The sequence below is a fragment of the Euleptes europaea genome, chromosome 21, assembly GCF_029931775.1.
Source record: "Euleptes europaea isolate rEulEur1 chromosome 21, rEulEur1.hap1, whole genome shotgun sequence".
In the NCBI taxonomy this organism is placed as follows: domain Eukaryota; kingdom Metazoa; phylum Chordata; class Lepidosauria; order Squamata; family Sphaerodactylidae; genus Euleptes; species Euleptes europaea.
Window position 1 is genome coordinate 19,356,164 of NC_079332.1, and position 264,822 is coordinate 19,620,985.

At 55.1% G+C, this 264,822-nt stretch overlaps 13 protein-coding genes, 1 non-coding gene and 1 pseudogene across 17 annotated transcripts; 10 read left to right on the top strand and 5 right to left on the bottom strand.

Annotated features, from left to right (window-relative positions):
- The first annotated feature begins 57 nt into the window (after positions 1 to 57).
- Positions 58 to 7,865, top strand: TFAP4 (transcription factor AP-4). 2 transcript variants are annotated; one of them, XM_056866260.1, is made up of 7 exons: positions 58 to 158; positions 3,428 to 3,593; positions 4,108 to 4,206; positions 4,360 to 4,530; positions 5,110 to 5,223; positions 5,929 to 6,090; positions 7,513 to 7,865. In XM_056866260.1, exons 1-7 carry the CDS (start codon positions 64 to 66, stop codon positions 7,672 to 7,674), a joined length of 969 nt encoding a protein of 322 aa, XP_056722238.1. In that variant the 5' UTR covers positions 58 to 63; the 3' UTR covers positions 7,675 to 7,865. The 2 variants fall into 2 exon arrangements, with proteins under 2 accessions (XP_056722238.1, XP_056722239.1); XM_056866261.1 differs by having other exon boundaries at positions 5,179 to 5,223.
- Positions 7,866 to 10,712: 2,847 nt separating this feature from the next.
- Positions 10,713 to 41,685, top strand: SRL (sarcalumenin). Its single transcript, XM_056866235.1, has 8 exons — positions 10,713 to 10,782; positions 21,324 to 22,382; positions 25,148 to 25,264; positions 27,020 to 27,115; positions 28,863 to 28,898; positions 30,929 to 31,045; positions 39,548 to 39,781; positions 40,719 to 41,685. Exons 1-8 carry the CDS (start codon positions 10,722 to 10,724, stop codon positions 41,528 to 41,530), a joined length of 2,532 nt encoding a protein of 843 aa, XP_056722213.1. The 5' UTR covers positions 10,713 to 10,721; the 3' UTR covers positions 41,531 to 41,685.
- Positions 29,452 to 29,524, top strand: TRNAV-GAC (transfer RNA valine (anticodon GAC)). The gene has a single exon. It is a non-coding gene; the product is annotated as a tRNA-Val (tRNA).
- A 12,914-nt stretch (positions 41,686 to 54,599) lies between the features above and the next one.
- Positions 54,600 to 83,570, top strand: ADCY9 (adenylate cyclase 9). The gene is made up of 10 exons (XM_056866250.1): positions 54,600 to 56,376; positions 59,005 to 59,177; positions 66,238 to 66,342; positions 68,659 to 68,876; positions 71,011 to 71,113; positions 72,338 to 72,546; positions 73,505 to 73,664; positions 75,046 to 75,194; positions 76,179 to 76,217; positions 82,388 to 83,570. Exons 1-10 carry the CDS (start codon positions 54,600 to 54,602, stop codon positions 83,568 to 83,570), a joined length of 4,116 nt encoding a protein of 1,371 aa, XP_056722228.1.
- Positions 83,571 to 110,050: 26,480 nt separating this feature from the next.
- KATNIP (katanin interacting protein) lies at positions 110,051 to 132,801 on the bottom strand. The gene is made up of 26 exons (XM_056866249.1): positions 132,740 to 132,801; positions 131,821 to 131,990; positions 130,626 to 130,720; positions 129,820 to 129,954; positions 128,794 to 128,907; positions 128,123 to 128,399; positions 127,445 to 127,594; positions 126,322 to 126,500; positions 124,865 to 124,968; positions 124,180 to 124,282; positions 123,533 to 123,745; positions 122,639 to 122,779; positions 120,201 to 120,996; positions 119,000 to 119,731; positions 118,034 to 118,242; positions 117,578 to 117,653; positions 116,906 to 117,083; positions 115,651 to 115,816; positions 115,387 to 115,544; positions 115,232 to 115,296; positions 114,791 to 114,901; positions 112,377 to 112,516; positions 111,811 to 111,912; positions 111,437 to 111,597; positions 110,394 to 110,482; positions 110,051 to 110,109 (listed from the first exon to the last, which is right to left on the bottom strand). Exons 1-26 carry the CDS (start codon positions 132,799 to 132,801, stop codon positions 110,051 to 110,053), a joined length of 4,785 nt encoding a protein of 1,594 aa, XP_056722227.1.
- A 1,044-nt stretch (positions 132,802 to 133,845) lies between these two features.
- Positions 133,846 to 167,686, top strand: GTF3C1 (general transcription factor IIIC subunit 1). Its single transcript, XM_056866248.1, has 37 exons — positions 133,846 to 134,066; positions 134,658 to 134,867; positions 135,657 to 135,830; positions 136,462 to 136,605; positions 136,811 to 136,907; positions 137,624 to 137,747; positions 139,293 to 139,451; positions 139,946 to 140,061; positions 140,169 to 140,496; positions 141,447 to 141,658; positions 143,315 to 143,457; positions 144,021 to 144,174; positions 146,429 to 146,532; positions 146,819 to 146,982; positions 147,087 to 147,362; positions 148,931 to 149,076; positions 149,396 to 149,493; positions 151,119 to 151,215; positions 152,720 to 152,897; positions 153,056 to 153,203; positions 153,831 to 153,966; positions 155,945 to 156,026; positions 156,914 to 157,105; positions 157,487 to 157,644; positions 157,969 to 158,111; positions 158,414 to 158,495; positions 159,771 to 159,883; positions 160,355 to 160,417; positions 161,248 to 161,341; positions 161,831 to 162,003; positions 163,155 to 163,439; positions 164,145 to 164,398; positions 164,526 to 164,803; positions 164,932 to 165,457; positions 165,873 to 165,912; positions 167,014 to 167,200; positions 167,480 to 167,686. Exons 1-37 carry the CDS (start codon positions 133,846 to 133,848, stop codon positions 167,684 to 167,686), a joined length of 6,306 nt encoding a protein of 2,101 aa, XP_056722226.1.
- Positions 167,687 to 167,765: 79 nt separating this feature from the next.
- On the bottom strand, positions 167,766 to 169,426 carry POLR3K (RNA polymerase III subunit K). Its single transcript, XM_056866254.1, has 3 exons — positions 169,308 to 169,426; positions 169,104 to 169,191; positions 167,766 to 167,893 (listed from the first exon to the last, which is right to left on the bottom strand). Exons 1-3 carry the CDS (start codon positions 169,416 to 169,418, stop codon positions 167,766 to 167,768), a joined length of 327 nt encoding a protein of 108 aa, XP_056722232.1. The 5' UTR covers positions 169,419 to 169,426.
- SNRNP25 (small nuclear ribonucleoprotein U11/U12 subunit 25) lies at positions 169,320 to 170,312 on the top strand. The gene is made up of 5 exons (XM_056866253.1): positions 169,320 to 169,560; positions 169,669 to 169,762; positions 169,865 to 169,970; positions 170,072 to 170,146; positions 170,251 to 170,312. Exons 1-5 carry the CDS (start codon positions 169,417 to 169,419, stop codon positions 170,303 to 170,305), a joined length of 474 nt encoding a protein of 157 aa, XP_056722231.1. The 5' UTR covers positions 169,320 to 169,416; the 3' UTR covers positions 170,306 to 170,312.
- Positions 170,313 to 171,823: 1,511 nt separating this feature from the next.
- Positions 171,824 to 184,186, bottom strand: RHBDF1 (rhomboid 5 homolog 1). Of its 2 annotated transcripts, XM_056866251.1 has the most exons (16): positions 184,118 to 184,186; positions 181,367 to 181,580; positions 180,855 to 181,061; positions 178,975 to 179,097; positions 178,727 to 178,893; positions 176,851 to 177,102; positions 176,630 to 176,741; positions 174,921 to 174,995; positions 174,611 to 174,772; positions 174,423 to 174,523; positions 174,165 to 174,228; positions 173,694 to 173,788; positions 173,477 to 173,552; positions 173,284 to 173,384; positions 172,904 to 173,057; positions 171,824 to 172,243 (listed from the first exon to the last, which is right to left on the bottom strand). In XM_056866251.1, the coding sequence occupies exons 2-16, from the start codon at positions 181,496 to 181,498 to the stop codon at positions 171,824 to 171,826; spliced, it is 2,241 nt and encodes a 746-aa protein (XP_056722229.1). In that variant the 5' UTR covers positions 181,499 to 181,580; positions 184,118 to 184,186. The 2 variants fall into 2 exon arrangements, with proteins under 2 accessions (XP_056722229.1, XP_056722230.1); XM_056866252.1 differs by lacking the exons at positions 181,367 to 181,580; positions 184,118 to 184,186 and having other exon boundaries at positions 178,727 to 178,889; positions 180,855 to 180,973.
- Positions 184,187 to 196,434: 12,248 nt separating this feature from the next.
- Positions 196,435 to 197,514, top strand: MPG (N-methylpurine DNA glycosylase). The gene is made up of 3 exons (XM_056866236.1): positions 196,435 to 196,527; positions 196,798 to 197,002; positions 197,105 to 197,514. The coding sequence occupies exons 1-3, from the start codon at positions 196,435 to 196,437 to the stop codon at positions 197,512 to 197,514; spliced, it is 708 nt and encodes a 235-aa protein (XP_056722214.1).
- A 1,169-nt stretch (positions 197,515 to 198,683) lies between these two features.
- Positions 198,684 to 220,139, bottom strand: NPRL3 (NPR3 like, GATOR1 complex subunit). Of its 2 annotated transcripts, XM_056866255.1 has the most exons (14): positions 220,022 to 220,139; positions 217,514 to 217,583; positions 215,658 to 215,696; positions 211,508 to 211,637; positions 209,842 to 209,916; positions 207,716 to 207,869; positions 207,159 to 207,240; positions 203,157 to 203,294; positions 202,390 to 202,546; positions 200,919 to 201,025; positions 200,580 to 200,709; positions 200,283 to 200,472; positions 199,422 to 199,614; positions 198,684 to 198,881 (listed from the first exon to the last, which is right to left on the bottom strand). In XM_056866255.1, the coding sequence occupies exons 1-14, from the start codon at positions 220,137 to 220,139 to the stop codon at positions 198,716 to 198,718; spliced, it is 1,749 nt and encodes a 582-aa protein (XP_056722233.1). In that variant the 3' UTR covers positions 198,684 to 198,715. The 2 variants fall into 2 exon arrangements, with proteins under 2 accessions (XP_056722233.1, XP_056722234.1); XM_056866256.1 differs by lacking the exon at positions 215,658 to 215,696.
- A 68-nt stretch (positions 220,140 to 220,207) lies between these two features.
- LOC130492488 (ethanolamine kinase 1-like) lies at positions 220,208 to 221,387 on the bottom strand (annotated as a pseudogene).
- A 5,934-nt stretch (positions 221,388 to 227,321) lies between these two features.
- Positions 227,322 to 228,023, top strand: LOC130492417 (hemoglobin subunit alpha-D-like). The gene is made up of 3 exons (XM_056866165.1): positions 227,322 to 227,420; positions 227,542 to 227,746; positions 227,895 to 228,023. The coding sequence occupies exons 1-3, from the start codon at positions 227,329 to 227,331 to the stop codon at positions 228,021 to 228,023; spliced, it is 426 nt and encodes a 141-aa protein (XP_056722143.1). The 5' UTR covers positions 227,322 to 227,328.
- Positions 228,024 to 230,482: 2,459 nt separating this feature from the next.
- On the top strand, positions 230,483 to 231,115 carry LOC130492416 (hemoglobin subunit alpha-A-like). The gene is made up of 3 exons (XM_056866164.1): positions 230,483 to 230,577; positions 230,686 to 230,890; positions 230,987 to 231,115. The coding sequence occupies exons 1-3, from the start codon at positions 230,483 to 230,485 to the stop codon at positions 231,113 to 231,115; spliced, it is 429 nt and encodes a 142-aa protein (XP_056722142.1).
- A 24,113-nt stretch (positions 231,116 to 255,228) lies between these two features.
- Positions 255,229 to 261,350, top strand: PGAP6 (post-GPI attachment to proteins 6). Its single transcript, XM_056866238.1, has 13 exons — positions 255,229 to 255,369; positions 255,467 to 255,756; positions 255,915 to 256,122; positions 256,206 to 256,339; positions 256,458 to 256,723; positions 256,979 to 257,292; positions 257,413 to 257,506; positions 257,690 to 257,813; positions 258,035 to 258,171; positions 258,644 to 258,822; positions 259,615 to 259,761; positions 260,220 to 260,336; positions 261,054 to 261,350. The coding sequence occupies exons 1-13, from the start codon at positions 255,229 to 255,231 to the stop codon at positions 261,348 to 261,350; spliced, it is 2,448 nt and encodes an 815-aa protein (XP_056722216.1).
- Positions 261,351 to 264,822: the final 3,472 nt, after the last annotated feature.

A 264,822-nucleotide genomic window follows, 5' to 3' on the forward strand; every position in this document is an offset into this window, starting at 1 on the left:
GGCGCGCACCCCCGGTTCCCCCCCCCCCCGCCGCGGCCGCCCGCCCGCCGGCCCCGGGCGGGCATGGAGTACTTCGTGGTGCCCGCGCAGAAGGTGCCCTCCTCCTCGCTGCAGCACTTCAGGAAGTCCGACAAGGAGGTGATCGGCGGGCTCTGCAGGTGGGTGCGCGCGCAGGCGGGCCGGGCCGGGCCGGGCCGGGGGGGGGAGCGGCGGGCCCCCGGGGGGGGCGGCGGCGGCGGCGGCGGCGGCAGCACGTGGGTCTGTTTGCGGCCCCCTCCGCCCGGCCGCGCGCCCCGACGCCCTCTCCACGCTGCCGGGGCGGCGGGCCGGGCGCACGAGGGACGGGACGGGAGGGGAGGCAGGCGGGCGGGCGGGCGGCGGGGCGGCCACCATGCCGCCGCGCGGCCGGGGCTCCGCCCGCCCCGCCCCGGCCCGCCCCGGCCCCCTCCCGCCCCCGACGGCCGGCGGCGCAGCGCCTCTTGCCGCCGCCCCCGGCTGCCCCCGGCCGCGTGTTTACCGCTGCGGCCGGGCCTGGCCGTGACTGTGCAGCCTCCGAAGGGGCGGGCCTTGCCGCCGCGGGCTGCCGGGACATGTAGTGCGCCGCCCGGCCACGATGCTGCTCCCGCGGCTCCCGCGGCTCCCGCGGCGGCGCCCCCCGACGCCCCCCGACGCCGCGCGGCACAAAGGCCCGCCCGGCGCGCACGTGGCCCCTCCGCCGGCCGGCCGCCCGTCGGGCCGCGCGCGGGGCTGGGCGGACAGCAGGGGCAGGCCGAGCATGCACAGAGGGCCCCCCCCGCCCCCGGAGACCTCCTTCCCCGCAGCCTCCCGGGGGCGGGCCCGAGGCGCCGGCCGAGCGCCGGGAGGGAGACCCCCGCGCAGCCGCCGCCGCCGCCGCCCAGGCCCTCGGGGTGCAGCCCCCTCCAGCCCCGGGGGCTTCCCTTCTCCCCCCCCCCCCTCGCAGCGGCGCCGAAGGTGGGGCGCAGCCGTGGCCGCCCCGGGTGTCGGTGGGGGCAGGCTGCCCGCCGTGTGGCCCGCGACCCCCGCCACAGCAGCCGGGCAGGGGGCCTCCTGGCTGTGCTTGGCAGCCCCTGAGTAAGGACCAGGGCCCCGCGGGGCTTGGGGGCTCTTGCCTCCCTGCCGGGGGGGGGGGGGCGGCCGTGCCCTCTCCCAGTTCTCCCCCACCTCTCCTCTTTGAAGCGCCTGGCCCCTTAGTGCCAGCGGGCAGGGCCGGGGGACGGAGCGCCTCTTCCTCGTGGGGTGGGGGTGGGCAGGTCTCTGCACTCCCCCTTTCAAAGGGGGGGAGAGGGAGGGAGGGAGGGAGGCCGCCTTCTGCCCCCTTGGAACTCTGGCCAGTCCCTCGTGGCCCCACAGGGCTTCCTTGGGCCACCCGGCAGCCCCGGCCAAAGCCCCCAGGGGGCTCTTCTCACGTGGACTCGGACCTCGTCACAGCAGCGCTGGGTTAAGGGGGGGGGGACTGAGCCTTCTCCCCCCTGCCACTTTCCCGACCTCAATCATTCTATCCCCAAAGCAGCCCTTTGGGGTGGGGGCAAAGACAGGGGTGGGAGGGGCCCGAGACCCCCTTCTCTTGCGCTTCTGTCCCAGGGAGTCCTGTGCGGGTTTGCAAGGCGAGAGGTTGGTGACGGGTCTGAGGACCAATTTCATCACTAGAAAGCCTGGCTGCAAACAACATTTCCCCCTTTCCTTACCCCCCCCCACCTCTCTTGGCACATGCACCTGTTTCTTTAGCAACCCACCTGGTGAAAAGTTCTGCAGGCCCTTTTCAGAGCTTCACCGCCGCTTGGTGTCTTTTGGGTTGGTTGGCCAGGAAATCCCTGGCGAGGGTGCCTCTTGCCCAAGAACTGAGGGGCCAGCAGAGGCAGCCTTGTGGCAAGGGAGAGAAGCCCCCCCCCCCCGTGCAGGCGAACACAAGGCCAGGCGCATCCTTGGGTCTGAGTTCCAAACCAGTGGGACAGTTCTGTGTGTGTGTGGTGGGGGGGTTGTCAGTAGAAGCTCTGCAGCCACAGAGCAGGTGTGCATTTGCTGGTGTTGAAGGTGGAGACGACCGCCCTCTTGGAGCAGGGGGGCCTCTGCCCGTGTTCTGCCCACACCAGAGAATCCACCTGCCCCCCCCCCCCAACGTTGGGCATTTGAGACTTCTGGCAACTCCTTTTCCCCGCTCACCACAGCTTCTGTCAGTCAGGGCAAGGGGACGGGCTTCACACTGCTCACCTGCTCTGAGAAGAAAATCCCAGCTCCAAGATTTCTCCTCCAGACCCTTAAGAACGGCAAACAGGGGCCCAACCGTATAGGAAAGGGCCGGCTGATGACCCCTCCCGCACATTCAAATATGTCTTGAGATCCATGCGCAGGAGTCTTTTGTTGGGAAAAGATGGGTTAAAAATGCCCCAAATAAATGTATAAGTTAAGTTGCCTTTTCGAGAGGGCTACAGTATTTACTCAGACGCAAGGCTAGGTTCTCCCCCCCCCCATATGCCAGCCAAAAAGAAAAAAAACCTCACCTGACCTTTGCGTACAAGTTACAGTGACGTCCTGTAAGAATTTTTGGTTGTGTGTATAACATTTTATTTGGGGGGTGGGGCTATCTTATATTTATGGTTTATGTTTCAGGTAAATCCAGTGTTTGGATGTTTATTTTTTCCCTTGTGGATGAGGGCAGGGGGTATTCAGTGACGGGCCATAGTGGCCTAGAAGTTGAAAACTGCCAGGCTAACTTAAGTCCCAGGAGAAATAAATTTGATGCTGTTTTTATTGGCTGGGTCTTTAATGATTCTGGATTTTATTGATTTGTACACTTTCATCAATTCATTGGTGAGTTGCCTTGAACAGGCAGTATGCAAACATTTGAAATAAGTAAAAGCCGTTCATGAGCAGCAATTCTTGGAACAGTATTCTGGGGTTGAGCAAGAGGATTCTGGGCGGCCGGGGGTCCTGCTGTCAGGGGGATGGGCACACCGGCCTAGAGTGGGTCCAGTCTCCGTGGGCAAGGAGGCACAGCCAACAGCAAGGGCGCTTGGCCAGCCCGAGCAGAGGAGGGTATTGGTTGGGGACTGTTTCTTTTGACTGGGCACAGAGCTTGCGGGGGGAGGGGGTGTTGGTTTTCAAGGTGGCCGGGGCAGAATTGGAAGTCGCTATGTGCAATCCTAAATATTCCTGCTTCAAGTCGAGCTCCCAAGTGAAGTGTTTTCTACTCTAGACATCGTTGGTTGGCTGCAGGCTGGCCGTGGGAAGTGTGTCTTTATGCCCCCACCCCGCAAAGTCGCAGAGCCACATTTCAGGCCCCGTCTTGCTGCTTGCTAGGGGAGGCTGCTCTTTACAGGGTCCGAGCCAGAGGGGGAGGGTAGTCGTGTTCTGGAGCCCGGAGGGTTCTGCCAGGGTCCACCGCCTAACCCACCGGCCTCCTCTGCAGCCTGGCCAACATCCCACTGACCCCGGAGACGCAGCGGGACCAGGAGCGGCGGATACGCAGGGAGATCGCCAACAGCAACGAGCGGCGGCGCATGCAGAGCATCAATGCCGGCTTCCAGTCCCTGAAGACCCTCATTCCTCACACAGACGGGGAGAAGCTTAGCAAGGTAAGGCGGAGACCAGGGGCGGAAGGGTCTCCCCTCCCTGGGAAGGTGTGGGCAGCCCCCACAGGTGCTCTGCAGGCAGGCAGGCCTCCTGTGCCAGGTAGAATTTGAGCAGGGCCCGTCCTCCGTGCCGGCAGTTGTCAGTGTAGGGCTGGGTGTTTGCCGTGCTCAGCGTTTAGGGAAGTAGACTTGCCTGTGCACCAGACGCAAGGAGCCACCGGGCTCTTTGAGAGGGTCATTCCTGAGCCGTCGGGCTCATCCTGGGCAGAGGCTCCTGTTTGCTGGGGCAGAGGGGAGGCCGGGACAATTTGGCCCCAGCGCTGCCCTGTGTGTCTGCAAGAGCTGTCTGTGGCACGGAAACCGCTGAACTGGGGCTGCGGGAGCCTCATCTCTGTGGGGCCTCCGTTAGGCTTGCAGGGCCCGGTGTGGGGCTCCTGCGGGAGCCAGGTCGTGGAAGGGGCAGGTGCCGCCTTTGCTGTGTGACTCTTCCCACCCCCGTGCTTCTTCCCTCCCGCAGGCGGCCATTCTCCAGCAGACGGCGGAATACATCTTCTCTCTGGAGCAGGAGAAGACGCGGCTGCTCCAGCAGAACGCCCAGCTCAAGCGGTTCATCCAGGTACCTTGGCTACAGCCGGGGAGCTCCTGTTTTCCGGGGGTCTCCTTTCCCCCCCACTCCCCACCTTCCCACGAGGTGGGCTTCTCACTCCCTCTGCTGTCCCCCCTTCTCCCCTGCCTGCTGCGGCTGAGTCACACCTACTCTGCTCGGCAGGAGTTCAGCGGGTCCTCCCCAAAGCGGCGGAGGGCGGAGGACAAAGACGAGGGGATCGGGTCGCCGGACATCTGGGAGGACGAGAAGGCCGAGGACCTGCGTCGGGAGATGATTGAGCTCCGCCAGCAGCTGGACAAGGAGCGCTCCGTCCGGATGATGCTGGAGGAGCAGGTGAGGCCCTGGGGGAGGGCAGGTAGCGGCTGCTGTTGGGGGGGGGGGGCTTGCGCAAGACCAATTCGGGAAACCCTTTCCTGGACCCCGGAGCATTTTGGGCACTGTTGGGGGGGGGCTAATCTGGTGAACCGGGTTGATTTCCCCACTTCTACACATAAAGCCAGCTGGGTGACCTTGGGCTAGTCACAAATCTCTCATCCCCACCTACCTCTCAGGGTGTCTGTTGTGGGGAGGGGAAAGGAAGGTGATTGTAAGCCAGGTTGAATCTCGGCGTATAAAAACCAGCCCTTCTTTTTCTTTAGTGCTGGGCGGGTGGGTAGGGGCTGCCTCAGCAGGGGAACGGTGGGAGGACGGCCAGGCCGGAATTGGGAGCTAGAAAATTCCACGAGAGGCAGCCTGAGATCTGGGGGCCTCGCCCACCTGTGCCTTCAAAGTGTTTTTCCTTCTTGGCGCTGAAAGTTGGGGAGGGGGGCTGGGAGGGTCCCCCACAAGTAGCCAGAGAATGGAGCACCTCGGGCCCCTCCAGGGGGAAGGTCCGGGGTGCCATGACAAGGCTTTCCCTGTTTCGGCCGGCAGGTGCGCTCCCTGGAGGCCCACGTGTACCCGGAGAAGCTGAAGGTGATCGCTCAGCAGGTGCAGCTCCAGCAGCAGCAGCAAGAGCAAGGGAGGGAGCAGCAGAGCCACACCCAGGTGAGCGCCCGGTCCCCTCCCGCCCTGCGGTGAGGTGGTTCCCTTGCCTCTGGCATCTCTGGAGGGAGGCTGAGGCACACATTCCCGGGGCTGGCCAGAGCAGAGAGCTCATGGGGCAAGGGGTGCTCGTGTCCTCTGGGAGCAGGGGAGTGCCTGGAGGAAGCCTTGGGCCTCCCCTGCGGCCGCTCACCTGGGGGGCAGAAAGGCTTGAGGTTGCCTCTCCCTCCTCCTGTGCTAAGATCCGCAGAGAAGCACCGATAAAGAGCCCCCCCCTGGCCCCCTCCTCTTCTGTGGTCGTGATACGACGCACGGGTGTGTTTCCAGGGGGTTTGAGGTCCTCTTTCCTGACCCCACGAAGGGCGGGGAGGGGGTTGAGCGGGTCCGCAGGAGCATCACGGTCCCCCCCCCTCCCCTGTGAGAAGCCCGAGGCCAAGGCGGGGAGCACCGCAGGCGAGAGACCTCAGACTTCAAGTGGCAAGGAGCCCCACTTGAAGGCGATGGGGAGGCAACTCAGTGGCTGGCTCCCCCTCCCTGTGGGGCGGGGGTAATTTGGAGGGGACCCTTTCACCTCTGCTGCACTGGCTGCTCTTGAGCTTGCTTTGCCGCACGAGGTTGGCGCGTTGGTGTCCCGTTGCCCGTCTTCTCCAGGCAGCGTGTGTCCCCTTCCCCGCCCGGGCTCTAAGCGGCTCTCTCTCTCTGCCGCAGCTCTTGCCTGTGCACGGCCCTCCAGCACCCACCCACCACCCGACCGTGATTGTGCCGGCCCCGCCGCCGACCTCCCACCACGTCACTGTGGTAACCATGGGCCCATCCTCTGTGATCAACACTATCTCAACATCCAGGCAGAATCTGGATACCATCGTTCAGGTAAAAGGGGTGGGGTGGCAACTTCTCCAGAGGGTGGGGGTGGGGTGCACTTGTGGAGCTCAAAAGGAAGCCGCGTCCTCCCCAGGCCTGCAGGCTTCAAGCACAATTCCTCCTTTGCAAGTTTGACTGCTGTCTTGGGAGACAGAAGGGTGTCCCTTTTTATGTTTTTTTAAGCAGTGTGTATTTGGAGGGTATAGCTCTGGCTGACTGCTGCTCCCCTCTGTGTTTATTTGCATTTGAGTGTGCCTTTTTTGGGGGGCAGGGGCACATTTTTAGTTGTCCTCCATGTTTTTATCTGATAAAATTGGAACTTGCAGCAAGACTCAAAGCCCTTGACCTGGATGGCCCAGGCTCACCCAATCTCATCCGATCTCTCGGAAGCTAAGCAGGGCCGGCCCCTGGCCTGGCTAGTCGTTGGATGGGAGACCGCCAGGGAAGTCCAGGGTTGCTATGCAGAGGCAGGAAATGGCAAAACCACCCCTGAACGTCTCTGGCCTTGAAAACCCCACCAGGGGTCGCCATAAGTTGGATGCGACTTGATAGCAGTTTACACAACACACCGCAAGACCCGAGTCTTTGGACAGTGTCTGCCTGGAGACCCAACTTCTGAGCAACAGGCCCTGGGCCGTGGGATGCTCTAGAAAAGTGCCTGGCTGGGAGAGAGCCCCCCCCTCCCACTTTCCAGAAGAAGCTTGAAGGGTTTTTTTTGCGGGGGGGGGGGGCTCTGTAACTCATGGGGTCTTCCAACCTCCAGCTTCATCTTGGTATATGAGGAGAGTAGCTGATTATTATGGCAACTTTTGCCGGAAAGTTAGAAACCTTTTTGGCCGCTCACCGAATCGGGAAGAAACTACCCGGCAAGGAGCTTCTGTGGTGTTCTTGTCGGCCACCACGGCTGTCGAGTTGAGTGCAGTGAGAACGAGGCTTCCTGGTGGACGGCTGCCTGCGCTTCCTCTGCATTGGCCGTTTCTCCCCCTTACGCACACTCTGCTTGGGGAATTAATTGGTAATTGACAAACCACTATTTTTTTAAAAATTAATAAACGAAAAGGCCCTCTGGTGGTGTTGGGGGGGGGGCTGCCCTGTAGGGCTGAGGTAGGGGAAATTGCAGCAATTTGGCCGAGACCGGTTGCGGTGAAGCTGGTTTACATTGCGGACAGCAGAGATGCTTGAAGGTGCCCCCAGAGCACCGGGTGGTTTGTATGAAGGGCTTCTGCGTGAGATCTGGACCGAGGCAAAGAATTTTCAGGCGTGGACCTCTGGGCCAGGGGTTTGGGTCACTGGCAAGTGGCTGCTTCGAAGGACCGGTGGCAAACTCTGCCGAGCCGACTGTGGGCACCGAGGAAAGCCTTGGTCGGCTGCTGAACGCAGGCCCCCAGCCCAGCCTCCTCATCCTGCCCTCCTCTCCTCCCCCCTCCCCAGGCCATCCAGCACATCGAGGGGACACAGGAGGAGGACCAGCGGCGCGCCGTCATCGTGACCCCCGTCCGGGCAAGCCTCGACCCCTCCAACTCGGACACGGCCTCCGACTCAGAAGCAGAGGACAGCGACGCCATGGATCACAGCAAGGCCGAGATGCCCTGACACCGGCCTGGCCAGGGGGCGGGGGTGGGATGGGGGAGAGGAGGGGACTTCAGAGGAGTATGCTGAGATTTTTACAAAATACCATGAATTTCGGGTCTCTTTTATGACCCTTCAATACTGTACATGGGAGCGCTAGAACCTGGACAGCCGGAAGCTCACCTCTTCAGTTCAAATCAAGCCAAGCGTTGGGCGGGGGGATGAGGGGAGGGAACGCGGCGTTTTCCAAGGGCCCGTCCCGTGTGGAGGTGGGGCAGATCTGGAAGCCCCCACTCTGAGGTCAGGACCTCTTCCTGCAGGGGCCTCTGAGTCGTCTGCAGGTTCACACTCCAGTGTGGTTCTGAGCCCCAGCCGGTGCGTCCCTGGGAGACTACTTCCTGGCCCTCCTTCCCCCTCCGTAGGTGGGCTTTGAAAAGGTGCTGTGAACATGGCCCGCTTGGTGGAGACCCCCCCCCTTGAAGAGCTCTGGGCAGTCCTGCCCAGTGTCAGTCCGCAGGGGCTGGGGGGGGCTGGCAGGGGGTTGTGTCCTGGAGCATCCCCCTCCGAGCGAGCAAGGAGGGTGGTTGTTGTGGCCCGCCGCCCCCCCACCCAGCGTTCTTTTGCACCCCAGTGGCCTCTGCATCACGGTGGGACAATGGAGCTCCCTTCGCTCTCAGGGGTCAGTTCAGGTTTCAGCCCTTCCTGCGGTCCGGGAGGGGGCGTCCTTTAAAGGTCCCACTGTCCTGGGGGGTGGGCTAGGGCCAGCCTCGCTCTTGCGTCCCTCCCCCATGGATTGTTCCCTCCTTTTGAAGCACTTAATCTGTTCTGTGGGTCCGACGGGTCACTTGAGCCTTTCTGTTCTGTGAGCGCTGCGTTTTGTTGTGTCCCTGTTCCCCCCTCCCCACCCCGATTTGGCTGTAGATCTAGGCCAGTGACGTTTAGAGCCTGGTGGTATTTGGTAGGTTCCTCCCCCCCCCGGCGTCAGCTGTTTCTCAGTACTTTCCTTTGTTTTGGGTTTTTTTTATTTTTGTTTTTTTTTTACAATTTTCAGGTCTTCGTGTTCATTGAGATGCTATTATATTTTGTTAAAAAAGTGGGAAAAGAGGCTTGTGCCTTTGTAAAGAAACAAAATAAAGTTTGTACTTTGTTTTTTAAGCTCCCTGGCTGGGTTCTTCCGTCTTTGGGCATTACACAGCCCCTGCGGGGGGAGCAGGGGGGCAGGAGTCGACACCGGCTCCCCTTCTGTGGGGCCAGACTGTCTCTGGGCAGTGGGGGCTGCTTCACCTACAGTTGCTTCCAGGACCGAATGTCCACTTAGCAGTGCCTCGGAAGCGTGCCCACGCCGGTTCTGAACCCACCAGGACAATCGAAGAGGCAGATAGAAGTAAGTCTGTTCTCTTCCAGGAGGAACGTGGCGCCTCAGGCCCGGCTTCCAGATGCACATGAAGGGCTTGAAGCAGCATGACGTACGGCTGCCCCATCGCTTCCATAGTTCCCACCCTTCAAACACCCGTGCCACTTTACAATATCAGAATGGCCTTTTTTAATGTTTAAAATTCTGTCAGGATGCTTAGGTGACCACAAAATGCTTTCGGGGGGTGGGGGGATTGAGCAGATTTTTCCAAGCTGCAGTGAGGAACCCTGACTCAGGTGGGATTGAAGAGGAGCAGGGGCGGATCCCACCTTGCCGTCACCAGCGGTTGCAGCGTGTGAGCCCCCCAAGGAAGGGGCCCCAGATTGTGGATACTTTGCAGAAGAAGTGGGCGGTGGGGTGTACTTCTCTGGGGGCGGCACACTCCTTCACTGGTGTCCCCAAACACAAACTGCCACTTGTGCAGCAGAGTTGGTCTCCTCTGTTGCTCACTGCGGCTACCCGAAGGCAGGCGGACATATGAACACGGAGGAGCGTGGGGGGGGGAGTGTACTGCTGTTGTCCACCAGGGGGTGCTGCTCTCTCATTTTGGGCCGGATGCTGGGGCCAAGGGGGGGGGCTTTTCCTCTTCTCCCAGGGGTGGAGGGTGGGATGCTAAAGAAACCCAGAAAGGAGTAGGAGGTCAGGTTGACTCGTGAAGCTGCCTGGTGCTGAATCAGGCCCTCGGCTCTTCAGCGTCTGCTCTGGCTGGCAGTCCACTTCCAAGGTCTCGGGCGGAGGTCTTTCACACTTATCAACTGCCTGGTCCTTTTAACTGGAGATGCTGCCAGGGATTGAACCCGGGGCCACCTGCGTGCCAAGCAGAGGCTCTGCTGCTGAGCCATGTCCCCCCCCCCCCAAAGTAAAGGGAAGCAAGGAAAGGACCCACATACTGCTGCTGTGCTGTATGTGGGTCACAGTGGGGGCTCTAGTCATTGTAAGAGCCTCTCTTCTCTCACACGGCACACATTTTAAAGATGTAAACGCTACGGAATCTCAAGTGTGAAAGTGTCTCACACACCAGGGGCTGCCTGTCCCTCTCCGGCTGTGCCCCAGTGGGGGGGGTGACAACATCTGAACGGCCCACCCCCATGCTGACCAAAGGGAGCCCGCTTGCTTCCTCGTGGGGACTACAGCAGGATTCCCAGCCCAAGAGCACCTTCAAGACCAGCAACCTTTCCCAAGGGAGAAGCTGTCATGCCCTGACTGGGATGGCCCGAGCTTGCCAGATCTCAGAGGCTGAGCAGGGTCGGCCCCAGTTGGCACTTTGATGGGAAGCCCCCAGGGAAGGCCAGGGTCGCTATGCAGAGGCAGGCAATGGCCAACCACCTCTGCTCCTCTTGCCTTGAAAACCACACGGGGTCACGGTCCCGAATCCAGGAGGACTAGCAACTTGAACAGCGGTTGGGCTCCTGACCAAGGATTCTCCCCCTCCCCCTCCCAGTTCTGCCCCCGGCTCCCTCCGCCTCTCTCCCTATTTGGGGCCTGGGGTGTTTCTGTGAGTGACGCTGGGGCCGGAGGGGCAGGGAGGGGCCTGGAGGCACCATTTGTTCCGGGCCCTGCAGCCCAGCCAGCCAGCTGCCTGCTCCTCCAGAGCCGCCACGACCCGTCAGTGGTATAAATAGCGGCGTGGAAGGAAAGGGACCTCCTGGCAGCCACCATGAAGGGCCTGCGGCTGTTCTGCTGCTGCCTGGCTCCGCTCCTACTCCTGGGAAGGGCAGGTAGGGTGTCCGCGCCGGTCCCTGGGCCTTCTCGGGGGGGCGGGCGGGGGGGCTTGCTGCCTGTGTCTCCTGGGGTAACTGCGCCGAGGCTCCCACTTGCCCTGCGTGACACCCAGGCTTTGGTTGAGACTGCAGTTCTGCTGCTGCTTACTGCACCACTGTGGGGTGTGGGGCAGAAGCAATGGGGGCGTGGGGAGGGAGGGCAGCACTTTGCCAAAGAACCCAGATCTAGACGGGCTTGGGGGGTGCAGCATGGGGGAGCCCTTCAACCCTCTTAGAGGCCCATGTTGGGCACAGAGTCTGGTCTTAAGGGGGAGGTGGCATTGTGGAAAGGCTTCTGCACCTGTCCTTGGGAGCCCTTCTGTGCACACTTCTAAAACGGCTGTGGGCAGGGGGCCAGATCTGGTGGGCAGAAACACAGACCTGGGTTGTCCGGGTGGGCGGACTGCCAGGGGAGGCAGCTGTGGTTCCTTTGCAGAGCGAGAGGTGGGCTGCCAAGGGCCCCTTCCCCAGGTGCCGTGCCACATATCAGCGGTGTCTGCCGAGCCCTCAGCTAGCCCCCTGGGCCCGGGCGTGGGCGCCTGCCCGTGGCGTTCCCCTTGCTTGCCCTTGAGTTAATTTGGTCCCTCCGGCTGCCCTGGCGGGGCTCTGTCTTCCCTGCTGCTGCTCTTGCCGCAAGTGGCTAAGTATGGAAACAGGCGTGTAACTGGAGCCCCCCCCCCGAGCCCCTCGCAGTGCCTCCCCACCCCCACCTCGGCCAGCTCAGCTGCTGCCTTCTCACCCTGGCACAACGGAGTCGCCTCGCCACCGCCGATTTCCTCCTTTTAAGGGCATCCTTTGTCATTTGCAAGAACAAAAGGACCTGAGCCGGCCCGGGGCCCCTGCCCACTACCCCCAGCGTGCCCCCAGCAGGGCACTCAATCATCTCCCCTTTGGATTGTCTTGCTGGGCCAGGTAGGGGCTTGACTCCCCAGTCCCACCTGCCATCAATCCCACCTGGAGCGTGGTGCGTCGGCCGGGCATCGTGACCCTGGTCTACCTCGGAAAGGGAATCCCGCAGCATCTGGCTCCTGGTGGCACAACAGCTTGGGCTGGTCCTGGCAAGGGGCTTGGTGCCCCCAGCCAGTAATTCTGGCTAGGGTGGCATTTTGCACACTGTTTGTGCGTGTGTGTGTGCGCGCACGGAAGTACGTGACTTGCTCCCCCCCCCCCAGCCCTCATTCCCTCGTGGACAGAGAAGCCAGCCGGGGCTCAGACCTGGACCCCCAAGTGTCCCTGCAAGTCCCCCTCCCCGGTTGCTGTTTGCCCCTGCAGCTGAGAGCTGGAGGGCAGGTGGGTAACTCTTCAGTGAGAGCCCTCCATGTTCAGCCTACACGTAAGCTGGATGCAGGTGGAGCAAAGAGCTTCCCCATCCCTGGGGAGCCCCAGTGCGGTGTCGCTTGGGTGCGTCTTTCCGGAGACTGGGGTGGGGGCAGTGGGGAGTTCCTGGACCCTCCTGCTCAGAGCTGGGGCGAGGCCTGCCGAGAGACTTGAGAGGGGGGACTTTGACAGGGGGGAGACCTCTAGACCCCCACAAGGCCCTTCTCTGCCCCGTCTTGGCCGTCTTCTGGCTGGCTGTGGGGAGGTGGCGATTTGTGCTCAAGAGTTGAACACATGAAGCTGCCTTATGCTGAATCAGACCCTTAATCCATCAAAGTCAGTGTTGTCTCCTCAGACCGGCAATGGCTCTCCAGGGTCTCAGGCAGAGGTCTTTCACATCACCTACCTGCCTAGTCCCTTTAACTGAAGATGCCGGGGATTGACCCTGGGACCTTCTGCATGCCAAGCAGGTGCTCTTAACACTGAGCCCCTCCCCTAATCTTACTTGTCTCCTCAATGAGGGCTGCCAACCATGGCTTGGGAAAATCTTGCAGATTTGGAGGGCAGTGCTTGGTCTTTCCAACTGGCCTCTCTTTATAACATCTTTTACTCCTGATCACACATGAAGCTGCCTGATACTGAATCAGACCCCCCTTGGTCCCTCAAAGTCAGCATTGTCTACTCAGACCTGGCAGCGGCTCTCCAGGGTCTCAGGCAGAGGTCTTTCACATCACCTACTTGCCTAGTCCCTTTAACTGGAGATGCTGCCGGGGATTGAACCTGGGACCTTCTGCATGCCAAGCAGATGCTCTGCCACTGAGCCACAGCCCTTCCCCAAGGTTGGCTGCAGTCGGGGGATTCTCCAGTGTTGCTTGGCAGGCCAGGCTGGCCTTTGTGTATCGGTGGCTTCTCGGAAGGGCGGCTTCTACCCAAGGCTAACAGGCTCCAAGTGGCTTCTGGTGGGAGGATTCCAGGCGAGGCACAAACCCTCTCCGGGAAGGGGCATCGTGTGCCGTGGGCTTGTTAGCTCTGCGTTCTTCAGGAATGAGTGGGAGAGGGAAAGCATGAAGGGTGCACAGTCCAGTCCCTCCAGGGGCTCTTCTGATTTAAAGGCAGCCGAGGGGTGAGTAAGGGGCATCAGGACAGAGGCATGGAGGAGAGGTAACTGCTAGCCACGGTGACTACGGGCAAATACAAAGGCTGGAAGCCTCCGGATACCGATGCTGGGGGGGGGGGGGCGGGCTGAAGGGAAGGCCTCAGCCCCTGTCCCTGTTTTGCTGCCTCTCCAAGGCTGGTTGGCTGCTGGACTAGGTGGGCCCTCACTGGTAGGAGAAGGAGCAGGAGAAGAGTTGTTTTTTTATATGCCGACTTTCTCTACCACTTAAGTCTTCCCCTTTGTCAGCAGAGGAGTCCAGGAACAAAAGAGGGGCAGGGTTGTGCAGTGGCTAGAGTGCCAGACTAGAATCCGGGAGGCCCGGGTTCAAATCCCCTGCTTGTGCCGTGGAAGCTTTGCTTGGGTGACCTTGGGCCAGTCATACTGTCTCAGCTCAGCCTACCTCACAGGGTTGTTGGGAAGGTATAACGGAGGGGAGGAAAATGACGTCAGCCGCTTTGGCTCCTCATTGGGGAGAAAAAGTTGATGTATAAATGAAGTAAATAAAAACAAAAACCAGCCAACTGCTTTGGTGGATTAGAGTAGAGCATTTGAATTCGAAGAGGACATTCTCAGACAAACCCATTAAAAACAAAACCTGCTAACGTCTTTGAATGTGTAGGTCCCTAGAGGTCCAGGACCCTGCAGGCGCTGGATCCCGGGCGGCCTCCATGTTTGCCCCTTGTGACACTTGAGGGGGAGAGACGGGCGGCCCCCTCCCGCTGCAGCGTCCCGCAGCCTGGTTGCTTCCCCGCCCCCACTGGTCTTGCCCGTTGCAGCACGAGCTGAATCGAATTCTTTTGCTGCCCCGCAGGCCTGCTCAGGAGAACCCGCAATGTGTCGAGCAGTGTGGCTGGGCTCCTCCTGAGGTGTTTAATCTTGGATCCCCTTGGAGCCCTTCACATTATGTTTTAAATCTTGGTTTAAACGTTTATGATCTTGTGTGGGGAGATAACCCCATACTGCATTTGGTCCCCACTCTTTTTCACCTGCAGTAGGTCCTTCTGAGAGCCAGCATGGTGTGGTGGTTAAGGTGTCGGACTAGGACCTGGGAAACCCAGGTTCGAATCCTCACTCACGCACCATGGGAGCTTGCTGGGTGACCTTGGGCCAGTCTCACACTCTCAGCCCTGACCCTGGCCTGTATTTGGATGGGAAACCTCCAAGGAATACCAGGGTCCTGATGTGGAGGCAGGCAAGGGCAAAACCACCTCCCAACGTCTCTTGCCTTGAAAACCCCACGGGGTCGCCTTAAGTCAGCTGTGACTTGACGGCAAGAAAAGGAGGGGGGGCTTCTCCCACAGATGGTTTCTGTCTCCCTTCTGTAAAAAAAGGGGCTCCCTTGTTCCTTCCAAGTGGGACAGGTTCAGCATCTTCCTTTGTGCTGCTCTGAACAGCAGCAGCAGCAGCAGCAGCAGAAGGGCTGTTTTTTTATATGCCAACTTTCTCTACCACTCAAGGAAGATTCAAACCGGCTGACAATCACCTTCCCTCCCCCTCCTCTGGGGAAACCAACCTGGTTCACCAGATTAGCCTCTGCCACTCATGTGGAGGGGTGGGGAACCAAACCCGGTTCTCCAGATTAGAGTCCATCGTTCCAAACCACCGCTCTTACACACTACGCCACGCAGTGAATTTACAGATGCCCATGATGGCCTACATTTTCTGCACCAAGTGAACATCTAAGCCAGGGATCTCCAACATGGAGCCTAGGGGCGCCTTAGCACCCACCAGCACCTTTCCTGGCACCCGCCAAGTGTTTTCAGAAAGTGGGCAGGGGCCGAGGGAGACTCTTGCCCAGCAAGACTTCAGACTGGCCATGGAAAATGATTTTGGCTGGGCAGGTTCTTTTCAAAATGCTTCTTTGGCAGCAGCGGCCACCACAGCCCCGGGATCTTCCCTGTGTGACAGAAGGGAAGCTGCGGCAGCCGTTTTTGTGGCTGGCTCCGCCTCCTGCTGCAGCCATTTTGTGGCTGCACCCACCACGCTGTGTCGGAATTCCAAAAGTGCCCGCAGGCTCATAAAACCTGGGGGGACCCCCCCACCCCGACCTAAGTTCATCACCAGTAACTGCTTCAGTTATTTTCAGGACTTCACATCAAATGGGTCTTTGTGACTTTGCAGTGCTCGAAAGTAGATTTTTCTTGGTGCCCTAATGGCCGCTGCCTTCAGTGAAGTGGTGCTTAAGACAAAAATCTGCCTAGGCTGTGGTACCTGCGGAAGAGGAAAGTCACACGTTTTCCCAGTTGTCATAAAGTCCACCGTGTCAGCAACCCTTTGAACTCCCAGAGGAACGTTGGCAGCCTTGTGTGGGTGGGCAAGCCCTGGCCGGGGCGGGGGAGGGTGGCATGGGAAGCCGTGCCAAGGGCATAGCTACAGTAGCCTAGAGGAAGCTGCTGGGCAGGCTTTCTCTCCCCAAGGACAGACAAATTCCCTCCCTGCTTGTGGCTCCCACCCTGTGTGGAGTGAGTCTCCCCTTCCAAGTGTGCAGCCTTGCAGAGAGGCGCCCGGCCCAGCAGAGGTATTTGCAAATGGCACCGGGGACATTTCCCTTGGTATGCCAGCGGGTGTTGTCAGGTGATTCCCGCAGCCCATTCAGCAGCGATCGGTGCAGTTCGAGCCTGGGGCGGGGAGAGTCTGCGGGCTTCCCAGCCAAGCCATTCACCCTGCCCTGCTTTGGGGCAGAGAACTGGGCACCATCGCCTTCCATCCTCGAAGCTGAAGCAAGAGGCCAAGCCCCCTTTCCCAGTGAAGCCCCAGGACAAGTTGGGAGGCCTTCCGTAGGGCAAGGGCTGAAGGGACCTGTGTGCCTGGGCAGGGCCTGGCGTTCCACGGAAGGCACCGTTATCTTCCACGGGGTGGCACAGGTTGCGCTTCCTTGGTGCCAGGCAGTGGGTGGTTTCTGGCTGGCTTGACATTCAGGGTGCACAAACCAGGCCCTGTGTGTGTGAGGTGAGCGCCCGTTTGGCCTTTGAGGCTACTGCTGGCAATGGGATTCCTCTGCAGCAAGTGGAAGGTCAGACGCGGCCTTTTCAATGTATGTGCTTCCCTTTTTCTTTTCTTTTTCCCAATAGAGCCCTGCGGGATGACTTACACTGCTACATATTAAACACTGCTAATGTATTTTTGGAACAGCCACCAGTTAATGCAGCAGTAAAATAAGCCACCATATTCAGTTTCTACAGGTTTTTTTTAAGGAGAACCAGCTGAGTGAGGGAAAGGGTGGGAGGGGCCGGGCAAAGGCGGAGGGTTCCCTTCTGTGGCTCCCTCCAGCCAGGCTAGCTGAGGGGCGCAGGCCATGCCCTGCACGTGGCGTGGCGTGCCATCCCCGGTCAGTGGGGTCAGGCGTGCGTTCCGTGCCTGGGAGGGCACAGCTGGCTGCATCTGGGGCCTGGGGGTGCTCCAGGAGCTTACGGGAGCAGTGGGGCTCAAGGCCTGCTGCTTCACACACACACACCCCCGCATGCGGTGGGACCCAGCTTAACATCTATGGGAGTTAGTACTGAGTTTTTAGGTGCCATCCTTGTTAATTGGTTATGGCTTTAAAGTTGTATTTAATGTTTGACGTTGATGTGTTTTGATTAATTATTGTATCCATTCTGTTGGAAGCTGCCCTGAGCCCATCCGGGGCATAAATATAATAAATAACAATCACAGTCACAATTTGTCCCTCTCGGCTCAGGAGAACTGGGGGGAGGCTGCTCCAGTGGGGCTCCCAAGGGGCCACCCGAGCGCAGGTCCTTCCAGTGGACGTGGGACTTCTGGAAAGGGCATTTCAGGCAATAGTTTGACACAGAATCCTACTGTATGTGACCTTACACAGGTGATCTTTTAACATGACACGTGGAAAGTTGGGTTCTGTAAACTTCCAGCATCATATGTGAATGGTATTAATCCAAGAGAAAACAGGGCAGAGAAACATGGAGTGCAGACTAGTGCCAATGTGTGTGTGTGTGTGTGGGGGAGTCTGTATTTTTATTCTTAAGGGATTTAAGCACCAATGGATTTATTCCTCCATCCTTACCGGAATGTGAAAATGGCAGTAGAGTCCTGAGTCTTCCTCCAGGCTATGCAGCCTGCCTGGGAGGACAGGACAAGGCAGAATGGGAGGGGGCAGCAGGTGTGGTGGTGGTGGGAGACAGATTGTGACCCCCATCAGGCAAGGGAGGGAGTTGAGACTTCTGACTTGACTGTCTCGCTGTTCACCAGTGCACTGCCCTGAACAGCAGCGGGTGTTACGCAAAAACAGAATGAGGCACCGGCTTGAGAGAGAGAGAGAGAGAACTTGTCTTACTCTTCCACTTGTTCACCTTGTTCTATAAGTTGGTTGAGGGATGCAATCAGTCAAGGGGGGGGGGCAGGAGGGCTCTTTGGCCTGGGCCTCACATTTAAGCACTGGTGCGTTTTGTTGGCATTTTATAAGTGTGGCAACTTGTTCTTCTGTGCACCACCATTGGTTTGACATGTGATGCTCTCAGCTTAAAAAGTAAAGGTGGTCCCCTGTGCAAGCACCAGGTCATTCCTGACCCACGGGGTGGCGTCACATCCCGACGCTGACTAGTCAGACACTTGTTTACAGGGTGGTTTGCCGTTGCCTTCCCCGGTCGTCTACCCTTTACCCCCAGCAAGCAGGGTGCTCTCAGCTTAGAGCTGCTCATTTAAGCAACCGAGAAGACCCAATGTGGTGGAGATTCTGTCACGCTCTTTCTGGGTGCCCCTCCAGGGCCTGCATGATCTCCGGGCTAGCCTTGCCCCAGGGACCCCACTGGAACCTGCCTGGCAACTGCCTGGACCCCAGCAGTGATGGCTGCTCCTTGTCGGGGACAACGGAAAACCTTGAGCCAGTCCCAGCGTGGTGTTGTTGGGGGGGGGGGCGGTGTTTGTGGCCTTGTAATATGTGGAAAGAGTCAAGCAGGACACAGAAGCATTTCCTTGGGCATCAAGAGAAAGAGGCCAGGTCTAACCTCAGCAGTGGGGGGCGGGGGGGGGCAGGGTTGGTTTCTCTGATGTGGTTTCTCTAGGCCAGAGGAGGCCTTTGGGGACTGAGAGGGAGCTGATGAGCGAGCGGCGAGTGAATCTTTGTTCTTCCCCTTCGTCACGGGGTGGTCTGTGTGTGTGTGTGTGTTTCCAGCACACCTTCTCAGATGCTGCTGGAGAACCCTCCATCAGAGGGCTGGCAGGTTTGCTGCACACCCGGCCCCCTCCCACGTGGAGGGGAGTGGGGGGGGGCGGGGGTCTCCTGTCTCTCCTTCCAGTCCCTGGCTGGAAGTCGGCCTGGGCCAGAGGATTGGCATTCTTGCCAAACAGGCCTTTGGCTCCTTGGCACAGGGCACGTACTCTACTGTACGGGCACCCTGACGTGCCTCTCGGAGAGTCGGCTTCCCACGGGCTTTGTGGGGCATACTTGAGATGTCGCTGCCCCTACCTGTAACCTGAGCCTTTTCCTCCCGCAGACTTGGAGAAGGGAGGGGTGTGTGCCTCCGGTGGAGGCCTCCAGGGAGGGGGTCCGGCCAGAGGGATGAGCCGCTGGTGGCTCCCGGCAGACTCTCCCCCTCCCTGGCTGCCGGGAGGGTATTTTTAGATCGATGAGGGAGGTTGCAGGTGCTAAGCCCGTAACCTTCAGCCCATTTTACTAGAGAGAGCTCATCCATTTGCCATCTGCAGGTCAGCACAATGTGGTGCTTGGTATATTTAAAGGCCCTCACTTTGGGGCTGAGGAGGAAAGGGAGAATTCCTTACACAACCCCTCAAAGGTCACCGGAAGTGAGGGGCCTGGGCAGGCCTGGAAGTCCATTCTCTTGCTGGGGGGCTAGTCGGCATCCCCAGGAAGCTCTCCTGAGGAGACTGTGGGCCCTGCTCTGTGCCACGGCTCCTACCCGCCCATCCACAGTTTGAAGGAAGTGGGAACCTCTGCTGGGACCCACGTCCACCCCTGAAGGGCACTCAGTCCAGGCTACATTGTGTCTTGGAGGGGCCCCGTCCTGGGAACTCCTAGCCAGGTGTCCATAGTGCTGCTGGAGGCCGGCCGCAGCAGGGCAAGCCCCTCGGTCCCTTGGCGTTCCCAGGTGCCCTCGCGATCAGACAGACTCCAAACCAGGCAGGCAGCCCCATGGATATGTCTCCAAGGAGAGACTGCTACTTCTGTGGGACTGGAGTACAGCAGCCCAGCTCCTTCCCCTGGGGGCTGAAGAGAGCCCCAAATGCCGGAGGGCCCCCCTGTCTTCTGGGCACAAGCGAAGGTCTCTGCTTTGCACTAACGGAGTCTTTAAGGCATGGACACCCCCCACACACTCACACGCATGAGGGAAATCTTCCTCTGCCGCAAGCTGGTGGTGGGGCATCAAGGTACCCCACAGAATCCCTTCTATTTTGAACCGTGCCTTGGAAGATTAGCTTTTGCCAAGCCAAGGGTGGTCTCTCTGGCATCATTGGATGAGAAGGTCTCCAACTTGGGTTTTCATGTACCAAAGGGGGGGGGAGAGCCCCGGACTGGCGCTTTGGCATCTTCTGACCGCTGATTCCTCTGAGTAGCAGCTCTTTCTCATGGAGGTGGCGGCTCTGCCACTGCTTCATTTATTTCAGGTCTTAGTTGAGGGTCAAGAAATGATGGCGGGTGGGCATCGGACGAGACCTGTCCCCTTCATGGGGCTCATCGTCTCCAGCTGGTTACCCAGGGCTGGGTGGGATGAATAAAATAAATTGATAGTGAAAATATAATTTATTTAAGGCGCTATGTCAAGATAAAAATTATTTTTAAAAATAGTTAAAACAGCACAATGGCATTTCCTAAGGCTGATGTACTCTAACCACCGGCCAGACGCGTTTCGGCGTATTTGGCCCCTCAGTGGTCAGTTGAAACCCATGTAAAACACGCACACATATTTACAGATATATAAACATACACAGACAATTGTATATCAGACCAGGCATGTATATAGGTTGTATAGTATATTTCCAATTATACAAACATGTGGTTAGATTGTCTACAAGTTGTTATACTGGGCTGTATATGTCTCCCATATAAAATGTGTGTGTAATTATCAACCTGGTAAAACACTGGACATATACTATACAACCTATATACAGTGTTGGTTTTGTTCTCTCCCCCTCTCCCCCTGTCCTAGTGTATTTTTTAAATCACCCCTCTTCTCCCGGGCACTTGGGGTTTCTCTGTCTGGTGGGCCCTGCCTCCTCCGGCAGCCGTTCTGTGGTTGGCTCCACTTCCCTTGGCAGGCAGTTTGTGGCTGTGCCCACCACCCTATGTCTGAATTCCAAAGATGCCCACAGGCTCAAAAATGTTGGGACCCCTGTCCTAGAGAGCTGCCGCGTCTGGGTTATGCTGTAGAGCTCCACGCCTCTGAAAGGATGAGGAGGGAAGAGGTGAATCATTCTGTGCCAACAGACTGGATCCTGGTCCGTGGATCCTGGTCCGTGAGGCCCCAAGAGGCATGTCTGCTGGCAATGTGCCGTGACAGGTGCCCTCTTTGCCGCTGGGTCTGGGGTTACACAGGTGGATGAGCAGGTGTGGGACTTCTTACGGCATCACAAATAACTTAGTAAGGGTCCCTTTCCCACTGGAAAAGGAAAGGTGTGGTGGACACGCTTAAGGCAGGCCTCTCCCACTTGTTGTCTTTCCAGCCTTGGAATTTCATTCTCTTAAGCTCTACCTTCTGCTGCCCTTCGTTCTGCTGGCATCTTTGCGTGCTTTGCTGGTGTCTTATAAGGACAAGAAACCCTACAGATTCCACACACACAGACACACACTGGACTGCAGCTGGGTGGGCCGGGATGCTTGCTCAGGAGAGATCTCTTCCACATTGTCTGTGCGGCACAAGCCAGATTCCAGGCCCGGTGGTTGGGAGAGGATTGCCAATGTATTGATAAGAGCCTTAAAATGTTCCTCGGCTTCAGCATCACTTTAATGGAAAGGGAGTTCAGTCCCGAGAGACACGTCCTGCAGGGTAAAAACACAGGCTGTTTTGGAGAGAGGGGGCTGATCCAACTGACTGATCGTGTTCTAACTATTTAGAACTGCAAGTTTCTGCCCCGGATGGCACAGAAGAGGCTGCCAGCTTGGCCGAGGGCCGCCTGTTGCCGGGAGACCCAAGCCTAGCCCAGCAGGAGGGGATGCTCTATGGTGACGCTGCTCGGCTTCCTGGGAAGGGACTCCTCCTCCAGCACTCAGTCAGCCCCCAGGATGCGCGTGGAGAGCCCCTGGCCAAGGGAGGCGCTGATCCGGAGGGCCAGGCTGACACCTCAGAAGAGAAGGCAGCGGGAGGTGGCCCTGCCGTGGGGCACAGCCCAGAGGCGCAAGGAGAAGAGGGGGGCCGCCCAGGAGATCCGGGGGCTTTGGTGGGAGAGGCAGCTCCTGGATCTCAGGAGCAGGAAGGTGGAAGTGGGGCCCAGTTGCGCCCAGGGCCCAGCAGAGACGCCATCCCAGGAAGAAGGGCAGAGTCCCTGGAGGCAAGAGAGGAACCATCTCCTCGGGAGACCCAGAGCACCCTGGCTGCACACTTGGGCGAAGATGAGGGAGGCTCAGAGGTCAACCCCACCACAGGGAGGAACCCCTTGGAGGCACAAGGTGCCATCCGACAGGACGTGAAAGAAGAGACCGGAGGGGGAGCAGCCCCGGAGGCAGGTGGAGGAGGCCCCAGAGAGGAAGAGGGCATCACCCTGAGCGAGGAGGAGGAGGCAGAGGGTGGAACGGCGGGGGACCCTGGGCCATTGGAGGCAGTGGGTTCTGAAGAGGATGAAGAAGAAGAAAAAGAAGTCATCTTGGCGAGGGAGGTCCTTGCAACCCTGGGCAAAGAGATTTCTCATGAGGAGGAGGAAGGCGACGTGGCTCTTGAAGATGGAGGAGATTCCGAAGAAGGCGGGGAAGACCCACCCGACATGGATGTCAGCCTGGAACCGGCTCCTGGGGCCCACCTCCAGCCCCAAGAGAGAGACCTCCATGAAGCTGGGTTGCCTAGCAATGGGGACTCCCTCCACAGAGGTGATGGAACCCCCTCTGAGGATGCCAGCCCAGCCCTGGCAGTGGAAGCTGCCAACCCGGCAGCCGATGCTCTGACTCGGCTCACCCAGAGAGGTTCTGTCTGTCTCTTCTCCCCCACCCCATCCCCAACCTCCCAGCAAACCTATCCTGGATGCCCTCCTGTTATCTGCCCCCGCTTAGCGTTCCTACTCACTGGCATGATCCGTGGAGAGAGGGGCTCCTTGGGGATAGGAGCTGCTAAGGGTTAGGTAGGGACGTGGCCCCCTGTGCACAGGGTTGTTTCCCATTGGACGACTGGAGCTTCAAAACAGGCGAGGGCAGGGCAGCTTGTACATGTTCACATTGTCTCACCTTTGGGTGGAGAGGAAATGTGGACATCCCAGGCAGGCCTTTGCCAGCTTTAAGGTCCACCTATCAGCTGCATTCCAGAGACAGTCAGCTGGCTACTTTGGCAGCACAGAATGGGCACGCTGAACCAGCCAAGCTGGCGAACGGCTGCCAGGGTCTCGCCTGAATCCAAGGCCAGCTGGCCAAGGCAGCTGATGAATTATTGATGAGTAATATTTATTACTGATAAAGCATCTCGGCAGCTAAGTGCTGCTCAGTGACTAAGGCAAAAGGAACAGGCGTAAGTCTAAATTCTAAGGCTGATGGGATCGCACGGCTTCTAACCCCAAAGGAAACGTCTCCAGCATCCCTTTCAAAGGGGCTTCAGGAATTCATCACATCTATCTGACCCCTTAAGGATGGTTGCAAAGGGGTAGACGTTGTAGTCTGCCATAGCCAAATGAAAGGAAAGTCCAGTGGGGAACCTTGAACACTAACAACATGTGCTTCAATATGAGCTTTCATGAGCAGCAGCTCAATTCCTCAGATATGTTGAGTTGTGACTCATGAAAGCTCCCTGCTGAAACGCATGTTGTTCATCTTGAAGGTGCCCCACTGGAGTGTCTTTTATTTTGGTCCTCTAAGGCCCTTGCTGTGGGTTTTAAGAAAACGGGGTTTCCATACTACTGAACGAGGAAGCAGGACCTGTCTTCCAGTCTGGGTTGGAGAACTCAAATGGGTGCTGTCCTCTAGAGACAGCTGCTGACAGGACAATCAGAGGAATTCTTTGCAATGGCATCGTTTAAATTCCATGTGTGGGGGATCAGATGATCACCTGTCACTGGCATTGGGGGTGGGTGGGCAGTGGGAAGGGACACCCCTTTGTGCATACTGTACTTGAACACACAGCTGATGCCAAAGTGTAACCAGAGCTGAGTCTCATATCTATTTTGGGGGACTGAGGAAGGCTAACTCCAGCAGTCCGATTGGCTGGGCTCAGGGCCTAGCAGGCAATACAGGCCTGCACAGCGACCCCCACTCCCACCCCTGCGCTGAGCCCCACTGGAAAAGGAGCTGGGTCAAGGCGAGTGGAGCCTCGAAAGAGTTAAGGCTTCATATTTCTGGGGAAGAAGCAGAAGAGTCATGTGCCGTTAGTTCACAGATACGTGCCGAGAGGGGAGACGCGAGAAGGGGGTTGTCTTCCAATCTGCGCTCAGTCACTTTACTGGGGAAGCCTCATTGCTCACAGGTTAATGTGTGAATGCGTGCACGCTCGACAGGGCTAGCTGCCTGACTCAGGCGCTCAAGGTGGATCTGTCGGGCAAGTCCTGAGCCAGCCCTGAAGCAACTTGCTTGTGAGAAGCCACGGGAATGTCAGGTTTTTCAGCCAGACTCAGTGCTCCGGAGGTGGGGAGCTGTACTGAGGTTCCCTGACTTTTAGTCAGGCACATCATGAGCGCGTGTGAGAAGCTGGAGCTGGGGACTGGTGCCGGTTCAGACCGGTGTGTCTTCCTGTGCGCAGAACAGCCTTCTGGAAGCTTCAGGACTTGGGCAGGGGAGGTTAAAGGCTGCCACCTTTTCCTTGAAGGTCACATCTGCACAGCGTTCTCGAAAGGGCCAGAAGTGCACATGCAGACTTGTGAACCTGCCTGCCGCTGAGCCCATCCCTCTAGCTCTGGATTATGCAGCTCCGGCGGCAGCCCTCCAGGTCCTTGGGCACGGGGAGGTCCATCCCAGCCCTGTGGCTTGGGCCCTTTTTGTAGATGAAGAAGCCAGGGGTTGGGGCTGAGCACAGGAATGTGGCGCTCCCTCCCGCTGAGCCTTTGCACACCTTAGAAACGCCTGCAGCCACGGCTCAGACTGCACAGCCCACGGCGGTGTCCAGGTAGGGAACCTCTGGAGGGCTGGAGCGAGGAAAGAGAAGCTCCCTGGTCAACAGCGGGCTTTCGGATTAGCTCTGAAGGGTTGCCCCAGCACCAGCCAAGGGGTTCTAGGAGTCCACTGCAGAAGCAGCACCCCCCCCCCTCTGCAATTTCAGTAGCACCTGAGGCAGCCCTTTTAAAATGCCTCCTCAAGAACAGTAGCTTAATTTGGCCAGCCGTGGTGCTCGCAATCTCAAGATGCCTCTGGCGCTCCAGGTTTTGGCCTGCATTTTAACAAGTTAGTGGTGAAGGGGGGGTCTGGTGAAAATGTCCTCTGGTCTGCCTGACATTCTGGGGCCTGCCCCCCGCGCTCTCTCACACACACATGCCTTGCCATCGACTGTATAGTTGGAGTGCTGCAGCCTCTAAATTTAGAAAATGGTTCCTCCGGCAGCTGCTGGCCCCTCGCCAGACCCAAAGCTCTAGTTCCCCCCCCTTGGCATCCATGGAAATTCTCCTCTGGGGACGGGCAGGGGAAATGCGCCTGCACAAGGGAAACGGTGCAGGGGGCCAAAGACCTGAATGAGCCTGATGCGGAAAAGATTCCCACCTGCCCCTTTCCTGGCTGGCACGGAGCCCCTGTTCTCTCATGATCAGCCCATGGCTGAGCCTCTCTCTGCCTTTCTCCTCTCTCCGCAGAAGAGGTGGAGGAAGCCTTGCGGGATCGTTCCCACATTGAGAGCACCTTGAAGCTGAAGGAGGACAAGCCGGTGGATGACTACTCAGGTACCTCCTTGAAGATGATGCCTGCTGACCTCTTTGCTCTGGCCCTATCTGTTTTGCCACGTCTGACCCTCCTGCTGTGGCTCCATGGAACCTCAGGCAGGGCTTCTGGGCAAAGGCCAGATCCGAGCCTCCAGCCAGGGGGCTGCATCGGAGGGTGCCGTGGGACGCGTCTCCCGGCACAGCCCCAAGCCCTGGCTTGCTTCCATCCCAGGAGGGTTCCCACCCCTCCCTTGTTGCCTGGAACCCCGCAGGGCTGCCAAGATGAGCTTCTAGCCCCAGGCAACTGATGGACGCCCACCCTGCACCCCCTTCCTCCTTGAACACACAGCCGCTCAGGGGAGCTGCCCCAGCACCTCAGCCCCCTCCTCCCTCGCGGCTCAGCTGCTTTCTCCTTTCAGTCTCCTCCAGCTTTCTCAAGGACCAGGGGGCTACTCGGGCTTTCTTCCTTGGAGTATAGAAGTAAGGAGTGTGTGCTGGGAGCAGGGGTCCCCAGTCTGAAACTCCACGATGCTGGCATGTCCGTGCCGGCCACTTAATGTCCCCCTTGGCATGGTGTACAGGGCAAGTCAATGCCTAGTGGCACCGGGGTCCCAGCTTTTTGGAAGAGGTGGGCAATGCTGGGTGTGGGGGGTCACTCCAGTGTCTGCAAGGACCTCTGGTGTCTGCAGAGAGCCAGTGAGGTGTAGTGGTTAAGAGCGGTGGTTTGGGGTGGTGGACTCTGATCTGGAGAACCGGGTTTGATTCCCCACTCCACATGAAGCCAGCTGGGTGACCTTGGGCTAGTCACAGTTCTATTAAGAGCTCTCTCAGCCCCACCTCCCTCCCAGGGTGTCTGTTGTGGGGAGGGGGAGGGAAGAGGATTGTAAGCCGGTTTGATTCTCCCTTCAGTGGTAGAGAAAGTTGGCATAGAAAAACCAACTCCTCTTCTTTTTCTTCTCTGGCTTCTGTCCAATTTCCCCGTATAACAGCAGATTCCACCCTTCAGGGCACCTAGCAGATCTGCTCCTACTCGAACAGAACATTGTTGTGGGATTCCTCAGGGGACAGGCGAGGAGCTGGGGATGTGGGGCCAGATGAGAAGGGGGCCACAAAGAGCTCGACCGAGTGATTCCCGGTCCCCCTCCTCTGGGCCGCTTCTCCCTAGCCGGTTGGGCCTTCGTCTCTCTTCAAGTCAGAAATACCATCTCAGTGCTGCATAAGAGCTCTGCCTCCCCTAAGGGACGGTGTCTCCCCCTGAAGGGTCCTTCTTTCAAAACAACGGTGCCTCTGCTCCTCGCCCCTGGGGGAGGCAGGGATGTTAAGGCCGCCCTTCTGCAAGCAGAGTCAAAGGACTCCTGTGACGGGAGCTGTGGAGCATGCGGGCGTAGGGCCTGCTTGGCCATGCGGGCGTAGGGCCTGCCCCCTGTCCCCGCAGCCCACGGCCAAGCAGAGTGGCGCCTACGGCGGCGGCACCTCCAGGCCCATTTGGCTCCGCTTGCCCCTGGCCACTAGAGGCCCGCCAGGGTGGCGTCTCCCCTCCCCTTTCCTGGCAAGGTGAAGGTTCCAGTCCGCGCCCCCACCCCCCGCCTCTCCCACGTACCGGCAAGGTTTTCTCTGCCAAGTGTTTGCTGAAAACACACCGCCCAGGACAAATGGCCCTTGTGAGGTGTGTGTGTGTTTCTGTCTCACCCAGACTCTCAGCCTGGCACTGGGTGCGAGGAGAGATGGGGGGGCTGGCATTTGACTTGTTCTTGCCACTCTCCTCCTGCATCGCAGCCACTCTGCAGCGCCTGAGGAAGATCTACCACACAGCCATCAAGCCCTTGGAGCAGTCCTACAAGTACAACGAGCTGCGGCAGCATGAAATCACCGGTAAGGCAGGGCTGGGGGGGGGGCACAGACCAGCAGGGCTGAGGACCTCCTGGGGCAGCCGAGCCCAACTGAAAGAGGCCTGACCGCCCACACCCAGAGGTGGCCGGGGGTGGGGGGCAGCAGCAGCAGGATGAGGGAGTAAATGATGCCACTGGGATCACACGAAGGAATGGGTTCCTCTCCCGGCACCTCCATGGCACAACTTCTCTTACCACTGCCAGTCTCTTAGTAACGGTAACAATCCGTGCACCAGGTGCTCTAGACGGCCCTGGAAAGATGCAGACCCATGGCAGGCATATTTACGCTGCAAAATAATATTTTATTATTTTATTATTATGTTTAACTGTCAGGGCTTTCTTCCAAAGCAACCAGGGGGGTTATTCGTTTATTTAGAACATGCCTATGCCGTCTCTCCAGAGGACGTGTTTGAGAGGGCTTAATTGGTTTAGAAAATGTTTAAATTGTGGCATGAATGGCCATCATTTACTCTGGTCGGTCAAGCTGGCCTTATGGGTAAGTACTTAACTGTTGGAGTAAATTAGTGTAATTTGAGAGCAGAGCTGGGGAACATAGCCAGGGTCTGAGAAGGGGGCTGGGAGTTCTTTGGACCCTCCCTCCACAGAACGACCACGCCCAGGATTCTTCGGTGGGGGGGTAGGGATGCCCATTAACCCAGACAGGAGAGGGTAGCACAAAGCAGGGAGGATGGACAGTCTCGGCCGCAGACAGGAGCAGCTAAACTTGCACAGAGCTGAGCAAGGGAGATTAGTAGAGCCAGTGGCTGAGAAACAGCGAGGACTAGCACCTTGAACATATGTGACCCTGCTTTTTACTGAGTCAGACCTTTTGCCTGCCTCGCTTCCTCTGGTGCCAGATGTGTGTCTGAGGTCTCACGCAGAACAAGGCCTTCCTCACACAAGGTTTGCCACCCAAGATCCTTTAAGTGGGCATGCCCCCGGTTGGAGCTGGGGCCTTCTGTGTGCCAAGGAGATGCTGTGCCACCGGCCCTGGCTCCTGCTCCCCTTCTTGATGCCGGGGACGGAAAGAGACAGCCGTGCAGTGCAGCGAGAGAAGAGGGACGGCAGGCAGGAAATCCAGCAAGCTGGAGATGGCACCAGTCATCGTTTGGAAGCGTAACACAACATGCCTGGCACAACCCCCGTGCCTGTGCCCATACCCTCCCCCAGTGCAAGGCCATGCCAGGGGCTCCTCGGGCACTGGTGGTGGGCATGGCTGCTGGCTACTGGCTTGCTAATGAAGCCTCTCGCAGGCCGCCTTTCCCCACTGGCCAAAGGCAGAGGCCCAGCTGTGGCTGGTGCATGCAAGGGGCAGCCCCTCAACTGCAGCAGTCAAGCAGCCTCCCGTTCCTTCCACGGGTTTCTTCTCCCACTGGAGGTTAAGCGAGGCAGCCGTTCATCCTGTCTGAGGGATGACCAAGGGAAGGCGTCAGCCTGCAGGGGCGCATGGTGATGAATGCAGTCTGCACCCTGGGTTCGGGATGGGCCTTGCGTGTGAATTAACCCTGTGGGGAACCCTGGTTTTGGTGCATGAGCGCCCTGTGCCGGTGAGGGATGTTCCTGACCCCAGTCTGGGGAAGGCAGGCACTGGGATCGCCCACTGGAGAAGGCTGCCGCCTGTCTTCAATTTTGCTTTACTGACACCTAACCCAGCGCCTCCCCTCAGCCCCTTTCCTACTCACGTTGCTTTTTCTCTCCCTGGCCCTCCTCCTCCTCCTCCTGCCTACCAGCTTACCCTGGACGCACCTTGGGCTCTTCAGCCACAGGTGGGTATGGCTGCCTCTTGCTTGCATGTCACTCAATCTCCTCCCAGCTGGCTTCTCTCCCCGGGCCAGACCTCCCTTTCTCCCCTGGCTGGCAGCCCCTCCTGCCCTCGAGCAGAGATGGCAGCCCCTGCTGCCCAGCCAGTTGCCTGGGGCGGCTTTTCCCACTGCCTTGAAGCCCTTCTTTGCAAGCCCCTTCCCTCCCCCCCCCTAGGAGCCCTGGGAGAAGGCTGCCTGCTCTGCACACCTCTTTGACCCCCGTGTGGCGGTTGGATGCCTGGGCTTTGCAGTTCCCTCTGCTGACGTGCAGCCACCACAGGGAGGAGCCAGGGAGTCAGTCTTTGAAGGCATCCGGAGAAGGGGGGGGGGATATGCTAGCCAAAGGACCGCTCTCCTCCCAGTTAACAATGTTGAAATGTTGTTAATAGCCGTTTTTGTTCCTTTTTTATGTTTAACAGAAAGGGTCCTTTTAGTAAAATTTCCACAGGATCACTCTGAAAGGAGTTATAGCCTGGAATGCAAATGAATGGGGGGGGGGGCTGGGCTGTTTAGGGGAGGGGGCTGTGGCTCAGTGGTAGAGCATCTGCTTGACATGCAGAAGGTCCCAGGTTCAATCCCTGGCATCTCCAGTTAAAGGGACTAGGGGAGTAGGTGACGTGAAAGACCCCTGCCTGAGATCCTGGAGAGCCGCTGCCGGTCTGAGTAGGCAATACTGACTTTGACGGACCAAGGGGGGTCTGATTCAGTATAAGTCAGCTTCAGGTGTTCATGAATGCCCGTAGGGGCAGCCATCTTGGATGTATGATGTCACACAGGCAATATGCCACAAATTCAGGCAAAACATTGACACGATAGTGTACTATATTAGCAGTGTATCCATTGTAGTCATTCATTCCCTTCACTCAAAATCCCATAGAACTGCATACACCCCAGGACTAAATCCCTTGTGTTTGGCTCACTCCTATGTCTTTAAGGAGTGTTTCATACACGGTTAGTTTCTTACACAAATGCCAGTTCTGTGTGGAACACAGGCATGGATGTCTCTGCCTTGTACTGAGTCAGACCGTTGGTCTGTCAAGGTCAGCCTTGTCTGCTTTAACCAGCAGGGACTCCGGCTGAGGTCTTTCCCATCACTACCTACCCGATCCCTTTAACTGGAGATGCCGAGCAACTGAACATGGGACCTTCGGCATGCCAAGCCAGTGTTAAGCCACAAAACCATGGCCCCAGGTGGTATGGCATTCCACCTGCCCCCCACCTTGTGTGACAATCTCCTCATGCCCATTCCCACAAAGGGTGGTGGGAAGTGCTGTCAAGTAGCAGCCAACTTATGGTGACCCCATAGGGTTTTCAAGGCAGGAGACAAACAGAGGTGGTTTGCCATTGCCTGCCTCTGCGTAGCAACCCTGGACTTCCTCGGTGGTCTCCCATCCAACTACTAACCAGGTCAGACCCTGCTTAGCTTCGGAGATCTGATGAGATCGGGTTAGCCTGGGCCATCCAGGCCAGGGCATCCCACCATGTGAGGAGCCCCAAATGGTGGGAGCTTCCACCAGTGTACACAACTAGCAAAACTAATACATATTTTTTCATGTCGCAATGCACATGTATTTAACCCGTAAAGAATAATGTAAGTGGAGGAAATGTGCCATGTGGGAAGTGGTCCTAGAACGCATGTGGCTGGGAGCAGTTGCTGGACTGAAGGGGCCAGAAGGTACCTCAGGGGCCACACCGAGAGGCTGGCAGTCCTGGGGATGGCTGGCGTAGCTAACAAAGGCCCTGACAGATGGGGCCATTCCTGCTGTTGCATGCTGGATAGCGAGCTGCCGGAGGTGCTGGCGTGTGCCTCCCACTGTCTCACAATGCCAGGGTCGCTTTTGGCCTCATCCCCGGCTTGCATTGCTCCTTGGAATGGCTGGTTGGGTTGGGGAATGTCCCTGTGAGCTTGGAGCATCCACCTGCGGGGGCCAACTCCTGTCTGGAAGAAGTCAGAGGGGCACCCCTGAACCCGTCTCTCCCCTTTTCCCTTCCAGATGGAGAGATCACTTCCAAGCCCATGGTGCTGTTCCTGGGGCCATGGAGCGTTGGCAAATCCACCATGATCAACTACCTACTGGGACTGGATGACACCCCTTACCAGCTCTACACAGGTAGTGCCGCCTTCCTGGCCATGTTAGTGTCAGGCACCCATGGCCTGTCCCTGTTCACCATGGCGAAGGGGCCATGGGGACCCCACAGTTGGAGCTGAAGGTTTCCAGGACGGACCCTGGAGCCCAGGGACTGTGTGTGGCCAGGCATGAGGCAGCAGGGCATTGGGGCCCTTGTGATTGACCGCTAGTGCACAGCTCCCAGAGAGAGTGGTCAGTGGGAGCCTGGCCTTCATAGAATCATAGAGTTGGAAGGGATCACCGGGGTCATCTAGTCCAACCCCCTGCACAATGCAGGAAATTCACAACTACCTCCCCCAGTGACCCCTACTCCATGCCCGGTAGATGGCCAAGATGCCCTCCCTCTCATGATCTCCCTAAGGTCACAGAATCAGCATTGCTGACAGATGGCCATCTAGCCTCTGCTTAAAAACCTCAAGGGAAGGAGAGCCCACCACCTCCCGAGGAAGCCTCCTTCCACTGAGGAACCGTTCTAACTGTTGGAAAATTCTTCCTAATGTCTAGACGGAAACTCTTTTGATTTAAAATATTGTCGAAGGCTTTCACGGTCAGAGTTCATTGGTTCTTGTAGGTTATCCGGGCTGTGTAACCATGGACCACGGTTACACAGCCCGGATAACCTACAAGAATCTTTTGATTTAATTTCAACCCATTGGTTCTAGTCCGACCTTCTGGGGCAACAGAAAACAACTTGGCAGCATCTTCTACCCTTGCCAGCTCCACAGAGTAGAAAGTTCTGCTTGTTGGTCTGCTCCCCCACCCCCCACCCTGGCCAACTGCAGCTTCACCTGAATTTGGGGTCCCCGGGCTAGAGAGCACACCATCCCTGGTCTCGCTTTGGGGAGTTGTCCCAGCAGGGCCTGGCAAAACCTTTGTTCTCGCTGCCTGGGGGTCATGGTCAGCCAGAAGACCCTACAGAGGCCGACTGCTCCCCGCTTGGCAGACAGAACTGGGGCTACCAACTTCCTTGTAAAAGTCTTGTAGAGGCTTAATGGGGTGTTATTTATCTCCTTGCTATGAACAGGAGACTCATTCCCCTTAGTTAGAGCCATGGTAAGCAGAAGGAACGGCCCCTGTCTGGCTTCCCTGCATGGAGCCAATTAACTGGCGCAGGAGTGACCTTTTCCTCTCTCCCTCCTCTGCCCGTCCCACACTTCCCAGCCCTTTTGATCCTCCGTCTAGGCCCAGCAGAGAATTTCTGAATTAATTTAGCCTGTGAAATAAAACCTCTGAGAGGAATGAATCAAGCTTAGCAACATGGGCTTCCTTTTAAATACAAGATGACTGGGCTAATGGGATCCTGGCGAACTGTAGACACACAACCTCCAGAGAGAGGCTGCCCGTCCCCAATCACTGCAGTATCCTCCACCTGGGCACAAGGCCGATAGGGAGATGGCTACAGACTCCTGTTGTGCACAGCGGAGAAATCCCCTTCATTTCATGATGAAAGATGGGGACGAGGAAAGCTGATGAACGCTCCCTGAGAACACGAGACAAGGGAAGAGGGATAAAAACACTTGATTGTGTGCAGAAATGCCCTCTACCCTAGAATTCACCCCCATGATTCAACCGTTGGAACTGTGCACTCTGTTCCTGAGCTGGAACCCAGCTGTAAACCTGTAGCTGATGTGGAAAGGAGGGGGTTTACTCACTAAATCAGGGATAGGGTTCACGGGAGGTAAAACAAATAAATTCTTTCTACATCTGTACAGTTACCTATACTGCCAGATGCTTCTGGCAGGCACTAAGCTTAAACACGAGGCATTTCTAGATATAAGAATCGCCCCTCCATCCTTCCAGGTTGATGGTCAAACGTTAACTAGGACTGTGCTTTCTCTACTAAACAAAGGATATATGGAAAGCACAGTAAAATGCTGATTTGCTTGTGTACGTGACAAGCGGCATGTCTCCAACGGATGCTCTTCACTGACCAAATGCTAGATTGACATATTACAGGTTACATCATACCTTTGAACTGGTTAACCTCAATATTAACCCTTGCCTGTCTGAAATGAAACAAAGCTCGCTACCTAATGCTCAACAAACCCCTTTTCGAGCTTTCGTTGTATTCAGACATGCAAACACAATGCATCACGTAAATTCTCAAACTGTTGCTTATGCAATGGCTTCGTCAGAATGTCAGCCACCATCTCTTTACTTTCACAGTACTTCACTTTTACAAGTCCTCTTGTCTGTCCTTCACTGAGTCAATCTGAAGTCGAAGGAGTTTTCTTCCCTTCTTAGAGTTCTCGCCTTTCAGTAGCGATATGCATGCTTGATTGTCCTCAAACATTGTAGCAGGTGTCAGTCCATCTATTCCAAAGTCGCGTAGAAGTTCAATTATTTCTTCTAGTTACACACATGCGCTCTTGGCTGCTATGCATTCAGCTTCCATTGAAGATGTTGCGACAGTTTGCTGTTTCTGGCGATCAGGTTTTCTCCAAAGTAGAACAAATATCCGCTTGTAGATTTGCTGTCTGTTTTGTCACCACCTAGATCGGCATCCATGTATCCTGCCAGTCTTGCCTCAGCATTTGGAGTTATCTTCAACTTCAAATCGATAGTTTTCTTCAAGTATTGTGCGAGGTGCTTTATTGCGTTCCAATCATATTCTGTAGGTGCGCTGGTCTTTCTACTTAGGATTCCAACTGCTGCATTTATGTCTCGTCTACTAACATTGCCCAAGTATAGAAGTTTTCCGATTGCTTCTCAGTACTTTTGATTGTTACTCAATAGTTCACCTCCTTCTAGATTCATGTATGATGGGTCAAGTGGAGTATTTTTAGTTTTGCACTCCTTCATGTTCATAAATTGTAGAAATTCCAGTATTTTGTTCCTTTGACTGATTGAGAATCCGTTGTCTTGGTTTCTTTTAATTTCCATTCCAAGGTAATTGTTTACTTGTCCAAGTAGTTTCACTTCCACTGATTCATTCAGTTTGTCTGCAATTTGCTTTGCAGCTGTTTCAGTGTCACAACAGATAACAATGTCATCCACAAAGGTCAGTATGTATTCCCATCGATCATCCACTTTCCTTCTGAATAAACATTTTTCTTGTGGTTCCATTCTCTTGAAGATTGCTTAAGTCCATACAAAGTCTTTTCAAGTTTACAAACTAGATACTTAGTATCACATTCCTTTAATCCTGGTGGAAGTTCCATATATATTTCCTCTGATAAATCTCTATTTAGGAAAGCTGTTTTGACATCCAGTTGCAGTACCACTTTATTCCTAGAGGCGGCTATACTCAGCAGAGTCCTTATAGCCGTGTGTCCAATTACAGGTGCATAAGTTTCTGTGTCGTCGGTTCCAAACTTCTGGGTAAATCCTTTTGCAACTAGTCTTGCTTTGTATTTGTCAACAGTTCCATCAGCGTGTCTCTTTATCTTGAAAACTCATCTACATCCCACTGCCCTTTTCCCAGGTGGGAGTTTTGTTAGTTTCCAAGTATTATTTTTCTGCAGTGACCCTAGTTCTTCTTGGATTGCGTTCAGCCATCTTGACCGCTCCCCATTGGGAAACTTTTGCAGTTCGTCCCAACTTGAGGGTTCCACGTGGCTTTCCATTCCAGCGAAGAGATTCAGTTTTTCTGCTGGTATTCCTTTTGTAGTCCTTGCAGATCTCCTTAAGGTTTGGGAGGGTTGCACTGTTCCATCAGCACTGGGAACATCCCCTTTTGTCTCTGCAGTCTCTTGACATTCTGCAGGAGCAGGTGGAGTGAATTCCCATGCTGTAAATGAAATCTCCCTGGTTTCCTCTTCACAAACCTCTGGATCATCAAAGTTATTAATTTGCTTGTTAAAAATAATATCTCTCTCGTCTATGTACACTGCATTCAAAGCTTGTACTTTAAAGGTCTTTGGGTTTATAACTCTATTGATTGGCCCACTCAAGTGGGGATGGTACCCAACTAAGATTCCAAGTTCTGTAGTAGGATCCATTTCCCCCCTTTTCTCTCTCGGGATGTATGCAAACACACAAGATCCGAAAGCTTTCAAATGTTTCAGACTAGGCTTTCTGCCATTCCATTTCTCATATGGAGTCATGTTAATAGCACTTGAAATTGTCCTGTTGTAAAGGTAGGCTGTTGTATTTACACATTCTCCCCAGCAGGGGTAAGGTAAGCCTGCCTGTAGCAAAAGGCATCTTGCACTCTGCATCAGAGTTGTATTGAATATCTCTGATAACCCATTGTGCTTGGGGGTGTATGCAACTGATGTAGCATGTTCTATTCCCTCAGATTTAAGAATCTCTTTCATGTCACTATTAAGGTACTCAGTCCCATTATCAGTGTACAGCAATTGTATTCCTTTATTGTGCTTATTCCTCATCAGAGCAACATAAGCTTTAAATCTTTCAGCTACTTCAGTCTTTGATTTCAACAAGTAGACATGGGAATATCGACTGGCACTGTCTATAAAATGCAAAATATATTTTGCCCCTCCTGCTGTTGGTTTGAGTGGGCCAATCAAGTCAGAATGTATTTCTTCTAAAATTTCTGCCTTAACATTGCTGGGTTTCTGCACATGCCTTGGAATAGTCCCTTTTGCCCTGAGACAAATTTCACAATGTTCTTTGTTCTTAGAGCATTATTTTACTGGCACATCACAATCAATCAGCAATTGCATCACAGACTTAAAGTTTCTGTGGCCAAGTTTCACATGCCAAGAAAACATGCATTCTCTATGTGCACAATCTGCTCTGTCAATCCTTCATTAAAAGCAGCTAAGTATCCTGTTTGCTCATCAACAACATCATCATCTTCATTCTCACAAAAATCATTTTCATCATCATCACTCTCAGAATCACTATCAAAGTCCATTATCTGATCTGCAACATTTTCCAGGCAATAATGAGAACCTTCTGTTATAACTTTATATTCTCTCCATTTTGGATCAAACAAACGACATCCCTCTTTGCCTATTGTCACATGGAAATCAGCTTTTGCTAGCTTTTTAAAGGATAACAAGCATTCTTCCGAGTTTGGCAAATAATACACATCTTGCAGCTTAAGATCCATAACAGTTCCACAAAGGCTTTGAATGCAAAATGAAATTTCTCCTTTTTGAGTGCGTACATATCTTTCACCATTTGCCATAATGAGCGTTTCATTGTAAGGCTCCATGTAATCATATGCTTCCTCAATGCCACATGTGTTACATTCCGCCCGTGTCAAGCAATAATCTTTGCACATGCTTTGAATCATTCTTAACTGACAAAACATCCTTGCATTCACTTTTCACCATGAGAGCTGCAAGCTCATGCGGTCTTTTAGTTTTGCAATGGCTCTCTCTTGTGGCTGACTGGCGCTGTTGCCTATCCTGCCTTTGTTTAGGATTCCTGGGTCTTTCCACATGGTTTGACCGAGAGGGAGGGGGAGTTCCCCCTTATGAATCCCTTTGTCTGCATTCAAAAGACTTATGGCCAGGTTTGCCGCAGTTAAAACATTTAAATCCTCTTTTCTCATTTACACGCAATACAGACATTCCATGAGACAGTTCATCTTGCCGATTCTGGTCTGTTTCAAATTGCTTAAGCACAGTAATCAGCTGAGTAAGGGTTAAATTCTCTCTGCCTAGGAGATTTCACTTCTCTGCATTAAACTTTGGATGCAAACTACCAATGAAGATTGTAAGAAAGTCTTTGTCCGAGATTTCTCCCCCAGAAAATCTCACCTCTGATGCCAAATCCTGCATGTTTTTAAGGTGTTGCAGGAGAGTAATATTTCCAGGCATTCTATTTGAAAATAGGGTTGCCTTGAGGGCCATTAGCTGATTATCTGACAAAGTTCCATACTTTTCATTAAGCGCAGCCATCATTTCTTTGGTTGTATTACTACTCAATATGATGCTGGATTCTGTTGGGGTGATCGCATTAATTAGCAGGCAAATTGTTTGCGCATCTGATTTCTTAAAGTTTTTATATTCTACACTATCAGTATTGGCTGGTGGGTCCTGTTCCAGAACGTGGCTGACTCCAATAGCAGTTAAAGCAAATTCAACAGTCCTCTTCTTTTATTTTTTAAATATTTTTTTATTGTTTTCTCATTTTATACATCATTAAACAATTTCCTTATATGCTTAACAATATAAATTCAACTCTGTAAATTCTAATCTAAAATTAACAAAACATAATTGACTTCCCCTTCACTCTCTTCTGTCCATAATTAAATTGTGTATACTTTTGCTAACATTATGATCCCCCTACTCGATTACTTTGTAGGTATCTTAATTTATCTAATTGATATGTCTATAATCATCCTAGTGTTTCCACAATACCAAATAAATGGTGGGGGATTAAATCAAAGAGTATCCTTTAAATTGACCCATTGAAAAATATTTTTCACATTAACTTCTCCACACCTCCCACTCCCCCAAAAATTGTGCATTATCAGTCTGATTAATATAAGCAGTAAGTTTCGCCATCTCCATCAGTTCCATCATCTTATATATCCAGTCCTTTTTCTCCGGTATCTCATCAGTCTTCCATTTTGCTGCATATATCAAACGTGCAGCCATGGTGGCATATATCAAGAAAGTTCTGTGAGTTAATATAGTATCCGGTATCATACTTAGTAGCATCATTTCAGGTGTTTTAAGTACATTTTGTTGTAAAATTTGCCTTATTTCCTCATATATAGTTTCCCAGAATATCTTAGCTTTTCCACAAGTCCACCAAATGTGATGAAATGAACCGATTTCTTTCTTACACTTCCAACAATTTGGTGACATCGAGGGAGATAACTTTGCCAATTTCTTTGGTGTTAAGTACCATTTATACATCATTTTATATACATTTTCTCTTAACAGTTGCGAAGATATTAACTTCAAGTCTTTTGTCCACAATTTTTCCCACTTCTGCAACATTATATCATGTCCCAACATTTGTGCCCAACTAGTCATGGTAGGTTTTATTCGGTCTTGTTCACAGTAAAGTTCTAGTAAAAGTTTATACATTTTAGATATTAAATGGTCACCAGTATCCAGCAAAAGTTTCTGAAAAGTTGATTTAGTACTGGAAAAAACTGTTTTTAAATCCTGAAAATTTTCAACAGTCCTTTTCCATGCAGGAAAAGAAGTTTGGCTGATGTGTTGTATTGCTACGGATTGGGTCCCCTTAACGTTTGAACTCACGGTTCCCTGGTCTGGGGAAGCTGAGGTGCTCTGTGCGGCCAGATCCTGAAGGCTCTCCGTCGTTCGCCATTCCAGCAGCTCACGCCTCCTCTCCTCGGTTACAAGCGCGGGGGTGGGGGTGGGGTTGAGTTCCTCTGTCATCCGTCGCAGACAAGGCTGATGGCTCGAGTACAGGAAAATTCCCTCTAGGCGTTTGTAACGTTTCTTCGTCTCCAGTGAAAAATCCCAAATCAAAAAGTGTGCATTTAGACTTTACTTCATTAGCCAATAACCAAGAACCGTCCGAGCTACCAATTTGTTAGAACTGAGCCTTACTTCTTAGTATCTGCTACCGATTCAGAGGATTGGATCGTTTGGTTATGGCCTAATGAAAATATAGTAAGTCACACACACGCACAAAAATAGACAAAGTCCTTTTGTCTTAGTCAAACAACCTTTACTCACTAAATCAGGGGTAGGGTTCATGGGAGGTAAAACAAATAAATTCTTTCTACATCTGTACAGTTACCTATACTGCCAGATGCTTCTGGCAGGCACTAAGCTTAAACACGAGGCATTTCTAGATATAAGAATCGCCCCTCCATCCTTCCAGGTTGATGGTCAAAAGTTAACTAGGACTGTGCTTTCTCTACTAAACAAAGGATATATGGAAAGCACAGTAAAATGCTGATTTGCTTGTGTACGTGACAAGCGGCATGTCTCCAACGGATGCTCTTCACTGACCAAATGCTAGATTAACCTATTACAGGTTACATCATACCTTTGAACTGGTTAACCTCAATATTAATCCTTGCCTGTCTGAAATGAAACAAAGCTCGCTACCTAATGCTCAACAGGGCAGGGGATGAGCTGTCGAGCCCAGAGCACAGGGCCCTTTGGTGCTCACCGGTGCTAATGGCTCTGGCTGGAGTAGAGCAATAGGTTTACCATCTCGCCCCTTTGTTTGAATGCTACATCGTAAGGGATGTGGGCTGGCATAACCACATGGCTAGATGGTTTTCTCTTCCTCTTAGAACCAGGAAGATCGAAACCACTCCCAACTGGGAGGCAAATAGCCTCACATTTGCTGATGGCAGTGGTTATTACCCAGTTTGGTCTTGGCACGTGTTGGTTATAAGGAAAAGGGGCAGCAGTGCTGAGTGGAGACTTGGGGCTGCCGTGGGGTTTTCTGACCTCCCAGGCCCTGAGGGTACAGGGATTACGAGGGCATTCTTTCACAGCCTGTTTAAAGTGAGAACTGCTTTTTAAAGAGTATTTTGGAAGGCCAATACTGCAAACCACTTGGGCCTTGAGGAAGCGGAGCATTTGCGTTTTTTGCCTGCCAACCCGATCATGCCTCCTCCTTGAACAGGAGCTGAGCCGACCACCTCGGAGTTCACGGTCATCATGCACGGCCCCAAGCTCAAGACCATTGAAGGCATCGTCATGGCTGCTGACAGCGCGCGCTCCTTCTCGCCGCTTGAGAAGTTTGGACAGAACTTTCTGGAGAAGCTGATTGGGATTGAGGTCCCTCATAAGCTTTTGGAGAGGGTGACTTTTGTGGATACTCCCGGGATCATTGAGAATCGGAAGCAGCAAGAACGGGGTAATGTTCTTGGCATTTTCAGAGGGACCCTGACAGAGTGGGATAAAATGGGAAACAGCCGCCAGCTTATCCTGACATGACATGGCTACAGGGAAATCAGGATTTCAATCAGTAATTAAAAACAACAACCACGACTTAAATTCCACTAATTTCAGCATTAAATATTTAAATTCAGATTTAAATTCTGAATGTTTCCCAAGCAGGCACAACTCTCAAGGTTCCTTGCTACTGTGGTCACCGCCACTTCTTTCTAGCACGGCCCACATTGTTGTCAATCCATGTAAAGCATGTGTGGGCAAGAGTTATAGGTCTAGATATTCCTTACAGGCCATGGAGAGCAAGGGCTTTTGGTGTGTTGATATTTAAGAGATACAGTTTCTATTCTGCAAAGACTGAATTAGATGCTCAGTGACATCATAGAATCATAGAGTTGGAAGGGATCACCAGGGTCATCTAGTCCAACCCCCTGCACAATGCAGGAAATTCACAGCTATCTCCCCCCCCCACCCCCAGTGACCCCTACTCCATGCCCAGAAGATGCCCCCCCCCCAAAAAAAACCTCCAGGAACCCTGGCCAATCTGGCCTGGAGGAATGTTGCTTCCTGACCCCAAGTGGTGATCGGCATTACCCTGGGCATGAGAGCTAAACATCAACGCAACCCTTCCTGCCCTCCCTCTCATGATCTTCCTAAATTCACAGAATCAGCCTTGCAGTCAGTTTCAGTTTCACCCTTGTGGTCTAACAATTCCACCAAGAGATGATTACCAATGGGATGGTGGGTTTTTATGGCTTAGGTGTTAGAGGCAGAGAAGACTGAATTGCTGGTGATGGGGAACTAAGGCTAGCCAGACTTCTTCATGTGCCAACTGTGCATGAGCCAAATGCTGAATGTCCTTTGTCCTCTGATGTGATGTGGTTCTTCCCCCTTTCCCACAGGCTACCCATTCAATGACGTCTGCCAGTGGTTCATCGACAGAGCTGACCTCATTTTCGTAGTGTTTGACCCCACGAAGTTGGACGTGGGTCTGGAGCTGGAGATGCTCTTCCGCCAGCTGAAGGGCCGTGAATCTCAGATCAGAATAATTCTGAACAAAGCAGACAGCCTGGCCACTCAAGAGTTGATGCGAGTGTATGGGGCCTTGTTTTGGAGCCTGGCCCCACTGATCAACGTCACTGAGCCCCCTAGGGTTTATGTCAGCTCCTTTTGGGCTCAGGACTACCAGCCAGACACTCACAGAGACCTTTTCCTAAAAGAAGAGATCTCACTCCTAGAAGACCTCAACCAGGTGATTGAGAACAGGCTGGAGAACAAGATTGCCTTCATCCGCCAACATGCCATCAGGGTCCGCATCCACGCCCTCCTTGTTGACCGCTACTTACAAACCTATAAGGATAAAATGACCTTCTTCAGTGATGGAGAGCTGGTGTTCAAGGACATTGTGGAGGATCCAGACAAATTCTACATCTTTAAGTCTATTCTGGCCAAGACCAACGTCAGCAAGTTTGACCTCCCTAACCGTGAGGCCTACAAGGACTTCTTTGGGATCAACCCTATCAGCTCCTTCAAGCTTCTTGCTCAGCAGTGTTCCTACATGGGAGGCTGTTTTCTGGAGAAGATCGAGAGGGCCATAACTCACGAGCTGCCTGATCTCTTGGGGAGTGTTGGCCTGGGGAAGAAGCCCAGCGTCCTCTCCTGCGACACCACAGGCTGCGGGGAAACTCCGAAGAACCGCTACAAGAAACATTAACGGGGCTGTTCCACCACGTAACCACCGGTTCCTTTGCTCCCGTTGGTGAATGATCTTATGTCTTATCTGTCCAAGATGCCAAGGTTTGTTAACCCTTCCAGTGCCACACTGGCAAGAGCTAATATACAAGGAGGAGCTGGAGTCCCTGGCAGCAACGGCAGGGAGGTTGGGGGATGCACCTGGGGAAGAGAACAAAACCACTGTGAATTCATGACTTTTCCTTATCTGTTGTTTTACGTGGGAGGCAACATGTAACGCTTGGTACAAAGGGTGGTCCATGTCTGTAGAGGAGATTGCCTACCCTTGCATGTACTCAGCACACCAGGAGGCCTGTAGTGAGAGAGGACAGCAGGGGAGGTGCGCAGCTGTCGCCTTTTTGCAGTCTGTCTCTGCGGCGTCTGTGTCTATTGTTAAGGACTGACACCCAACCTTCCTTTTGGGGCCCTGCCGGCCACCCACTCTTGCTCTTCATGACTACGTCCCTCCTCCCCAGCTGCACCTTCGCCTGCCTGGGCAGCCGTGCATCCCCTGTCTCAGACAAACATAATCCATCCTGCCTTTTAATTTGGGTCCAGGTCTATCTGTAAATACAATTATTTTTTAAATCATTTGGAAACCTGGTACAAAAAGAGAAATAAGCTGGCACAGGTAGGAGTTCAGGTGCCTTCGCTAGAAGCACATTTTAGTGAGTGCAGGTGGGTCTGGAAGGTGTGTGGGCAGAGGAATCCACTGATGCCTAGAGGACATTGCGACTCTTAGTACCTCCTCTGCTAGGATGCAGCATGTTCACAATGTCTGCTTGTCGTCTGAGGGTCTTTGTGCTGCTGGGAGCTGTCCGCTTCCCATTGCCCCGCTTGCCACTGCTTCTGTTTTTCCCCAGGCTGCTTAAATGTGGGCTAAAATCGGGCTTCGTGCCCTACTCCAAAAGGCATTTTATCTGCTTTAGCTTTACAATTGTCAGTCCAAGTCACCGTTCCCTACCACCTAACTCTGTGGTCAGGAGCAAGTGGCTGGTGTTTTTTTGTTTTGTTTTTTTGGAGAACTGATGCCATCTTCTGCAGAGGAAAGGCACTGGCACCCCACTTTTGCCAGGTTATGTTGAGCTAGCGAAGCTGATGGAAGCAAGCAGAAACCATGAACGTTGCTGTTGTGATAGGCGGTGATGGGCATTCGGGCCTGGGAAGGGGGCAAGCAAAGAGGGTGACTTTTGGCTTTGTTACGAAAGGCTTCAGAAGACGTACTAGTCCAAGATGCAAGAAAGGCCAAGTGAGGTATAATGAAGCACCCCTGGAAAAGCTAGAAGGGAAGGAGAACAGGCAAAGCCAAATGACTGTGAAATGTCGGTTGAGTTCGTTGCTTAGAAAACAGGAAGTTTTGAAGAGTGGAGAGGTAGTCCAGCTCAAAAACCACAGCTCCGAAGAGGAACGTGCCCCAAACCACCCGCTAAAGATGAGCTTAAAAGAATTAGGGTCGATTCACAAGTTACAAAGTCCATGTGGTGGACATGTGGACTGTAAACAAACATGTTCTGGGAGTTCTCCACTGGGAACATAATTCTCAGGCATGCGTGGTCCTGCGTTGAATCGGGATTGCAGTGTTCAACGAGACAGAGCTTAAGCTCCCACCCCCTAGCCCCATTTTCCCTAACCTGAAAAGTCTCCAGGGAGCTGGTATTCCCCCAACTGACCCCTCAAGCCCTGCAAGGCCAAGAAACACCCCAACCCCACTGGAGAACTCACCTAACACAACCAGCCATGGTGCCTCAAAGAGCCAGATGGCTGTTCCCGAAAGGTAGGGTTTGTATCTCTTTGCAGGAATACTCAGTTCACCGTTTGTTGGACAACACCTCCGCTGCCTACGTGGTGGATGCCAGCCCTGACTTGGGGGATGCCAGCCTTGAGCAGGACAAGGTGGGGTACTGGAGGAGACTGGCTGCCAGGCCTTCTAAATGGGCAGGCTTTGTGCTAAGAACAAAGGGTTGGGGGGTACAAATAGACAAATTTGGGCAGAGCTCACAAAGGAATAAGGAACAGCTGTGCTGTCAAAGCAGCATCATGAGGACCTGCATCTAGAGCATTGTAGATGTGAAGGAAGCTTCGGGCTGCCGGAGGCTTGCCTCCTCCTCCTCTTCCTTTCCCCTCCTCCATTCTTCTCTTGTATGTTAGCTTCTCTCCCCCCACTTTCTTCTCCCACTCACTGCTTCCCACCCACCCTGCAGCGCTTTCTCCAAAGCAGATTCTCTTCTCTGTGCCCGTCAATGATCCTGCATCTCTCTCCGCAATCTATGGAACAAAGACAAGCGTTGCTGCTCAAAGCAACATCTCAAAGTGTGTTCAGATGGGCCCCTTTTCTCCTGCTTGCCCTCTTCTTGTGTATTTCGCTGCCTCTCTGCCAGCCCTTGACCATTCATATATGTCCCCTTTGCTTTAACACATGACAGTGTCTTGCAGGTCATGTGAAAGTGAGACAGGATTGTTTTTGACACTCTTTGCAGTTTGCTCGGTTTAGGGTGCAATTCAGGAATGAAGCAACAAGCTGGATGTGGCGTGGTATAAAATTCACGGTGTCACAGGCTTTGTCTACTGCTATATAACTTATGGTGCTGAGGTGCTGCCAGCGTTTCAGTGAAGTAGGGATTCCCAGAGTCACCGGTGGCATTGAGAGAAAGGGGCCAGCGGGTTTCGTCTGCTGTATATTGGGTTCTGATGGGGTGGGTGGGGGTTGTGCAGCAGCCGGGATGGCCGGCCTGGACTCAAAGGGAAGATTCTGCCCGAGTGAAAGAAATCTGCCCCATTTACGTGGACTCCGCCATCCTGTGGTTCGGCCTGTGGTTCGGCGGCCCCTTTTCCCCCTCCATCACCCCCTTTCCCCCCTCCATAGTGTGCGTTCTGGTTCTCTTTGGTGGTGTGCTTGCCTCACGTTCCCATGTCCTGGCAACCATGTGTGGTGGCCCCAGCACCAGCGACAAAGATGGTCCCTGCTAGGTCTGGAATCATCCGCTCTGGAGAAAATGCTGCTTATGAGCATATGGCTGGAGTGGTCCGCCTACACTGATGTGGACTGAGAAGCTGGCTTCTGGTGGTATTGGCTGGGTCCTTCTCAGTCTTGGGAAGAGGCATCTTTGTGACCCACTACATCCAGGGTGGGGGTGGGGGTGATTCTGTGTACCTCTCACTGGTTAAGTTACTAAACCAAACGCTACCATCCACTGTTGTGTGCTTCTTTTGAACGGGATTTTGGGCAGATACATTTAAAGGAACTACAAAGCTGTAAAATATTCCTGTTAGCAATATTCTGTATTTGGAGAGACCATAACACATCAGCCATTCTAATAAATTTTGATCTTTTTCGATCCCCTTCCTGGTTACACCTGGCCTCTTCTTTGAAACAGTGCTGAAGCTGATGAATAACGAGGTTTGGAGCCCAGCAAAAAGGTTTAGAGGACCCCACTGGCCGGACCTCCCCACCACCATTCCATGGATGAAATAGACTTATTTTATTTCCCCTTTCCCAAAACCATCCCAAGGCATAGCAGATACTTCACTTGAGGTCTACACAGCAAACCCACACCAACCCATCCAGCAGCTGGGCCCGGCCTCTTCCTCCAGTGACTCTCACCATGCCCCTGTGGAGCAGAAGCCCATAACCACTGCTTGACAATCACCACGGTTAGGATGTCAGTGAGATTACTGAAGGGGTTTCCCCTCCACGGTGAGAAAAGAGGGAGGAAGTTATTATGGGGAGAGTATTCAAGCTGCAGCCAGGAAGTGGCTAGACCACAATTAGGTGCTGCAGAGATTCTTCCTTTCGACTTTTGTTGCTTCACATGCTCGAGTTCAGTGCTCAGTCTCACCCTGCTGCCAATGGGTGGGAACCTCATATGGCAACCAAATGTGCTTTGTGACGTTTTTGTTGGCCTGAATGTGCAGAGCTACGAGGAATGGAAGGATGCCTGTAAACGGGTGGATCGAGCAGTAATATCTCCTGTCAGAAATGGTGGATTCTGGGGCTCCTTATGCGATCAGGTCTGGCATTGTGCACAAACTACTAACCTCCCATCACCATTTGAGTAGCTGTATAATATCCTCAGCATCTAGAAGGACCAATTCATGCATTACAAAGTCCACACAGTGGACTGACTGTCAATAGATTTGGTCATGGAGTTCTGTGCTGGCAGTTCAATTCCCAAGTGTGTGGGGGCCCAGTTCAGTCAGAACCTTCCCCCACCCCCAACCTGAAAAGACCCCAGGGAGCCACTGTTTGCTCTACTGAACAATCTTATATGTACTGATAGTTACAGGTAAGATTTGTCTTAAAACAACTAATTTTAAATATTCTCAGATTATATTACAGGGGCTTATATTCTAGACACCACCCTGTCTGCTAGTGGAAATACTATGCTCTTCCAATGTGAGGATTGTTAGGCTGACCCTCCTGTCACATGTGATATATTCTTGGAGGCTAATACACTCTGAGGTCGCTATCATGTGGTAGCTGCCAAGTAGTGCCATCAAATATGAAGACTTCCCATTTTCAGACTCATAAGGATCGGACGCACGTCCGGCGAAACACATGCGTTCAGTCCTGGCTGAATCCTGGCTGAAACAGGGAATAAAGGAGGCTAAAGCAACCGTGAGTTTTTGCCCATAGTTGTCGGGGAGTCTGGGTTATCTAAGGACCAATTCACACATTATAAAATCCTTGTGTCCCCTACCTGGTCGTCAAATGAGTCCTGTCAATCAGACATTGTCAAAGTGTTTGGAACTTAATTCCCAGGAGAGTATGATCCTGGTTCATACTGGGACACAGGGCTTAAGCTTAAGCTTCCCACCCATCCTTTTCCTGATGGTAAATGGCCCTAGGAAGCTCCTGTTTGCACCCATGAGAAAACGTATGCATACTGATGATTACACATAACACAGCTTGAAAAGTCACTGTAAAAGAGATTGAACGATTGGCCGTGGTGGTCAGCAAAACCTCTGGTTTAAGATCAACTAACAGACTATAACCTCCTCACAGAAAATATCTCTCATGAGCAAGACCAGATCCCTGAGCCAGCTAAGTGGTGGCCACCACAATAAATATCAGAGCTTCATATTCCTTCTTTGTCTTTGCATCCATTAGGGAAGACCGATTGTTCTCCAGATGACCCTGTGCTTGTACAGACAGGCCCAGAAAAGGAGAACGAAACACACTCCTAAGAGCTCCTCAGGAATTCCACACATTCCAGTTGCTTTCTATTGAGGCTCTGCACATTTCATCAGGCATTTATTCAGCAGGATGATTTCATGTGAGATGTAGCAGCTGGCCAGCTTCCTTCTGGTCTTTCCACAAGTGCAGCTAAGGCAGCATGTTACTCGTTTATTCAAGACAGTTCAGAGGGACACCTTCTCTTGGGGCTACACTTTTATGCTGGCATTTCCTAGCATGAGGAGGTGGCCATGATGGAATTAGCCACCTGATGTTCTTTGCTACCAGAGTTGTACTGCCTCTGAACATGGCGGTTCAGTTTAATTATCATCACCATTATCAATTATCAATTACCATGGCCATTAGCAATCATCATTTAATTATCTAGTCCCTGGTCGGTCTGTCTATCTAGTACTCATACAGCTATACCCTTGAGCAGAAAATAAAATAATAAAAAGTCCTTACTTAGTGTTATTCTTTTTGTATTTAATTACTGCCCCAATAAATTTTGGCTACAGAGAGCAACAGAATTATTTGTAACTGACAGTAGCCACGTCACCTGCGCCCTCGTACTGCCAGATGCCTCGTTGGAACTTTCCATATTTTTAAACAAAGGATTATTTAAACTGGCCCTCAGCTCACTAAATATAGGACACTCCATGATCATATGTTCGATGGTTTCAACTTTATCATGTGAGCGTCTACGTATTCTATTTGAGTATGGCACTTTTTTATATCTGCTCTGCAAAACCACCGAAGGAAGGGCAATTCATTCTTGCCGAAGTAAGAGTTCTTCTGAGTTTTGGTATTGTCAGTTGCACTGGAAAGACAATACCCAAAAAGGAAGACGAGCGTACCTTACGAGCCCTAACAAATGTACTGTTAGAGTCCAATTCCTTCACTTGCATTTTGATTAGCCTAATTATTTATTTGGTCTCTGTAGTCTTCACCATGTGATTTGTAATTCCTAAACATTTTGTTTTGTTTTCCAACAAATAACCCCATTGGCTAATGTGAGCATCTGCCTGTACAAGTCCAAGTAAAGTAGGCCTCCCCACAGATTTGAAGATCTTAACTTTCCAAAGGAATGCCTTTATCCATGCCTTAGCTTCCATTGATGATTCACCCAATTCAGCTCTCAGCGCTATGCCCGAGACACATCTAGGAGTAGCCAGTAAACATTGAAAAACGTTATGCTGAATGCAGTCCATCCTCTCAGAGACAGCACCAACCCAAATTTCCACACCATACAAAAACTGATTTGAGACCTTGGCATCATATACCTTTAAAGCTGAGGGGACAAATTCACCTCCTGCTGTATAAAAGTATTTTACAATTGTCCCCCCGACTTTCAAAGCATTATTTTTCTAATGCCATCTAAGCTAAGGGACATTAAGTGTCTCTAAGGAGGTCTGAAGTATACAACTATACAAGGATACAAATTTGGGACTGGTGCACCAATTGCTTGCTGGGTTTATTTGCAATCCATGGAGTCTTTTTTGCAGGCCCAAATTGAATCTTTAGGTAGCAACATGGTTATCTGGGAACTCCAACACAACCCCAGATATTGATTTAGCACGTCTCTGCAGTCTTGATTGTAAACAGGAGTCCTATGATACCGTAAAGGCGTAACAAAATTTATCCCAGCATACATTTTTCTGAGCCAGAACTCACTTCATCAGGTACCTCATGCACCTGAAGGATTTACCAGAGACATTCTTGGAATTACAGTACCCACCCAATTAACAAAAGAAAGAGATTGACAAAAACCGACTAGTACCCAGAAATAGCCTACTACAACATGGGTCCAGTGGAGATAATAACAGAACATCATTGGTGGTCACCTGAAGCTCAAACCAGTCCAATGCATCATGAATCGTCTGAGCAGTAGTGTGTGTGAAAAGGATCTTGGGGTCTTAGTAGACCAAACACCGAACATGAGTCAGCAGTGTGATGCGGTAGCTAAAAAGGCAAATGCAGTCTTGGGCTGCATCAACAGAAGTATAGTATCCAGATCACGCGAAGTGATGGTATCGCTTTACTTCGCTCTGGTTAGACCTCAACTAGATTACTGTGTTCAGTTTTGGGCACCACAATTTAAAAAAGATGTAGACAAGCTGGAACATGTCCAGAGGAGGGCAACAAAGATGGTGAGGGGTCTGGAGACCAAGTCCTATGAGGAAAGGTTGAAGGAGCTGGGTATGTTTAGCCTGAAGAGGAGAAGACTGAGAGGGGATATGATAACCATATTCAAGTACTTGAGGGGCTGTCATGTTGAGGATGGTGCCGAGTTGTTTTCTGTAGCCCGAGAAGGTCGGACCAGAACCAACGGGTTGAAATTAAATCAAAAGAGTTTCCGTCTAGACATTAGGAAGAATTTTCTAACAGTTAGAGCGGTTCCTCAGTGGAACAGGCTTCCTCGGGAGGTGGTAAGCTCTCCTTCCCTGGAGGTTTTTTAAGAAGAGGTTAGATGGCCATCTGTCAGCAATGCTGATTCTGTGACCTTAGGCAGATGATGAGAGGGAGGGCATCTTGGCCATCTTCTGGTCACTAGGGGTGTGGAGGGGGGAGGTAGTTGTGAATTTCCTGCATTGTGCAGGGGGTTGGACTTGATGACCCTGGTGGTCCCTTCCAACTCTATGATTCTATTCTATGATTCTATGAATGACCTCCTAGCCCATCCATACTTTCCTCACACAGGTGTTGGGCTGCTGGTCTTTCCTCACAGACAACCTCCTAACCTAAAACGGCTTCTCACTTTCACCCATGGGCCGTCTAAAAGAGAAGCAAACCCAGGAACTGGACCCTCCAACAAAGCAAGATGTTCCCATATACACTCAAGCAATAAAATCTTAGGATTTAATCACATTGGCTACACCATCGCAGGCCCATCCTCATGTGTCAACAATGCCCTTCTGCTCTCTGTGCTGGGCAAATGGGGCAAACTGACATTACAAATCTTCTTTCCTGACGTTTCGCCAGCAACTGTGGCAGGCATCTTCAGAGTAGTAACACTGAAGGACAGTGTCTCTCAGTGTCAAGGGTGTAGGAAGAGTAATATATAGTCAGAAAGGGGTTGGGTTTGAGCTGAATCATTGTCCTGCAAAAGTATTGTCCTGTAAGTATCAAGATAATGTGCTAATGAGGGTATGGTATGTTAATATGGAACCATTGTATCCTGAAGTGATCTGTTAATGTGTGTAATCCAAAACTAATCTGTATGGCTATTGTTGAATGTTGTCTTTGTCTGGAGGTTTTTCAGGGCAGGAAGCCAAGCCTTATTCATTCTTAAACTCTCCTCTTTTCTGTTAAAGTTGTGCTGATGTTTATGAATTTCAATGGCTTCTCTGTGCAATCTGACAAAATAGTTGGTAGAATTGTCCAGTCTTTCAGTGTCTTGGAATAAGACCCTGTGTCCTGTTTGTGTCAGTCCATGTTCAGCCACTGCTGATTTCTCAGGTTGGCCAAGTCTGCAGTATCTTTCATGTTCTTTTATCCTTGTTTGTATGCTGCGTTTTGTGGTCCCGATGTAAACTTCTCCACAGCTGCAAGGTATACGATATACTCCTGCAGAGGTGAGGGGGTCTCTTTTGTCTTTTGCTGATCGTAGCATTTGTTGTATTTTCTTGGTGGGTTTAAACACTGTTTGTAGGTTATGTTTTTTCAAAAGTTTCTCCATCCTATCAGTGACTCCTTTAATAAATGGCAAGAATACCTTTCCTATGGGAGACTGTTTTTCTTGAGTTTTCTGATTTTTGTTTGGTTCAATGGCCCTTCTGATTTCATTCTTGGAGTAGCCGTTTGCTAGCAGTGCGTGATTTAGATGGTTAGTTTCTTCCTTGAGAAACTGTGGTTCACAGATCCGTCTTGCACGGTCCATTAATGTTTTGATTATTCCTCTTTTCTGTCAGGGGTGGTGGTTGGAGTTTTTGTGTAAGTAGCGATCTGTGTGAGTTGGTTTCCGGTAGACCTTGTGACCTAACTGAAGGTTTGATTTACGGATGACAAGGGTATCAAGAAATGGGAGTTTACCCTCAATTTCCTTTTCCATGGTAAACTGAATGTTTGGATGGATATTATTAAGATGGTTTAGAAAGTCCATTAATTTTTCTTCACCATGGCTCCAAATGGTAAATGTATCATCTACGAACCTGTACCAGACTGTAGGTTTGTAAGGTGCTGATTCTAATGCTGTCTTTTCAAAATATTCCATGTAAAAGTTTGCTATTACTGGACTGAGTGGACTTCCCATAGCTACTCCATCAATCTGTTCATAAAATTCTTGATCCCATAGGAAATAACTTGTTGTCAAACAATGGTGAAATAAGGCTGTTATATCTTCTGGAAAAATCTGGTTAATCAATGAGATTGTGTCTTTAACTGGAACCTTGGTAAAGAGGGATACAACATCAAAACTGATTAATATATCCTTTGGATTGAGTCTTAACGGACTGATTTTGTTGATGAAGTGAGTTGAATCTTTGATGTAAGAAGTGGTTTTTCCAATGTGGTCCTGTAGGAGGGTGGTCAAATATTTAGCTAATTCATATGTCTTATTCCAAGACACTGAAAGACTGGACAATTCTACCAACTATTTTGTCAGATTGCACAGAGAAGCCATTGAAATTCATAAACATCAGCACAACTTTAACAGAAAAGAGGAGAGTTTAAGAATGAATAAGGCTTGGCTTCCTGCCCTGAAAAACCTCCAGACAAAGACAACATTCAACAATAGCCATACAGATTAGTTTTGGATTACACACATTAACAGATCACTTCAGGATACAATGGTTCCATATTAACATACCATACCCTCATTAGCACATTATCTTGATACTTACAGGACAATACTTTTGCAGGACAATGATTCAGCTCAAACCCAACCCCTTTCTGACTATATATTACTCTTCCTACACCCTTGACACTGAGAGACACTGTCCTTCAGTGTTACTACTCTGAAGATGCCTGCCACAGTTGCTGGCGAAACGTCAGGAAAGAAAATTCCAAGACCACGGTTACACAGCCCGGATAACCTACAAGAACCAATGAACTCTGACCGTGAAAGCCTTCGACAATATTTTGACATTACAAATATTCGGAAACCAGTGGGGGAGCATTTTGATTTTCCAGGGGCACTCTGCTTGCTGACTTAAACCTCATTATTCTCCAACAGAAGAACTTCAAGGGAAGAATACAAACACGTGGAATTAGGATTCATTAAGAAGTCCCATATTTTCTCCTCACACTCCCTCAGATATGAATAAGGATTTGGGATTTCCCACTCACTAGAGGTCTTATACCTCAGCGTCACCCACCATTTATAGATATTAAAACATCCCGCTAAACTCTCTGTAGCCTCCATATTATTCTAATTGGATTGTACTTTTCGGGGTTTTAGACCTGTTAATCCCATTTTAAAGGTAAAGGTAGTCCCCTGTACAAGCACCGGGTCATTCCTGACCCATGGGGTGATGTCACATCCCGACATTTACTAGGCAGACTATGTTTACGGGGTAGTTTGCCAGTGCCTTCCCATTTTACCTATCAACAATTGGGAGTGGTCTTCCTCCCCTCTAAGTGATTTATTACTCTTTTGGTTGGATCTTGTTTTACATTGCGGCCTCTGTTTGTAACCTCTTCCATCTCCAGTCTTTTAAGGTACCACTGGATTCCTGTTTAATTTTGCTGCTACAGACGAACATGGGCAACCACTCTGACTTGTTAATGTGTTTGATCTTTGACATGCATGCTCACAGATATCAGAATGTTGTTTGGACACTGAGGCAATACTAGAGAGTGGTTGTCATAAATACATATTATGCCATACAAATGTGTGAACTGAAGTATCCCACCACTGTCATCCAAGAACATGGGATGCCTGCAATTAGGACCAGTGATTTCTCAGAAGGTTTAGGCATACCAAACTCTGTATAAGATTGGGTTACCAGAGCAACAGCTGGGGTGAGAAAATAAAAGGAAGCCCGAAGAACAAACCACGACAGCAGCCTGTGTGGGAGCCAAAGAAGGGGGGGACCAGGAGGCAAGAAGAGATAACAGGACGCAGGGCAGAAACAGGCAAAAAAAGCCACACCGGCTGCTGCTGCAGATAAGGGGCTCCAGAAAGAGCAGGGCAGAAATACCACGGCAGGCTGTGCGGCTGCATGCGTTTGTTCACATGTGGCGGGGATCTTCATCCCACCCGTGCCTCTCCACGGGGACCCTGGCAGCACTGGGGATCCGAGGCGGCGGCCTCTGCGGCCTCCCCTTTTGCTCCCTGACGGTGCGCGGCGGCGGCGCTTCACTGCCTGCCGCAAGACAACCGGCTCGCTTCTCCCCTGTGGAATAATTTGCTTGTTCTGGCAGCAATTAATTAGTCCTAATGAGAGAAAACCAGTTCCAGGGACAGATATTAATAGCAGAACGGCGTTGTAGGCAGGACGGCGCAGGGGTTGTTGATAAGGGGACAGGGCGGCCCCATGCCGCTAGCCGCTTTGCCCCATCGCCCGTGGAGTGTAACGCTGAAGAGAAACGTGGTCAGGGGTCCCCACACACATCTGTCTCTAGCTGAGAAGACGCAATATTTAAAATAATAAAAAGCAGTCCTTTTAGTGCACAACGCGCTATTTGGAGCTACGGCGTAAGCTTGGGACCCCTCAGATGGCAGCGGGGCCTCTCGACACACCCTCGACCCGTCCTTCCCTCTCTTTTCATAAACGGCAAAGCCTACCACGTCCTGTCAATACGTGGAAAAGACGCACGTTGTTGGCAAGGCATGTGTGGGGGGGCGCATCTTTAGATGTAACCAATTAGATCTAACTCGCTTTAGGTGTAACGTACCTTTTTTATACTCCTATAAAAAGGGAGACTGTGGGTCAGCTAAAACTAGCGGGGGGGGGGGGGCTCCCTTCCTGAGGGGAAAAAGCTGGTGGGGGGTGAGGCGACTGAAACGTCCGAGCCTTGCGGCCTTTTCCCTACTCGAGGGGGCTTAAGCCTGGGAAAAGGCCGCGAGGCTCGGACATTTCAGTCGCCTCACCCCCCACCAGCTTCACAGGCAGGCACATGGCGATGAGGCCGCTTTCTTAAGACCTTTATAAGATTTTGGTGGCCCCATTTATATATAAAAAATAATAATATATTGAGGCCACTGTGATTATTCTCAGTCCCCCACTTGTTCTTCATCCTGATGTGTGTGTTTTTTTGACGGATAAGAGTGAAGATTGTGATGTTCAGCTTTGCTGTGGTGGTGGTTGTTTTTTTCCTGAGCCACTGCAGTGTGTGCGTTGTGCGTGTGTGTGATTCTCTCTCCTTTATTGCGGGGCCCCGATTCTGCGGCGCCCTTTTGCGGCTTCGCCCCACGCGGCCCAGTTCTGTGAGGGAATTCCCACACACACCCCGCAGGCGCCAACCCAAAAGGGCGGGAAACGCTCCCCGCCGGGACCCCGCTTCCCCCCTCCCCTCCCGCTTCCCCACGTGAGGAGGGAGGCGGCGCAGAAGCGCATGCGCCGCAGGGCAACGGCTCGCCGCCCGGCGCCTCCCCTCCTCGTGAGGCAGCGCGCGCGCCCCCGTCTGGTTTGCGTCGCTCCGCCCGGCCGCCGCCCCCCTCCTCCTTGTGCCGCCGCCGGGACTGCGCCTGCGCCGTAGCGGTGGCGCGCCCGGCTGACAGGCGCCCTGGGTCGGTGGGCGAGGAGGGCCCGGCCCCCTCCCCCCGTGCGAGGCGGCGGCGGGCGCGGGCGATGGGGCGGACGTGAGGAGCCGGGGCGGCGTAGTCGGCGCCATGCGGCCCGGCGGGGGCGGCGTCCGCTGAGCTGAGTGTGCCGTCGGGCCCGCCCTGCCTGCCCGGGCGTGTGTGAGGAGAAGGGGGGGGGGCCTGGCCCTGGCCATGGCCTCGTCGTCGCTGGTGCCGCGGCGGCCCCGGAGCACCGAGGTGAGCTGCGACTCGAGCGGCGACCGCGTGACGGTGCGCCTGCAGCCCCGCCTCAGCAGCCCCCAGACGGCGCCGCCGCCGCCGCCCCCTCCGCCGCCCTGCAAGTCCAGCGTCTCGTCGGGCTGCAGCAGCTCGGGGGGGGACTCGGTGGCGGCGGCGGCGGGTGCGGCGGGGCGGGGGTCCGTGGCGTTCCCGGGGCCCGGCGGCGGCGGGGGCGCCCGGCGGGGGCGTCGGGGGGGGCGGGGGCGGGGGGGGCTGCCGCAGCTGTTCGAGCGGGCGTCGGGGCGCTGGTGGAGCCCGCAGTTCGACTCGCGCGCCCTGGAGGCGGCGTGCCGGGAGCGCTGCTTCCCGCAGGCGCGGCGCCGCTTCCGCTACGCGCTCTCGTACGCCGGGGCGGCGGGGCTGCTGTGGGCCGCCTACGTGGGCGCGCGGCTGGGGCCCGGCGGGGCGGCGGCGGTGGCCGGGCCGGCCCTGGGCGCCCTGGCCGCCGCCCTGGCCGCCTTCCTCTTCACCTTCACGCGCGCCTACGCCCGCCACCACGGCGCCGCCTCGCTCGCCCTCACCCTCCTCCTCTTCGCCCTCACCCTGGCCCCGCACCTGCCCGTCCCTTCCGGGGACCCCCCCCGCAACGCCACCGCCACTGCTCCCGCCCCCGCCGCCGCCGCCGCCGCCGGCTGCCTCTTCTCGCCCGTGGGCAGCTTCTCCATGTGCGTGGCGGCGCTGCTGCTGCTCTACACGGTGCTGCACCTGCCCCTCTACCTGAGCCTGGCGCTGGGCCTGGGCTACTCGGCCCTCTTCGAGACCCTGGCCTACCTCTTCCGCGACGACCGCTGCTGGGGGGAGGCGGAGGCCGGGGGCCCCCGCCCGCTCCCCTGGGAGGTGCTGAGCAAAGCCCTGCTGCACCTCTGCATCCACGCCACCGGCATCCACCTCTTCATCATGTCCGAGGTGCGGTCCAGGAGCACCTTCCTGAAAGTGGGCCAGTCCATCATGCACGGCAAGGACCTGGAGGTGGAGAAGGCCCTCAAGGAGCGCATGATCCACTCCGTGATGCCCAGGATCATCGCCGACGACCTGATGAAGCAGGGGGACGACGAGAGCGAGAACTCCGTCAAGCGCCACTCCACCTCCAGCCCCAAGAGCCGGAAGAAGAAGCCCTCCCTGCAGAAGAACCCCATCATTTTCCGCCCTTTCAAGATGCAGCAGATAGAGCAAGTCAGCATTTTGTTCGCAGACATCGTGGGCTTTACTAAAATGAGCGCCAACAAGTCTGCCCATGCCCTGGTGGGGCTCTTGAATGACCTCTTTGGTCGCTTTGACCGCCTGTGCGAGGACACAAAATGCGAGAAGATCAGTACTTTGGGCGACTGTTACTACTGTGTGGCCGGGTGCCCCGAGCCCCGAGAGGACCATGCCTACTGCTGCATCGAGATGGGCCTGGGCATGATCAAAGCCATCGAGCAGTTCTGCCAGGAGAAGAAGGAGATGGTGAACATGCGGGTAGGGGTTCATACTGGGACCGTCCTGTGTGGCATTCTGGGGATGCGGCGGTTTAAATTTGACGTGTGGTCCAATGACGTCAACTTGGCCAACCTGATGGAGCAGCTGGGTGTGGCTGGGAAGGTCCACATTTCGGAGGCAACTGCAAAATATCTGGATGACCGTTATGAAATGGAGGATGGGAAGGTGATTGAGCGGGTTGGCCAGAGCGTGGTGGCAGACCAACTTAAAGGTATGCATGCGCACGTGTGTTTCCTTCGTATGAAACTTGGTTAAAAATAGAAAAGAGCAAGAGTCCAGTAGCACCTTAAAGACTAACAAAAATATTTTCTGGCAGGGTATGAGCTTTCGTGAGCCACGGCTCACTTCTTCAGATACCCTGCCAGAAAATATTTTTGTTAGTCTTTAAGGTGCTGCTGGACTCTTGCTCTTTTCTACTACGGCAGACAGACTAACACGGCTGCCCACAGTGAATTATCTTCTTGGTTAAAAATATTCGGCTTCTTTCAGTATTCTTTCCCTTCACCTCAGACTCCCACTGTGCAAACGGTAGAAAGTTGGAATGCAGTTTTGGCTGTCTCCACCCACTTTGAAGAGGGATGAAAGATAAGGCCTTTGCATGCCAAACATTTTGTACAGCACTTCGCTGTAAAGGTTCCTATTTTCATGTGCATAAGAGGCAGGTGATTCAAAGGTTTTTGTAATAAAACGTGACACTCAGGAAAGCTGAGTAGCAACCACTTTAATGTTGGTATGTTGAATAAAATGTTTCCTTTCCTTGATTCACAAGAAAAATGTTCGCTAGTCTTAACAGTAACTTCTCGCTGTTAGAACTCGTTGCATGAAGAAAGCATCAAAAAAGATTTCAGATATCTGCAAACTTGTTACCTTCACCAGGGTAAATATTTAAGAAAGAAGGTGTACTATTCTTGCTTTTCTGGCAACGCTTTTAATTTTTGTTTGTCAGAAAGACAAATAGATAAGAATTGGATATTCTTCAAAGAATGATTAATGTTTTGTTATCAGTTCCTTTATGTTGAATCTTATAAACCTTGAGAGCAGATGAAAGACAAATAAGATCCAAATTTGAAATTGCCTTAATATTTTCACTTCCTGTGCATTTTCATTTTGTTTTTAAACTGTAGGCAAGAGCAGAGTTCTTGAGGAGATAGTGAAATAACTGGGCTTTTGAGCATCAAGGGCCGGGCCTGGAGTGGAAAATGGCATGAAACCAAACGCTCAGTCTGCCTTAGGCCAGTCTGGCAAGCCTGCTCGCCTTTCCTGGGCGGAAGAGCCAGGAAGGTGCAGATTTCTGCACCGTTTCCAGTCACAAGCTGTGCTCGAAGTACCTTTTCTTTTCCGCAGAGAATGAAGGCCATCTATATTTGGAATATTGTATGAATTCTTTGGGGACGCAAATTGGCCACAGAATCTGAAGCAGTGATTTTTTGGTTGGGAGAAATCCCTGTGCTTATTGCTGATTTCAATGCCAGAAGTGCAGAAGGTGCTCAGTAATCTAGAGCAATGCCGGTTTATTTCTATATTTTAATAACTCTCCTTATTCCAGGATGATTGTTGTCTGGCAGCGCTCTATGAAAGGTGGCCTTTGCGCAAAACTTTTGAGGACTGAACTTGGAGCTGTTAGTCTCTACCAGATGCCTTAGTAGCAAGTTTATGAAGCTTAAAAAGATAAGGAATAGGAAGCATGCAGAGGAGTGTATTGCTGTGAAAACATGAGCCTTTTAAGTGTGTTTGCCATAAACTTTCATTCCGAATTGCAGGCTACCCTATGGTTAAATGTAAATAGTTCAAATAAAAGCCTTTATTTTATGGGTAGCTTTTAATTGGCTTGACACTTATGTGGTGTCACAACAATGCAACTATAACTAGGGTGGTTGAAAGATATCCGCACCCCTTCTTAGCCTCTGTAGAGATTCTGTCCAGCACAACAAAACAAGAGGGATTACAGAGTTGAGGAGATTGTTCCTGGGTATGGTCAGAATGCTGAAATATTGGATGAAGCAACCCGCCCCCGAATTAAATGGGGTCAAATCCCCAGTAGACGTGCCTGAGGACGCAGTCTTAGATATATTGGAAGTCTCTTAATTTGAAGGGTGAATCACCCCCTTCTTCTCTTGTGCTGCCTTTATTACTCAGTGACAACACAGTTGTTGCTTGAACACATGAAGAACGCATGAAGCTGCCTTATACTGAATCAGACCCCCCTCGGCTCTCCAGGGTCTCAGGCAGAGAAAGATCTTTCGCATCACCTACCTGCCTAGTCCCTTTAACTGGAGATGCCGGGGATTGAACCTGGGACTTTCTGCATGCCAAGCAGATGCTCTACCACTGAGTCACGGCCCCTCCCCATGAAGGAAGGACAGAGAGGCTTCCTTGCTCTTTCTCTCGCAGCGGAATAGAACAGCCTTGCTCGTGCTATGGTGCCAGCTGTCCATTTTTCATAAGATGCAGAGTTTTTAAAGCTAACATTCATGCTGCCAATGAGCTCGGCAGCTGACTAATGAACAGCAGCAGCACTTAAGGGCTGTCATGCAGGGTATTATACAAGGAAGCAATTCTGTTTTTTTTTTTTTTTTAAGGAAGGATTAGAAAAGATGCAGAGGAACATAAAACTCTGCAAGGGTTAGCTTTAGCAACTTACGAAATGCATTTTAGTTGCCAAAGGATAGGCCCAATTCTGATTCTAGAAGGAGGAGTTGGTGGTGTGAGCACCCGGCCCTGCTGGCTGTAGTAGCCAGTAATTTCATTTACAGAGCTTCCGTGTGTAGAAAGAGGGGTTTCTGTGGTGATGTAGATAGAAGGAACTGTTTCTGCTGTTCTGACTGTAATTCTCCTGTAGGTATGAAAACATATTTGATCTCTGGTTTGAAAGTTAAGGAGCCCCTTTGCAGCTGCTCACAGGCTCTGCTTCCAGGCCTTGAGGCAGGAGACAGAAGCAAGTTACAGAAAGCCTCATCGGTGGAGAATGTTGGTGATTTAGCAAAGGTTTTCAGACAACCAGAGAAAAACAAGGTTTGTCAAATACATTGTTCATACTTCTGTGGGGATGTTTAGCTAGAAACGTGTTTTAGAAACATAAACCAGTACACTGAATCCCAGCCTTCCCCCAAGGCACTCGGGGCTGCATGCGTGGCTTTTCGTTCCTCATACTCTGCCAGAAATTCTGTTAGTCTTTAAGGTGCTATTGGGCTCTTGCTATTTTCTTCTCCTTTTCTTCTCTCAGTTTGTTCTCACCATCATGAGAGGCAGGTTAGACTGAACAGGTGACTGGCCTAAAAGTCACCCAGTGAACTTCCCTGGCAGCCTGGGGTGTGTGTGTGTTGAAGCTCAGTCTCCCACAAAACACAGACACCATTGTATAGCTGGTCGAAAGATCTTTAACCGGACAGCTCTGTGTACTCAAGATTCAAATGGATAATATATGGTCTCTTTATATTTGGCTTGTCTTCTCTGTGTTTATTCCTGATTTTTAAATTGTTTAATTCTTAGAGGCCAGCGTGTTCCCCTTTCCCCAAAGAAAACATAAATTGGAGCAGAACAGCAGCTTCGTTAGTTGACCTTGGGGGAACTCTTGGAAATAGCCAGTCATGCTGATTGCTGTGAATTCTTGAAGAAGGAGAAATAAGCAGTCTGTTCCTTTGCATCTTGGTCTCTGAAGAAATGAGCAGTGGCTCACGAAAGCTCATACCCGGCCAGAAATGTTGTTAGTCTTTAAGGTGCTACTGGACTCTTGCTTATTTTCTGTTCCTTTACAGTTAGGTTTTGCATTGGTCAAGTGAAAGATTGGGGGAGATGACCAGAGCTGGATGTGGGAATCCAGAGCGGACTCCCCACTTAGCCACACATCTCACCTTTGGACGAGTCTCTGTTGATAGGGGTTACTGGAAAGACAGAAATGCTGCCGCTCTGAGCAGCTGGAGATGGGCAGAGTGGGGTGAGGGAGCTTCTCGCTTTCACGTTTTAATCGGTGAGTTCACAAATGCATATAATGAGAGAGTGTCCTGAGCCAGATGGGAGTCCGATCATTTCGTGTGTTTGGAAAGCAATGTTTTTTTAGTGGTTTGCAAAGTATATATGGTGGCAGCTGTTCTTAGTGTGAAATTTGTTCCAGTGAGGAAGGCCCTCTGCCGCAAGTTTAATTTGTCCGTAGACTTCAGAAAAAAGCAACAGTTGGTTATAATCAGTGTGTCGCTTCTTTATTGAAACAGGTGATCAAGAACTTTGATATTTTCTGTTGCTGTGGGTTTTTGTTTTTTATAATTTCATCACTGTTTCTGGTTTTTAGTTTTTATTTGGCATTTGTTTCATAATTTTAGACAGGCTTAATTTACTGGGTTTTAAATCTTTTGGTACTAAATTGTCCCTTAGATGTTCCAGGTGTCCTTTAGATGTTCCAGGTGTGTAAATCCTGCTTTTCAGTAGTTCTCCTTCTGCTTATTGGAGTGTAAAGCCCAAGGGTAAGATGTGCTTGGGGTATTGAAATGGTGAGAATAACTGGAGGCAGCAATCAAGTTGCCGTGCCCTGGATCTGTGCAATGGGAAATAGACTTACTAGGTTAGGAGAAAGCAGCAGAAACTCTTATGAATGTGCTTTCCTTTGGATCCTCTTTCCAAACAAAGAAACTTCAGGTATCCTATCAGCGAACCACTGTGTTTAAAATGCAAGGTCACTTAGCAGGAAACATCTGCGGTTCAGAATTCGGCCCTGGATGAACATACTGATACTGCTTGGTGGGACATTGTAGCGCTAGTTGGGCTCTTTCAACTTTGCTTGTCAGGTTCGGAGCTGGTGAGACTGGGGATGTTGTCAAACAGATTATTTTTGTTCCCCTCATCAAGTTTTCTGCGTCTTAAGTGTGCATATCTGAAATTGTGCTCACAAGATGGAGCTTCTGTTGGTGTACTGCTCACTCCTCTTTGGAAGAGTTGGTGTTGAAGACCCTCTGACGTACCAGTCTGGAGACTTCAGCATCCGCACTGTATCTCCAGAGCAGGACAACAGTGGGGCTGTCTCAAGTAACACTGAGCCCAAAAGGCAATATAACTACACGTGGCCTTCTTGGATGTGTTGGTCTGTGCAGGACAAGAGAATGTTGATCTGGGGGTGGTGGAAGAGTTCAAGGTAACTGTTGTTATGGATGGGTCATTGCCTGGTGGGGTCTAAGTTAACTGTCCCTGGAGGAGGAGGAGAGGAAGAAGAACTAGTTGATAAGGTGAAAGTAGTGGGCACCCTGGGTAGTAGTGACCAGGTAATTATTTTTGAGGATTTTTGGAGAACAGGTAAGGTGCCAGAAGATTGGAGGTGGGCAAATGTTTTCCCCATCTTCAAGAAGGGGGGAAAGGAGGATCGGAGTAACTACCGACCCATCAGCTTGACATCTATAGCTGGAAAAGTTTTAGAATAAATAAACGATCAGTCCTGGAGCATTTAGAAAGGATGGCTGTAATTACTAAGAGCCAGCGTAGGTTTCTCAAGAACAAGTCATGTCAGACTAACCTCATCTCCTTTTTTTGAGAGTTACTACGTTGCTGGATCAGGGGAATGCTATGGACATAGCTTATGTTGATTTCAGTAAGGCTTTTGATAAGGTTCTACATAATATTATTGTTGACAAGTTGGTAAAATGAGGTTTAGATCCTATTTCTGTTAAGTGGATCTGTAACTGGTTGACAAATTGCACCCAAAGAGTACTTGTTAATTGTTCCTCATGCACTTGGAGAGGAGTGACAAGTGGAGTGCCTCAGGGATCTGTCCTGGGCCTGGTGTTGTTCAACATCTTTTTAAGGAAGGAATAGAGGGGATGCTTATTACATTTGCAGATGATACTAAATTGGGAGGGGTAGCAAATACAGTAGAAGACAGAGCCAGGATACAGGATGATCTTGACAGGCTGGAGAATTGGGCTAAAACCAATAAAATGCATTTCAACAGAGATAAATGTAAAATTCTGCATTTAGGTAGGAAAAATCAAATGCATCATTATAGGATGGGGGAGACTTGTCTCAGCAGTAGTGTGTGCGAAAAGGATCTTGGGGTCTTAGTAGACCATACACTGAACTGAGTCAACAGTGTGATGTGGTAGCTAAAAAGGCAAATGCGATCTTGGGCTGTATCAACAGAAGCATAGTGTCCAGATCATGGTTAGATTTCACCTAGAGTATTGTGTTCAGTTTTGGGCACCACAATTTAAGAAAGATATAGACAAGCTGGGATGTGTCTAGAGAAGGGGAATGAAGTTAGTGAGGGGTCTGGAGACCAAGTCCTATGAGGAAAGGTTGATGGAGCTGGGTAGGTTTAGCCTGGAGAGGAGAAGACTGAGAATTGATATGATAACCATCTTCAAATACTTGAAGGGCTGCAATATAGAGGATGGTGCAGAGTGTTTTCAGTTGCCCCAGAAGGTCGGACCAGAACCAACGGGTTGAAATTAAACAAAAGAGTTTTTGGCTAAACATTAGGAAGAACTTCCTCACAGAGCAGTTCCTCAGTGGAACAGGCTTCCTCGGGAGGTGGTGGGCTCTCCTTTGGAGGTTTTTCAGCAGAGGCTAGATGGTCATCTGTCAGCAATGCTGATTCTGTGAACTTAGGCAGATCATTAGGGGAAGGGTTGTGTCAGTGTTTGGCTCTTGTAGCCCTTTCTTGCATGCCCAGGGTCATGGATATAAACTGGCCATATCCAGTTCTACTTAGGCTTCATTCAGAGATGCTGCGTGCTCCTGAGGATTCAATTGATGTGGCTTTGATGAATGCCTTTTTGTTTCTGCAACCTGCAGGTGTGGACAGAATACCTGGAAACAAGCCAGCCACCGGTCTTGTTGATCCTGTTCTATCCCTGCCGTGTAAATCTGCCAAAGGAGAACTTCCTCATGGAATGGCACAAACTAGTAATAATTCTTTGGCTAAGAGTTCACTGCTGCTGGTGTTAAAAGAGGCAGTGATGAGATCGTTACTGAGAAGAGAACTCAGGCCTAGATAAACCTGTTTCAAATCTGCAGTTTCTAGGCAACATTCCTCAAAGTAGTGACTCCCAGTATTTCTGGTTATTTCTGGTTCAGATTGTTTAGATCCTTGTCCATCTGGTTTCTGTCCTCAATATGGCACTACTTTGGTCACCATAAAAGATTATTTGTGCTGGTCAGTACATCCTTGTTAGTTTTCTTAGCAGCTTTTGATGCAGTCAACTGTGGAAATTTTTTGTATTGGTCACCATAGATGGGATTTGGATGCATTTTTGTCTTTGCTCCAATGCTTTCTGGAGGGCAGATTGCAGAAGGAGATGCTCTTCTACCCCTTGGATTGAGGGGGTGCGTCATGGTCCCATAGTCTCCCAGTGGTTTCATGTGGATGTTAAACATCATGGGAGAGTCTCTCTGGAGATACAGGCTGAAGAGTGGGTAATACGCTGGTAACTTTCAGCTCTGTCTGTCCTTTCCAGATAAATCCAGAGAAGAGTGGTGGTAGACCTGGCCGCTGAACAATCAGGTCTACCAACACCTCATATTCTTGAACCTGAAAAGTTGCCCCAAACAGGATCCCTAAACTGTATGAATATACTCCTGAAATTTGGGGACAGGTAATCACACCCATTCTGAAATACTAAGTTGAAATAAATTTGAACATTTTTGAAGTGCACGCTCCCAGTGGTGGTGATATTAGAACTGTGTTTCACCATGGTGCTTTGGCAAACAGGTCTACGTGCATTTTAGTTTTGAGTTGTATCAGGGAAAATAAATTCTGTGTGCCCCTTCGTGAGAGAGAGAGAGAGCGTTCTCTCCTGCCTGCTCTGTGTACTCCCACTGGGCGTGATGCAACCAGCAATCTTAGTAAGAAAGCTGCTTTCAGTCTGACGGTTGCACATTGTGATCAGCTGCAGGTGATGACTGTCTTAAAACTGTGAAGGGATTTGCTATCAGGATCCTGAATCCCAGCTTTGGACGCGCATGCCTCAGGTGGAGCCAGATGCTGCTCACATTGTGTCTGCTTAACTATGAACATAATCCATTGTGTTTACATGTCTGTGGCAGTTTACCCAGAAACAAACTGCCTGGCAGGGCAGGCCCTGGAGCCCAGCAGCAAGACTCACCTGGGTGGAGCAGGTTGGGATCAAGGGTGGTAGCCTTTGCTGTCTGGCCCAGGGAAGCTCAGAGGTTGCGGCAGCAGAAAGCAGGCCTAGGTGGAAGAACAGGGGCTCTCTGGACCCAGGCGTATCTGGGCAGGGCAGGGAAGGGAGAAGAAGAGAGTGGGGCTTAACTCAAGGTGTGATGCTGGGTGTAAGGATCAGGCGTCTTTCCCTAGTATCCCATAAGCAAACTCATCCAGGCAGGTAGTTCTGAAGCAGTAATACTTTATTAGGAGCAAAAAGACAGATTAAAGGACTGACTGCCTACATGCAGGTGAGGCTGGTAATGGCGAAACATAGGCAGGTTACATGTTTAAGAGCATTACAGGCTAGGATGGTAAACACGGCTAAGCATCCCCGGGAGTAAGCTATTCCCAGGACAGGCAGACTAAACATTAGAGCACAGCTGTGGAAAACAGGACGAGCGAAACTGTACACAGAGTTTACAGGCATGAGAACCAAGGACTTGACGTGTAGCCAGAAACTGGCCTACTCATGTCAAGAGCCTTTACTCCTACTAACAGCAAAGGCCTGGCACTGGGGCTATAAAAAGGAAGGAAGGAGAATCGGGAGGAGGCGTCTGGCAGGAGTGGGAGGAGGCAGAATTAGGAGGCAGGTTGGAGTGTTGCAGCTCTTCTCTTATGTAACAGTGTGACCCTGAGGTGGGTGAGATGAACCACACCATCGGGGGTCTGTATTGCTGAGTAAAGTGACTGGCTTAAAGCAAGAGTGACTGAGCTTCCAACCCCAAGACCCCACGGGCTGCAGGGATGGTTGTCCCTCTGCCCCTTGAGGGTGCTGCAGTGTTGCAGCAAAATTTGATCAGAATTGTGTGCAGGTAACTTTCCCACGGTTTTCAGCTTCAAATTTTGCTTTTACTTCTGATGGCTAGGTATTCCACTTCTGCCCTGTTAAAACACTGAAACCTCTGCTTGTTTCGAGGCTGAGTTGCAGCTGCTTGCTAAGATAGTGTCCTCAGAATCAGTTAAGGGAAGATTTTTAGCCACTGTTTTGTATTGGGACAGCTGTCTTAAAAAGCTGACCAAATGGTGAATGGACAAAATCACTTTCCCAACTATGTGACCTGTAAAACATGCACCAGGGGGTAAAAAAACCCAAACTCTGGTATATTTTTTTCACATCACTTCTATGTCAGCCCCTGGACTACAAGGAGAAAGACAACTGGTGAACCAACTAGGATTACCAGACCCCCACTGGCAGCGTGGGCTCCTCCACTTTGGAGCTCCTCCCCTGACACCGTTCAGCCAGCTAGCAGGGGAACTTACTAGCAGTGGACTTAGGCCTAGTTCTCTGTTGTCAGCTTCTACCGTAGAGTTTTTGCTGAAATATCAGAGCATCCCCATGTCACTGGCAATGTGATAAGATCACTGTTGGTGCACCCTGGAAGTAACGTTGCTGCATTGCTGGCAATGGAGGCCTCTGTTTGCTGCTGGTCAGTTCTCCACCTCCCACTGGTTTCTGGGGGGTACCTGGCAGCCCTAGGCCCAGCCAACGTTGGCAAAAAGCTCTCTGCACCACAGAAGGAGCAGGAACGTGGCAGCAGGGGGTCTTAACAGTCACCCTTGAGCTGCCAACCTGGTGTTCCGGGAGGAGTGTAGCTGATCCCCTGCATAACACTGGTTTAATGCCTTGGTAAGATGGTTGTGCTCGAGCAGCATCTCATTCTTACCTGGGCTGAAATTCAGTATATTGGCCCTTGTGCTGCCTGCTGGGATTTCCAGAGACCTCTTTGCTGTAGTTATATTATGTTTTAAAGGAGGAAGAATAACTCCTACGGTGTTCTGCAGACTGTTGACAACACACTGTTGATGCCAGCCCATTCAGAATCCTGAAATGTATACAATTTGGAGGTGTCTGTGAAAATGTTAGCAGTGGGCCCTTTAAGAGCAGATAAAAATTAATTTTTGATGTTTCTTTTTTGTGGTTTTCAGACATGCCCTTCATGCAGCGTTACGTTGGCACCTACCTGTGCAGCTAGTACAGAGGAAGGAGCTATCCAAAATGGATGTCAGGATGAACATAAAAACCCCACAAAGGTATCTGATTCTGATGCTCTTCTCCTGGCTACTCAGCATAACTGGTATGGCGGGTCCAAGCTACGGAAACGGGTTGTCGCTCTACTGGTGATCGGTTTGAAGATGTAATCAGTCAGTTCAGTGAATTGAACAATTTCTGCCTGCAGAGCACAACATTCTTTCCTTCTCTCCTGCTGTGTCCTGCTGCAGCATGGGGGGCATTTTTGGCTGCAGCAGGAGAGGTGGAAAAGTTGCATGCTCCAGGTGGAAAACCGTTCTATCCATTAAAGTGCCCCTAGGGATCAAAGCCTGTGGCCGACAGTCTCTGTTAGCAGAATTCGTAGTATAGATGTTTCCAGAGGCTACATTTGCATAAGTCTGAATTACTTCAGAGAGTTGGAGCTATTCTAGTTCCAAGAACTCTATACGTATACAAGAACATACAAAGAGGTCTGCTGGGTCAGATCAGAGGCCCAGTTAGTCTGGCATCCTGTGGCCAACCTGATCCCTCTGGGAAGTCAAATAGGAACTGTAGCTCAGTGGTAGAGCATCTGCTTGGCATGCAGAAGGTCTCAGGTTCAATCCCCGGCATCTCCAGTTAAAGGGACTAGGCAGGTAGGTGATGTGAAAGATCTCTGCTTGAGACCCTGTAGAGCCGCTGCCAGTCTGAGTAGACAGTACTGACTTGGATGGACCAAGGGTCTGATTCAGTATAAGGCAGCTTCATGTGTTAATGTGAGATGCGCAAAGACCTCTTCTGCTGTTGCCCCCAGCAGATGACGGATGCCCCAAGGCATGCTGTTTCTGAGCACTGAGGCTTCATAGCTGATACCTGTCGATAGACTGCTTCTCCGTGGGTTTGCCTGATCCCTGTTTTAGAATCAGAATCATAGAGTTGGAAGGGACCACCAGGGTCATCTAATCCAACCCCCTGCACAATGCAGGAAATTAATAACTACCTCCCCCCACATCCCCAGTGACCCCAACCCTCCCCCTGCCATGCAGGATCCCACAATCAAAGCACTCCCGACAGATGGCCATCTAGCCTTTGCTTAAAGACCTCCAAAGACTGGGACTCCACCACCTTCCGAGGCAGCGCATTCCACCGTCGAACAGCCCTCACCGTCAGAAAGTTCTGAGGATCTGAGCCATCCTTACATCTTGCAGCAAGGGACTCCAGTAAGCGAGTGTGTGTTGTGTCCCTTTCTGAGTGGTTCTGAGTTTGCTGCACATCTGGTTCATTAGGTGACCCTGAGCTCCAGCACAGTGGGACACATAGAAAAAAGTGTGCCTGCAGGCTCCTCGCTTTTTCCACTCGCTTTTTATCATCGCTTACTTTTTAAATACTAAAAGGCTGAACTGTTTTATCTGTTCCTAAAGCATAAATAAGGCAACACTATTATGTGGAGGTGGTCAGCAGAATTCTGTATCAAGCCACCGTGGGCGCCACCGTGGGAGTTGGTCTGCTGTTGTATCTTATTTGCCTTCCATTGAATCATTGATTGTAGAGGAGTTTTTGCCTCTGCTGTTCTGCTGCAGGCGGTCTCCCCCCCACCCTTAACCATTCTTTTTCATGAAGCCTGAAAAGTCAGTCTCTTTTTAAAGTGCCTCAACGGTGCTGCTCTTGCCTGAGTCAATCATGATGGCTTGTTTAATTTCAGGGTATAATTTGTCCTAAGGGATTGTTCACTGGGAGCATTCCTAATGAAAGGGTGCCTGGAGCCCGTGTGGAAGAGGCCTTGGCCTAGGGGCATCTGGGAGCTAGCTCCTCTTCCCTCGTGGCCCTCACAAGCTGGGCACCTTGGGCAAAGACCCCATCCTCTGGCCATGAAGGTGAAACTCTGCCTGTGCTGCCCTTGAGGAACTACCTGGAGGAAGGGTTGGGTTATAAATGAGAGATGCAGGCAGTGTGTTCGTAATCATAAAGAATTTGATATAGTGTAAATACATCTAATGGTCTAGTATCTCAAGGTAACTGTTTAATATGCTGGTTCTGTTTTAAGCCAAGACGTTTAATCAGCCATCCCTGAAGCTGCTTGAGGTGTGTTGAATGCGCTGGCTTTCTCATTCAGAAATGTACAAATCACAGTTTTTCACACTGAGATGCACTTAAGGATGAAGGTTTGGGCCAGACTGAATTTTCCAGCATTGGTACAGTACTTTCCTGCTTTGGCCTTCCCCCCCACAGCCCACAGAACTCCATAAATACTGCTTCTGGAGAACAGGGCCCTGAGGAATGACAGGAGGGAACCAGTTTAGTCTGGTTCCAACCCAAACAACTGTAATGCAAACCCTCTGACTTCTCTGGTGTGTCCTTCTTTCCTTGACCTGAATTAGGGCCCTGCGGGGTGCAGTCCGAAGGCCCAGAATGGGCTTCTGAGTCCTCCGCCAGAAGAGAAGCTGAGCAACAGCCAGACGTCGCTGTATGAGATGCTGCAGGAGAAAGGGAGGTGGGCTGGAGTAAGCCTGGACCAATCGGCTCTGCTGCCCTTAAGGTTCAAAAACATCCGAGAGAAGACAGATGCTCACTTTGTGGATGTGATTAAAGAGGACAGGTGAGGAGGAGCTGGTCGCCAGTCTCGGATTTTGCCAGGAGGGGCCAGTGTCAGTTTTTTAAAGCTCTGCCTACAGAAGCTGGGGCACTCCAGCAAGTCCTCTGCTTGTCTTTCTTGTTCTCTCTTGCCTTTGTCCCCTCACAACTCGGGTGGTGTCCTTGAGGGTCTCTGTGCCACAGCGGCTGTGAGCCATGAGTGCTAGCGAGTCTTTCTTGCGTCCCACCTGCTCCGCTGACTTGCTGTGTGGGCTTCAGCTGGCCACTCTGCTGTCACGACATGAGCCCCGCTTCATTTCAGGGTTATTGCAAGAGATACCAAGTGAATGTATGTGAAGTGCTGGAAAGACTTGAGGGCATTGAATTATTTCTCAGTGGAGGCCCTCCATGCTTGTTTGTACGGCCCGCCTGTAATGAACGGAGCTGGGGCTTGCACGGAGAAGGCTGCTTAAGGCTTCGTGCATTCAACTGCCCACACCACATCAGTCCCCTCGGCTGGTGTTTGAGTGTGCCCATGCCTTCCAAATAGGTTCTTCCTTTGAGGCCTATCTGTAGCCATAATAAAAGCCTGTGGAGGAGGATAATTTTTATCCCTCTTGCCGCAGTAGTGTCAAGAGGAAATTTGCTGTGCAGTCTTAGCTCAGTGGAAACAGAGTATAAACTGGTTCTTGAAGCAGCCTAGAAATACCACCTCATGATTTTCACTGAAGATCAGCAGCACTTGCAGGGCATCGGGAGCCACACAGTCGGCAGGGAGAAAGTTCTGTGCAACAGGTCTGACTGAGAGGGTCCCTCGTGTGTGTATATATTCCGAGGAGAAAAATCACATCCCCCCCCAAATGAAACTGAACTCTGTAAGAATCTGTCAGAACATGTTGCACTTTATGCATCGTTGGAATTTGGACCAAGTCCCTGTGCTGTCTAGCTGATTGAAGTGAATTTATTTTTGTATCTTATTTTAAAATTTCTGTAGCGTCTTCTTGTGTTCAAAGCAGTTTTACTATGAAGTTCATGCCTAATAAGCAACATAAACAGTTAATAAGTAATTGTGACATGGTGCTGTACAGCCATTTAACAACAAATCATTGCACTATAGAACAGCCATACAGCTGATTCCTGAAATGCAAGCGAAACTAAAAACAGGCTGTAGCCTTTGTGGAAAGACGCCACCAGGGATGGAGCTTTCCGTACTTCTCTGGGGAGAGGCAGCTACTGAAAAGGCCTTTTCTTGCCACTACGTTTTTAGCTTGTGGATTGATGAGCCCGTGGGGCCTGTTGGCTGTTCCATTGTCAGTCAGTGCATGGGTACATATTGGGAGAGGTTATCCTTTTGGTATGTGGGTCAGAGGCTGCAAAAACACTTAAAGGTTAAAACTGCACCTTGAGTTGAACCCAGAAGCAAGCTGGTAGCCAGTATAACTGGCACGCATTAAGCTGTGTATGTGCATAACGCAGATAGACAGTGCCACTGGCATGTTGGACTTAATGCAGTTGTCAAGCCTGGAAGTTACAGGAATGTGGATTAGTGCAGTCAGGTCAAACAGATCTAGAAGAGAGTCTGTGGTTTAAGTACAGATGAAAAGGTACTCAGGACATCAGTTCCCGCCTGCTTCTCAGGAAGCACAGCCCTCTCAGTTCTTTGTCTGACCAGAGGGTGCAGCGTCCACCACCTGTCTGGCACCAGAACTTTGTCATTCTAACTGGGCACCTTCTCCATTGTGTCTGGGATCAGCGTCATTCTGTCCACTCTGTGCATCCACTTGATCACGGCTTTCAGACGGTGCTTAGGACAGAGACAGCTACTTTGGAATACTTAGTTAATGAAATGTAGGATTTGTCAGCATTGTTTATGCCAGTGGTTCTTTAGAAATTGTTCATTATTTATTATTAAGAACTAGCGTGGCATAGTGGTTAGAGTGTCAAGCTAGAATTTAGATGACCCGGCTTCTAATCCCCATTCTGCTCTTCAAGATTGCTGGGGGACTGGCTTAGACCAGCCACACCCACTCAGCCTAGTCTACCACCCAGGGTTGTTGTGAGGATAAAACAGCATAAAGGAGAATGTGTACAGCCCCTGAGCTGTTTGGAGGCTGGGTTGCATAAAAATGTGCTAAACGTATTATCCATCTGTCTCCTAGCTTGATGAAAGACTATTTTTTTAAACCACCCATTAACAAACTGAGCCTGAACTTCCTGGATCGGGATTTGGAGATGGCATACAGGAGCAGCTATCAAGAAGAGGTTTGTATTTGCATTTGTTTGTGTGTGACCTTTTGGTTTTGGCTATATCTGAAGGGCAGACTTCCCCTTAGCACACCCGCAACAGCTGCTGCTTTCTAAATAAATGTGGCTGTTGTGGAGGCTGGTTTTGAGAGGGGCAGAGATCCTTTTCCTGTTGGTGAGCGTACCACGTAAAAATGCCCTCTTTCCTATTCCCCCTGCTCTCCCCCCCCCACCCCGGGGTTTCCAGTGTTAATCTGACGAAGGGAGCTTTGGCTCTCGAAAGCTTATACCCTGAAAATCTTGTTGGTATCTGAGGTGCTCCTGGACTGGACTCTAGCTGTTCTACTGCCGACTAGCATGGCTGCCTTCTAAAACTGACTCTTATAAGCAGGCCTCATAAAAAGCAGCACCAGAGGGGGAGGGGAATTTGGGGTGGAAAAGGCAGGTGAGAAGGGTTAAGTAAACATAACCCTGTTATTCCTTGTGTGTGTGATATTTCCCAATGTAGGGCATATTGGTTGATATTAATCTCCTGTTTGAGAAATTACTTAAAAAGAGTGAATGCAAGAGAGTTTGAAAACGAGTCTGAGCTAAATGTTGCAACTTTGTGAGGCTGCTTATCATTGAAGAACAAACAGAAGATGTTGGGGCTTCTTGCCATGCTTTGATGCGCATCATGTTGCTTGCTGCTGAATAGAGCATTTGTGTTTAAGGTTGTGTTTGTCTCACTTAGCCGTCTTGCCAGGATTTTCATGCTGAGTTATGTAGCTGGCTCCTGAGGAATCTGAAGAGATCATCATGGAAATGTTGTAGGAGTCTCACTGCTGCTTCTATGCATATGCAAGGGATAAAGGGCAAAGGTTCACCCCACTTGCAGTTAGCTCTTTACCCGTAAATAATCCCTGGTTATATCCAGTAAAAAGTTCAGAGAGGGGGAGAGAGAGAGAGAGAGAGAGAGAGAGAGAGAGAGAGAGAGAAAACGAACGAACACACACTCAGGCGCTCTGAATTCTGGGGTAACAAAGGCTAGACAATTCTTACAGGTTTTTCTTCAGTCAAAATTGGCTTGACTGGAATCCTTTGCTCTATGTCCTCTTGCTCACCCTGCGGAATGGCTCTCTGTGGCCTTTGAGATAACCTGGAAATTGGTGCCCTGTTCCTGCATGAAACTTTTCTTTAAGCTGCGTAGCATCCAGCAGACTGCAGACCTTGAAAGCCAGCCTCGTGCTCTTCTTCTCACAGGTGATAAGAAATGCGCCGGTGAAGACTTTTGCCAGTGCTACCTTCAGCTCCCTTCTGGACGTGTTCCTGTCTGCAGTCGTCTTCCTCATCCTGTCCGTCACCTGCTTCTTGAAACACGGGATGGCTGCGTCCCCTCCCCCTCCGGCAGCGGTGGCTGTGGTTGTCATCGCCATCCTGTTGGAGATGCTGTCCCTCTTCGTCTCCATTAGGTAAATTAGGCAAAGCCCAGTCTAGATCTCTGCTTTGCTCTCAGGAAGCTCCTAAGGTATCAACCGAGGAAAGACCCTGTCCCTTTGGTTTACAAACTGTGCGGCTGTGGCAGCAACCAGCTTCTCTGGGCAATGATTAACCAAGTGATGGAGAGAGATCTGCACCACTTCCGCAACTCTTCCGTATCGTTGTAATGATGTCCGGAAAGCAGGTGGTTCTGTCCCCTGTCTTCTCACATTTGGAAGTGCAGAACTGTACTGGGCATACTTGGTTCTAACGGGCCTGTTTAGGTCAAGCAACACCTGTTTTGAGGCATAATTAAAGATTAGGGCCTAGTTAGCTTGGCTCACTCTCATCCCTGATGTGAGAATAAGGAAGGAGGAAGGGATAGAGCAAAGGGCTGAAGCCACCTGTTGCCCTGTTTGGGCCTGACAGGCAGACACTCCACCTCTTCTCCCTGAAGTGTCTGTGGTCCCTGGGTTTAAATAGGATTGCGGTCTGCAGTTACGGAGGCGTGTGAAGAAACAGGGCCTCTTCATGATGAAGAAACGAATGAGCAGCTAGCCAGGATGAGCCTTCCAGCCTTGAGTGTATATTTGGTATTTAATAGTGTCACAGATAAATCAGAGTCTATTGGTTCTTGTGGATTATCCGGGCTGTGTAACCGTGGTCTTGGTATTTTCTTTCCTGACGTTTCGCCAGCAGCTGTGGCAGGCATCTTCAGAGGAGTAACACTGAAGGACAGTGTCTCTCTGTCCTTCAGTGTTACTCCTCTGAAGATGCCTGCCACAGCTGCTGGCGAAACGTCAGGAAAGAAAATACCAAGACCACGGTTACACAGCCCGGATAACACACAAGAACCAATGAACTCTGACTGTGAAAGCCTTCGACAATATTTTAAAGCGGAGTCTGTTGGGAAAGCTTTTGAGCGTGTGTGTGTGTGTGTGTGCTTTCCAGAATGGTGTTCTTCTTGGAGGACGTCATGGCGTGCACCAAGCGGCTGCTGGAGGTGATTGCCGGCTGGCTGCCCCGACACTTTATTGGTGCCATTTTAATCTCCCTCCCTGCTATTGCAGTCTTCTCACACTTCACTTCTGAGTTTGAAAACAACATCTATGTAAGTTGTGCTGTGTCGAGTCTCATTACTTGATGCATTTTGTTCTGTGTCCTTCCCTTCTGTCCCTCCTCCTCTTCCTCCTCCACCCCAAGTATTCTATAAGTGGACAGGCAAATGGCTGGTGTGAAAAGCCACATGTGTCTCTTGAGGGTGGGCTCCTTGTTCTAAGCTATCAGGCATGGGGCTCAAGCAACACGTGGCCCTCCGCCTTGAGGTGATGAACAGCAGATCAAGATGAAGTTCCTTGGCTGTAGCAGAGGTCCTAGAACTCCTGCACAAGGACTGTATCTATACATTCTCAGATGCTGGACAGTCAAGAAGAGTTGTAAGAGTTGTTCAACGGCAGAATGGACTGCCTAGGGTGGTGGTGAGCTCTCCCTTTCTAGCAGTCTTTAAGCAGAGGCTGGACAAACACTTGTCAGGGATGCTCTAGACTGCACCTGCATTAAGCAGGGGGTTGGACTAGATGGCCTGTATGGCCCTTTCCAACTCTATGATTCTATGAAACCCTGGATCGTCTGGTAGCTGCACACCCACAAATATAAATTACTGCGTGTATCCTGCCTTTTGGCCCTGTCAGAGTAGATTTCCCCCCCTGAACATCCTGGCCTCTTTTGTCACTGTGGCAAAGAAAGGTAGTGCAGTGGCTGGAATGTTGAGGGCCCTGGAGGAATGTTAAGGGCCTTGGAGGTTTAAATACATGCTTGGCTAGCAAGGAAGGTGGTTGGAAGCTCTTGGGCAAGTTGCTCTCTTCTTTCAGCTCACCTTGCAGAATGGGTGTAAGATCAAAACAACTCTAGAAGATCCCTGGAGGAATGCTGGTGGATAATAAATACTTTGTGAATGCCCTGGTGCGCATCGTGTTTGGTCATTGTGTCTCTGCCTAGGCTGTTAATTTATTATATAGTCAAGCTTTCAAAGCAGTTAGACTCTTGTCCTTGGGAAAGGACCATAACATTTTCCACCTCTGGTTGACTACAGAACTTACTTTGCTTTTGCAAACCAGGCTTTGGGATGGAAGAGTCTGGACCTTGGTCTTGGGCTCAGCAGCCCCACCCCCCAAATCTGGCTCTAGTTAAAGCATATGTTCTTATCTTAAGAACAGAGTCTGAGATTTGTCATCCAGAGTCTGAGATTTGCTGTTCTCTTTGCCTGAATGTTAAAGATGTGAAAGTGTGGGGGGTTCTTCTTAGGATCTCCGGACTATGAGATTCCACTGCTGGAAGCCCGTATCACATGGGCACCGGGTTCAGCATGGGGTTCCTGCGTCATTCTTCTGCTTGAAGTGAAGTCCCCTCCTCCCTGTCCAGTTGTCTGAAGGACCTTCACTGAAGCTGGTGCTGGATGCTGACCGCCTGCCGTTTCTCTCTGCTTCTTGCAGTGCACGATGTTCATGTGTTCCACGATCCTAATCACGATCGTCCAGTATTGTAACTTCTGCCAGCTCAGCTCTTGGATGAGATCATCTCTGGCCACTCTTGTGGGAGGCGTCCTGCTCCTCTTGCTCTATGTGTCTCTGTGTCCTGACAGGTGAGCCTCAGAGGATATTTCAGCCCTTTGGCCAGCTGCAGAATGGCCTGTCTGTCACTCGGGGGTTGGGAAGTGGCTCTCGGTTCAAAGTTATGGAGCCCCGGAACAGAGCATTGCCGTTCTTTTCTCAAGCAGGTTCTCTGGTTCTGTCCATCAGACAGAAGATCTGCTTCTTTAGCCAGCAGATACTGACTTTGAGGTTCCTTCCAGGAATGAGGGGAGGGTTGGGGCTGCGTGAGTGCCTGGCTGTGTGCTCTGGGTGCCCAAATGTGATCTTGGGCTGTATCAACAAAAGTAGTGCCCAGATCATGCGAAGTGATGGTATCGCTTTACTCTGCTCTGCTCAGACCTCACCTAGAGTATTGTGTTCAGTTTTGGGCACTGCAATTTAAGAAGGATGTAGACAAGCTGGAACATGGCCAGAGAGGGCAACAAAGATGGTGAGAGGTCTGGAGACCCAGGTCCTTTGAGGAAAGGTTGAAGGAGCTGGATATGTTTAGCCTGAAAAGGAGAAGATGAGAGGGGATATGATAACCATCTTCAAGTACTTGAATGGCTGTCATAGAGAGGATGGTGCCGAGTTGTTTTCTGTTGCCCCAGAAGGTCGGACCAGAACCAACAGGTTGAAATTAAATCAAAAGAGTTTCCATCTAGACATTAGGAAGCATTTTCTAACAGTCAGAGCGGCTCCTCAGTGGAACAGGCTTCCTCGGGAGGTTGTGAGCTCTCCTTCCCTGGAGGTTTTTAAGCAGAGACTAGATGGCCATCTGTCAGCAATGCTGATTCTATGACCTTAGGCAGATCAGGAGAGGGAGGGCATCTTGGCCATCTTCTGGGCACGGAGTATGGGTCGCTGGGGGTGTGGTGGGGGAAGTAGTTGTGAATTTCCTGCATTGTGCAAGTGGTTGACCCTGGTGGTCCTTTCTAATTCGACGATTCTATGATCCTTGTGTCACATGTGCTCCCCTTGCATTTCCGTTTCAGCTCCATGATCTCCCACCCGGATTCAGCACAGAACTTCAGGTAAGCACTGACCTGGGCTGACGCTTCCGGTGTTTGCAGTTGCCAGCAGGCAGTCTGTTCCCGGAGCCTTTATTGTGCCAACCGGAAACATTCTCCGTTTCCGTCACAAAATCGAATGCTTCCTTTTCTCCAGAGGGAAAGCGGACATTTCAACAGCTGTTCATGGTTTGGGTGTCCAGTTGTCCAGTGCTGGCTTTGTAGTCTCTCCACTTATTTTAGTTTTTTAATTTTATTTATTTTTATTTTATTTACATTATTTATAATCTGCCTAAAAGAGCCCCGTGGCGCAGAATGGTAAGCTGCAGTCCAAGCTCTGCCCACGACCTGAGTTCGATCCTGATGGAAGTCGGTTTCAGGCAGCCGGCTCAAGGTTGACTCAGCCTTTCATCCTTCCGAGGTTGTTAAAATGAGCACCCTGCTTGCTTGGGGGTAAAGGGAAAGATGACTGGGGAAGGCACTGGCAAACCACCCCGTAAACAGAGTCTGCCTAGTCAACATTGGGATGTGACATCACCCCATGCATCAGGAATAACCTGGTGCTTGCACATAGTCCACCATTCTCAACAGGAGCACAAGGTAGTTTACACATAGTCAGTACAGTCAACAAAATGGGGCATTTAGTAACCAATGCAGTTGGATTTTAGAAGCCTGGAAAGAAAGAACTAAAACATAGCATAAGTATTAACACGACACACTAAGTGGTATGAAAATTGCATAATAAGGTCTTGCTTACAATAAGCTATACACATTAGTATAGACCACTGTCTCAATCATTTATCCAAGTAAGGTTGTAAAACCCTTTTGTGCAGTGCAGCCTGCGCAGAAAAGCCCTCTTGACTCGTTCAGTTTTGTATAGTTTGCAGAAGGCCAGGGGAGCAGGAGCTTTTCTGACCTCCTTAGGCAGGAGCCACAATCGAGAACTTATTTATTTGCAATCACTGATAGTCCACCTTTCTTGCTGAGGCTCAAGGGCAGGTGACACAGTTTAAAATAACGCAATAAGAACAATACAAAATATGCATCCATACATGGGGAAAAAACCTCCCTGCCATTTCTTTGATCAAGACTTCCCCCTTTCTTGTGTTATGCCTGTCCATCCCCCCCTCCCCGCCCACCAACTGAGACATGATGCAGTGGGAGGGAGCATTTTCTGACTGGGAAAACGGCATGCGGGCAGGACCATAAATGCTTAATTCCTTGGTTCCATTGCCTTACCCGAATTTGGTCTCCTGGTGACTTCTGTTTGGGGGCCAAATAAAATGCTTGAGTTCAGAACTTGTATAACTTTGGAGAGGGGCTGTGGCTCAGTGGTAGAGGATCTGCTTGGCATGCAGAAGGTCCCAGGTTCAATCCCCGGCATCTCCAGTTAAAGGGACCAGGCAAGTAGGTGATGTGAAAGTCCTCTGCCTGAGACCCTGGAGAGAGCTGCTGCCGGTCTGCGTAGACAATACTGACTTTGATGGACCAAGGGTCTGATTCTGTATAAGGCGTGTTCATGTGTTCAACTTTGCCCCATAAACTTCCATTTTTAGCTCAGTTGTAGTCAAGATTGAACTAATGCCAAAATGTTATGCAGGTACAATATATAGTTTTGTCTTTCACGCTTTGTGCAGGTTTGTTACATTAGCTAGGGAACCAGATACAGGGATGGTAAGGGATTCACGGGTCCAGTTGCAGTTGTGGTGAAAAAACTCCATTTATGGCAGCTACTCCTTACAGTTCTTCAGTTTCATTTATTAAAACAAAAGGATATCAACCAGAATGATTTCTTGCTGTGGAAGAGTGAATAGTGTAGAGGAGAGGAAGAATAGTTGATTATAACCTGATCTGGGTCTTTAGTTCTGTTTTCTGCCTTCTGCCAGGAAGGGAGAACAGGAAACCGGGACTGCTTTTCTCCTGCCCATCGTATGGTAGTGCTGTGGGGAGGGTTGCTGGGCGAACCAGGCAGCAGGGTAGTGTGAGGGAACCTGCCTCGTTGTCTTTCCACAGTACAACTTTTCTGCCTGGCTGGTAGTTGAAGCTGGGTAAGACTTCAGTCAGTCTGAGCTCCCAGAGGCCCTCATGCGGAACTGAGCCAGTTTCCAAAGTGAACTTAATTCCTAGAATTGTGGGGCTAGAGAGGACATGAACGGAATCCGTTTCAGCACTCTGTACTGAGCCAAGATTCTTCATCTCCATATATTGATGGTGAGATTACAGTAGAGATGGGTCAAGATTTATATCATGCCAGCTGTACCTGTGAAAAAGAGAAACAGGTTTAGTCATAAGAACACGCACATAGGTAAAGGAGAATGCTGCTAAACTCTCTGGGACATCCTGGTTTTGTTTCAGTAAAAAATCATGTAAATGCATTTAACTAGAAAGACTTTCCCTAAGTACACATAGAAACAATCAATGGTAGACAGGGCACAACTGAATAGAGTGAGCCCGTGGGGGGAAAACATTAAAAAAATGGATTACAAAATGAAAGATCAAGGCACTAAAAGCAATACAGATAAAGCAACAGAGATTGAATGGCAAAATTGACCAACGATGTAATAAACAGTAGTAGATGCAAGGAACATAGATAGCCCTGGAAACTGGCTAAGATTTCACAGGCACTAAACACTTCCTTATCACAAAAAGGCCCCCTGAACAGTCCCATTTTACGCATTCTGCGGAATGATGACTGGGTGGGAGCTTTCCTTGTAGCTGAATTTGCACCTTGAATTGAACGCACGGACTAATTGGTAGCCAGTAGAGTGACTGTAGGATAGGTGTAAGAGGCATACTCTGCTGTGCTCCTGATAATAATCAAGGCATGGTGTTCTGTACCTGGTGGAGTTTCCAGGTTGTCCAGTAACCCTAACAGGGTTGTATATTGGAGGTCATACGGCAGGTTGCCTGGCAGGATCGCAGCCAAGGAGATTCCTTTAATCCCTTTTCCTTTAGCAGACTAGCCCTTTCATTTGAAGATTTGGATGTCCTGCCCTTTACGTAGAATGGGATATTGTCAGAGAAGGGGGAAAGGCTCTTCAGAGAGAGACCATTGTCCTCTCTTTACAATGGTGGTGTTAATCTTGGTAAAGAGGCCAGTGTGGGCGTGTTGTTCACTGGTGATTTGTACTTCCAGTCAGAGCGTTGCCCTACTGCCTGCCGGACAGGACAGCTGAGAAATTATTGCTTCCCATGTTATGCATTAATTGCTTTTAGTGTGCATATTGTTTACGGCTGCCTCACGATCACAGTTTTCCTGCATGGAGATGGTTGCTTTATAGAAAAGCACAGGCGTGTTGTAACTTGAGCTTTTTCCTGCCATGAGTCTGGAGATATTGAACACATGAAGCTGCCTTATACTGAATCAGAACATCGGTCCATCAAGGTCAGTATTATCTACCCACACCAGCAGCTGCTCTCCTTGGCCTCAGGTCTTTCACATCTCCTACCTGCCTAATCTCTTTAACTGGAGATGCCAGGGATTGAACCTGGGACCTTCTGCAAACCAAGCAGAGGCTCTACCACTGAGCCATATCCCCCACTCCAAACAGGGAAGCAGTAATGTGTGAGCAGGGCCCATTGCAAAGAGAGAGCTTGGTGTGAAAACTGGGCTGCCAGGGCAGCTGTGCATGTTCAGCAGCTGCCACTGTGGGAAATGTGCATTTTCTTGCTGATGTAGTGCTTTTGCAATTGTTTTTGTAGCTTTATGGAAACCTCCTACTTTGATTCAGCACAAAACTTCAGGTAAGCATTAACATTCCGTGGCTTTCTCTGGTTCCTGCCAGGCCTTAGAGGCCTTTGACGAAGAAAGGATTGCAACCATTTAAAAAAACAAGAATAACAAGCTGTAAGGGGTAGGAGAGGACAGTTGCCATTCACAATATTGTGTCCTGTAGAAGCAGTGGAGGAAATGGCCATATTGGTACTGAATAGACACCTGGCAGAAAAGATTTTCTGTTAATGCTCTAAGTAATAATAGGTGGAAGAGAAATGGTTGTTTTCAGAGTGTAGAAGATTTTTATTTTCTCTGGAAGAACTGCATGACAAGGCAGTGTTGCAAGCACAGGTAATTTGAAATCCTGCTGAGTTTCACAGGACTGGATTCCAAGACTGCTTTCCTTTTGGGGGGGGAATGAACCCCCCTAGTCATGGTGGCTGCAACAGCAAGCGGTGTGGGAGCAGACAGCGAAGAACATCTGCACACCTTTCTCCCCCTTTTCCTCTGCAGTGTCTCTGGTTGTGCAGAATGCAACAGAGATTGCGCTCCTCGCATTGAGCATGGTGATGCATGGAAATTCCCAATACATTTGGGGGCTACCTGTGTTCCATGAGGAGAAGCATCCTAAATGAACTGTTGGCTTCTTGCTGTTCATTGTCATTGCCCAAGGAGTTCATGCAGCCAGAGAGGCTGGTGGTCAGGTGACCTGGTGCAATCCATGGCCAAAGGGAAAGGCTGGCGAAGGTAGGGATGCCCCCCCACACACACACACGGACTCTGCCAGTAAACCGTCCTGATAAAGAACTGGTTTGGTGCGCTCTGCTTTACCTGCTTAATATTTTTTTAAAACCGTACTTCCAAGGCTGGGCCTTTTGGTGTAGCAAACTTTTCTTTAGTCTACTGCTGAATAGCCGATGGAGCGTGCCCCTGGGGCAGCAAGTGTCAAGGTAGCTGGAGCCCAGGAAGAGTTACTTGGATCATGGACTTATTATGCTGTAGACATCTGTGAAGTTCCAGCTAAAACTGGTGCTCCAGTTCTGAGATCTCTTGGATTTCAGGATAATTTTGGTCCAAATTAGAGTCTGATGTTTGCAGCCTGACACCGGCATTGATGAAAGCAGGAGATGCAGGTCAGACTTTTCTGTGAATTCACAGACTGGCTGCAGTTGGAAGGTGTCGTCCCTTCGGCTGTATTCCATGTGCTTGGTATTCTGTTACGTCGCATTGGGATTTCAGTTCCACATAAACTCCAGTTTCATTCAGTACAGAGTTGTAGCTAAGGATTAACGCTGTGCCCATTTCTGCATCTTTCTTTCCTTGCTCAGCTGATTTATTTTTGAAAGATGGACAAGAAAATCAGTGTAGAGCTGTAAAATTTCTAGAAATTTTGAAGGCATGTGGGATAATTTAAATATATGAAATACTTTCCTATTAAACCTAAACTTATTTGACTGATTTAACATAAAATGCAACATTTATAATTTAGCATTTAAAATTTTACTATTTGGCATATTTGTGGAAAAATACTTTTTCTGCAGGAAAAACTGCAGGTGCCCCCAATTCTCGAGGAACTTCAGGCCATCTTGTGCTACCACACAGTTAAAAGATGCAAACGAATTCTGTACTGAATACATGTATTATTGAGCCAAAACACTCTCGTCTTTCCTTCAATAGAGTCACAATAGGCAGGACTAACAGCGTACCTGGACATGAAGTTAAAATTATAACCTTGAAACGTTGATTAATGATAATGTATTATCATTAGATACATTACGACATATTAATTGTTGCCAAAACTATTTACATTTAAAGAAAAAGTCTGGAGCATATTGTATGTCTATAATATACTCAGGAATTAACCCAATGCTTTAGACTGTCTTGCATAAATATTTTTCATAAAACACATTTTGAGTAAAACTTTCTCTTTCATTCCAAAAGGAAAAAGAATCATAGGAGGGTCCCGTCCCCCCCGGTGCTCTCTAAAATTTCCCAGATTTTCTGTCAGGAATAATTAAAAATGGTCTTTGGGGTGGGGAAAACCATGCTTTTAAAAAACCTGTTATTTTTCCTGGGCCTTCACATCTCTAAATATGTGTGGTTGGTTTAAAAGAGAAGCTTGATCCTGGCAACAGGGAGGAACCTGTATAGACAGACATTTTCTGGGGGTTATTGTTGGAAACCAAATTCTTCTTGTACTGCTTATAACCTATTGCTGAGCTTATTACTATGGTCATAAAGGGCTAGAAATTTGATTTTTTTTAAAGTAAGAATTCTGTTTGAGGTATAGACACAATGTAAAAGACGTCTTTAAAAGCAAGAGTCCAGTAGCACCTTAAAGACTAACAAAAATATTTTCTGGCAGGGTATGAGCTTTCGTGAGCCACAGCTCACTTCTTCAGATACCCTCTGTGAATTCTTTAAAAGTGTTTCTGTAAAATATGTATTTACCTCCATTTTCTGTCTTGCTTCACTCTAGTTCCCCAAACAATCCATACAACAGGACGGCTTCTGAGGACTTCAGGAGGCCAGCAGACTTGATTGGTCAGGAGGTGGTTGTGGGTTTCTTCCTTCTGCTACTCTTGGTTTGGTTCTTGAATCGAGAGTTCGAAGTCAGTTACCGCCTCCATTACCATGGCGATGTGGAAGCCGACCTCCACCGCACGAAGATCCAGAGCATGAGGGATCAGGCGGACTGGCTGTTGCGGAATATAATTCCCTATCACGTGGCCGAGCAGCTGAAAGTCTCTCAGAGCTACTCCAAAAACCATGACAGTGGCGGAGTGATCTTTGCCAGTATTGTAAACTTCAGTGAGTTCTACGAGGAAAACTACGAAGGCGGCAAGGAGTGCTACCGGGTCCTGAACGAACTGATTGGAGACTTTGACGAGCTCCTGAGCAAGCCGGATTACAGCAGCATCGAGAAGATCAAGACCATCGGGGCCACGTACATGGCCGCCTCTGGGCTCAACGCCTCCCAGTCCCAGGACAGTAGCAGTCCGCACGGACACTTGCAAACCCTCTTCGAATTTGCCAAAGAAATGATGCGAGTGGTGGATGACTTTAACAACAACATGTTGTGGTTCAACTTTAAGCTGAGGATTGGCTTTAACCACGGGCCCCTGACAGCTGGGGTCATTGGCACCACCAAGCTGTTGTATGACATCTGGGGGGACACTGTGAACATAGCCAGCAGAATGGACACCACAGGAATGGAGTGTCGCATCCAGGTGAGTGAGGAGAGCTACCGCATCCTGAGCAAAATGGGGTATGACTTTGATTACAGGGGGACAGTCAACGTGAAGGGCAAAGGTCAGATGAAGACCTTTCTGTACCCCAGGTGCACGGATAACGGGATTGTCCCCCACCACCAGTTGTCTATCTCTCCAGACATCCGTGTCCAAGTGGACGGCAGCATTGGGCGGTCTCCCACAGATGAGATCACCAACCTGGTGCCTTCTGTACAGAACTCGGACAAGGCTCCCCACGCCTATGATCATAACTCAGAGTTTTTGCCATATTTCAAGAAGTTCCCAAAAGAGTCTGTAAAATCAGACGACCGGCACAGGTTTGGTAAGCTTGGTGAGAAAAACGACTGTGTGGAAGCAGGTCCTGAGGAGGCTGACGAAAAGACCAAGCTGAACAACTCGAGGAGCGTGTGATGTCCCGGAGAGCCGGGTGAGCAGGCTCCGTCCCAAGGAACACTGAGCGGCCCTCCAAGTGGGGGGCAGGAGAGGGACTTCCTTGCCGGCTGAGTTGTCGCCTGCCTGAGTGGATCGCAGCCATGTCGAGCCGACGCCCCTCTCACTCTCTGCCACGTTCTTTCTTTCAGCGGAGAGGAGATAACAAGTGCCTTCAGACAGATTCCACTGGACTCCCTCTTTAGGTATAGAGGCACAAAATCAAACCCTAGGTGGAGGATATGAATGCGTTCAAACGAAGATAAACCGTGGCTATATCATTTGTATTGTTTCTCACAAGCATTGTGTATTGGGGTTATGATGATGATGATTTTTTTTGGCTATTGCAGATTCATGGGGGGAGAAATACATCCATCCATACGTATATATATATAAATATATATAAAATAAGCCTTTTGTATGTAAACACAGACAAACGCACATTTACTTTTACCTTACAATGAGCCTGTAAGAGGTTCCTTCCTGGAGGAAAGGGAAATGGCCAACACCACTGGCTGCCCCTCCTGGTGGGCCGGGGGAGAGGAGTAGTGTCGCTTGGCAGTCCAGCACCGGTCTGGAGGGGTAGTTGGACTCGTTCCCTTTGCCACAATTGGACTGAAGCGTCTGTGCGTGCACGGGAGTGTGCTACGTGCCCTTCACCAAGCGGGTTCTTGACGTGTGGGGCCTGGTGCTTATCCGGCTGTGTGTGTGCACGCTCATGTTCCAGAACCAAATGCATTCTTGGGTGATCCGCTCTTTTACTCCTGCTGGATGGATTTCTGAGTTTTGGGATAAAACGGCTGTTTTCTTTCCGCCCTCCCTTAAGTCTGTCCTTGTAGGGGATGCCAGGGTTTGTATGGGTCCTAATTGGTATAATCCAAAACCCCATTCCAGGTGTCTCCACACACTCACGCCTAGTCTTGTCCTGGGCAGAACTGATGGCAAAAGCTAACGATCTCCTGGGCCTTGGGTGGGCACACCCGTGTGCGTTTCTGTAGCAGCTGCTGGAAGGCCAGGTCGGGTCAGGCGGAGAAGCACAAGCAGGAGGCCGTCTCGGTTCTTTGCAGGCTTTGGGATGTGGGCTGCCTTGGCAGAGAGGCACGGCTACTGAATTCTGTCGTGACTGTTCAGCTCATGTGTTTTTACTGTCTGGGGGGCACATGCCTGGAACACTGCTAAGTTTGTTGGCCTCCAGTATCACCAACTACTTCATAAAGATGATGTATTGAAACCTCAGTCTGCCATGGAGGGGTGGGAGGGGAATAGACTACCTTGTCGGCATTTGTCTAAGTTTAGAGGATTTTTAAAAGCTAAGCAAAAGAGCCCCTTGTGGCACCTAAAGAGTCACAGATTTGTTTCACCACAACCTTTTGTGGGTTTGGGAGGGGGGCTGCGTTGTCCGATGATGATGTGGCTTCAGAGCTTCTGCTGCAGAACGCGCATGCCGCAGGATTTGACTTCTGCCGCAAAACTTTGGCGTGGCTGTTCTGGAATATGAAAGGTTTAAAAATACACTTTCTCTGAACCATTTTAAGTTGGTGATGGTGTGTGTGAATTTGTGTTTCTGGGAACTGGCTTGTACCTTGTTATGGGTGTAGCACAAAGGTAATATTTCACCCATCTTGTGGGGCCAGCCAAGGCAGCCTTCTGCGGTCATACCAGTCTCTCATGGGAAGTTGAAGCCAGGATGCCTGAGCCCTTGAGGCTGAGATATCAGGCGCATCCCTGGAGCGAAGAGGCTCACAGTCTTTTTCACCTCTTACATTACCTCATCTGCATCACTGGTCATAGCTGCTTTGAACAGTGTTTTAATGTATTTGTCTTTTTGGAGAAGCCCTTGCTAGTGCTTTTGGGTGGGAGAGCAAATTTCTAGCACGAATACAGGCTGAGCACCCACCCCTCGTTACTGCACCAGAGGGGCATCATTGCTTACCTTTCAAAATGTAGATGTGAGGGAGAGAAGACAATCAGCATTTGCTGTGGCTGCCCAGGGCACATCTGTGAGGAAAGATGTGTCCAAGCAGGGAGTTTTGTTTCTCTCCTTTGGGTGGTACTCCCTGTTTCAGGAGGCCTGGGAGTCATTTTGCACATACCTTTTGCCTCTAGTAACCGTCGGGGTTTTTTGTTTTGGCGGCCTTCTTAAGGCAGAACTGACTTAGTTCGAGGCTGTTGCCAGGCCTTCTGAAGGGGAATGGGGGTCTGGGGGTTTCCTGTTCCCTCTCGGCGGCTGTTGCTCAACCAAGGGTGCTGCTATCAGCGCTGCGAGTAACTGAACAGGGGCCATTTGAACTTGTCATCCGATACTGTTCCCACTGATGGAACTATTTTCAGTTGTCACAGTTCTAGCCAATGGAAATCTGAACTATTAAAACAAAAATCTGAACTATTAAAACAAAACAAACTAGCAAACAAATTGAATGGGTTGAAATTAAAACAAAAGAGTTGCTGTCTAGACATTAGGAAGAATTTTCTAACAGTTCAAGTGGTTCCTCAGTGGAAGAGGTTTCCTCGGGAGGTGGTGAGCCCTCCTTCCCTGGAGGTTTTTAAGCAGAGGCTAGATGGCCATCTGTCAGCAATGCTGATTCTATAATCCCAGGCAGATCAGGAGAGGGATGTCACTGAGTGTGTGTGGGGTCACTGGGTGTGTGTGGGGGAGGTGGTTGTGAATTTCCTGCATTGTGCAGGGGGTTGGACTTAGATGACCCTGGTGATCCCTGCCAACTCTATGATTCTAAACAAAACTGCAGCATAACTTGGGAGGGGGTGTTGCTGTGAGTCCAGCTCCTTTCTGGGCCAGACCAGTGTTTGGGCACTCGTAGGATGTGGTGTGTGTGGTTCTTTCCCTAGGGTAGGGAAGAGGTTCTGCCTTCAATAGGGCCCCGTTTACAAATCAGGCATTATGTCAGTTGGAAACTTGGCTGCTGGCTGTTTTAAGAACTGTGTTTTGTTCCGGGTTATGGATGTAAAAGGTTTGTTTGAGATTACTGGAATGGCTCAAAATTTACCTAACCCAGAGAAAGCCAAATCTCAGTTAGCTTCATTGTTTGAAAGTGATGCCCACAGCGTTGTGGTGCATTCAGGCATACTAAATCTTTTTATCCTAAAAAAACACTGTGAGTTAGGAAAAATTAAACACCTAAAAAAGGATATTACAGAGCTTGAGAAGGTGCGGAAAAAAGCAACCAAATGATTAGGGGGCTAGAGCCACTGTCCTATGGGGAGCGGTTAAGACGCTTAGGGGTGTTTAGCTTGGAAAGAAGGCGGCTGAGGGGAGACATGATAGAGGTCTATAAAATTATGCAATGTTTGGAGAGAAGGGACAGGGAGAAGTTTTTCTCCCTCTCCCATAATACTAGAACACGGGGTCATCTGCTAAAGCTGGAGGGTGAGAGATTCAAAACAGATAAAAGGAAGTATTTTTTCACACAACACATAGTTAAATTGTGGAACTCCCTGCCCCAGGATGTGGTGATGGCTGCCAGCTTGGAGGGCTTTAAGAGGGGAGTGGACATATTCATGGAGGAGAGGGGTATTCATGGCTGTTAGTTAGAATGGATATTAGTCATGCTGCATACCTATTCTCTCTAGTATCAGAGGAGCATGCCTATTATTTTGGGTGCTTTGGAACACAGGCAGGATGGTGCTGCTGCACTCCTCTTTTTAGTGGCTTCCTAGAGGCACCTGTTGGCTACTGTGTGAACAGACTGCTGGATTTGATGGGCCTTGGTCTGATCCAGCAGGGCCTTCCTTATGTTCTTATCTGAAGAAGTGAGCTGTGGCTCACGAAAGCTCATACCCTACCAGAAAATATTTTTGTTAGTCTTTAAGGTGCTACTGGACTCTTGCCCTTTTTGACTTATGTTCTTATGAATCCCGAGGAGGCACACTCCAACCCTCTGAGCTATCTGGGGAAGTGAGCGGTGGCTCACGGAAGCTCCTACCCTGCCAGAAATTCTGTTAGTCTTTCAGGTGCCCCTGGACTCTGGCTCTTTCCTGCCTCTGAGCTGTTGTCTGGCTGGCCTTGGCCAAGCTGGGTGCAGAGTCTTGGTGGCTGTTATGTCAGATCTCCAAAATGGCAGGGCTTACTTTAGAAGAATCTCTTTTTGTAAAAGGTCTTTTTAAAAACAGAAACCAAATGAATTTTAGTGTTAACAAGAGAAGTTACCGTGGAGGAATTTAAGAATGGGAAAACGTGAAGCTTCCGAAAAGCATACCGACTGTTAAGGAGGTGGCCCAGAGTGGGGGGGGGGGGGCTTTTGTGCTCTGTGGGGGGACAGAAGTGGTTTTGCTGATTGCTCTTTTGGGACTTGGTTTTCTCCTCCAAAAGGACTTTTGCCAACTACTTTTGAGGAGGGGCAAGAAAATGTCAAACAGTGGCATTACGCCCCCCCCACCCCCCAGCACTTCCTGACTTTTCAAAAACCAGCAAAGGGGTTCCTCCCTTGAACACTCTGTGCCAATTTAGCATTTTGAAGCCATTTATTGGTCCACTCTCTAAACGTGTAGTGCTTTTCCTCTTGCAAGTTAGGTAAAGTACATAAGTTTCAGAAAATGAAGGATTACCCCGCTCCTCTGGGGAAAGGGGAACACTGTTTCACAACAGCCTGTGGGGTGAACGGTGGGCAGTTTCCTACCACAGCTGCATTAAGACATCTGAGAAGGATTGCTTTCCTGGGCCTTCCACAATGCAGCTGAGCGGTCTCTGTCCCTGGGGTGGGGATGTCTGTTAGGTTGTGGGCACACCCACACAGATATCGTTGCCGTGAGCCGCGTTGGTTCAAAGGGAAATCTAAAAACAAATACCTCTTCTTAGGACTAATCAGAATGATACAAAAGTGTGCGAGCTTCCAAGTTCTCAAGGACTCTTCATCTGGCTGGATGTCAAGAAAACAAAACGAGGGAAGTGGGGGGAGCTCCCTGAGGTTTGGATGACTCGTGGCCCCCCTGTGCCTCATGGGAGGTCCTGCCCTGCCAGTCTCAGTAGCCCAGAAGGATGGCAGAGAAGGCCGCCATGGCAGGGTTGGTGTGTCTGCAGCCCTGCAGGTCTGCTGATCTGGAACAGCCACAAATATCTTCATGAGTTTCACCGCTCCCACTCTGCTCAGCGGGGGCGACGGAGGGTGGATTGAGAGTTGAGGGGGTCTTGATTGGCAGGGAGTGACGTAACCGAGCGTGAAGAAGGCCAGTTCTGCCGCTGCTCCTTGCTGTTTCTCATTTTTTCTTCCTTGCAGCTGTTTGCGCTAATTTAACGTGGACGGGAAGGCAGCATCCTCCAGCAGACATGGAGCAAGCTGTGGCAATGAGGGGCTTCCTCTGTGACAAGGTCATCCCGTTCGGTCAGGTGTGTCTGGGGGAGCCGAACCTGAGGCCCTGCTCAGAACCGAGGGGTGCCTTGCGGGGCAAAGAGCCACTCCCAGACTGGGCTTCTTTCCTAATGGTGGTGGGCTCGCAGGAGCTGGAGGCTCCACGGCCTGTGAAGTAACAGCTTTAAAGCTTAGCAGTAATAAAGTACAGCCAGAAGTGATAAAAGAGCCAGAGCCTTAAAGAACAAGCTGAAAGACCTGGTGGGAAATAGAACAAGCTCAGCTCAGGGCCTCCGGAGCCGGCATGGTCGGTGCTCGTGGCCTCCTTCCGTCACTGTCCGTGTCTTTGACACGGAGGGCAGCTGGGGGCCAGAATTCCAAGTTCAGAAGGTCATGCCCTCTCTTTCCCCCTCCACCTCCCAGTTGTAGCTATTGGAGGGGGAGATGGGCCACTTCTCAGTACTTGAGGATTTAAAACTCAGCCCAGTGGTTTTAAGTGGCTTGGGCCCTGACCTTTGCTTCCATTTCCAAAGAGGCCAGCCCTCCGGTGCGGGGCACTTGCCGCTCGTTGCAAGACGGGGCTTGTGTGAGTTGAAAGTGGGTTGTGCAGGAAGAATGCTTTCCACTTCTGAGCTCCACCTCTGGAAATGGAAGAAAGAGTTCCTGTCCAAGCCAGTACTGTTAAAAAACTGATTTAGGCCTTCCATATCTAAAGGGGCAATGTAGAAGGATCTCAGGTAGCAGCGCTATCAAAAATCTCTGCCTCGGGGAGTTGCCAACAGTTGGAAAGACTGTGCTGGATGAACCTGTGACCTGCTGTGGTAGGAAGCCGCTCCAAGCGCTGCCAGATTGTTCGAGTGAGTCAAGGACGAGTCCCCTCTAAACAAAAACCGGGGCAGAAGACGGCGAGGCACCGTTTTGGTTTTGTTACAGTTGTGCTGAATGCTTGTGCTTGGCTCTGAAAAGCTGCTCACCTCCCCTGTTGCCGCCCGGCACGCAGCCACGCGCAAGGGGTGGGGTGGGGGGAACACTGCATCTCTTCAAGAGTGTTGGCAAGAGGACGGCCTTTGCAGCACTGAGGCAGACAGGAGCCTCCCCTTATTCTGGAGCTCCCAGTGCTTCAGCCTGTAGTGGTGGGATGGCTGCCGGGGGGGATGTAAATGATGAAAGCCATTTGGAAGTAATTTAATTTTACACAGGCAGTGTTTCTGTTCAGGCACCTGTCAGCCACTGACACTCCATGGAGAATGGCTGTCCTTGGAACCAGCCTCTGATGTAGCATTTGGTTCGATGCGTTTGGCAATCGATATCTCTCCACAGAACACGGAGTCCAGGGAGAAAGTGAGCAATATTCCATTAAAGGCAGAACGAGGCACCAAGACCCTCTACTCCGGGCAGGGTGTAAACCAGAGTGCCGCTTGCCTCCGTGCCGCTTGGTGAGACCAGGTGGGTTGAAGCCGGTCTTTCAATACAGCTGTTTGGTTATAAGTAGCCTGCACATGTTTTATTCATGATACCAACACTGGAAAAAGCTGTATCTGATAAATATACATATAATCTCTGACATTACTGCAGATTTGTAATCGGAAGTATATATTAAAACTACTTTCAGCGCTGGAGCTTATTTCCCAATTGTAGAAGAGACTAGGAAAAGCCGTCCACCATCTGTCAGTTCTGAAAGTGATTTGCTCTTTTGAAGGGGTGGCAGCATGCCCACGGTGGTGTCACGGCTTGTGGCGTTAAGGGGTCTACACTCCTAGAATGTACCATTTACTAAGAAATGGAGTTATCTATTCAGCGAGACCTCACAGCCAGAAGTCAATGATAATTCCTACAAGGACTGTAGGCTTTCTATTGAGAAGTGCCAGAAAATTTATGAACAAGGGACTTCCTTTAAATAACATTTATTTCACATAAAATATATATGCATGTGAATACATATTCTCAAAACATGTCATAAAGTACAAACATTATGATTCTTTAACATGTTCAGTTATGTTAACATATGCAAGCAGTTTCATACAATCTTTATAAGCAATTTCTCTATGTAAGGTTTTCTAACCTTAAACCTTTAATACATTTCTCTTTATGAGATTCTAACTAGTATCTCTAGATTCTTTCAGAATACTACAGTTACAGAATCTTGTAAAAACCTGATTAGTTTCACAGAGAGAAGATATGGTTAAATATAATGGGAAAAAGATTTGTTATAGCAAAAAGCTTCTTTATCCAAAGTACCTGAAATATAATCTATAAGTTATAGTAAATTAAGTACAACCTTATATTATTTCTAAAACCTCTCCAGCTCATATGCATAGCTGATATTTAAGATATTGCAAACCTTTTCTGTAAGGACATAGACTTTTCCCATGCTTCTATGTCTTTACCATATCTTTGATTCTCTGGTTCTTAGTTTATTTAAGAATTATAGTCCAAAGCTCATTGAGTATTTCATGCCAGTTCAGGTTCATTGAAATACTGTTCTGAAGTCTGTTTATCAGGGAAAGCTGAAATTAGAGCTATTTGAGCTATAGTCAATTATTACAGCTATGTGTAGTATCTTTACCCAATGCAGTATGCAGAGGATAAGATACTATGATCTTTTATATTTAAACCATTCTATGTTTATAGATGTCTGATCACTTTTAAGATCAGGAATGCTTCATACATGCTGATGGTATGTGTATCTCTTAACAGTCAGCAATGCAGAGCTTATATATTATTTATTATGTGCAAGCTTAAGGCTGTATTAGTGTTTATATGGAAGACTCAGCTATTCTCTAGCTTGTCAATTTCAGTGAATATGTTTCCTGAACTAAGAGTCTCCATGAATAGGCTTAATAGATTTTGTATATGTTTTATGTAAGCATTTCATATGTGCCTTAAGCTTCATTACAGAGAAAAGAGATTCTCCTTTTCTCCCAGGAACATCTCTTGCCTCTTATTCTGAGTACAGAAGCCTCCCCTATTATGTTGGGGGAGCCTCTGACTCCTTTCTTCCCTGTTTCTGGTTCTAAGAACTGTATGGACCAGTTCTGTAGTTTGGGTTTCACAACTTCCATGTTGTGAAATGGTATAGTTTCATATCACGCAAGACATGAAATGATAGAATATAATGGAAATGAGTTATGGCCAGACAGACTTGCTGCCCTCTCTGTAACTCACTTCATGTGTCTCACGCAAGAGACAAGTATAGGGAGTGAGGTCGGTCAGCGTCAGCCAACTTCCATCAACTCTCTGCTTTCCTAGTTTAACATCTTAGGAGGATGTCCAGGAGATCTAGCAGCCAGACAGCATTCAGCTGTCCTCTACCAGTCCTCCCCCCTTTTGGCCGTTTGAGGCTTTCTTATATCCTCTCAGATCAGTGGTTATCTGAGCTGAGTCAGGAATCTTCAGGCCTCTGTCATGGATCCAAATCAGGATCCATGGCAGTATCATTTTCACTCATCTATGGGGAAAATATTAAGTCACCAGGTTTACAAGTGCAAAATCCCCAGTACAAGGTTTATTGTACTGCTGCACTGTCTTATCGGACAGCGGCATAATTCCGTCCGACAGTGGCATAATTCCGTCCTTTACACTGTATCTTAGAGCAGAGACGAAAAAACCCCAAAACAGAGATGACCTTCCATTCTATGCCTGGAAAAGCACCTCAGATAAGCAAATGCCGACTTTTCAGACTTAACTATCAAGCAGGCAGCATGAAGTGCCTTTAACCTTGTAGCCGTGTAGTTATTTCAAAACAGCTATAAGTGGCATGACGTTTACCCCACATTACTGCATTAGGTCTTAAGGAATGCTTTTTATTATTTAGATCCAGAGGAAAACCATATGCTCAAGCCAATTATTGCCACGGGCTGCGACAGTGGCGAACTGCAAATCAGCCTCTGGACCGCGAGCCTTGGGCCCCTCCTAGGAACGGCCTCCTGGCTCCTGGCATTCGACACTGCGTCGCGGGGAAGAAACGTCGTCTTCAAGAAGTGCCCCTTCACCACCTGTGCATGGCCTTATTGACAACGGGCAGACAGGAGAGATCGTTGTTTATGATTGTGCAGGGCAAATTATTAATGGAGTTCAGCTTAGCTGCCTGAAATTAAAGGCAGCTGGAAGTGAAAATCCTCAAAACTCTCTGATGTTAATGGTGTGGCCACTGGGATTGTGCTATTGCAGCTGCATTTAGGGGAAAATGCCACATGCTTTGAGGGCCAAATGATGCCAGTTGTGGTAGTTCGGCATTGCATGTAGCTTGGCCCTTAGCTGATGAATTGACATCCTAGCAATACTGAATTCAGTATTAAAATATAAAACAAGGAAATGGAAGAACAAGCCACATCCCTGTCTGTTTACCTCTCTGAGCAAAGCCAGTTTCACTTAATACTTGTGTGTCTATGAAATGTTCAACCCCGTCCGGTGTGTCTGATGCAGAGCGGTCCTGAGCAGTGTTACCCCTTCTAAACCCTTTAACTTCAGGAGATTTAGATGGGTACAGCTCTTTTTTGGACCACGCTGCAGGGGGCGGGGGGTGAGGCCCTTGCGTTCTACAAGGGGACATCCTCAGCCTTGGCTTCTTTCCTCTTTAAGTTCTAATGTGAGCGCTCCAGCACGAGTTGTGTTTCTTCACCAGAACAAAGGAGGCTTTTCTGACATAAGCAGCTAGGAAAGGAGGGAATTGTTGCCCAGCGAGGTGAAGCCTGCGGCTGCCAGGAAGCGGGGTCCGGGGTCCTCTGCACGCGGGAGCCCTGCCGGTCTCCACTCCCCCAAGGTGACCTTTAAGGTGGCAAAGCTGGCCCATCCCCCCATTAGCCAAACGACTAGACGAGGGCAGGGGTGGTCCAACCACCCACGTGCTCTGTGGGATGCTTCAAACACTGCCTGGAGGGATAATAGGAGCCATTCGCGTTGGAATGATTTTGGCCGGCATTTAGACTTGGAGACGTGATATTGCCAGGCCTGGCGGAAGGGGCTGTTCGGCTCTCCTCAAGAGTCCCTTTAAAAACAAAAACGCCCCCCCCCATTTTTCATTTTCAGCACAATAATGAACATATTTAAGCCTAAAACCCCCGCCCCGACCTTTTCGAAAACGATCCGGAACCCTCCCGGCGTGCAAACTGAACCCCGCGATGCCGAGCAGAGTTCCGGGGCCCCCTGGAGACGGTGCCCAAGTTGGCCGCTGTCCTTTTCCGCCGGCCTCGGGCGGATGCCAGCCGGCGCCGCCCCCTCCCCTCGCCCTGCGGGGCCGGCCTCCAGCCCCCGGCCGGAAGCGCCAGGCGGGGCGATGGGGCCCCAAGCTGGCCGGGCGGGCGGAGGGGGATTAAGCGCGCCTGGAAGCCGCCGCCCCGCCCGGGCTGGCCCGTCCTCCGCGTAGGGAAGCGCGCCCACCTGCCCGCCAGCAGCCGCGCCTCGCCTCCGTCCGTCGCTGCGGTCAAGGCCGGCAGCCGGTCAGCGCGGGCTGGGGCGGCGCTGCGGCCCGGGGACGGCGGGAAGGGAAGGCGCGGCGGAGCTTGCCTGAGGCCGCCCCCCGCGGCCCCTGCCCGGCCTGATGCGGCGGCGGGCGGCGGGGCGGGGGCCCCGGGGGGGGTCCCGCCGGGCGCGGGCGGGGCTGGCGGTGGGGCTGGCGCTGCTGGCGCTGCTCTCGTCGGCCACGGCCTTCGGCACGACGCACTGGTGCGAGGGCACGCAGCGGGTGCCCAAGCCCACCTGCGGCCCGCTCCGCCGCACCAACTGCCTGCACGACGCCGCCGACGCCAACCGCACCGCCGCCCCGGTGCACTACAGCTGGGAGACGGGCGACGACCGCTTCCTCTTCAGGGCCTTCCACGCCGGCATCTGGTACTCGTGCGAGGAGGACCTCAACACGCCCGGTGAGCGGCGGCGGCGGCCGGGGAGCTCCGCAGCCCCCGGGGCGGCCCTGCGGCGCATCCAGCGCAGGCGGCTTTCCTTTGGCAGCCCCCCCCCCACCCCGCGCCTTTGCGCTCCCTTCGGGAACATCTGGGGGGGGGGTTGGGATGTTGGCCTGCTCTGACTGTCGTCTTCGGCGCTGTCTGCACTCCTGCGGTGCTGGGGGGGGGGGGCGTCTGCCTGGGACGGGGGCCCTTCAGGGGCCGGAGTGGCTCCCTGGCCTCGTCATCCGCTGGGGAGAAGGCAGGCCCCCCCGGCCCTCGGCCCGGGCGCCTGGTGCTGGGTGGACGCGCAGCTGCCGCGCCACCCGGGGCGGTTCTTGGGGCACGCCCACGGGCCTCCTCCCACCCCCCGCGTTTGGGCGGGCAGCCTGCCCAGGAGGAGGGGTCCCCCCCTCTCCTGGGCATCTGCCGGTGCCCGGAGACGAAGAGGCAGCCCCGGCAAGCAAGCGGAGGCCAGCCTGCCTGCCTGCCCCGGCGCCTCGGCCCGGCGGCCATCCCTGCGGTTGTGCAGCTCTTGCAGCCGGCGAGGGCTGCCGGGTGCTGCGGTTGCGCCCCGGAGAGGATGAAGGAACCGCTGGACGGGAGCCGGCGGAGCGGCCCGACGTTGGTTTCCAAGCCCCACCCAGGCCATGGGGACCGGCAAAGGGCGGCGCGGCGCGGCAGGCAGCCCGCATCTAACGCCAAGCCCGCAGCCAACTCTCAAAGGCTTAGCGGCAGGTCAGCTAGACAATCTGCTCCGCAAGAGCAGGCATTCAACCCCAAGCAGCAAATGGTCCCTGCGCGTGTGCGCACGGGGGTCTTTGCAGTCGTCCCAGAGGGCAGTTGGTGCTCGACTGGTGTGGCTGCCCTTCAAAAACATCGTCTGGCCATGGGTGTTCTGGCATCCCTGGTTAAGCTCTGGAAAAGCCACTGCAAATAAAGCAGGTGGAGAAAGAAGAGCCCCCCCCCCCGACCTTGGGTCTTCTCTCCCCCTCATCCTCTCAGCAACCCTGTGAGGTCGTTCACCTTGGGGACTGGCCCAGGGAGCATCACAGCTGAATGAAAAGCTGCACCTCAGAGGTTGAGCCACAATAATTTAAAATAATATTACAAGTATATATTTGTCATTAATTGCAGTTGTGCTTTAAAAGAGTTCAAAGCATAAACCTCAAAAGGTAAACTTCATATACGTGAGGAATCATGTCAAACTGCTAGATTCTTTAGCTAAACAGCTAAAGAAAAAGAAAGGAAGGAAAAAGGGAGTTGGGGTGGAAGGAAGCTGGGAGCCAGCGTGGTGTCGTGGTTAAGAGCGGTGGACTCTGATCTGGAGAACCGGGTTTGATTCCCCACTCGTCCACATGAAGTCTGTCGTAGGGAGGGGAAGGGAAGGTGCTTGTAAGCCGGTTTGATTCTCCCTTAAGAGAAAGTCAGCATGTAAAAACCAATTCCTCCTCCTCTTCTTCTAAATTGGTTGCGCCAATCAAACTACCAAGACCCTGTGTGTTTTGGCCCACGGGGGCCCACTTCAGTAGCTGCACACATCCACAAGCAATAAATAACACCATTTTTGTAACAGTCAATGCAGGTTACATTTGAAACCTAGGGACAGAAAAATAATATAAAATCTATTTTAGTATTAGGTTTTTAACAAATTGGAAAATTTGTTGTACCCCCAAAAATGTATTTTTAACGGAAGCCCCTGGTCACCGGCCACACTGCCCCCATGCTGAGTCTTGGACCGTCCAGGAAAAAGCCCCCGGCCATCGCCAACGGCCATCACCAGCCAGCCTGGCAGGGCACAAAGTTCTTCTATGGGCTGGGAAAGGGTGGGGTTGGGGGGACTAGCAGCAAAACTCTCCCTGGAGGCGTGGGGCTCCCCCCACCCAGCCCCTGCTTGCTTTTGGTGTTAATCCAGACCTCAGCCAAGCCTTTCAGTAATCGGTGTACAGCTTTGGTTGCAACATCTAGAGAGCTGCTCTGCCAGTTGCCGGGGGAACGTGGAGGGGCTTCTCTACGCCCCCAAGCAGAGTGGGCTGCTACCACGGAGAATTCCTCCGGGGGGGTTGGGCTTCTGAAATGAAAATACTGGACCCTGGAGATCCAAGAGAGATTTGGGTGCTGGGTTGCTCTTTCAAAACGGCTTCCATCCTCTGCTTTGTGGGTTTGTTGCTTTGTCTCATGTCTCCCCCCCCATGTGCAATTGGGGGGGGCCCTCCCTTGTTGAGAGGAGTGTTTCAGGGGTGCCGAGACAGCAGACCTGAACATGCCCTGGGTTGGATTTCTGGGCGGTTGTGGTGAGCAGCACAGCACGGCGGAGTCACAGGGCCCCCTCTCCTCTGCCTCCCCCCCTTTGCAGTGCCCTCCCAGGGGCAAAGGATGTTTCTGGGAACCCACATGGAAGGCCACGGATGTGCCCCTCCCCACCCCACCCCAGGGTGGGAACTGCTGGCAGGGCCAGGAACGGGCGAATTGGCTGGCGGACGGAACGAGGGCGGCCAGAAGGGGGCAGCCTTTCCTCCTCCCGTTGGGCTGGGGGGTGAGGGTGAGGGGCAGTGGGGTGGGGAACGCTTTGGCGAACTCTGTAAATTGGGGCCCTGATGCCCTGGGGGGGTCGGGGTGAGGAGGAGGAGGCCAGCGAGGCTGAGCAGTGCTCTCTTCTTTCCTAGGTGAAAAATGCCGCAGTTTCATTGACCTGGCTCCGGCTTCTGAGAGAGGTAAGGGGGGTGGGGGGCACGTGTGCCATGGATCTGTGCTTCAGAAGCCCAAGGAAGTCCGCCACGCTCTGGCTGGGGAGGCCTTTGGGTGCCCATCTCTGTACGGGAGTCAGCTGGAGACGGCACCCCCTTCCGTCACGAATCAGAGGGGGGAAGGCTGGGAGTTTGTGGGGGGCCCTTTAGAGTGGCCTTTTCTTGTGGGGGGGGGGAGCACATCCACAGCTGATTTAAGTGTGCTGAGAAAGAGCAAAAGCCACTTCCCCAGTTGCCTTCTGCCCCTGTGCGCGGTCAGGCTGGGTGATGAATATGTGGGAGCCCTTCAGGAATGGCCAGATAGCTCTGGCCAGATGAGGGCCCTGCGGTGTAGGCCTTTGCATCTTTCCTGGGCTGTCCCAGTGGCAGCCGCCCCAAGCAATCTCAGCAGCCCCCCTGGCTTGTTCCGGGCTTCAGGGCCCAGCTCCCCTGTGTTCGGCCCTTGGTCACGGGCTTTGGGTCCCTACCATGCTCAGTGGCTCTGTGCTGATCTGTGCGTCCCCTCTCCAGGGCCCCCCTGCCTGGGTCTTTCTGCCCTGCTCCTCCCCCTTCTGTGGGAGTTTTTAGCTGGCCCTTTCTCAGATTACGCTGTGGGTTCGTGGAGTTGGGGGCAAGAACCAGGACAGCTGTGGATGGCAGAGTTGGCAGACGTGCATTGAATGCACGGGGTCTGGTTTTGTGGGCTGAGCAAGACTGATAGAAAGCTTTGTGGGAGGGAGGGTGTAAAATAATGAAAGTATAGGTTCTCTGCTCCAAACCTGTGTGTGTCTCTGCATCGTGCATAAGGTCCAGTGTGATGGGGTAGCTAAAATGGCAAATGCAGTCTTGGGCTGCATCAACAGAAGTACAGTGTCCAGATCACCTGAAGTGATGGTATTGCTTTACTCTGGTTAGACCTCACCTGGAGTACTGTGTTCAGTTTTGGGCACCACAGTTTAAGAAGGATGTAGACTAGCCAGAAAGTGTCCAGAGGAGGGCAACAAAGATGGTGAGGGGTCTGGAGACAAAGTCCTATGAGGAAAGGTTGAAGGAGCTGAGTATGTTTAGCCCAGAGAGGAGAAGACTGAGAGGGGATACAATAACCATCTTCAAATATTTGAGGGGCTGTCATATTGAGAATGGTGCCGAGTTGTTTTCTGGGGGCCCAGAAGGGCGGACCAGAATCAGTAGGTTGAAATTAAATCAAATGAGTTTCTGGCTAAACACTGGGAAGAATTTTCTAACAGTCAGAGCGGTTCCTCATTAAAACAGGCTTCCTCGGGAGGTGGTGGGCTCTCCTTCCCTGGAGGTTTTTAACCATCTGGCCATCGGTCAGCAATGCTGATTCTGTGACCTTAAGCAGAGCATGAGAGGGAGGGCACCTTGGCCATCTTCTGGGCATGGAGTAGGGGTCACTGGGGGTGTGGGGAGGGGGAGGTAGTTGTGAATGTCCTGCATTGTGCAGGGGGCTGGACTAGATGACCCTGGTGGTCCCTTCCCACTCTATGAATTGGTGTGAATCCTGCCTCCTCCTCAGCTGGGAAACCCACCAGATAGGATGCTCAGCAGCTCTGGCTGCCAGGGGCCCCATGGCACGGGGTGGGTGGGGCTCGTCCCAAATGTGACCCAGCAGCTCCCAGAGGGCTTGAGAGGTGGGGGGTGGAAGGGGCCGGCTCTGGGTGCCAACGGGGCCTCTCACCCTCGCAGGGGTGCTGTGGCTGTCGGTGGCGTCTGAAGTGCTCTACATCGCGCTGCTGGTGGTGGGGTTCAGCCTCATGTGCCTCGAACTGGCCCGCTCCAACAACCTGATCGACGGGCTGAAGCTCAATGCTTTTGCGGCTGTCTTCACGGTGTTGTCAGGTAAGGGCTGTTGATGACCGGGGGCGAGGGGTGTGGCGGCCGGCCAGACAGAGGGGATGAGAAAGGAACTGTACAGCGTTTCTGTCAGTGAAGGCCTGGAGAACATCTGGGGAGGGCATCTGATTGGCGTGCAGAAGCTGCCGGGTCGGATCCTCGGTATCTCCAATGGAAAGGGTCAGGGATGGAAAAGAACTTGTGGGGACCTTGATGGACCGAAGGCTGCCTCCTACTGAATCAGACCATCAAGGTCAATCAAAGTCAGCACTGTCTACTCAGACCGGCAGCGGCTCTCCAGGGTCTCAGGCAGAAAAGGGTCTTTCACGTCACCGACTTGCCTGGTTCCTTTAACTGGAGATGCCGCGAGGGATTGAACCCAGGACCTTCTGCATGCCAAGCAGATGCTCTGCCACTGAGCCACTGACCCTCTTTCTCGCGAGGAGTTCTGTCCGGTGCCTGCCGCTCATTCCAGCGCCCCCACAGCTGCTGCCAGTCCGAGCAGCCAAGACGGGCTTTGCTGGGGCAGTGGCTGGATTCCCTCGAAGGCAGCTCTGATGGGGGGGGGGTGTTGGCTGTCTCACGTGGCCCCCCTGTCTTTTGCAGGGCTCTTGGGCATGGTGGCTCACATGATGTACACGCAGGTGTTCCAGGTGACGGTCAGCCTTGGGCCGGAGGACTGGCGGCCGCACTCGTGGGACTACGGCTGGTCCTTCTGGTGAGCCGGACTTGACTTTGATGCTCAGAAAAGCACCAGTGTTTGAAAGTGGTGGACTCATTCAACAGATAAAGCTCAGTTTAATAAGCTAGCCCCCCCCCCAATTTTATTTGAGGCACAAAGTCTGTCTGGGTGAGCTCCTGGTTGGAGGGGGAGGGTTGAATGGCTTTCCACGGGGTTTAGGGAAACTGGGAGCAGCTTTTCCAGGGGCACGCCAAATTGGTGTGGGGTGAGCTGCAGGGGGGAAGCGATTGTGGGTCTTCTGTCAGGGGGGAGGTGGGGGTGCGCCTCTGTGCCCGGAGTGTCTCTTTGGCTGGGGCTTCCAGCCGTGGGGGGGGGGTACGTGCCACTCTCGATGCCCGCCCAGTCCCTCATGTCATAGCCGGGGGGGGGGCTGGCTGAATGGCTGCCGTGTCTCCCCGCAGCCTGGCCTGGGGCTCCTTCACGTGCTGCATGGCCGCCTCGGTCACCACCTTGAACTCCTACACCAAGACGGTCATCGAGTTCCGGCACAAGCGCCGAGTCTTTGAGCAGGGCCCCCCGGAGGACCCTGCCTGCTCGTCAGACCCGGAGCCCGTCAAGTATTTCCACGAGAGGTCGGTGTGCGCAGGGCGTTGAAGGGATGTGGGGCGGGTGCCGGGGCTGGGAAGGGCTTGGCAGGCCTTCCCTGGGCAGGGCGGGATGGGCTTTGGTGACGGGGCTGTGGCCGCTGCTCCTAGGTGCTGCTCCCTGTAGCAACTGCTGGGGACTCCCTGTTGCCCCGGCTTTTTGGCAGACTCAAACATCAACCCCCCCCCACCCCCCGGGTCAAGTTCGGAGGCTAAAAGTGTAGTAGGTCTGTGGGGGGGGAGCTGCACCCATCTCTCATGGGAGACTGATGGGGGGGTGAGAGCTCCAGCCCCGGCCGGAGAGACCCTCGTGCCCTCTTCCTCCCCCCGAACAATGAAGGGAGAAGGGAAGGGGGGCGGACCCTGTCGGGGGTGCCCGTGGCGGGTTGATTGGAGGCTTCCTAAGCAGGTGTAGCTGGGAGTTTTGGCCGTAGGCCTGGCTTGGAGGCCAATCCCTGAAACCGGATGGAATGACCTGGAGAGCAATTCTTGTGCAGCCTCTCCCAGTTGCTTCAGAACAATCTTCTCCACAGCTTCGGCCTCCTCGTTGGGGGAAAATCTCATGTACTGAAGCAGCAGCTTAGAAGAAAAATAAAGGCTAGCAGGCCATGCTGAACCGTGAGCCAGAAGGCACCACGCGGCACGGGTGACGTCCCTGCTCCACTTAGAATCATAGAGTTGAAAGGGATCACCAGGGTTATCTAGTCCCACCCCCTGCACAATGCAGGACATTCACAACAACCAACCCCCCACGCCCCCAGTGACCCCTACTCCATGCCCAGAAGACGGCCAAGGTGCCCTCCCTCTCATGTTGAGGAGAAAGTGGCACAGCCCGGGCAGCACTTTTTGGCAGGAACGGAAGACGTCATGCTACTGTTCTGTTCTTTGGGCTGTGGATGGGATGCCGGCGTAGCCCCCGGGGTGTTCTGGCAGGGCAGATGCCTCTCCCTGTCTTCCGTGTGGCCTCCTGAGAACCTATCCTGTGTGGGGGCTGGGTCATGCCCTCCCTTGGCTTGGCTAAGTTGAGGCCAGACACAGATGATGAAGAGGGCCATGGCCCAGGAGGTGAACGAGGGCACATTTATTTCCCCTGCTTTAGAGAAATGCCAGGTGAAATAAATGCGCCCTCGTTCACCTCCTGGGCCCTCTTCGTCATTTGTGTCTCCCTCCAGTTCCTCTGTGTGTGTAAAGTGCCCTCAAATCGCAGCTGACTTACTGCAGCCCCTTTTGGGGTTTTCACAGCCAGAGACTAACAGGTGGTTTGCCAATTGCCTTCCTCTGCATATCGACCCTGGACTTCCTCGGCGGGGTCTCCAGTCCAAATACTAGCCAGGACCACCCCTGCTCAGCTTCTGAGATCTGATGAAATCAGGCTAGCCTGGGCCATCCAAGGGGACTCATACCCCCCCCCCCGTATTTCCATGTAATTGTCCCACGCTGGGGGTGGGATTCATGCGGTGGGAGGTGCGTATTCTTGCACGAATGAGCAATGGCCAAATAATGGCAGGGGCCAATAATGGCAGCCAGGGTAACTTTCCCTGTAAAAGGGGACCCTGACACTTGGGACCCCCCCCCATGGGCCCCCTTCCCCACACTCTTGCCTGAGGTCTCTTTGAGGAAGTTCTGCAGAGCTGCTGCTTCTGGGAGATGACCTTGCTGGCTGCAAACTGCCCCCCCCCGTGCCAGAGGGTGCGTGATGGACGGGGCTTGCTGCGGAGGCAGAGGTGTCGCTACAAGGGGAGCCGCGGTTTGCCCTGCTGGGCTCTGGCTTGGGGGGGTGGCCTTCCTCTTGGGTGCATCGCCAGGCCCCAGCCCAGGTGCGACTTGTCTCTTCTCTTTTCCAGGCTGGAGGAGGAGAGGGATGAGGCAGGGGCCATGAGGTTAGAGTGCCTGCAAGGGGGCTACTCCTCCAAGAGTAAGTGAACCCTCCCTGTGGATCTCTCTTGCATGAGGGCACAGCTTGCATGAGGGGCATGGGGCGCGGCGGCTGGCACTGGCCGCTCGACCACGGCTGTCCACGTGGCTCTTCTGGAGGGGCAGCCCTCGACTCTCGGAGAGGAAAGGGATCTCTTCCCCCCTCCCCCCCCCCCGCTCATTGACATCAGCACCCTCTGTAAGCTGGACTTTGGCTTGCAACGACAAGTCAAGTCGCCGGAAGCAGAGGGGGCTGCGCGCGTGCCTGAATTTTGCAGGTATGCAGCCACTGTCGGAAAGCTTCGTGTCACCTGTGAAAGTGGAACCCTGACTTGCTGTGCCTGGCCTCCCTGTGCCTGGGAGTTGTCCTGCGGCTGCCTCCTCATTGGCTCGCAACCGTCAGCCTTCTCCATCAGCTCAGGTTTAGCAGAGGCGCTCTTAACTGGCCGAGGAGCTGGCGGTCTTGGGAGGAGGCCTGCCTCCCCGTAGGGCTTATTTTCAGGCCAGTGGTGAGCTCAGAGGCTGGGGTCTGTGGGGCTGGTCCTAACAAAAGGCCCCGGACGTGGGATTGGTTCTCCTTGGAAGTACCAGGGAACCTGTCTTGCAAAGCCTTCCTTCTCTGCTGTCTTCGTGAGCTCTGCTTTCCTGTGCCCCCTTCCTGGGATACTGCACCCTGTGGGGCAACCACTCCCGCATGGCACTGTGGGGCTGTCTGTGAGATGAGGGGGGGGGAGAGGAGAGATGCCCTGTTGGCACCAGACTGCCCGCTTCTGGCTGTGGCTGCCCTCCTTCCTATGTCAGTGGCTCCTCTCCCCGAGAAATGATTGAGGGGCTGCAAGGTCTTTCCTCGGGGGGGGGCACAGGCTTTAGGAGGGGGAGTGCCTAGGGCTAGGAGAGGGGGGCTGCGCTGCGGGGGAAGGGGGTAGGTGGAGCGTTTATTTCTGGCACCTGGCTTCTGGGGTGTAGATGGGGGAGGGGTGTTTCAAGGGGGCTCCCCCCCAGGCACTGCTGAGCCAGTGTCTGCCTAGCCGCCGCCACCCAGGGCCACCAGAAAGAGGGCTGGATGCAAGGAGGGGGGGTGCTGCATGCCTGGGGGTCTTGTGCGTGCGCAGAATTCTTTAGGTGAAGCCCCCCCCCCGCTCAGTGGAGAGGTTTTGTGCACTTCCATCCAGATTGCGGGGGGGGGGGGGGGAGAGCCTGCGCCAGCCTTGCCGTGGGACCATTCAGCAGTTCAGAGCACCAGGGGTAAAGAGGGTGAGGGGCTCTGCCCTGTGCCGCTCTGCAGTGGCACCACCGGGTACTCAGTCGCTGGCATCTCGAGGGAGGGAAGGAGGGAGGGGAGGCTCCTTCTGCCTGGTCAAGCCGCCTCCTGTGTCTAGAGTCTCGCTCCTGGACCTTGCAGGCTGCCTGGGGGGGTGGGGGGTTAGGGTCCCTGCCGGGCCCTCTCAGTAACCTCGTCAGGCTGGGGTGAGCGAGAGGCCGGCCTGAGGCTGCCGAGTGGGGCCTCCACCCAGGTCCAGCGCTGGGCCCGGGAGCTCCACTGGATGGATTTGGCTGCACCGGAGACCCTGGAGAAATGCACCCAGCTGTTCTGGGGTTTGGCAGGCAGCGGTGTGGCCAGGGACTCCCCCCATGGCTAGGAAGGAAGGGAACTTTTGGGAAGGGGCTTCAGCTGCTCCCAGGGCAAGGAGCGGCCCAGCGTGGTGTAGTGGTTAAGAGCAGTGGTTTGGAGCAGTGGACTCTGATCTGGAGAACCGGGTTCGATTCCCCACCCCTCTATGTGAAGCCAGCTGGGTGACCTTGGGCAAGTTACAGCTCTCTTCGAGCTCTCTCAGCCTCACCTACCTCATAGGCCGAGGGTGTCTGTTGTGGGGAGGGGAAGGGAAGGCGAGTGTAAGCTGGTTTGATTGTTCCTTAAGCGGTAGAGAAAGTCGGCATATAAAAAAACAACTCCTCTTCTTCCTGCCCTGCGTCAGTCATAGGTAAAAGGGGCACTTTTGGTGTGGGTATTCTGGAGACTGTTAGCCTGGAACTGCGGTGCTTTTGGACATAGCCGCGCCTCTGCTGCATGTGCCTCCACCTCTGGTAGAGTTGGTTGGGCCTTAGTGGAGGGGGGGAAGAGTGGGATTTTTGCATACAAAGCACCCCCCTACACACTTCCATGCAGACACCCCCAGGTTTAATTCCTTATATGTCCGGTTAAAAGGATCTGGTGTAGTGAATTGAATTTTATTTGCGGTCAAAGACCAATAAATACACACTATATGTAACAAACTTACAGCATTTCAAATAAAATAGGATATAAAAACTTATCAAAATTAAAATCAGATTACTGCATAGTAATTTGACATCTGTCTCTTTCCTATAAACAAAACAGCCATCAGGTTTCTCCCCTTTTGAAATCCAGTAGTTTAAGCTCAACTTTATCTGCATCTTTTGCTTTTTAATTTACTACGTACTTTAATCTCTGCAAGGCAAAATTTGGTAACGTGTCTTGTGGTCAAAGGGTTTTCGTCTACCAGTAGTTTTCCAAGTTTATATTTGTTAGAATAACCAGATAGATTTTCCAATAATATGGGGATAATATGGCGAGTCGAATAGATATGGCGAGTTATAGATAGGGCATTTAAAGACTCCCTAGTCTCGACGTCTCCAAGTTCGTATGGACAGATCCTCCTCGCAGTGAGTTTTAGGCAAAGCTCTTCTCTGCTGGAGACCTTGGGAGGAGTGAGGACTAGGCTGGGAGCCCTAGTGGTCAGAGGCCCCTCCACGTGCATCTGAAGTCTGGTTTCAAGCCTTGAGCCCCATTGGAAGGCGGCAGGCTGTGCGGCTTCCTCTCCTCTGCCATCCTGGTATTGGGAGTTTTGTCTGCACGCGACAAGTGGACTATTCCTGACGGGGCTGAGTCTGGCCTGCCTGTGGGCTGAGAAGTCTGGCGCATGAGTGGACGTGGGTGGGGGGTTGCGTTTTGCAAAGGTGGATGAAAAAGTGGACGTGATTGTGTGAGGGTAGCAGAAAGAGGCTGCAGCTCAGTCTTGGAGTGCCCAGTGCAATCCCTACCAGAGCAGAGAGACTCTTTTGTTGCCGGAGACCCTGGCGAGCGACGGCTACTCGGGGTAGCCTCTGCCTAAGGCAGCCGGGGCAGAGCCCCCCTCGGGCATACAGAAGAGGGCTCAGTCTATCCTGCAGAGGTTGAGAAGATCCTTTCTCTGCCTGAGACCTGCTGCCAGGCAGGGGACGCAAAAGGGAGGGCGATGTCTGACTCGCGAGAAGGCAGCGTTAGATGGCCAGGAACAGAAGGAGAGCTCGGCTGGATCAGGGCCATCTAGTCTTGTTTCTAGCAGTGGCTTCTGCAGAGCCCACCAAGAGGGCATGAAGGCAACAGCCCCCTTCTCCGTGTGCGTGCCCCTAGCATGAGACCTCCAGAGATAGAGTGCCTCTAAACACAGAGGCTTCTTTCAAGCCATCTGAACTTGTCTAATACTAGAAACTAAACTGCATTGTGTGAAATCCTGAATCTAGTGTCTGTTGAGTTTTATTGGGTGACTCCCGCCCCCCCATGTGTGCTTCCTCTGCTGTGGGGCGGGGACCACCGACTCTGGCTGCACACTTTCTCTTTCCGTGTGTCCTTGTGAGGAGCACAGGGTCGCCACGGGAGCTCACTTTGGTTTCAGGGCCGCCAGGGTGGGCATCTCATCCAGGGGCTAAGCCGGGGGTGGGGGGACAGAGGGTTTGCAGGCACTCCTAATGGCTGGGGCTGGCTCTTGGAGCATGGATGCCTTCCTAGTGCCGGCTCAGCTCCAGGTGTCCCCTGGCCTAGTAGGTCTGCCTGAGCAGCGTAAGGGGGCGCCTGGGAAGGATTCATCTAAGCTTGGAGAGACAGGAACAGTTGTCTCCCAGGAGCGACCACTTTCTAAATCCTGCATGGCCTTTGCTGCTTGGATCGGTATCTTCTCCTGGTTCTCTGTAGCCAGAAGACAAATGGGGGTGCTCCTTCTCCCTCTGCCCAGTCTGCCTCCAGGGAGCAGCAGAGTGGGTCCGAGAGCAAGGGACCAGCTGATGGCCACTGGGGTGGGGGTGGGGCAAGCGAGAGGCTGGGGTTCTAGCCAGGCAGATGAAGAGGGATTTGCTTGCCCGGCTGGCCAGCTCTCTCCACAGGGAGGCGACCAAGCTGGGCTCTGTGTGTGCCCAGGTCAGCATCCAGGCTGCTGGCTCCTTGGAGAGCTTCCTGGGCCCAGCTGGCAGCTAGGACTGTTGGCTGCGCTCAGCTCTGGGGGGCGACTGCGCCAGGCAGGAACCCCCCCCCCCGCCTGCTGAGCTCTCCTGTGGTGAGGAAGAGGGCCTGCCGTTTCAAGGGGGGGTCTCAGCGGAGGACGGGGCGAAACATGCCAGGTAGGGAGGCGCCGGGAGGGATGTGGATGGAGGGTCCTGAGCGGAAGGGGCCCGTGCGCCCCTCCAGGTGGGATCCTGGGCCTCTTCCCTCTCTTTGGGCTGCATCTCAGTGCCTTGTGGGGGGGGGGGAGAGCGCCTTGGAGGAGCCGCTGCTGCTGGCTGCCAGGTCAGGAGGTGACAGAAATTGCCTCTCTCTTTTAGGGCTGCACAATACCCAGCTGTAAAGCCCCCCACCACCACCGGCGGTTCAGACGGCCAGGAGAGGCTCTCCTCGCGCTCTCCCTCGAGGTCTTCCACCAGCTCCGCAAAGTCCTCTTTGTTTTCATCAGAGCCCCCCAGCCAGCCCCCCTCCCCTGGAGCCGGCCGCGTCGCCGCAGCAGTTTCTCGAGGGGCCAGGGAGCCCCTGCACCCAAGCGCACAGCAGGGGGCCCCCGTGGCAGCAAGGCCGGCCCATCGGGAGCCTAGCCCAGGGCCCGAGGCGAGGCGGGCAGGCGGCACGCTCCGCTTTGCCAGTCAAGAGCGCCTGGCTGCCCCCGAAGGCAACAGGCTGAGGACAGCCAAAGCGGCTGCCCAGCTGAGAGGTCCCGGCGGGGCAAGCGCACCGGACGGATGTGTACAGTTTGCTGACAAGGAGCCCAGACCGGCCTGCGCGGCGGATGCCCACCACACGAGGTAGGGGTGCGCCTGTGGGTGCGGGGGCCCAAGGGTGCTCGGGCCTGCTGGCGCTCCAGGCGTGGAGGGCGAGCGCTCTCCGGCTGGTTGGTGCTGCCTCCTCAGCAGAGCGCTCCCTCATCGGGCCTTCTCTCTCTCCCCCCGCAGAAGCTTTGTCACCCGGCGAGAGTTCCTGGCCGTGGAGCGAGAACTGGAACGAGTCCGAGCAGAGCTGGACTGCCTCAGGTGGCAGGTGAGGCACATGGGGGAGGGCGTCCAGCCGCCGCCGGAGGAATCCAAGCGCTACAACGGCTACACCTGGAGGGAGCTGCAGGCCATGGTGCAGCTGGAGAGAGACCCCTCCCAAGCCGCCCGCACCATCCTCGCGGCCCTGTGGCAGCCAGCCTGGGACTCCCAGGCCCCCCGCAAGCCTCACATTGACCCGGAGCTGTACACGGTCTGCTGCGCCATCCTGCAGAGTGTCTTTCCTGGTCCGGGCGGGGAGAAGGAGGCCGCAGACGCCGAAGGGGACTCTAGAGGAAGCCCCGGGAATGCCGGCCGGAGGGGGGCCCCTTCCCGGACCAGCTCTGTCCTGGAGATTTTCCAGGAGCTGCTCTGTGGGGCAGGAGCTGGCCAGCAGGAGGAGGGCACTTTGGCATGAGCGGAGAGGAGCAGGCCAGGCCCTGGCCGAGGGTCAGCGGCTGCTGGGAACGAGCGGCCCTCCTGCCTCCCTCTGCACCCGAGCTGGCCTGGAAGAGGCCTTTCCGCTGCTGTCATTCCAGCCCCCCCAGGCCTGGCTCTGAAGCCCTGGCTTCCCCCCAAGGAAACAATAAAGGTGGTGCTTTTGTGCCTCTCTTTGGTGGGGTTCTGAGCCCTCCAGAAAAATAATCAAGCTTTTTGGCATTTGTGTTAAGGGGTAATTCTGAGATTGCCCCCCCCCCCCGCACGTCTGGGCATTTGCTTCAGCTTTTCCAAGCGGCTTGCCAGTTTGTGTAGCCTTTACAAAGTCTGCCCCCAAAGTCTGGGTGCCAGGCTCTCTCGTGGAATCTCTACCTGTATTCCTCGGCTTTCCTTATGCCAGGCAGGCATGGGCAGGTGAAGCCAGTTAGCTGCTGCTTGCTTACTGTATTGGCAAAATCCCTACAAAGTAGCCTGGCACTGCCTGGTTGCTCCTTGGAGGTAGGGGCAGACGGAGGCTTTCCCCACGGGCTGGCCCCCATCGCTGCTGCGAATGGCTCCTGGGGGGGGAAGGGGGATGGAGACCTGCTCCGTGCTTACTCCAGCTGTGGCTTCAGCTGGAGAGGCTGGGGGGGCGGGGGGGGAAGGTCTCTCTCCTCCAGAGGGCTGCTTGGCTGTGGGGGAAGCATCTCAGGCACCCCCCGAGTCAGGTGCTTGGTAGCCCCCCCAGCATGAAGGAAGCCATTCCCCATTCGAGATGTGCTCAGGGGGCTCATTGCTATACAGCAGGCCTCCCCCCTGCATGGTGCTTGGGGGTGGCGGGTTGAGCAGAGAGCGGGGCAAGGAGGTGCCAAGGCTCAGCCGCCAACCAGGGGTCAAATTTCCCCTCCCGTTTCCCACCCAGATGGCAGCTGCTCGTGGGCTGGGAATGGCTCTCAGAGCCCCGACAGACCGGTCTGAGGGTGAGAAGCCCCCCCCCCCCCGGCCTCCGTGGGCAGAGCTGGTCTTGGGAACAGTGGAGGGGGGCCATCTGTTTCAAGCTCTTCCTTCCCAGGGTTCTTGGGTGGGGGGGGGGGTTTCTGGAACCAAGTGAGTCATGTCACTAGGTGCTGTGAAGGGGCCCGGGGTGGGGGTGGAGCATGTAGTTCAGCCCGGGAAAACGCCCCAAACGCAGGCTCAGGAAGCGCAGGAGAAGATGACCGGACAGCAAGGTGGCGCATCGTGACACTGCGACTCTTCTGCTTTGGAACTGCTCCCTCGGAATGCTCCTTCTGCCTCCGTGGGAGGGGCTGGGACTCCCCCTCCAAAAGGGACTGGCAGAAGCAGGCCCCCCTCACCTGGAAACGGGTCATGTGTGGAGCCACTCACTGGAGCTGCAACTGTGAGACTTTCCGGCACCCCCTTCAGTGTGTGTGTGTGGGAGGGGGATAGGCAGCGCATGACACGCTCTGTGCTGCTGTCCTGTCTGCTGGTGGGAAGCACCACCCTTGGCTCTCCCACCTGCTGCCCCCTCCAGCAGAGGGGACAGTTGTTTGAGGAGGCGGCAGCCTCGCGCCCCAGCCCCAGCGCACTTCTAGAAGCAGCCAAGGTCCGTTTCAGTGACTAGATTTAATAGCTCTGCAGCTGATAAAAAGTGCTTCTGCTCCCCCCCCACCATAACCCCACAGAAATGCCAGCAAAATCTCTGTCCAGAGGTGGGGGGGGGGCAGAGGTGCGGTTTGGTCTCTGTCTGCCTCCTGTCACCTCCTGGTCCTGCGCAGGGCTCCTTTCTCTCGCATGCAGGTCTTGGGACGAAGGGCTGAGGAGGCAGGGAGGGAAAGAGAAGGTGGGAAAGAACTTTGAGCTCCCACGGCCTATCGGGGCAGGACCCCCCATCCCACCCCGCTCTTCTGCAGCCCAGGAAGTTGGGGTAGTGGGGAGCTTCAGCACAGGCTCACAGTGGCCGAGAATGGAGCCTGGCCATTGGTCCCCCATGAGCAGGCCAAGGAATGAACAGCGGAGGAGCAGAGGGCGGCCCCCACACCCCCGGCCCTGCACAGGGTCATGGTGCCAGCCCCCTCCCCTCCCGGCAGCAAAGCCCACCTGGGTCAGCGGCAGCCGGCCTCTTCTTGGAGTAGGCCACCACCCGGTTGTCGTTCATCAGCCGCACATCCTGATCTTCGATGTGATTGCTGGGGAGGCAAAAGAGCGGGGGGGGGGGCATCACAGCAGGCATGGCCAGGATGGGCTCCGCCCCGGGCTTGCCCTCGTCACACAGGCAGCCGTATGGGGAGGGATTCTGCACCTCCCTCTGAAGGTGCTTGTTGGGGGGGGGGGGATAGCAGGAGGGTGGTGATGGGCAAATGCCCCCCCCCAAATCTCTTGGGCCAGTTTAAGACAAACAGATGGGGACAGCAGGAGGGGGGAGGGAGGGAGGTGGTGGCTGGGCTTCTTCAGACAAGGCTAGACCCCCTGCCCCGCATGGAGCAGTGCGCCTCCTCCGCCTTGCCCTGGTGCAGAGGGCCATGGGCGGCTTCCCTCCTTGGCACACCCAGCACCTTGGCCAGTGACAAACAGGGAGGGCTTTGGGCTTAGGAATGCTCGACGCCAGGGGGCTGAGGGACCCCCGCCCTGCTGGGGGCAACACTCTGCATCTGAGGAGCTCAGTGCTAAGTCCCCCTCCCACACACCCCCAAAGGAAAAATGTCCTCCTCTGGTGCTTTCCTCTATTCTCCCAAGCAGAAATCCCGGGGGGGGGGGGGAGAGGCCCCTGGCTGACCGCTGGCTGAGCGCCCGCAGTCAGGGCCCCGGCTCGAACCCCAACAGAAGCTTCGGCTCAACAGGGCCATGGAGAGAAAGGGCGGCAGATGCCGAGGTCTTCCAGTTAGAAGGCGAGCACGAGCAGGATGTTGAGCTGCGGCAGGCCACCAGTCCCTCCCAGCTGGCCATCTCCCTTTGCCCTGTCAGCAGCAGCAGAGGCTGGGGGAGCTTTGGCGGGGGGGGGGCATGCCAGCACCTGCACACATCCCAGGCGTGTGCTCTGCCCCCAAGCCCCTTCCTGCACCCTCCCCTCCAGTTCCTGCAGGGAGGGTGCCTGTTTTGATGACGAGGAGAGCGGGACCTTTCCAGACGAACTGCGGACTCACCTGAGAACAGTGTTCCTCTCCTGGCAGCAGAGCTTCTCATTGTCCGTGAAGAGGATGGTGTGGTACGGGACAACTGGCTCGCAAGTCGGGAGGATGCCGTGGACCAGGTGGCTCACCATGCCCAGGATCCCGTTGTACACGAGCAAGTCATCCACCAGGAGCTGCACATGCAGGAGGGCGGAGGAGGTGCTGGGAAGAGCAGCCGAAGGTGGGTGGGGGCCTCGCCCCCGGAAGCACCCCAGAGGGAACTGCCCTTTGGCTGTCCTGCCCCCCTCCCAAGTTAGAAGCAACAATATAACACGTGCCGCTGGGAGGAGCAAGATCCCGAGGGCAGCATCAGCCCCGAAACCTTGCCAGCAGGGCCAAACACTTACTCCAAATTCTTTCACGCCTCTGTGTGGAGTTTTTGCATAATTCCACAGCTTGATCATGGAGACCGTCACGGGCAGGTCAAAGATGACGTACACCCGATTCACCTGGCCGTCAAAACAGACAGAATCCTGTTTACATCTCTGAAATTAATTCCCAAGTAACATTCGATGGGTGGCAAAATGTCACCAAGGCAGAGAGGAAGACAGCTGCACGGGGTGTGTGGGTGGGGGGGGGGTACTGTTGTTTGTCTTGAGACCGACTCTCTGCCTTGGGGCCTCTTGCTGCAGCCCCCTCCTTGCTGCTGCTGGCATCTTGCTATGGACAGGAAGGCCGACGGTCCTGGCTTCAGCTGGCCTGCCTCTGGGCTGCAGAGCAGAAAGCCAGACTGGGCAGAAGAACAGCTGGGATTCTCTTGCTACCGCCGGGTCCCTGAGCCCCGACATGCGCAGAATTACAGAGAGATGCTGGCTGTGGAAGCGTGGAGGCTGCCAGGCCCGCCCCCAAGCTGTTTTCAGGCATTAGGTGGCACACAACACTAATATGCAAGTAGATCACCATGGAAGCGTACCAAGCCAGGGAGAATGGGCGCCAGCCACATGTGCCTCCCGTCATTTGCATCATTCACCCCGTCGATGAGCTTCTCTGGGGTCCGGATGTCTCCGCAAACACCATCTAGGATGTTAACGCTGTCTGGGAAAGCTGCAATGTCTGAAGCAAGATGTCAAGTGTCATGTCTGAACAGCCACACCAGGCCCCCAAGCACACTGCTCTTTGGTGCAGAGGGTTGGGTCATAGAATCATTGAGTTGGAAAGGACCACCAAGGTCATCTAGTCCAACCCCCTGCACAATGCAGGAAATTCAGAACTACCTCCCCCTCCCCACACCCCAGTGACCCCTACTCGATGGCCAAGATGCCCTCCCTCTCATGGTCTGCTTAAGGTCAAGCCCTTCCCTCAAAGAGAAGGGCACCGCTCCAAAGAGAGAGACTCTACCAGGAAAAGTATATCTTCCTGGGAGGAATCCTTTGAAGGAAGGCTAAGCAGACGAGACGCACAGGATCCCGGCCACAGCAGCAGAGTGGTGAGGGGTCTCAAGAGGCATCTAGTCTGGCAAAACAAAGCAGAGATCCAGCGGCGACTTAAAAGACTAGAAGCATTTATTCCAGCATGATCCTTTTGTGAGTCAGAGCTCACTTTTATGGGAAGGAAATAATTTAGGAGATTTTTGTAAGAAGAGAGAAGCCTGGTGATAATACGGAATTATTTCCTTCCGACTGTGTTTAAAGAAGTGAGCTCTGACTCCCTGCTGAAATAAATGTTAGTCTTTAAGGTGCCCTGAGGCCTCTGCTTTATTTTGTCGTGACAGACTAATGTGGCAACCCTTTTTCAGTGTATTAAGGCACTCTAAAATCATATTAGCCATTTTTGCAGCTGCATCACACTGTTGGCTGAAGTTCAGCTTGTGAGGGGCTGCAACCCTGAGATCCTATTCGGATGTGCAGGTATTCTTTCCTTCCCCAAACCTACATCCATGCATTTTTTTTCTTTCTCTTTTTGTCTCAAGTACTTGGTTTTTGTCTCTGTCCAGTTTCACTTGTCCCTCCCAGTTTGGTGTCCTCATGCACATCTGGTCAGGATCGCCTCCAGCCCTCCGTCTGCCACACAAGAGGCATGTGGGGCCCTCCGAGACAGACACTGGCAGCTCCCCATGTAGGCCTCCTGCCATAAAGACGGAGGGTCACGACACGCCCTGGGTGGTGCCCCGGGGGTCTCCTGCCGGTTGTGAAGCCTCCTCACGGTCCTCTCTCCTAACCCCCGCTTGCTGACCAAAAGGTTATGGAGGACTTTGTCAAACGTGGTGCTAAAATCAAGGTCCGTATTATGTCCCCAGCACTCCCGTGAGCAGGATAAAAACATGGTAAGCCTAAACTGGTGGGATTTATTCTCGGCAAGTCCATCCTGGTTTCTCCTAATCACCACGTTGTTTTCTGGAAGCTTCCCAACCAGCGGCTTGACAGTCTGCTCTGCTCCCCGACTGCTCAGTCGTTCCCCGGAGCCCCCCTTTCCCCATTCTGAAGACCAGGACAGCGTTCATTTTGCCCCTGCCCAGCCTCGCAGCTCCTGGCTGGTCCTCCATGACGCTCTGCGAGCCCCTCATGCCCCTCTGGAGCCCCCAAACACTGCAGCACGGCAGACTCAGCTCTCCTGGAAAGCAGTGGGCCATGCCCCGAGCCCCTCGTCCTTGCTCCATCGTCCCCTCGCGGTCAGTTCCCCTCTGGGGAGAAGGCCCCGGCAGAATGGGAGCCACCTCCTCTTGGTTGCCAGTCCTCAGTCCTTCCTCTTCCTCAGCACAGCGCCCTTCCTGTCGCTCTCCGCATCCCATGCTGGGCTCAGCTCATCTGGAGTCCCCGCTGCCCCTGCTCCACCGGCAGGTGTCTCCTGTCACCTGAGCCTCCTGCCCAGGCCTGGTCTGAGCCTGTTGGATTCTCCGCCTTCCTCCCCCCCTCCCCCCGAGCTTTTCATGGTGCTTCTGTGGCTTCTTTAGAAGCTACTCCCTTCGTCATCCCCTGGGATTCCTTTCTCTCAACGATTAACCTCGCCACAGAATCCTCTGTAGCGTTTCTCTTAAGGTTATTAAAAGACGCTTTCCTGAAGTGCCAGATACCTGTTGGCCTACGCAGACCTTTAACGTTACACCTTTACTTGGAAGCGAGCCCCAGAGTCCAGGAATATATACTGCGGACAGCAGCCAAGGAAGGAACAAGGGGCAACCCTCGGGCTAGGAGGAAGAATGGGCCGCAGGGTGGGTGACAGAGGTTGTGCCTGTAGGAAGCCAAGAGTCTTCTGCCCAGTCCCTGCAGGCAGGCAGGCTCCCCTGGCCGTTAGTCAGCACCCTCCAAGGGCCCAGGCAGGCAGCCAGCTCCGGACCACCCTTTATTCCTGGCTGCACCCTTCGGAGTTCCCTTACTCTGGAAAGGATACTGTTCTCATTGAGAGAAATCTTCTCTCCACGTTCGTTATACAGCTCCAGTCCATTCAAACCAATATAATACGGATCACCCCAGCTTGTTAGAAGCTGGAACTGGAAGATGACTGGAGAAGGAGATTAAGGAAAGCAGGGAGACGGTGGGTGCGCTGGCTTCTACTGAATGGGCAACAAGGGACCCCGGGGGGCAGGACGGGGGGCTCCGTCCCCTTCTGTTAGGGCACCTACAAAGCGCCCCTGGGGGGATTCATAAGGGAAGCAAGAACAAAGGGAGCCCCCAGCCTGAAAGGAGGCAATGGAGGCCCTGCTGGGCTTCGGGGCGGAGTCAGGAGGGCTCTGGGGAGCATCAGTCTCTTGGCCTGCTTTGCTCAACCCTGAGGACTACCCAGGAGGCAAAATGAAAAGCAGGGGACGTGGGGAGCTCGAGAAAAGGATACAGCCACAAGGCATGAAAGGAGCTTCGTAGTCCAGGCTCGCCTGCTCCGCCTTCTTCACTTCCATTCTGCCAAGAGAGGGACAATTCAGCCACTCTGCCCTGAAGCAGCAGCAGCAGGAGGTGTATGGCCATGTCCATAAAGAAAGAGGGGTTTACCTCTCACAAGCGGGAGCAATGGGCGGGCCCTTCAGGTAGTCCACAAAAAGGATCTCTTGAGCAAAGTCAAAGTGGCAGTTGCCGGGCCCTTTGCGGACAAGGAAGCCTTCTGGAGGGGAGATGCAGCAGCCGTCCAGCGATGCGTGGACCACTTTGGCCTGAGGGAGACACCGCTCCGAGTGAGCGACGAGGAGAGCCTGGCCAGAATGCTCCTCCAGAGGCCCCACCCAAGAGAACAGCCCAGACACCTGGCCTCCAGCTTACCCCTCGGTATGTATCCTCTGGAGATTTGTTATAGTTCCAGATGCGGAGCCCTGCAACGTTTTCAGCCTTGGCAAACTGGATGATAAGTCTGTGATCTTCTCCAGGGCTGAAGGGAATAAGCCACATGTGGTCGTCTTCCATTGTGATGTTGGTCCCATCTATCAGTCTAAAAGAAAAACAGCAAGCCTGTCTGCAGCAGCCTGACAGGTGCTTCTGGAACTTGGGAGGAGCCCGGAGGAAGGAGGGCACACAACAACCCCCTGGAGAAGTGTTTTACAGGCAGGTCACTTCAGACTGAGGTGCCAGGAAAGGCCATCAAACCCTACGCCCTGCCTCCAACCCTGAAAGGCCCAACCCCACAATTCAGCCCTTGCCCGCAGCCTTCACTTGTGTCCTGTTCCCACGAACCTGAGCGGCAATTTGTGTTCCTAGCACCCGTACAACATTTGTTTTGAACTCTGGCCAGCTGCCTCAGCTCCCCCAAAATGCATCCGCCTGGCCTGTGAGAGCCAGCGTGGTGTAGTGGTTAAGAGCGGTGGACTCTGGAGAACCTGGTTCGATTCCCCACCCCTCCACATGAGCAGCGGAGGCTAATCTGATGAATCAGGTTGGTTTCCCCACTCTTACACATTAAGCCAGCTGGGTGACCTTGGGCTAGTCACAGCTCTCTCAGCCCCACCTACCTCCCAGGGTGTCTGTTGTGGGGAAGGGAAGGTGATCGTAAGCCGGTTTGATTTTTCCTGAAGTGGTAGAGAAAGTCGGCATATAAAAACCAACTCTTCTTCTTCGCCTGCACTCATATCAGTCAGCAGGGAGCAGTGAGGAGACAGAGAAGCTGCTGCGAGTGCTCCACGAAGGCCAGAAGCAGGGGCCTGTGGAGCCCCCAGGCCACCTGCTTCTCCTTAGCCTTGCCCCGATCTTGGTCAGAGTTCTGTCTAGGCCAGATAACTGGTATGACAGTTGGGGGTGGGGAGGAATGCACAGAGCAGCCAGCCTTCTGGGGCAGAAAGGCCCAGCGTTGTGAAGGAGAGCTCTGACTCAGCCTGCTTGAGAGTAGGCCCCTTTTGGGCCGTCTCTCTCAGAAGCACCCTGAGCAGATTCAGCAAACAAAGGGATGCAGAGGGTAGATCATGGCGAAAGGATCGGCCACCTTTATTTGTCTGGGGCAGTTCTGTCTGGCTTTTCTATTCTACCACCTGCCCAAGACCAAAAAAACAGCCACATCCACTTTCTCAGGCGACCACACGGGCCTCACTTGTCCAAGGTCCTGGAGTCATCCGTGTATTCTGCAAGGTCATTCAGATCCCGAGGAGAGGCTGAGATCTGATTCGGAGTCAACGGCAGAGCTCGTCCGCCCTTCCCGACCACCTCAAACCCCGTCAGTCCGAGGTAATGCGAGTCTCCCCAAGAAGCGGTGAAGTTCAGTAGAAGGCCTAGAAGCAGGCAGACACCAGAAAGTATCAACTAGCAGTGGAGAACGCCAAGATTTGTGCTCTTGCGCCAGGGAGAATTTGGGCAGTCAAAGGATCTGTCTCCAACGTCTCCCTGGGCAATGTGTCGGTGCAGACTGATTAGATAATGCAGCAGCCGGGGGGGGGGGGGGGAGAGTGCTGCACTGCCATGCTGGGCCAGACCTAGGCCTGGGAAGACCAGAAAAGCTCTGCCTGCAGCCTCTGTCCTCAGACAGTCCACAGCAGCTCCTCTCCACCCAATCTGCAAATCCTTTTACATGGCTGTCACTTGAGATAAGGAGCAAGTATACAACGTGTGAAGAAACACTCTTCCATGTTCTGAATCAGCTGCCCACCAATTTTTAGTGGATGGCCTGGATTTCTAGCATTGGGCACCATGCTGGAGAGTGTTGCCGGAAGCAGTCAACATGGAACTCTTCAGGGAGAGGGAGGGGGAAGGGAGGGGGAGGACTTACACTTCCCGGTGTAGATGCCAGGCTCCTTGGTCACCCTCTCGAGGATGGAATTGGGCCCGGGGCTTTGCTCTCGGCTCTGCAAAAAGTCCAGAGTTGCATGCTGGCTTCAGGGGAACACTGGAAAGGCCTCTGTTGCTGCTGCTGCTGCTCCCTTATGGTGCTGGACCCCCGCCCCCTGTGCCCAAGATGTACTGAGGAGAGCTCTTGGACACACACCCCTTCTCTTCACGGCAGAAGGAGCATCCTGGGCCACTTGGTCCAAAAGCCCTGGGGGGCCAGGTGAGAGTGCCCCTCCCCCACTATCTCTAGAATACAGTGCCCCCCCACTCATTCTGAGCAGTGCTGCAAACCCCGTTCCAATAGCTCCCAGTTCCACAAAAGACAGTGCTGCCCCCACTCATTCTCATCTTATGCTCCGAGTTCAAGAGCCAGTTGTGGCCGCTGGCAGCACCCTACCTGTTGGTCTTCGGCCCTTGAGCCAGCTTGAGTGAAGGGCCGCTCGTCCCCCTCCCCGTCGGCAGTTCTTGGCCTCTTCAGCTCCTCCTCATACCGCAGGCTGCTCTCGCTCCTGGCTTTCTTGTCGTAGGTCTCATCGTAACAGAATATGGCCTCCAAAATATCGTCATCAGTTGTGAACAAAATGGTGTCTCCAAATTGCTCTGGAGCTGAAATTGTCAACTCTATGGTGACGACACGTTCAAGTCAACAACGCCAAAAGCTAAGGTCCCCCCCCTTATTCTGCAGGCAAGACTTAGTGAGGAGGGGGATCACACAGCCGCTGTGGGAGACCAAGAGCTCCATGCCTCCTCTTTCTAACATCTATTGAACACAAATAATACAGCAGGGAACATGCAGACCACACTGGCGGAGAGAGATGAGGGGAAGAACCAGCAGTGGAAGACACAAGAAAGCAGCCAGAGAGGTTCAGCAGAGGCCTAGCAGGTTCTGTGGGAGAAGAATGCGGGGGGGGGGGGCACTCCCGGCACAGGAAATAACCTGGCTGAGAGGGAACGAGGCCTGAGGTGCCCACGTGCACAAGGCTAGGACCAAAGGGAGATATGCGAGGAGACCTGCCTGGGGCAGAGCAGAGGGACCTCTCCAGAAGGGAACCTTGAAGGGGCAGGCAACATGGGCAGCCGCCTGCTGCCAAGGCGGGGCTGCGGGCAGGAAACCTCTGCTTGGGGACCGCTGGGCACAAAGCCTTGGGAGAATTCCCACCCCAGGAGAATCTGTTCTATTCTCGTGCCCAGGCAGCTGGCCAAAACAGGTGAAGTGGCAAAAGGCCCTCCGCTTCATTAGGTCTGCCCCGTCGCAAAGGAAAAGCAGTGGCCAGTGGGGGAGGACAGGGCAGGTGCCTCCTCCCTCCTGCTTTGCAAGGCCAACTATGGCAAACAAGAAAGGAAGGAAGGAAGTCTTGCACACCTCCAGAGAGGGCCCCAGAAGCCTTGGCAATTTCGCCTTTGAAGATACACTGCTCATCCAGAAGCATGGTGATGTCCTTGACGCCCCGGAAGGAGTGGATGCGAGACTTGTTGTAGTTCCAGATGCGAATCATGGCCACCGCACAAGGCTTCGCAAAGTCCAAAGAGATGCGGTGGGACTTGCCGGGGGTGAAGGGGGCCAGCCAGAGATGCATGTCATCTTGAGTCCTGTTCACCCCGTCCAGCAAATTGGCCACCACCCTGGGGTCTTTGCCGTAGGCGGGCAAGATGTTGATGTCGGGCGGGTTGGCTCTGATCTTGGCAACCCGGATGGGTTCTCCTTCAGAGCTGAACAGTTCGATCCCGTTAAGGCCCACGTAGTGCCGGTCTCCCCAGGTCGAGTGGATGTCTATTCTCAAGTGCTGCCCATAAGGCAAGACCGGGATTTTGAACTCGTTCCCATCGTCCAGCTCCAGGCACGTCTCTCCTTGCGGCAGCACGAGGGTGGCATCAGGGTCCTTCGCCCGGACTGGAAGCTCTCCTTGCTGGCTGATCTTCTGCTGGTGGAGAAATTCATCCAAGATGTCACCTTGGAAATCCATGTTGGAGATCCGACCACGGTGGGAATGATTGAACTTCAGGAGGGAGTTCCACGACTCCTGCAGAGCGTGCTCCCGGGCGCCGTCCCACTTGGCTCGAGAGGGCCTCTGGCCTTTGGTGGAGGGAGGCTCATCTGAAAGGAAAGGCAGGACACCAGGATGAGTCAGCGGGACTTTCTCTGCTCAACCTTTCTGCCGCGGCTGCCACGTGCCATCCATCAGGGAGCAAGGGGAAGGTGTGCCTCTTAGGGCAGGTACAGGAAACCCGCAAGCCCCTTTGTTCCCCTGGGCATTGCTAGACAGGCCGCAGTCACAAAACATTTTCTTGAGCAGGTCCCCGAATGGAGGGGTGCCACAGAAATGTTTTAAGGAAGGGCCCTGGCCCCAATCCATTTGGAGCCCTGAAGGACTTTGAATTTTGCTGGGAACAGACAGGCAGCCTGTGCAGCCTGTGCAGCTCAGGGGCAATGACAACCTCTACTTCCCACAGCTGACAACAACCCTGCTGCCGCATTTTGGAGCAATGGAGCTTTCTGGGCAGCCCCAGGTAGAGGGCAGTGCAGCCACCTCATCTGGGCTGCATGTGGTTGTGAGCTCTCTTACCTCTGGCACGGGGAGCTTCACCTCCACCACCGTCGCTGCGGGAGTCTTCTTTTCCTCTCTCTCCCCCAGGAGAAACATGCTCGGGTGCTCCACTGTGTTGGCAGGACAGCACATTCATAAAATCCACATCAGCAGCAGATGCCGGTCGTGCCAACGGTGGTTTCATGTCAGCGCCTGCGACCCCACTGCCGCTGCCTCTCTCAAACGCAGCAGGATGGAGAGGGGGGTCCTCACCTGTTGTCTCTAGGGAGACCCTCCTCCTGTTCACAGGGGACAGCTGGACTCTGACATCCAAAGGCGGCTCCGATTCAAGCCACAAAGGCAGCTTTTCCGTACAGGAGCTGCCTTTGCTCTTGTCCTTTGTGCAGGAAGAGGGCAGAATCGGAGTCATTTTTCTGCCCGAGAGTCTGTCCATTTGCTCGCTCAGAGAAAATTCATCCTCAGAATGGATGAGCTCTGGGATCTCTGGAGAGGAAGAGCCCTTAAAATTTTCCACAGAAACAGAGGTTAAAGGCACCGGGGGACATTCTTCGACCTCATCAAGGCTGGCGGGGGTCACTGTTTCCTTGGGGCAGTTTTCCTCTGCAGCAGAGTTCAGATTCAATGGCAGCCCGCCTGGCTCCTGGCTCCAAGCTCTTCCTTCCTCTTCTTCAGGAGGAAGGGGGCTGCTCCTCCGGAGGTCGATGGTAATGCTGTCCTCAGGGTCAGAAGTCCCACAGCTCTTTGGCAATTCCCCAGCAAAAACCAGGTTTCCATCCACATAGACGGTGACGTTTCTGGCTCCTGTATCCAGATCCTGAAGGAACACAGACAAACAGTGCTGAAGCCTCTGCTCCTAGAATCATAGAATCATAGAGTTGAAAGGGACCACCAGGGTCATCAAGTCCAACCCCCTGCACAATGCAGGAAATTCACAACTACCTCCCTCCGCACAGCTAGTGACTAGAAGGTGGCCAAGATGCCCTCCCTCTCATCATCTGCCTAAGGTCACAGAATCAGCATTGCTGACAGATGGCCATCTAACCTCTTCTTAAAAACCTCCAGGGAAGGAGAGCTTACCACCTCCCGAGGAAGCCTGTTCCACTGAGGAACCGCTCTAACTGTTAGAAAATTCTTCCTAATGTCTAGACGGAAACTCTTTTGATTTAATTTCAACCTGTTGGTTCTGCTTCTGGGGCAACAGAAAACAACTCGGCACCATCCTCAATATGACAGCCCCTCAAGTACTTGAACATGGTTATCATATCCCCTCTCAGTCTTCTCCTCTTCAGGCTAAACATACCCAGCTCCTTCAACCTTTCCTCACAGGACTTGGGTCTCCAGACCCCTCACCATCGTTGTTGCCCTCCTCTGGACACGTTCTAGCTTGTCTACATCTTTTTTAAATTGTGGTGCCCAAAACTGAACGCAATACTCTAGTTGAGGTCTAACCAGAGCGGAGCGATACCATCCTTTTTATTTGTATTTCATTCTGTCTTGAGAGAGAATGGTAATGCATAAAGAGAGATGCTGCTCAAACAGAACGTTTCTAAAAAGTAGACCAAATGCTTTGATTCCAAACCACTTGGCAAAAATCTTTCCAAGTGTCATGCATGTAGGGTGCTGAGGAATTGCATCACTGCCGGCGGTCTCCCCGCAATCTCTGCCGCTAAATAAACTGTTTGCAAAGCCTTTCTTCCAGCCTCCGACACCGATTTGCTCCAGACAGTCTCCCTGTTTCACAGTCAGGACTCTCAGCCTGTCAGCCTAGCTTCGCCGCTGGCCCAATCCAGACTCTTTGAGAAGTTCAGAAAGTTGCACCTTCTCCTGGGTAGCACAGCATCTATTTTGGTGCTGCCGGATGAGAACCTTGAAAAGCACACATGATGACGAGTCAGAAAGGACAGAGATGAGCTCAGCTCTAATCCAGCATGGAAAATCCTCTTTGTCTCAGTACCTGGAGTTGTTCTGAACAAGACTCACTCTCTCTACAGCAGTTTTCAGAGAGAATTCCATGACTGAGAACTAGCTGCCATCTGCCACAGGAGACGGGCGTTTGTTACACGCTGACCACTTAATGGCACTGTTCTATGAGTCGGCTTAGTATGCAACCACTGCCATGCATGCAGCCAGAAACCTGGCTAGATCCCAGTAGCAGCAACAAGCAGGCATTTCTCCATAGTGCAAGGTAACAAAATCACAACCAAACAAATCTAACAGCCCTGTGTCATGGACTCCTACTCAAACCTCTGCTTGCTCTTGTGGCATTTCTGTCGATACCATCATGAATCGGGGCACGCTGATCTTGTTTAAAAGGTGTCACAAAATAACTTCTCTGGCACTGAGCTGAAGTAACCATGATGAGAATACAAAGTAGTTAATTTATCCCCGGTTTGCCTGTCCCTCCCTCCCTCTGAGGAAATGCTGAAAAGGGCCCCAACAAAGAAGCAGTCACTTACACCAAGGAGGGGCGTGTAGTAATTCCAAATCCTAATCCTGGATATCCCAAAGTCACCTGACAGGCTGGGGTTTCGGAGTATGAAGTAGAGCTGCACCGGCGGCTGGAAAGGGCATGTCCAAGGGCAAGGGTCTTTGCTGACCTGCAGGACAAGCAAGGAGAAGCTCTCACCCAGGGAGTCGGAAGACTGAGCTGCCCTCCGCTCCGCGTTCACCAGAAGCAGCCGCCACTGCCAGAAAGAGCCGTGCCGTGTAGCCACCAGGTGACCCAAGAACATTCTAAGCAAATTAATCCCCTTTCTGGCACGGCAGGATCTCAAGGGGACAGATTAAGAGGCAGGATCTTTGAGAGAGGCTGGCATTTCTGAGTGAAGGAAGCCACTGGCCCACCTGGCGGGCATTCAGAGGTTTCTCAAATGTACCAGCTGTCACTAAATGTGAACGTTACAGGCAAAGAAGCTGCCCAGCCTTTTGAAAAGCCCCCCCCCCAGCTCTATTTCATACCGAGCTTACGTGCTTCCGTTAGGCAGGGGAGAGCCCAAAGGGACCCAAAGCAGCTTACAGAAATCTCCAAAATAACAACAACAATAAAAACACTTAAACAAACTGGACCACTTGGCAGAGGGCCGCCTATTTGTGGGGGAGGGAGGGAAGCCGGCCCTCCCCATATGGCAGGCTTTCTGTCCATCCCTCCCACAGCAGCCACCACCTGGCCACGGAACATACCCCACCAGCTTCACTCGAAACCACCTGAGCAGGAAGCAAAACACAACTAAATTCAAAGCTTTCCCAGGATGCCAGCGCATGGTGGCCTTTCTGGCCCCCTCTCTCCACAGAGGGAGCAGGGCCCAGGCAAAGGACGGGCGCAGTGGAGGGGCCGCCACGGGGGCTCTTACGTGCAGGTTCCTGTTTACCAGGCGGCAGAGGTCACCGGGTGAGTCAGCATGCCTGATGTCCACATCGTGAGGAGACACAAACACTTTCCCGTTGTGCAGGTCAAAGAACTCCACTTCTGTCAGGCCCACCCTCAGGGGACTCCCCCAGTTGGAGAGGATCTCCAGGGTGATATAAATGGCATCCCGGACCTCTCGCCCCAATCCTAGCTGGTCCTGAAAGAACAGACAGACGCATAACATGAACCCAGGAGTCAAGGGAGGAGGCGGCACCTGGGCCTTGGATTTGGGGCACTTTGCAGGGGAGAGGCGGAAACGTAACAGCCCCCCCTTCTTTCATGCACACAGCAAACGGCAGCTACGGCAGTGTTTACTTATGCTATTCCAATAACTTAACGACAAACATTCCTATCCAAGAGGGGGCGCATTTTCACCAGGCCTGCGAGCCCCGATACGAGACGGTCCCCCCCACATTTCTACACCTCTTGCTGTTAACTCTGCAACAGCGAAGAGGCTCCTTGACCCCCACCCCACCCCCCACCCCCAGTCAAGGCCGCACAGGCCTTCCGGGCTCTTATTCCAGGCTGACCCTCCATTGGATAAGAGGATTACCAAGCTGTGCCTTCTGTAACTGAAACCGTATTTCTTACCAGGGCTTGAGGCTCCGGCTGGACAGAAACTGGAACTGGAGTGTTGTGGTAGGCTGACGGGCGCTCAGCCTCTTGCAGCACTTCCTGGAGCTTCTTCTGTGGCCTGAAAGAGGGAGACCAGAGCTTCAAGAGGGGATCCCAAACGCAAACGCCAGCTGATCCTTCAGACCAAGACAGGTGGCACCAGGCAGCTTTGATGACCGGGTCAGGCTCTTTCAGGGTGAGTGACGGGTGAGACTGGGGCAGGCACACAAACGGCCCTAACAAGAAGCAGGCATGGTGCCCGGCCAAGCCAGGACTCAATGGCCCGTTCCAAGAGAACCTTCTGAACGTGCCAAGCCCGGGGAAGTGAACCTGGCAAACTCCCTGTTAGCCCTGCCTTCCTTGTTCTGACCTATAGCTTGACACATACACCCACTTGCCACCCCCACAACCCAGCCCCCAAATGGCCAGAGCCAGACGGGGCCAGTGGCCAAGCAGCTGCTCTCCCAGCCCAGGTCTGCTCTGCAACCCTGCCCTGTGCCCACTCACCCTTTCCAGAGAAGGCACCTGGCACGGCATCTAAGCCACTCCCACTTGCCCCACCCTTATGCTGACAGAATTCTGAGAAGCGGCCAACAGCATCCCGCTCAAACTGCCCACAGTGCAAAGCACAAAGGGCCCCAGAAAAACTCCCCTCAGCCACCTGCTTCCCAAGAGGCCGATCCTGTCGACAGCCGAGGAGATTGCTCTTCCTTCCGGTTGCTTCGGGGGAGCCTTGGCAGCTGCAGAAGCAGACGAGGACGGCCGCTGTGCGAGGGAGGGGAGAGAGAAATACCCTTCAGAGAACTGGGACCAGTGATGAGGGGGGCCAGCTGCTCGTTTCCTGGCACATAGTGAAAGGTGCCCCAGGCTGTCTGCCAGTAGGCACGTCTTCCCTTTCTTTCCTGTGGGAGCAGCAGCTGCTGGTGGAAGAGCCTGGGTGGAACTGGCCCCCTCCCCAAGCCACTTATCAAGGAACCTGGGAGCGGAACCTGCCTGCCCTCACTTCCTTTTCATAAAAAGGCTATTTGTTAATGAACCACTGTTATGATCAACAACAAGTTTCACAACCTATGGAAAACATGGAACAAAACAGCAATTCAACAGTCAATAAAGAACGAGTCACAGCAGTCACTATTCGTGTTTCACAGATGGGTGTAGTTAAAGTGGTGGGGGCCACGTGAGACACGAATGGAGCCACGGAACCTGAGCAAATATACTGAAGTATTTCTGGAACACTTAGAACCTGCTTACTTAATAGAACAGGATGGGGCTGTATTTCAGAGGTGCTTTATGGATTTTTCGTTGCATTCAAAGAAGAGGAGCCCGTAGGGGCCTCATCTTAACGTCCCTGATGGCCTGTCTTACACCAAAAAGGCAGTTGTTTGCTCTTGCCCCTTCCAAAGGAACAAAGAGAAGGCGTAGGGCCGTTCCACGCGCTCTGCGTCCCGGCGAACTTTTTTGCCACTGGCAAGGCTTCACAGTTGCCCCTGAGAGCCTGAGGACCCATATCAACCTCATCACTGGGACGAGTTGGTTTTTATAAGCTGACTTTCTCTACCACTTAAGGAAGAATCAAACCGGCTTACAATCACCTTCCCCAAAACAGACACACTGTACGGTGGGTGGGGCTGAGAGAGTGTGGCTAACCCAAGGTCACCCAGCTGGCTTCGTGTGTAGGAGTGGGGAAACCAACCCTGTTCACCAGATTAGCCTCCGCCACTCATGTGGAGTAGTGGGGAATCAAACCCAGATCTCCAGATCAGAGTCCACCACTCCAAACCACAGCCACTACACCACGCTGGCTCAAAGGCACCCCTCAACCAGGCAGAAAAATAAGCCCTTTAAGAAGGCGCTGATCTTGGCAATATCCCTTGTGTGATGAGTGCACTGCTTGCCAGTAGCAGGTCCAAGAACAGGCAGGGAAGGATGTGCCATCTTTCTACTGCCAGAGGGGCCCTGGCTTTCAAATCAAACACAGGCCATGTTTGCCTGATCCAGACCCGCCCTTCTTCCCCCCCCCCCCAAAGGCTTCTTCTCTCTACTCCAAGAAGTTGCAGAGAGAATGACAGGGCTGGCAAAGGGCAGGTTCTCGCTGGGCTGGCCTCACCCGCCACTGACCTCTGCAGGGGCTGCTTGCTCCGGCTGGGAGCCCAGAGGAGCCTCCTGGTCCCTGCAGAGGAGCTCGTTTTCTGCTTGCATGGCTTTCAGGACAAGGGAAGCAGCGTGTACAGGGTCCTTCTTCTCACACATGTTTTTCCGAGTTGCAGAGAGTGGCCTCTCTGAGCGGCTGGCTGGCCCTGGCATCCAAAAGAACAGAAGACACCCCCAGATTACATTTTTAAAGCACAAAGTCACAGACATCCCCACACCAAGGCTGAAATGGAGCTGGGGAGACAGAAAAGCAGCCACTAGGTGAGATGTTCCTAGAATAGAATCACAGAATCATAGAGCTGGAAGGGGCCATAGAGGCTATCTAGTCCAACTCCCTCAATGAGGGATCAGACTAGAGCATCCCTGACAAGTGCTTGTCCAGCTTCTGCTTAAACATTGCCAGTGAGGGGGAGTGCACCACCTCCCTAGGTAGCTGATTCCACTGTTGAACAACTCTTACTGTAAATCCCCCCCCCCAATATCCAGCCGGTACCTTTCCTCTCGCAATTTAAGCCCATTATTGCAAGTCCTATCCTCTGCTGCCAAAAGGAACAGCTCCCTGCCCTCCTTGAAGAAGAAGAGTTGGTTTTTATATGCCGACTTTATCTACCACTTAAGAATCAAACCGGTTTACAGTCACCTTCCCTTCCCACAACAGACACCCTGTGAGGTAGGTGGGGCTGAGAGAGCTGTGACTAGCCCAAGGTCACCCAACTGGCTTCATGTGGAGGAGTGGGGAAACCAACCCGGTTCTCCAGATTAGCCTCTGCTGCTCATGTGGAGGAATGGGGAATCAAACCCGGTTCTCCAGATCAGAGTCCACAGCTCCAAACCACCGCTCTTAACCACTACACCAGTGGTTCTTTTATGGAAAGGCTTCTGGCAGGGAAGATGCTCATGAGTCACAACTCCCTCCCCTCTCCTCTTTCCGATGACATGAGAAGATGCTACTAGGTGGTAGCCTCTGTGCTTGAACAAACGGACTGAGGCCCAGGGAAGAAATAGGAAATCCGTTTCAGCCGGTGCTTGCCCTGAAGCTCCCAGTACAGCTCTGAGACAGCGAGGGGGCAGAGCAGAGAATCTCCCTTACTGGAGGGTGCTGCTTCCTGTCCTTCTTGCTTCAGACCCCCGGCAGAGAGGGGACGGATGGTCTGGCTCTTAACCATTACAGGCTTGGTGGGGATGTAGGATTCAGCATTCTCCCTCCTTTGGGCAGAAAGCACTCGTTCCTTCTTCAGGCCTGCAGAAAAACCAAACCAAAAAGGTGGCGAGCTCAGTAGAACTGGGGAAATGTATCTGAAAGACAGCAAGTCCACAGATGAAGGCAGACAAGCAAGACCTGCGCAGGGCACCCAAGTGCCCCGGGGGTCATTCCTCACCTGAAATACCCGACAGGCTCCCTCATTTGTGACATCAAGGCCAGACTTCTAACAGTGCTGCCAGCACACCTCTCGATCATGCAGAAGGAAGCATGGCACTGGGCCAGATGAGGATAATTGCAACATGGCACTCCACACCCATTGGGTGGCAATCACACGGCAACCGTATGAGAGTTTTAAAAAACGCTGACATCAGTTTTACTTTATCTAAACCTAGCAGAGCTTCAGGGTGGGCCTCTAGTGATTTCTCTTCCAGACATGTAAAAATATTCTCTTTCCTCTTTTGGAGCTGATATAACAGCTCATGGTTTAAAGAAGCCTCTGACTGCGAAGTCATCTCTCACGGAGTCTGCAGTGCTATCACCAAGCTAGTAAAAGACGGGACTTACTTGGAGAGTTAGCCTTGGATTCCAGCACAATGAGAGGATCAGCAGACAGGCCGCAGCGTCTCCCAGCTGCTGGAGAGGTGGCTGCAGCCAGGTGGAAGGTCTCCAGGCTCTCCTGGGAAGCGTCAACCAGCTCTTCTGTCACGGAGGGCTCAGCGGGCACGTCCTCTTCCACAGAGTCTGAGTCCTCCCCATCAGACAATTCCGGGGGGGCTGCATCCCCCCAGTCTTCCTCCATGCTTTCCTGGCTCACATCTAATGCCAAGCTCTGCCGGAGTTCCTGGCAAACGTTCCAGACAGGATGGTCAGCAGTCCCGCATTGGCTGTGCAACTCTGCCCCTTCTCCCCCCACAAAACAGCCAGCTCATTAAATAGGGTGGCTAAAGATCTGGATTTTATACAAATATATTAAATCTCTGCACCTTCAGACATCTCAGCTGGAAGCACTAAATGGAGCCACTCAAACCCACCGTTCTTTGGGTCTGGCGTTCTCTTATCTGCTTGCCAAGACTCAAAGAGGAGCTCTCGCTATATTACAGCCTTCTCACCCTCAGGTCAACTGCAGACTGCACATGGACAAAGCCCTCGCCAGCTATGAAGAGGCCCCACCTGCCTTTGGTGAACATCCTCATGTCAAGGCCTGGATGTTCTTCCAACACAAAGCTGCTCGGTACCTCTACTCCGCTGAGGCTGAGAAGTGGGCCTTCCTTTTCGGCATCCTCTCCCACAGTTATTTCTGTCTTTGGAATGGAGCCACTGGAGGCTGTGCCTTCACGAGTCTTGAGGCTCTGGAAGAGACAGAACTTGCTGCAAATCTGCCTCTATGCAGAGAAACAAAAGGCTAAGAGCAAAACTAGGAATGTCATCTGGTCGCCTGGCAGGGATATTCTAGTTCTACTAGTCTGAATAAGTATCCTGGACCCTCCTGATAGGCAATGCTATCCGATTTAATTTATCAGAAAAAACTGCTCTGGCAGTTGGATGTCAAAAATGCTCAGAGAAGAACAAGCGACTGGGTGTGTAACATCTTGATTCAAATGTAAAAAAGGCTTCAAAAAGCAGTGAAGAAACAAGGCATTTCAACTGAAAGGGGCGTCTGTGGGCTCCTGACAGTATCAGGGAGAGGAAAGCTTGACAGGTTCACAGATGCTTTTTGCAGAGACTTCACCAAGGGACTTTCCAGGATGGGTGGCTGGATGCACAGATGGTTGTGCAAACAAGTGGAGGTGGGGAGCTTGCTTTCCACATATGCTGCTTGTAAATTCCATGTGTGTCTGAGATGGACAACAGAAACTCAGCAGCTGTAGAGGGGCAAGCTCCAAAACACCCCCAGGAAAAAGAAACATCCTTTTTAAGAATTCCAAAACTGGATGATGATAGTTTTCAAAGTTCTCTTTGTACTTCCAGGAAAGGTGATATATCAGTATGTTAATTTTTTTTAAAAAAAATGCTTCATTACTGCAGACATTAGAATGCACAAGCAAGTAATGAGACAAGTAAGATGTCGTGTTTGGGGCTCCTGTCTCCATAACACCACCAGCAGATGCGGAGGTCTTCCTGTAGGCATCATCCGCTTGTACCTGGCAAGGGTCAGGGGCCTAAGAAGAAATGGGAACCAGTCCGCAGGGGACGCGGGGGATGACTCCCTTCCCTCCTCTCTGTTGGCATCTGAGGCAATGAAAGAAGAGAGAGATGCACACCTGGGAAGGACCATGCTGCTCACAATCGCTTGTCTCCAGGTCAAGGCTTTCGTAAGGTTCGAAATCATCAGAGTACTCCACTGGAGGGGCAACGTGGAGCTGACACCCACTTTCTGTTTTGATCCGTACGGCTTTCTAGAAAGAATAAAGCCCATCGTTGGCATTAGTGGAACTCTCTGAGTGACCTTGGACCAGTCATCCTCTCTGGGACTGGCCTATCTCAAAGGACTGTTGTGAGGATAACTCCAATGCCATCGGAGGGGCTGGAAAAATATGCAAAATACTGCATATGTCTACTGTATAGGCAATTTTTTTCAGTGCTCCCCCAAATTTTCCAAACAAGTCCTCAGGGAAAAAAAGGTTTCCCCCCCTGAATGTTTCCATTTTTCCCCGTGCCTTTCACTGGGTGATTCAAATTCTAGCATTATAAGAGGAAGAAGGGGAATCTCCACACTGTGCATAATTTTATAAACCTCTTTCTGTCATCATTTTTTGTCTAAACTCAAAAAGAAACGAACCCGAAACACTATAGCCTTCCCACATTTTATTGGCTGTTTTCTGAAATGTTCCATACAACACCTCCCAAACAAAACCCCTCTCATACAGGCTAAGGCAGGAAAGTGGCTGATGAAGGAGAAGCCCACCAGCCGAAAGGAAGCTGCCTCCGCACCATGCCAGGAAGCAGCAGTCCCCAGCCAGGCTCCTCTCCCAGACTCCAGATCTCTTGATCCCCCTCCTGCCACCCACTCTGGTTGAAGCTGGGGGCCCAGCTGCCCAAAGCAGGCCCTCCCTCTGGCCTTCCATACCTGCAGCCATTCTCTGCGCTGGATGTTACTTGGGGCGCTCTGTGTGCTCCTTCCTTGGGCGTCTCCTTCACTCAGTGGGGCTCTTGGGCCAGCATCTGAATGGAAATTAGGGGCAGGCAGTGTCACAGGGCTGAGAGGGGTCAAAAGTCATCAAAGCCCACACTCCTGGTGTATGGCAGGGCTATAAATAATGTAAACTGATTCACAGATGATCACATAGAAAAAAGGCACCAAATACTGCGAAGGGTCCTTGTCACTGGGAACAGGAACTGGCTGTACCTGCTTATTCGCAGCCCTGACTACAAGACACGTGTGTCTTTCTAGTAGTATTGTGCGTTTCTAAAACTGTGGCACTTAACACAGGAGAGTGATTTCCTCTCCTCCTTTCCTTCCACACTCTTTTCTGAGCTGGCCAGGAGTTCAGTGCCAGGATGGGCCATGGACCCAAACCCCACGGGCCACGCATGCACACTCTCTCCTGCTCCTGTCATCTTACCGGTCGTTGCTCTTGTTTTACCTCCACCTCCCTGTCACTCCTCTCCTGAAACTGAAACGTGTCTTCTGTCTCTATGGAACAATGCTGGCGCTAAGCAGCAGCAAGCAGGGGAAAAGCATCCCTTGTCAGGCCTCAGCAAGTTGATGCGTTCCTGGCAATAACTTTCTGTCAGATAGGGCTTCTGACAGCTCCGTGCTCAAACAAGATGGTTTTCCCGCAAACAAAATGGAGTTCTCCGTGCACTCCTCCCCACCCCCCGTTTTGCACACGAGCTCCGGCCAGGGATTTACCCGCCCGTGTAAATCTTCGATCTGATATCGGGTCCCGCGCACAAAGCCAAGAGCTCGGCCATCTCCTCCACTGATTGTTCATAATTGTTTCTGTTTCAGTTTTACTTAAGTTGTTACCGGCAGGAAACGACCACCTCTTTGTTCCTGTAACCCTATTGTATCAGCCCTATAAATGTATCCGCACTCCCCCTGTCATGTATTCCAGCCTCTTACTGAAATCACTGACTTTCTGAAATAAATCTTTGAATCGCTGCTCTGCCTGGATTGAAGGTCTATTGCCTGAAACACTGACACTAGATGACCCTGGTGGTCCCTTCCAACTCCATGATTCTATGATTCTACTTTCTGCCCACCACCAGGGCGGCTGTCCCACAGTGCGTAAGTTCAACACCAGAAGGTTGGCACCCACCGTTTGTCCGTGCTGTTCGTGTACCACTTCGGGAAGCGTGCTGAAAGCTGACTTTCTTGCGTCCGGTGCTCGGCTCTGAATGGGCTCCGTTCACATACAGAGTAAAACCCTGCTCCAACTGCTCCAACTGAATCTGGACAGGGTCTTTCCTCTGGAGATGCCTCAAAATCCTGAAACCAAAAGATCAGCCATTCTCTGCTCTGTTACTTCTAAAAAAAGGCAGCACTTACAGCACAGGCCTAGGCAGAATTATTCCAGTCCAAGCCCACTGACTGGCCCTTAGCAGTGACAGAGCGGAGAACGTGGGGACAACTGGACCAAGAAGACAATTATCCCTCTTAACAGTGAAACTTCAAGAAGTGCAGCAGCAAACTGGAAGCCTTAAGAAAGCCACGATAATGAAAGCCATCCCTCTGCCCTCCTGAGAGATTCATACATCTCACCCTAAATGTAGGCAGACAGCGGGGGTCTGGGGAAACCTCTTTGCCCTCCAGCCTGACAGGTTCTACTGTGAGGAGGCAAGAAAGAACCTCCTGTCCCTGGAAGGGGCAATATCTAATAGGAACCGTTGGCAGTACAATCCCATGCAGGATTACTCTAGACTAAACACATTAGTTTAGGATGAAGTAGTTTTGTGTAGGACTGCAATGTTCAATATACAACGAAAATGACAATTTTATGACTGTTTTATTTGTATTTATGGTTTGATTTTCAGCTCCCTCAGGACCTCAGAAGTAGCTTCTTGCTGTATTATGTGAAGCTTCTGATTTCAAATTCTCTTTTCTTGCCTGCAAAAGAGATAGTTTATGTATAGGGTTCTTGCTTGTGAAAGTCAGATCTAAAAATGAGAACCAACTTCCTTCCTGCCAGTGACTTATCCTGTGTTGGACGAAGCAGCGAATTACAGAGCCAAGCCTACCTGTTTCTCTGCTGCAGCAACACTAAATGTTGGTCATGCTTCTCGTCAAAGTCAGTCACCATGTCCTTGGGTTGACTCTGAAACACACACACGTGCAGATGAGATATAGTGGAAAAGTGGTTTGATCAAGCAGCCTCTGCTCTTTGACAACAAGTTTTGCAAATCAGTCGCATACCTCAAAGCCAAAACTCCTTACAAAGGATTAGCTGCTTGAAATCTAAGATAAATTTGGCTGAATCTCCTCCAACCAGCTCGTTCATGTTGGGCTTGCGCTGTATTTGTGCATCCACTGAGGGGGCAGAGGAAAGGCTGTTCCTCTCTTTTGTGTGGGGAAAGTGGCCGTGGGGAGGCAGTCCATGGGGTGGGGGGCACAGAAGAAACCTTATGAGGATGCATTGGGCGTCAGCTTCTTCCACTTGGCCTTGTCTCCTCTGACGGGCTTTGGCTCTCCCTGGGGCCCAGGCAAGAAGAGCCCTTCCAGCCTGGAGCCACCCCTTCGCAGGGAAACACGCAGAGATCTCCCACAGCGGCGTGTCCAGAGCCTCCTCGGCTAGTTAAAATCGTGGAGATTTGGGGGGAGATGGGGGGGGGCACGGTTCACTGGGGAGGGCAGAATTGGGTGTGTGTGTGGGGGGGAGGGCGCTCAGCAGGGGGCGTGGTGCCGTAGAGCCCGCCCCCCGCCCGACGCTGCCGTTCCGTCCAGGAGGGCCGCCCCCTTTGCAGCCTGGCGACCACCTGTAATGCCGGGAGGTCTCCAGGCCTCACCTGGAGAGGAGCAGCACGGCCGCCCCCACGCCCCGCTCTGGGCCTGCCGGGCGGCGCCGAACCCGAACCCTCTTCCCCCCCTACCCAGGCAGCCGGCCCCCCGCCTCCGGCCCAGCCAGGGGCACCGAGCCTCACGCCGCCCTCATGGCCCCTTCCTCACTGCCGCCGCCGCCGCCGCCTGAACCGTTGCCTTGGTTACCGCTGAGGCGGCAGGACGCGCGCGGGGCGCCTGCTGCTGACGCGCTTCCGGCGGCGGCGGCGGCGGCGCACTTCCGGGGCGCCGAGTCCAGGCGCCTGCGCCGCGTCGTGTGGTGCCGCCGCCGCCGCCGCCGCCGCTTGCGATGGAGGCTCTGTGGGCCGCGCTGGACGAGGTGGCGCTGGAGGGGCTGGAGGGGCTGACGCCGGGCGCCCTGTGGGAGCGGCTGGCCGGCCGCGTCCCGCCCTTCCCGCTGCCCCTCGAGCCCGCCGCCCGGCAGCTCCTCTGGGCCACGCTGGCCGCCCAGCCCCAGCTCCGCTTCCACCTCCTCCCCCGGCCCCGGCCCCCGCTGCGCCTCTTCGACCGGTGAGGGGGCGGCCAGGGGGGGCCTCGCCTGTCTGTAGGGCTGCCAACCACCCCCCCCACCCCCCACCCCCCACCCCGGCTACGTCGATTGCTTGTTTGTTTTATGCGTTTATTTGAAACGTTTGTTCCACTCCCCCTGGAGAAAATGGTGGTTGCTTTGGAAGGAGGGCTGTAGGGCACTATACCCTGCCGAGGTCTCTCCCTCCCCTAACCCCCTCCCCCTCCCAAGCTCCACCCTCAAATCTCCAGATGTTTCTAAATCAGCAGTTAGCAACGCTCGTTTCTAGTCCTCTTGAGGCACCGGCCAGTCCCAGGGGCCGGCTCCCTTCCTCCAAGGAGCTCTGCCTGGAATTGGCGCGTCGCCTTTCTCTGAGAGCTTCCGGGTTGAGCACCAGTTTGCCCCCGGGTCTTCTGGTCTCAGGCCTGCTCAGTACACCGCCCTGGCCTTAGCGCCTTCAGGCTGGGCATGTTAAGTGGACTCTTCCATTCTGCACAAATGTCAGGCTGCACTTCGCTTAAACAGCAAAAAAAACCCCTATAGATTCCAGTCATGCTGGCTCAGAAGTCCTCACACCCTACGTGTTGTTTCAGGTATGAAGAAATTGACCTTGAAACGGGCATATTGGAGACCAAGAGAGATCCCATTCCTGTTGATGACATTTATCCCGTGCACATGGTAGTAGACGACAGCAGTGGCATCCAGGGTTCGTGCCAGTATTTTAAAGAGAGGCTGGATATAACTGATCAAATCAGGACAAAGGACATGCAGGCCTGCTGCACTTACACAGAGGCTTATGACAAGTGAGTAGACTGAGCTCGACTGTGAAATGTCTTGGAAGCCATACCTGCTGCATCAGGCCAAGGTCCCCCTCCCTCAGTGTTCTGTTTCCCTCGGGAGTGGCCATGTCCCCCAGGAAGCAGACAAGCAGGGCACAAAGCCAAGAGCTGTCTGCTGGCTGTTTTGCTCCCAGGCATCTGACATTTAATAGGATGCTGCCTCCTAACATGGTCACTGGCCATTGGTGGATTGAGCATTTGCAAATTTGTCTGATCCACATTTAAAGCTGCATTTTATATAGCTCAGTTATCTCTCCATTTTGTGGTGGTGAATTCCGTGGCTGTGCATTGTGTAAAGTAGAACTGTCTTCTGTCTGCCCTTGCAGTTGGCCCGTCAGCTTCACAGGGTGTCCTTGAGTTCTCATGTTATGGATGAGGGAGAGAAAGCTCTCTCTCCCTCTCTCCCTTATCCAAATCATTTTGTATTCTGGCATCTGAGCATAGTGTTTGGTGCCACTTGTGCTTGCTAGATTTTCTGATTGTGTACTTCCCATTAATAAAGATGCCTGTGTTTTGCAATATATACATGTCTCATGCTCATTTTCTACAATGCCAAAAAGCCCTGTTACTTTGTCAAAATTATGCCCTAGTATTTGTGTGTACACAATCCTCAGGCTGTAAAACCAACCCAACCTGCATCTCCTTTTAGAAAATGCCTGCAAGAAGCAGAAGGGAGGGTTTCCCCCAGAGTCCGTCAGCCTCCTTCAGGAGTCCAGCCAGCAACTTTTATTGCCTCTTATTCTTGCTGTGCAGATGGGGAGAGCAGTTACTCATTGTTGCCTCCCAGGCTCTGCGGCACAGAGCACTGATCGGATGGGAAGGGGACCCGGATCTAAAGCTTCCTGACTTCTCCTACTGTATTTTGGAGCGGCTCGGGCGCGCTCGATGGCAAGGGGAGCTTCAACGGGACCTCAGCGTGGCTTTCAAGTAAGTGAGAAGGCTTCTGTGTGTTGCTAGGCAGTGATGCTAAGGGCCTGGTGCCTTGCTGCCATTTTTGTGATCCAGCTGTGGGGTGCGTGATTTGTGCTGCCAGGGGGAGGGGGCATTAGCAGTTGCTTTTCACTGGGTAGGAGGGAACCTGCAGGCTGTTGCTTTGGCTTGCCGGCTTCTATGGCTTCTTGCAGGTTGTCTCTGGGATATATTCTGCCGTCTCCCTAAACTCCTCTGTCTTCTCACTTTGATGTTTCTATTATGGGGCTGCTGAGCTGTAGAGAAGCCAAATGCCTATGCCCTTGGGGAGATGCCAAAACTTTAACCATAGTCATACCACAACAGGTGTGTTTGAGTGCGTATATGTGGCGATGTTTAAATAATTGGGAACCACTTGCACATGCAGCAAGAAATAAATAAATTTTGCTTGCTGATGTCAGCATGTTTCACCAGGAGAAGGAGACATGTTAGAGAAGCCAGGATATGTCTCAAGTCTGGCTTAAGACCTCAGTTCGATTCCCGTTGCAATTAGCCTCATCACATCAGAGAGGCATGTTTTGGGAATGCCTTTCTTGACCTTTTTACTTTTGCGCTGTTTGCTATAAGAGAACAAACTCTGTCATTCCAGAGTGGATGCCGGGAAACTTCACTACCACCGCCGGGTGCTGGACAGGAACAGGCTCATCTCCATGCAGTCCCACGTGATCCGGCTGCCCTCTGGGGCCCAGCAGCACTCCATCCTGCTGCTCCTGACCCGCTTTCACATTGACAGGTGTGGGCCAGACCGGGGAAGGCCCATCTCCAGTTTTTGCAGCCAGTGGCCAGCAGCTCTGTGTTCTTCTCGCCCGTTACCTGTTTTAGTGCATCGCTAATCGCTTGCAGGATTGGCAAGTGAAGGGCTTTGCTTTGCTATTTCTCTTGGAGAGCTTGGCAGTTCGTGTGGTGTTTACTCGCTCTTGCCTCTTCTTGGGTTTTAGGAGGAGCAAATATGATATCCTTATGGAGAAGCTCTCTGGTATGCTGAGCGGTCGGCCAGGACAGATGGAGATCTTGGGGAACATTCGGGAGGAGCTGGTGAGCCCCCCGCTCCTTTTCCGTTTGCTCTGTCTCATAGATGGCTTTCAAAGCAGCTTAGGCAGATTCCTGGAGGAGAGGTCCGTCAGTGGCTACTGGCCATTGCGACTAAAGGGAACCTCCACAATGCAGAAGCAGCAAACCTCTGAATCCCGGTGCGAGGAGACAGGAGCAGGAGAAGGCCCTGTTTGCAACTGGTTGGCTGCCGTGTCAGGCTCTGCTCAACTGTAGCGCCTGGCCCTGGAGCATTTGTCTGCCAGAAGGAAAATTAACTGTCCCACCCCTTTCATTCAGCTGTTGCTGAATGGAGCTTAAAGATGCCACAGAATCCAGAGGTGTCTGGAAACTTGAGAACGTGTCGGGCTGGAGGCCTTGAGGGAGAGACTCTGGTGCCGTGGAATGGAAGAGGCTCTCTGTAAGCACAGCTGATGGTCAGCCTTACCTTGGGCCCTGTGGTGCAGCTCCTCAGGAGCAAGCAGCAGGACGGGGCACGGGGTGTGCGCGTGCACTTGTGAGGCCATCTGATAAAGCCCGGGGACAAGATGCTCCGGGGACAGCGGAACAGGTTGAGAGGCTGAAGCCTGGAGTGGGGAGAAACCCGGCCGAGCACCGACGGATGGTTCTGTGGATATTTTGCCCGCTGTTCATCCCTGAGAGGCAGCCATTTGGGCAGGAGGGTAAAACCGCTCCATTTGCCTGTCTCGCTGTGCTTGCAGGGTCTCTGCGAGAAAACATTCAAACGTCTCTATCAGTATATGCTGAACGCTGGCTTGGGCAAGATCGTGTCCGTCCCGTTGCAGAACATGCGCCCCGAAGGGGGTCCCTTCAAGACCAAGAGGGGTAAGGAGGGGGCCGTTCGGGAACTGAGGTGGGGTAGGGAAACCTGCCCTGGGGGGTGTCCTCTCCTGGAGGATGAGAGATGAATAAGGTTTTATATTGTACAGATATGGTGATTTTTAATATATGCAATACTGCAATTTCTCATCAAAGCTAAACTTTACTGCGTTAACACGAAATGCTTAATCAGCATATACAGATCGGCGTATTTAGGAGAATTTAACGTACAGATGCCTCAGTTTGCTACAAGTTAAACTGTAAATACATTCTGTACAAAAGAGAGAGCGAGTTGCAGACCGGCACCCCTGTCCTACATTTAGCATTTACGTATTAGTTTTTGCCGTTGAGAAGTAAGGGGGGGATTAAAAATAAAAAACATACATTTTGTAGAAAAGAAAAATAATGATTATTTGGACAGAGATAAAGTTAGAATACAACTAGAAACATGTTTGGGTACGGAATTAAAAATTTATAATGTTGAAAATATCCAACTTTTCAATATTGTCTGATCATCATACACATAGCAAATAGTGGGTCAAATGGGTCACGTTTAAACAATAAACATAACATTGAAAATTTGCGGTCTGTGTCTACTATACATGTGGACTGAGTGAAGCAGCACCTTAAATGCATTGCAGCCATTCCCGAAGAGCGAGTATTTTATGGGAGGGTTTTTCTCAGAGCTCCTTGAAATTTGCTATTATTTTGTTGAAAGAACTGGGGGAAAGTCCTTGGGGAGAACAAGTGTTCTTTCCTGGGCCTTCCTGTCTCTAAGCGACCCCTCCCCCTGCCTTCTCTTCCCTCTCTAGCAAGGGCGTCCAAAGGGGAGGGTGCTTACACGTCCCTTGGGACTCAGGCCTGCCTATCCAGCCTCCTGGGTGGGGTGGGGGCGTGCGACGTATGTGTGAGTGCCCCATCCACCAAGCACACAGAGACCGACTAGGCCCACTTGCCTGTAGCTGTTCTGCGTGCTTGGCTGCCTTGGTGCCTATGCAGTACCTGCAGGAATGTTGGGGTGGCAGCACAGATGAAGTGTGAGAGGACAGGTTCCCCCCCACGGCGGCTGCAGCATCTGGTGGGAGACGCTGTCTCCTCCAGGCTGTATGTCCACACTCCTCTGAATGCAGCCAGCCATCCGTCTGCGTGTTTTCCCTGGAGGTGTGGGTGGTGGAAAGTGCCATTAAGTCGCAGCTGTCTTATGACGACCCCCACGTTGAGAGGTGGCTTTCCGTCGCCTGCCTCTGTGGACTTCTTTGGCAGTCTCCTGTCGCAGTAGCAATAATCTCATCCCCAGTACAAGGAGACACCTGTTTGCTATGTCATCCTTTGCTTGCAGTTTTAGTTTCACTCCCATCCAAGCACTAACTAGGGCCAACCCTACTTACCTTCCAAGAGCTTCTGAAGTAGCCCGTCTGTTTTAGGGAGGTTTTTGCTTGTGAATTATTTATATAGCGTGGCCCTGCCAAAGCAAGTGGTGCCTGGTTTAACTTAGGCTGTTTTTCGGACTGCCTTGCCGCCCTCAGTGCCTGTGTGTGCTTTTGCTCCTAGGAACGGATGTCATGGTCCGTTGCCTGAAGCTCGTAAAGGAGTTCCGGAAGAAGGTGGATGACTACCACGATGACGACGATGAAGAGGTGATCACCAAGACGGTGCAGCCCATTGACGTGGTATACGAGAAGGACATGCTGACGCAGGCGTATGAGCTCAGTAGGTGGTGCGGTCGGTCAGCTTGGGGCAGGGGGGGTCCCCCTCTGTGGGGCGTGGAGAGCAGCTGCTGAGGGCTGGGATCTCTTTCAGCCACCACCAGAAACAACAGTCTGGCCGCGTTTCATTTGGCACAAGAGGTCTCAGGTGCTTCTGTTGAGGCGTGGCCACGGGTGACATTGAGGCGACTTCACTATCCTTGGGGGGAATGATCGTTTTAGCCTCTGACTCGGCCTTGGCTTCTGAGGCCCACAAGGAGCCTGGTCACCAGACTAAGAAATGTGCACATTTTATGTAAATAGCATGTTTTGTTGACTGAGGTGGAAAATAATTGAACAGACAGTGGCTTTGTTTGCACTTCTCTGTTCTTTCCAGAGACAAAAAAAATGGGCTGTTTCTGTTTGGTGATCATGCTTCCCAAGACTGAGTCTGTTTTAGATCAGGGTGGCATCCAGTATAGACCCAATGTAGATCTCTGTTGTCCTTCTTCTCCGCAGTAGAAAGCTGGGGGACCAAAGGTATTTCCCAAGCTGAGCTTCGAGCTGCTATGAACGTGGGGAAGCTCGAGGCACGGATGTTGTGCCGCCTCTTGGAGCGGTACAAAGTGATCAAGGTAGCGTTGGTCGTGCCGATACCTCCCACGGACCTCCACCGCTGGTCCTTGTACAAACTCTGAAAGGGGTTCATCGGCAATGATCCCTTGTCTTGATTCGTGCTTAGGGGTTCATGGAGGACGAAGGCAGGCAGCGGACAACCAAGTACATCACCTGCACCTTTGCGGAAGAGAGCGACCTGAGCCGGCAGTTTGAGCGTGAGAAGGCCCGGAGCGAGCAGCTGGCCTTGGCTAGCACTTCTGCAGCCCAGGAAGACTCCTTGCCTGGGGAGGAGTTCTCGCCCGGGGAGGAGGAGACACTGCTCTCTGAATTGGTGAATGAGGAGGAGGAAGAGGAGGAGGAGAAAGATGGCGTGGGGGCAAGGAAGGCTGGCGTGGGGCCGCGGCTGAGGCTTCCTTTTCAAGGAGGCCTGTGCCAGGCAACCCCAACCAAAGGTGCGGTGTGGGCTTTGTCGGGTAAGGGGTGCTTGTTCTCTGTGCGGGCACTGCAAGTGGCACATCTGCGTTCAGTGGCTCTTAGGGCCCTGACTTGCCTGTGCTTTGGGCTTCTTCCCTATTGTGCTTGGCTGTCTTTCCGTATCAGTGTGGCTTCTGGAGCCTCTTTGGTTGCCAGGCCCTCCTCCGTATTGTTGTGCGGCTGCTCTCCCTGACCTGGGTTGCCAGGGCGGGGCGGGCAACTGGTTGTGCGGCATGGTGGAAGTTGTCTGACTTAGTGACAGTGGAATTGGGTCTGAAATAAGGCACTTAACAGCTGGAGGGCTGCCAGCACCCCTGTGGAGCAATGCAGGGACCTGCCCCTCGGACTTGCGTTTAGCTGGCTTCGGAGGGCCAAATCCAGTTCTGCAGTCTTGGCAAGCATCCTGTTCCAAAGGAAGAGGCTACTGTAGCTGAACTTAGGGAGAGGCTGTGGCTCAGTGGTAGAGCCTCTGCTTGGCATGCAGAAGGTCCCAGGTTCAATCCCCGGCATCTCCAGTTAAAGGGACTAGGCAAGTAGGTGGTGTGAAAGACCTCTGCCTGAGACCGTGGAGATCTGCTACCAGTCTGAGTAGACAATACTGACTTGGATGGACCCAGGGCGGACCAGTAGGGCACACGTATTTCTTCAGTTCAGGTTATTTACAGTTATTTAACCAGCAAATATCAGTAAAAAATTACAATTTTAAAACTCCATCTGAGGATCTCCGTATCTTATTGGCTATATAACAGAACTTTGCTACTGAATAAGACGTAAAAGCATCTTTATCTTCTAATAAAAATTTAACAATAAAATCATCCGAATAGATAACTTCCCTAAATTTTCTGGTTAACACAGGTAAAATCAACTTATTTCTAACCTGATAAAATCCACGGTGTAGTAAAATACGTACACGTATTTCTTGTCCTAGCCAGGAAATCGGCAGCTCCAGCGACCCTGGGCAGGATGCGGCCTCCGTTGCACTCCCCAGGATACCCAGAAGAGCTTCCTGAACACTCTGCAGATGATGATTCTGCTTCAGATATGCTGAAGCAAGAAACCACTCTCTCCTCATGCGCCCACTCTGCAGATGACGCCGGGGACGTGGTGGTGGTTGAGGAAGTGAGGCTTGAAACCCCCAAAGTAAGAGGCTTGGGTTCAAATCACTTTCACTATTACTGTGCATGTTTGGTACAGTTGAGTGGGCGGGGCTCTTGAGGTCTCTAGAGGTATCCAGTGAGGGTGATGGGTGGTAGATTCAGGACAGATGTAAGGAAATTCTTCTTTGTACAATGAGTGATTAACATGTGGAATTTTCTGCCAGGGGATGTAGGGATGGCCACGGGCACAGGTGGCTTTAAAAGGGGATTAGACAGATTCATGGCGGAGAGGTCTGTTGGTGGCTACTGGACAAGATGACTCCAGAGTTAGTCAGCCTCTGAATCCTAGTGCCAGGAAGCCAACAATGGGGAAGGCCTCGGCCTCTATGCCTTGTTGTGGGCCCTCCAGAATAACTGGTTGGCCACCATGTGAGACGGAATGCTGGACTCGATGGACCCTCACTGGTCTGATCTGGCAGGGCTCCTTTGAGGTTCTGAGTGTCACTTAGAGGAGGGCAGGGAGCTGTTCCTGTTGGCAACGGAGGAGAGGACTCGCAATAATGGAGATAAATTGTGGGTGGAAAGGTACCAGCTGCATATTAGGAATTTTTTTTTATAGTAAGAGTTGTTTGACACTGGAATCAGCTACCTAGGGAGATGGTGAGCTCCCCCTCACTGGCAGTCTTTAAGCAGAGGCTGGACAAGCACTTGTCAGGGATGCTGTAGGCCAGAGGTTCCCAAATTGTGCACCAAGGAGCACTTGGTGCTCCGCAAAACATCTCCTAGTGCTCCATGAAGAGATTGGAAAGAAAAATACTACTGTCATTCAGTTTAGTATATAGGTGCTAGGTGAAAATTAGTGCTCCATGATGAATTTCTCTCCTGAAAAGTGCTCCATGACTCAAAAAGTTTGGGAAACTCTGCTCTAGGCTCATCCTTCATTGAGCAGGGGGTTGGAATAGATGGCCTGTATGGCCCCTTCAAACTCTATGATTCTGTGATCAGGGAAATGCCTTGGCCTCTATGCCCTGTTGTTGGTCCTGCAGAGGAACTGGTTGGCCACCGTGTGAGACGGGATGCAGGACTAGATGGACCCTCACTCGATTGACCCAGCAGGGCTCTTCTGATGTTCTAATGAGGGGAAAGCCTCACCCTCTATGCCCTGTTGCTAGCCCTCCAGAGGAACTGGCGCTGGGGAATCCTCTTCTTGGTCTGGGGTGGCACAGTAATTACTGAGAAATAGAAACTGTCCTGGACCCTGGAAGCGGCATGCTTTGCTTCACCATGCCTCTCTTGCAGGTAGCAGGAGGGAATAAAGTACAGGTGTGCTTAGGGGAAAGGCTGCCTCGCTGCCCCCTCCAACGTGGCAAGAGTTGGTAGGTGGCATAGCTTCCACTGCCCACCCTGGGCCAGTGGAGGAAAGGTGGGCTAAAAAGGCTTGGAGGTGAACGTGAAGCGCCTGGACCTTCAGGATGATGCTGTTGCAGCCATCTTGTTTGTGGGCCTCCAAGCGGTAGTTGGTTGCCCGCTGTGTCAGCCGAGTGCTGGCCTAGATGGGCCTGTGGTGGGATCCATCAGGGCTCTTCTTACTGCTGCCTTCTGTGTTCCTGTGCCTCCTTCCCCTTGTCTGGCACGGGGCTTGTCTCAACAACTCTGTGCCAGGTTTTCTCTTAGGAGCATTTTTCTCGCCCTCTGCCAGAAGACCTGGGATGACAGAAGGAAGGAGAAGCGCCCTCGGGCCTCGGCAACTGAGCGCTCGCATGAGACCTACCGCCTCCTGAAGCGGCGCAACCTCATCATTGAGGCGGTCCAAAACCTCCGCTTGATTGAGAGCTTGTTTGTGTAAGTGGGGGAAGGGAGGTCCATGGGTGCTGCTCTGGTCCCAGACTGCTGGCTGGCTAAGCAGAGCGAGTGAAGCGGGCTTCTCCGAGGTGGCATCCTGCCAGCCTGGCTCTGAGGGTCGCTCTGGCCTGTCTTGTGGGCCTGGGGCCCTGGCTGGGGTTTGGCATCTATCCTTCTCCCGGAGCATCCCCCATCGACTGTGACAGTGGTAGGCTGGAGCCAAGGGCCAGTGGGGTCCGTGCAGTGCCCTGGAGCGCTCTGGAGCCTAAACGGCCGCTGGTGTCCCCAGTGCCGTTTCCCCCTGAGTCTTGGCTAGAAACTGCCAAGGGGCTTTTGAGCTCCTGGGGCCTGCTCTCGCCTCCTGTTGATACCCCAGCCAGCTGTTGGCGGCGTGCAGCTGATGTCCTGGGGTCCTTGTGTTGCCCTCCCTCCCCCTTCCTTCCTTCCTCCCTCCCTCCCTCTCCTGGGCTGCTTCTCTTTGCCTGTCGCCCATTTGGGGCCCGTCTGTTCCACTCAGTGGGACTTTCAGCCCTTGAGCTACAGAGAAGCGTCCTGTGTTGTAGGCTCCAGAAGATGGTCATGGATCAAGAGAAGCAGGAAGGGGTCTCCACGCGGTGCTGCAAGAAATCCATCATACGCTTAGTGCAGCGGCTCTCCCAGGAAGGGCTGCTGCGCCTGTACCGCACCACCGTCATCCAGGATGGGGTCAGCAAAAAGGTGATCTGGCCCTCAGAGGCTTCCCAGCCAAGACTCTCCCTCATTAGTAGTAGTAGTAGTAGTAGTAATCTTTTATTTATACTCCGTCCTCCCCGACCAAGCTGGGCTTAGGGAAGCTGCCATCATAGTCAAAATACAATAAATATCAATTGGTTCTTGTAGGTTATCCGGGCTGTGTGACCGTGGTCTTGGTATTTTCTTTCCTGACATTTCGCCAGCAGCTGTGGCAGGCATCTTCAGAGGAGTAACACTGAAGGACAGTGTCTCTCAGTGTCAAGGGTGTAGGAAGAGTAATATATAGTCAAAAAGAGGTTGGGTTTGAGCTGAGTCATTGTCCTGCAAAAAGTATCAAAGGTACTGTGCTAATCATTGTCCTGTAAGTATCAAGATAATGTGCTAATGAGGGTGTGGTATGTTAATATGGAACCATTGTATCCTGAAATGATCTGTTAACATGTGGAATCCACAACTAATCCACATGGCTATTGTGGACTTCGTTAGTCTGTTCTGGAGGCTTCCATCCAAACATTCAGTTTACCATGGAAAAGGAAATTGAGGGTAAACTCCCATTTCTTGATACCCTTGTCATCCATAAAACAAACTTTCAATTAGGTCACAAGGTCTACCGGAAACCAACTCACACAGATCGCTACTTACACAAAAACTCCAACCACCCCCCCCCCGACAGAAAAGAGGAATAATCAAAACATTAATGGACCGTGCAAGATGCAGTTTCTCAAGGAAGAAAGTAATCATCTAAATCACGCACTGCTAGCAAACGGCTATTCCAGAAATGAAATCAGAAGGGCCATTAAACCAAACAAAAATCAGAAAACAGGAAAAACAGTCTCCCATAGGAAAGGTATTCTTGCCATTTATTAAAGGAGTCACTGATAGGATGGAGAAACTTTTGAAAAAACATAACCTACAAATAGTGTTTAAACCCACCAAGAAAATACAACAGATGCTTCGATCAGCAAAAGACAAAAGAGACCCCCTCACCTCTGCAGGAGTATATCGTATACCTTGCAGTTGTGGACAAGTTTACATCGGGACCACACAACGCAGCATACAAACACAGATAAAAGAACATGAAAGATGCTGCAGACTTGGTCAACCTGAGAAATCAGCAGTGGCTGAACATGGACTGACCCAAACAGGACACAGGGTCTTATTCCAAGACACTGAAATACTGGACAAGTCTACCAACTATTTTGTCAGATTGCACAGAGAAGCCATTGAAATTCATAAACATCAGCACAACTTTAACAGAAAAGAAGAGTTTAAGAATGAAAAAGGCTTGGCTTCCTGTCCTGAAAACCTCCAGACTAACAAAGACTACAGTCCACAATAGCCATGCGGATTAGCTTTGGATTCCACATGTTAACAGGTCATTTCAGGATACAATGGTTCCATATTAACATACCACACCCTCATTAGCACATTATCTTGATACTTACAGGACAATGATTAGCACAGTACCTTTGATACTTTTTGCAGGACAATGACTCAGCTCAAACCCAACCCCTTTTTGACTATATATTACTCTTCCTACACACTTGACACTGAGAGACACTGTCCTTCAGTGTTACTCCTCTGAAGATGCCTGCCACAGCTGCTGGCGAAACGTCAGGAAAGAAAATACCAAGACTACGGTCACACAGCCCGGATAACCTACAAGAACCAATGAACTCTGACCGTGAAAGCCTTCGACAATAATAAATATCAAGTTACAAAATTCAAAATTTAAACATTAAAACAATTTGACGTGGAGATTTAAATTATCTTCCAATTCTATCTTTGGCACCCAGTTGGATCCCGATAGGGAGAGATGTTCCTATGGTGAACATAAGGAATCCCCAGGCTGACTCCCTGACACCAGGGCTTTCCACATGCAGGCTGATTTGGAAGTGGGGTCTCTCTCCAAGAAGGGAATCCTCTGTGTGTGTATGTGTGTGTGTTCTGTGGTGGTACAGCCTCCTGAGAAGATTGTACCATTTGCGCAGCTCTGTATCTTCTAGTTGGCCTGGGCTGCATCTGCTCTCTGATGTCTCTAACCATTGAACTGGTCCTCTGCACAGAACGCCGGATGAGGCTGGGGCTGAAGTGGGGGGGGGGCGTTCACTCTTAGAATGAGGAGCCGGTTGTTGAGAAAATGAGAGAGGCCAGCAGCCTCCCCCCACCGCCCCAGTACGGAGCGCCCTGGAGTTCATTTCCGGCTCCCAAGGTTCCTCTTTGTCTGTTTCCTTGGCAGGTGGAGTTTGTGGTCGACCCCTCCATTAGCCCCAACGACCCGCTGGTGAAAAGTGCCATTGAGCAAGTGCGGTTCCGGATCTCAAACTCGAGCAGCGTGACTAGGCAGGTGGCCAGGGTGGGCACGGGGCACTGGTGGTCCTGCGGAGCAATTCCTTAGCCCTGGGGAGGGCATTCCAGAGGTGCCCTGGGTGCCTGTGGGTCAGCGCAGGCCTAGAGGAGTGAGGCCTCTTCCCTCCTTGGGGAGTCGGTGAGGCAGCCAGCTGGTAACCCCCACCCCTTCCCCGGTCAGCTGGGCCTCCCAGCTGGCCACTCAGTGTGCTGGAGGAGATGAGACCCCTGGGAGGGGGTGGTGTTCGGGCTGAACTCTTTTCCTTCTTTTGAATGGCAGGATTAAAGTTCCCCAGACGCCAACCTCTCAGGAGTCGGGGGTCGGAGCCCCTTGGAGTGAGATGGAAGGCTGCTCCTCTCCCTCTGGGACAGAGGGGGCCGGCAGGCTGTGTGGGGCGGGGGAGAAGGTGCACCCCACCAAGTTCAGCTACCACCCTGTGACAGGTAAAGACCTTTCTTCCTCTGGCTTAGCTCCTCCCAGCCGGACCTTGGCCTCCCTGTGATGCCTTGCCTTGCGAGCGTCTGCTTCTCTCGTTCACCCTCTCCAGTGCCAGGCCTTGGACGCTCCCTGGGCTTCCTCCCCAAAATGCCTCGCCTCAGGACAGCCCACCTTTTCTTCTGGTACTTGGTTTATGGGCACCCTTGGAATCCGTCGCAGAGCCAAGCAGACTGCGGCAACAACCCCACGCGCGGCAGTGTGCCAGGACCTGACTCCTCCTGTCCCCTTGCGGTTCCATCAGGGGGGGAGGAGTCTGACACAGCACAGGGGTGGAGCTGCCCTGCCCCCACCCAGGAGATGGAAGTGGAACTCGGGGAGCAAGCAGGTAAGGATTCGGGAGCATGGATAGAATCATAGACTCACAGAGTTGGAAGGTGCCATAGAGGCCATCTAGTCCAACCCCCTGCTTAATGCAGAATCAGACTAGAGCATCCCTGACAAGTGCTTTTCCAGCCTCTGCTTGAAGACTGCTATTGAGGGGGAGCTCACCACCTCCCCTGATTCCACTGCTAAACAATTCTTACTGTAAAAAACCTTTCCCTAATATCCAGCTGATACCTTTCCACCCACAATTTAAACCCATTATTGCGAGCCCTACCCTCTGCTGCCAACAGAAACAGCTCCGTGCCCTCCTCTACGTGATAGCCCTTCAAATACTTCAAGAGAGCAATCCTGTCCCCCCTCAACCTCCTCTTTTCCAGACTGAACGCTCCCAAGTCCCTCAGCCTTTCCTCGTAGGGCTGGATCTCCAGGCCCCTGGTCATCCTTGTCGCTCTCCTCTGCACCCACTCCATTCTGCCCACATCCTTTTTGAAGTGAGGCCTCCAGAACTGCACACAATACGCCAGGTGCGGCCTGACAATGCAGGGTACAGCGGAACTATGACAATGATCCAGTCCGGTGGCCTGCTGCCAGGCCCTTCTGCGGCTAGGCGTTTGAGAATGTCCTGTGGGAAGTGTCCCTTGAGTGCCTCGATCTAGCAGGGCTCAGTCTGGCAAGGGGGTCTGCGTGACGATGTTTGCCTGAGCTGCCGGCCACATGGTATCCATCCACAGCAGCGCCCGGGTCTTGGGGGCAAGGATGGGGCTGGAAGGAGTTGCACTGTCTAGGCCAGGGAAGGAGCCAGCAGTTTCTTGTGGAGCTGCTGGCTTGCCTCTTCTCTCCCATCCCACAATGGCAAAGAAAAGCCTCCCTCCCCACCCTTCTGAGGGCTGGGGTAAATCCTTATGATCCTGTGGCACTACAGTGCAGCAGTGCGGTCCTCTTCGGACCCCCTCCCGTAAAATCAACTTAAGATGGCACTGCAAAGAAATGAGACCTGCAAGATGGCCACCTCCACTTCTGTGTCTGCGGTGGTCCACGTGTCAGCCACGGAATGGCAACAGCCACATGACAGGAACCAGGCAAGATCTCTGTGTGTTTCTGTTCTGACTCTGAGGACACATTTTCTTTTTCTCTCTCAGTGGTAGATCCTCTGCTTGGCATGCAGAAGGTCTCAGGTTCAATCCCCGGCATCTCCAGTTAAAGGGACTAGGCAGGTAGGTGATGTGAAAGACTCCTGCCTGCCTGAGACCCTGGAGAGCCGCTGCCAGTCTGAGTAGACAATACTGACCTTGAAGGACCAAGGCTCTGATTCAGTATAAGGCAGCCCCATGTGTTCAGGGAGGGGCTGTGGCTCAGTGGTAGAGCCTCTACTTGGCATGCAGAAGGTCCCAGGTTCAATCCCCGGCATCTCCAGTTAAAGGAACTAGGCAGGTAGGTAATGTGAAAGACCCCTGCCTGAGACCCTGGAGAGCTGCTGCCTGTCTGAGTAGACAATACTGACTTTGATGGACCCAGGGTCTGATTCAGTACAAGGCAGCTTAATGTGTTCATGTGTCTTTCCCCTGGCAGTGTACGTGGACGAGGCCTCGTGGAAGCGTCACATCCCTCCCCTCCCAGCCCACAGAGAATTTGGCCACGGATGGGCTCTTGTGAGCGACATTTTGCTCTCCCTGCCTCTCTCCATCTTTGTCCAGATCATCCAAGTCAGTTATAAGGTGCGGGAAGCTGCTCTCGGCGGAGGGCCATGGGGGTGGGAGTGCCAGCAGAGGCTCTTGACACGCGCCCCCCCCCCCAGCGTCTCAGCCAGCTGCACCCAGCGCAGAGCTGGGTCCTTTGTGGCTGCTGCGTCTTTTGAACTCTTTACTTGCAGCCTGGAAAGGGGCCGCTGCGGTTTGCCGGAGGGTTGGGAGAGGAGATCGGAGGGACTCTTTTCGGCAGCTGGTTCACTTCTGAACAAAGTTGTTGAGGCTCTCATGAAAGCGGTTTGGATTCGATCCGGTCTTGCCCGCTTCGCTAAATTTTAATACCTTTTAGGTGGATAATCTGGAGGAGTATTTAAATGATCCCCTGAAGAGGCACACATTGATCAGGTATCTCCCCAGATCAATTAGACAAAAGCTGCTTTATAAAAGGTGAGCACCTTTGTTCATTTCTTTTCTTTAGAACGATTTGCGTACCACTTTTCAATTACATTTCATTAAAACAAACAAATCACGGTACATTAAAAGCAGCAGAAAACAAGCCACAGCTGAGCACAGGAGAGTGAAAAGCCTCCGTTACCAAGACCACAGCAAAACCCAAGGCTTTAACTTGCCTTTGAGAAGGTAGCAGCAAGCCTCCCATGTGAGAGCCGTCCAGAGTTCTGGGGCTGCAACAGAGAAGACCCTGCCCCTTGCGGAGACAAACGTAGCCACCACATAAGATGGAAAGTTAAGCCGGGCCCTATTAATACATGCGGGGAGGGGAATCATATTTGTGAACTTGGGATGAACAGTTGTCTTTTCTGAATAATGGATAAACATCGGGGTGGGGGGAGAATGGAACAGTGACACCAACATACAGCAAAAGCTGTCCTTGTCAAGCCATTATCATTCTCCTTCTTTGATAAGGTGCATGTGGGGGGTGGGGAAAATTCTTGACTATGTGACAGAGCCTGAGAAATATCTGTTTAGGCAGAACTCACAGCCAAGGAGTGCAGGGGTGGTTGAGGATGCTGCTTGTGAAAGGATTCAGCAGAGCTGCTGGCCAGCTGCATCAACTGGGGCATAGAAGTAGCGGAGCTACCGTCACAGTCCTGCCTACTTAATTTCGGACCTGGCATCCCACCCGCAGAATTGGAAGGCTCCTTGACAGACTGAGACAAAGATGGCGAGCGATTGTCTAAACACTGAAACCTGTTTTCAGTTGCCAGCTGGGAAGTTAGAAAAACATCCTTCCTACTTTGCTTATGATGTGAACTTGTTATATCCCTAAAAGGGCATGCTCTTTTCAGGCCCATTGAATTAAAAGATATGTAAAACAGAAATTTTTATAATTCTAGAATAACTAAAATACCTGTAAAAATTCTAAATACCTAAAATCAGTATACAATATACATAAAAACTTTGTCACTGGGGCACCACTAGGGCTGCCGGACCTTTCCATCCCACCTGGGTGAGGCCATCGCAGTCTTCAGAACATGAGGGGGCTTCTCTCGAGTAAAGAGTTGAGCAGATGACCAGATGAAGCTCACTGAGGGCGGCTGTTACTGGTCAGACAAAGGAGGGCAGAGTGGGATGTGTGCTGGCTTTGCCTGCCCTTGAGACATTTGAGAAGAGGAGGGCCTGGCGTCTGCATCCTACCTTCTCACCTTCCTCCCACACCACGCACATTTTAATATTGAGGGTCCTCGTCCTCCACTAAGTACCCATCTGCTGGTCCAATAGATAAGCAGTCTAAAGCAGCATGCGTCTGGAGAAGGCAGCCTGCTTAAAGGAGCTCTGGGGACCACTGATACCTCCCCGGGGACCCCTCTGCTGTGGGTGCCCTTAGTAGGTCCAGGTCAGAATGCCTCATTCTTGATCAGCAAGGGGTCCTCAACACAGACTGTGTTGCAAAAGGCTGCGTGTTAGAAAAGTGACCCTTGCCTCTCCGGGGTGACGGGGAGGGAGAACAGCGAGCCCCACCCAGTTTGAAAAACTGGAATTGGATGTTTTGCTGAACGTGAGAGGGGGCCTGCCTCTGAACCAAGGTCACCCAGAAATTCCCTTCCCCACAGGAGGTACATCTTTTCTGTCGTGGAGAGCCTGCAGCGACTGTGTTACATGGGGCTGGTGCAGTTTGGTCCCACAGAGAAGTTCCAAGAAAAAGATCAGGTAACACCAGGGTGGGGTGGGGGCTGTTTGTTTCCCAGACCTTTTAGTTCCTCTTGGGGAAAGGAATGGTGGCTGGTGACCAAGCCACACAGTTCTTGTCCCGCATTGTGACCTCTGAGCTGGGGTTGTTCCCACACCAGATGGCTGTGTGTTGCAGGGCCTTGAGTGGACCAACCAAGCGCTGGAGCCGTGGCAAAGGCTGGCCCATCAACCCCCCTTTTCTCTTCAGTGACCAAGATTGCAGATGTATGCATCCCCCTGTCTTGGAGGGGGCACAGCCATGGCCCGGCTTCTTGGCAAAACTCTCAAGAAAAGGGATCCCCTGCGTGGTGTTTCCATGCTTCTCCAAGAAAGGCACATGTCCCATACTCCAGTTCCTGGTAGCCAGCGTAGAGCTGAGGAGGGGCTTCAGGAGCTGGCCATTTGGGGGCTTTTGCTCCCTGGCTTTGTGGGCTCACAGCCTTTTTTTAAAAAGCCCAAGCTGGCTTTGAAATCAGGGAGGGGAGAACCGCATCGGAGCCCCAGAATGTTGAAGGATATGCCAGTGAAGCTTCTGTGCGAGAGGGGGAGGTTGCGCATGCTGTCTGGTTCTAGGCTGGCTAATACTACTAGAGGCTAAGCGAATGGAAGGAGAAAACCGTCACAGGTGGGGGCATTTTGCACTGAGCGCCCCCTTTATCGTTCTGTCTGCTGGCCTGGAGCGACGGACTTCAGTGCAGCGGGCAGCTTGGCGGGCACCTTAACAAGCCTTCTGCGGTTATGGCCACCACGAAGCCCTACGAAGGAAGGCCGAAGGAGCACTGTGGACATTCAGCCTGGAGAGGAGATGACTTGAGAAATGATATGATAAACATCTTCAGGTGCTTGAAGGGCTGATATAGATGAGGGTGGCCCAGAAGATCGGACCAGAACCAACGGGTTGAAATTAAATCAAAAGAGTTTTCAACTAAACATTAAGAAGAATTTTCTAACAGTGAGAGCGGTTCCTCAGTGGAACAGGCTTCCTCGGGAGGCAGTGAGCTCTCCTTCCCTGGAGGTTTTTAAGGAGAGGCTAGCTGGTCATCTGTCAGCAATGCTGATTCTATGACCTTAGGCAGATCATCAGAGGAAGGGCAGGAAGGGTTGCGTCAATGTTTGGCTCTCTTGGCCCTTTCTTGCATGCCCAGGGTAATGCCGATTGCATTACCTTGGGGGTCAGGAAGCAATTTTCCTCCAGGCCAGATTGGCCCAGGGATCCTGGAGGGTTCCCCCCCCCATCTTCTGGGCATGGAGTAGGGGTCACTGGGGTGTGTGGGGGGAGGTAGTTGTGAATTTTCTGCATTGTGCAGGTGGTTGGACTAGATGACTGTGGTGGTCCCTTCCAACTCTGATTCTGTTTTTCTATGTCCGCTGGCAGTGAATGCCACAATTGAATTACCTGTTGAGTAAGGAAGCATTTCCTTGTGTCTGCCCTGAACAGAAATGGGAAAGGCCTTTTGATCTGGGCACCTTGTGTGACTTGCAGGTGTTTGTATACATCAAGAGGAATGCCGTGATTGTGGACACCACCATTTGTGAGCCCCACTACAATTTGGCTCAAAGCAGCCGCCCTTTCGACCGGCGCTCGTATGTTCTGAGCACTCTGCAAGACGTGGAGAATTTCTGGTTTGACCTGCAGTGCGTCTGCCTGAACACGCCCCTCGGTATGGAGGTGCCTCCTGCTGCCGCGCTGCTTTCTCTCCCTTCCTGCTCTGGCTCCTCTCCCAGGCCCCAGCGGTCGCAGGGAAGAGGCTCATCATTACTTGCCTCGTCTCAGACCCTCCAGAGGGTTGCTGCTGACCAGTTTTGTTTGCCTTGCCAGGAATCGTCCGCCATCCCCGTGCCAAGAGAAGTGGAACCTCAGTGGACAACGCTGATGCGGGCGTTGCTCTGGATGCAACGTTGGAGCAAGAGTCAGCGGCGCACAGGCACAATCTGGAGCGCAAGTGTGCTATGCTGGAGTACACGACGTACGCCTCCTGAGCTGCTTGGGGCTGTGGCAGTTAGTGGTTTGCCTCTGTGGAGGGCCTGTCGTAGTGGGTGGCTCCTTCCATCCCCCAGGAGCAGCAGGACTCCCAGAGGCTTCACACTTCTCGGGGGGGGGAATCCTCTTTTGTTCTTGTCTTGCCTTTACTGAAGGAAGCGGGGCTTCAGGCGACCCGACTCCTTGAAGGCTGGTCCTGGCACTGAATTGGATGTGCAGCCGCCCTGCTGGCGGTGGGGAGATTGCCGATTTAATGCCTGCAGGGGGCACGAGTGTGTTTAGAGAAATCCATGGCGTGGTCGGCCTCTGCCAGTGCAGACGGACATGCATCTCTGGGCACAGATTCTCTCAGAGCATGGCTGGGTGTGCTTATCTCGGCCAGCTCTTTAAGCAAGCTTGCTTCCCTCATCCCCGTTTTGGCTTCACCAATCAACCCATGAGGGTGGGTGGGGGGTCCAGGACACCAAAAGAGAGAGACTAGCCCAGGTTTCCCCAGTCTTGCAGCGCTTGGAGGGGAACCTGTCCGTCCCCCCAACCATCCTAGTCTGACCACCATTCCAGACTGCCTCATAGCCTGGGACCTAAAGCTGCTTCCTGACTTTTTTCTCCCCAGAGGACGCCGAGAGGTTGTGGATGACGGTTCCATTCCTGGAGATGGGCTGGGAGCAGGCGGGCTGGATTCCAGCTTTTACGGCCACTTAAAACGCAACTGGATTTGGACAAGCTACATTATCAACAAGACCAGGAAGGTAAGGATTTCCAGCCTGGAGCTCTGTTTCTCCTTTAACAGGAAGCCGGTTGTTTCCAGAAATATCCTCCTGGCTGCCCGTGCTCTCCCTGGCAGGAGCAGGAATTCTTGTGTGAAGACTGGGTAGGTTTTCTGCTAAAGGCGGTGGATAGTCAATTTTCTGTGGGACCGGTGGAGTTTTTCCTGCTGACCCTGGGAAGTTAGCTTGTGCGTCTTCTCAAGCACATATTCAGCTGTCCACCAAAGGAAGGAAGCTCAACTGATCAGTCGTGGGATGGCAGCAAAGGGGTGGTCAGGTTAGTCAGTTGTATCAGAATACCACCAAAATCTTGTGGCACCTTTTAAAGACTAACAATGCTCCTTTCAGTAGGAGGTTTTTGTGGGTTGCAGCTCACTTCCTCAGACAGATATCTGTCTGTCTGTCTCCCCTGATGGGAGTCTGTGGTAAAACCAGCTGCGGTGCCACCGTCAGGCCTGATGGCCTGGGCTCTCTGTCTGCTTTTCCAGGTTGAGGCTTATCTCTTGGACAGGGCCCAAGTCCTGTGTGAAGCTTCCCTGCCTGGTGGCTGAGCACCTGCTGTGTGTCGGGTGCCCATCGGAGCCTCTGGAGCCCCAGGACCAGTATCGGGGGGGGAGTCTTTTTGAAATTTATGGGTCAAATAAGGTGTACCTGTGAAGCTGCTGAGTCAGACTTTCGGCCCTTCAGGGTCAGGCATGTCTACTCAGAGCTCTCCAGGGTCTCAGGTGGGGGCCTTTTGCCTGGTCCTTTTTAATGGGAGATACTGGGGATTGAACTTGGGACCTCCTGCAATGCCAAGCAGATGCTCTGCCACTAAGCCAAAGACTGGCACTCTCCAGTGGTTTCCTTGAACCGAGGCGCCTGGGAGCGCAGTTCATGTTTGGACTCCAGTGTGAGGGGGGGAGAGGGTTTAAGCATCCCCCCACCCGGTTGAGTCTGAACTGAGATTTTAAGCTCTGGAGGCAGGATGTAACACCTGGTCTCACCCTGACGGCCACTGTGGTGTAGTGGTTAGAGTTTGTGACTAGGATGGTAGACATGATAGAGGTCTATAAAATTATGCATGGTTTGGAGAGAGTGGACAGGGAGAAGTTTTTCTCCCTCTCCCATAATACTAGAACACTGGGTCATCTGCTAAAGCTGGAGGGTGAGAGATTCAAAACAGATAAAAGGAAGTATTTTTTCACACAACACATAGTTAAATTGTGGAACTCCCTGCCCCAGGATGTGGTGATGGCTGCCAGCTTGGACGGCTTTAAGAGGGGAGTGGACATATTCATGGAGGAGAGGGGTATTCATGGCTATTAGTTAAAATGGATACTAGTCATGCTGCATACCTATTCTCTCTAGTATCAGAGGAGCATGCCTATTATCTTAGGTGCCGTGGAACACAGGCAGGAGAATGCTGCTGTTGTCTTGTTAGTGGCTTCCTGGAGGCACCTGGTTGGCCACTGTGCGAACAGACTGCTAGACTAGATGGACCTTGGTCTGATCCAGCAGGGCCTTTCTTATGTTCTTAGGATCTGGGAGACCCAGATTCAAATCCCCGCTCAGTCATGGAAGTCTGCTGGGTGACCTGGGGCCAGTTACACACTCTCAACCTCACCTACCATGCAGGGTTGCTTTGAGGATAAAATGGGAGAGAACTTTGGGTCCTCATTGGAGACAGAGGGGGGTACAAATAGAGTAAATAAGCCCCTGCCCATCTGTGGTTCTTTTGATTATCAATCCCCACTTTTAAAGCTAAGGATGACTCTTTGATCGATCAGCTTTGCATGTGTGTAAAGCTCAGAATTTCTCCTGACCGGGGGTGGGGGGCACGCCTTGAGGCGCTGCAGATTTTGACTAGGGTGACAAGCTGCCCTTTGCCACTGGCAATCTCACCCCAGGCTGCCGCTTGCAGGGTCCGTGGGGCCTGGCTGTCCCGGCTCTTTCTGGTGGAGTTTTGCTTTGCTTCTAGGAGAATGCCGCTTCTGAAATTGGGCACACCGTGAGACTCCAGACCTTCCTGACCAGACGCCCCCTTCCACTGGGCACCAGAGGTAACGGGATGTGGCGGGCACCAGAGCCGAGCTTGCAGGGGCTGCCGCAATGTTGGAGGCACTGTCGTGGAGGTGCTTTCTGAACTCATGAAATGTGGTGGGGGCGGGGGGGCTGAAATCCGGGACACCTTGACCTGATCCATTAGAACTCTGTTCTGGGTGCAGATCTTGGTGCAGAAAAGCACTTGACCAAACTGGGCTGTGTCAGCTGGATGGAGCTCTGTTTTCTTCCCTCTTATCTGTTTTCTAAGGTCACCACAAACTGGTTCATACCGAGGACCACTGAGATTCTTTTTATCTTTAAACCGGGGTGTCAGACATACAGCCTGCAGGCCAGATCCAGTCCCTTGAGTGCTCTTATCTGGCCTGCGAGCCAGCCGAAGCAGCCCCCCCCCCCAAACTTCCAATCTGGGCTGGCAAGGCATGGCCTGGCCAAGTGACATTTATGTCATAACCAGCCCTCATAACAAATGAGTTTGACACCCCTGATTTAAACATTGTGAAAATCTGGGCAGGGACTTGAAACAATACATCTTGAGCTGTGAACTGCCCCCTTATTTTAATCTGTATATGGTTAGCATAGAAGAAGCAATTGGATGCCAAAATGCTGGGACAATTATATTGCTCAGATTGTGATTTCAGAGGATGCAGCAGATGAACTCAGTTTCTTGCTCCTGCTGGTGAGATGGTTCCTCCTTCCTCTTGCCATCCGCTGCTTTCACTCTAGCCCATCACTGAAGAGCATCCCCTGGCCCCCTGTGGGAATGTTGAGAGCCCGAGGCCCCCTGCCCTGGGGTCTGCCTCCCGTAGGTTGGCTGGCGTGCTGCCATGGAGTTTGGCGGCTGTGCCGGTGGGGGAACCTAGACTGAATGGCCGGTGTCGCTCAGGTGGCGGTGGTCCTCCGTGGGGAGAAGGGCTGCTGGGGGCAGAAGTTCCTGCCCAGAAAGAAGACTTAGTGGAGATCGAGAAAGAAGCGGCGCTGAACAGGAGCAAGAGAGTGAGGGGCGGGAAGAGCCAGAAGCGGAGGCGGCCAAAGAAGGAGCTGGGGAAGAAGACAAAGAAGCGGAAGAGGAAGAGAGGTACGGTTCCCCCTATCCTGCCGGCAGGGCTTGGGGGGAGGGTGGGGGGAGCATGGGACTCCTCTGCCTTAAGCTTTGGGTCCCTCGAAAGCCAGCTGGGAGTGTCAAGCACTTCTTTCCACACTAAAGTTTCTCTGCTGGCTGCTTCGGGCCAGGGAGGCTCCGCATTTCAAATTGTCCCGACTGAATATCCGAGGAGCGTTGACTTCTAAGACTCTGGGTGGTCAGAGGTGCTGTCCCGGACTGGGTTGCTCCAGCGGGGGTTTGACACTCAGCCCATGATGGAGCCTCTTGGTGGCGCTGCAGAGCTAACTCAGGCAGTCCAAGCAAAGGGGAGCCGCAATTAAAGGGTTGCCTTTTTCCTTTCTGGGGGCCACTAAGAGGGCCCCCCCGGAGAAAAGAGCAAAAAGCCCCGCTACCATGACGAGGCAGATCAGAGCGCCCTGCAGAGGATGACTCGCCTGCGTGTCACCTGGACTGCGCCAGAGGACAGCCTGCTGATGCTGTGCCGGATTGCAAGTAATGTGCTGAATGCCAAGGTGAGTGAGGGGGGGTGCCGTTGCTTGGCAGTCGTATCAAAGCGGGAAGGAGCCATCTTGCTCCGAATCTGCATCTTCAGAGAGCCAGCGTGGTGTAGTGGTTAAGAGCGGTGGTTTGGAGTGGTGGAGTCTGATCTGGAGAACTGGGTTCAGTTCCCCCACTCCTCCACACGAGCGGCGGAGGCTAATCTGGTGGACTGGGTTTGTTTCCCCGCTCCTACACACAAAGCCTGCTGGGTGACCTTGGGCAAATCACAGCTCTCTCAGCCCCACATGACCCAAAGCAGGGTGCATCTTTCTCTTCTGCCTCTTGCTCTGGTGCAGGTCAAGGGGCCCTTCGTCCCATGGCAGGTGGTCCGAGACATCATGCATGCCAGCTTCGAAGAATCCTTGGATAAGACGTCTCATTCAGTTGGAAGAAGAGCCCGCTACATTGTCAAGAACCCACAAACCAACCTCAATTACAAGTGAGATCTCTTTTGCTTGCAGCGTCACTTAGCACGGGGTCCCCGGCATGGTGCCCGTGGGTGCAGTGGTGCCCACCAACTCCTTTCCTGGCACCCACCAAGTGTTTTTAGAAAGTGGGCAGGGCGTGCCCAGCAGGGCTTCTGATTGGCCACTACAGTTGGGTGGTGGGTCCTCTTTTGTGCAGACCCTCCCTCCTTCAGCTGGGGAAATAGGGAAGGGGGTAAGGTTTCCTGCAGGAAGGACCGTTCCCCAAACGACCCGCAGCGTCCTGCTGAAGAGGTGCGCCGTGTCTCTGCCGCAGGGTGTGTCTGGCTGAAGTCTACCAAGACAGAGCACTGATTGAGGATTTCATGAGCCGGAAGAACAACTACCAGGACCCCAAGGTGAGGGAGTCCCCAGAGGCGCACGTGGGAGAAGCAGGCGGGGCTTGTCCTCTCCTCCCCCCCTTCCGTTTCCACCTACGCTTGGGCTGGACTGTTGGCGTGGGGGGGGGGACATCAGAAGGAGCCTCACCCTGCTCACAGGGCTTCCTTCCCCAGACAACGCACCCAGAGTATGGCGTCAGGCACCTGAGCAGAAGTATATGCCAGGGTCCTGATCCCTGCTGGAGGGCCCAGCGCCCCTCCAGTGAGACTCCTCGGGGGGGGGGGGGAGGATGCTGCCTCCCTGCCCTCCAGCAGTCCCCTGTGTGATCGGGTCCCCTGAGGTGAGACTGAGCAGAGGTGGGTTAGGGCTCCTTAGGCACTCTGAGGAAGGGGGCAGCAGACCCCTTGCTTCCCTTCCAGCCACGACGTGCTTCTTGCATTTACAGCCATAGAATCACAGAGTGGGAAGGGACCACCAGGGTTTTCTAGTCCAGCCCCCTGCACAATGCAAGAAATTCACAACTGCCTCCCCCCGCCACACCCCCAGTGACCCCGAAAGATGGCCAAGGTGCCCTCCCTCTCATCATCTGCCTAAGGTCGTAGAATCAGCATTGCTGTCAGATATCCATCGAGCCTCTGCTTAAAAACCTCCCAAGGAAGCCTGTCCCACTGAGGAACTGCTCTGTTAGAAAATTCTTCCTAATGTCTAGACGGAAACTCTTTTGATTTAATTTCAACCCGTTGGTTCTGGTCCGACCTTCTGGGGCAACAGAAAATAACTCGGCACCCTCCTCTCTATGACAGCCCTTCAAGTCCTTGAAGATGGTTCTGTTAAAATCTTAATAAAATATTTGGGGGGGAAAAGAAGAAGATGGTTCTCCTATCCCCTCTCAGTCTTCTCCTCTGCAGGCTAAACATCCCCAGCTCCTTCAACCTTTCCTCATAGGACTTTCTCCCATCACAGAAGATTTGGGGGGGGGGCAGGGGGAGTCACCTGCCCAACTGCCAGCCTCAACAGCCTTGCTGAGCTTAACCAAGGTGGCCACGATGGCCAGATGCAGCAGGGAAGTCCCAGCAGCAGCGGAGGCGGGCACGCAGGGAGGGTTGGGGGTCCTGACTTGGCACAGTGCCAGCAAGCCTGCTTACCAGTTGGCACGGATGACCCGATAGGCTGTTGCCACGTCTGCCACTGGGGACGGGCAGAGGCCCCTTGGTCGCTTTCCCCTTCCTGGCCAACTGAGGGCCCTTCATTCCACTCTGGCGTGATGTGGTGCTCTCCCCTTGTTTTGGAAGACGTGCGCGGAAGAATTTAAGGAGTTTGTGGACAGACTGAAGGTGAAGTTCAGCTCCACCCTGGGGAATCCCCGGCCGGCCATTCCAGACACTCTGGAGGAGCTCTTCCGCAGGTATATCCCCCCCTCCCCTCTGCAGGGCCGTGGGCAGAGCCGGCTTTCTCTGGGGCGGCTGCCTTCCGTGGAGCCAGAGCCGTTGCAAAGAAAGGCTGCCACCATGAGGACGGCTCTGCAGTGTCTGCAGGGAGGCCTGTGCAGCCACCAGGCAGAGGGGGCCTCGCTGCACGACCCCTCCAGGCCAAGATGCTCTTCCCTTGGGCCAGAGGAGCCCCCCTCCCAGAGGCCACCTTAGCTGCAGCGGAGCTCAGAGCAAGGTGGAGCCTCCCGCCGAGCCTTCTTCCCAACGACCGGGTGGAGGGTCCCCTTGGAGGGCTGAAGCGGCCCTTCATCTCAGAGCCCCTCTCCCCCGCCTCCTGGCATTCGGCCACGGAAGCAGCCCCCCCTCTCCCTTAGCCAGAGCGGTGCTTCCTGGGCAAAAAGGTGCCCTTGGTCTGCAACCTGTTCTCTTCCTTCCCCCCCGTCCAGGTTTCGAGTTCTGGCAATTGGAGATGAAACCAGCCACAGCAAGAAGGAGGACGGGCTCAGCAGGTGAGGCCGCCAAGAAGCCCTGTGGGGAGAAGACTCCACTGCAGAAGCTGCGCTCTCCTCCAAGGCTGGCTGGCTGGCTGGCTTTTGGGGAGTTGGATTGAGATTTCAGGTCGTAGGAGGCTTGGACAATTTAGGGATTTTTGTTACAAATATTACATCTTTGATATATTACAGGACCTTGGGATGGAGAAGAGACAGGCTAAAGGTCCTCTTAATAAACAAGATGTGCTATGTCAACCCACTTAACGCTAAATTTGACCTACACAGAGGCAGTGAAGAGAAGCCACAGGTGGAGCCCCCCCCCCCCCAGATTCGAGCAGGGGTCGCACTGCAAATGCCTGTCGGGCAGGCCGTGAATGAAGGACGGCTTCCCCTTAAAAATGAAACAGCTGAGATGCGCGCATCAATTGCAAAATGTGGACACAGGTGGCACCCCTCTCAGCAGCCAGATTTGGCGGGGGGGGGGGGTCAGCATTGAGCAGACCTCCTTGCCCCTCCATGCAGCCAGTAAAGCAGAATCAATAAGGCCTCACACAGATACCTGCTTGTCTCTTCCAGTGCATGTCCTGTAGCAGGAATACCAGTTTTTGTGGCAGGGGTAGTTATAGGCAGCTGGGGCGGTGGGCTGACTGTCGCAGGGACCTTGCAACTTCTGAGTCCTGCATGTATTTCTTGAGCAAGTAACGCACACTGCTCTTGAGCTGCTAGGAGAAAGCAGTCTCCCCGCCTGAGGTCAGTGTGTGTGTCATCTGCCTGTGTGGGGCTGGGGCCTGCCTCTGGCCTGCCACCCCCCATTCTCCCCGTAATGGGCCTCTCTGTCCCTTTCACAGCGTGGTTGACATCCACTTCCTGGTGCTGCAGAACCTGATCCAGAGCACCCTGGCCCTCTCGGACAGCCAGATGAAGTCCTGCCAGTCCTTCCAGGTAGGAGAAGGCGGGGGGAGGATTCTCAGCAACAGACACAGGCATAAATTCCCCTAAATAGTAGATATTAAATGCCGATAAGGATTTGGAGGGGGTAGAAGGAAGCCTCCTTGGAAGCGCAGATCGGAGTCATTGACACGCGCGGGTTTTCCACAGGAGCCGCGCAGAGCAGCTCTGAATCCCCTTTTCCAAGAAGGAAATCCACTTCAGAGCTAAAGGGCCCTGCCGGCCAGGGCCTGAACACATGAAACTGCCTTATCTTATACTGAATCAGACCCTTGGTCCATCAAAGTCAGTATTGTCTGCTCAGACCGGCAGCAGCGGCTCTCCAGGGTCTCAGGCAGATAAAGGTCTTTCAAGTCATCCACTTGCCTGGTCCCTTTAACTGGAGATGCTGCTGGGGATTGAACCTGGGACCTCCTGCATGCCAAGCAGATGCCCTGCCACTGTGCCACAGCCCCTCCCCTTGACGGCCGCATGTGTTTGCAGACCTTCCGCCTGTACCGGGAGTATCGGGATGACATTCTGGTGAAAGCTTTCTTGGATTGTCAGCGGAAAAGCCTGGTGAACCGTCGGCGGGGCAATCACACCCTGGGGCCCCGGAAGAGTCGGGCGCTGCCTTTTGTGCCCATGTCCTACCAGCTCTCTCAGAGCTACTACAGGTAAAAGTGTGCAGTGCCCCCTCCTGCCCTGACTCCTGGCTGTGTCTGGGAGAGTATCCCAACCACAGCCTCCTCCCCCCCGGTGGGCCATGGAAAGGGTTCTCTGCCAGTCCCAGCTGGTCCAGACTGGCTGGACAACAGGAAGCAGAGAGAAGGGCAGGTAAACGGGCAAGTCTCCCAGTGGTGGGGAGCGAGGCGTGGGATCCCAGAAGGACCAGTATAGGGACCTGTCCTGTTTAATTGGTTCACAGATTATCTGGCATTGGGGGTGAGCGGCATAGTGGCTACATTTGCAGAATTCTAAATGTAAAAATCTATGCCAGTGAGGTCTGTACTGCTGGAGGCTGAGAGGGAAAGAGACCTTAGGGTTTGGGGGATGAAAATGTCGCCTCCGTGTGCAGCAGATGGTGACAAAGGAAGCTCTAGTCGGGACTGGAAATGAACTCACTGGGGGTATCGTAACGCCCCCTCTTGTGCATCTTCATTTATAACACTGTACCGTTCTGCTTTCTGCACCTCAAAAAAGAGACTGCAGAGCTAGGAAAAGTGCAAAAGGGAGCCCTGCCACCATGGCCCAGGGGCTTGGTCACCCGGCCTGTGAAGAGAGGCCAAAGGGTCGGGGGGCTTTTCAGTTTAGTTGTGCCCACAGAGAAAATTTTGCTCCCTCCTCTAGTACTAGAACTCAGGATCACTAATGAAGTTGGTGGGCAAATAGGTTCGGGACGGGTAAAAGGAGCCCAGACTTCACTCAACGCATAACTGAATGGTGGAATTCATCGTGAGCAGAGGCGGTTTTGGCCATGAGGGCAGATGGCTGCGATAAAGGTGGACCTGGCTGCTTCCTGGGGGTGGGGGGGAGAGGTCGTTCAGTGGCTGCCAGCCACGAAGTCAGACGAAAGGGAACCTCCACATCCAGAGGCAGCAGACCTCTAGATAACCGTGGGAGGAGGCTGCAGCAGGAGAAGGGGATAGAGGATACTAAACTGCCCTGCCCTTCTCTTCCCAGACCCCGTCCCAGTCTGCCAGTGGAGACACGCAGGGTCTCCTCCCCCCCCCCCGCCCCACTGCTATGCTCAAGGTCCGTCCAGCCAGGAGAGCAGCCAGCGAGGGTGTCACTCAGCCCCCCCCCGTCTGTTTCCCGCCCCCTCCAGGCTGTTCACGTGGCGTTTCCCCAGCACTCTCTGCAGCGAGGCGTACCAGTGTCTCCTGAAGCTCAAGGAAGCTGGCGAGCAGGATCAGCCGGCTCGCTTTTCTTTCAAGGACCAAGACGACCCGCCTGCCTCGGAGATGGTGACCTTTCCTCTGGACGGGCCAGGGGGCTTTTGCGCCGCCATCCTGGCCCTCTTCTCTCTTGGCTTGGTGTCTGTGGACGTGACGATCCCAGAGCAGATCGTGGTGGTGGACAGCACCATGGTAGAGAACGAAGTCATCAAAAGGTGTGCCTTGGCAAGCGGGTGACCTGAGGGGATGTGCCGCCTTTCCCCCAGTGGCTTCCCAGACCCACAAAGCCAGCTCCAGCCTCCCAGTGAGGGAGCACTTGAGTCCAACCGGTCCCAGAGGTGTGAGGGTCCTTCCCTGTGGACAGCTGAAATAACAACCCCCTCTCCATACTGGCAACCCAAGGAATGGGTTCCCATCTAAAAATGTGGGCCATAAAATGCCTGCAGGAGCCCCGTGGCGCAGAGTGTTAAGCTGCAGTATTGCAGTCAAAAGCTCTGCTCACGACCTGAGTTCGATCCCAACGGAAGTTGGTTTCAGGTAGCCGGCTCAAGGTTGACTCAGCCTTCCATCCTTCCGAGGTCGGTGAAATGAGTACCCAGCTTGCTGGGGGTAAAGGGAAGATGACTGGGGAAGGCACTGGCAAACCACCCCGCAAACAAAATCTGCCTTGGAAACGTCGGGATGTGATGTCACCCCATGGGTCAGGAATGACCCGGTGCTTGCACAGGGGACCTTTACCTTTACCTTTTTAAAATGTCTGCAGAAATGACAGGCGAAGTGATGGAAAACTTGGCGGGGGGGGGTAGATTGCTCGCCCGCTTCGGGAAGGGGTTTTGGAGGGGAACGCTAAGAGAGGCAGAGGGTGCCGCTTAGCACTGTGATACTGGCTGTCCACTTCAGCTCCTGTGTCCTCCTTACAGTTTGGGGAAGGAGGGCGTGGAGGAAGAGGAGGAGGAAGAGGAGGACTTGGATGAGAGCGCTGCCAACAAGCCCCGCATAGAGGTGAAGGCCCGCCAGGCCTCGCACACCAACTACCTGCTCATGCGAGGCTATTACTCCCCGGGCATCGTCAGCACCCGGAACCTGAGCCCTACAGACAACATCGTCGTCAATTCCTGCCAAGTGAAAGTGAAGCTGAGGGAGACCCCTGCTTGGGATGGCTTCCTGGGCCGAGGTCAGTCTGAGGCTCCCGGCTTCATCCAGGGGGCAGGAACCCCGCCTGTGGGGTGTGGTTTGTGGGGGCCCTCCCCTGTTCCCTGCCCCCTCTGTCGGCTGAAACGCCCAATGGGCTGGGTTTTCAGATCCGCTGGACCTGGTGAGCCTGCCTGTCGGAGCCTCCTGCCTGCCCAAGTCCTTCACACGGCTCATCACCATCCAGGAGGAGGCGGCGACGGCGGAGGAGCAGCTTCTGCTTCGGTCCCTGGAGCATCGTGGTTACAGCGCCAGAGAGCTTGCTGCCGTCATTGAGCTCTACGAGGCCATCCAGGCCGCTTCCCACTTTGGGGTGAACGGGAGCGACCTGGCCAGGCAGTTCCAGCACTACGAGGATGCTGGTGTCGACTGCACCCGGCTCTTGCAGGTGAGTTGGGGCCCGGTCCAGCAGGCCGTGTGGAGGGCACTGTCCCCTCTGTGAAGGACGAGCCGCTCTCCACGGGTGCTGCCGAGGCTGCCTGCAGCCAACAGTTTGTATCTGTTCCCCTCCTTTAGGACCTGCTTGACCTGGAGCAGGTGTTGGAAGTGGGGGGCCACACCACTCGGCTGGTGGCAAGGAAATGTGCCAGGCCATGGCTCTTGCATTCCGTGTCTCTCGAGGAGGACGTTGGCAAGAGTCTGAAAAGCAGAGTGACCCAGAGGGAGCCTGCTGAACAGGGCAGGGAGCTGCAGCGGAAAAGCCCCGCCTCCCCTCCGCCGGCAGAGCCAGAGCCAGCAAGGAAAAGGCAAAAGACGGAGCCGGACAAGAAGGGGGGTGGGAACGAGGCCTCCCAAAGCGAGGCCTGTCTGGGGGGAGGAGCAGGCGATCCCCTTCGAGATGCCGCCGGCTGCACCTCTGCTGTGGCAGGAGAGGACGAAGGCGCTTTGCAAGGATCCGGCGTGGCCTCAGAGGAAGGGATCGGTGCCTCTGGGGGGAAAGCCGACACACAGAACAGCCAGCAAGGATTGGGCTGCAGAAATCCTGCTGGGGAACCTCGAGGGGAAGATCTGTCACAGCCGGAAGGCCCTGGCGGCTCCAGCGGTGCGTGAGCAATCTCCAAGTTCCAAGTTCAAGTTCCCCCCGCTAGGCGATCAAGGGGATGGCTAGCAGGGATAATAGCAGAGGTCACCTGGCCCCCAACTCTGCCCTCTTGCTCAGATCCAGGAGCCAACCTGCCTCCTCTTTTACACTGGCCCAGAGGCTTCTGCCAGACTGTGTGGGTGGACAACTGGCACCCTTTCCCCGCAACCGGGCCATGTGGGGCATGTGCTGCCAGCTTCCTCTTGTGTGATCAGTGCTTCTGCTCTTGGCTGATGGCCCTTTTACGCAGCCTCCCCTTGGCTGTCGCCACGTTTTTAACCGCTGTGGCAATTCTGAGGTCACACAGAAGAGCAACTGGGCAGGAAATGGGTGGTTTGGCTCTTAGCGCTGATGGTGTGCTCTGGTCTGTCCCTAGAGTGCGCCACAGAGAACGTCATGCAGGCGGAAGAGGAACGGTGAGTGTGCAGAACAGATCCAGACTAAAATGGCAGTTTCAACCAATGTCCCTCTCAGCTGCAGATCCCTCTCCCCCCCCCCCCGTCTCATTCTTCTCTCCCAGAGGCAGCGTTATGCGGAGCTCAGGAGGAGACAGGAAAGCTCCATTGTGCCACTGGAAAATTTTAGTCTGGCTCTGACCCATAGGCCGAGAGAGGCCTGTTTCTTAACATGAACGGGCACGGAGGCCAGCAATGCTGTGACCCGCTGGTCCCTCTCCCGTGGCAGAAACCCCAAAGAACCTTGTGTCTATTTCCCTCCAGCCAGGCCTGTGCTTTGTAGAACGGCTGCCTGGCAAACGGGTGGTGCTTGGTGGTCCTCTTCCCCTCTCCCCCCACTCCTCCTCCTCTGCCCTCTAAGCCCATCCAGAAGCTGGATTGCACAGAATTTGCAGGTGTGCAAAACAAAACATGCCCCACAGGTGTCGGGGCTGAGTATGTTCTTTGCCTGCACTCTGCAAGAGTCAAGGAGAGCCAGCGCGGTGTCGTGATTAAGAGCGATGGTTTGGAGCTGTGGACTCTGATCTGGAGAACCGGGTTTGATTCCCCACTCCTCCACATGAGCGGTGGAGGCTAATCTGGTGAACTGGATTTGTTTCCCCACTCCTACACATGAAGCCAGCTGGGTGACCTTGGGCTAATCACAGCTCTCTCATCCCCACCTCCCTCACAGGGTGTCTGTTGTGGGGAGGGGAAGGGAAGGCGATTGTAAGTCGGTTTCATTCTGCCTTACGTGGTAGAGAAAGTTGGGATATAAAAACCAATTCCTCTTCTTTGCAATGAGAAAACAAAAAAATCACTGAGGTGAGAATCTGAATACCCAGAAGCACAAGTTGCCCCATAAGAGCCACATGACAGGTTTTACGCCCTGGCTTTACGTAGCAATACGAAAGGGGTCTTAGCGTCAGCCCTGGCTGGAGGCAGAACAGTTGGCAAGCGGTGCAGGCGCTGAACGGGGATCGCCTGACCAGTGCAGTGACCGTGAGCCTCGGGCACCGTGGGAATTTGAACCTGCATCTCCCAGAGCCTGACCCGGCCGCCCTTTCTCCCCCACAGAGCAAGTGGGAACACCTACTTTGTCGGGCGTCCCTGGCGCATTGTGGATGGCAGCCTGAACAAGCCGGTGTGTAAAGGCATCATGGAAGGGGTGCTGTGCCACGTCATGACAAAGCCCGGCATCACGGAGTCGGCCCTGTGCCACCATTACCTGGGGGTCCTGCAGCCCATGGCGCTCCTGGAGATCCTGCAGGTGGGTGTGGCCACCCGGCACCAGGCGGGTCCCTTTGCCCAGAGCTCCCTGCGCGTGACAATCAGCAGCTGGGGAGGACTCCCGGTGCACCTGGGCAGAGGGAAGACGGTGCCCTGCCCCAGGAGGTGCCACCTGAAAGGCCCCGCTGGGGCGTAACAACAAATGCGCAGTCCTGGGCTGCTATGTTGCGAAAAAGAGCTTCTGGGACAGCGGCTGCCAACCTTTTAAGATTTTATTTATGTTAAATAAAATATGATGACTATTGATTCTTTACTGCAGGGCCTGGAAGCACTGGGCTGCATCCGGAAATTCTGCCTGAAGCAGCAGCAGGTGCCCTCCCTCTTCTCACGGCCCCCGCTGGAGGAGGAAGTGGCTCGCCCCAAGCTGGGTGAGGCCCCCGTCGCCTTCTACGAGCCAACAGTGGCCTGCACCCTGCAGATGGGCCGCGTGTTCCCCTACGAACTGAACTGGAGCAAGTGGGTGTAGGGGTGGCAGGCGCCATGTCAATAAAGTGACTTAAGGAAGCGGCTTGTACGTCTTTGGACGAAGGCGCAGCGAGAGCAGCTCAGTCCCGCCAGCGGTGTCCACACTGGGGGCTGCAGCACTTGTAGAAGGTGGTCATGGGCTCATCGGCCGAGCGCGTCTGCAGCTGCATGAAGTAGGCTCGCGGGTGCTCACACTTGGGGCACGGTTCTGCAGGAGAGAAGAAGGGGGGGTCAGCTTAGGGATGGGCGACACCAGCGGAGACCCCCACCCCCCCCATGAGCACTGACAGAATCACAGAGTTGGAAGGGGCCTTCTAGTCCACCCCCCCTGCTCAATGCAGGATCGATCCTCCTAGAGCAGGGGTTCTCAACAAGGGGGGGATTTTAGGGTTCCAGGGGACCACTATTCAGCAAAGTGCAAATTATTTGGAATGGACCTTTTGAGATAATTATTTTGGGAACGGGGGAATTATATTCTGAACAATGGTGAAAGGGGGGAATGGAGCAAAAAAGGCTTGAGAACCAGTGCACTAGAACATGCTTGACGAGTGTTTGTCCAGCCGCTGCTTGAAGCTCACTGTCTCCCTAGGCAGCCGATTCCACTGCTGAACAACTTACTGTAAAAAATGTTTTCCTATATCTGGCTGGTACCTTTCCACCTGCAATTTTAACCCATTCTTGTGAGTCTTATCCTCTGCTGCCAAGAGGAACAGCTCCCTGCCCTCTAAGGGACAGCCCCTTCAAATGGTTACAGAGAGCAACCCTGTCCCCTCCCCTCTTCTCCAGACTAAACATTCCCAAGTCCCTCAGCCTTTCCTTGTAGGGCTGGGTCTCCAGGCCCCTGATCATCCTCACTGCTCTCCTCTGCACCCGCTCTATTCTGTCCACATCCTTTTTTGAAGTGAGGCCTCCAGAACTGCACGCAGCAACTCCAGGTGCAGCCCGGCCAATGCAGTGTACAGCGGGACTATAACATCTTGCATTTGGGATGTGATGCCCCTGGTGATCTGCCCCAAGACTGCATTAGCCTTTTGTGTCGCTGCATCACACTGGCTGCTCATGTTCAGCTTACGGTCCCCCTGTACCCCAAGATCTTGAAGCTGCCTGATACTGGATCAGACCCTTGGTCTATCCAGGTCCGTCTTTTCTACTCAGACTGGCAGCAGCTCTCTAGGGTCCAACTGGAAATGCAGGGCGGTTGAACGGGGGGCTTTCTGCATGTCCACGGCCCCTCCCCACAAACAGTGTGGGGCCACTGAACAAGCCCGCGAACACACGCATCGGGGGCTGCCCGAGACTGAATCCGGACCGTGCGGGTCCATCCGCGCCAGGTCTTGCCCGCTGGGGCTTCGGATCACCCGCCCCCGCCCCTCAAACGGGAGCTGGCAGCTGCTGCGGGGGGGGGGTCGCCCACTGACCGGCGGTGGAGTCCACGTTCTCCCAGGCGGCGGCCCCCCCGAGCACGTCGTCCACCTCCTTCAGCTTCGGGTAGCGCCTGCTGGTCACCTGCGGGGGGGAGGGGGGGAGGGCGTCGGTCAGGGGTCGGGGCTCCGGGGAGGGCTCCCGGCCCCGCCCGCCTGGAGGTTGGCGACGGCGGTGCCAGGGAGGGAGGCCACACCCACCTTACGCGTGACGTTGCGGACGTAGGGGCACGTGGTGCAGGCGAAGCGGTGGCAGCGCGCGCCCTCCTCGGCCACCAGCACGTTCCCGCAGGCCGCGCAGAAGAGCAGCATGGCCGGGGCCGAGGCCGGGGCCGGGGCCGGGGCCGGGGCCGAGGCGGAGTCCGAGCCGGCGCACGCCGAGGCGGCGGAGCTGTGGCAGGCCGGGCTGGCGCGCCTCGTGCGGGACCCGCTGCTCTGCGACCTGCCGGCTCAGGTAGGCCGCGCGGAGGGGAGGGGCGGGGAGGGGCGGGCCGACCGGCTGTCGCTCACGCGGAGCGGCCAACCACGGGCGCGCCCTCCGCCCTTCCGTTTCCCCCGACAGGTGACCCCGGAAGAGATCGCCTCGCAGGTGGCGCTCGAGTACGGCCAGGCCATGACGGTGCGCGTGCGCAGAGCGGACGCCCCGGAGCCCATGCGTGAGTGGGCGGGGCGGGGCGCGCGAGGGGGGAGGGGTTAGCGGAGCCCCCGCCCCGGTCTGACCCGCCCCCTGCTTCTTCCTCCCCGCCCCCCCCCGGCAGCCGTGGTGGTGGTGCAGCAGGCGACGGTGCTGGAGCTGAAGAAGGCGGTGCGGCGCTTCGTGCAGCTGCGGCAGGAGCGCCAGGGCGGCGTGCGGCACATCAGCTGGTGAGAGGGGGTTAGGGGGGGCCGGAGGGGAGGGGGGCCGGAGGGGAGGGGAGGGGGGGCCGCCGCCGCGCTGACGCCCCCCGCCCCCCGCCCTCCCGCAGGAAGCGCGTGTGGCGGACCTACAGCCTGTCCTTCGGCAGCGAGAAGCTGGACGACGACCGCAAGAAGCTGCGCGAGTGAGTGGAGTGGAGCGGAGGGAGGGGTGGGGTGGGTGGGGGGCTCTATCCGGGGGCCCTGGCTCGCCCCCCCACCCACCTCCCCACCACCACCTTGCTTGCAGGTACGGCATCCGGAACCGCGACGAGGTCTGCTTCGTGAAGAGGCTCCGCAAGTGAGGCGAGTTCAGGGGGCGGGGGGGTGGGGGGTGGGGAGAGCGGCGCTTCCTCCTGGCGGGGGGGGGGCTGTTCAAGGGACGCCCCTCCCCCCCAGCTGGGCTGGCTTCCACCAGTTGCGAGGAGGGCCCGGGAGGGTGGGCTTGCATCGTTCCAGGAGACCCTGGGTTGAAGGGAGGGGCGCCTGCCAACTGATGCTGCAGAGCCGCCACCCCTCAAGTCTCCTGATGACGGTCTCCATTGGTGGGGGGGGGGATCTCAACACTGGCACAGAGGTTCCCACCGTAAGATAAATCCCTCCCCTCCTGTTATCTCAAACAGAGGAAAGGACGGGGCCTCTCTGTTTTCCTGCAGGTGCCGATAGGTGTGTGCCCTATCAAGGCTGCTTTAAACGAGGTGGGGGGGGGGCTGTCTGTCTCTGGCATTTCTGTCCCTTTGAGTCCTGGATGTATTGGGGAGGGGATGGAGCCTTGACTGTGCTTTCTGCCTCCGATCACAGAAAAGAGCCACCCTGGCCAAGCCCCCCAATGGAGCCAAGGTGTCTTCCAGCAGCTGTCCGGAGCCTGTTCCGAGTGTGGTTACTTTGAGCCAGAGTCGCTGCCACGGGGCCCACCACCAGCAGAGTGCCAGATGCGGGAGCCCGGAGGCCTCGCCTCAGCCGCTCCTAGGCTGCGCACTCCTTGAAGCAGACCTGCTTTTGACAGCTCCTCTTACTGCCAGTGTCACCAGGACCGGCAGAGCTGCAGCAGGGAGGTGGGAGTGGCAGGAAGGCAGCTCCTGAGAAGCAGACGCTGGGGGGCGGGGGCAGCTGCCATTTCCATTTCCCCAATAAAACGCAAGTGCAATATGAGTCTGCTGCGTTGTCGTCGGGGGGCGGTTTGAGTGGGTCTGCTTATAGTAGAAACTGCAGGCGCTAGTGGCAGAATCCAGCCTGCAGTGATGCCCACAGTGAAGCAAAAGAAAAACCAATGCTATGAGCCAGCAAGAAGCCCTCCCCCTCCGTTTACTCCATAAAACTTTAGAATCATAGAATTGCCCCCCAGCCCCAGACTGAATTCTGAAAATACTTCTCCCAAGAGAAGGGGAAATGTTCTTACACAAAGCCCATATGGGCATGGACTCCAAACTAAGCATGCCTTAATTTTAAATGTCTGGCTTGTATAATTAATTCGCCTTAGTTTAGAACTTGGGCTGTCCAGCACTGAATCAAAGAGTGCCTGAATCTGGGCCTTTTTCTCAACAGCATGAAGCAGCACAGACAATAGTCTGGAATTTCTGGAAATGTAGCTAAAACGCTACTTGTAGTATTTTAATTACCCCCTGGGCAACAGGTATCAAATCTTGTTAAAAAGGCCATTTGGAAACTAGCACAATAAAAATGGAAGGTTTTGCAAAATCGAAGAAGGCACAGACGTTATTCTGTATGCAGCAAACGGTCTGGTCGGGGCAGATGAGGCGCCTTGCAGGGCACAAGCGGGAGGCGTGGGGGGGGGGGATGTCGGGCACCAGGGGAGGGTGGGCTCAGTGGAGCTGCGTGTCCAGTTCGTACTTCTCACAGAACTTGTCTGTGAAGGGGATGCAGGTGAGGAACTCGCACCATTTGCACTGGATGGGGTAGAAGTAGAACAGGACCACCAGCCCGGAGAAGAGGCCGAGGAAGACCAGTTGGAAGACGACGATCTGGCACCGCTTCCGATACAAGTCAAACTTGCCAAAGCTGATGTAGGGCAGGAAGGCGAAGGACAAGAAGAGCCCACTGATGAAGCCGCAGACGTGGGCAAAGTTGTCGATCCACGGCAGGAGGCCAAAGGCAAAGAGGAAGACCACAACGGCCAGCAGCTTGAAGAAGGCCCTCCAGGGCCGGGCCAGAATCTGCCAGCTCTGGAAGAGTTCCACGAAGAGGCAGGCCAGGATGCCAAACTGGGAGCCCGCTGGACCCACCTGAAGTGGGGGGGGGAGAGGAGAGAGCGCTGGGAGGCTGGCCAGGAGCAGCAGCAGTGTGTCTCCCTCACTCTGGCCTGCGCCCTCATTCTTTGACGCCCCAGCGTGGTGTGGTGGTTAAGAGTGGTGGACTCTAATCTGGAGGACCAGGTTTGATTCCCCACTCCTGCACATGAAGCCAGCTAGGTGACCTTGGGCTAGTCACAGCTCTCTCAGCCACACCTACCCCACAGGGTGCCTGTTGTGGGGAGGGGAAGGTGATTGTAAGCCGGTTTGATTCTGACTTAAGCGGTAGCGAAAGTCCGCATATAAAAACCAACTTTTTTTCCCCTCCCCCACAAGTGCCCAAGCAGGATTAAGACTCCTCTAGCTGGGGAATCTCCTGCCTACCTTTTGTTTCTATTAAAGCGGCTTGCTGAACAGGCGTTTGTCCCTGGGGGCTGTGGTCAAACTTATCTGTAGAAGTGGGAATGAGGCCCTTCCCAGGGGAAAAAAGGCTGCCACGGGAGGTGGGCAAGGCCCCTCCCTCCAAGCGCTACCAGGCATGGGAGAGCTGCAGGCTCCGGGCCCGTGGGGGATGTTGCCCTGGGACGGTGTGGCCCCCAGAGCAGCCAGGGCCCCATCCTGAGTGTCGTGAGAGCCACACCAGGGCACCCCTACCTCAGCCCGGTAGGGCAGGAAGATAGCACTGGCCAAGTTTCCTGTGACACCACTCAGCAGGTAGATGATGGCGATGCGGTGCCAACCGGCCAGCTTCTCCAAGTCTCGCAAGATGGTCATTTGGAAACACACCGACACCAGGCAGTGCAGGATCCTGCCGGGACGGAGGGCAGAGAGAGTTAGGGCAGGAACTGCCCCACCCCCACCCCGGTGAGTGGCGCAGCCCCCCCCCCAACTCAGCTTGGTCCTCTTCGCCCCCACTCCTGGCCTTTGCTACTCACTAGCGTTGGGAGGGGGGACTGAACAAGCAACTGCTCAGTTGCGGGGAGGGCAGGCCGGCCTGCAGCTGCCCTCTCTACCCGCTTTGGATCCAGCATTACCCTGCGTGAAGGAAGAGCGAGAGCCAAAGGCGATAAACCTGGTCTGGAACCTCCGGGTTGAGGAAGGGCAGGAGCCCGCAAACGTCGTCCATGCAGTGAACCTGGCGAGAGACAGCGGCTGTACTCAGTGCCGGCAGGGGCCGGGCCGGGCCTACCCTGGGGTGGGGGGTGGGTGGAGCACGGCAGTAAGTACCTGTGAGCACAGGGTGGCCTCCTCGTGGAAATAGCCGTGCATGAAGGTGCAATACTCGCGGGAGGTGATCTCGCACCTGGGGGGAAAGAAAGGCAGGAGAACGTGCCTGTCAGGCAGGGCCGCTGGGGGCCATCGCCACACAGAGAGGGAGCCACAGTCCCTGGTGCCTGGCTAGGTTCCCCCACCCCGGGAGAAAGCAGGCTCTGCCTGTCCTCACCTTCCCTTGGTGTCAATGCAGCAGGGGCGCCCAGTGATCACACAGTCCACATGCAGGTGGTTGGTGTGGTTCCCAGCGCTGTTTTTGGTGCAAATCTGGAAGAAGTGGGAGACGGAAGGGATGAACCGGGGTTGGGGAGCCTTTCCCATCCCTTTCAGTGCAGACGCCGAGGCTTGAACCTGGGACCTTCTGCATGCCAAGCAGATGCTCAACCGATGAGTCACACCCCATCCAAAGGTACCAGTAGGGCAGGGGTCCTCTCTCCTTGTAGAAGTCTTGCCCCTCCCCATCCTGTTGCTCTAACTCGCAGGCCTGGCGGGGCTGTGGTTCTTGAGCACACATGCTGCCGCCATAATTGTGCTGGTCCACAGGTTGCACACACTACTCAAAAGAAATCCGCAGATCCCCCTCCCGGCCTTCTCCTGCCCCCCTTCTTGGCCCGAGCTGGCTGCAGCCCTTGGCTAGCCTCACCGGCCACTTGGTGATGTCGTCGGGCCATTCGTGAGGGTCTGTGGAGGCCGGCTGCTCACACACCCTGTGGAGGAAAACACGGCTGTTGGAAGGGGCACCACTGGCCAGACCGGCACCCCCGAGGCCCAGAAGCTTCCAGCTGCCCAGCCCCAGCAAGGGGCTCTTCTGCGGGCCCTCCTCTGGCCTCCCTGGGGACAAGCGGTCTGAGGGGGAGGGGCAGCTTGTGGCTCTGGGGGAGGGGTTGGGGGCAGAGCCTACCGGGGGTCTTGGTGACAGACAGAGCCAAACTGTCGCTTCTCTCCTGCCAGCAGGGGGGCGTTGGGGTGCTGCGGCCATTTCACCCACACGGCCAAGGTGGACTGCAAAGGAAATGAGCGCCAGTGGGTGGAGGGCAGGAGCGGCCAGCCTCCTGGATCTCAGGCCCAGCGCAGGGGGCGAACACTCACCGAGCACTCCTCCTCGGCCGTCTGCACACAACCGGACTTGTCGTTGCGCACGCAGCAGGCCGAGTGCTTCTCCTTCTGGCGGGCGGCGTTGATGCCGCTGTGTACCTGCTGGTCCTGCCGCATGCACGGGGAGAATTTGGCCCCCAGGTGGATCAGGGCTTCCTGCCGGAGGGAGAGAGGGAGGGAAAGAAAGCAGCCGCTTCAGCTCCACCGCGGCCAAGGCATCGAGGCCCTCGGGCCCTGCCCGCCTGGCTCTTCCATGAATGAAGGTGGCAGTGCCCCCTGGACACACACTGGCACGGGCACTCACTGAGCTGGGACCAATCCAGAAGTTCTCCTGCTGAACGTACTTCACATTTTCATAGACGCCCCGGTTTCGCAAGACCTGCCAGAGGGAGAGGCCGTTAGAGCAGAAGGGGTGGGCCGTGTTTTTATATTTACCCCGTATAATTGTGCTTTATTAATGTTACAGGCTACTTCTCTTGGTACCTATTTGTTTACGCTCCTGCTCCCGTTTACACACATTTTTATTAATTTCATAGCAAGGTAATATTTAGGAGTGCAGAATTTTTAATATCCTTTTTAAAAGACACACACACACACAAATAGGCCAATGTGCCTCTGCTTGTAACGTTGAGCTTTGCATGTTGAGCATTGCCCTGCCTGGGAAGTTTACCGAAGTGGAGTCCGTGGGCACAGCCTCCCCTTCCCAGCCCTGCCTCTTGCAAGCAGAGCCGAGTCTTGTGGAGACGGGAACGGCTCCCGGATTCCAGGCTCTGCCTTCTGCTCGGCTGGGCAGCTGGCCTCCTGCTAGGCATGGCAGAGGAAATAATTCCCTCCTGATTGTTGTTCTGTGGGTTGGTTGAGATAAACATTCTTGTTTAAAGTAGCTCTCGGGTCAGGGTTAATGCCTGGGTTGGAGGGGACGGACACGGCCAGCCGACTTCACCGTCTTTCTCCGGAAGAGCAGCCAGCTTGCCTTCCGAGATGTCGGCTGGTGAGTGGAAGCTGGAGTGGTGGCCCAGCCAGCCCCCCATGAACACTTGAAGCCACCTTACAATTGGTCTCTCAAGATCAATGTTGTCTACTCCGGCTGGCAGCGGCTCTCTGGCAGACTCTATTCACATCATAAACCGCCTAGTTACTTTTTAAACTGGAGATGCCGGGGGTAGGACTGGGCACTTCCTGCACGCAAAGCGGATGCTCTACCCCTCCGCCACAGCCCCTCCCGGAAGGGAAGGAAGCTGCCAGGAAGCCAGTGCACAACTCGTATGTTCACCCCACGGGAAGAAGGGGCCCAGGCTAGAGGCCGTTCTGACCAGCACCAGGGGGGCTGCACGTTCCTGGGGCGCAGAAGAGCAGGGGGAGGGATTGGTTCTGGGCACACCGATGGGGAAGGGACGTGCTGCTTGGCACCAAAGGGAGCCATAAGGGCGGCAGACAAGGGGATGGGCGGGCTCTGGCGGCCATAACAACCGAGAGGTTTGTGGCACCTTAAAGACAAACGAGGGAGCCGGGGGAGCCTGTTTCAGCAGACGCAGGAAGGATTCCACGTGGCTGGCAGAGACAGAAATGCTCAACACCTCAAACAGGCTGTGGGACAGGAGCCGGTGACACGGGCGCCATGCCACCCTGCACAGCTCCGATGAAGGCCGATCCGGAAGGGCAAAGGTCTGTTCTGGGGGGGCTGCTGACTCCTCCCTATGGTTGCTGAACTGGCCAAGTAGGGGGACGCTGCTGCCCGCTGCACTCTGCCCTGGGGGGGGGGGGCGGCTAAACACCCTGGGCCTCAGCCAAGGCACCTCCTGGCCTCTCCTTGCCAGGACACCAGCCCTGCTCCACCCGCCTCTTCAGCACAAGCGGAATGCAATGCTTTATGCCTCCCGATACCACAATAACTGGGCTGGTCTTTATGTTACTGCCAGACTCTCTCTCCATTTATCCTCAGCTACCCCACTGAAATCTCCACCCCACCCCAGGAGTGGGATTGGCGCACGACCCACGTTTCCTCCAGCTCACCGAATCCACAGCCTCGTGCTGGGAGAAGCCCACGGGGGCGATGCCGTAGATCGATACGGCCAGGATGGTGATGAGCGAATGCACGAAGGTGACCCAGTACGTGAAGAAGGGCCTGCGGGGAGGACAGGTCGAGAGGAGCACTCAGACCAGGAGCAAGGGGGCCCGCCCCACCCCCCCCATGCCAGGACACAGCGCCCACCCCCCAGTCCCTCCGCACCCACCGGTGGTCGTCCATGTCCTCGATCTGCTGCTTGACGTAGCTGTCGATGCGCTTGCGGTACGTGCGGTTGGTCAGCCGGCCCACCATGCCCAGCCCATAGGGGCGCTTCTCTTTGGCAAACAGCTTCCGCACGGGCACCGTGATGCGCTGGCCGCGCCGCTGCAGGCCCAGGCTCACCACCTCCTGGCGCAGGCGGATCTTGGGCTGGAACACGGACCCCTCCTTCTGCTTCCGCCAGCCACGCTCCAGCGGCCTGCGGCACAAGAGCAGGAGGGGCCAGGGGTGACTCGGGCACCAGAGCCAGCCACACCAAACTGGGAGGGTCAGCGGGTGTCTCCCCCTCCCCCCTCCAAGTTCCTTGCAGGCCACAGCAGCCCCACGGAAGCCGGCCAAGGGCTCGCGGCGGTGCGAGGAAGCAGCTCTCCCTGCCAGAGGGCCCTGGGAAATGGCCACAGGGGCCCTGGCGGAGCCGATGAGCCGGGAGAGCCGGGGGCCACTTTCCCTGGTCTGGTGAGGGACTCTGGGGACTACCCTGGGGGGGCAGGGGATGTGACATGTTGGGGTCTGAGCTGCTGGGGGGGGGTCTTCCTGTCGGTTGCCCTTGAGTGGCCCAGACTAGAGCAGGGTCCTCCTCCCTGCTGGAAGTCTTGGGCCAAGGGAGGGGGCCCTCCCCAGAGCCAGCCCTTTCTCCTGGCTCCACCCGGTCTGCTCCAGACTGCTTGCTGGGACTTCTCCTTGTTGGCAGCAGGACGCCAGGGTTTTACAAGCCCCCCATCCCCCCTGCTCTGCGTCTGCTGCAAAACGGGAGGGGCCGCCCCAGCGTGCCTTGTGGCCTCCTCTCTCCCCCCCACCCCAGGCATGTGGAGGCTGCTTCCCACACCCAGGCACCATGCAATTCCCTGGCATGTGGGGGGGGGGGAGCTGGGACTCTGCTCCCTGGGGAAACAGCAGGCAGTGGGGAGGGAGGTGTTATGGGGCCTGGTCACAACGCAGTCAGGTGTCCCTGGGGTGTGTGCTTTCCACCTCAGCCTGAACAGCAGCCCCCCCCCTCCCCCAAGACTGAGGTGCCTCCGGGACTTGCTCCTGCCCCAGGCCCCGCTTGCCCTCGGCCTCCTCCGCTGCCTTTCTGGGCTCGGGCCCCACTCTGCAGCCTTCTCCCGGGGTGGCCGGGCCCTTCTGGGTCCCCCTCCCACTCTAGAGTTTAGCTATTGTTCATGGGGGGGGGTCTTGAGTGGGTCAACTTGCAGCGCCTCCCTTCAAGCCCCCGTGAATTTTGGGGAGGCCTCTGGGCACAGGAGCCCCCCCTCCCACCTCCATCCTTTCCCTGCCTCTGGGACCTGCTTGTTCCCAACCTTGAGGGGCTTCATCGCCCACTGACTGTGAATCATAAGGCAGGAAGAAAACCCTACATCGCCCAGTGCTCTTTGGGCCAGTGGGGCACGAGGCGGCTTTTGTCTGAAACCTCCGAAGCAGGTCGGCCTGACCCTCCGGGTCTGCCTCAAATTCCCCCGGGGCTCGGTTGAAAGGCAGAGTGCCGGAGTCAAACGCGCCAGCGGCTCCGGGCCAGAGGATGACTTCCCGGCCCCGTAAAAGCACAGAGGCCCGCTGGGCCAGGGTCCAGCTTTAGTGGTCCCTGGCAAAGGCTGATGGGAAGCGGCTCTCTGGTTGCCCTGGCGATGGCAAAGTTTGTGTGTGTGTGGGGGGACGCTACAAGAATCACAAAGACCCGGATGCTCAAAAAGGAGGAGAGGGAGGACTTCCACTGGACCCCCCCTCCAACGAAGGGCAGAGGGGGTGGTCCGGATCCACCAAGGATTCTCCGTTTCCTGCCACGCGCCCTGCTCTCCCCCACCCACCCACCCACCCGCATGACTCACAGCAGGAGGTGGCTCCTCTCCAGCTCATTTCGGTCCAAGGCCCCCCCCGTGAGCCCTGGCTGCGCTGGCGGGGGGGCTTTCGCGTCGGCATCCCGGATGGCTGCTTCGGAGGGCGACTCAAAGACCTCGTCGGGGCACGTGGAGAGTTCTTCCTGGAGGACTCCTTCCTGGCAAGACAGGGCAGGCTCAGAGGCTGGGTCCCAAAAAGCCTCGGCCTGGCAGAGATGCCACCACCGTGGCCCCCTTACCCGGGCAAAGAAGGAGGTATCCAGCTCGTCCGGGAAGTCCCCCGTGTCCTCCTCCAGGAAACTGGCCGGGGTGAAGCTGCATCGCTGGGTGGGCCGGAGCGTGCCGTCTCTCACCGAACGGCCCTGTGGGGAGAAGAGCACATCACGCAGTGGGGAAATGCATACAAACAGCGCAATAAGAGGGCGTGGCAGGAGGGCCGCCTGGCACAGTTTGGGAGATAACGCTGCAAAGACTGGAAGAGAGGAGGAGGAGGAGGACACAGCCCCACACCACTTCATGTAGCAAACAACCATCCCCACACAGCCCCAGGGCACTTGTGCCTGTGGTGGAATACAGGGGAGCTGAGGGGGGGGGGCTTCTGGAGAGCTCCGTCACTGACCACCCAGATGCTTTTGCATTCCTCCATTCACACTTATGCCACTTATGGATTCCTGATCACCAGGAACAAAATCCCATATTCAGCCTCCTCTACCACTAGGACCCCCCACTCTTCCCCTGGTGTAGCAACGGCACCCCTCACAACAGGTCTCTCTTGGCTCTCCCTCTGCCCTGCTGTTGTGGTGAAGCCAAAACAATCGAAAAGGACCTGTGGAGAAACACCCTCCCCCCACCCAAGAATGCGTTCCAATTATTTGACTGCTCTCTGTCCATGGGCAGGAACCCTGCTGCAGAATGAGAGCTGGCAGGTTGCAGGTTGGAGATAGGAGCCAGTGTGGTCTAGTGGTTAAGAGCGGTGGTTTGGAGCGGTGGAGCAAGGGGTTTGATTCCCCCACATGAGCGGCGGAGGCTAATCTGGAGAACTGGATTTGTTTTCCCGCTCCTCCACACGAAGCCTGCTGGGTGACCTTGGGCTAGTCACAGCTCTCTCAGCCCCACCTACCTCCCAGGGTGTCTGTTGTGGGGAGGGGAAGGGGACTGTAAGCCGGTTTGATTCTTCCTTAAGTGGCAGAGAAAGTCGGCATCTAAAAACCCAACTCCTCCTCTCCTTCTTCTTCAAGCTTCCAGCACCGAGCACAGGACTCCAGCTCTTAGCGATGCCAACGCAATGCCACCCCACCACTCGCTAGGAAATCACACCTACAGCCACAAAGTTGGGAAGACTGAAGGGGTAAAAGGAAAATGTCTCCTTTGGGACAGGAAGGGCCATTCCGAAAAGGAGGGCACAAAAACTCTAATAGCGGGGGGGGGGGGTGTCTTCCTGCCCTGCTGGGAATGAGGGTGGGCTATAAATTGGAAAAATAAATCAGATGCGCACGAGCCACGGTGGACTGAGCTTCCACCAAGGGACTCCCATCTTCTCCAGGAGGCAGGAGGTAACGGAGAGGAGTCCCAGCTTGGACACCTGAGGTACTCCTGACCTCTAACTTATTGCAGTCACAATGCAAAATGCGCAGCTTCCCCTGGTCTTGCTGAGGGTGCAAGATTCCCCCAGACCCATCTCTTTGTTCCTCATAAACAACGTCTCCTTGCTCTAGGCTGGTAACGCAGCAAGAGGCCACCCAAGGGATGTCCCTGCTCTGAGCTCGCTGGCCGGGGAGGAGGCAGAGTTGGCCACGCAGCCCCTGGCGGGCCCATCTGCACAGCCCCTGCAAAGCTAGCAACAGCCGCCCTCCTCCCTTGGCATGGCAGCCGGCTCCCCCTCGGAACACCAGCCCGGGACAGAAAGGGCGGCCTTGGCTTGCTGCTTCGGGGCCCCCGACTCAGCCAGCGGTCACCAGCCCTCCGCTGTCAAGCAGCAGAGCCAGAGGGGAACCAAACGATGGCCCACACCCACCCATCCCTCCTGGGCATCCACCGTACTGTGGCAGGGGCCTTGGGACCCAGCAGTCACCCGGTGGCGCTGCCCCCGAATGCTTGCCCTGCCCGCCCTGCGATTTACCTTCACCAAAGCCGCTGCCGCCCGGAAGCTCATCTTGGCGACCGACTCCCTCTTCCGCCTCCGGGGCCAGCGATTGAAGCCGGACCGCGAACTGGTGAAGGAGCACAGAGACGCGGCCCCGGGCGTGATGGGCGTGTGGGGCATGCTGTAACCATCACTGTCGTCGGGCATCCGGAAGGCCCGTCCACGGGCCAGGGGGTCGATGATCTGCCCTCAAGGAGAGGTCTCTGGTCAGGGCAAAGCATCTCAAGGTGTGGGGCACATGCATGTGGGGAGGAAGAGGATCTCCAAAGGAGGTCTCTTATCCCTCTGGAGGCACCCCCTCTGAGGTACGGGCTTCTACGCGCCGCCGCCCCCCCCCCTTCGTCCCTCTCTTGATTCCAAACCAGGGCTCAAGCAGGAGACTCTGGCTTGAGCCAATGTCACCCCAAAGCCTCCGTCTTGAGTCTGAAAATATCGGTGCCGGGGGCCATTCCAAGCAGAGGCCGCCTCCCTCCCCAGACCCAACTCACCCTCTGCATGCCCAGTTGGCAGGGGGGCACGTAGAGCGGAGGGGGCGTCTCCGTGCTGGCCAGGGAGATGTTGTCCTGGCTCGGGAGGTCCATCTCACGGATCACCTGTGGCTTCAGCTTGCCATAGCGCATGCTGCAGTGGCGCAGGCTTTTGCGCTGCCATTTCTGCGTGGCGTCGCTCTCCTTGCTCACACCAAACCAGTCCGCGGTGCCCCTGAGAAAAGCCAAGAGTGCCCCTGAGGACCTGTGGCCAGGGCATGGGAAAGGCAGCTCAGTCATCCCTCCGATCTTCCAACCGCCACACGTGGCACCGGGTTCTCCTGGGCCCAGACTCTGGGCTTGCTCATTCTGCCCTGGCAGTGCCACCCGGCAGCCTTGGCAAGGAGCCTGTACCCCGAAGGCTGCCGAGGCTCCTGGCCCAGGGGACGAGGTGGTGGTGGCGGCGGGGGGGGGGGAAGTGTTAGCTGAGCAGCTTCTGCTGTTAGTGGGTGCCTGGAAGAAGTCAGCATCCGTGGAGAGTTCTCATTAGTGGGTGGTGGGTGGTATGTACAGCACCGGGGGACAAAGAGGAGGTGTGGGCTAGAACAAAATGGAGTGCAAAGTCAGGCTCCGTATGGCAGCTGTAGGTCTGGGTAGGGGGGAAGCGGCTTTGAAGGCAGCAGGCAGGAGAGTGCAGCTGCCATAGCGCTGGTTGGAGAAACACACTATGGCAACAACACACACACCCCACGCACACACGCCCACCCCTCTCCAGGGGCAAGAGAAGGTGAGCTGTGTGTGGCCGTCATCATCCAGCCCCGCCAGGTGTGGCTTTCTAGCCAGGTGGGCAGCCCCAGGCTATTCCGCTTGGCACCCGAGGCCAGATCTCCTCGCCTGCTGAGGCCAACGATGCGGGAGAAGGCAACGGGCAAGACTGATGCCCACCGCTGCCTTCCAGGCCTGCCCAGGCCGAGGCCACGATGCTGCCAGCACCGCTTGCTCCATGCATGCCTGGCTGAGGGCATCGCTTCTGCCCAGACCACCTTGGGTTTGCCCACACACCGGCCTCTTCCTGGAGAGAGGCGGCACTTGTTCGGCCCTCTGCCCCTGCTTTCCAAGGCCCGGATGTGGGGCTGCCTCCTCACGACAGTCGCAGGGCAGCGAGGGCAAGTGGAGGGGGTATCCAAGGGTGGGCCTTTCCTGGGTCTCCCCCTCCAGAGTGGGCCTGGAGCCAGGGAGGAGAAGGGAGGCTGGGCTCTGGATGGAGCCGTGCAAGGGCCTGCCTCTGCCACCGCTGGGCAGCAGGGGAGGGGCTGCCGGGGTCCCCCATGCACTCACACGCATGCATTGGCGGGGGACGGGCATCACACCAGCACTGCAGGTACCTGAAGAGTGTTCTGGGCAGGGACTGGCGCTTTCTCAGGGGCCTCCTGCCCAGCTGGCGCCCGTGAACGGGCAAGGTCTGACTCCTCTCAAAACGGACCTGCCTGCTGCAAAGGAGAGAGAGCTGAGGGGGCACCGGGGGGGGGGGGGCGGCCCTGGTACGAGCTCTGCTTGGCCTGCTGGCTTGGAGCCGGGAGGGGCGAACAGGAGCTCCGGCACAGCTGTCGGGGGCAGGGCAGGGCATGTGGAACAGTGCCAAGGGCCCACATGGACCAGCCAGGGACTGCCCTGCATGCCTTGATGGGCAATGCTGGCACTATAGAACCAGACTGCATGCCACACAGGTGGGTAATCCGGGCACGGGTAATCCTCCCATGCAGAGGGCAGCCACAGGCCCTGTTAGGGAGAGGTCGATGCCCAGTCTCAGAACTGCCCAGAAACCAGCGTGAGGTCCAGAGACCGCCGGGTGACAAGGACCCTGGTCCAGGGAAGGAGCTGAAGATGGAGGCCAAGAATAACCCTCGCGGGGTCATGCCCCGGTGGGCCCAGGGAGGTCTGTTGCCCACTTTTCACTGGCAAGGGTGCCCTCACTCCAGGATGCCAGGGGAGGCCGTCCTGGGGCGTCGGTCCTCCACTTGGCTATCCAGAGCGGAAACAGGCCTCCTCCCTGTTACACAAAGGGGCTCTCTGGGCAGGTGGGGGGTTGCCCCTCTCCCAGCAATGCCCCCTCTAGTAAACTTTTTTGGGGAAAGGGGGCATGAGCAGCTCTTCGGGGCATTTACAGATTTAACATTTTTTTAAACCAAACTCTCCATTCACGTGAAACCAGGTGGCAGGTCGGGGTGGGGGGGGATTTCAACCCGGCTCCCAAGACACCCCAAACCAGTGGGAGAAAGCTCTGCAGAACTCCCATGACCCAACGACTGCTGCTGCCAGCTCACAAGTGAACGGCGGCGCCTCTCGTCGCAAGAGACGGACCTCTCCAAAGGTGCCACGGGACACGTTTTTGGGAAATCAGTAAATCTGAATGCCCCGTGTTGCCAAGCCCTGCAGCTCCACCCTGACACCTCCTTTTCTCCAAGCACCCTCCTGTGCGGTCTGCAGAGAGCCTTGGCGACCGATGTGATTTGTTGGCGTGGGCTTCATACCCACCACACAGCCCACAGAAGGGTGGCCCCTTCACAGCCTGTGAAGTCCCGCAGCGCTGCACCACCACCACCCCGGCCTGCCCGGCAGTCTGAATGCCCCGTCCACAAAGGGACTCCCCGGCTGCTAAGAATCCAAGAAGCTGGACACGGCCAACCTGGACAGCTGCCGGCGGAGTCCCGCCCCACCTCCCATGCCCCGAGCAGCACAGGGTGACCCCGAGTCTCTGGGCCCAGGTCTTACCTCCGGATGGTCTGGGTGATGGAGGTCTGCCGCTGGAGGACTGGCCGCCGAAACTCATTCAGAGGGGAAGAGAAGCCCCGAGTGTTCTCGGCGGGCATGCTGACGCTGCGCAGGAAGGCCGGGCGCTTCAAGGGCTGTGGGGACGAACCAGAGGGTGCGCGTCACCCCCAGCCAGAGGGGGCCAGGGCAGGCTGGGCTGCCGCCTCCCTCCTGGCTACCCTTGGAGGCCTCGAGCTACTGGGGTGAAGGGCGGCCCCCAACTGCCCTGAGGCCCCAAAGTGGATGAACACCCAGGATCTTGGCTGGTTGTCTGGCTGGGTAAAAGGGCTGTTTTGCCAGGAAAGCAGGAGACTGGGGGGGGGGGGGGGAAGACGGAAGGTCCCTTGCCACTAGGGGTATGGGGGAGGAAGGTAATTGTGAATTTCCTGCATTGTGCAGGGGGTTGGACTAGATGACCCTGGTGGTCCCTTCCAACTCTATGATTCTATTCTATGATTCTTGTCCGTGCTGGGGAGGGAGGGGCGAGGCCCTCGCCCAAGCCCTCCTCTGCCTGCCCCTCCCCAGTTACCTGTGCCAAGGCCGGCTCCTCAGCCGCTACCCCTCCCATGGGGGCAGGAATGTCCAGCTTCAGCCCCGGCGGCTTCTTCCTCTGCAAGCTGCTGGTGCTCTCCCGGCGCCCCTCGGACATCCTCCCACCTCCACTCTCAGACCTGGAGGGAGGGCAGCAAGATTAGTGGGGGGAGGGGTGCGGTAGTGCCCCCCCCAGGGCATGGCTGGTGCCACTCTGCTGGCCTCCCAGAGGGCAACAGAAATTGGCCGGACATGTGTGGTGAAGAGGAAGGAAGAGGGCCAGCCCCAGATAGGAGCAAGTTCCCACCCCCCAGGCAAAGAGGGCAATGCCCCCACCAGGCCCCAGGCCTCTTTGCTCAGCACCAGAGAGGGGTTCCTTCCTTGGCGCACAGAGCTCTCTGACCTAAGGGCCATGCCAGTGCCCAAGGCCTGCCATGCACTGGGAGAAGAAGTCTGGGCTGGCTAGGAGCAGGTCACCACCTGCTGGCCTGTCTAGGGCCCCCCCAACCTCCCCCCCCAAGGCAGAGAAGAACAGAGACCTCAGAAGCAGGAGAACCTCAGAAGCCCTCTGCCTCGGCTCACACTGTCTCAGACAGAGCTGAGTGCGGGCCCTATCCTGCCCTCGCCTGGGGAGCCTCCAAGCTTTCCGGAGGGCTCCTGGTCTGAATTGGGGAGAGCAGAGCCCAGGGAGCTAAGAGCCCAGCAAGGAACTGGCAGTCCCAAGGCAAGGCCTGGCTGCCCCCCTGCCCCCCCCCCAGTTCCATGCTCTGCTGCACCTTTTCCACTGGAGCCCCGTTACATCCTCCCAGGCAGGAGTTTGGCTAGAGGAACTCTGCCCTCTCCAGCATCCCCACCCCCTGCCTCGCTGCTGATGGAGAAATGACCACGGCATCGCAATCCAAAAGTGAAGGCAGAGCCAGCTGCGCCCCCCCCCCCATGCCTGGCACAGCTCTGGGACCTCGTCCTCCCCGGCATCCCAATCTGAGAGAGCGGAGTTCCCAGGATGTCTGCAGAAAGCTTCCGCCCTGCTAGACTTTGCCCTGTTAAAACAGCCAGACAGGGCCAACTTCCACCCCCCCCCCACTTCCGTTTGGAGTTCGGAAAGTGAGCACAGCAAAGCCAGCCCCCAGCCCCCACCCACCCCCACCCCTAATGGAAGGAATGCTCTTCTCCACTGGCCCCTAAGAGCCCAAAGAGCAGAGGGGCCCTGCTCACACGCCCCACAGTCCTCTGGGAACAGGCATAAGGACCCGAGAAGCTGCCTCAGGCGCAGCCAGACCGTCTCTCCTTCGGCCTCTCTGGGCCCTCCTCACATCTGCAGCCAGGAGCGCCAGCCCCCGCCTCGCTCCGGCCATCTCCCCCGGAGGATCCTGCTTCGCTGCCCCCCCTCCCTGGTCTCCAGTCAGTTCCATCAGGCTCACAAGGGTTCCCATGCAAAAAGGGAGGGGCCGTGTGGCTCGGTGGCAGAGCCTCTGCTTGGCCGCAGAAGGTCCCAGGTTCAATCCCCGGCAGCATCTCCAGTTAAAGGGACCGGACAAGACCCTGGAGAGCCGCTGTTGGTCTGAGTAGACAGTACTGTCTTTGATGGACCCAGGGTCTCATTCCGTACAAGGCAGCTTCATGTGTTCACGTTATTGGGAAAGTGTGACAACTGCACAGGGGTGTGTGTGTTTCATTCGGTCTACCTGCAGCTGCAGGGAAAGAAGCATCCTCAAGGGTGCAATCCTGAAACCAACGAGCCTAGCTGGCAAAGTCCCCCCCCGCCACCCTCCCAGAGACAGCCAATGCAGAAAGCCGTCCTGCTGACCAGGGCCTTCCCTGCCTCACACCCTCCGGGCCGACTTGCCCCGCAGGCCCCTGGCCTCTGGGGAGGCCACAAAGGCAGCCGTCGCCGGGTGACCTTCCTGACCAGCCATCTCCAGATTCCCCTTCTGTCCTAAGAGCTGCCCCCCACTGACCACCAGTCAGCTGCTGCTCAGTGGGGCTGGTCCTTCAAACCTCAGGCCCCGAGTGCACAGGCTCGCCACAACACGCGTGCCGAGAGGATCAGCACAGCCCCAGACCAGCCCTGCAAACTGACCCACAAAAGCAACGGAACATGGAGCCACTCTCCTTCGCACAAGCTGACCCAGAGCTCCCCCCTCCACAAGCAACTCAAGGGCCAACACAAGCCTTCCGTGGCCCTTCTGTGTAAAGCAGCTCTGGAGCACGCCCCGACTGGTGGTGGCAAATATCACACGGGGGGGGGGGAGGAGAAACGGGGTACAGGCAGGCCCCCCCTCCCCTGGTCACGGCCCCGGCTCATCTTCAGCGGTGCTGCCCACAACGGGAGGTGGTTCCCGCCCCGCACCCAAGGAGGCATTCTGAAGATCTGGGCAGCTCCCGTCTTCATCTGGAACCAGAAAAGCCAGTTCCTTGCTCAGGTGTTCCCACAGGATTCTTGTTCTGGGATCTTCTCTGGGGACATCACAGTGGATCCCAAGATGAGCAGGATCGGCTGCCACACAAAAGCTTGGCAGAGATCTTGGTCCACGACACCCACCCCTTCCGTGGCCCTGGGATTTTGCAGAGACCACCAGGAGCCAGGCTGTGGGCAGCTTGCCCCTCTGCTAAAACAGCCACAGTGCAGACTGCGCTCCACGAAGGGCAGGGGCCGCCCCACAGCCTGACCCATGCGGGGAGATGCTAAAGAGCACCGTGTCAAGGGAAGACACAGGACAAGCATCGCCCAGGGCTGAGGGTCCGGGAGACCCCTGCGGCAGGTGGCTCGAGCGCCCGGGCCCAGAGGAGAATCCGGACCGCTGCCACGGGGTCAGCAAAGCCCCTCTTCCATCCCAGCTACCCCACCCGAAGCCATCATCAGGCCAGGGCAAAGAGGCCACCCTGAAGCGACCTCCCGGTTTCCAGGGCCATTTGGTGCCCCTCCGCAGGCTCTGCCCCTCCATCCTCCGGGAGGCAGGCCACAGCCCCGGGACAAAAGCCGGAAGCGAAGCAGCAACTGCCTTGCAGCCACGACTCCCTGCCTTCTGCGCATCCCGGACGGGGCCACAAAGAGCGCCCACCGCCAGACCAGCCCGCCAAAACAAGCAGAGGCCCAGGCGAAGGCTCTCCCAGAGGGCCACAGACCGCGGGACTCACGGGCTACTATGGAAAGGGGGGGGGGGAGCGCTCCCTACCGGCCCCTCAGCAAGAGAAGGAACGGCGATGCTTCGCCACAAGCGTGCCATGGTGCTGAGCTCTGCCCGGCCTGGATGCCCAACAGGGCCGTGGGCCACGGCCACATGCGCCCGGTCCTCTCCGGGCCTGCAGTGCTTTGGGCACCCCCCAGTCCCGCCAGGAGGAGCTGCCTGAGGCCCACACTTTGCAGCTGGCTGAGGGGAGGGGGGGAGGGAGGGAAAGGTCCACCCAGCTCCGTTGGGTTTTCCGAGAGGAAAAGGGTGGGCGGGCAGGAGAAGGGAGGGGAGGGGAGAAGGGCCGGGGGCCGGAATTCCTTCCCTGACCCCCCCACCTTCATTTCCCTCTGGGGCCTGCTGGTCTTCCTGGGCTGCCCCCTCCCTCAGCCCCTGCGGAAAGGCCCAGAGGCCAGCAGAGCCAGACCCCCCCCCCGGAGTGGGGAGGCTCTTCCTGGCAGGAGGTCCCCAGCCCTGGAAGGGGAGGCAAAGAAGGCCTCGAGTCCGGAGCCTTCCAGGAAGGGGGGCCAAGGGGGGGCTTTTCACTGGGGCATCTGTTGATTGGCAGGAGAGACTGGGTACAATCGCGGGCGGGGGGGCTCCCCAAAGGCGGCGACACGGGGGGCTGGAAAGCCCCCTTTCCCCTACTCGGCCTGAGTGGGGATGGGGGGGCGGAAGGGTGGAGGCCGGGCGCCGGCGTCCCTCTAGGGCAGGCGGAGGCTCTGCCCACTGGGCGGCACTCCTGGGTAGGTGGGCGGGCCCGCGGAGAGCCCCCCAGCGTCTGCCGGACAGGCCCGCCCGGACAGCCCGGCTCCAAGGCCGCCCCGACGGGGCCCCGGGCTCGGCAAGTGGCCCCTAGCGGCGCGGGCGGGCGGGCGGGGGTCTCTGCCCGCTGCCCCGGCACCCGCGCAGCGGAGCGCGCCGCTCGCCGGGCCGCCGCTTTCCTCCCCCCCCCCGGCTACTCCCCCCGCAGCCCGCCCACCCGCCGGGAGTCCCGCCGCCTGTCTGGCGCGCGCGCGCCCTCCGCACGCAGCCCCCGCCGCCCGCCCGCCCGCCCGCCCGCCGGGCTGCCTCCCTCCCTCCCTCCCTCCCTCCGTGGCCCGCCGCTCACCCGCGGCCCGCGAGCCCCGGCCAGCGCGCAGCAGCGATGCCCGGGCGGCCATGCAGCGCGGGGCCCGGCCGGCCGGCCGGCTGGCTGCCTGGCTGCCTGCACAAGAGGCGCGCAAGGCGGGCGGGCGGGCGGACCGATCCGGCCCGGCCCGGCCCGCCGCTGACTCAGGCCTCCGGAATGCGCCCTCGGAGGAGCGGGAGGCGCAGCCCCACCGCCCCCCCCCGGGACTCACCTCCGCGGGACGGGGCGGGGCGGGACGGGACGGCGGCGGCGACCCAGGAGGGGCCGGGGCCAGCCGCCAAGGCGCGCCCCGGCAGGCGGGCAGCCAGGCGGCCCCGCAGCCCCGGCAGGCCTCGGCGCCCCTTCCCGGGCGGGGGGGAGGGGGGGCGGCGCCGGAGCCGGAGGCGGCCTCTCCCCGGCGAGGGCCGGCGCACCCTGGCCCTCGGGGCGCCCGGCCTGCTCGCCCTGCCCTCCCCTCCCCTCCCCTGGCGAAGGCGGGCCCCTGCCCGGGGCCAGGAGGCGCGAGGGGAGGGCGCCCTGCAGGGGGGGGGCGCTCCGGCCTGGAAGCGGGCGGGGCCGGGCCCCCCGGGGCTCCCTGCCCGCCTTGTCCCGAGGCCGGCGCCCTTCCCCGCCAGCCCCCCGCCCCACTTGCCTCCCCGGGGGCGGCTGTGCCCGGGGCCCCCGGCCCAGCCCAGCCCAGGCCGGCGGGCGTGGGGGCGGCGGGGGCGGCGCTCGCTGCTCGTGCCGGTCTGGCGGGCGGCGCGGCCCAGGCGGTCCGTCTTCCTGGGGCGCCCCGTCGCCTGCGAAGTGCCCCGGGGGCGGGGGGGGGAGCGCGGGCGGCCCCGCTTGTCCGCAGGTCGCTGCCGGCAGCCGCCGAGCCGAGCCGGGACCCCTGCGGGGGGTGGGGCGGGGTGGGGGGCCGTGGCCCTGGGGGGGTGGGGGGGTGGGCTCATGAGCGCACAGGAAGGAAAGGGCCTTGAATGGCCCTTTGTGGCCCGGGCTGGCACCGGCCGCCGCGCCGAAGAATGCCGCCATTGACAGCGGCGTCAGCTGCCCTCGGAGCAAAGGGGCCGCCGGCAGCCTCCGGGCCCGGAGAACCGCGTCAAGGGCCCCCCCCCCCGCCTTTCCTTCCTTCCTTCCTTCCTCGGTTGGGGGGGGGGCTGCTGCTGCTGCTGCACCCTGTTGCAGCAGTGAGGAGCGGAGGCCAGGCCTGGGGCGATGGTGCCCACCTTGGGATGCTCTGCCGGTGCACCCGGAGCTGCTTTTGGGTTGCCCCGCAGTGCCCCGGGCCCCCTTCCCTGGGGGCCTCTCTGCTGACTTAATGGGCGCAAGGGGTCCCTTGAGGAAGAGTTGGAACACCAGGGCCTGCAGACAGGCTGAGGGGGAGCCGGCAGAAAGGGGGGCCGCCCCCCCCACTGCCCGCTGGAACAAGAGGGAACCATTCTGTGAGGCATAGTGGTTAACAGCAGTGGTTTGGAGTGCTGGACTCTGATCTGGAGAACTGGGTTTGGCAGAGGCTAATCTGGAGAACCGGGTTGGTTTCCCCACTCCTGCACAGGATGCCAGCTGGGTGACCTTGGGCTAGTCACAGCTCACTTAGAGCTCTCTCAGCCCCACCGACCTCCCAGGGTGTCCGTTGTGGGGAGAGGAAAGGAAAGTGATTGTAAGCTGGTTTGATTCTCCCTTAAGGGCTACAGAAAGTCAGCATATAGAAACCAACTCTGCTGCTGCTGCTGCTCCCTCTTCCACCAAGGAGACCTTTCGATCTCTGCCTCTGTCCTTTGCCAGCTTGTCCAGGGGGGCTTGCCCTCTGGGTGGCCCTCCCCTTGGGGGCCCTAGTTTGTCCTGATTAAATGTGGAGCCCAGGGAGTCCCTGTGCAAAACAGAGGAGAAGTCCCTCTCCCTGGGTTCCAGTCTCTGGATCTACTTCCTTCATATGTGCCGCGCTCGGCATCCGGCCCCAGAGCCAGTGCCTGGCGAGCCTCCCCGCTGCCAGGGGGCCCACCCTAGGAAGGCTCTCCCAAGCTGCCCGTGGGAATGTCTGAGCCCCCTGCCTGGTGAAATTCACCCTTCATCCGTCATTGCAAACCTCTTGGACAATTTGTAAGACAAGAATAGCGCAGTGAGCTGCATCTCCCTTCTGGGCAATGGGAACAGCTATTTTAAAACCAGAGGCAGCCAGAGGGGAGGAGGCACAGAGCTTTCCCCCAGACCCAGCTCAATTCTGTGTGTGTCATGCAGGGACTGAGGGCTGCCCCTCCCACATGCATAAGAAGAAGAGAGAGAAGAGTTGATTTTTATATGCCGACTTTCTCTACCACTTAAGGAAGAATCAAACCAGTTTACAATTGCCTTCCCTTCTCCTCCCCACAACGGACACCCTGGGAGGTAGGTGGGGCTGAGAGAGCTCTAAGAGAGTTGTGACTAGCCCAAGGTCACCCAGCTGGCTTCACATGTAGGGGTGGGGAAACCAACCTGGTCCCCCAGCTTAGCCTCCACCACTCAGGGAGAAGTGGGGAATCAAACCTGGTTCTCCAGATCAGTCCACCGCTCCAAACCACTACACCACGCTGACTCCCACAAGGGACCAAGTCAGACCCTCAAGTGCCTGATCTTGAGACCTGGATCGTGTCCAGCGGTGCTCAGCTCCCCCCCCCCCCAGCATTGTACATGGAGAGCAGGACAGCTTCGTTAGTTCCACAGAGGTGTTTCTTTCTGCCCCCCTCCCCAGTCTCACAAAGACTCTGGGGCGAGGGGGGGCAGTGCCATGTCCTCCCCAGGGGCTGGCCAAAATAGCCCCCCTGTTCCTCGGGCCCCAGTGGACGCGTGCCTCCCAGGAGGTGCACAGCACGAGCCGGCTGTCCCCTGCCGCAGCATCACTATTGGGGGGGGGATTGCCCAGAGGGGAGATGAGAGCACCGTCCCTGAAGGGGGAGCCCTGCAGGGAGCGGAAGGAAGGGGCAAGCGAAGGCGAGGGCTGAGCTGCTGGGGCTGCCAGGGGCAGACAGAAAAGTTCAGGGAGTCCGTGTGGTGGAGGAGGAAGTCGCATCCCAAGCATCACCCAGAAGGCAAACCAAGCTGCGGTTCCCTGCAATAGAAGCCCCACTGCAGGGGTGTCAAACTCAATTGCTACGAGGGCCAGATAGGACACAAATGTCATCTGGTCAGGCCAAGCCATGCCTCACCAGCCCAGATCAAGTGTGTGTGTGTGTGTGGGGGGCTTGGCTGCCTCATGGGCCAGATAAGAGCTCTCAAGGGGCCGGATCCAGCCCACGGGCCTGATGTTTGACACCTCTGCCTTACTGGGAGGCAGGGCAGATCTGGGTGCAGAAATAATTAACTGGTGCACACCTTGCGCCCGAGAGTCAGTGTCTGGCAGGGCTTCAGAAGGGAGGGGGATTTTCAAGCCCCCGGGGAGGGGGTTTGCGGGGGCCCTGCTGCTGCTGCTCAGAAAGCAGTGACTCCTGGGGAGGCCTTGCTCAGCATTGCAGGGCCCCCGCCATGCCGGAATGTTCTGGCTGCCTGCCGCGAGAAGCATCCTGGGCTATGAACTGCAGCCAGTGCGGGTGTCACCGGAGGGGCATTGTCATCTGAGTGCCCTTTTTGGACAGCTGTGTCAATAGCGGAGAGCGTGGGCAGCCAGCCTGTCTCTGCCTGCCTGCCTGGCTGAGACATCTCGGAGCCCCGAGCTCTCCCCCCACCCTCCAGAATAAGGCTCAGCTACGCCTGCTTTTCTTGGGTGCTTCTCTGTTCCGGGCCCTGAGCAGGGAGGTGGCCTTTCCAAGCAGAGGACTCTGCCCGACGCTGGGGAGTGCGCCCTGCAGCCCTAGACCAGATCAGGAAGCGGGCACTGTTGCTTGGTGCAGTTCTGCTCTGACCACGGTGGAAGGGAGTGCCCGTTGGGGAAGGGGCTGGACTCAGCACTGACTTCTCTTTGCAGCCAGGCCCAACGAGACCTCGTCACGGAGCCTGACGCCACTAGGAGGGACTCCGTGGTCATGGGAAGCTGCCCCTGTACCCGGCCTGCGCACTTGAGTCTTGTCTCAACACGAATGGCGGCGGCTCTCAGGCAGAACGGGTGTTTCAGGTCTCCTCCTGCCTGATCCTTTCAATGGGGGAAGCCGGGGACTGAACCGGGGACCTTCTGACCACTGTCAGGAGTGGGCTTCAGCCCCCTGGGGTGGGTGGAGGCCTGGCAGTCTCACTTGGCGATCACCTGAGCTAATCTGCACTGTGCCCCACCCCCTGAGGCACGGGGGGGGGGGGCAAGAGATGCCCTTCTGGCCAAAGATCCTTCGAGCCAAAGATCTGCCTGGTTTGGAGTCTATGAAGAGGGCTTCTCGGCTTTCATTGCTCCAAAGATGGTGGTTGAAACAAACAAAAGCGGGAGGAAGATTCTCGAAGGAGCGGCGAAGCAGAGAAGCCGCCGGGAAGTCTCGCCCACCACCCAGATGTGCACAAACAGCCCGTGTGCGCCTGTGTTTGTGTGGGGGTGTTTTCCATTTGGGTTATATTTAGCCCTCATGAAATAATTTCCCACTAACTGAACTGTTAGCCAGGGCAACCAGCTGCAACTCTTTGCCGCTGGGCTTGTTTAGTTTAAACGTGTGTCCCCACCCTTCGCCCAGAGAATTGAATCCTGGTTGGCCAGCAGTCTTTTTGAAACCAGCCAAACCCCCACAAAAATACACTTTCTATTTAAAACACCAGAGAAAGCACTGAAGAGCGGAAGAATAAAAAAAGAATGACGATGAGATTTTGAAGAACAACCATTCAGCAGAGAAGATGCCTCCAGTGAAGTTTTTGAAGGGTGGGCAAGAAGTCCCTGAAGCATTTGGGCTTTGTAGGTGGTGTGGTGGTTAAGGTGTCGGGCTAGGACCTGGGAAACCCAGGCTCAAATCCCCACTCGCAAGCCATGGGAGCTTGCTGGGTGACCTTGGGCCAGTCACACACTCTCAGCCCTGACCCTGGCCTGTATCGGGATGGGAAACCTCCAAGGAATACCGGGGTTGTGACGCAGAGGCAGATGGCAAAACCACCTCACCCTCTTTTGCCCTGAAAGCCCCGCCAGGGGTCACCGGAAGTCAGCTGTGACTTGACGGCAAGATAAGAAAAAAGTTCCCGCCCATCCCTTGGAGCTGAGCCCGCAAGCAAAGAAGCCTCCCGGTTCAGTTGCTGGGAGACCAGTGAGAAGCCCCCTCCACACCTCTAGCTCGGCTTCTGCAGCCCCTAGAGCTTCCCCACCGCGTATGAAGGCTGCTTTGTGGGAGTCTCACCCAGGTGTGATCAGTATGCCTGGGGGTGCACACAGCCACAGCCTGCATGTCCGCTAAGAGCTGCAGCAGGTGAGCCTGCAAATGCTCGCCAGAGATCTGAGCCTCCACTCGACAGTTTGCACCCCATGTGGTGCATCTGGTCCTTCAGGGAACCAGTGCGGCTCTGCCTGGATGCATGGTCCAAAGGCAGCATTGTGCTTTGCTCTCTGGCATTCGGATCTGGCTGGGCCTTCAAGATCCCCTTCCGGCTGGGATGACAGAAAGGAGTGTTGCTCAGCCGCAACAGAGCCGCACCCCTGCTCTGGAGCTTGATCAGAAACAGATCTGCTCTTTTTGCCAGTTGGTCTTGGTGGCCAGAGAGCTGTAGCTGCAGGCGCTCATCCAAGGGTAGGAAGCCAAGCACAGCCAGGGAACTGAAGAGGAGGTGGCGCTTTGTGGGCTTCCCGGAGGCACTTGGTTGGCCACTGTGTAAACAGACTGCTGCACTTGATGGGCCTGGGTCTGATCCAGCAGGGCTGTTATGTTCTTATGCTGCACGCCTATTCTTTCCAGTGTCAGAGGAGCATGCCTATTATATGAGGTGCTGTGGGACACAGGCAGGATGGTGCTGCTGCAGTCGCCTTGTTTGTGGGATTCCTGGAGGCACCCGGTTGGCCGCTGTTATCCTTCAGCAAAAAGGAATGGTGGGCTACACCTGTATTGCTATACATCCTCTGGTTATGCCAATGGAATATTTTGATACCAACATAATGGCAGTGGCAAGACAAGAACTCCTGTCTCGGACTTTTATTCCTTGGCACTGCATGATGGAGAAAGGGAAGCCTCCCTGGAGCCGGGCAGTGGCTGGGGGAAAACTGGGAGATGTGGGACCTTCGCTTCACCGTTCAGAGCAGCAGACAGCAGACGGAGCAGCAGACAGCCTTACATTTTTGTACGTGTGGCTTTCGGAATACACAGTTCACAGATGTTCACGCATATAGTTTGATTCTCACTTCTCGAAGATTTGCATTCATGTACAAATTCATTTAATTATAGAGCATCTCAAGACAAAGACCATATGCAAGATTTAAGAACTAATCAAACCCCAGGGATTCAAAGACTCGTATTACCTTTACAACAAAAAGGGTACTTTACACAGAGAATTGAACTGGTTGGGAGTACCAACAACCAATGTCCATAATTTTCTTTTTCTGCTTTTTTTTTTTGCCATTTTTGTTGTTAACCCTATAAATTTGTTGGAATCTCTTAAAACATGGAGAAATATTTCCTTTATAGTGGTGTATGATTCTCTGCTTCATTAAACTATTACCCAGTTATAGTACAGCGAGCCAGTATGTTGTAGTGGTTACAGTCTGGGAGGCCCAGGTTCAAATCATCACTCTGGCTTACTGGGAGACCTTGGCCCAGTCTAACCTACCTTACAAGGTTGTTGTGAGGATACAATAGATAAGCATGTGTATAAATGAAGTAAACAAAAGTTAAGAAAAATGTTAAAAGCCTTTGACTCATTCCAGATAAGAAAATATTTCACAGGCATGGTCTTCAGTCACAATTTTCATTTCCGGGGGGGGGGGGTGGCTTCACATCTCTTCTTGGCAAAGGTGCCCATGGGCCCCTCCTGTTTCCGCAGGTGGGCACCGGCAGAGGTTGCCCCCCCCCACCTGCAAGGCGGGCACCAGACAGCGGTAGCTTCTGCAAGGGGCAAAGCTGCCTGGTGCCAGCGGACGTCTGCCCACCCCACCCCCCGCGTTTGCCGAGGACGGCGCTGCCGTGGCCGCGTCTGGGCACCCTTCGGGGGGGGGGGATCGGAGGGACGTGGGACGAGCCCCCCCCCCGGGGCTCCGCTGACCTGCCCGCAGGCGACGCTTTCGGGGGGGGGGAAGGCGCGGGTCACCCTCGCCCCCCCGCCGGGCCCGCCGCTTCCGCAGGCAGCCGCCAGAGGGCGCCACTCGGCCCTTCCCGACGCACGGGGCGGCGGGGGGGGGATTGGTGTCCAGCCGCCCCCGCCCCGCCCGAAGGAGGGCGACGCCGCAGACTCCGGCCAGCCCGGGCGGGAGGCGGGGGGCAGCAGGCCCCGGAGGGCCCCCCCCCGCGGGCCACCGGCGCAACCCCCTCCCGGCAGCCGGGCCGCGGCGCCTCCCCCTCCCCTCCCCTCCGCCGGCGGAAGTGGGGCCCGGCTGGCCGGCGGGGATGGCGGGGGCGCCGCAGCGCCGGGAGGGCCGCCTGGGGGGCGCCTTCTTCTGCCGGCCCTGCGTCGCCCTGGCCCGCGCCCTGCTGGGACAGGCAAGCGGGGAAGGGGGGGCAGCGGGGGGGCCCATCGGGGGGAGGGTGGTGCCCCGGTCTCTCCCCCCTGCTGGGGAGGGGGGGCTGCCCGTGCCCGCGGAGGGCATGGCCTGGGGGAGGGGGGGAGCTCCGCAGGGGCGGGGGGGTGATTTCCTTCTTCAGGGCCCCCCCGGTGCTGGGGGCCCCCTGCCGAAGGGGGGAGGGGGAGGGGGGCTGCAGCCCCCCCACCCACGCCGGCTCTCCTCTTCCGGCCCGCGGGGCCCCGTGCAGGTGCTGGTGCGGCGCCTCCCGGACGGGCGGGAGCTGCGGGGGCGCATCGTGGAGACGGAGGCGTACCTGGGGGGCGACGACACCGCCTCCCACTCGCGGGGCGGCCGGCGGACGGCCCGCAACGCCGCCATGTTCATGCAGCCCGGCACCCTCTACGTCTACCAGGTCTACGGCCTCTACTTCTGCCTCAACATCTCCAGCCAGGGTAGGCGGCCAGACCCCCCCCCCACCCTCTAGGGCCGGGGGAGGGGGCGTGGGGCCTCGGGCCAGGGCGCGGGGGCTGACCCGGGCTGCCCTCTCTCGGCAGGGGAAGGGGCGGCCGTCCTGCTGCGCTCCCTGGAGCCCCTGCAAGGCCTGGAGGCCATGCGCCAGCTGCGCCAGGCCCAGCGCAAAAGCCCCGCCAAGCCCCCCAAGGACTGGCAGCTCTGCAACGGGCCCTCCAAGCTGTGCCAGGCCCTGGCCATCGACAAGGCCTTCGACCAGGAGGACCTGGCCAGCGCCCCGGGCCTGTGGCTGGAGCCCGGCCCGGAAGCCCCCGCGCGAGACGCCCTCGTCTGCAGCACCCGCATTGGCATCAGCGGCGACTGGGCCCACAAGCCACTGCGCTTCTACCTGCGGGGCAGCAAGTGCGTGAGCGTGGCCGACAAGGCGGCGGAGCAGGCCTCGGGGCAGGCGGCAGAAGCGCCTGGGGGCGCAGGCCCTTGGAGCGCCACCTGAGGAGGGGGGGGGCTCTGGGCCAGCTGTTCCCCAAAGGCCTCCTTGTGGTGCGGGGCTTGGGGTTAGGGTTGTTTTGTTTGTTTGTAAGAATAAACCTTTTCCCCCAATGGTTCCTTCCTTGACCAACTGGCTGACGCTGGTAGCTCAGAGCTGCAGAAGGGCCCCGCAAGCCTGCCTGCCACGTTTTCAGGGGAGCGCAGGGACCCGAGAGGTACTCAGCAACCCTGTTCCCTGGCCTACTGGGGGAGGACGTTGTGCTTTGTGCTGCTGCTGCTGCTCCCAGGGCAGGCTGCCTCCTGCTCCTTGGGGGAGGCCTCTGACCAAGGCCCCTATGCAGGGAGGCAGCGGCTGGGGCAGGACTCCCCCATGCTGGGTGGGTGGCGGCCCACCTCCCACGCAGTTTGGCGCCTGTGACCTGACCAACGGTTGCCTTGCAAGGAGGGACACAGTGTGCCTTTGGCTCCACCTCCCATAGCAGCCATTTGGGGGCTCCGCTCACCACCCGCCCCTCCAAATTCCAAAGGTTCGCCCCCCCAAGGCTTAAAAAGGACCTCTGGCCGAGGGGATAGCAGCTACATCTGGAACCCCGTAATCTGTGGAGAGGCACAAGACCCACCTTCTCTCCCCCTCCCCCCAACCGCACGTGACTGGATCTGCTCCTTGGGGGTGACGGGATGCTACCAGGGCCAGGCCCAGCCACCCCAGCATGCTCCAGGACTGGGGCCCCCCTTCCACCCTGGCCCTTTTTAAAGGTATAACGTCCATTTACTTGTAAATTGGAGATGGAAGCTTTTGGTGGTGTATTTTTTGAGTGGAACAATCACATTTGCTGGTTTGAGAGATGCGTTTCATAGTTTCCAACGGGAAATTTCATCCTTAAACCGACAAAGGGCTAGGCCTCGGCAGGGCACCTGCAAAGCCAAACGTCTGGATCCCTCTTCTGGCTCCAGCCCAACCCAGTGCGGAGGGCACAGGCCGCTCCTTGCTTGGCGCGCACTGCAGGGGCAAATCCCAACACTTAACACTAGTGGGCGGCCCCTTCTTCCCCCTCTGGCTCCCCAAGTGAGGGTCCCAGGCGGCTGACTCCCACAGAGCGAAGCATCGCCGGGGACGGCGGAGACAGAAGGAGGCTCAAAGTCCAGACGCCGTGACATCCCCCCCTTCCCGGCCCTGGGGGGAGCCCCAAAGTTGCAGGTCTTTCTCACTTCTGGAGGGACTGGAAGACAGAGATCACGGGGTCCTCGTGATTGGTCACCACCAGCACGCTGCGGAACTTGTCAAAGAGCATGAGCAGGTGAGAGCGGCGCATGTTCTCGTTGTACATGATTTCCTCCAGGTGGTGCCGCCCTCGGAAGTAGTGCAGCAGCCTGTAAAGGGAGAGGTGTCACCAGGGGGCGGGGCGGGACCACCTCGACTTGGAAGCGAGCACCCGGGCCCACTGGCGCCACCAGGGCCGCAGAGATGCCGCCCAAGACCACGGGCTAGACCTCCAAGGCCCACGGAGGGGCTGGAAAAGGGGCTCCTTCTCAGGGCTGTTCTCTCTCTCCCCCCCTCCACAAACAGAGCATCTGCACCTCCTCCTCTTGGATGGAGGCCAGCAGCAGTGAACTTCTCCCTGCCCCCTGCCCCCCAGCGAACAAACCCATTAGATACAGCAGAAGGGAAAAGGCCCAGGCCTGGTTTGGGAGAACTCAGGGGGGGCCAGTGTTTCGGAAGGGCAGCCGGCACAAACTGCTCCGGCTGGGGCAGATACCTGTCCAGCTCTCCCACTGACTTCTTTCCTCCTGCACCAACCTCAGCCACCAGTGCCCAGCCCATCAGCGGCTGACTCTTGTGTTCGTGGGCAGCACTGCCCCCAGAGGCCTCCCTGCCTGGCAGCTGGCTTGGGCCGCCTCCCTCCGCCTCACCTTGCAAACATGCGGAGATCCTCGGGGTTGTGGGCTGCCGGGACACCAAGAATGGCTTCCCGCTCGTGCTCCGAGAGGCTCGTCAACAGATTTTCCGTCATGCGCTTGTTGACGGGGGAGTCCCCCCCGGGGAGCAGCTCCGCACTGGAATTCTCCATGCTGGGGCTGGTGAGGGTGAGGTCGTCACTGCTGGCTGCAGGAGCACAGAGGAGCCTCCGTCAGGCACGGCCTGCTCAGTGTGCTGCGGGTGGTGGTTTAAATTTGTGTGTGTCCCCCCCTCGTTTGCCAGCTTTGTTTTCAAGTGCTAGAAGTCCCCGGAAGAAGTCCCCACACCTTGTCATGGTATATACCCTTGGAAGGAGTGAAATGCTCTTAAGACAAGGGTTTTCTTACTCAAAGAGAGAAAATACTTCATAGTGTTTTTTTTCCATTGCGCCCCACAATTTCTTAATTTTGCCACTGGAAAAATCAAAATAGTCCTTAGGACTTTTCCATGGTATGTATGCATCCAGAGGATAAAAGCCCTTGCCTTGAGAAGCACTCCACTCATTCTAAAATGGAAAACATTTCACAGGAGGCTTTCTCCCAAACATTTCCCAGTTTTTCCATCTGAAAAACGGGGGGGAAGTTCTTGGGGAAAGCACATGCCCCCCCCAAATCCCCCCATTCCACTAGGCATACCATACAGCAGGGCCCCTTCTGCCCGCTCCTGTGGATTCTGACAAGCGACCCTTTTGCGCAGGATCCCCCCCCGCCCCGCCCCCGACTTGGTCATTCTGGCCCGAACTCCCCACCACCACCACACCACCCTTCCCTGGCAGAGCCCCTCCCAGCCCTGCTGCGGAGGGAGCCGTTTCCTACTTGGCGATCCAAAGCTGAGCGCATTGGGGGTGCTGAGGCTGCGGCCCCCGACTCTTGCTGCAAAGGGCGCCTCCTCTGTCTTGGGGCGGACCTCCTCTTCCTTGGGGGGCACCATCAGGCAGGCGTACGTGTGCAGCTGGACCAGGAGTCGGTGCTGCAGCATCCAAACCACCATCTGGATCAGCTGCGTCTGCAGAAGGGGGGAGGGCAGAGGCAGTCAGGGCCGATCAGTAAGGCCGAGCCCCCCACAGAGGCATTGCTCAGCGCAGAGCCATGGGCAGGAGCCCCCCCCCTCACCTCCTGCACCGGCGGAGCCAGAGGGTCCTTGAATTCCGCCAAAGAAACCGGCAAGGAGAATTTGGACAAGACGGAAGGAAGGTCGTGACCAGGAAACTGGCAGGAAAACTCATCGGACAAAGGGGAATAACTGCAGGAGGAAAAAGGGGGTGGCCGTGTTAGTCCCGTACGTCCATATCCTGCCCTGCCTCCCGGGGTGGGGGGGACAAAGCATTGCCAAGTTGTGCCCTCACAACCACCCTATGAGGTATACCGAGGGGAGCTTTGTGGCCACATAGGGTGGTCCCTCCCCCTCCCCCTGAAACAGGCCCCCACCAGCAGAAGGGCCCCGGTGCTCACAGGCAAACGCTGGCATTGGGGGAGAGCATGTAGACGTTGTTCTCGCAAAGCGGGTAGACAACGATGGCCTTGCCCCAGTACACCAGGTGAGCGGCCAGCTGGAAGACCTGTGGGGGGGGAGAGGAGAGAGAAGGCCGTCGGCACAGCTCGGCGGGGGGGGGCTGTGGCCGTCTGTGCGCTTGGGGGGGGAGTGAAGCGCTGCTCGGGAGCCAGAGCCCCAACCAAGGCACCTGCTGGGGAGCCCTGCTTTCCGCTCCAGTGTGGACCCAAAGCAGCTTACGTTGTTCTTCTCTACTTTATCCTCACAACCACCCTGTGATGTAGGCTAGGCTGAGCGCATGAGACTGGGCCCAAGGTCACCCAGCGAGCTTCCCCAGCAGAGTGGGGATTCGAACCCAGGCCTCCCAGATCCTCAGTGCAATGCTCGGACTGCTCCACCGTTCCTGTCACGGGAGTTCAGCCATTCCCCAGACTCCAATCACTGGAGGGGCAGACTCCCCCTTCACAGCATGCTGGCGGTGCGGGCGCATGGAAATGCCACCCCTGCCTGTTCCCCCAACAGTCCCAGGATTCTCTCAGGAGTGTGCAAGGCGGGTCAGCTTGGCATGATGCCATCTGGCCTCCAGTGCCAGAGAAAGCGCCCTGGAACCCGCTCCTGATGCCTCTCTGCTCTGCTGCTGGAGCAAACCGCAGCCCCACCAAGGAGCCCAGCAGTGGGGCTGAACAAAGCCCTCCTTCCGGCAGCCGGCGTCTCTGGCCACGGCTCAAGTGGCAGACCCCCACCCCGCCCCCCAGACACACACAAACACACAGAAGAAACCACAAGGAAACAAACCATCTGCCGGCTGTCCTCAAACCAGTGTAGGAAAGAACAATGCTCTGGAGCAACAGGCCTCCTTAGATCCGACCCACAGGGGGGATTAGAAATTGGAGGCCCACCCCCTTTCCCCGAGAGCCAGCATGGTGTGGTGGTTAAGAGCGGTGGTTTGGAGCAATGGACTCTGATCTGGGGAACCCAGTTCGATTCCCCACTCCTCCACGTGAGCAGCGGAGGCTAATCTGGAGAACCGGATTGGTTTCCCCACTCCTCCGTGTGAAGCCTGCTGGGTGACCTTGGGCTAGTCACAGCTCTCTCCGCCCCACCTACCTCACAAGGTGCTTGTTGTGGGGAGGGGAAGGGAAGGAGATTTTAAGCCGGTTTGAGTCTTCCTTAAGTGGTAGAGAAAGTTGGCATATAAAAACCAACTACTACTCCTCCTCTTCTTTTTCCTCTGGACCAGCATGGACAGCTCTGGCAGACAGGCTGCAAAGACAGCTCAGAGCCATTTCATGGGAGGGAGGGAGGGAGGGATGGAGGGAGGGAGGGAGGGGTGCAGGGTTGGCCTTCTCTTGGCCTCCTCCTCCTACACTCCCCTCATGCTCCCTCTTCTGGGGAGGGCTGACGGCCAGCGGGGTCCCAGGAGCCCCCCACCTGAAGCAGCGCGAGGTCGGCGTCCTGGGCCAGTTGCTGAAGGTTCTTGACGGCGGAGGTGGTTCTGACGACTCGCACCAGGGCCGGGGAGCAGTCCAGGGGCAGCTCGGCCAGGAGGCTTTTCTCATCCTTCAGTAGCAGCAGGGCGTGGTACGGCCTGCAGAGAGACAGGGGGCAATCAGCAACCAACCCTCCTTGCCTCCGGCAGCCGGGGCCTCCCCAGGAGGGGGTTGGGCAGGGACGAAGGCCAGGTCAGGTGCCCAGGGGGCAAGAGGATCTGGTGGGGAGGCGAGACCCTCTCTCTCCACCCCAGCCGGACACCCGGGAAGGGGCTGGCCAACCTCAGCAGCTGCTGAGAGCACCCGGCAGTGCCTTTGCCCAGCAGCCCCCACCCGCAGGTGGCCCCCACCACCTGGCACTCAGGGGGCCATGGTTTGCTTCTGCTCAAGAGGCGTCTGAAGCCCTCTCTGCTTAAGAAGGACCGCTTGAGGTTTGGTGGCAACCCATCTCTTACGTAAGAGCACTTCCACTCAATGAATCAGGAGCCAGAGGGCAGCACCAACAGCTGGATTTAAGCGGGAAGGTGCTCTGGCAAAAGGTGCCTCGACAGGGTCTTTTGTGCTCTACCAATGGAGTGGCACCCCTAGCGGCCAGGTGCGCTCCAGCTGCGTGCCGTGCCTCGCCATGGAGGGGAGGGTCTCGCTGGCTCTCCTGAGAGCCACGAGCCGAGGCTAGGGAGTGTCGACCTGAGGAAAGGCTGTATTTACCGAATGGCTTTCAGGCTCTTCTCAATGGCTTCCGGGGGGATGAAACGGGAGGCGACGTTGTGGATTTTGTGGGGCAGGCAGAAGCTCACTTCCAGCCAGTTGTTGATGTGCAGCCGCACCACCCCGGTCGTGCAGAGGCTGGAGGGGGAGAAAGCAGAGATGAGATGGCTCAAAGCCCCTGGCCTCAGGCGAGCATTGGGGGGGGGGGGCTCAGCCGCTGGGCGTCCCCTGGCCCCTCCTGTGGCCATTCCTCTGTGGCCGCTGATGGGTGAGGACACCCTGCTCAGCCAGAGAGGTACGACGCACACACACACACCTCTGCAGCTACCGGAAGCAAGAGACAGGACGGCTCTTCTGTGCTGGGCGGCTGGTCAGAAGAACCTCTCTTATTCCCCCCTTCCCCCTGGATTCCTGGGTCTGTCAGAGCACAAAAGGACCAGCCGTGGGGTATTCATAGCTACTCTAGACTGGGGGGGAGGAGCATGTTACAAAGTGACCCCAAATAATTCAGGATGGTCAAGTCTGCGGAGAGCTCCAGAAGGGCTCTCCTCCAAAGCAAGTGGGCAGCCACAGGGGCAAAGTGCCAGCACGTGCCACAGGACGTATGCCGGGGTGAAGCTTCCAAATTTCACCAGCACCCCAGCAGGGCCTGGTGAGGAAGGAGATCCGTGCGGCCAGCTGAAGGAGTAGGGTGCCTTGGTGGGCAGCAGCTGTAGGGGTGGTGGGTGGGGCCAATTTCAGGGCGGGGGGGGGGGCTGGGAAGAAAACAGCCAAGGGGGGGGCACAGGTTTGGTCATCCCCCCCACATTCATCCTGGACGCAGCTGGACACGGGGGACCTTTGGTCTGACCCAGCAGGGGTCTATTCTGGGTGTCACCTGACTCACCAGCGTTTCAGAAGGTGGGGGCTGTGCTGCTCCACCGCAGAAGAGCCGAGGCTGGAGCCCAGGAGCATCTGGGAGACCAGCAAGATTTTTGCAGTATGACAAAGGGGGCTTTGACTCGTGAAAGCGTACGCACCCCGGGAGGTTGGCCTCTAAGGTGCCCCTTCGGGAGCCAGCGTGGTGTGGTGGTTAAGAGCGGTGGACTCTAATCTAGAGAACCACTCCTCCTCCACATGAGCAGCGGAGGCTAATCTGGTGGACCGGATTTGTTCCTCCACTCCTCCACATGAAGCCAGCTGGGTGACCTTGGGCTAATCACACTCTCTCAGCCCCACCTCCCTCACAGGGTGTCTATTGTGGGGAGGGGAGAGGAAGGAGGTTGTAAGCTGGTTTGATTCTCCCTTAAGTGGTAGAGAAAGTTGGCATATAAAAACCAACTCTTCTTCTTTCCCTGGACTTGAATCTAATTTGAACGATCACTGCCTAAGTACAGGAGTGTCAAACATACAGCCCACGGGCCGGATCCGGCCCCTTGAGAGCTCTTATCTGGCCCATGAGCCAGCCACCACCACCCCTGGCTGGCGAGGAATGGCCCAGCCAGGCCAAGTTACACTTGTGTCATATCCGGCCCTCATAACAAATGAGTTCGACACCCCTGGTCTAGCATTTCCAGAGGAAACTGAGACAGACACGGGAGAGGAGATCTGCTTCCCACTAGATGGCGCCAGCGAGCTTCCATCCCTGGAGGAGCCATCTGCCACAGCCAGGGCAGGCGGGGTGGGTGGCCCTCCTCAGGAACAGAGAGCCGCCCAGCTCAGGCAAGTCCTTGCTCGGAGGCCAGGCCTTTGGGGGCAGAGCCTCCAATGGACCTAGCCCCACAGGGGGAAGCCGGGATCCCCAGAGGCAAACACTGGGCTGCCCCGGAAGACTGCTGGTGCTCCAATGCTGGCCTCATGCAACAGCCTCCCCAGCACACAAAGCCATTCATGAGCTCCCCCTCCCCCAAACCCTTCCACAGGTTTAGCAACCCTGCACAGGATGGGGCTGAAAACCTACAAACCTGATGGTGTCTCCATGGAAAAGCCTCTCGTCTGAACAAAAGAACAAACGCAAGAAGGGGGCAGGAGACATCTTTCAAAGGCAGCCCCCTCTTCCCGGAGCCTGCAAGTGGGGGGGTCTAGGAAAGGCCTCCAGGGAGGGTTCCAGACCCAGGACTGAGCCACCGTGGGAGTGGGAGAACCAGAAAAAGAGCTTCGCTGGGGCACAAGTCCACCAGCCCCCAAACCCCTGGGAGGCCTCCAAGCAAAGTGGGGAGGCAAGAGCCTTCTCCTGCTTTCCCACCCCGAGTACGACTGTGCTGCTGCTCAGCCGGCTGTTATAGCAACCAACCAGAGACCTGACGGCCTGGAAGGCGTTGCGCCCCCTTCCCAGCCAGCAAAGCAAGCGGCCACTTCCCCTCTTCCCCCTGGCCTTTTTGAACCTGGGGGGACCAGAACTGCCCAGCCGCCCTCCCACAGGGCATTCTGCCTGGGCCCCTTGTGCCGCCTATCTCTTCCCAAGAAGGCAAAACACACAGCCTGGGTTTTTACTCCTGCTGCCCACCCAGGGCCGCCCCAATTCACCCCGACCCCAAGGTCTCCTTCGCTTGGCCTGCGATCGGGTGAGGCAGCTTGATATGGAGCCAGACCAACCGGCCCACCTATTTACAGGCACACCCTCCCTCCCTGTGCATTTAAAAATCCCCAGAGCGGCAAACAAATACTTAAAGCCACATGAATAGAATAGAAGGGGTCCCCCAAAGCCACTGTCAAGCTCTGCAAGGGACTTTGCCGGAGGCAGAAGGGGCAGTGAGGGCTGTCCTGGGGAGGGGGGCGCAGGGAGGCCAGTGGCCATCTGCCTACCCTGCCACGGGGGCCCTCCTCAGAGGATCTCCATCCCCTGGCAGGCTCCCCTGCGGCAGGGAGAAGCTGCCAGGCATGGATCCCTCCCCCCGCAGATGGGCAAGAGGCCCGTGCTTGTGGCGGGAGATGCTGGGCCAGCAAAGGGACCTGGGCCAGGGCTCCTCTTCCCCCCACCCCAGCACTGGGGCTCTGGTATCCAGGGTGCCTCGCTGTCCCCCCTTGGCTGGGCAGCGCTGGTGACCATCCACTCTGCCCTGGATCCCGTGCAAGAGGCACCCACTCCTGACCATCCTGAACAACTGGGTTCCACCCTCTTCCCCCATGACCCACCCAGTGTCCCCTTTAGGGCTGGACTTGGTCCCCGTACAAGAGGACTAACAACTGAGTACCCCTCCCCCCCTCTCAAGAAGCCCAGAGAAACGCCTGCCATCAGGACCTCTCCCGCGGCTTCAGATAGAGCCTCCTGCGCCCCAGGGCGGCGCCAAGCAGTCGAAACTTTGCAAGCTTTTCCCCAGTAAGAACTGGGGGGGGGGCAGAATTGCTCCCAGCACAAGAAAGGATCCGGCCACCTAGAAACGCCTCCTCTGTGGCCTGAGCCATGTTACTGCTGAATCATTTAACCTCCTCCACACCCACTCTGCAATTTACAGGGTTGTACCCTGGGGATTCCCAGGGTTTGTCCTCTCCAGGACTCAGAACTTGGCTGGCCCTGGGGGACAGGCCAGCTCGGAGTGCCAAAGAGGACCTACTCTCTACATTTCGGCACAGACACCCGGGCCCAAAGGAAAACTCCTGCTCTTCCGGCCACTCACTGTTTTATTTCGCCCTTTCCGTTTCAAGCACGACTCTCAGTAGGCCAGGGCCAGCAAGCGGTCTCCACGGGAAAGTGGGGCGCTCTGGATCATCCTTTGTGTAGCACATTTCACAGGGATCATCACACAGCCAGCCAAAGAGAAACTCACACATTGGGGTTCTGAGAGGACCCCAAGTGGAGAGGATGCCCCCTGGATCCCTTCTGCTCAGTGCACCCCTCTCTGTCCAAGTGCCCAGGAGACAGAGGGCTCAGGCCCTAGCCTGAGCAAACAAGCCACTCCTCCGGGGCCACAGGGCCCGGTACACCACAGAGCCAGCCCATGCCACATCCTGTGGGGGCTGCGGAGCAGGGCGCAGGGGCCTTCGGGACTGAGCAGGCACGGAGCGGGCGGTTGGGTGTCTCACCTGTCATAGGCTTCCTTCAGGTCTCTGGCCAGCTTGCATTTGGGAAGGATGTGGAGGAACGGGGACTGTGGACCGTCTGTGGCTGAGGAGGGCAACAAGAAGACTTGGGCAGCAGGGCGGCACTGAAGAGGGTTATGAGCACTGCGGGCTTCTTGAACGCTTCCTCCGGACGCCCGTCTTCTCTGCAACAGCAAGGCCCCCTCCCCCACCCAGGAAGCCCTCCGAGCCAGGCAGCAGGTTCCAACCCACACTGAGGAACCCAAGCCACGCTGAACCCATTTCTGGAGCCAGCAGCAGGCTGGCTAGGCAGGTGTGGCAGAAGTCAGTTCTTGGGGGGAGGGTTGTAAAAAGGCCCCCCAGGGCTGAGTGACACACAGCCCAGATCCTGGGCACACTGGGCAGGAGCAAAATGGGAGCAACTCAAACTGTGGCCACCCCTCTCTGCTCCTGGACATGGGGGGGGGGCATGTCGAGGCCAGGAACATCCTCCCAGGTAGACCTTGGCAATGCCAGGGCAGAGCCGTGCCAGGGCTTGGGAAGAAGCAAAGGAGGCTCACCTTCCAACATGGCGGACACCTCGTCTTGGATGGCCAGGATGAGTTTGGCCTCTCGGGTGAGGTACTGGCAGCGGCGCTCTTCATGCTGGAGAACGATGGCGATGCGGCGGGAGAGGTTGTGGAGGCAGCTGATCACAGAGGAATCCGCCGTGGCCTGGCGACAACACCGGAGTCAGCGGACGGCCACCTGCGGTCTCAGAGCATGAAAGGAAGTGGCAGAGGGGGCTACTCTGGGCACGCATAAGGACGGCCCCAGCCAAGCCACCGTGTCCCAGAAGCAGCCGGTGCCAGGCAGAGATGCCGCTTATCACATCTGGGGCTGCTGCCTCCCAGCTCCAGAGCTGCAGGCTCTACATCAGCTCCGCGAGAACGCTCTGCTTAAAACTGCCACAGCAGAAGGGCCTGACATAGAAACCAAGAGCTGGAAGGTACCCCCCAAGGGTCATCTAGTCCAACCCCCTGCACAATGCAAGGAATTCAGAGCTACCTCCCCCACCACTCCTCCAGTGGCCCCTGCTCTATGCTCAGAGGAAGGCCAAAAAATCCCTCCAAGATCCCTAGGCCAATCTGGCTTGGAGGAAAATTCCTTCCTGACCCTCAAATGGCGACTGGCATCACCCTGGGCCACCAGAGCCGAGCACCAGCTCACGCGCTCACATCAAAACACCAAAGCTCATCCCACCCATCCCTTTCCCTTTCAGGTCTGCTGCTCTGACTGCAACACATTAACTCAAGCAGCCCTCAGATGTTCCCATGCGGGTGACGCGTCCTCACTGTAGCGGCAGCCTCATCTCAAAGGGGCCTCCTCACGCCCCTTCTCTCCCATCCAGGTTGCCTAGCAGAGCCAGGGGGGCCCTTCACTGGGAGCGGGGGGTCCTGGACACCCACTGGGCCTGTTCTTCGCTCTAATTTCTAGCAGCCAAAGTGGGCCTCCCCCCTTTATTTGCTTCCAACCCCCCACACCACCACCTCAAAGCTGCTGCTACAGAGACGAGAAGGTGTGTTCTGAGATTTGGGGGAGCAGGGCCAGCCTGGGCACCCGGCCCCTGGGCCCAGTGGCACCAATCACAGAATCATAGAGTTGGTAGGGACCACCAGGGTCATCTAGTCCAACCCCCGAACCAGCAAGGATGTTCCTGCTCCTGACAAGGGCAAGTCACATGTCAACCCCCCCCCCACCCGGCAAAGGCCGCTTGCCCAGACCTCCCCAGAGCGGAGGCACCCCAGCGGTTTATCAGCCATGCGCAGCTGACGAGGTGGAGCTTGACTTGCGGGCAGGCCGAGGGCTCAGGGAGCAGCTGCCAAGCAGCAGTTAAGAGGCTCAGCGGAATGGTTGGGCATGGCGCCTGATAAGTGTGGCCTGCAAAGAGTGACTCAGCATCCCAGGGGCCCGGCACTTCTGCCGACTCATGGTTCCTGCTCCTTGCCTGATTAGAGCCTCCTCGGGGCCCTCACCCGCTCCACCCACCTGCTGCCAAAGGGGCTCCACCCAAAGGCAAGCAGCGGGCAGCTGAGACCTTCTCCCTGCAGCGGGCAGCAGCAGCCCTCCCTTCCGTCTGGACAGGCCTGGATGGCACCTCCTCTCCAAAGGAGCACGGAGGCTCCTGCCCCATGTGGGGGGCCTCAGAAAGGCCTCCTCGCTAAGTCAGCCCCTGCCTCCAGGTTTAATCACATCGCGGAGGCACAGTGCCGCCACCAGCTGAGCCGTGCCCACTGGGTCCTGCCCCCCCCCCGTGAGACAAGCACCGGGGAGGGGGGCTGCTCTTGCCTTCCTGACCGCCGCTTTTCAGGAGCTGGGAGATGGAACCAATGAAGAAGAGTTGGTTTTTATACACCGACTTTCTCCACCATTTAAGGAAGAATAAAAGCGGCTTACAATCACCTTCCCTTCCCCCCCACAACAGACACCCTGTGGGGTAGGTGGGGCTGAGAGACCTCTAAGAGAGCTGTGACTAGCCCAAGGTCACCCAGCTGGCTTCATGTGGGGAATCAAACCTCGTTCACCAGATTAGCCTTCGCCGCTCATGTGGAGGAGTGGGGAATCAAACCCAGTTCTCCAGATCAGACTCCACTGCTCCAAACCACCACTCTTAACCACTACACCATGCTGGCAGGAAGCCCCTTACCCTCAAGGCAAACACAACATTGAAGAGGATCATAGTGGGCATCTCCCTTTTTGGGGAGGGGTCCGTCTTGGATATCTGCAAAGCAAACACAAATGTTCAAACACATGGGAGCCAAAAGAACAGATCGGCAGGAGTGACAGCAAAGGGGCTGATGCGCCCCCCCTCCAGGGGGCGATGGGGGGGTGGCACAGTAGCGGATCAGGATGCCTATGGGCCAGAGTGGCCACTGACAGGCTGGCAACCTGAAGGCGAGCGCGCCCATCTGGCACATCCCCTCGGGCCAGTCACAGGAAGGCCTGTAAGACTCAAGATGCAGCCAAAGACCCCAGACAGAGGACCCTTCCTCCCTTCCTGTGGGCCTGCTGGTGTGGGTTGCAGGCGCCTGCATTTCACGCAGGAAACCCCGTGAACTACCGCATCCCTCTGCATGAACTGAAACTCCCCCGCTGGCCCACGACTGTTTGTCACAAGAGAGGGCTTTTCATGGCTATTAGTCAAAATGAATACTAGTCATGATGCAGACCTATTCTCTCCAGGATCAGAGGAGCATGCCTAATATATTAGGTGCTGTGGAAAACAGGCAGGATGGTGCTGCTGCAGTCGTCTTGCTTGTGGGCTTCCTAGAGGCACCTGGTTGGCCACTGTGTGAACAGATTGCTGGACTCGATGGGCCTTGGCCTGATCCAGCAGGGCCTTTCTTATGTTCTAACATCTACAGCGAGGTGGGGGCGGGGCTGACCTTACAGAAAAGCATGTCTGCCGTTCCCAGTCTGCCCTGCGCTGAGGAACTCTAGGCTTCCTGCCAAAAAAAAAAAACATCCAAAAAGAGAAGCTGCCCTCTCCCTCCTCAGGCCAGAAACAGCCCCTTTGTAAAAAGCACAAAAAGCACAAAGGCATCCCAGCACCTACAACATGTGGCTGATGGGCTGTAGACAGAGCCATGGGGGGTGGGGAGGCCACCTGAGTGGGGGGCTCCCCCCTGCATCCCTTCTCAGCTGACCCGCCCAAGGGTAGCTGTGTCACGGTGCCCCCAGGCACGCTGAGGTTTCTCCTATGCTGAGGTGACCAATCCAGAAGACTAAGAGCCGTGAGGAACTCTGACTCGGAAATTTCACCCGACGGAGCAGGGAAGTTCCCAAGAAAAATTTCTTTTACAGTAAGAGTAGTTCGGATGTGGAATCAGCTACCTAGGGCGGTGGTGAGTGAGCCTCCCCCTCACTGGCCGTCTTTAAGCAGAGGCTGGACAAGCACTTGTCAGGGATGCTCGAGGCTGATCCTGCATTAAGCAGGGGGTTGGACCAGATGGCCTCTATGGCCCCCTTCCGATTCTACGAACTGGACTGAGCCCCCTCGAAGCCAAGTGACAACATCAGCAGGCCTGCCACACTGTGCATGTGAAAAACGCCATGCCGAACAAAGCCGGCGCAGGGTCAGCTTGGGGGAGCTAAAGGAAAATGGATGTTCTGAGGGGGTCTGGCCAGGAAGCCAAACGAAGTGGCTGGGGAAGAGGGGCCCGTCTCCCATCTCCCTCCGCCTGAAGACAGCCACGCTCCACCGCAAGGCCCAAAGCCAGAGCCTGGCTGGGAATGGGCCCTAAGCCCCTCCGGGCGGCTCCCAGCCCCCCCCCCCCTGGGATCGGCCTCCTTGTGGGACACCCTTGCCCTACCTGCCCACAGGCGTGCTGCAGCAGAGTCGGGTGTCCCACAAAGCGGACGTTGTCAATCTTCAGCTCGAACTTTTTGCCACACATATCGGACTTGGTAGCCAGGATGGTAGCCAGGATGACATCCGAAAACCTTCAAGAACAAAGATGCACATTACTGCGTGCCCCCACCCCACCCCAGGGCCAGGCAGCATTCTTAGATTCCGATTGTCTTTTCCATTCAAGAGACACCCATTGGGTCCCCTCGGATTCCACCCGTTAGGCAAATTAAAATGCTGTAACGATTACAGCTCTAGAATCACCAGAATTATTGAAAGGAAAAGCATCAGAGGCGAAGCTGGGAGGAGGCGCATGCATCTTCTGTTAATGGCATGCGCTCAGAGAGGTGGGGGGCACAGAGGGGGGCAGGGACAGAGACCTGCCCAAGTCCCCTGCTCAGCAAAGAGGGGCTGCAGCAGCCTCAGGCAGACCCTCAGAGCCGGGGGGGAGGGGCTTTGCTATCCCCACACACAAACCAGATGCCTCCCCCCACGGGGCTTTCCTCCCACCCCATCAGGCAAGCAAGCCGGCAGAGGGGCTGGGGCAGGCAGGGCCCACCACCCCCTTTAGGGCAGCAGGCCCATCCACCCCCAGGGGCCACTGGCCACCCTATCAGGCTTTCCTCCTCAGGCCCCTTCATAGCCCCCCCCCATTTTCCTCCATGTAGAAAGAGACCCCTCTACTGCAGTGGGTGTAGCTGGAAGGTGCACCAAGCAGGCCCGCGCCAGCCTGAAGTCCCCTGGGAAACGCAGCAGGGGCCCATGTGGTGGCCACAGCCTTTGCAGACGCTGAGGTGCCAATGGCCCCCCTCCCCTGTCCGCCATGCTGGGGAGCTCCTGCTGTCTGGGCTCAGAGGGAGCCTCAGCCGCAGATCAGAGAAGCTCCCGAGAGGAGCCCGAAGAGCATGAGTGGCACCTTGGGGGAAGCACACTTGGGAGCAGCATTCTCCTCCCCCCCTCAGCACCCCCACAGGGCTCCTCTGGTCCTGCCCTCTTGCCCAGAGGCCTCACATCAAGTTACTTGAAGCAAAGGGTGGAAGACAGTGAACGCCAGACAGACCTCGGAAAATCACCATTTTTCCTAGTACCTGATAAGTCTAGATACTTAGTCTCACCTGTGGCTTATTTTTCTCATCTTGAGCCTATTAATTATAGGAAGGCCTTTATCCTTGCCAGATGTCAGGCCCTACCACTGGCTGTTTTACAAGGGAAATATAAGAAGACCCCTAGATCAGAGAGGTTTTGTCCGTGTGGAACAGGGGACATTGAAACCATCAAACACACGCTGATATGTTGCCCATTCTACCACAAAGTTAGTTCAAAGCTTATTTCCCCCTTGCTTGGTAAATTCCCTGAAGAGAATGATAGAATCATAAAGTTGGAAGGGACCACCAGGGTCATCTAGTCCAACCCCCTGCACAATGCAGGAAATTCTGAAATGTCAGTTGAGCTTTTGGCAAAGAAGCTCCCTATTAGAAGACCCTCAGCTTACGCTCCAAACTGCCAAGTTCTGTGCTGTTGCTATTAAAATACGCAGAACTTTATTAGAGAATGATCGTTAAAATATTTTACAATTGTTAAATCTTAGGGTGATAATTCTAATCAGGGGTTGTTTTTATTGATCTTAAACCTTTATTTCTAGGGGCAGTCTGTGATTCTATGGTGCAAAACTATTGAGTCTGGACGTTTTGATGTGTTGACCGCATTAATAAATGTGACTTGATTTGCCCAGAGGCCTCCAATGTCTGCCCCGGGCACCGAAGGATGGGGGCACCTGGGGGCCAACCTTGCTTTCCAGCCTCCAGGGCAACTAGAAAGTGGAGCTGAGCTCTCCTTTGGCACCACATTCCCCAGACAGCAGTTTGCTCTCAGCCACCCCAAAGGCATAGCCTCAGATCTCCAGCCAAGATCCCCAGGGAAAGCCACAGAGATGCCCGCTTCGGCCAAGCAGGTCACACCTCAGAGGCCAGCCCCCATCCATATCGGAAAGGAGACCCTCACCGGCCCTTCACTACTCTCCCAGCTCCAGCCTTTCAACCCCAGAGGCGTGTGGATGTCGCATCTACCAGAGAATGAAACAAATGCTCTGGCATGAAAGGGCTGCTCTGGAATCTGACCCAGAGGTTGACTGGCATGGCAGAAAAGACATGAAGCGTGAGACGGAAGCTGCTAGGGCACCGCTCGTGGGAGATTTGCCATTAGCTTTAGCTGGTGCGGGGAGATTCCACCCAGGGTTGCGGTGCCAGGAGACCACCTCCCAGACCCCAGAGGTCCAAGAGAAAGTGAGGCGTGGGGCATACGTTGGCCAATGCAGAGGGCATGTCCTGGGCTGCACAGAGCTGCTTGCAGACCGAGGGCACCCAGCAGTTGCGCTGCTTGGCCCTGTGGCTGGGGAGATTGCCGGCTTATCAGCCCCAACAGGGGAGGCAGCAGTCCAGGCAAAGCATGGGGAGCGAAGGTGTGGGGAGGGAAGCACATTCGGGGCCTTCCCCTCCCCCAGCCACCCCACCCTCCCTCCCGCTCTTTCTGCAAGCAGAAAAACAAATTTGCCCAGCATGGGATGCTGCTGCCTGCTGAACCCCAGAAGGCCACAAGAGGCTGAGAGTCTTCCAGGGCCAGCGGAGGCTGAACAGCATCCAAGAGTCCTCCAAGCCCAGCAATGTCAAGCCTTTGAAAGGTGGAACTCTGCTTAGCATGGCGGCGTTAGTGTTGGCCCCTCAATGTCTCCTGCCAGCCACTGGCTTTCATACAATTGTTTTGCTTGCTCTTTTAATTTGGGATATATATGCACAGAGAGACAATCAAAGTATCAGGGAAACTCACCTCCAAAGTCCTGACTCTGCGGGAAGTTCACAGGGGGCACTTGAGACTAGTCACTCTCTCTTTCTCTCCACCTCACCTACCTCATAGGATTGTCGTGAGGACAAAATGGGAGGGGGGCGATGTACGCCCCCTGGAGCTCCAAGGAAGGGTGGGGTAAGAAAACTCATCTAACCGTTACTGGATGCTCCAAGCCACCTTCAGCAGCCAGGGGGAGGCTGGCCAGAACATTTTATGCCCCACTCGGCAGGCCAGGCCACTCAAGGCAGATCCAAGACTTTACAGCTCAGGAACAAACAAGGCCAAAGGGAAGCAGCTCCTCTCACCTGGACACAGCTACGGCAGTCTCCTGCAACAGGGGTTTGCCTGTGTGGCCCAGGCAATCCAGTTGCAAATGATCGCTATGCGCAAAGGATAGCACAAGACCCTGTGGCGGGCAGATGCGGCTCCAGAGTCTGGAGCAGCAGGGGGAGGCAGCAGCTCCTCCCCACCTGTGCCAAAGCTAAGTCAGCCAAGGAGAGCAAGAGCTGAAGACTCATGCCGACGTTCCCACCCTGGGAAGGGAAAGAGCCCACTGGGCATTGCTCTAGCTGCCCAGAAGGGTGTTTGGGAAAAGGCAGACACTGGCTGGGTGGAGCAAAAGCTTCTTCCCCAGGCTGCAGGAGACGGAGAGGGAAGAGGTTCTATGACCTCTGGCAAATCATGAGAGAGAGGCCATCTTCTGGGCATGGAGTAGGGGTCACTGGGGGCGTGGGGGAGAGGTAGTTGTGAATGTCCTGCATTGTGCAGGGGGTTGGACTAGATGACCCTGGTGGTTCCTTCCAACTCTTATGATTCTATGTCAGCCAGCCCAAGAGGGCTGCAGCTCACTCCAGCTCTTCCAAAGCCAGGCACAGAGCAAGCCAGGGCTCTTGCTGGCATAAGCGAGCGAGAGAGAAAGAGGAAGCCCCACCCACCCCTGCCATCCCAACTAGCAGCCAGGAGCCTTTGCTGGCAGCGAGAGGGACCTTGGCTAGGGTGGCCAGATGACTCCTTCTTCCCAAGGCACCCGAGTTGGGAGGAAGGCTCTCCAGCACAGGCCAGGAAAGGGCTGCTCCCAGCTTGCCTGCTTGCTTGCTTGGCGTTGGGTTTTGGAGACAGCATCACTGCCCAGCCCCTCCCTATGCTCTAGCCACTAGTTCAAATACTTTGCAAGTTGGTGGGAAACAGAAACCAGACACAAAGCGCAAAGAGAAGATGGCGAGAGAAGGCGGCCGCTGTCATCAGAGGCGCCCGTTCAGAAGGGCGGGTCTTACCCTGACACCACCTGCTCATCGGGGAGCGGGCGTGGCTCTCTGAAAGGGGAACAAGGCCCGTCAGCAGAAGGAACCCCCGACAAAAACAATGGGACACACAGGGACACGCAGACGATCAAACCTCTGGCCAGACCATAAGGAGGAAACGCAACTGCACCAGTGGGGGTGCACACAGGGAGCTCCCCCAACGAGGTGCGCCCAAAGAACGCAGAGGGAGAGGTGGCCAGGAGGCCCTCAGCAACACTGCGAGGAGCGATCCCCCAGGACCGCCCCCTTCCCCCGGAGGCCTCCCCGCAGCCAGTGACTAAGCTCTGCCTGCCGTCTCCGGGGAGGCCCAGGCCGCAGTGGGCCCGCCTCCCGTCTGACACAGCCTGGCAAAGCTCACGGCCTTTGGAGACGGTGGGCAGTGAGTGGCACTTCGAGTTTCAAAGAACGGCCATGGCTCAGTGGCAGAGCATCCACTCGGCATGCAGAAGGTCCCCGGTTCAGTCCCTGCAACCTCCAGTTAAAAGGGCCAGGCAGCAGGTGATCTGAAAGACCCTTCTCTGTCTGAGACCCTAGACAGCTGCTGCCAGCCTGAGCAGACAATACTGACCTTGAGGGTCCAAGGGTCTGATGAGGCACTTCATGTGATGTTTGGGATTCGTTTTCCAGAAGACGTGTTTTCATCTGTTCAGAGGCCCAGACCCCAGGAGAGAGCAGAGGCAGCAGCGGCCCGGCCCTACAAAGCGTTCTTTCACTTTGGGGCCCCCCGCACACACACACACACACACCTCTGCAGGGCCACCCACCCAAAGACTCACCTTCTAAGCCCCCCCCCCCACTTCAGCATTGCTCCTGGCAGGCACTGTCCTCCCCGAGGGACTGGCCGTCACACCTGAGGCTGGCCAGGCCAGGGACTGCTGCACTCTTCTGCGGCATCACGGCCCATGAGACCTCACCGCAGAGCAGCAGCAGCAGGGAGCTCTCCCCCCACCTCCCCGATCAGCCCAGCTTTTTTTTGCACCCCTCCCCTGAATGCCCCCCCGCCCCTGGAAGCCTGGCTCTGAGCCACTCACAAAGAAAGCGGCAGGCCCTGCGGCCTGGGCCCAGGGTTGGGGAGGGGCTGGTTTCCCAAGGGCTCCAGGGCTGGGACTCCCCTGCAGACTGTGCCTGCGCTCGGACCCCAACGCAAGAGTCAATGGGGAGGAGGGGGGCTAGGGACGTGAAGCTACCTCCTGGCCAGATCCACAGCATGCTTTGGGGGACGCAGGTGTGCGAGAGAGCAGACCCTTCCTGCCCTCCTCATAGGGAACCGTGGAGCTGTATCTTAAAAGAAAGGGGGGGCGGATACGGAGATGGCCTCTGTCAGTTGAGGGCCCCCAGCAGACTAATCTCTTTTGGTCGTTTCTCTGGGGCACATTACCTAGGTCTTTTCACTCAAATCTGTCCTCCCCAGAGAAGACCAGAGACAAAGTCACTTAGAACGTTTAGTGTAGTATGAGGAGTCCCCAGGGGTGGCCCCGTGGAGACCCCCAAACCTCCCCCTCTGGGGTTTTCAAAGCAATGGAGCAGGCTGGTCTATCCGCCATCCCCTTAATGCTGGGGGCTGCATTCTCCCAAAAATGCGAGATTCCTCTCCCGTCCGTGGGTCCCCAGTTTTGCTGCTTTCACAGTCCTAATGGGAGGCAGCTTCCAGACTGCTTCACTAACAGGGCTCCCATTGCTGGTGCAGGAAAGACACGCCCTGCTTGCAGGCTTGGAATACTTTCCATAAAAAGCACGACCATCAGCTGTTCCCCCCCCCCCACCATGGTGACTGAGCTCATGCCCACGGCTCTAACCACTCAGCCCCTAAACAAATGGCTGCCTCATACCTGGAGTCTCCATCCTGGTCTTCCACACTGTCACCCACACTGTTCACAGCGTACCGGCTTCTGGGTTTCCCTAAAAGAAACAGGAACACTTTCAAAAGGACTGTTTCTGCCCCCCCACCCCCATCCCCGGGGTCTACTTTCCCATATGCTGTTAGATGTCTAAGAATCAATATCCAACATTATTTGAGGTGTTGGTTTGGCCTTCTAAGCTCAGCCCTATGTGGAGTTATTCCAGGATGGCACAGTGAAGGTGTTTGTGGCCCTGGGGCCCCCCGTAACTCAGAGACCACCTCCGCCCCTTCTGCTCTCCTGCAACCCACACTGGGGGCCAGAGAAGGACCCCCTCCCCACCCCAGAAACCGCCACAATCCCCTCCGAGGCTGAGCAACACCCAGCTCCTCCCGGCGAAGCTCTCAAAATACTCGATCTCTCTCCTCCTGGGAAGAGGAGCTAAAGAATTCCTTCTGCCACAGGAACAGACATTGGGAATGGGGAACGGGGCGAAAGGGAAATACAGGGACTGGGTCGTTATCAACTGCTCTGAGCAATGAGAGAAAGCGACACAGAAATATAATAAATAATTAACTCCGCATAAACCTTGGTGCTCGACTGGGATTTGTGTTAAGAACGGAAGAAAGGCCACATTGCATCAGACCCAGGCCCATCCAAGTCCGGCAGTCTGTTCCCACAGCAGCCTCTAGGAAGGCCACAAGCAAGACTGACTGCAGCAGCCTTTGTCCTGCCTGCTCTCATCGGCCCCCGATGTGCCCGGCCTGCTCTTCCAAGTGCTGAAGAGAATAGGTGTGCATCACGACTAGTAGCCACAGACAGCCCTCTCCTCCTCCACGAGCATGCCCACTCCCCTCTCCAAGCCTTCAAAAGTGGCAGCCATCCCCATGACCTGGGGCAGGGAGTCCCGCCGTTTAACTACGGGTTGTCATAGAATAATAGAGTTGGAAGGGACCATCAAGTCCAAACCCCTGCACAATGCAGGAAATTCACAACTATCTCCCCAACACCCCTAGTGACCAGAAGATGGCCAAGATGCCCTCCCTCTCATCATCTGCCTAAGGTCACAGAATCAGCATTGCTGACAGATGGCCATCCAACCTCTTCTTAAAAACCTCCAGGGAAGGAGAGTTTACCACCTCCCAAGGAAGCCTGTTCCACTGAGGAACCGCTCTGTTAGAAAAATCTTCCTAATGTCTAGACGGAAACTCTTTTGATTTAATTTCAACCCGTTGGTTCTGGTCCGACCTTCTTGGGCAACAGAAAATAACTTGGCACCCTCCTCTATATGACAGCCCTTCAAGTACTTAAAGATGGTCATCCTATCCCCTCTCAGTCTTCTCCTCTTCAGGCTAAACATTGCCAGCTCCTTCAACCTTTCCTCATAGGACTTGGTCTCCACACCCCTCACCATCTTTGTTGCCCTCCTCTGGACCCGTTCCAGCTTGCCTACATCCTTCTTAAATTGTGGTGCCCAAAACTGAACACAGTACTCTAGTTGAGGTCTAACCAGAGCGGAGTAAAGCGATACCATCACTTTGCGTGATCTGGACACTATACTCCTGTTGATGCAGCCCAAGACTGCGTTTGCCTTTTTAGCTACCGCATCACACTGCTGACTCATGTTCAGTGTTTGGTCTACTAAGACCCCAAGATCCTTTTCACACATACTACTGCTCAAACAAGTCTCCCCCATCCTATAATGATGCATTTGATTTTTCCTACCTAAATGCAGAACTTTACATTTGTCTTTGTTGAAGTGCATTTTATTAGTTCCAGCCCAATTCTCCAGCCTGTCAAGATCGTCCTGTATCCTGGCTCTGTCTTCTACCGTATTTGCTACCCCTCCCAATTTAGTATCATCTGCAAATAAGCATCCCCTCTATTCCTTCATCCAAATCATTTATAAAGATATTGAACAACTATGTTGTCAGCTATCCCCAAGGCCCACAGGGAAAGCAGCGGTCGAGGGGAGCCCCCCCCCTCTGCCGTGAGCCGGCCTGGCAAAGTGTGCCTTGTTCCCAGGAACCCCTTGACCGGCAGAAGGGCAGCATTTGGCCCCCGGGGGGGGCAAGCAGAGAGGCCCCGAAGGGCTAACTGCCCCCCCCACCAGCCCCCTCGCACAGCCTTTCTAAGCGGGAGGGGGAAGGGGGGGCCTTCCCATCACTCCTGGCCAGAGCCGCCGTCGGGGGCTGCGGGGATGCAAAGCGAAGGCCTGGGCGGGGCTGGGGGGAGGCCGGTGCCCCCCCTCCTCCTCCGGGCGAGCCTCACGGAGGCAGGGGGGGGGCGAGGGTCGTCTAGCCCAACCCCCCCCCGGGCACAAGGCGAGGGGCTCCCAGCCTCGTCCCCCCTCCGTGTGTGAGGGAGGCGGGCACGTGGGAGGCGGGCGGGCCCCGTTGCCACGGGCGACGCGCGGGCCGTGGCAACCGAGCGCTGCGCGCGCACCCGCTCTAGGCCTGCGCGCCTCTCTCTCCCTCCGTCCGCCCGCCCCTCCCTCACCGGTGTGGGCGGCGGGGCTGTCGGGCCCCCGCTGGAAGGGGAAGCGGAAGAGCAGCTTGTTGCCGCGGCTGCCGGAGCTGACCAGGATGACGCTGATGGGGCTGGAGCGCTGACCCATCGCCCGCACCGCCGCCACGGGCAGGCAGGGAGGGAGGGAGGCAGGGAGGGAAAGAGAGGCGCGCAGGCCTAGAGCGGCGCGGGGGAGGGGGCGGGGCTTGCCGTTGGAGGGGCGCATGCGCCTTGGCCCCCTGCGCGGTGCGCCATGCTCAGGGCAGAGGGTGCCACGTGCCGTTGTTGGCCCACCCCTGCGGTTTGTAGGGCAGGACCCCCACCCACCCCACACGGTGGAGTATTTTGCTTGAATCAGGGCCCATAATCCCCAGGAGAAGTGAGAGGCCAGTGCGAACCGGCTGACTTGAACACACAGCCCCTCCACCTCTTTCTCGGCGACATTGGTTCCAAACCCTTTCTACTCCTTGTAGGCTCCCAGGTAAGCTCTCAGCCACGGCTCCTGCAGTTCCCTGCTTGGGTAGAGGCTATCGTCTACCTCACTCACTCCTGCAGATTCATTGAAGTGATTTCCAATGTCGTCAGCCAAGTAATTGTATCCAGAATACTCATAGTCAATGAACTGAACATCACCTTGTTTTTGATTGTAGATTATATTTTTACACAACAGATCATTGTGACAAAGTACCACTGGTGAGTCCAGGTTGGACAGTTTTTCCTTCATCCATGTCATTTCCTCCTGAAGGATCTGAGGATTTGGGATATCTCTTAGAAACCTTTTGTGCAGTTCCTCATCTGCAAATTCCTTTGGTATGAGAGAGAAGTATTTCCCCATCTTCAGCCATAAGCTAGACTTGGGAATCCATCCATTGTGAGCAGGAATAGCATGTATTTTAGCAAGCTGCCAAGCTATAAGCCAGAATATCACCAGGTTGCAAACAAGTTCTGGATCCAGTTCTTCTCCTGGCATAAACTCATAGCACAGACCATTAGTGAAAGTACAGTAGAGTTGAGGTGCACAGCCGTGGGCCTGCAGCACACGGAAGCTCTTCACTTCCTCCTCTCGATCGACTAACAGCTCCGTCTTATTTCCATAAATTCGAATGAGGACCACATCATCCATTTCCTCAGCCACATAACAACCAATAAGCTTGTTGGTAATTCCTTCTGTAAATAGCTTGAGCGTCACGTCGTTGGGCTTCCAGTCGGGCCTGAGCCGGCTGAGCAGCAGCAAGGCACCACGGCGGTACCCCGCCCCTCCGCCGTCGCTGCTGCCCAAAGGGTCCCTCTTGCTGACGGTGATGTCCAGCATGGGGACCTTTGGCGAGCCAGGCGGCACGTGGATGTAGTTGGCCATGGCGGAGAAGAGGCGTGAAGGGAGAGGCGTGTGTGTGGGGTGGTGGGGGTTCTGCCCTACAAAGCCCTCCCAGGGAAGCTCTGTGTTGCACGGCCTACTCATGTCTCGATCAGAGCGCTGCAATGCCATGGGGGCCTGCCCTTGAAGAGTGTCCAGAAACTGTGGACTGGGGTCGTCGGTCCCCGTGTCACTCCAGGTCTTCCACCTGCACTGGCTCCCAGTTTGCCTTCAGGCCTGACCCCAGGTGCTGGTATTGACCTTTAGAGCCCTACCTGGCTTGGCACCGGCGTCCCTTAAGGACCACCTGCTCCCTCATGAACCTGCCGCCCCCCACCCACCCGGTCATCTTCAGGGCGTCCTGCTTGGGGTGCCTCCAGTCATCTGAGGCTGGATGGGTGAGGAAGGGCCTTCTTGGCCTTGGCACTAAAACAATGCAATCCCTCTCCCCAGCAAGGCTTCTTGATCCCCTTCTATCGTCCTTTCCCCCTTTTTTGCCTTGTTTGGCATTCCCTCACTGATTCCCCCCCCCCCCGTTTATGTGTTTTGTTTAAATTTTGTTTTCGTTGTTTTATATAACTGGGCTTTTTAAAAGCAGCTTTTCATGTTTTTGAGCCTTTGGTGCCTTGGGGCTCCACACTGAATGAAAAGGCGGCATAAAAATGTTTACAATCAATACCTGTATTAAAATGTGTCTCTGTATTTGCTTTAATGACCAAATCCTCCTGGATAAAATGCTCCAGGTTGCCAGAAAGAGCCGTCCTCCTGACACAGCTGCAAACGGCAAGAGTGGGAGGGGAGAGCTGGCTCTCCCTGGCTGCCCGGCCACCCTTCTTGCTGGTCCCTGCAACGGGATGATAAAGCCCGGCTGGCTGGGCGGCTCCCTCTCCACAGACAGCTAGCTGGGGGTGTGTAGGAGTGAGGAGCGGGGCTGGGTTCTGGCATCCGTAGGAATGGCATCAGTTCGTTTCCTTGCAAAGGTGATTTTCTCAATTGCTTGGAGGACACGTGAATGTGACAGACAGATCTGTCTTCCACACTGCCTTGGGGAGTTTTTTTGGGAATGGCAGGCGGACAGTGGCCGCACCCTTTCTGACTGGCCACCATTGCCTGAGCCCTGCTGACCTCTATATCGGACCACTTCAATGCGGGGGCTATGGGGAACCTGCCTTTGAAAAGGACCTGGAAACCCCAGCTGGCCCAAACTGGCCGGTATTGGGGGAGGGGGGCAGCGGCCTGCTTCAGCACTGCTTCAACACACACAGTTGCCAGGAGGGCATGTGGCAGGAGCGCCTCGAGCTGTGGCTGGATGTCTAGTCTCTGAGAAGAGGGCACAGCCAAGCACCATCCTCTGCCCCACACTGGCAGTGCCACCCTAGCCAGAGAGACATCCTTATCAGTCCATGGGCTTCAGCAGGACTACCTCCTTAGGGGGGCACGGTGAATGCAGCAACTACCCAGCAATGGCCACGGGCACTGTGGAACAGCTCTCCCCCCCACCCAGGCATTTTAGGGTTGCCCTTTGGGGAAAATGGTATTAGGGTTAGAAATTTATACAAAAGAGATTACAAATCTATTACAGGATGGAGGGAGAAGCAGGGGAGGTCAATTTTTTTCCTCTATTCAATATATGTTATTGTTAATCTTTTTATTAATAATTTTGGAAAATAATAAAAAAATATTTAAAAAAAAGAGTGGTGGTTTGGAGTGGTGGACTCTGATCTGGAGAACCAGGTTGGTTTCCCCATTCCTCCACATGAAGCCAGTTGGGTGACCTTGCTGTTAGGAAACGGGTTGCCAATGTCCTGGACTGGTCATGGCAACCCAAACAGATGCGTGCTACCACTGTTCCATATGCGCGCCAAGCCCCAAACACAATGGGGAAGGCTCCTGCGACAGCCAGTGAAACTGACAAGGAGGAAGCACGGACGGAGAAACTTCTTGGAGAGAACCAGAGGAAATCCATCTTCTCTGACCCAGTCTCCAGTAAGCTGTCATTCTGCAAGACATGTCCAGGCACACACGCAGTCCTCCCCCCCCTTGTCTCCTTCATCAGCATGATTGATAGCCTATCAGAAGACATCCTATTACCAACGATGAGTCCGTTCCTCCGGCATTGCAAAATGACGTGCCCTGGAGACAGATACTAGCGGCTTTGTGTACGATCGTTAATCCCATCTGCCAGAAACTCCTGATTCTCCTGGAATTGCACAAATCAATGGAAATAGGATAGTTTACGCAAATTGCCCATTGCCTCACCCCGGGAGCCGACCATTAGGGTCTTTGTCACCTTTTGTCACACGGGAACCACAAAGGGGTAATCCAATCACCCCACCCCCAGAGAACAGTATATCTGGGATCCATACTATCCATACCTTACCTTAGGTCTTCCCCGCCATACTTGCCATCACTCTGTGAGTTGGGTTTTGAGCAGCCCGGTCACGCTCCCTCTTGCCTCGCTGGTCGAGTCCCCGGGAACCCCCTTTCCCCAGTATCTTAGCCTTCGGAACTCAGGACAACTCCGGTCCAGGACAGGTGCAGTATATCCCATGATCATGGGCCTGCCACATTGGCAAACATCTCTCTACTCCTCCCTTTTATTCCTAGACTCTTTGTATGTATGTGTGTTTTGCTACATTGAATGCTTGAACTACATAAACTCTCTTAATTTGGAATCCCTTGCCTCTGTCATTATTCTAAGGTCACAGATTTCATCTCTGGTATACATTGGTTGCAATCCCGCTATATAAATATTGTAACTGCCATATGCGCACTAATTCCCCAATCAAAGCGCATTTTGGCTAACATTGGGCTAGTCACAGCTCTCTCAGCCTCACCTACCTCACCGGGTGTCTGTTGTGGGTAGGGGAAGGTGATTGTAAGCTGGTTTGATTCTTCCTTAAGTGCTAGAGAAAGTTGGCATATAAAAACCAACTCTTCTTCGTATGCATAGGTCATGTGCTTGAGGTAGCCAAATAGATGGGGGGTGGGGGTATCATGTCCCTTTAACAGAGGTTTATTGAGTGGATACAGGAAATGGAAGCGTTGCATGGAATGAAGTTACCTGATAATAGCTAGAGGATCCAACTGATACTAAAGGGACAGCATGAAGGATCAATTTAAAAACTGTCAGCCTTGCAGGTCCTGAGTGTTGTGTGTTTGGAACTTAAGGACCGGGCACACGGCGGCCCTCTCATAGAGTCCAATTGCCAAAGCTGCCATTTTCTTCAGGGGGACTGATCTCTATCACTCTGGAAGGTGGACTCTATGGCATTATGGGCCACTGAAGTCCCTCCCCTCCCCAAACCCCACCTTCTTCGGGTTCCACCCCCAAAATCTCCCAGTATTTCCAAAGCTGGAGCAGCACACGTCTGGTTTGGCCCATAGTGTCAATGTGCCAGAGAGGTGTTTGCAGGGCTGGTTTCAGAAAGCCCTCCTCTTTTTGCCGTTGTGCCCCCCATTCCCATTCCCATCCCCCTGCACCCTGCCTGCATTCTCCTCCCCCAAACTGCCCCGCACTTGCTCATTTCCCGTGCCTTCCAGCGTTGGCACACTGTGCTGGGCAGTGCATGCAGCCGGGAGCGTGGTTGACGTCCAGGCTCACCACGAGAAGCTTGGCAGCAGGGGAGGTGAGCCCAGGGAGGGCACCAGCATTGGGCCTTGGTGGATGCCCCACCGAGTCAGGGTATGCTGATGCCAGCCCCGGATGATTGCAACACAGGTGTGCAACAAGGAGCCAGCAGAAGGGGCCCTTCCATGGCGAGGGTAGGCTCCATAGAGAGTTGCCAACTTCCAGGTATTAGCTGGAGATCTCCCACTATTACCACTGATCTCCAGCCGATAAAAAATGGCTGCTTTGGCAATTGGACTCTATGGCACTGAAGTCCCTCCCCAAGCCCCGCCCTCCTCAGGCACCACCCCCAAAGCCTCCTGCCGGTGGCGAAGAGGGACCTGCCAAGCCTAGCTCCATGGTAAATCTGGCTTGCCTCTGGGTAATGTGTGGAATGCCTCTGTTCTCAGCATCAGGGAACTCCTCCTCCAAGGCAACCTCTGAAGCCTGCTGAGAACCAATGGATAGGGGGGTGGACTAGGACCCTGGGCAATGCGGGTTTGAATCCCCACTTTTACCATGGACATTCACCGGGGGACCTTGGGCCCCGTCACAAACTCTCACCCTGCCCTTCCTTGCAGGTTGGTAAATGAAAAAGGGGAGAAGGATGTTTTAAGCTGCTTTGAGTCCCAAGTGTCAGGATAAAAAGCAGGATATACATAAATAAATGCATCATTGTCTCCTCCTCTGGTGAGAGTGTGTTTTATTACAAGTATGCAGATTGGGAAATCCAGGTGTTCAGCTTCCTGGTCCCTTTGCACAGAGGCAAAATGTCCTATTAACCTATTGTAAGAAGTATTACAATGGCTATACTCCTATATTTATTTGCAAAATTATTGTATGAGTTTAATACAAATGAAATAGTTTATTGTCAGAGTTTCTTTTTACAGTGCTATAGTTTAATATATTTGGCACCAATATATCTAATCTGCAATATTATGCAGACAAAGTGATATTATTTCTTATTTTGAGCCATAGTTGTTGCAATTTCTAAATAAGCTTTTCCCTTAGGCAACTCTGTTTATATTTTTGCACAACCTCCAGGTACTAGCTGGAGATCTCCTGCTATTATAACTGATCTCCAGCTGACAGAGATCAGTTTCCCTGGAGAAAATGGCCGCTTTGGCAACTGGACTCTATGGCATTGAAGCCCCTCCCCTCCCCAAACCCCGCCCTCCCCAAACTGCAAAAAGGGGTCAGAGAAAGAGCTTTCTCAGCCATGCCTCCCTGCCTCTCCAAGGCCGTCCAGCTTGAGGCTCACTACGGGGCCTCCCTTATTTGCCATTATATTTATATGCAGAGCTGCGGGGTTTTTTTTACGATTTTTGACATGACAAATTAACTTGGCTGGGGGCAAATGCAGCCGTCAAAATGAACACACTACCTCAAATGTTGCTTTTATTCATACATTATCATTGTTGATTAATAACTTAGAGCTGCATTATTCACAGAAATTAATCACAGGGTTTTATGTTACCTGGGTGGCCCCGGTGGGTCCCAATCTCATCAGAACTTGGATGCTAAACAGGGTTGGACATAGTTCGTATGTGGTTGGAAGTCCAGGGTCTCTATGCAGAGGCAGGCAGTGGCAAAACCACCTCTGAGCACCTCTTGCCTTGAAAAGCCTAAGGTGTAAATTGGGGCAGTTTCCACCACCACCGGGTGGGACAATAGGCATCCAAGAATTAATGTTCAAGCAGAGAGAGGGAGGGAGGGTGGTGGATTGTCTAATGCCAAATATTGGTGTTACAACAGTGCAACAAAATTGGTGGGCTGGTAAAGTTAGGATAAATATATATTTGGGATATAGACATTTTTAGGACAACCTGTGTGGCTTAGGGGGAAAGGAGGGAGTAAAAAAAAACCAAAACCACCTTAGGGCTTCACTGTGTGTGTGTATACTTTTTAGCCAGAGGGTCCTTTGTCTTTTTGTGAGGGGGGCTATTTTTTCTCGAACCTCTTGGGTGAACAGGAGAGGGGCAACTTGGTCTAGTTGTCAGTTAATCTTCTTGAGAGCAAAGTACCTTTTCCATGAGGGAGGCGGCATGTTCCTAAAAGGAAACTGGGCAGGGGGGCTCCGTTCGCCCAGCATCTGATGCCCTCCCAAAGGCCCGCCCCTGGCCTGGGGAGGCCTCCCGGCCCCTCCCCTCCCCTCCCCGCCGGTGTCTCTCCCGGGGCCGCCAGCCCTGCCGCGATAAGATTAGAGGGGCGGAGAGGCCGGCCCGGCGGCAGCGCCCATAAAAGGAGCCGCGGCCGCGGGGCTCCCCATCCGCCCGTCCCGTCCCAGCCAGCCGCCCGCTCGCCCGCCGTCGAGTAAGTTTCGCCTCTGCAGCCATGCTGACCACCGAGGACCGCCGCATTCTCAAGCAGAGCTGGGACAAGGTGTCCAGCATCCAGGAGGAGCTGGGCTGCGAGTCCCTCACCAGGTGAGCCACCCCGGAGAGCTGGGCGGGCGGGCGGGCGGGCGGGCGGCGGCGTGGGGGCTCAGCCCGCGCCCCCCTGCCCGCTGCCCCTCCTGCAGCCCTGCCTCTCCATCCCCCGCCGCAGGATGTTCGTGGTGTACCCCACCTCCAAGACCTACTTCCCGCACTTCGACCTGAGCCCCGGCTCGGCCAACATCCGCGGCCACGGCAAGAAGGTGATGAAGGCGCTGGAGGACGCCCTCAACAACCTGGACCACATCCACGAGAACCTGGCCGAGCTCAGCAACCTGCACGCCTACAACCTCCGCGTGGACCCCGTCAACTTCAGGGTAAGCCGGCCCGGCCGGGCCCGGCGGGACCCGACCCGGACCCGGGGCTGGGGCGGCGGGAGCGGCGGCGGGGGGGGGTCTCGCCGCCGCCGCCCTCCCCACCTGACGCGCCTCTCTCCCACTCTCTCTCTCTCTCTCTCTCCCGCAGCTGCTGGGCCGCTGCATCCAGGTGTCTCTGGCCACCCACCTGAAGAGCGACTTCAACGCGCAGACCTACGCCGCCTGGGACAAGTTCCTCAGCTGCGTGGGCGACGTGTTGGCCGAGAAGTACCGGTGAAGACGGCCGCCCGCCCGCAAGCCGCCCGCCCGCAAGCCGCCGCCGTCGGGGCGCCGCGCTCCGGCCCACGACTCGCGCGTGTTGTTGCTCGAGCAAAATAAAATCGCCTTGAACGACCCTCCGCCTCTCCGTGTCTGCCGCGCCCGCCCCGCGCTTGGGAGCACCGGGGAGGGAAGCCGAGGGGCCTGGGGAGGGCGCAGGGGGATGGCCCCAGCGGGCCTGCCCCCGTGGGGAAGGAGGGCTGCCCAAGGGACAGGGACGCCTCCCCTAGGGGTGCCAACGCCTCCGGGAGAATGGGGTGGTGGTCTCGGGGGGGGGGCGTGGCGCAGAGTGGTAAAGCTGCAGTACTACAGTCCAAGCTCTGCTCACGACCGGAGTTCGAGCCCCACGGAAGTCGGTGTCAGGTAGCCGGCTCCAGGTTGACTCAGCCTCCCCTCCTTCCCAGGTCGGTAAAATGAGTACCCAGCTTGCTGGGGGTCCAGGGAAGACGACTGGGGAAGGCGCTGGCAAACCACCCCGTAAACAAAAAGTCTGCCTAGGAAACGTCGGAATGTGACGTCACCCCATGGGTCAGGTTGACCCGCTGCTTGCACAGGGGACCTGGACCTTACCTTTACTCTGGAGAGGGGGGGGCTCAGCGGGGCCTCTAAAATGCAGGAGGCTTCCAAGCCGAACACGGAGCTCAAGCCCAGCCGGGGACAGCAGTGTGTGGACCCCACCCCACCCCCAGAACAGGGAGACAGGCTATGACACCCCCTGGGGACCCAAATGGTTGAAGCGATGGGACTGCCGGAAGGGTCGATTCGGCCTCAGGGAAAAGCTGCTGCAGCCCCCCCCCCAAAAAAGCCCCGCCTGGTAGCAGGGAGCTAGGAGGGCCACAGAAGACGGGGAGGGTCGGGTGAGGTCCCCCAAAACACCACCGGGACCACACCTGAGGGAAAGCCCCCCCCCCCCACGCACACACAAGAAGGGAGAGCATTCCGGTTCGGAGCCACCTTTTACGGGCGGCTAGAGAACTCTGTACATGCTCAGTGGTGGACAATGACCTTGGGGCTCCTTTGTTCATGAGAGGCCAAAGCGAGGCGCTCTGCAGTGGCACAGAGGTCGCTGGGTGAAGCTCCCCCACCCGTGGTGTGCGTCTGCGGGGGGGGTCTCGGCAAAGACCAGGGGTCACGCCCCGCCATGGGGTCAAGCTGGACGAGAGCAGGGAGGGGGGTGCACGGCGGAGGGGGCAATCGGCCGACCGGATACAGGCCACTCCCTAGGCCGGGCCGCGGTGCCTTGCTTCTGGGCTTTGGGTCAGCCAAGGGCGGGCAAGAAGGGGCAGCGAGAATCCCTGGACGGCCCTCGAACCTCCAGCAACTGGCGTGCAGAGGTACACTGCTTCCGAACAAGGAGGCTCCATTTGTCCGCCAGGGCATCCTCCGAAGGGCCCCATGGGGTAGAGCACGCGTGCGAGTGCGCGTGTGATGGAGGGACGGGACGGGGTCAGACCCGTGCCCCTGAATGCCTGCTAGCTCCTGCCCCCCAAGCAGAACAGCCTGCTCCGTCGGGTCTGCGGGGCGGGTCTCGCCCTTCAGCCGCTTCCGACGGAGGGAGGGGGGACCCGAGCAACGCGCAGCCTCCTCGACAGCCCGGCCGCGGCTCCCGGTGGGGCTCTAAACCCCCCCCCCCAGCCCTAAAGGGGCCCTTGGGGGGGGCAGGCGCTCCGTCAGCATGCCCGAGTTGTTTTCTGTTGCCCCAGAAGGTCGGAGGCTCGGAGCAGAATCAACGGGTCGAAATTAAATCAGAAGACTTTCCGTCTAGACATTAGGAAGAACTTTCTAACAGTCGAAGCGGTTCGTCAGTGGAACGAGGCTTCCTCGGGAGGTGGTGGGCCCTCCTTCCCTGGATGTTTTTAAGCAGAGGCTAGATGGCCACCTGTCAGCAATGCTGATTCTATGACCCTGGGCAGATGATGAGAGGGAGGGCATCTTGGCCATCTTCCCGGCATGGAGTAGGGGTCGCTGGGGGTGTGGGGGAGGGAGTTGTGAGTTTCCTGCATTGTGCAGGGGGTTGGACTAGATGACCCTGGTGGTCCCTTCCAACTCTATGATTCTATACTTCGCAGGGGTGCAGTGAGGCTCCCGTGGGGAAGGGAGACCCGTGGAGACAGGGCAGGATCGGGGGTCGAGCCCGAGCCTTTGGGAGACCCCCCCCCCACGCACCCGGCTCCTCGGCTTCCCGGGCACCTCCCTAGCGGCCTGGTGGGGACGGGGGGGCCACTTGGCCAGCCCTCCCTGGCCAGCCCCGTGCGAGGCTTTGCGCCTAGGAAGCCCAGCCCTGCCGTCCCCCGCGGGGCCGGGGGGCGGAGCCGCAGGGCGGGGCCGAGGGAGAGCTTGCCCCCCGCCCGGGGCCGATATAAGGGCGTCCGGGGCCGGTCGGCGGCACCGGAGAGCAGCAGCAGCCGCCGCGCCAAGATGCCCCTCAGCGACACCGACAAGGCCCGCGTGAAGGCCATCTGGGGCCACGTCAGCGCCCACCCCGAGGAGTTCGGTGCCGAGGCCATCACCAGGTAAGGCCGCCCCGTCGGGGCGGGGGGCAGCAGCGGCGGGGGGCTGCGGGGCGCGGGCCGACTGAGCGCGCTCCCTGGCCTCGCCTCTCCTCTCCTCTCCCCCGGCAGGATGTTTGCGGTGTACCCCACCAGCAAGACCTACTTCCCCCACTTCGACGTGAGCGCGGGCTCCGCGGACATCAAGGCGCACGGCAAGCGGGTGGTGACCGCGCTGTCGGAGGCCGTGGCCCACATGGACGACGTGGCCGGCACCCTCTCCAAGCTCAGCGACCTGCACGCCCAGAAGCTGCGCGTCGACCCCGTCAACTTCAGGGTGAGTGTGCCCCCCCACGCCCCCTCCCCGACGGCGTCCGGGCGCTCGGCCTGCGCGCCCCCGCTGACGCCTCCCTCCCTCCCCTCTCTCCTGCAGCACTTGAGCCAGTGCATCCTGGTGACCATCGCCGCCCACTGCCGCGGCGTGCTGACCCCCGAGGCGCACATCTCCCTGGACAAGTTCCTCACCCTGGTGGGCAAGACCCTCACTGCCAAGTACCGCTAGAGGCCCGCCAGCCCCGACGCCCATCCAGAGGCCGAACGACCCCCCGCTTTGGCTCTCTCACTCTCCCAATAAAGTTGTGGCCGTCGAACATGCCGCCTGCCAGCCTCTTTGTGTGGGGGGGTGGGGGGGCTGGGCTTTGGGGCAGGCCCCCATATCCCCGAGGTCCCAGTTCCGCGCCTCTGCTCCGATCTCAAGGAGCTGCCTTTGGAGGAGGCGCCTCCTCTTGCCCCTTTCGGCCGGGGGTCTGCCCCTCCCCGCGCGCGGGGGGGGGATCCTATGGGGCAGGCGTTGTCTCCGGCCCCGGCATGAACTGAGGATCGCAACCTCGAGCCACAAGCCCAACCACCGTTATCTGGGAAGATGCCCGGTGGGGGTGGGCGGGACGGTTGGGCTGCATCCCTTTGAAAGCCCCCCCTCCCCGCGCAGACCCTGCCCCGGAACGCGTCCACACGCCCCGTCTCTTCTCTTGGGAAGGCTCCCCTGTGTGGCAGAGCTCGGCCGACTGCGCCCGGCGGGTTGCCCCGCGCACACGCAGGCCAGGAGCGGTCTCAGGAGTCTTCGAGCAGACCCCTACAGAGAAAACAGCATGGGCGTGTGCACGGGGAGGAACGTGGGAATGCGGGAACCCCCGGGCGGCGGTTGGGGGCAGGCTAGTCTCAGGGCCAGCCGAAGGGCGGCGGAACGGCTGCGGCCGAAGCTGAACGGGGCATGCCCCCCCCCTCCAGGCTGGCTGCCCTCCCCCTCCAAAAGCTAGCTGAGAACGAGGCTTGGAGAGTGTAGGACCCCCCCCCCCAGCAAAACTCCTTTCCCGAGTAAAAAAAAGGTGGTGGGAGGGGTCCTGCAGCAGAGAGTCCCGGGATCCCTCCAGGAGGGGCGGAGCCTGGCATGGCTAACTTCTGGAACTCATGGCCACAAGGGCTGAGGAGGTCTGCTTGCTTGGCTGGCCTTCGGGTGGGATTAGGACCAAGGGAAGAGCCAGGCCAGGGTGGCGGCAGGGGGAAACCCCCAGGGCTCAGAAGAGAGCAGGAGGCCGGCAGCACCTTCAAGACCGACAACGTCTGGGGCAGCCTCACTGCTCCCTTCTTCAGATACCTGCACTCTGCTGCAGACAGACGAACACGGCTACCTATCGCGATCTGTCTCCAGGTTCAGAGGCAGTCTACCTCTGAGTGGGGGGCGCCCCGCAGAGGAGGGCTGCTGCTTTCAGGCCTGGCACCCAAGGGGGCTGTCCATCTGGGGAGGCAGGGAGGTCCAGGCAGGGAGGGAGCTCCTCTGCATTTGACCAGAAAAGGGAGAGGACAGGGAGCAGGGGGGGGGGCACACGACGGCAGCTCCTGGTCGCCCCAGTAGAGACCAGGTGGACCCTTTTCTGTCTTGTGACACTTTAGGAAGGACAGATTTCCTGCACCCTTTCCTGGATTTGTGTCTGATGTCTTAAAGGGCGGGGGGGGATTTCCCCCTCCCTTTATTGCTGCCAAATGGTTGGGTTTTTTTTTTAATGATTTTTGCATCTGGAGGGGTGTAGTGGGAACAGGGGATGCCTGGGCAGGGGAAGAAATGGGGGTGGGACACGGATGAGGAAGTCGGAAGAGGACGAAGGTGCATGCCACAGCTCCAGCCTTGCAGGATGCTGGGGGGTGGAGAGAATCCCTAGCGCCTGTCAAGATCCTGCCTCCCTCTCCAGGCATGCAGAGCAGAGCTTCTGAGCGTCTGCAGCTGGTACTGGGCATCTGGGATCCACTGGGGTCATTGACTATAGATTCCCAGGCTGCCTGGGCGGTATTGGATTCTATGTCAAGGATCCTCGCTTTGAGCTGGCCTATGGGGCGGCCCCTCTGTTTGTTCTGGCTTCTAGCTGCCCGGTGCATTTTTAATCCTGGGGTTTCTCTGAGGAGCTCAGAGCAGTATAACATGTGTGTGGGGGGGTCTCCCTTCCCCACTTTTACCCGTACAAATATCCCGGTGAGGCTGAGAGAGTCCTTATCCCAGGATCACCCAGGGAGCTTCATGGCAGAGGGGGGATTCGAACCCAGGGCCCCCAGCTCCTAGTTCAGCCTTCCAATTTCTACACCAGCCAGGAGAGGCAGGTCTGACCACTGGGGTCTCCAGAAAACGGGAGGACGGAGCCTGGGGGCTAACAGTGACAAGCCAGCTGGCTCAGTCCCAATGCAGGTGAGAGCCCCCCCCAGGGCATAGTCTGGCAGCCAGTGCCCCAAAGAGAAATGTCCCCCCCTGGGCCCCTCCCTCGCCCACTGCTTCTCCATCGCAGCTCTTGGGGGCTCCAGACTGGTGTAAACAGGAGACGCTCTGCTGCCTCAGAGCCATCCGCGTAGGGCTGCCAGCTCCCGGTTGGGGAACTCCTGGAGATGTGGGGGTGGAGCCTGGGGAGGGTAGGGACCTCCGTGGGGTACCAAGCCCAGAGCAGCCATTTTCTCCAGGGGAGCTGATCTCCGTCGTCTGGAGAGGAGCTGTAATTCCAAGGGATCCCCAGGTCCCTCCTGGCGGCTGGCTCCCCTAGTGCCATGCTTCAGCCGCACTGGCATAAGAATGGGCTCCATCAAGGGCCTGGGGAGGGCGGTGCAGGGCTAAGTCGGCATCCTGAGCCTGCTCAGCCCATGTCTCAACTCCCCCCCCTTGAAGCTTAGGATGCCAGAGGTACTGGCAGCCCCTCCAAGCATTCCAAAGCAGGCTGTCAATCCCAGCAGGGACACCCCTCCCCCCAGCCCCTGGCTCTTGGCACCATTACAGATGTGGGGGGTGGTTTTCCTTGGGGGTCAGTGCAGGTCAGTGGGGATCTGGCACACACATTCCCCAAATAAATAATGGCATGGGTGGGGAGACTTGAGTTGCTCTGGAGAAAGGGCCCTTTGTAAATCCAGGGAGCCATGTGCAGAAACAGCCGAGGGAGAGAGCAAACCTCTGGCTCTCCTTGGGACCCTCACAAGTCCTCCCCCCCCCACCACAAACCCCCAAAGGGAGGCTCCCTGGGGATGCACGGCCAATACGCAGACCCCCACGCACACACATACAGAGAGGAAAAAGTAGCCCCCCCACCCAGTGGCCCCAATGCTTCTTCCTCTGACATCAACTGTTGATAGCGGAAGGTACAGTGCTGGGTGTGTGTGTGTGTGTGTGTGTGTGTCTTGCAGATACATCTGCAGCACAGGACCATGCTGCCAGCATATTGCCATGCCTCAGCTACACACCCACCCGCCCTACAAACAGGGGTGCCAAACCTCAACAATCCCAGGGCTGCTCCTCCTCCCCTTTTGGGCAGCCGCTGAAACAGGTCCCCTGGCTGCAGGCTCTCCTGTGCCAAGGGCTGGGTCGGTGGGCGAGGCGGTGCTGCAGGCTCTGGGTTCAACTCCTGAAGCCTCCACCAGCTCATTTCAGGACAGGACCCCTTTGGGCAAGGAAAAGCACGGCCGTGGTAGAGAGGTCCTCAGGGTTACAAGCAACCATTCCACAGGGCTCATGGGGGGAAAATCCACCAGAAACGGAGAGCAATCCTCAACAAGCGGGGCTTACTCCCAGGAAGGCATTCTTAAGGTTGCCCTTGGAGGTGGCGACAGGCTGTCTCAACTGAGCTCAGCCGGTCTGGGTGCGGAAGACGCCGGGCGCAAGAAGGGCCCTGTCAGCGTCACCCACCAGGGGTTCAGGTTTCCAGGACTCTTCGCCATGGTTGTCTCAAGAGAGGTGGCCGGAAGGGTGGGAGGGGCAGGATGGTGGGTGCTTTTTGCATCCAGCTTTGCTGGTGGATGGACGGTGGAGAGGGATCTGTAACACCGAGTGACTTTGTGCGCCCCCTCCTCAGACAGGGCTGCGCCAGACCCCTTCCGTCTGTGCTTTGCTGACAGAAGTCATGGAAGTCATAGAGTTGGAAGGGGCCGGACACAGGCCATCGAGTCCAACCCCCTGCTCAATGCAGGATCAGCCTGGAGCACCCCTGACAAGGGTTTGTCCAGCCTCTGCTTGAAGACTGCCAGTAAGGGGGGAGGCTCGCTCACCACCTCCCTGGGCAGCCGATCCCACTGATGAACAGCTCTCATGGTAAAAATGTTTCCCCCCTAATAGCCAGAGCCGGTAACCTTCCGTCCATAATTTAAACCCATCATTGTGAGTCCTATCCTTGAACACATGAAGCTGCCTTCTACTGAATCAGACCCTTGGTCCGCAAAGTCAGTATGGTCTCCCGAGACCGGCAGCGGCTCTCCAGGGTCTCCTCTGCTGCCAACAGGAACAGGCAGGCTAGCCCTCTGCCACTTCCGCAGAGTGTTGGGAAAATTAATGAACTGCAACGCCCTACAGCGACCTTGGCTGGTCACCACGCGGAAACCTCTGCAGGCTGCTGCTCCGTTCCCTTCCCTTTCAGAGGGGAGGCGGGTTGTGGGCCTGTCTGGTGGTGGCACCATGGCGGTGCCACCACCATCCCCTTCTCCTTGGCACATTGGCCGGACACCGTCATGAATGACACAGGACAACATCTGTTCTGCCACGGCTTTATTGGTATTTCAGGCAGCAGTTGCAGCTTTAATACTGTTGAGGCAGTTAAGTTATTCTCATTACGTATTGCAAATCTGCATTGACAAAAAAAAAGTTTGGAGATAAATAAATGGCACCCGAGGGGGGCATTATGGGAAAGAAGAGGCTGCTAGATGGCCCGGCCCCACTCCAGACTCCCCAGCACGGCTCCCCTGATATTTTTGCGTCCTGGGAAGGTCTTTACTGCCCCTCCCAGTTGGGATGGTGACCGTGCAGCTGATGGACTGGGAAGGGGGCCGAGGAGAGGAGAGATCCGCAGGAGGGAGGAACAGCAGAGGGGAATCCCACAGGGCGGTCACACCATCGTCCACCAGGTGGTGCTGGTGCCCTCCTTCAGGGGTCGTCCGGCTCTGCTCTTTGGGAAGACCTGAACCCAAGGCAGACTCCAGAGACTGGACTGCCCCCCGCCCCCCAGCCACAATGCTCCATCAGCTCCATTCCTACAGGAGTTCCTGGGCTTTCCTGCCTCCCCTCGACCCTCCTCTCTGACTGTGGATGAAGAGTGCCGCTATAAGGCACAGGACGTGCAGGGGCCACCTTGTGCAGGGTCGGAGAAGGGCCCCTGGCCTTGCCAGGAAGGGTTTCCGTCCTCCGCAGTGGGAGGGATCAAGACCAACTCTGGCCCTCCCCCTTCATCACCTCCATCCCAATGGCCCAAATGTACAAAGCGGGGGGGGGGGAGGGGAATGCTGGGCAAGCCTCTTCTAAGAATGTGGGTTCCGGCCGTAGGCAGCGGCGATTTCTTCGTAGAGTGCTCCGAAGAGCTTCTCCCAAGAGACCAACATGTCATCGGTGAACGCGTTCTGCAGGAGGTCTTGGGCGGTGCGCAGCATGGACCCGAACATCGCCTGTGCCGAGAGAAGGTGCTCAAGGTCTGCTGGGGATTTCCCCAAGGCTCACGACAGCCCGCCAAGGTCTGGGCCACTGGGAAGGCGGCCCCCAAGCTGGACTGCCCTGCCGGTGGAGAGACACCACCACCACCCCAAGAAGGCCCAGCCTGCGCCGCCCCTTCTCCTCCGCCTGGCGTCCCCAAGGAAGGCAGGCTCCCCTTCTGGCATTGCCAGGGGATCCAGACAGGGGCCCCCACAAAGCAGGAGGGCAGCAACCCCCCCCCCGGCCTCCTGCAGCCCCCTTTCCTGGCAAAGAAGGTCCCCTCCCCTCCTGGAAGGATATCTTCAGCCCAGTGGGCCTGCCTCCTCTAACGTTAGCGCAGCATCCTCTCCCTCCTGCCTGTTGCTGGGCACCAATACCTGGAACATGGCCACCGGCACTCTGTGCACATTCTTGTGGCTGTCCACCACGCATCCGAGCAGCTTGTGGACTTGCTGCCAGTTGCCGATGTTTTCAAAGACTTGGTTTAAAGCTGCCATGACTCGCCGGGCGTGGAAGGCCAGCAGGGGGTTGTTCTGGTATGCCCCCTCTGTTGGGATCCTCTTGAAGTACTGCTTACTCTCAGGGTGATCTGTAAAGAATCTGCAGGGAGGAGAAAGGATTGCCGCAAGCGGAGAAAACAAGACATGCCTTAGTGTGCGTGTTCAGCACCCCACACAGGCCCCCCAAACAGGCCCCCCCCCAGAGGACTGGAGTGGGCAGCTGATTGGAGGCCCCAGGGGGCCCAGGAGGTGGAGCTGCAGGGTGCTGGGCAGGGAGAACTTGCTGCTGAAAGAGCCTGGCATTGGAGGCAGCAAACTGGAGGCCAGGATGGAGCCCACCAACAGTGCCCTGTGCCCGTGGGAGGAGGGTCTGCCTCCCTCTTCTCCCTGCCCCACCCATTAGGTGCAAGCACCGGGTCATTCCTGACCCATGGGATGATGTCACATCTCGACGTTTCCTAGGCAGACTTTGTTTACGGGGTGGTTTGCCAGTGCCTTCCCCAGTCATCTTCCCTTTACCCCCAGCAAGCTAGGTACTAATTTGACCGACCTCAGAAGGATGGAAGGCTGAGTCGACCTTGAGCCAGCTACCTAAAACCGACTTCCGTTGGGATCGAACTCAGGTCATGAGCAGAGCTTGGGACTGCAGTACTGCAGCTTTACACCTCTGCGCCACGGAGCTCTTGGCCCCACCCATTACAAAGACGCAAAGCAGAAGAGGGTCAACCGGCCGTCCTTTTGCGCGTGCACACACACACACACAATGAATGAGGCCCTTGGTCCATCGAGGTCCGTGTTGTCTAGACTGGCAGCGGCTCTCCAGCCATCTCAGGCAGAGAGAGGTCTTTCCCATCTCCTGCTGCCTGGTCTTTTTAACTGGCGATGCTGCTGGGGACTGAACCTGGGACCTTCTGCATGCCCAGCAGAGCCTCTCCCACTGCGCCGCAGCCCCTTTAACTGTACCACAATTTTGGTGCAACCTTTGTTCTTCCCATCCCCTGAAGGAAGAGCGTTCCACACCAGGCCCCCAGCGGAGAGGTACCCTGACACACCCCCTGCTCCTTCCCATAATGTGCGTGCCTCTTTCTGCCTCGGGGGAATGCGAAGGCATGATGCACACCTGCATCTTAAAAGGACTTCCGGGAAGGAAATGGCACAGCGCCTGCCGGTAAAGGCAGAGGAGCCGCAGGAGAGCGACTCGCCCTGCTTATGTGCGCCACACCAACTCCGCTGCTGGCCCTTTGGCCACCTCAAGAGCAGGAGCCGGGCTGGGCTGGACACGGACCCTCTCCCAGTGGAGGAAATGGGAGTCGGGGCCTGAGGCTCGTCTTGTCTTTCAGGAGACATGAGAACTGAAGATCTTGGGGAGTGGTCCCCCATGCCCGCCCCCTCTAGGACCAGGTGAGTGGCTACACACGCCTCCTCCTGCAACGGCTGCCGTTGGAGGAGCTGACTGCAGTACCCCCCCCCCCCCCCGCAGAACAAGCCTTACCTGATGAGGATGAGCCGGCCGTTATCCTCGGCCTCCTCAAACAACTTTGCCCACAGGTAGCGCAGGTTCTCTTGATCTGCCTGCGACAGGGCCAGGGGCTGTGGGTGGTGCTCCCTGGAGGGGCACAAAGGAACAGCCCAGGTGGGTGCCAAGCCCTTCCCTAGCAGGAGGCCCAGGCCCTTGGGAAGAGATTGGGAGCGAAGCGGCCCCTGCCGCGGGAGAGCACAGGGAAGGCCGGCTGCACCAGGGGCCCATCCAGAGCTGGCCCAAGCAGGGCGTGGGAAGCCCCCCTGGACAAAGAAGCCCCTTGCTGGGCCGCACAGTGTGAGGGGAACTGAGGTCATCTCACAGATTTTATTTAAGACCGAGAAGGGAGTAAAGCAGGGATGCATACTTGCCCCTCTATAATTTAATGATTTCACAAATGATATCACCAGGCATCTTAAAGACAGGTAATTCCACCGCCCAAAAGTTGGCAATAGGCATATCTCATTTCTGCTTTATGCTGACGTAGCTATATTTTCAAAAACTCTAGTTGGATGGGTTATATAATAAACAACCATTAGAAGCACGTACTTGAAACCACCGAGCACGTGCTATTTGAGTGTGATCTTTACGATCACATTCGTACAGGCTCATTGGTCCCGTTATTAGTGGACTGCCCCCAGTCCTTTAAGAAAGCGACGTTTAGAGCTCCTCCTATCGGATACTATGGCTAACCTATCTGCAAGCATGGTCAGGTTTGCTTGGCTAGCAATTAAAATCAGGCAGAGTGTGCTTAAGAACCTACAATAGCTAAGGGAATAGAGAATGAATACTGTTTGATGCTGCAGTTTGAATGCATGTTTATTTATTTATTTTTCCTTCTAGTTTTAGTCTCTGTAATTTTAGGATATTATCAAGCATTCTAATTGTACCTCTCGGGATATGAATTAGTTATGCACTTCAATAATCTTGCCATTTTTAACCATTTAACAATTTTAAATAGCAAATCTATTTTGTATTTGTTTTTATCCTATGCTATTTAACTATGCACTCTGACCTGGATGGCCCAGGCTAGCCTGATCTCGTCAGATCTCAGAAGCTAAGCAGGGTCAGCGCTGGTTAGTATTTGGATGGGAGACCACTGAGGAATACCAGGGTTGCTGTGCAGAGGAAGGCACTGGCAAACCACCTCTGCTAGTCTCTTGCCATGAAAACCCGCAAAAAAGGGGTCACCGTGAGTCGGCTGCGACTTGCCGGCACTTTACACGTGCACACACACATTTAACTATGCAAATGTGTCTTATTTGATGTTCTATGGCTGCAAATAAATTATTGATTGGTTGGAGGGTCAAGCTGGAAGAATCATAGAATCCTAGAGTTGGAAGGGACCACCAGGGTCATCAAGTCCAACCCCCTGCACAATGCAGGAAATTCACAACTACCTCCCCCCCCACACCCCTAGTGACCAGAAGAATGCCAAGATGCCTTCCCTCTCATCATCTGCCTAAAGTCACAGAATCAGCATTGCTGACAGATGGCCATCTAACCTCTTCTTAAAAACCTCCAGGGAAGGAGAGCTTACCACCTCCCGAGGAAGCCTGTTCCACTGAGGAACCACTCCGACTGTTAGAAAATTCTTCCTAATGTCTAGATGGAAACTCTTGTGATTTCATTTCAACCGTTGGTTCTGGTCTGACCTGGGGCAACAGAAAACAACTCAGCGCCCTCCTCTATATGACAGCCCTTCAAGTCCTTGAAGATGGTTGTCGTATCCCCAGCTCTCAGTCTTCTCCTCTTCCGGCTAAACATCCCCAGCTCCTTCAACCTTTCCTCATCGGACTTGGTCTCCAGACCCCTCCCCATCTTTGTTGCCCTCCTCTGGACCCGTCCCAGCTTGTCTACATCTTCCTGAAATTGTGGTGCCCCAAAGTGGACACAGTACTCCAGGTGAGGTCTAACCAGAGCAGAGAACTCTGTGAAATGACAGCGGGGGTAATTTGTGGAGGACCCCTTTTGCGGCGGCGGCGGGGGGGGGGAGAGTGGTGGGTCGGGGAGGAAGCCAGGCTGCCAGGGGGCGGGAGTGTCCCTGCAGAGGCTGTTGGCCAACAGGGGCTGTTCCCTTCGTTGTCCCCAAAAGCCTGGGGGTGCGAGGGGGGGGGAGAGGCGCTTGGCCACGGAGGTCAGCCGGAGCACAGTGCAGCGTCGGGCCGTTTCCCAGCCGGCCTTCCTTTGTCCCCGGCCGGGGCCTCGAAGCAGCGGCGGCTGCTCCCCTGGCCTCCAGGGTCCGCTCACAACGGCCCTGTCGGCTGGGCCACGAGCGTGTGTGGCCGGCTGGCTGGCTGGCCGGCCGGCCAGGGGGCAGAGTGGCGATTCGAACCTGGCTCCGGCTCTCCAACCGTTGCGCAGCAGGGCCGGAGGCACCCCCCTCCCACACACACACCGAGGGGTTGCCAACCTCCAGGTACTAGCTGGAGACCTCCCGCTATGGCCACTGATCTCCAGCCGACAGAGGCCGGTTCCCCTGGAGGAACTGGCCGAAAATGGACTCTACGGCCCTGAAGCCCCTCCCCTCCCCCAAACCCCGCCCTCCTCAAGCTCCGCCCCCCAAAGCCTCCCGCCGGTGGCGAAGGGGGCCCCGGCGACCCCAGGGAGACCCCCCCCCGCAGAGGCTCGGCCCCACTCACCCCGCCTTCCCCGCCCCTCCGCCGTGGGCCGCCATGGGGGCGCAGAAGCCCCGGAACCCTCGGCAGGGGCCGTTGGGAGGGGAGGGAGGGGGGGAGGGCGCGCGAGGAGAAGGCGGGGGAGGGAGGGGGCCCCAGCGCCGCGCCCCCTCCCCCCCGGGGCCCAGCCAGCCCCAGCTCTGGCACGCCCGGGCGCCTCCCGCCGGCGGGGACGGAGGGGGCAGAGAGGGTCCCGGGGGGGCGGCTCCCCCCCGCAGCCCCAGCCCTTTCCAGAAGCCCACTCGGGGTGGGGAAGGGTGTTAAACCCCCCCCCGCACGCACAATCTGTTGTGAGACCCCTCCCCTACCGCCCGACGCCGGCAGCCCTGTAATGGGAGGCGCCCCCCCCCCGCCCCCCTTCTGGCCCAGAGGCCGGCGGAGGCTGTTGCTGCGGGACCCGGTGATGGGGGCTCCTTGGCCAGAGAGCCTCCCCCCCCCCCGCGCGCACACCCCTTTCTCAGCAGTTTTCAGAACGGGCGCAAATCGATCATGGCTTTCCCCCTCTTTTTTTTAATCCAAAGGGCCCGGGGAAAAGCCGGAACGGGCATTAGACAAATCATACCACAGCAAAAAAAAAAAAAAAAAACAGTGGCCTGCCTTGCAGGGCCCCCAGAACAGTTAGAAATCAAAAGGCGCGCAGAACCCACCTTTATTAACCCTTTCCAGGCCAAAATGCCTCCGGAACAGCCCAGAACGGGCATTAAACAAAAAATACCACAGCAAAAAACGGTCTCTAGCCAATGGGGCAAGACACGGGACCTGCACATCTGTACAGATGGCTGTTCCCGTGAGTTTTGCAGGCCCCGGCCATCCCTGCAGCTGTGCCGTGGGACATCCAAGCTTGGAAGAGGGCAAGACCCAAGGAGGCTGATTGAGCAGCGAGGTAGCCACCCGTGTGGAGACGCCTGGCCGAGATGTCACAGTGGGCCGACTGCTGGGGGTTTTCAGGGTGCAGGGAGCAGGGGAGCAGTGCGGGCCACCCCCACCCCCCATGGACGCCGCTTGCACTGGGAGGTCATGGCCACGAGCGTCCCTGCACCTCCAGCTCCATACAAATGTCCACAAGGATGGCTGGGAGCTGCCAGCACTGCAACGCCAACCCATGCTCTCTTTAGCTTCTCTCAGGCTCGCCAGCCACTGTCGGAGCTGCCCAGGCGCTGAACCCCAGCCTCCCCAGAGAGGCCTTTGCAGGCGCTGTCCAATGTGCAGACACTGCCAGAGGACCCCCACTCATGGCTGCAGCAAGCATTAAGGTGCTGTTCCACATGGACAGAGTGCTGTGGCGGCCCCCAGCCCTCCCACCACTCCCCTGCCCCACCCATTAGGTGCAAGCACCGGGTCATTCCTGATCCATGGGGTGACGTCACATCCTGACATTTCCTAGGCAGACTTTGTTTACGGGGTGGTTTGCCAGTGCCTTCCCCAGTCGTCTTCCCTTGACCCCCAGCAAGCTGGGTCCTCATTTCACCGACCTCGGAAGGATGGGAAGGCTGAGTCGACCTGGAGCCGGCTACCTGAAACCGACTTCCGTTGGGATCGAACTCAGGTCATGAGCAGAGCTTGGGACTGCAGTACGGCAGCTTTACTACTCTGTGCCACGGGGCTCTTGGCCCCACCCATTACAAAGACGCAAAGCAGAAGAGGGTCAACCGGCAGTCCTTTTGCACACACACACACACAATAAATTAGGCCCTTGGTCCATCGAGGTCTGTATTGTCTAGACTGGCAGCGGCTCTCCAGCCGTCTCAGGCAGAGAGAGGTCTTTCCCATCTCCTGCTACCTTGTCCTTTTAACTGGAGATGCTGCTGGGGACTGAACCTGGGACCTTCTGCATGCCCAGCAGAGCCTCTCCCACTGAGCCACGGCCCCTTTGACTGTACCACAATTCTGGTGCAACCTTTGTTCTTCCCACCCTTGAAGAAAGAGCGTTCCACACCAGGCCCCCAGCGGAGAGGTACCCTGGCACATCCCCTGCTCCTTCCCATAATGTGCGTGCCTCTTTCTGCCTTGGGGGAATGCGAAGGCATGATGCACGGTATAAGGCCTATATGAAAGAGTATTGGTCATATCAAGATAGCATTGGCAGCCATGGCAACCCCCCTCCCCACGAGGGCTGTTCCCATGGGAGTCAGAGTCAGAATAGGAATTCGGAAGTTAACAGGGCCGACCTTGAGCAGCACCTGGTGAAACCAAAACACTCTCAGCCAGGCAGTCTCTGCAGAGAGCAGGCCTGACACTGCCGGGAAAGGCAGAGGAGCCGCAGGTGAGCGACTCGCCCTGCTTCTGTGCACCACACCGCCTCCGCTGCTGGCCCTTTGGCCACCTCAAGAGCAGGAGCCGGGCTGGGCTGGACACAGACCCTCTCCCAGGGAGAGGAAATAGGAGTCGGGGCCTGAGGCTCATTGTGTCTTCCAGGAGAGTGAGAACAACTGAAGATCTTGGGGAGGGGTCCCTCATGCCCGCCCCCCCTCCAGAACCAGGCGGGTGGCTACACGCGCCTCCTCCTGCAACAGCTGCCATTGGAGGAGCTGACTGCAGAAGCCCCCCCCCCCCGCAGAACAAGCCTTACTTGATGAGGATGAGCCAGCCATTCTCCTCGGCCTCCTCAAAGAACTTTGCCCACAGGTAGCGCAGGTTCTCCTGATCTGCCTGCGTCAGGGCCAGGGGCTGCGGGTGGGGCTCCCTGGAGGGGCACAAAGGAACAGCCCAGGTGTGATGCAGCGACAAAAAAGGCTAATGCGATCTTGGGGTGCATCAAAATGTCATAGTTCCGCTGTACACCACATTGGTCAGTCTGCACCTGAAGTCCTGTGAGCAGTTCTGGAGGCCTCCCTTCAAAAAGGACGTGGGCAGAGTGGAGTGGGTGCAAAGAAAAGGGATGAGGATGGTCAGGGGCCTGGAGACCCATCCCCACGAGGAAAGGCTAAGGGAGTTGGGAATGCTCAGTCTGGAGAAAAGGAGGTTGAGCAGGGACAGGATTGCTCTCTTGAAGTATCTGAAGGGCCGTCACTCAGAGGAGGGCAGGGAGCTGTTCCTGTTGGCAGCAGAGGAGAGGACTCGCTTTAAATTGAGGGTGGAAAGGTATTCGCTGGATATTAGGAAAAGTTGTTTGACAGTGGAATGGGCTGCCTAGGGAGGTGGTGAGCTCCCCCTCACTGGCAATCTTTAAGCAGAGGCTGGAGAAACACTCGTCAGGGGATGCTCTAGGCTGATCCTGCATTGTGCAGGGGGTTGGACTAGATGGCCTCTTTGGCCCCTTCCAACTCTATGATTCCATGAATCTGGGTGGGTGCCAGGCGGCCCAGGCTCATGGGAAGAGGTTCTTGGGAAGAGAGCGAAGCAACCCCTGCTGCAGGAGAGCACAGGGAAGGCCGGCCACACCAGGGGCCCATCCAGAGCTGGCCCAAGCAGGGTATGGGAAGCCCTCCTGGACAAAGAAGCCCCCTTGCTGGGATGTACAGAGTGAGGGGAGCTGAGGGGACAACCTGGGGTTTATGTCGGGGACCCCCTGCTGGCTGAGAGGCCTCTGTGTGGTTTGGAGGGGGGGCATCTCCTGCTGGGAGGAGCAGCCCTTCCCAGAGCCTCGGGGCCAGTTCCAAGGGAGGGGGCTGTGACAGCAGGTAGACTTCCCCTGACTATGGAAGATCCACTGATTTGGCAATTTGTAATAATCTCTTTTCCTTTCTGTAAAATGTATTAGGACAGCCAGGGAATAGCTTGTTGCTGGGCAGAATATCCCTGTATGTCTGTGTGCTAAGGAAGTGGGTTAAGAGTCATGGAGAGTCAGAGTGAACTATAAACATTGATAGGAGAAACTGGATAGAACTGAACTGTACTGCGCCGCCTCTATGTCTAGAGTGTTATCAGCCTACCCTGAATGTTGATGGGTTGTCATATCTTGAATTTGGATAAATATCCCTTCCTCAGTATGATCGGGGCTCAGAGATTTTTGCCCACTAGGGCCTCTGAGTCAGCAGCTGCAAATAAACTGTTTTCTTGAATAACGATCGCAGGTCTCTCTCTCCCCCCACGAACCCTTGTTTACCATATCATTTCTGGTGCCGTGCTCGTGAAGGGGGGAGAGATGGGGTGTTGCCCCCCTCTTACCCACCCGGCTCGGGGTGCTGGGCCAGGGTGCCTTTGAGTCCTTTCTGCCGGCACGACCTTTTTTGGTTGAGAGAGTTACGCATGGACACCCTGGCCTCACTCACCCTGGTAGGGTGTCGTTGGAACCCAACAGGATCGCAAGAACCAGCCCAGCACCTCCGGAGGAAATCACAGAAGGCAGGTGAGAATCAGGAAAGGGGTTTTAGTTCAGTTCTGGTGCCCTCTGCAATCAGAGGAAGGGAGGTCTGATCAACTTCCAGATTCTGCCCTAGTACAGCCATCAGGTTTGGTTGGAAACCGCAGAGATCTTAGGTCTGACGGGAGAAGGTTTGGAAATGGTGGGTGGCGTGTGAGAGTGAGTGAGTGATTTTGTGTTTTATTGTGTTTGATTGAAGGGGTGGATTGATTGTGTGAGAGACTGTTGTGGAACACTTTTGCATACATTTGTACACATTTTGGGAGGAATGGGTGGAAAGAAAGCTCTGTAGTGACACCTCAGTGGGTGCCACGCAACTTTCCAAAAGTCTATCAGAATGTGGCCCTTCGTATATTTTGTGAACTGGACTGTATTGCATATAGGGTTGGCTGGTCCGAAGGTAGTGGGTTATAGTTATTTCAACTGATTGTTCTCTGTTCTCAGTCACAGACTGAGGGCATACCAATAACTGTCTTGTGTGATTTGCATTGTACAAATAGTGGTGTAAAGCAATTGGTAAATGTCAGAAGCGTTGAGCTTGGTATTTACTGGGGAAGGGTTTCTCCGTTTGAATCAGGTCCCGTATATTGATGGATGGAGTGACTCTTTTACAAGAAAGTTGCCAAAATCTGCTTTTTGTGAGAATTAGTGCTGTGTCATGGTTTTATGACCCACTCCTCCAAAGCCGGCCGGAGGAAAAGCAAGTCCCACGCCCTGCTGCCCCTATCTCCAGGTGGCGTCCGTATGCCTCCCCAACGCCGCATCAGCCCTGTCCGTGCAGCTAGTTCCGGCTCCACGCCGTGCCAATGCTGTCTGTGCCTCTGCTAAAGTCTGTTTTCTGGGCTCATCAGAATAAACAGCCCTCTCCTACCCATTTAACATATGGGAGAGAAAGAATGTCTATTAAGCTTGTACCCAGCCGGCACATCAGTCAGGAACTTTGTTAGATCAACCGTGCCCAACGCTCCGGTTTTAAAAAGTCAATTCCCGAAAGCCCCAGCAAAAAGAAAAGCCTCAGAACTGTAGCCCAAAAGACGCTCACCTCCCCTGCATGCCCAGCGCTCCGATAAGAAGTCAGCCTATGTTTGCATACCAGAGAATGGGGAGGGGGGAGGCTATAGAGAAGTAGAAAATGCCAAGTCTCAGTTTTCATGTACCAGGAGCAGCCTAGCCGACCAGACTTTTCTGGAAAAGCAGACCTCCCTTCAGTCCTCCCAAGCAGCCTCCTCAGACCCCCCCCCCTCCGAGCCTCCGTGTGAAAGCAGGATCAGTCTCACCGGCCCAAGCTCGCCACAGACTTCCCATGATAGCAGCGTCTCCAGTCCGGGGGGGGGGCTACAAGAAGCCGCTCTTTTCCCTGCAGCTGAAGCCCAGGTTGGAGCTTTGTTCCCCGTGTCGCTGTCTGAATGGGAGCCCCGGGTATTCCAGTGCAAAAAGAAAAGGGTTTGAGCAGCCCTCCCCCATCTAGAGAGACAAGCCCCAAAACGTGCAGGCAAATGCTGTGCACTGGGCAGACCAGATGTTCCCAGATAGGATCCATGGCAGGAAATCCAGAAGAAGAAAGGCAGGAGCAGGGGAGGGGCCCTTCCTGTGGACACTGACTGCCTCTCCGTAATTAGCTGGCAGAGTCACGGCTTGGGATAGTGCGCTTACTACAAGGAAGAATGCCTGTCAACCAGCTGGCCCCCTCAAGTCAGGAGCTGAGAAAAGGAATCCAGGCAGCCTGATACTGAGCTACCCACCACATGAAGTCAGCTTTGCCTGGAGCTTACAATGACTGAGGCTGCCCCTGGCTGCAAGAACTTTAAGAAAAGTACACCCCACCCTGATAGACTGAGTGCCTACCAATGTTCCAGAGTTAACTATACTCAGGATGCCCTGAGTAAAAGCCATCATGGCTGCGGCCGGACCTCTCTGAAATCTCCCGAAGCAGCCAACCGCTCCATTCCAGACATTGCATCCAGCCCTGCAGCAGCCCAGCTCTTCTAAGTCTCAACAGGTCCCCTCCGACTGCCGTTCCAAAGTTACTTTTCATCAGCTAGCTCAGATGTGGGAAAAATTCTGATGCAGCAAGGACAGTGGGTCAAGAACTTGGCAACGCAGATGCATGTTCAAGCCCAGCCAGTGCCAGAGAGTTTGCCCTGCATCTAGTTAAACTGTTTTCAGATACACAAGTAAAGTAGTGCAGGACTTCTTCACGGGTGCAGGTTTCCTCAATTTGTGACTCTGATAGCCCCTGGAGGTGAAAACTCTGCTCAGGGACCTCCAGAGGTCATGATGACATTGTTTTTTTGTCTCAGAACTTTGATTGCCTCTCTCTCTCTGACATGGACAGCAACATGGTTGTATTAAAGAGGGGGGGCTCTGACTTTACATACTTTTCTGACTATGGGCTAATGGGAAAAAAAACCTTCTGGTCCAGCTTGGAATATTTCACCAGCTGCAATTGCTTCCAAAACCCAGGGCACAACCTATATATATAATCCAGAAATACCTGAACTGTCTCTTCCTATATGCCAATCTGCTTGAAATAAGTATGAAAACCAGGCTCTTGCATTCAGGACAGAATGTTATTTGTTATATGGAACTGAGTAGAACACCGACAGAAAGCTCAGATTCAAGAGAAGCATCTGGAATTTCAGATGACAAGGGGAGGAAGGTTGCAGTCTGTCCCATACCCTGAACACAGGAGAATTCAAGAGTTGTTGGGAAACAGCTGGAGTCTGTTGTATGTGGATCCTGGATTTTACCCTTCCAGCTAAACCCAGCCGCTTGTGGTGAAGAGAAAGGTTTTTTCTTTTCTTTTTTTAAATGGACATGTTGTTATTGCCCTAATGGATGTTAAAGAAATTATGGACTTTGAACAAATATTGAAAGAACTGTTGTGTGAAAAATCTACTCCTCTCCCTTGTGACCTGCAAAATTTTCCCCAGCTGCCTGTTTTACAGATGGAAAGTAAATGCTGTTGTGATTTGCAAGCGACAGGTTGAAGCACAGGAAAGCTGTCAACCCCACGGATCCAAGAGGGAAGATTCTGACCTACTGTATTGAAATCCTGGTCAAGTTTCAATAAGGGAAAAATACTGGACATTGCACCTCAGACAGCTGAGAATGCAGGGAAAGGGGGGACGAGTAAAACACCAGCTCTGCTAAGGACCCATCCGGACTCATCTGGAGCCTGACAACAGGAGAAGGCGCCTAAAAGAACCAGCTTACCCTGCTTGGAACAAGACAGATCCAACTGTTGCATGAAGAATGTATGCAGCAGCCCCCAGGTATTCCAAAGTGATTTGAAACAGAGCCTGAAGTATTTCAAAATGGACTGTCTGTGTTTTTCTTGAAGCTGCCCACGGAGGGAAAGCAGCCTCTACTGGCTGCCTCAGCCCAGGTGGTGTCTGCAGTGTGTAACCTGAGTTGAGTTTAAACAGTTCAGCAAAGGACCTCGGAAGCTAGTCTAAACTCTGGACAGCTGCTGTGTAGGGGTTGACTTCGATAGATGTCTAGGTCACAAGAAAAGCAGTGGCTGCCGGCTTCTTTACAAAATGCAACTTGTACTGAAATGAAAAAAATTGTCAAAAATACTGCTGGAATGGATCCAGACTTTAGTTCCAGCTCTGTCTACATCACATCACTGGCCCTCTTTTGCTTCCTTCCATTGGGGTCTGTCTCTCTTTGAACTGATATATGTCTGGCCACCCCCGTTACCCAGGGCCAAAAAGGGGGGGGTTACAGCTTTAACCCCTACCGTTGACCAGGAGAAGCCTGAGCCCTCCTCCGTTATTCAGCCCCGCTTCAACGGCTTCTAAAGGAAATTAATCAGCTTGGCTCTCCCTTTGGAAATGCTCCTGTTATGTCACAAGCTCCAGTGCCCAGGCGTTGGCATCTTCCTGATGCAGATGGAGGAAGAGAAACAAAATGAAGGGAGAAAGACTGCCTCAGCTATCCAGAGGTGAGTGACAAGGGACTGGGGTGAAGAAAGTAGAAAAAGGGGGGCCAGCCAGGGAAATCAGTGCCAGGAACAAGGGACAAGAGGGCTGAAGACAACTTTCCTAGCATCAAAGCCAGTAGCCAGTTCTTGGAAGGTCCAGCCAGACAAAGGGGTCTTGACAGCTGCCTTCCATCCACCTATTCTGAAATGTGCAGCACAGATGATCCTGGCCTTACTGGGTATGCAGTCCTGGACACCTTTCATCTAGTTGAGCTGTTTCAGGATGCACAAAGATTGCAGACACACACACACCCCTGCTTGGAAGCGGGCTTCCCCATTTTTCACTACAGCCTGCCAGTTTTGGGGATGGGGTCTGCCATCATCTATGCCTTCCTTGCCTTTGGTGTGAACCTAGTTTTCGTGACTTTGATTGGAGGTTTGGGGAAAATAAAACCTCTGCTTGTGGACAGTCTAGATGTCCTTTGGGTACAGGTTATTTTTGGGTACATGTTATTTTTGGGTACATGTTATTTTTGGGTCAGAACTTTGCTTGCAGTTTGTTCTGGTCTGTGCAGCACCTGGGATATGCTTGAAAAAGGAGGAAAACACCCTTTTGAGGTTTGAGGAGGCTTGGAAAGTTCATGAGGTTTGGCAAGAACTTTGCAGAAATTGCCACCCCACAAGCAACGAGAAACATCTTTTGGGTTTTGGGTCTGTTCTCCTGATGGCCGGAAGCAAGCAAAGAAGATTTTTGAGTGTTTGGGAAAGGTGACAAAGTAACAATGGTTGCTTATTAGGTTCTGAGATATTTACTTAGTCTGTCAACAGCTCTCTTGAGCATAACAGCGTCACTGTTTCCTGTGTGTCAGAAAACAAGTGAAGGGGGGGGGAGGAAAGTCCTCTATGAAGTCCCTCTATGTCAACAGTTTTTCCATGCAATAACTGAATTAATTGTCTTTTGAGTTTTCCAGGTTTTACTTCCAGCCACTCCTGCCTTTACAAACTTTTGCTATGGACATTGCCTTTGGACATTGCTTTTCTATTGGTTCTGGTAGGTTATCAGGGCTATGTGACCGTGGTCTTGGTATTTTCTTTCCTGATGTTTTGCCAGCAACTGCGGCAGGCATCTTCAGAGTAGTAACACTGAAGGACAGTGCTTTTCTACTTTTTCAGCTAAGCTCTATAGACTTACAGGCCTTTAGAACTCTGTGTAGGCTCTTGATATTTTTGTCTTTTACAGTCTGGTTCCAGATCTTTCAACGTACCCTATTTTCCCTGATACCAGATGAAGTTTTTTTCCAGCAAATGACTGTATCTATATGTTAACATTGTTCCTGTGGCTTAGACTGGGAGTCATTCGAGAGGGGCTTCCTGCCTCCTGCCTGAGACTGTGGATTTGTCTCCCCCGCCCTGCAGTAGCAAAGGGGGGCGGCTTCAGTTGTTTCTGTTTGTGTCTCAGACTCATTTGTTTTACAGCTCTTGTGGAAAGACTCTGGTGATTTTTAGTTCTGATTCTGTGGCAGTCATGCCTATTCTAGGCTGCCTGAGTTCTCTGGTGTTTTGGTGTTTCTCTTTGTAATGATCTCAACTGTATGACTATTGTGAAAGGTTGTGTATGTTTCCATTCAAAGTTGACAAAGGACTTTTGATTTTTGGGATGCTTTGTTTGAAGAAAGGATAAAGGGATGTTGGTGTTGTTTTATAAAATGTACCAATGCGGGATTGATGTTGCTGCTATGTATCATGCATTATGCAATGTCTTAGAAGTCTATGTGTTCTTCCATTAATGTATCTTGTTCAAATGTGTTCCCGCTTCCTGAGTTTTGGATTTTTCAAAAAAACTGTTTTAGGGACCTCCAGGAATTTCCTGGAATTATTGCCCACAGAAAAAGATATTTCACCTGTGGCCCTATCAACTGCCTGTGTACATAAGCAGGTGCAAGAATCTCACCTTTAGCTGTGGGAACCTGTCCCCTTCCTCTGTTTTTTTCTCTGTCTTTCCTCTTGCCTTCAACTGACAGAGTCTGCATAAGCACCCGCACACTACCATTCTTTAAGTTGTAATGTTGCCAGGCCTAGCTGGCTTCTTAATGTTGTTGAATTGTTTGTTGGATTTCAGTAGCAAGAACTAACGTATTTTGAGATGGGATGTATTTTATTGAGTTCAATTGTTAAGACTGTATAAGATGACCTGAATTAATTGTGCCCAGGATGGGAATTAGAAAGTTGGTCAGAATGAGAATTTGGAAGTCGATTGAGTGGTGGAGTGAGTGGTTCACTGAGATAAGAGGGTTCTGGAATGTGTATTTTGTGATAGAAAGTATGATGAAATGGAATAGAGGAATGATTGACAAGCCATATGTATGTCTTGTATCATAAGGGGGGAATGTGACAGCAGGTAGACTTCCCCTGACTATGGAAGATCCACTGATTTAGCAATTTGTAATAATCTCTTTTCCTTTCTGTAAAATGTATTAGGACAGCCAGGGAATAGCTTGTTGCTGGGCAGAATATCCCTGTATGTCTGTGTGCTAAGGAAGTGGGATAAGAGTCATGGAGAGTCAGAGTGAACTATAAACATTGATAGGAGAAACTGGATAGAACTGAACTGTACTGCGCCGCCTCTATGTCTGGAGTGTTATCAGCCTACCCTGAATGTTGATGGGTTGTCATATCTTGAATTTGGATAAATATCCCTTCCTCAGTATGATCGGGGCTCAGAGATTTCTGCCCACTAGGGCCTCTGAGTCAGCAGCTGCAAATAAACTGTTTTCTTGAATAACGATCGCAGGTCTCTCTCTCCCCCCACGAACCCTTGTTTACCATATCAGGGCCAAGAGCCCACCGCCAGGCTGCTTGCCACGGGGAAGGTTTCCATTCCCACCGAGGTCGAAGGGCTGCTCTGAAAGGGAAACCCCACAGGATGGGGACCACCACGTGGACCCAGCCGCCATGGGGCAAGGAGCATGCCCCCTGCCCAGGAGTACAGGAGGGGCAGATGATCCCCAATTGGAGGGCCAGGCTGGAAGAGAACTCTTGTCAAATGACAGCGGGGGGGGGGTATTTTGTGGAGGACCCCTTTTTCTGGGGAGGGGTCCTCACGGAGCAGGGAGCAAGCTAGGCTGCCAGGGGGCAGACCCCCTAAAGATCGGCCTCTCCAACAGAGGCTGTTCCCTGCTTAGCCATAACAGTCCGCAGGGAAAGGTCCGGCGGGGTGGGGCGGGGCGCGGCGAGAGGCGCTTGGCCACCGGGGTCAGCCGGACCACAAGGCAGCGTCCCCTTTCCAGCCTGGCCTTCCTTCGCGAACGGGGCCCAAAGCAGCTGAGGCTGCTCTCCTCGCCTCCAGTTGACCCTCACAGCGGCCCTGCGAGGTGGGCTAGGCCAGGCCACGAGCGCTTGTGGCTGGCCCCGGGTCCGGCTGGGAGCCCGGGGGGCAGAGGGGGGGCTCGAACCTGGCTCCGGCTCGCCACCCGCTCACCCGCCTGGCCGTGGCGCGGCGGGGCCCGAGACCCCCCCCCCCCGACGGTTGGCTTTCCGTGGCCGCGGGCGGGCGGGCGGGGCCCCTTGCGGGGCGGGGGGGGTGTCCCCGGTGACGTCAGCGCCCGGGCAGCGGCAGGAGACGCGGCGGCCGGCGGCGATGGCCGCTCCCGGGTAGGCGAGGCTTGTCCGGCGGCCTCCTCGGGCCCCCCGGCCCCCATGGCCCCCCCGCTGCTGCTGCTGCTGCTGCTCCTCCTGCCGCCGCCGCCGGCCCCGCTCGCCGCTGCCGCCGCGCCCGGCAGCCCCGGCCCGCAGCGCCGCGCGCCCGACGGTGAGCAACGGACGCGACCCCGGGGGTGGGGTGGGGTGGGGTGGGGGCGCTGCGGATCTCCTGGCCCCGCTTCCCCCGGGACCGGCTGGGGGTGGGGGGCGCGGCTTCTTTCGGCCCCGGGGCCGGCGCGGAGCCTTTTGCCCCTTCGGGGTTGGGGGCCGCACCTGGCGCAGGTGGTTCGCGGCGGGGGGTTCCGCGGGGCGAACGGAGCCTTCTCGGAGGCAGGCGCGGTGGGTGGGTGTGTGTGTGTGTGGGGGGGGTCCTTTCCCTTCCCCGGTTCTGGAGCTGTGGGCGGGGGGCGCCGAGGCCGGCGGGCGGGCGAGGCCCAGGGGAGCTGTGCCGCCCACGGCTGCCCTGCAGGGCCTGCTGCGAGTGGGGCAGGGGCGCTTGCCCTGGCCGGGGCTGGGGCGGGCGAAAGGGCTCACCTGCCCCACAGCTCCCATCCCACCGAGTAAGAAAGCTGGGGGGTTCTGCACAGAGTCCCAGGTGTAGCTGAAGGCCTGCCGACAGACCCTGGGGAGGGAGTTGATGGCTTCCCTTATTCCAAGTCTTCTCCCCAACATTCTCCTCTTCCCCCATTTTATCCTCACAACAACCCTGTGAGGTCGGCTAGGCTGAGAGAGCGTGACTGGCCCAAGGACAGCTTCCCTGGCAGAGTGGGGGCGGGATCGTGGGCTGCGCCCACTGAACACACACATGAAGCTGCCCGAGTCTGAATCCAACCCCCCCCCCCTTAGGTCCATCAAAGTCAGTATTGTCTACTCGGACGGTGGCAGCGGCTCTCCAGGGTCTCAGGCAGAAAAGGGTCTCTCACTTCACCCGCTTGCCTGGTCCCTTTAACTGGAGATGCTGCAGGGAATTGAACCCGGGACCTTCTGCGTGCCAAGCAGAGGCTCTACCACTAAGCCACGACCCCTCACTATGCCCCACGCGAGTTCCAGCTGTTCCTGGTCTCCCCTCCGGCCTGTCCTGCTTTGTTTTTCAGACTCCACCGAGACGCATAAGAATGGTGCTGTTCTGACAGGGCAAAGGTTGCCAGGGTGGGGAAGGGTCTTGCCTGGGTGGCTCCGTCTTGGAGGGAGGCCTCAAGACCCTCTGCCTTGGGCGTGTGGCTGTTTCCCCATTGGGGTCCCTACCAGCTGGCTGCTGGGGGAAGGTTGCCCGTGGGTCCCCTGCTGCTTGACCTGGGAATGGCCCCGGGCTCGGCTGGGCGAGGGATGGCGGCCCGCCCAGCCTCCCTCTGCCGCTAGCCTGTTTCTCTGCTTTGCTGCTGGCTGCGTTTCCTGCTGCCTGCCTGGCCCTTGTGGCAGAAGGGCTGGGCTCTGCTCCGGCTGGCTTCACGGATCCCAGCGGGGTGAGCGAGGTCAGGGAGGGAGAAACAGAACAGGAGCCGGGCGCCGCTCCCTCCTGGCCTGCTGGGTGAGCCGGGCTGTGCCCTGCCCCTGGGCCAGTGTGCCAGCTTGCTAGCAGTCAATGGGGTTGCATCAACTGGCAACTTTGCTACTCCCATAGAGGAACATTGCATGGGGGGGGGGCATTGAGTTTATCCGCAGAACTCTTTCCTCAGCCAGCCCAGCCGCCTTAGGGCCTTGACGCGGAAGGGCCCTGCGTGGCTTTCTTTCATATGCTTCGATCCAGACAAACGTGTCACACACACACGCACAATCCATCCCACCAAAAGTGTGGCGTCTGCCTGCAAATGGCTCCCCACACCTATAGGGCCAGCTGCATTCCTGACTGTGGGCACTGAGGGTGTGGTGTACCCCCTGAGCCCTCTTCTCTTTGTGCTTCCCTTCTCCGTCCGTCCATCCGTCCGTCCGCCTCCTTCTCACTCTCGGATCTCCTGCTGGCTTCTGCTTCTTCTTGGCTGGGTGGCTGGCTTGGGGGCCGCTGTCCGGACCAGATGTACCTGTCTGGCCACTTGGAGCCCAGCCGATCCCAGAGGCCCAGCCCTTTCTGGAAATGCAGGTCCCCGTGGGGTCACGGCTGTGTCAAAGGACACACAACGGGTTTCCCCAGCCGGAGGGCGGACTTCTGGGCGTCTCACGGCCCCTCCGCCACCTGGGTCCCCCCCCCTTCTCTCTGAGCCAGGGGCAGGCGCCGGTAAGGGAGGGAGGCCTGAGCCTGCAGCGGAGGGTGGCAGCGGTGATCTCTGGGGCCCCTAGCCAGTTAGATTTCTTACCACCCCCTTTTATGGCAGCTGCGCGGCCTCTGGAGGAGGCGCATTGTGGTGGCCAGGACTCTGGCTCTGGCTTTTTGGTGCTCGAAGCTGGGGCACCTCCTGACCGGCTGCCCCTCTCCTTCCTTCCCAGATTTGAGCTACATCTTTGAGTATTTTTCCCAGAGTGCTCAGAGGCTCTCCTTCTACAGCTGGTATGGAAATGCCAAACTCTTCCGCTTCCGGGTGCCGGAGGACACGGTCTCGCTGCACTGGCTCCTGCAGGCGTCCCGGGGGAGCGGCTCCAATTGCGGCAGGACCCAGGTTACCATGTGCGTGCCCCACCTGGCCCCTCCGTGCACTCCCTGAGCCAGCCTGGAGCGAGGGCTCTGGTCTGCCTTGGGGGGGAGGAGGCTGCACCCAGCTCCCGGCTCGGCAGGGGGCCAGCCCCATGGGGCCTCTGACCCGCCCGCGTCCTCCTGTCTTGCAGCCACTTCCGTTACGGGGCCCCACCCGTCATCAACCCTCTGGGCACGCAGTTTCCCGCCAACATGAGCCTGCCCGGCTCCTACAGCCAGACCTTGACCCTGGCGGCCGCTCCGCAGAACAGTACCTTCCTCAACCTCACCAGCCCCGCGGCAGGCGACTGGTTCCTTGTGGCACACCTGCCAGAGGCCGCGGGCAAGATCGAGGTCAAGGTGAGAGGGGGCAGCTGCTTGGGGGGGTATCCTTCAGGGCAGGGGTGCCAGGGGGCACTGACTGAGCTTGCCCTTCCCCGCAGGGCTTCTCCACACCCTGCACCTACACGTTCCAGCCCAGCCTGTCTGTGCTGCGCGCCCTGGGGGTGCCTGTCCTGGAGCCCGACGTTCCCACTTGGCAGACCATCTCTGGGCCATCTTGGCCACTTCACACCAAGTGAGAGCAGGAAGGGCGGGGGCGTTCTCCTCTGCCGCTGGAAGGAGGGGGTTCCTGAGGAGGGTTCCCCGGTGAATCGGCCCCTCCTAAGGGCCCCTCTCCCTCCCTCCCCGCACAGGGTCTTTGTCCCGGAATATAGTGCGGCACTGAAGCTGGAGCTGCGAAACTGCACGGCGAACGTTTCCGTGGCCTGCGCTCTGCGAGTCACGCTGGGTTCTGCCACGCTGCCACGGTCCTTCCAGGAGGTGCTCAACTGCACGGGGGAAGCCCCCTGCGGCCTCCTCCTGGCTTCGCCGCCGTGGCGGAAGTGGCTGCGGATCACGGTGGAGAGTCTCAGCGGGCCTGGCAGCGGGCTCTCCTTCCAGACGGCTGCCTCCTTTGTAGGTGTGTGCTGGGGAGAGGGGGGGAGCAGGGGGCGGCCAACCCATCAGGAGGGAGCCAGTGCCGAAGGGGCAGCTGCCCTGGCTCTGGTGCCTCGCCACCCTTTGTTGTGGGGGTCTGCTGTGTATTCCACTGCTCACCATCCATGTTTGGTGTGCGCGCATCTGCACTGGCTCAGAGTGGCTCTTGGGGATGGTGAACCGTTCCTGCTTTGAGATGTCTCCTTGACATGATTTCCGCCCCACCCCTGCTTCTTAGCCTGCCGGCCAGGGGGAAGCAGCACCTTCCCGGCCTTCTACAGGAGTTTCAATGGCAGCCAGGCGGTGCCGCTCCTGGTCGGCAGCCCGAATGCCACCTGGCAGGCGGGGGCGAACACCTCTGCTCCGGGGAGCTCGTGCCTGCACAGCCAGCCGGTCATCCGGGAGGACCTGGACGTGGTCTCGGTGGTGTTTCGGGTCCTCGGTGAGCCCAGCACCCCCGTCTGGCCTCAGCTGCCCACCCTGCTCCTCTTCAACCTGGATTCAGGCACGGACAGCGGGGGGACACTGGTCCTCACCCTGAGGCTGAACAAGGTGAGCGGGCGGGGACCCCTGGGCGGCCCCTCTTGAGAGCTGGAGTGTGCTGGGTGTTCCTTGCCTGGAGCACGGGGCTCATGCCACGTCTCAGGAGTGACATCTACTCTGTCCTGGCAGACAACCTGGATCCCGGGGAACGCCACCGTGCTGGCCTGCTTGAGCGCCGCCTCCCCTGTGCTGAACCCGAATGCCACGTGGGACTGCAGGACAGGTACACCACGCCGGGGCTTCCGTCAGCAGCTGCCCCCGGGCTGGAGCATCCTGTGTGGCTTTTTTCTGCGAGGAGGAGACTGGCTGTCTTTTTTTTGGGGGGGGAAGCATTGCCCAGCTGGCCTGGGGGTGTGGCTGGATTTGGGACCCAATGGCAGCTGCCTTTCCTCTTCCGTGCCCACAGCTTTCTCCCGGGGCTACCCATTGAATGTGTCGGCGTCCTCGACAGAAGCCACGCTCAGCATCCCCTACCCAGAGTCGGACCGCTGGTTCCTGTCCTTGCAGCTCGTCTGCCCGAAGGATGAGTGGTGAGTCGGGGAGTTGGGAGGCGTCCAGCGGCATGGCCCAGGGAGAGGAGACTCGAGGGCAGCGGGGTGTGCATGTCCTTGCCCTCTCTTCCACGGTGCGGGCTGCTTCTTCATGCCGGGCCTTTCCCTGGCAGGCTTCTCCTGGCCTCGTCCCGTGGTTGCCCACAGCCCCGCCCGCAGAAGCCTCTCACACAGACGTTCTGCTCTCTCTCCCATTGCAGGGAATGCCGCAGAGTCCGAGCGCTGGTGACCGTCACCGCCTCCCTCAGCCCCTGCCTTGAAGACTGTGGGGCGTACGGGCAGTGCAGCTTCCTGAGGCGCCTCGGCTACCTCTACGCAGCATGCAGCTGCAAGGCTGGTGAGAACCTGTGGCAGCTGCGCAGGACCCCCTCCCCTCCCGCCCCCCTGCCCTCGTGTTCCTCCTGCAACTTTCCAGGGGGCGAGGGGGGTGTTACCTTGTCCTACGCTAATACTTGCTGGACTGCCCGCTTTCCTGCTCGGGTTCTCACAGCCAACAAGGCTGGGAATCCCACGCCAGGCAGGCCAACCGGGCATGGCCGGGCAATAGATTCGGGCACAGAGAGCTCTGGTTATTTTGCTTGTCGGCACCCTTGAAACAGTCCTCAAGGGACACGAGGGAAGGAGAGCCTTTGTTTCCAGGCTGTGTCAGGGCCCTGGAGGGCTCCTTAATCCTTTTCTGGTGTAGGACCTCCCCCCTCCCCACCCCCGCATTGGCCACCTAGACACAATGGGCTTTCATGCAGGAACTTTGACAGTTTGATGACCCGACAGTATTTCTCTCTCCTCCCCCCCCCCCATCACTTTGGCAGGCTGGAGCGGGTGGAGCTGCACAGACGGCTCGAAAGCCCAGTCTGCAGGCGCCCAGCTGCTGGCCGCTCTCTTGCTGACGCTCAGCAACTTGCTGTTCCTGCCGGCCATCGCCGTGGCCCTGTACGGCTACCACTTGGTAGAGGCCTCCGTCTATCTCTTCACCATGTTCTTCTCCACGGTAAGTCTGCCTGCCAGTCCAGCTTGCCATCGGCTGTGCAGGTATCCCTGAGGCAGGGCCTGGGCTGGGATGCGGGTGGGGGGATGCGGGCAGGCGGACTTCCTGTCTCTGTGCCCACCTCAGCCATGCCGAGTTGTTTTCTGTTGCCCCAGAAGGTCGAACCAGAAGCAACGAGTTGAAATTCAAAGAACTTCCTGACAGAGCGGTTCCTCAGCGGAACAGGCTTCCTTGGGAGGTGGGGAGCTCTCCTTTCCTGGAGGTTTTTAAGCAGAGGCTCAGTGGCCATCTGTCAGCAATGCTGATTCTATGACCATAGGCAGATCATGAGTGGGAGGGCATCTTGGCCATCTTCTGGGCATGGAGTAGGGGGTCACTGGGTGTGTGTGGAGGGGAGGTAGTTGTGAATGTCCTGCATTGTGCAGGGGGTTGGACTAGATGACCCTGGTGGTCCCTTCCAACTCTTATGATTCTATGTGCCCTGCCTTGAGGATCAGCTCCCCCTCCCCATTTCCAGCCACAGAGAGGGGAGCAGGCTCCCTTGGCCCTTTCCCCTTTGGCCTGCCGTAGCAGGGAGGAGGGAGTCTCGCCTGCTGCTGTGTTGCCTAGGGCTGGACCCATGCAGTTCCAGGCCCTGGATGCCCCCCGCCGCTGCCTGACCCATCTCGCCTCTGGCCAGAGGGCAGCAGTCGGGCTGAGCCAAGCCCCTGCGTGCTGGCTCCCTGGTGCTGAGGAGAGGATGCCCACTGGAATCTGCAAGCTGACACCTCTTCCTTCGCTCTCCCTCTGCTGTAGTTCTACCATGCCTGCGACCAGCCTGGGGGGGCCGTGCTGTGCATCATGGATTACGACACGCTGCAGTTCTGCGACTTCTTGGGCTCCGTGGTCTCCATTTGGGTCACAATTCTGTGCATGGCCCAACTGAAGAAAATGCAGAAAAATGTATGTTGGAGGAAACCGCTCGGGGACGGGGGTGGGTGTCTGTGTGGGGGTCAGAATGTTGTCTAGGAAATGGTGCCTTTGGGTCTGATTTTCCTGTGGCTGGAGGGGCTTCTTAAGCAAGGGGGTTGTTTGCGGAGAGTACTCCCTTTCCAGCCAAAATAGCTGGGGGGAGGGGGAGAGACAGCTTTTGAGTTTGCACCTCGAACCAGACCAGAGCGCTCTCTCCTGGTTAAAGTGTTGGAGGCTCCATGAATGATCAAGTGGATTTGCTTGGGATGGGGGGGCCACTCGCTTAGATAGTTTTCAGAAGGGGTGGCACAAATTCACCAGTGATCGGTCCCATCCTGCTCCCACGGCACCCGTCCGGTCAGGCTGAGCACCAGTTGCCGTTGCCTGCTTGTCCCAACTCTAGCCCCCCCCCCCGATGCCTCACCCTGCTCTCCTCTTGCCCACACTAGATCCTTGGTGTCGTGGGGACCCTCTTCATCGCCATGTCTCTGCAGCTGGACCGGAGAGGGGTTTGGAACATGATGGGACCCTGTCTCTTTGCCTTCATTGTCATGATCTCCGTTTGGGTATGTGGTGGAGACCTGCAGTCAGGCTCCTTATTTACCTGGAGACTCCCTTCTCTTGGGGAAAGATCCTGGCCTGGATCCAGTGGTGCATGAGTGGAAACATAAGGAGCACAGTTCTGCTTGCGCGAGATCTTGCGTAACACCCAGCCAGCCCTTTCCTCCCTATAGATATTGGAGACCCAAAAATTGGTTGCACGAGGTGAAATGGAAGGAAAAGACCACAGCAGCTGGGTGTTGCGAATGGAACTGCACTCAGTCCGTCTGTATTTCTGCCCGCACGAGGCTGGATCCAAGCTGCTGAAAGCAAAACTGCAGTTTTTCCTAGTTTTTTTCCAAGTTGCAGCTCATAAGGCTGGTGTGTTTTGGGTCTTTGGCACATTTATATTTAGATGGGTATTCTACTTGAAATCTTCTTAGCGTCCTTAAAATCACTGTAATTCACGATGAGCCAATGCAACATGGGATCGGTCCCATCCCAGAAGAAACACACTGGACACCATCCGGGAGGGAGGTTTTTACAGCTGCTCCCTCCCCCGGCAGCCTTGTTCAGCCTCCTCCTGTTCAGTTTAGGCCCTCCCTGTGCCACCTCCTTGTTTGTGTGCAGTACTTCTAGTCCGCCTCTCTCCTGGCGACTCGGGGCAGATTCCACAATGCAAGTCAGTGCAGCTGACAGGAGGAGATGTGGGAGAGGCCAGTAACCCTGACTTCCTTCCACAGGTCTACCGTGGTGTGAAGCGCCATCGCTGTTACCCGCCCTCCTGGAAGCGCTGGGCCTTCTTCCTCTTCCCTGGCATCAGCCTGGCCCTCGTTGCCGTAGCGATCTATGCATTCATGGAAACCAACGAGAACTACTACTACACCCACAGCCTTTGGCACGTCCTCATGGCCAGCAGCGTGGCCTTCCTCCTCCCCCCAGGGGAGAAAGCCAAGAGGTTGTGGGCATGGTCGCGCAAGCTCCTCTGCGGCTACCAGATCTGCAAAAACGACCAGGAAGAGCTGTATGCGGTGACGTGACCGGCGGTGTTCCTGCCGCAGTGGCCGCTGGGCTTCTCTGGCAGACGGGCAGCTGCCTTTCCAAATGCCGCAGGACTGTGTGTGAGAGAGGCGGCCGGCCTGGCTGCTCAGGCCAAGAGCTTGGGGGGTCAGCAGGCTTCGCCAGGCCCCATAAAGGACAACCCCGTTGGCACAGACTTACTCTTCATTGGAGGGCCTGGTATGCAGCTCCATCCTGGAACAGAGCCAGGGGGGTTTCTGGGGCCTTAGTAAGTCCTACGCTCCCCAGCTCACGGTCTCATCTTGCTCAAACCGCACGGCGGAGAAACATGTTAAAAACTGCAAAACAAGAACCGCCCTGAGAAAATGGAGGCGTGAGCAGCTTGAACGGTGGGGCGAGGCTCAAGAGGGTGACCTGTAGCATTCTGCAGCCTCGCCTCACCAGAGAAGTGGAGGGCGGGGGTGGGGATGGGTTACGCATGGTGCGTGTGTGTCATGGGGCGGGGGGGGGAGTATGACAGACCAGCCATGCTTGCACAAAGTGTGCGTTCCTCAGGGAAGTGATTCGGTTGTTCAGCATCACTGTATCCTGAACAGTCTTGTCAGACTGGCTGGGATGACCCAGGTCTGGTCATGTGTGGATGGCCGGCACTGCTCTCAGCCCCTGTCTGCTTCCGTTCCGTTGTTTTGCACATAACTCTCTTCTTGGCAGCGCTGAGGCCGATAGGGATGCTGCTGGACGGAGTATGCCGTGGAATGGTGGCCGTGTTGCCCCGTTGCACAGGGCTGTGTGAATCCAGTTGGGCTCGGTCTTAGGTGGGGACCGGCACTTCTCCACAACGAGAGCTTCCCGGATGCGCCAAGCCGGACTGTTCCTTCCCAGGAGGGAAGGGGACTGAGTGTTCACACATGCTGAGCAGCTGGGGAGCCCTCCGGGGCAGAGTTTGCACGTGGCTTCTGCCCATACGCCTCTTGTGGCCTTTTCACCCCACCCCACCCCCACCCCGTGCCCCTGGCAGTTCTGCTGGCTCCGCTCGTCCAATTTCTGGCCTGTTCCTGCCTTAGGTGTCTCAAGGGCAGGGTGGGCACTTTTGGGGCCGGAGTTGGCTGTCCTGTCCCCCACCCCCGGTCCCATCCCGTCCCTCACTTCAAACACATCTTTTGCACACACACACACACACACACACACACACACACACACACACACACACACACAGAGTCGTCAGGATGCGTTAGGGTCTTCCCAGCACAGTGGCCCTTGATGCATGAGTCGTGGCCGACCACTTTGATTTTTTGCTGCTGCTGTTGTTTCTGCTTCCAATCAACACAGGAATGAAAGGGAATGTCCTGTGCGCTGGGAAGTGGGCGGTGCTGTGGACTGAGCTCAGGCAGAGCTTCGGTCCTTGGGGTTCTTTTTGCTGAAATGGCCTTTTTCATTGCCACAGGAGACCTAATAAAGATGAAGGAATCGAAACAGGCTGCGTGGCTGCTTCTCTGGGGGGAGGGGGCTGGTCCAGGGCTTGAAGCGTGGGGCTCCAGGCTGGCTTTCCAGGAGGGTCCCAGAGGTCATGCCTCCCCCCCCCCCCGGTCCCCTTTCCAGAGCTTGAGGCTTGGAGAGGCCTGGGAGGGTGCTGCGGGGGGCGCCTTCCCCAGGCGTGGGGAGACCGGAGGACTTCATGCCACACAGCCCGCCGCCCAGTAAGGCCTGTTGGAAGTCCAACTCTGCTAAAAATGCAAAGTCCAATAAATTCCTGACTTGTCTTGCTGACAACTTCCTATCCCAGAAAGTGGACAGGGAAACAAGGGGATCTGCTACCTTAGACTTGATTGTCACCAACAGGGAAGAACTGGTTGATGAGGTGAAAGTAGTAGGCACCCTGGGTAGGAGTGACCATGTCATCTTGGAATTCATAATCTTGGGGAAAGGAAAAACTGTACGTAGTCACTTTTTAGGTTGGACGTTAGGACAGCAAATTTTAACAAACTTAAACTTATGCTGGGTAGAATCCCATGGTCAGAAATACTGTTTCTTAAAAGTGAAATACTGAAGGCGCAATCACACAAACCATTCCTATGAGAAGGAAACATGGGAGGAGCCTAAAGAGGCCAGGGTGGCTCCATAAACAGTTTTTTTAAAAAGTTGAGAAAAAAGACTCATTAACAAAGTGGAAGGAGGGCCTTATAACCAAAGAGGAATATAAACAAATAGCTAGTGCTTGTAGGGAGAGTGTTAGGAAAGCTCAGTATGAGCTTAGGATATCGAGAGATGCTAAACACAACAAAAAAGGGTTCTTTTCCTATGTACAGAGTAGGAGTAAGAACAAGGACAAGATAAACCCATTGTGTGGACCGGAAAGTGAAATTGTAACAGGAGATGAAGAGAGGGCAGAACTCCTCAATTCCTACTTTTCCTCAGTCTTTTCTCGTGAAGGAAGTGGTGCTCAACATGGCATAAACAGAACATGTGATGAGGGAAGGGATTTGCAGCCTAGAATTGGCATTGAGGTAATGCACAAACACCTGGTTTCTTTAAATGAAACAAAGTCCTCAGGACCAGATTAATTGCATCCAAGGGTACCTAAAGAACTTGCAGATGTAATTTCTGAGCCTCTGTCCATTATTTTTGAGAATTCTTGGAGAACAGGTGAGGTGCCAGAAGATTGGAAGTGGGCAAATGTTGTCCCCATCTTCTAGAAGGGGGAAAGGGAGAATCCAGGTAACTACCGACCCATCAGCTTGACTTCTAAACCTGGAAATGTTTTTTGAACAAATCATCAGTCAGTCCTTGAGCATTTAGAAAGGATGGATGTGATTACTAAGAGTTTCTCAAGAACAAGTCGTCAGACTAATCTCCTTTTCTGAGAAAGTTACTACCTCGCTGGATCTGGGGAATGCTGTAGACATAGTTTATCTAGATTTCAATAAGGCTTTTGATAAGATTCCACGTAGTATTCTAGTTGACAAATTGGGAAAATGTGGGTTAGATCCTATTATTGTTAGGTGGATCTGCAACTGGTTGACAGTTGACAGATCGTACTCAAAGAGTGCTAGTTAATGGTTCCTCATCCACTTGGAGAGAAGTGACTAGTGGAGTGCCTCAGGGATCGGTGCTGGGTCCTGTGTTGTTCAACATCTTTATAAATGATAATGATGAAGGAATAGAGGGGATGCTTATTGAATTTGCAGATGATACCAAATTGGGAGGGGTAGCAAATACGGTAGAAGACAGAGCCAGGATACAGGATGATCTTGACAGGCTGGAGAATTGGGCTAGAACTAATAAAATGCACTTCAACAAAGACAAATGTCAAGTTCTGCATTGAGGTAGGAAAAATCAAATGCATCATTATAGGATGGGGGAGACTTGTTTGAGCAGTAGTGTGTGTGAAAAGGATCTTTGGGGTCTTAGTAGACCAAACACTGAACATGAGTCAGCAGAGTGATGCAGTCGCTAAAAAGGCAAATGCGATCTTGGGCTGCATCAACAGGAGTA

Bases quoted from the DNA above. Each gene is read 5' to 3' on its own strand.
- TFAP4 (XM_056866260.1), top strand. From the start codon at position 64: ATGGAGTACTTCGTGGTGCCCGCGCAGAAGGTGCCCTCCTCCTCGCTG. The intron at 3,594-4,107 runs GTAAGGCGGAGA...TCCCTCCCGCAG, and splicing joins ACGGGGAGAAGCTTAGCAAG to GCGGCCATTCTCCAGCAGAC. The intron at 4,207-4,359 runs GTACCTTGGCTA...TCTGCTCGGCAG, and splicing joins AGCTCAAGCGGTTCATCCAG to GAGTTCAGCGGGTCCTCCCC.
- SRL (XM_056866235.1), top strand. From the start codon at position 10,722: ATGAAGGGCCTGCGGCTGTTCTGCTGCTGCCTGGCTCCGCTCCTACTC. The intron at 31,046-39,547 runs GTAGTGCCGCCT...CTCCTTGAACAG, and splicing joins CCCTTACCAGCTCTACACAG to GAGCTGAGCCGACCACCTCG. The intron at 39,782-40,718 runs GTAATGTTCTTG...CCTTTCCCACAG, and splicing joins TCGGAAGCAGCAAGAACGGG to GCTACCCATTCAATGACGTC.
- ADCY9 (XM_056866250.1), top strand. From the start codon at position 54,600: ATGGCCTCGTCGTCGCTGGTGCCGCGGCGGCCCCGGAGCACCGAGGTG. The intron at 59,178-66,237 runs GTTTGTCAAATA...TGTGGTTTTCAG, and splicing joins GACAACCAGAGAAAAACAAG to ACATGCCCTTCATGCAGCGT. The intron at 66,343-68,658 runs GTATCTGATTCT...GACCTGAATTAG, and splicing joins AACATAAAAACCCCACAAAG to GGCCCTGCGGGGTGCAGTCC.
- KATNIP (XM_056866249.1), bottom strand. From the start codon at position 132,801: ATGGTGACTGACTTTGACGAGAAGCATGACCAACATTTAGTGTTGCTG. The intron at 120,997-122,638 runs GTAAGTGACTGC...GTGTTCCTTCAG, and splicing joins ACTACACGCCCCTCCTTGGT to GATCTGGATACAGGAGCCAG. The intron at 118,243-118,999 runs GTGTGCAAGACT...TGACAATTTCAG, and splicing joins TTCTGGGGCCCTCTCTGGAG to CTCCAGAGCAATTTGGAGAC.
- GTF3C1 (XM_056866248.1), top strand. From the start codon at position 133,846: ATGGAGGCTCTGTGGGCCGCGCTGGACGAGGTGGCGCTGGAGGGGCTG. The intron at 163,440-164,144 runs GTGTGCCTTGGC...TCCTCCTTACAG, and splicing joins GAGAACGAAGTCATCAAAAG to TTTGGGGAAGGAGGGCGTGG. The intron at 165,458-165,872 runs GTGCGTGAGCAA...GTCTGTCCCTAG, and splicing joins AGGCCCTGGCGGCTCCAGCG to AGTGCGCCACAGAGAACGTC.
- SNRNP25 (XM_056866253.1), top strand. From the start codon at position 169,417: ATGGCCGGGGCCGAGGCCGGGGCCGGGGCCGGGGCCGGGGCCGAGGCG. The intron at 169,561-169,668 runs GTAGGCCGCGCG...TTCCCCCGACAG, and splicing joins TCTGCGACCTGCCGGCTCAG to GTGACCCCGGAAGAGATCGC. The intron at 169,763-169,864 runs GTGAGTGGGCGG...CCCCCCCGGCAG, and splicing joins GGACGCCCCGGAGCCCATGC to CCGTGGTGGTGGTGCAGCAG.
- POLR3K (XM_056866254.1), bottom strand. From the start codon at position 169,418: ATGCTGCTCTTCTGCGCGGCCTGCGGGAACGTGCTGGTGGCCGAGGAG. The intron at 169,192-169,307 runs GTGGGTGTGGCC...TCCCCCCCGCAG, and splicing joins TCCGCAACGTCACGCGTAAG to GTGACCAGCAGGCGCTACCC. The intron at 167,894-169,103 runs GTCAGTGGGCGA...TCTCTCCTGCAG, and splicing joins GAACGTGGACTCCACCGCCG to AACCGTGCCCCAAGTGTGAG.
- RHBDF1 (XM_056866251.1), bottom strand. From the start codon at position 181,498: ATGCGCTATGGCAAGCTGAAGCCACAGGTGATCCGTGAGATGGACCTC. The intron at 174,773-174,920 runs GTGAGTGCCCGT...TCCCTCCGGCAG, and splicing joins TCTGGATTGGTCCCAGCTCA to GAAGCCCTGATCCACCTGGG. The intron at 173,385-173,476 runs GTACTTACTGCC...GTCTCTCGCCAG, and splicing joins AGGCCACCCTGTGCTCACAG to GTTCACTGCATGGACGACGT.
- MPG (XM_056866236.1), top strand. From the start codon at position 196,435: ATGGCGGGGGCGCCGCAGCGCCGGGAGGGCCGCCTGGGGGGCGCCTTC. The intron at 196,528-196,797 runs GCAAGCGGGGAA...GGCCCCGTGCAG, and splicing joins CCCGCGCCCTGCTGGGACAG to GTGCTGGTGCGGCGCCTCCC. The intron at 197,003-197,104 runs GTAGGCGGCCAG...CTCTCTCGGCAG, and splicing joins CCTCAACATCTCCAGCCAGG to GGGAAGGGGCGGCCGTCCTG.
- NPRL3 (XM_056866255.1), bottom strand. From the start codon at position 220,139: ATGGGTCAGCGCTCCAGCCCCATCAGCGTCATCCTGGTCAGCTCCGGC. The intron at 207,241-207,715 runs GTGAGCCTCCTT...TGCCCTCCTCAG, and splicing joins GGTGTCCGCCATGTTGGAAG to CCACAGACGGTCCACAGTCC. The intron at 201,026-202,389 runs GTGGGGGGCTCC...CCCCCCCCACAG, and splicing joins CCGACCTCGCGCTGCTTCAG to GTCTTCCAGCTGGCCGCTCA.
- LOC130492417 (XM_056866165.1), top strand. From the start codon at position 227,329: ATGCTGACCACCGAGGACCGCCGCATTCTCAAGCAGAGCTGGGACAAG. The intron at 227,421-227,541 runs GTGAGCCACCCC...CCCCCGCCGCAG, and splicing joins GGCTGCGAGTCCCTCACCAG to GATGTTCGTGGTGTACCCCA. The intron at 227,747-227,894 runs GTAAGCCGGCCC...TCTCTCCCGCAG, and splicing joins TGGACCCCGTCAACTTCAGG to CTGCTGGGCCGCTGCATCCA.
- LOC130492416 (XM_056866164.1), top strand. From the start codon at position 230,483: ATGCCCCTCAGCGACACCGACAAGGCCCGCGTGAAGGCCATCTGGGGC. The intron at 230,578-230,685 runs GTAAGGCCGCCC...CTCCCCCGGCAG, and splicing joins GGTGCCGAGGCCATCACCAG to GATGTTTGCGGTGTACCCCA. The intron at 230,891-230,986 runs GTGAGTGTGCCC...TCTCTCCTGCAG, and splicing joins TCGACCCCGTCAACTTCAGG to CACTTGAGCCAGTGCATCCT.
- PGAP6 (XM_056866238.1), top strand. From the start codon at position 255,229: ATGCAGGTCCCCGTGGGGTCACGGCTGTGTCAAAGGACACACAACGGG. The intron at 256,724-256,978 runs GTGTGTGCTGGG...CCTGCTTCTTAG, and splicing joins GACGGCTGCCTCCTTTGTAG to CCTGCCGGCCAGGGGGAAGC. The intron at 258,172-258,643 runs GTGAGAACCTGT...TCACTTTGGCAG, and splicing joins AGCATGCAGCTGCAAGGCTG to GCTGGAGCGGGTGGAGCTGC.